This window comes from Miscanthus floridulus, chromosome 17, assembly GCF_019320115.1.
Source record: "Miscanthus floridulus cultivar M001 chromosome 17, ASM1932011v1, whole genome shotgun sequence".
NCBI lineage: Eukaryota > Viridiplantae > Streptophyta > Magnoliopsida > Poales > Poaceae > Miscanthus > Miscanthus floridulus.
In genome coordinates this window covers 77845951-78134308 of record NC_089596.1, presented here as the reverse complement: position 1 = coordinate 78134308, position 288358 = coordinate 77845951, and the positions used below count along the sequence as shown (strand labels likewise).

The 288358-nt window shown below is 44.9% G+C and overlaps 2 protein-coding genes, 1 long non-coding RNA gene and 4 pseudogenes across 3 annotated transcripts; 6 read left to right on the top strand and 1 right to left on the bottom strand.

The window, feature by feature from the left end:
- Positions 1 to 90912: 90912 nt before the first annotated feature.
- LOC136516379 (uncharacterized) lies at positions 90913 to 94499 on the top strand. Its single transcript, XM_066509763.1, has 2 exons — positions 90913 to 91110; positions 92333 to 94499. The coding sequence occupies exon 2, from the start codon at positions 92362 to 92364 to the stop codon at positions 94216 to 94218; it is 1857 nt and encodes a 618-aa protein (XP_066365860.1). The 5' UTR covers positions 90913 to 91110; positions 92333 to 92361; the 3' UTR covers positions 94219 to 94499.
- Positions 94500 to 97025: 2526 nt separating this feature from the next.
- LOC136515827 (protein ALP1-like) lies at positions 97026 to 176981 on the top strand (annotated as a pseudogene).
- A 236-nt stretch (positions 176982 to 177217) lies between these two features.
- Positions 177218 to 178033, top strand: LOC136515826 (uncharacterized; annotated as a pseudogene).
- Positions 178034 to 178927: 894 nt separating this feature from the next.
- On the top strand, positions 178928 to 184839 carry LOC136518616 (1-deoxy-D-xylulose-5-phosphate synthase 1, chloroplastic). Its single transcript, XM_066512290.1, has 7 exons — positions 178928 to 179596; positions 179716 to 180012; positions 180158 to 180580; positions 182841 to 183114; positions 183240 to 183829; positions 184032 to 184316; positions 184440 to 184839. The coding sequence occupies exons 1-7, from the start codon at positions 179468 to 179470 to the stop codon at positions 184599 to 184601; spliced, it is 2160 nt and encodes a 719-aa protein (XP_066368387.1). The 5' UTR covers positions 178928 to 179467; the 3' UTR covers positions 184602 to 184839.
- A 38585-nt stretch (positions 184840 to 223424) lies between these two features.
- On the bottom strand, positions 223425 to 223945 carry LOC136518645 (uncharacterized). The gene is made up of 3 exons (XR_010774580.1): positions 223738 to 223945; positions 223611 to 223676; positions 223425 to 223552 (listed from the first exon to the last, which is right to left on the bottom strand). It is a non-coding gene; the product is annotated as an uncharacterized lncRNA (long non-coding RNA).
- Positions 223946 to 234148: 10203 nt separating this feature from the next.
- On the top strand, positions 234149 to 244810 carry LOC136517742 (uncharacterized; annotated as a pseudogene).
- Positions 244811 to 268938: 24128 nt separating this feature from the next.
- On the top strand, positions 268939 to 272497 carry LOC136515825 (aspartic proteinase nepenthesin-1-like; annotated as a pseudogene).
- The last annotated feature ends 15861 nt before the right edge of the window (positions 272498 to 288358 follow it).

Genomic DNA, 288358 nt, shown 5'->3' with positions numbered 1-288358 from the left:
AGAAATATAGTTCCTAAAAATTTGCATACTAGAATATCCTCTCCCTATTCAGATTCTTTACACATCCATGCTCTAGTTTTGGATGAGTAGATGCTGACAACTAACACCCTAGGTGACCTTACCCATAGTTCTACCACATGAAAGTGTGAGGAGATTGTGGGATTGAACCCCAAGCGAGCTGAACCATAACAAAGGTTGCTATGTGTCAGTACCACTAATTTTCTAGTCACCAGATTGCAGACAACATAGTGAAGCCCAATGCACCAGTAGAGGAAGAGGCCTCTGCAACAATCTAAGATGACTAAATCCTGAATGGGGAAGGGCAAGAAGGAAAACAAGGGGTATTCATCGGTGAAGCTGGCGAATCAGCGCTTGCCTTTCTAGTTGCCATACATGAATCCGATGACAAACTGGGGCAGCTCCTTATGGTGCTCGGATTTAGAGATGAGGTGGTACCAGGAGTGACACACACACTTGCAGCTATAGAAGGTGCGGACGGTGAGGCGGCGGAGAATAAGGACCAAGACATCGTCTATGAGGATGTCTACTTTGTTCCTCTTGTTGGTGGCCTCCTCCTCTATCTTGACTAGGATGTGGTGGAGCAGGGCCAACGATGGAAGTGGTAGCACTATCGCCTAAATCAAAGTAAGAGCACACGTAGGGATGTGCTCATGAGCTCCTTAATGATCAGATGGAAGCTTGATTCGTACTCAAATGGGATAAGAATAAAAAGCCAAGAAACATGGACAAGGGAAGTGCGAGAAAGCATTACCCTTGCCTTTGGATCTTATGGTAGTGAGCTTGAGCGGCCATGGCGGTGATGAGTACCAGCCTGGTCACCGGTGAATCTGTGCGGGCATGCTGGTGAGGTGTACCGGCGCAGAGCACTAGCTTGTCGATGGTGAGTGGCGGCTTGCACGCCGATAGCAACACTTGAGGAGGAGATGGATAGGGGTGGTGGCTGGGTGGGTAGCGGTCTTTGTATGCTAACTACAAATGCGCCAAAAATCTAAAAATGCGCTGGAGTCTCGTGCTGGCTTGCAAATTTTGATGATATCGGCGGTGAAGGCTACCGGTGGTGATACAATTTTTTTCAACGACGCTTATATCCGACGGTGCCAGAATTGTACAATGCTGATACTAATTCAACTGGGCCTTAGTAGCATACTGAACATATAGTGTACTTTTTACAATAACAATGGACGCTAACATGATAAATTTCGTTAGCTGATGTTGCATAATAAAGGTACTAATCTCTATAATAACAATGGACGCGATTATAAAGCCATACCATACGGCAGTTTTCACATACAAAGCAACACCCCACCAGCATCACAGTGAGGTAACAGTGTTCAAAATCAACAAAAGACATTCTTTTTTTATTAACTCTATTACACTTTTCATACACCAGGCGTACAATAATAAGGATCTATCAACAACTACAGTTATGATGACAAAAATCTTGGCCCTGTTCTTCAGCACTACTTTAGTAATACTTTTTAGCGAACAAATAGTGTTTTTCTCTCACAACAAATCAACATAAGCATTAGCATAAGCCAAATTTTAGCGATGACCATAAGTTTATCCCCGCACTGAGCGATGGACATCTTATGAAGCGTAGAAGTCGGACAAAGGTGTAACTAACTTTCATCGTGCCTCCGAATCCTTGCCATGAGCAGGTATGACGCCTAGAAGAAGCCTAGGGAAGAACCACCTCATGGAACTCCTTCTAACATCCAAGAGGATGAGGAGCCCCACGAGGAGCCTTGCCCACACCGTCTTCGTCAACGTCGGGGAGGAACGCATGCGACAAGGTCGAGAGATCCTAGGTCGAGATCTATGGGTTCAAAAGGTTTCTCGACAATAGCAAGGCACCCTCCACCCTCTAGGATTTCCTACAGATATTTTGACCTGGAAGTCTCCCACACGCCGACCATCAACGAGCCTAGCCACCGTGTCATCGACAACCCGGACCACTAAAGATGGAATTGTTCTTCCTCATCTCTTCACAGAACTTTCTCTAACACCCAAGAGAACAACCACCAGTAGGCCACTATAGAACCAAATCTTGAAAGCCTTCTCCCAGCAATGGTGGAGCTGCCAAAGTATGCCATGAACCATGGTGGATGAAAGGAGTTGCCACTCTCTCACTCAGTCTAATGCTAAGCGATACTCTAGGTGTTTGCTATTTTGAGCCAATGAGACTCGGCTATCAAGCATTGATCCAAATTAAATACTTCGGTAGTACTTCTTTACGTATTTTCCATTGAGGTCTATGCGATAATAGATCCGTACCATACGGCAGTTTGCACATACAAAACAACAAATCCTCTGAGGTATAAAGATTATGGAATCTAATGAACGACGTAGCACATCGCAAAACTTCACCCTCAGTGAGATTCTCTACCTTCCATCTTGCAACCCTCATAGTTAAGGGATGTGATATGCTTCTTGACCATGAGAGCTACAAGATGGAATATAAAGCACCCAATCTTGAAGAATGAGCACCTCGCAAACTTGGAGCACCCGCAATTGAGTATGGAGCCTCTGAACAGGAGAGAACCAGATGATTACAGATCTTCTATTAACACAAGATATGTAAGAAGATCTACAATCATCAAGGTCAAGCTCATGTTTAGCGGCAACACCTCACCAAGGATGGAGAAGGAGTACCTCGCAAAACTTGCACATGCATCATAGTGAGGTTCTTTATATTCCATAATCTTGCTACCTCTTAGCATTGAGGGATGCAAATCTACATCTCGATGCTAACAGAAGCAAGGTTATAGAATCTAAAGCACCCAATCTTGAAGGCTTCTCCAAATACCTGGTGAGGTGCTTTATCTCCATCTTGCAACTCTCACAGCTAGGAGGAGGCCATGAGAGGTGTAAGGATGAAGACAAAGCACTTCTTGGCGATGAGGAAAGATACAGTAGCGCTCATGAGTGTGTGGATTTAAGAGTGTGTGGATTGAGCCCAAGAGGTGCATCAGACCCTGGTTAAATAGGCCAACCTTGAAGATTGAGAAATGCAAGTAATGGTGATGCAACTATGTTGTGGTAGTTGGGAAATAACTCACGCTGACTTCATCTCCAATAGACCAAATGGTCATGGAGGGCTGGTGGCCATAACATGTAACCCAATCGACTTGGCTTTTCATATGACTGAGAAAATGCCGCTGCCGCATCTATTGTTAACCTATCGGTGGTAGAAGTCTCAACTGTCAGTTTCCTTCCATGGGAGGCCTCGCTATCGGTCCAACCAGCGGTGGAAGTATAACACAGTCGCTTATATCGCTACGGTAGTGAAAGTGACGATAGTGATATATCAATCTATAGTAGTGACCCATTAAGATCTGAAGCTGCTCCATCCTTAGGATTGATAGTATGATTGATTAAGTTATTTAGGATGTAGTAGTTGCTTTGCAAGCCACTAACTTTGCCATCTACATCTCTCCTATCGATCCACATGTAGGCAATGTCTCTGATCTCGGCCCTAGGCTCATCATGAATATAGGTGAAGCCTCGCTCCTCCTCACTAAAACCAATGATCCTATTGAAGGTCACAAAGTCGACACGATAGTGCCGCCCCTCAGTCATCCAATGTATCTCATCTACAGCTAGGTCACTAGTAGTAGGTGGCATGAAACTAGGCTAGCACCTCCACATTCCAATTGTATCTAAAACTCATGAGATTAGAGAGCCCAAAGTGGTCACAGGACTTAATCACTTTGTTGAATTCAGGCTCATTCTTTACATGTAACTCCTCCCTAGTCAACATACTGTATCTTGACAATCTTGGACTTCTTGGAGTTGAAGATCACAGAGGCATAAAAGTTGGAATGAAACTTATTCCAAAACCTATAGTCAAACCCTAGATCTTTAGGCTACTCATATGGATTCTCATCATGAGCCTTTTCCACCATCTTCTACTTTCCCGCATAATTGATCACGGAATATGCACTGGGAATCATCAGGACGCCTCACGAGCACCTCCTCAGAGTACTCGGTGACATAGCCTCCATCAAACTCTTCTAGGTGAGGAGGAGTAACTGGGCAAGTACTAGGAGGAATGGTGCGTGAAAGGTCCTAATATGACTAGAGGGGGGTGAATAGCCTATTTAAAAATCTACAAGATCACTAGAGCAATTTGATTAGTATGACAAATAGCTAATGCAAACTTGCTCTAGCTCTACAAGGGTTGCAAGCCACCTATCCAATAATTCTAATTGCTATGATCACTAGGCACACAAGAGGCTATGTTGCTACTCACTAAGAGCTCTCAAACTAGCTACACTAAAGAGCTCCACTAGATGAACTTAAACTACAAAAGCAAGCTCTCAATTCTAGCTACACTAAAGAGCTTGCTACAACTAGTTTGTAGGAATGTAAATGAGTGAGTAGGGTGATTATACCGCTGCATAGAGGAGTGAACCAATCACAAGATGAATACCAATTCAATCACTGGGAGAATACCAAAGGGTAAGAGACAACCAATTTTCTCCCGAGGGTTCACGTGCTTGCCGGCACGCTAGTTTCCATTATGTCGACCAACACTTGGTGGTTCGGTGGCTAAGAGGTGTTGCACGAACCTCATCCCACACAATTGGACACCACAAGAACCTACCCATAAGTGAGGTAACTCAATGACCACAAGCAATCCACTAGAGTTACTTTTGACTCTCTGTATGGGACAGGCACAAGACCCCTCACAATCATCGGGAGATGGCCCATGAACAATACACTAACTCCTGCTAATCCCCTCCACTGCTCTAAGCCTTCTAGGTGGTGGCAACCACCAAGAGAAACAAGAAATCCACCGCCACACACGATCCCTAGGTGCCACTAGATGCAATCACTCAAGCAAATGCACTTTGGAATCACTCCCAATCTCACTATGATGATGAATCAAGATGGAGATGACTGAGAGGTGTTTGCTTAGGCTCACAAGGATGTTAGGAATGTCAAAGTGCTAAGAGAGTCATCCCCAAGCCGGCCAAACACTATATATAGATGCCCCCAAAGGAAAGAGCCATTAGAGCCAAGGTGGGGCGTCCTACGTACTGACCGAACGTGCCGATCGGGTTGACCAGACATGCCCGTGCCAGCCAGTCGCATGGATCAGGCCATGTGTCACCGCTATGAATTGCACGTTGATCTCAACAGTAACTTAACGATTAGTGCCTCATCAAAGTTGACCAGACGTGCCCCTCGTATCGACCTAATGCCACGCCATCAGAGTCCAATCAACAACAGAAAGCATCAGAGTGAGTTTTTGTTGACCGGACGCGTCCGCTCATTAGTGACAGACTGGGCCAAAGTTCAGTCCTTACTGTCTCACACGCCGAGCTATAGAGTTGCTGACGCCATCGTATGTCATGGCCAACTTGACACGTGCCCTGCGCATCTGGTCGTGCAAAGCTACCGCTTCTCAACATATGACCGGACGCGCCGATCAAGCCATGGCCAGGTCTAGTCGTTTCTATTCACTCTCGGCCAGCCAGTGTCAACACACTATAATTGACCGGATGCACCAGGGTGAGTTTGGTCACCTCAGCCTTAGTTTCGGTTGCTCACCTTCGCCTCCTTTTCAAATTCTAAGTCCATAACCGCTTCGCCCTTGCTTCCAACTTGCTAACCACAAAGTGTAGAACTTGTCTGCATGTGTGTTAGCATTTTTCAAAGCATTTCACAAGGGTCAAAATTAGCAAACTAGGTTCCTAAATGCATATGTAAGAATTATGTCACCTAGTGGCACTCAATAAACTGTTTAGCCAAAGATTTCCTATCTTTATTATATGGCTATCGATCCTAAGTCACTCACACCCTCTATGGTGTATTGAGTGCAAAACAAAAAACCTATCATATACCTTTGCCTTAATCTTCTTGTTTTTTGTTTTTCTCTTTCTTCTTTTCCAAGTTGAGCTTGATCATCTTCAACATATGTCCATCTCCATCTCCATGGACTTCATCACTATGCTCCACACTTGGATTGCACTAACCTAGCTCATATCATGACTCATGACAAAGAGTTAACCAGACACTGCGCTATAACTGACCAGACGCTGAGCCATCAGCGTCTAGTCATTTCCAGTAAGGTTCCAGAAATGCATTTTGCCCACCGGACATGTCCGGTCATGCATGACCAGACCCTACCATCGTTCGGTCAGAGACCCTAGCCTCTGTGCGCTGCCCGACAATAGGACCGGACCCTGCCTCCAATGTTTGGTCGCTGAACGACCTGGCATCCGGTCGTTTGATAGATGCCAGCATCTCCGCTGTTACAACTAACCGAACGCGCCGGTTCCTCTGGGACCAGCGTCCGGTCACCTTGTGACCAATGAGACTAACTCCTTTTCACCTCTAACTTCTTCACCCTTACTCAAATGTGCCAACCACCAAGTATATCACCTTGTGCACATGTGTTAGCATATTTTCACAAACATTTTCAAGGGTGTTAGCATTCCACTAGATCCTAAATGCATATGCAATGAGTTAGAGCATCTAGTGGCACTTTGATAAACGCATTCCGATACGAGTTTCACCCCTCTTCATAGTATGGCTATCAAACCTAAATGTGATCACACTCTCTAAGTGTCTTGATCACCAAAACAAAATAGCTCCTATGGTTTATACCTTTGCCTTGAGCTTTTTGTTTTTCTCTTTCTTCTTTCCAAGTCCAAGCACTTGATCATCACCATGGCATCACCTTCATCATGCTATGATCTTCATTTGCTTCATAACTTGGAGTGTGCTACCTATCTCATGATCACTTAATAAACTAGGTTAACACTTAGGGTTTCATCAATTCACCAAAACCAAACTAGAGCTTTCAATCTCCCCCTTTTTGGTAATTGATGACAACCCTTTCACAAAGATATAAATTGAAATTCAATTGAATCCATGTTGATTGCCCAAGCATATTTACCATGTGTAAAAGAATATGGACAAGTTTCATGAACCCTAAATGGTAGCAATTGCTCCCCCTACATATGTGCTAAGAGTTTGGATTGTAGCTTGCATATATGCTTAGATAGAAAATATAGGAGACAATGTCTACCGAATGATGCTAAGGTATAAAAGATGGACCTTTAAAGCGTGATACCAATTGGAGTATACCATTATACCATCCTTAGCACCATGGTTAGCTTTATACTACTTGAAAACATACTTTGAAAAGATACCACTTGGAAATACTTGGAAATGAAATCATTAGATATCCTATGCATGCTAGTTTTTGATTTTATCATTCAAACCTACAACTAGCATACATCACACAAGCACAGATATCAAATTTAAAACTTATGCTATGCAAGCAAACATATGAAATGCACATTCAAATGCACCATACAAGTTTATGAGCTTACTCACCCTACTTGTGTGCTTAAGATTTTAATTGATTTCTTTCCTTTGTCATATCTCTCCCCCTATGTCAAATTCTCCCTTTTTGTTGTCTTTTTACCATCTTAGTACACTAATATATCTTTTGTCTTTCTCCCCATGTACTAACATCTTTGTTATTTCTCCCCCTATCACTTATATCTTTGTTTCTCTCCCCCTTTGTCATCAATGACCACAAAGGCTTAAATTATAGATAGGTAGAGATTATCAATGTCAATCAATGGGGTGAGGATCATTTTCCCAAATTTGGTTTAATCTAGATCATTCTCCAAAGATATTTAACTCAGTTTGATCCAAGGACAAGCTTCTTCGTACCTCCAAATAAGGGTTATCTTTTACCATGTTGAGTTAAACACTTAGAGCTCATTTTCTAGATCAAACACTAGGTTTATAAGCCCATAAACATGTCATATGCTACCACTAGATCAAGTCAAGCATAGAAGCAATAGTGGTACCATACAATCATCAAATTCATTTGGTTTTCATGAATGAGCCTAATAAAATTGAACCACTTGGAAGGTTCTAATGAAATTGAAAATGTGACTAGATGCACTAAACATGTCCTTAGCAAGGATGTATGTCATGCCACTCAACTTTTACCATGGATTGCTCGAAGGAGAGGCATGTCATATAAGTGGGGGGTTGCATCAACACATATTTAAGAAATCCAATATGTTCAACTCATTCCTTAGTTTGCAAAACATTTTCTCATCCAATGGCTTGGTGAATATGTTGGTAAGTTGATCTTCGGTGCCTACACTCTCAATACAAATGTTCCCTTTTTGTTGGTGATCTCTTATGAAATGGTGGCGGACATCAATGTGCTTTGTTCTTGCATGTTGAACTGGATTGTTGGTCAACTTGATTGCACTCTCATTATCACATAGCAATGGCACTTTCTTGAACTTGATTCCAAAGTCACTCAAAGTGGCTTTCATCCAAAGTACTTGTGCACAACAACTACCGGCAGATATGTATTCGACTTCGGCGGTTGATAATGCAACACTATTTTGCTTCTTTGATGACCATGAAACAAGTGATCTTCCCAACAATTGACATGTGCCCGAGGTGCTCTTCCTTTTAACCTTGCATCCTGCATAATCTGAGTCAGAGTAACCAACTAGCTCAAACTTTGCTCCTTTGAGATACCATAAACCAACATTTGGTGTATGCTTCAAGTACCTTAATATTCTCTTTGTAGCCTTTAAATGACTTTCTCTTGGTGAGGCTTGAAATCTTGCACACATGCATACACTAAACATGACATCCGGCCTTGATGTGGTCACATAGAGTAGGCTTCCAATCATAGACCGATACAACTTTTGATCCACCATGTTTCCACTTGCATCACTATCCAAGTTGCCATTGGTTCCCATTGGTGTGCTAATGGCTTTACTATCAATCATTCCAAACTTCTTGATCATGTCCTTGATGTACTTGCCTTGACTTATAAATGTACCATTCTTCAATTGCTTGATTTGAAGACCAAGGAAGTAACTCAACTTTCTAATCATGGACATCTCAAACTCATTAGCCATCATCTTTCTAAACTCATCACAAAAATCTTGATTAGTTGATCCAAATATGATATCATCAACATAGATTTGCAAGACAAATAGATCTTTTCCAATCTTCTTGATGAAAAGAGTGGTGTCAACCTTGCCTATTGTGAACCCTTTAGAGAGTAGGAAATCCCTCAATCTTTCATACCATGCTCTAGATGCTTGCTTCAATCCGTACAATGCCTTCTTCAACTTGTACACATGGTCGGGCTTCTTATTATCTTCAAAACCGGGAGGTTGCTCAACATATACTTCTTCATTGATGTAACCATTGAGAAATGCACTCTTGACATTTATTTGATAGAGCTTGATGTTGTGGGCACAAGCATAGGCTAGCAAGATTCTTATTACTTCCAATCTAGCAATCGGGGCATATGTTTCTCTAAAGTCAAGACTTTCAACTTGTGTATAGCCTTGTGCTACCAATCTTGCTTTGTTCCTTACTACTATCCCATATTGATCTTGCTTATTTCTAAAGACCTATTTGGTTCCAATTACATTGTGTCCTTTTGGTCTTTCCACTAATTCCCATACTTGATTTCTTGTGAAGTTATTCAATTCTTCATGCATAGCATTCACCCAATCAACACCCTTCAATGCTTCATCTATCTTTTTTGGTTCAATAGATGACACAAATGAGAAGTGCTCACAAAATAAAGCCAATCTTGATCTAGTTTGTACACCTCTAGAAATATCACCAATGATAATGTCCAATGGATGATCCCTTGCAATATTGGTTGGTTGGAGTATTAGAACTTGATTGCTTGCACTTGCTTGATCATTGGATTGAGATGATGTACTAGCCATTTGATCTTGTTCATTATCATGAGATCCACTTGCACTACCTTAATTTGTATCATCTTGCACATTTGAGTTAGAGAGAACTTGCACTTGATTATCTTCATCATCATTCACTTGCCTAGGCCTTAATTCACCAACATCCATGTTCTTCATGGCATTTGAAAGTTGAATGCCTCTAACATCTTCCAAGTTCTCATTCTCTACTTGTGAACCCTTGGTTTCATCAAATTCAACATCATAAACTTCCTCAAGAGTACCACTATCCAAATTCCAAACTCTATATGCTTTGCTTGTAGTGGAATATCCAAGTAGGAATCCTTCATCACATTTCTTGTCAAACTTGCCCAATCTTGTGCCTTTCTTCAAGATATAGCATTTGCAACCAAAGACTCAAAAATATGTGATGTTGGACTTTCTACCATTCAAGAGCTCATATGGTGTCTTCTCTTTCAATCGATGACAATAGAGGCGGTTGCTACAATAGCAAGTTGTGTTGATAGCTTCTACCCAAAAAGATTGACTCACATTGTACTCACTAAGCATAGACCTTGTCATATCAATGAGTGTTCTATTTTTCCTCTCAACAAGGCCATTTGATTGTAGAGTGTACTTGGCCGAGAATTGATGTCTAATTCCAAATTCATCACACAACTCATCAATTCTAGTGTTCTTGAACTCATTACCATTGTCACTTTTAACTCTCTTGATGGTTGTTTCAAACTTATTGTGAATGCCCTTGACAAATGATTTGAATATTGCAAACACATCACTTTTGTCCACTAGAAAAAATATCCATGTGTATCTAGTGTAGTCATCCACTATCACAAAGCCATATTTGTTTCCACCGATACTAGTGTATTGTGTTGGCCCAAACAAATCCATGTGCAATAACTCAAATGCTTTGCTAGTGCTCATCATGCTTTTCTTAGGATGGGTGTTTTCAACTTGTTTGCCGGCTTGACAAGAGCTACAAAGCTTATCCTTTTCAAACACAACATCTTTAAAGCCTCTAACCAAGTCATGCTTAACCAATCTATTCAATTGTTTCATTTCAACATGACCAAGCCTTCTATGCCATAACCAACCCATGCTAGACTTAGTGAACAAGCATGTAGATAATCTAGCTTCACTATCATTGAAATCAACCAAGTATAGATTCTCATATCTAAAGCCTTTGAAGATCAAATTAGAGCCATCTACACTTATGATCTCTACATCATCTACCCCAAATATACATTTGAATCCAAGATCACATAATTGAGCCACGGATAGCAAATTGAAGTTCAAGCTCTCTACTAGCAACACATTAGATATGCTCAAGTAATTGGATATTGCAATCTTACCAAGTCCTTTGACCTTGCCTTTGCCATTGTCACCAAATGTGATACTATCATAACCATCATTGCCATTGATGTTGATTGAGTTGAACATTCTTGCATCACTGGTCATGTGTTGAGTGCACCCACTATCAAGAACTCAATACATTCCTCTGGCTTTATAATTGACCTACAAAAGAATATCAATTCTTTTTAGGTACCCAAATTTACTTGGGTCCTTGAAGGTTAGTCACTAAGCTCTTTGGTACCCAAATGGCTTTCTTCTTTGAGCCCATCCATGGTTTACCAATGAACTTAGCCTTTACACCATTTGTACCCTTAGTAGTATGGCATACCCAAGCACATAAGTAAGCGGTCCTCACCACCATAAGCTTTAGCTAAGGTGTGAGTGAGCTTGTTGACCTCCTTCTTGAGGTTCTCATTCTCAACCACTAGTGAGGTGTCATAAGTGAGACCATCACTACTAGATGAGGTAGAAGTGGAAGTGCTACAAGAAGGGTTAGTAGGAGCAACAATGATAGGCATAGATAGTGATTCATCAATTATATCACAAGTTAAATCTACATTGCAAGTTTCAACATGCTTCTTTTTATTTTACTCATCAAGCAAAGAGGAATGAGCCTTTTTAAGCTTTTTATGAGCTTTGCCAAGCTTCTCATTGGCTTCCTCTAGCCTCTCATGAGATGTATTGAGCTCATCAAAGGCTTGCTTAAGGGCTATTAGTTCCTTACACAAGCTTTTGCATTCCCTTCTCTTGATGTCAAAATGTTCTTTAGCATCTTCTAGCATGTCAAATAATTCATCTTTAGTAGGTTCATCATTATCACTATCACTATCATTTTCATTTTCATGTTCATTTTCATCATCATGTTCTTCATCACTTTCATCGTCACAAGATTGCACCTTAGTGGCCTTAGCCATGAAGCATGATGAAGATTCGAAGAGAGAAGGCTTTTCATTGATAGCAATGCTTGCAAGAACCTTCTTCTTGGTGGTCTTGTTATCATCACTATCATCATCATCATCATCATCACTTGAGAAAGCATCACTATCACAAGTGACTACATATGAACCACCCTTCTTCTTCTTGAATGCCATCTTGTCCTTCTTCTCTTTCTTTTCCTTCTTGTCCTTCTTCTTGTTCTTCTTCTTGTCATCATCATTGTCGCTATTGTATAGGCATTGAGCAACAAGATGATCTTTGCTTCCACACTTGAAGCACCTTCTTGACTCCTCTTTGTTCTTGGATGAAGACTTCTTTCTTCTAGCAGGTAGCCCTTCTTCACCATGAACTTGCCAAATTTCTTGACAAAGAGAGCTATCTTCTCATCATCATCATCATCATCCCATAAATCATCATCTTCACTTGATGTTTCTTGCTTAGCTTTGCCCTTGGATGATGTGGCCTTGAATGCCATGCTCTTCTTCTTGTCATCCTTCTTGTCATCTTTCTTCTCCTTCTTTTCTTCCTTCTCATCATCTCTATACGTATCATTAGCCATTATATCTCCCAATACTTGGTTTGGTGTCATGGTGTCCAAACCGCTTCTCACTAGAATGGTGACCAATGTACCAAATCTTGAAGGTAAGCATCTTAAGAACTTATGGGAGAAGTCCTTGTCCTTCACCTCTTCTCCAAGTGCTTTGAGATCATTGATCAGCACTTGAAGCCTATGGAATATCTCCGGCACACTCTCATCTTCCTTCATCGTGAAGCTTGCAAACTTCTCTTTGAGGATGTATGCCTTTGCACCCTTCATGGCTTGAGTGCCCTCAAATGATTCTTCCAACTTCTTCCATGCCTCATGGGCCATCTCAATATTTTTGATTTGCTCAAATGTTCTTTCATCAATTGCATCATGAATAGCACTTAGAGCAATGCCATTGTTTTGGAGAAGCACTTCTTCGGCCACGGTGGGGTTCTCCGGATCTTCAATCTCAATTTTGGTTTCTACCACCTTCCAAACCTTTCTATTGATTGACTTGATATGTGTGGTCATCTTTGACTTCCAATATGGATAATTCGTGCCATCAAATTAGGGTGGCTTCTTGGTGTTGTTGATTTGAGCCATTTTTACACCGAAGGTTGTTAAGCCTCAAATCACGGTGACCTCAGCTCTGATACCACTTGAAAGGTCCTAATGGCTAGAGGGGGGGGTGAATAGCCTAATAAAAATTTCTACAACAACACTTAACAAAATGGTTAGACAATTATGAGGCGAAGCAAGTGTTGCGCTAGCCTACTCAAAACGCAAGCCACCTACCATAATTCTAGTCTAGATAGTATTTATTCACACAATAGCTATGACACTACCCTATGTTAGTGTGCTCTCAAAGACTAACTAAAGAGCCACACCAACAAAGCAAGCAAGCTCTCACAACTAGCTACACTAAAGAGCTTGACAACTAGTTTGTGATAATGTAAAGAGAGTGATCAAGAAGGTTATACCGCCGTGTAGATGAAGGAACCAATCAATCACAAGGATGAATAACAATAAAGACCAATCACCTCTGAATCAATGATGAACACAATAATTTTTACCGAGGTTCACTTGCTTGCCGGCAAGCTAGTCCTCGTTGTGGCGATTCACTCACTTGGAGGTTCACGCGCTAATTGGCTTCATACGCCAAACCCTCAATAGGGTGCCGCACAACCAACACAAGATGAGGATTACACAAGCCACGAGCAATCCACTAGAGTACCTTTTGGCTCTCCACCGGGGAAAGGTCAAGAACCCCTCACAATCACCCTGATCGGAGCCGAAGACAATCACCACCCTCCGCTCAATGATCCTTGCTGCTCTAAGCTATCTAGGTGGCGGCAACCACCAAGAGTAACAAGTGAAATCCATAGTGAAATACGAACACCAAATGCCTCTAGATGCAATCACTCAAGCAATGCACTTGGATTCACTCCCAATCTCACAAAGATGATGAATCAATGATGGAGATGAGTGAGAGGGCTTTGGTTAAGCTCACAAGGTTGCTATGTCAATGAAAATTGCCAAAGGTGTAAGCTTCAATCGGACATGGGGCTTAAATAGAAGCCTCCACGAAATAGAGTCGTTGTACCCCTTCACTGGGCATAACATGGGCTGACCGAATGCTCCAGTTTTGTTGACCGGACGCTAGACCTCAGCGTCCGATCGCCCGATGACAGCCACGTGTCCTGATCTCAATGGTCACTAGAGTTAACTGGACGCTGTGCTATAACTGACTGGACACTGAGCCACTAGTCTCCAGTCATTTCTAGTAAGGTTCCATAAACACATTTTGCCCACCGGACACGTCCGGTCGTGCACGACCAGACCCTGCCATCGTTCGGTCAGAGACCCTAGCCTCTTTGCACTGCTCAACAATAGGACTGGACCCTGCCTCCAGCGTCTAGTCGCTGAATGACCTAGTGTTTGGTCGTTTGACAGACGCCAGCGTCTCCGCTGTTACAACTGACCGGACGCGTCGGTTCCTCTGGGACCAACGTCCAGCCACCTTGTGACCAGCGAGACTAACTCCTTTTCACCTCTAACTTCTTCACCCTTGCTCAAATGTGCCAACCACCAAGTGTATCACCTTGTGCACATGTGTTAGCATATTTTCACAAACATTTTCAAGGGTGTTAGCATTCCACTAGATCCTAAATGCATATGCAATGAGTTAGAGCATCTAGTGGCACTTTGATAAACGCATTCCGATACAAGTTTCACCCCTCTTCATAGTACGGCTATCAAACCTAAATGTGATCACACTCTCTAAGTGTCTTGATCACCAAAACAAAATAGCTCCTATAGTTTATACCTTTGCCTTGAGCTTTTTGTTTTTCTCTTTCTTCTTTCCAAGTCCAAGCACTTGATCATCACCATGGCATCACCTTTATCATGCTATGATCTTCATTTGCTTCATGACTCAGAGTGTGCTACCTATCTCATGATCACTTGATAAACTAGGTTAGCACTTAGGGTTTCATCAATTCACCAAAACCAAACTAGAGCTTTCACATACCCACTACTACACTCGCACCTTTCATAGCCGCGTCGTAACCCACATCATTGTCCAATTTTGGCCTCGGCAGTGAGCTGTCAGTAGTGATACTCATAGCCATCAACGTTAGTATCTAGGATCGACTGGAGTGTACACTACACCACCATATTGGCTTATCATCCGTCCATGATAAGGTCCTTACTTCTGTCGCATTAGAGCACGACCCTCGTGTGTGGGTATGCACTAACACCGCCACATGGCTTATGATCCGTCCATGATTAGATCCTTATCCCATCGCATTGGAGTGTGACCCCGCCTGTGTTGAGGTGAACATCACCGTTGCTTCAGCGTATGAACCATCTAGTCATAGGGCATGGTCACTGTCGCATTGCAGTATGATCCACCCGTGATGATCCTTTAGTCGGTGTCAGGTTACTAAACGATTTGGTGGTGATGCACTATTGACCCCTACCGCATCAGACGAATAGCGGTGATGATATCCTTCTGCTTCACCAAAGGCGAGTGGTATGACGGTGATGACAAAACAACCAATGGCCCCCTACATCCGACGGTGACAGAATTGCATCCGGTTTTCACAATGTATTTACTAAATTCAGTTAGGCCATAATAACTTACTAAACATACACCATACAGATATAATCATTACACATCATTCATCATATCCATAATGAAGAGTACTTGTTATAATAACAATGCTCAACAATAACATAACAACTGTGTCAACTGATGAATTAACACAAGCGGTATATAGATAGCATAATAAAGGTTCTGCTCCATATAGACTTATGTAACTAAAACAAGGTAGATATGCTCCACTCCTTCATATTAGCACTCCTTGATCAGCTTGGCAGCCAATGCAGCATGGAACCCCTCTTCTTCCTCCATAGCCATTGTAGGAAAATCATTCAAAAGCACAGAGACTCCAAAACCTACACAATGCAAAGCAACAGAATTAATAATATTCAACATACCATTGGTTTAGTTAGCAATCCAAAATTGGACTATATATAGACTCAAAACAACTCCCTACCTGAACAAAGACATGTCCTAACAATAAAATACAGCATATGCACCTTTACTGCTCTGCTAATGACTTTATGAACAAGGGAACATAAGGCAGATAGTGAGGTCTGTTCAAATAAATACTCCAGGTACTTTTAGGATAGCGAATGACCCTAATAGGGAGGACATAAACTTTTCTGCGGCTCATGTCATATGCCATCAGTGTTCTATCCTCCCCAACAAGGAAAATCAAATTCCATTCTAGGTGATCTGCGATCACTCTGTAGTCCGCATTGGCAGCCTCGAAACCAAGTCCAATATTGTTCAGTCCAAATAGCTACAACTATTCACTATATGCTTCAATGCCCATTTACTAGTACCATAGTCTTCAAGGATCTAGATTGAAAGGTCAGACGTATTGAAATTATTAGCAATACATAGACACAACTGACCCTAATCTCCATGGATAGATATTGCAGGACCTGGTGGCCTAAGAATTTTTCTCCATGTCTTTCCCTCCATATCAACAGCAACTATGTGGGACACCTTTAGCATGTGCATAAAACCATTAAGAAATATAGTTCCTAAAAATTTGCATACTAGAATATCCTCTCCCTATTCAGATTCTTTACACATCCATGCTCTAGTTTTGGATGAGTAGATGCTAACAACTAACACCCTAGGTGACCTTACCCATAGTTCTACCACATGAAAGTGTGGGGAGATTGTGGGATTGAACCCCAAGCGAGCTGAACCATAACAAAGGTTGCTATGTGGCAGTACCACTAATTTTCTAGTCACCAGATTGTAGACAACATAGTGAAGCCCAATGCACCAGCAGAGGAAGAGGCCTCTGCAACAATCTAAGATGACTAAATCCTGAATGGGGAAGGGCAAGAAGGAAAACGAGGGGTATTCATCGGTGAAGCTGGCGAATCAGCGCTTGCCTTTCCAGTTGCCATACATGAATCCGATGACAAACTGGGGCAGCTCCTTATGGTGCTCGGATTTAGAGATGAGGTGGTACCAGGAGTGACACACACACTTGCAGCTGCAGAAGGTGCGGACGGTGAGGCGGCGGAGAATAAGGACCAAGACATCGTCTATGAGGATGTCTACTTTGTTCCTCTTGTTGGTGGCTTCCTCCTCTATCTTGACTAGGATGTGGTGGAGCAGGGCCGACGATGGAAGTGGTAGCACTATCGCCTGAATCAAAGTAAGAGCACACGCAGGGATGTGCTCATGAGCTCCTTAATGATCAGATGGAAGCTTGATTCGTACTCAAATGGGATAAGAGGGGGATAAGAATAAAAAGCCAAGAAACATGGACAAGGGAAGTGCGAGAAAGCATTACCCTTGCCTTTAGATCTTATGGTAGTGAGCTCGAGCGGCCACGACGGTGATGAGTACCAGCCTGGTCACCGGTGAATCCGTGCGGGCGTGCTGGTGAGGTGTACCGGCGTGGAGCACTAGCTTGTCGATGGTGAGTGGCAGCTTGCATGCCGATAGCAACACTTGAGGAGGAGACGGATAGGGGTGGTGGCTGGGTGGGTAGCGGTCTTTGTATGCTAACTACAAATGCGCCAAAAATTCTAAAAATGCGCTGGAGTCTCGCGCTGGCTTGCAAATTTTGACGATATCGGCGGTGAAGGCTACCGGTGGTGATACAATTTTTTCAACGATGCTTATATCCGACGGTGCTAGAATTGTACAATGCTGATACTAATTCAACTGGGCCTTAGTAGCGTACTAAACATATAGTGTACTTTTTACAATAACAATGGACGCTAACATGACAAATTTCGTTAGCTGATGTTGCATAATAAAGGTACTAATCTCTATAATAACAATGGACGCGATTATAAAGCCATACCATATGGCAGTTTTCACATACAAAGCAACACCCCACCAGCATCACAGTGAGGTAACAGTGTTCAAAATCAACAAAAGACATTCTTTTTTTATTAACTCTGTTACACTTTTCATGCACCAGGCGTACAATAATAAGGATCTATCAACAACTACAGTTATGATGACAAAAATCTTGACCCTGTTCTTTAGCACTACTTTAGTAGTACTTTTCAGCGAACAAACAACGTTTTTCTCTCACAACAAATCAACATAAGCATTAGCATAAGCCAAATTTTAGCGATGACCATAAGTTTATCCCCGCACTGAGCGATGGACATCTTATGAAGCGTAGAAGTCGGACAAAGGTGTAACTAACTTTCATCGTGCCTCCGAATCCTCGCCATGAGCAGGTATGATGCCTAGAAGAAGCCTAGGGAAGAACCACCTCATGGAACTCCTTCTAACATCTGAGAGGATGAGGAGCCCCATGAGGAGCCTTGCCCACGCCGTCTTCATCAACGTCGGGGAGGAACGCATGCGACAAGGTCGAGAGATCCTAGGTCGAGATCTATGGGTTCAAAAGGTTTCCCAACAATAGCAAGGCACCCTCCACCCTCTAGGATTTCCTACAGATATTTTGACCTAGAAGTCTCCCACACGCCGACCATCAACGAGCCTAGCCACCGTGTCATCGACAACCCAGACCACTAAAGATGGAATTGTTCTTCCTCATCTCTTCACAGAACTTTCTCTAACACCCAAGAGAACAACCACCAGTAGGCCACTATAGAACCAAATCTTGAAAGCCTTCTCCCAGCAATGGTGGAGCTGCCAAAGTATGCCATGAACCATGGTGGATGAAAGGAGTTGCCACTCTCTCACTCAGTCTAATGCTAAGCGATACTCTAGGTGTTTGCTATTTTGAGCCAATGAGACTCAGCTATCAAGCATTGATCCAAATTAAATACTTCGGTAGTACTTCTTTATGTATTTTCCATTAAGGTCTATGCGATAACAGATCCATACCATACGGCAGTTTGCACATACAAAACAACAAATCCTCCGAGGTATAAAGATTATGGAATCTAATGAACGACGTAGCATATCGCAAAACTTCACCCTCAGTGAGATTCTCTACCTTCCATCTTGCAACCCTCATAGTTAAGGGATGTGATATGCTTCTTGACCATGAGAGCTACAAGATGGAATATAAAGCACCCAATCTTGAAGAATGAGCACCTCGCAAACTTGGAGCACCCCCAATTGAGTATGGAGCCTCTGAATAGGAGAGAACCAGATGATTATAGATCTTCTATTAACACAAGATATGCAAGAAGATCTATAATCATCAAGGTCAAGCTCATGTTCAGTGGCAACACCTCACCAAGGATGGAGAAGGAGTACCTTGCAAAACTTGCACATGCATCATAGTGAGGTTCTTTATATTCCATAATCTTGCTACCTCTTAGCATTGAGGGATGCAAATCTACATCTCGATGCTAACAGAAGCAAGGTTATGGAATCTAAAGCACCCAATCTTGAAGGCTTCTCCAAATACCTAGTGAGGTGCTTTATCTCCATCTTGCAACCCTCACAGCTAGGAGGAGGCCATGAGAGGTGTAAGGATGAAGACAAAGCACTTCTTGGCGATGTGGAAAGATACAGTAGCACTCATGAGTGTGTGGATTTAAGAGTGTGTGGATTGAGCCCAAGAGGTGCATTCAGACCCTGGTTAAATAGGCCAACCTTGAAGATTGAGAAATGCAAGTAATGGTGATGCAACTGTGTTGTGGTAGTTGGGAAATAACTCACGCTGACTTCATCTCCAATAGACCAAATGGTCATGGAGGGCTGGTGGCCATAACATGTAACCCAATCGACTTGGCTTTTCATATGACTGAGAAAATGCCGCTGCCGCATCTATTGTTAACCTATCGGTGGTAGAAGTCTCAACTGTCGGTTTCCTTCCATGGGAGGCCTCGCTATCGGTCCAACCAGCGGTGGAAGTATAACACAGTCGCTTATATCGCTACGGTAGTGAAAGTGACAATAGTGATATATCAATCTATAGTAGTGACCCATTAAGATCTGAAGCTGCTCCATCCTTAGGATTGATAGTATGATTGATTAAGTTATTTAGGATGTAGTAGTTGCTTTGCAAGCCACTAACTTTGCCATCTACATCTCTCCTATCGATCCACATGTAGGCAATGTCTCTGATCTCGGCCCTAGGCTCATCATGAATATAGGTGAAGCCTCGCTCCTCCTCACTAAAACCAATGATCCTATTGAAGGTCACAAAGTCGACACGATAGTGCCGCCCCTCAGTCATCCAATGTATCTCATCTGTAGCTAGGTCACAGTAGTAGGTGGCATGAAACTAGGCTAGCACCTCCACATTCCAATTGTATCTAAAACTCATGAGATTAGAGAGCCCAAAGTGGTCACAGGACTTAATCACTTTGTTGAATTTAGGCTCATTCTTTACATGTAACTCCTCCTAGTCAACATACTGTATCTTGACAATCTTGGACTTCTTAGAGTTGAAGATCACAGAGGCATAAAAGTTGGAATGAAACTTATTCCAAAACCTATAGTCAAACCCTAGATCTTTAGGCTACTCATATGGATTCTCATCACGAGCCTTTTCCACCATCTTCTGCTTTCCCGCATAATTGATCACGGAATATGCATGGGAATCATCAGGACGCCTCACGAGCACCTCCTCAGAGTACTCGGTGACATAGCCTCCATCAAACTCTTCTAGGTGAGGAGGAGTAACTGGGCAAGTACTAGGAGGAATGGTGCGTGAAAGGTCCTAATATGACTAGAGGGGGGTGAATAGCCTATTTAAAAATCTACAAGATCACTAGAGCAATTTGATTAGTATGACAAATAGCTAAATGCAAACTTGCTCTAGCTCTACAAGGGTTGCAAGCCACCTATCCAATAATTCTAATTGCTATGATCACTAGGCACACAAGAGGCTATGTTGCTACTCACTAAGAGCTCTCAAACTAGCTACACTAAAGAGCTCCACTAGATGAACTTAAACTACAAAGCAAGCTCTCAATTCTAGCTACACTAAAGAGCTTGCTACAACTAGTTTGCGAGAATGTAAATGAGTGAGTAGGGTGATTATACCACTGCATAGAGGAGTGAACCAATCACAAGATGAATACCAATTCAATCACCGGGAGAATACCAAAGGGTAAGAGACAACCAATTTTTCTCCCGAGGTTCACGTGCTTGCCGGCACGCTAGTTTCCATTGTGTCGACCAACACTTGGTGGTTCGGTGGCTAAGAGGTGTTGCATGAACCTCATCCATACAATTGGACACCACAAGAACCTACCCATAAGTGAGGTAACTCAATGACACAAGCAATCCACTAGAGTTATCTTTTGGCTCTCTACATGGGAAGGCACAAGACCCCTCATAATCATCAGGAGATGGCCATGAACAATCACCAACTCCTACTAATCCTCCTCCACTGCTCTAAGCCTTCTAGGTGGTGGCAACCACCAAGAGAAACAAGAAATCCATAGCCACAACGATCCCTAGGTGCCACTAGATGCAATCACTCAAGCAAATGCATTTGGAATCACTCCCAATCTCACTATGATGATGAATCAAAGATGGAGATGACTGGGAGATGTTTGCTTAGGCTCACAAGGATGTTAGGAATGTCAAAGTGCCAAGAGAGTCATCCCCAAGCTGACCAAACACTATATATAGATGCCCCAAAGGAAAAGAGCCATTAGAGCCAAGGTGGGGCATCCTACGTACTGACCGAACGTGCCGATCGGGTTGACCAGACATGCCCGTGCCAGCGTCTAGTCACATGGATCAGGCCATGTGTCACCGCTATGAATTCTACATGTTTGATCTCAACGGTAACTTAACGATTAGTGCCTCAGTCAAAGTTCGACCAGACGTGCCCCTCGTATCGACCTAGTGCCACGCCATCAGAGTCCAATCAACAACAGAAAGCATCTAGAGTGAGTTTTTGTTGACCGGACGCGTCCGCTCGTTAGTGACTAGACTCGGGCCAAAGTTCAGTCCTTACTATCTCACACGCCGAGCTATAGAGTTGCTGACGCCATCGTATGTCATGGCCAACTTAACACGTGCCCTGCGCATCCGGTCGTGCAAAGCTACTGCTTCTCAACATATGACCGGACGCGCCGATCAAGCCATGGCCAGTGTCTGGTCGTTTCTATTCACTCTCGGCCAGCCAGTGTCAACACACTATAATTGACCGGACGCACCAGGGTGAGTTTGGTCACCTCAGCCTTAGCGTTCGATTACTCACCTTCGCCTCCTTTTCAAATTCTAAGTCCATAACCGCTTCGCCCTTGCTTCCAACTTGCTAACCACAAAGTGTATAACTTGTCTGCATGTGTGTTAGCATTTTTCAAAGCATTTCACAAGGGTCAAAATTAGCAAACTAGGTTCCTAAATGCATATGTAAGAATTATGTCACCTAGTGGCACTCAATAAACTGTTTAGCCAAAGATTTCCTATCTTTATTGTATGGCTATCGATCCTAAGTCACTCACACCCTCTATGGTGAATTGAGTGCAAAACAAAAAACCTATCATATACCTTTGCCTTAATCTTCTTGTTTTTTTGTTTTTCTCTTTCTTCTTTTCCAAGTTGAGCTTGATCATCTTCAACATATGTCCATCTCCATCTCCATGGACTTCATCACTATGCTCCACACTTGGATTGCACTAACCTAGCTCATATCATGACTCATGACAAAGGTTAGTGCTAGGTTTCATCAATTATCCAAAACCAAACTAGGGCGTTCAATCTCCCCCTTTTTGATAATTGATGACAACCTATTTACAAAGATATTCAATGAAATCTTTTTGGATTCATGTTGCTTGCCCAAGCATATTACCATGTGTAAAGATTATGGACAAGTTTCATTAACCCAATTTGGTAGTATTAGCTCCCTCTACATATGTGCTAAGGGTTTGGATTTAAAAGCTTGCACATATGCATGGATTAGAAGTTTGGGAGAGTAATAGCTATCAAATGAAGCTAAGGTGTAAAGAATGGACCTTTGAAGCGTGATACCAATCGGAGTTGCCAATATACACCGTCCTTAGCACCATTAGTAACTAGACATTCACAAAAACTAGAAAGCCCCATGAGATCAACATTATATGAAAGGGTCTAGTTTTTACATGATAAGCACAAGTCTAGCTACTCTTCCTATGCATGCTAGTGCTTTATTCATCATTCAAATTACTACTAGCATACACCACACAAGCATGGATATAGAATTTAAAACTTGTGCCATGCAAGCAAACATATGTAAATGCACATACAAATACAACATACAAGTTTATGAGCTTGCTCCCCCTACTTGTGTGCTTCAAATTTTAATTGATCCCCTTACAATGTCATTTCATTTGTTTGCTCTCTCTATCTCTTACTATCTTTGTGAATTCTTTCCCCCTTTGTCAACAATTAGCACAAAAGGTGAGCTCAAATTTAGATAGGTTGGGGTGAAACCATGTGAAGTGAGGATTATTTTCCCAATTTGGTTCAATCTAGATCACTTGCAAAAGATATTTAACTCAGTTTAATCCAATGGCAAGCTTCTTCACACCTCCAAATAAGGGTTATCATGCACCATGTTGAGTTAAACACTTATAGCTCACTTTATAGATTAAACACTAGGTTCACAAGCCCACAAACATGTCATATGCTACCACTAGATTATTTCAAGCATAGAAGCAATAGTGGTACCATACAAGCATCAAATTAATTTGATTTTCACGAATGTCCTAAGACATGTGAGGAATGACTAGATGCACTAAACAAGTCCTTAGGAATAGATGAATGACATGTCAATCAACTTTACCTTGCTTTGCTCGAAGGAGAGGTATGTCATATATGGGGGTGCATCAACACATTTGAGAAGTCAAGCATGTTCAATTTATTCCTTAGCTTGCAAAACCTCTTCTCATCAAGTGGCTTGGTGAAGATATTGGCAAGTTGATCATCGGTGCCCACACTCTCAATACAAATGTCTCTTTTTTATTGGTGATCTCTTATGAAATGATGGTGGACATCTATATGCTTTGTTCTTGATGTTGAACTGGATTGCTGGTGAGCTTCACGGCACTCTCATTGTCATATAGCAATGGCACTTGCTTGAATTTAAATCCAAAGTCACTCAAAGTAGCCTTCATCTAAAGTAATTGAGCACAACAACTACCAGCCGAAATATACTCTGCTTTGGCGGTTGAATGTGCTACACTATTTTGCTTCTTTGATGATTATGACACAAGTGATCTTCCTAATAGTTAACATGTGCCCGATAGTGCTCTTTCTCTCAACTTTGTATCCTGCATAATCAGAGTCTTGAAATGTACCACAATCCAACATTTTGTGTATGCTTCAAGTATCTCAATATTCTCTTGGTTGCTTTCAAGTGACTTTCTCTTGGCAAGGCTTGAAATCTAGCACACATGCATACACTAAACATCACATCCAGCATTGATGCGACCACATAGAGTAGGCTTCCAATCATAGACCGATACAACTTTTGATCCACCTATGTTGCCATTAGCATCACTATCTAAGCTTCCATTTGTCCCCATTGGTGTACTAATAGCTTTAGCATCATCCATTCCAAACTTCTTAAGCATGTCTTTAATGTACTTGCCTTGACTCACAAATGTGCCATTCTTTATTTGCTTGATTTGAAGACCAAGGAAGTAACTAAGCTCTCTAATCATGGACATTTCAAACTCACTTGCCATCAACTTTCCAAACTCCTCACAAAAATCTTGATTGGTTGATCCAAATATGATATCAGAGTCCGGTCAACAATAGAAAAGCATCTAGAGCGAGTTTTTGTTGACCAGACGCATCCGCTCGTTAGTGACCAGACTCAGGCTAGAGTCTAGTCCTTATTGTCTCACACGCTGAGCTGTAGAGTTGCTAATGCCATTGTATGTCATGGCCGACCTAACGCGCGCCCTGCGTGTTCGGTCGTGCGAAGCCACCGCTTCTCAACATATGATCAGACATGCCTATCGAGCCATGGCCAGCATTTGGTTTCTATTCACTCTCAAACAGCCAGCGTCAACACTGCTACAATTGACCAAATGCACCGGGGTGAGCCCGGTCACCTCGGCCTCAACGTCTGGTTGCTCACCTTCGCCTCTTTTTCAAATTCTAAGTCCACCACCGCTTCGCCCTTGCTTCCAACTTGCTAACCACAAAGTGTAGAACTTGTGTGCACGTGTGTTAGCATTTTTCAAAGCATTTTACAAGGGTCAAAGTTAGCACACTAGGTTCCTAAATGCATATGCAAGAATCATGTCACCTAGTGGCACTCGATAAACCGTTTAGCCAAAGATTTCCCATCTTTATAGTACGGCTATCGATCCTAAGTCACTCACACCCTCTATGGTGTCTTGAGTGCAAAACAAAAAACCTATCATATACCTTTGTCCTTGATCTTCTTGGTTTTTTGTTTTTCTCTTTCTTATTTTCCAAGTTGAGCTTGATCATCTTCAACATATGTCCATCTCCATCTCCATGAACTTCATCACTATGCTCCATACTTGGATTGCACCAACCTAGCTCATATCACAACTCATGACAAAGGTTAGTGCTAGGTTTTATCAATTATCCTAAAACCAAACTAGGGCTTTCAGTGTGGCCAGCCCTCTCCAAATCCTCCTCTTCTTGGATCAACTGTTCTCTCCTTCCCCTATCTCTGACATCCCCTCTCGCTGCTGCACTGCTACTACTAGCTGCTTGTCCTTGTACGACCACGGCGAGGGGCTTCCTTGTCATGGGGTTTAGCCATCTTCCTCTTCGCCCTCGGATCATGTCCTTTGGATGCCATCTATGCAAAAACATAGAGCCATATAAGAAACTGTACAAATGGAGAGTAGATGAACATCTTTAAAGTAGCCTAAATAAGTAAGAGGATTTAAATCATGAACTTGGAGAATTTCGTGGACAGTACTGATGCAGGTTGTGCGGCACTACCGCACTAGGTGTTTCTGTAAGTTCATGATCTACTTCTTCTTTCTTACTTAGAGTCCTCCTCGACTGTCCTTCTAAACCACTATACAATCTCAGAATGTACCAAACTATCTATGTCAATGATTCATTGTAGTTTGGTTAGAAGATTGCCTAGTAGACATGAATTTTGACTCTAGGAAATGATTGAAATAGAAGTGGTGAGTCAACCATCAAACCGGAGCAACGAAAACTACAAGATTCAGACATAGAGGTACGGCACTGCTGTGCTGAGGGCACTGGCACTACCACTGTAGTTAACTTGGCTCCTTAGTTAAATCATGATTTCTACATCAATCAACCCCCAAAAGCCATCCAAACTACTAGCCACCTTCCAATCAATCATTCAAGATAACTAGAATCGTTACATTGCATAGATCGGGAAGGATTTAGGGTTTCACCTTGGTTTCTCACGGATTGAGGAGAAGAGAGAAGAAATGGCTCTACCCAAGAGCCTCAGTAGCTGTCGGCGATGTGGAAGAAGGCCAACAACTGGTGTGGCACTACCGAAGAGGCGGTGACTGTGGCTAGGCGACGACACGGTGATGCGGGGAGAAGAAGAACACGTGCGGCGGCATCAGAGTGAGAAAGAGATAGAGAAAGAGAGAGTAACCATGGGCTGAATTGAAAAGAGAGAGGAAAGCGGGGCCCACTATTATTGCCATTGCGGGCTGAATTCCTGCTAGGAATTCAAAATGTGGCACTACTGCATGCCAATAGCAACACAACCACAAAGCAGCACTGCTGAAGGGCAGGCGCGACAGCAGCAACACTCCCCAAAACTACGGGAATTCGCTACTACCAAATAGCTCTACACATATAGGATATGGACATATATCCCAAATATTTTATGATCAATAGATAATCAATACAAGAAATGAGCATAATACACCTATAGCTTTAGATAAATAATTTTGAAACACAATATTTAAACCTTTGTAATTCTTTTTACCTCTTCATGCTAGTTGATCAAGCAATGGTGTGCTACAATTCAAACCATGTTACGAGAATCAAGTATATTTAGCTCACTAAGCAAAGCAAAAAACCTTGACTCATCGAAGAGGCTTAGTGAGGATATTGGCTAGTTGCTTTTCGGTGCTCACATGGCGAATTTTCGATATCTCCTTTGGTTTTGTGGTCTCTCAAGAAATGATGTCGGATGTTTATGTGCTTAGTTCTTGAGTGGCTTATGGGATTGTTTGCAAGCTTTATGGCACTTTCATTGTCACACAATAATGAGATTTTGGTAAAGCAACATCCAAAATCTTGAAGGATTTACCTCATCCAAAGTAGTTGAGCACAACATGCGACGGCTGCAACATACTCGGCCTCGACTATAGAAAGGGCTACATAATTTTGCTTCTTAAAACTCTAAGACACTAGGGATTGTCCAAGGAATTGACATGTCCTCGAAGTGCTTTTTTCGATCTACTTTGCAACCGGCGTAATCAGAATCCGAATACCCAAGTAGATCGAACTTAGAGCCCTTAGGATACCACAAGCCAAGGTTAGGAGTGTGTACTAAATATCTCAAGATTCTCTTAATGACCACCAAGTGGCACTCTTTTAGGTTAGCTTGAAATCTAGCACACATGCACACACTAAGCATAATATCGGGCCTAGATGCGCACAAATATAGTAGAGAGCCGATCATGGAGCGATATACCTTGATGTCCATGGCTTTCCCTTCTTCATTGAGATCATGATGTCCATTGGTTGGCATTGGGAGTTTTGATAGGCTTGGCATTCACCATGTCAAACTTCTTGAGCATATCACTGGGTGTACTACGTTTGGCTAATAAAAGTTCCATCCTTCACTTGCTTGATTTGAAATCCTAAGGAAGAACCTCAATTCACCCATCATGGACATCTCAAATCTCTTGGTCATGATCCTACTAAATTCCTCATAAAAAGAGTGATTAGTACTACCAAATATTATGTCATCAACATATATTTGGCACACAAATATATCTTTACCAACTTTGTAAGTGAAAAGGGTAGGATTGGCTTTTCCTATTTCAAAGCCTTGTTTAAGCAACAATTCCATAAGGCATTCATACCATGCTCTTGGTGCATTGCTTAAGCCCATAGAGCACCTTTTGGAGTTTGTAGACATGGTTGGAGAACTTAGGATCTTTAAAGCCCGATGGGTTCTCAACATAGACAAGTTCTTGAATAGGGTCATTGAGAAATTCACTCTTCACGTCCATTTGATATAGCTTGAAGTTGTGATGAGCGGCATAGGCTAGAAGCATTCAGATTGCTTCAAGCCTTGCCACCGGTGCATATGTTTCTTCAAAGTCCAATCCTTCTACTTGAGTGAAGCCTTGAGCAACCAATCTTGCCTTGTTCCTTGTCACCACGCCATTCTCATCTTGCTTATTGCGGAATACCCATTTGGTGCCAATGACATTGGTATTGGATCTTTCCACCAAGGTCCACACTTGATTTCTTTCAATGTTGTTGAGTTCTTCTTGCATAGCCATGACCCAATCCGGATCTCTAAGTGCTTGTTCTACCTTAAGAGGCTCCAAAGAGGAAACAAATGAGTAATATTGACAAAAAATTGCTAAATGTGAGCAAGTTGTTACCCCCTTTCGAAGACTCCTAAGGATATTGTCAGCGGGATGATCTCGTTGTATCGTTTGCCTTAGCCTTGGATGGTCAATGGCCTCTTGTTCCTCTTATGGATCTTCATCTTCATCTTGCTCGAAGATTGGTTGTAGGTTTTGTCCATGAGCTAGAGTCAAATCAGTTGCTGCTGACTGGGTTGGCACAACACTGCCACACTTAGGCACGATACTACCGCGTGCAGGAGTTGCAGCAGTGGTCTGTTGCTATTTAGCATTAGGTATGTCAGTGGAAATTGGTGCAGCAGGAACTTGAGGAACCTCCACTTCAATGACTTGATCTTCTTGTGGTCTAATATCACCAATGGCCAATTGCTTGATTGCTTCACATGATGGATCCTCCTTTCCTACAACACTTGAATCAACTTGTTCCACTTGAGAGCCATTAGATTCATCAAATGTCACATCTACCATAATTTCAACTCTCCCAAAGGTTTTGTTGAAAACACGGTAGGCATGCTCATTTGATCCATAACTAAGAAGAAAACCTTCATCAACTTTAGGTGCAAACTTAGAGGTTTTGGGTTTCTTGTTAAGTATGAAACACTTGCACCCAAATACTCTAAAGTAAGACACCTTTGGCTTGTTACTGGTTAGAAGCTCATATGAAGTTTTCAACTTCTTGTTTAGGTAGAGGCAGTTGATGGCATGACAAGCAGTGTTAACGGCGTCGCACTAAAAGAGGTCCAGCGTCTTGTACTCATCTAGCATTGTTCTTGCCATGTCAATGAGTGTTCGGTTCTTCCTCTTTACTATACCATTTTGTTGAGGGGTGTATGGAGTTAAAAACTCATGCTTGATGCCCTCTTCATCAAGAAACTCCTCAATGAGAGTATTCTTGAATCTAGTCCTATTATCACTTCTCACTTTCTTGATTGGGATATCGAACTCCTTTTGTGCTCTTCTAACAAATATCTTTACCTTATCTTGAACTTGGCACTTGTCATACAAAAAGAATACCTAAGTAAAATGGGAATAATCATCAATAATAACAAGACCATATTTGTTACCCCCGAGACTTAGATAGGCGACTGGTCCAAAGAGATCCATGTGAATTAACTCCAATGGTTGCTCGGTGGTCATGATGCTCTTTGGTAGGTGAGGTACTCCTACTTGCTTTCTGGCTTGACTAGGTGCTATAAATCCTATCTTTCTCAAAGTGAACATTTGTTAGTCCAAGGATGTGTTCATCTTTTAAAAGTTTGGCCAAGTTCCTCATCCCAACTTGGGCTAGTCGGTGATGCCAAAGCCAACCCATGCTAGATTTTGCCACTAAATAAGTCTCAAGCTTTGCTTTACTTTTGTTGAAATCAACTAGGTAAAGCTTATTCTTTAATCGACCCATAAAGACAATAGAGGAATCCTCCCTTCTAAAGACTTCCACACCCTTATCCATAAAGAGATAATTGTAGCCCATCTCACATAATTGAGAAACAGACAATAAATTGTAACTCAATGAATCAACATGTAAAACATTTATAATTGAATACTCAAGGGTTATAGCAACTTTACCAAGACCAATCATATCCTCTTTTGAATTGTCTCCAAAGATAATGTTTTCATTTGAGTGTGTCATTGGGGAATATGATGAGAACATACTCCTTTTTTCGGTCATATGATTTGTACATCCACTATCAAGCACCCAACTTGATCCACCAGAGGAGTATGCCTGCAAAACAAATTTAGTTGCTAGATTTAGATCCCCAACTAGACTTGGGGCCTTGCATGTTAGTCACTAATATCTTAGGAACCCAAATAGAAGTGTTAAGATAAGAATTAGTTTCCTTGCCAACTATATTTGGCAAACAATTTTCCACTACTGTTCTTCTTCAAAACAAAGCATGATGTCAAACTTTCTCGAGGTGCATGGGTCTTTGGTTGATAAGCATACTTGTTCTTAGTGCCCCATATTGATTCTTTTGGCTTCTGGGAAACCTGTTTCTACTAGAATACCTTCTTCATGGGCTTAGTCTGATTAGAAATAGAATTGGTAGCCTTTCCATTTTTGTGGGGCATGGCACTGCCGCCCTTCACCATGGTGCTGCACTACCAGTAGGCTGTGTAGGCTGATCTGTACTGATTTTGTCCTTCCTTTTAAATTGTACACACTCATAGCCATTCACTATCTTTCTTCCATTTGTCTTGGCTCCTTTTGTGTGCCCTAGTCCATGCTTGATTGAGGGATGCATTCCTTTCCTATATTAGGGGCCCTTTTGGTTCATCCTTCTTCTTGTCATTGGTTTGTGCCTTGTCATCCATGCACTCTTTTCTAATAATTTCATTGAGCCTAGCAATCTCCTTTCTCATGGCCTCCATATTTGCAAGGTTTGTGGAATAGGCATTCAAATCAAGATTATAACACTTTCCACAACCTTGGCTAGTAGAGGGAGTAGAGGTTTCCTTTACCTTAGAGGGATGTGAGTTGCTATGCCAAAGAATGCCATATTGTAGCTTAAGCTCTTTGTGCTTTTCATCCAAGTCATAATACTTTTTCTTGAGAGCATTATAAGCTTTGTTTGTGATAGCATGGTCCTCTTGCTCTTTGGCCAAGGCCTTGCGCAAGGATTCCACCTCACTTCTCTCTAATGCTAGAGCTTCCTTGCTAGCAATGTAGAGATCCTCTTGTTGGATAAGAGTCTCCTCTCTAGATTCTAGCTCGGCTTGGACACTCTCTAAATCCTCCATTAACTTAGTGATGAATAATTTGGTCTTTCTATCCAAGTTTTTTGTTATTAAGTCAATTTCTTCCTCACTAGATCCATCAGCACTAGAGCTATCACTAATATCACTACTAGAGATATCACTAGGAGGTAGAGGAGGTTTGGCTTTTGATTTTACCTTCTCACCCTTTGCCGTGAGACAAATGTGAGGTGAGTAGTAGTCATCATCAGGACATGCTGTTGAAGAGCCTTGGTGTAGGGGATGACTTGTGGATAGCAATGGTTGCAATCCTTCTCATCCTCTTCACTTGTGCTCTCTCTAGTTGAGTCCCATTCATACCCAATGTGAGCCTCTCCCATGTACTTCTTGCTCTATCTATGGTCGGCCTTGTACTTCTTGTCTTTGATCTCATATGGACACTTGGCAATGAAATGTTTCGGTGCTACCACAATTGTAGCATGTTATCTTCTTCTTGTTTGGAAACTTTCTCTTCACTACCTTGTAGACTTGCTTCTTTAGTCTCTTTTGAAATCTCTTCATGAAGAGAGCAACATTATCAACCTTGTCATAATGTTCATCATCATTTTCATCCTCACTTGAGGATGATGTAGTCTCTACTTGCTCTTGGACTTACTTGATTGCTTTTGGCTTGCTTGTTGATCTTGGACTTGCTAGTAGAGCCTTGCTTGCTTGCTTTGTTCGCTTTGAGAGCTACATCCTTGATCTTCATGCCATCTAGCTTTGCTTGCAACTCACCAAGCTTCTTCCTCTCATTTGCTTCTTCTCTTTGCATGTCAAAGGTCAAGATCCTCCTAAGTACATCATTTGGTGTGAAGTACTCAAACTTTTTTGTCTCTAATTAGAGTCACCACGGTCTCATTTCTAGGTGAATAAGCTTCCAATATAATCTTCACTACCTTGTGATCATCTAGCTCATCACCACCATAGGCTCTAATCTTGCCAACAATCATCATCAACCTATCAAATATCTCTTGTGGTCCTTCTCCATCCAAGATCACAAATCGGTTGAGCTTGGCCATCAACAACTCAATTCTTGCCTTCCTCACTTTGTCAACCCCTTCATGTGCAAGGTGCAAAGTGTCCCATATTTGCTTGGCAACATCAACACCCATCACTCTATTGTACTCATCACCATCCAAATCACTAAGCAACACACTTGTGGCTTGACCATTGAGATGAATAATTCATATTTCATCTAGAGTTGGATTCTTGGGATCAACCGATAACTCAAATCCATTACAAACAACCTCCCAAATGCCGAGGTGAAGACCTATAAGATAGGCTCTCATCAAGTGCTTCCACTTGGCAAAGTTAGTCCCATCAAAATGAGGCAACTTGTCCATAGGCACATTAATGAAAGACCTCTGATCATGGTTAGTCAAAGGCATAGAAGAATAGTTAAAGGATATGACGATATATTTGTTGTTGGAGTCGACTGTGCCATTTCCTTTCTTCTCCTTCTTGCCCCCCTTGGTCACTTGGTAGGACTCATCATCATCTCCATCTTAGGAACTACTTGAGATGTCACTTGATGATGCATTGGTTGCCTTTTCTTCTTCTTCCTTCTTCCTAGCTTCTCTTCTTTTTCTTCTTGCTTCTCTCTTGAGCTTTCTTTCTTCTTTTCTTTGCTTCTTGTCTTTAAGCCTTTGCTGCTCCTTCTTCTTTTCTCTTGCTTCTCTTTTTGCTTTTCTTGCTTGCCTTTCTTTTCTTTCTTTCTTCTTCGTTTTGAGCTTTCTCGGCATCAGTCACTTCTAGTTGTGGGAGCATGGTGTTGCTTGCTGTAGATGTGTTGAGCTCATTGTTGTTGGTCTCGTACAAGCCCATGTCCTCTAGATCAACATCTATGGGCTTCACACCACTAGATCCTCCTCTAGGCTCCATACCTCACTGCAGGTGAAGCACACATGAGGTAACCTACTATGATACCATTTGTAGGATCTCTGGTTAGCCTAGAGGGGGGTGAATAGGCCTGTTAAAACAAAACTCAAGCAAACATCGAATTCAATCCACTGGCACTACCGCTCTAAGCCCGCAGCACTACTGGGCTAGAACAGCGACACTGCTGCACCTACAAACAACTTCATGGCACAGTTCAAAATCTATGAATGAAAACTTAGATTGGAGAAATTACTAGGCTTCCTGTAGGTATGTAGTTCACAGATCGACTAACTGAAAGTAGTAGCATAAGTGTATACAAGCAGATCGACCTCAAACCTTAGAAATCACCTCAACAACAATATGAAATGTAAGTGAAGTAAATCAAGCACAAGGTGACACAAGTATTTATCCTATGGTTCAGCTCTCCACCAAGGCTTGCTTAAGTCCACGTTGTTGAGGTTAGCCACTAAGGCTTAGGGCTTTGCAACCCTTCCTTGATCTCAAGTCAAAAGAGTTAACTCTTGTGATGAGGAATGAGTTTACTAGCTTCAAGAGACTGGTTACAAACCTCCTAGGGCTGCCACACAAGTTGGCAAACTCCACGAGCGATGCTCTAGCTAGCTAGGCGCAAGCTCCAAGAGTAGCAAACATAATTCACTGGCTAAAACATGAACCAAGTGCTCTTAGGTTTTGGAGATCAATGGATCTGCTCTCTAATCAAGTTTTGGAGCCTTTTCTCTCAAGGATTGATGGGAAAATCACAAAGGAATGCTTGGGAGCTCAAGGTCACCATTGGAGAAGAGAGAGAGTGAGCACTTTCTATTCTAGTCGGTCTGAATGGCTAGAGGAAGGAGAAGAGCCGTTGGAGGGGAGTGTGTGAGGTATAAATACCCTCAACCCCAACTGGTCAGTTAAGTCATGGTAGTGCCATGGCTCAACTGCGGTAGTGCCTCTCTTTAGGTGTGGCACTACCGCACCAGGCAAGACAGCAAGGATGAAAATAGTGAAAGTTAGGATGTCTTAGATGAGCAACTGAGGATGTATGTGTATAAGATTGAGCACTTGGTTGCACACTTTAGTAAGTTTATTATGTCCCCCTTTATAGTACGACATTCCTATACTCAAATTTGAAATATAAAAGAATTTAAACCTCCTTTGAGTTTGAAGTCAGTCAATATTTGTAATTGGGGGCTCCTCCTATTTCGTATAACATCCTCGATTCTAAATTCCCTACTTATCATCTTGATAAATCTCATTAGTTCCTCTAATTGCATGGTCATTATCACTAAAACCCACAACTAGGGCTTGATTGTTCTTTTAGGAGTTGAAAAAGAGCATGGCATAGAAATAACCCTATGGTTGCAGCGTGCTAGGACACCGGTAGTGTAGCAAGCATGATTCTAAGCAAATGACAAAGGTTGCATTTAAGAAGGACTATCGTCTAGGACCATGACCCTATCGGCAAACAATGCTAGTGAAGTTCCTAGTGAAAAGCACATGGTTGTCCATGACCTCAGCTCAAATGCACAATCCACGTGCTTCAGGCTCCCTCAATGCTGAACAACATTCATGTCGACACCAATAGTGGAGGTAGCGTGGGCAGCACAGGAGGTGGGCATGTATACCGATGGTTCAGACGGCATGGCCATCGGTGGGGGAGGTAATAGGGGGCGACCATCGATAGGGGAAGCAACATGGTTGACTGGGGGAGGCACAACCACCGACAAGGGAGGTGGCGCGACTGCCATCGATTATACATTCAGGCAAGAAGACTTCTAGCATGCCTCTTGGGTGAATAATGACACTATTGACCAAGCAATATAGTGTGGCTAGCCTTCAAACAATGTTGAGCAGGTGAACTGATCATAGATCAGTGGGGCTGGGTTTCTTGTGGTGGAATCTACCCACCCTGGGTTCAAGTCCTCGACTTAGCATGGGTGCTCACATTTTTTGGATTTATTCCTAGGATTTAATGGCCCTATGCTTTTAGGGGTAGGCGATGTCCCCGTTAATAGTGAGGCTCCTATGGTGACTTTGTGAATCTCGAGATCTACTGGCTCGATCCTTCGAAGATGCTCATGTGGGGTAGGGTTTGCAGTACGTGTGATCATAGGGGTGAGTATGCAGTGCGTGCTATGGGCATCAACATTGTACCATGTAATTCTAAAAAAAGAATAATGTTGAGCAGAGATGGTGTGACCTTGAGCACCTTCTGAGGGGCATGTGAAGGTTTCAATAGTCCACTGGAATGAGACTCTACATGGGGCGAGTTCCTAAGAAAGGAGGTGCATGCGACGAACTTAGGAAGTTGAGCTTTTCCTTTGGAGGAGATGTCTTGCCTAGTCCTTTAAGGACTTAATTGGGTAACTGGTTGCATGTGACCTACTCGTAAATGCCACTTAGGTTGTTATGGGCAGGAGTTGGATGTGATTTAGTTAGGAGCGACACCTGCACCTATATAGGATGGAGGTGATAGTGTATAAGGGGACATAGCATAGGCTCTAATACTCCCAAGAACCATAGTGCTTTCTTGCGATTGAAATTATGATTCAAAGTATGAGTGTGTCGGTGGTACTCCAAGGTGTATCAAGAATGAGGATGTGGTGGTTTCGTACTGACTAGATTGCTACCTAATATTAGCCTAGGCAGGGCACTAGCAATAATGATGATCTTGTGGTTACATGTGTTAATGCTTTGTGAATATTACAAACCTTGTTTCTAATAGGTAGTACCTATGCAAATACTATATCCCTAATTCTAAAACTAGATCTATAGGTCCTATAAAGTGAATAAAAAGAAAATTCGCATGTTATACCTCTAACCAACGAGAATTTCGGTGGAGCTTCACTACTCATGTTCCTCCTCACTCCTCTTGTTGGTGAATATTCATACAAGCACCAATGAGTATGTTTAACTCAATTATATATAATTTTCATGTCTAGAAAAAGTACAAGATTTTAGGGGATATTTATAGTGGAGGAAGTCTTCGATTATTCCTATACAATTCCCCTATTACCCATGGCTCTGACATTACATGAAATGACTTATTGTAAAAAAATAGAGTAAAATGCACTAGTGGTCCATCAACTTTTGAGGAGGTGCCATTTAGGTCCATCAACTCTCAAACTGTATTTTTGGATCCCTAAACTTTTTAAGTGGTTCACCAGAGGTCCATACCCCTCCATTGATGTTTGTATTTTGCAGAAACCTCCCTCTATTTCTTTTAGTTTCACATGCTTACCCTTCTTCATCCTCAGAGTGCACGGGGCTGACTGGAGAGTGCAACGATCATGCATGGCGATCTATGGACTGTGGGTGTGGCCATGTGGGTAGGGATGTAAGTGGCGCCGGCCAGCCCGCAGACCTGCTTTGTGCCCCCCGTAAAATCAACTTGTTGGTTAGATGTTGCGGTTTGATGTAGGCTAGCCTACTTAACCCTAGTGGGTTGTGGCTGTCACATAATGTTTGTGAACATCCTACATGCGCCTACCAAGGCTCCATGAAGACGGTGATGCGGTGGGGGCAGTGCGGCCTGAACTACAACGAATGCCTTGTCTTGGGCTAATGACTCGCCACTGTCTCCATTCATCACACGCTCATAGCACAACATGGACGGCGAGGCTACAACCACTAGCACTGTCTTGATGATGCACCTGCCACGTGTGAGTTGTGACGTTGCCATGTTGACCATGTAATTCGAGATGGTGCCATGAATGCGCATAAGCTCAACATTGGACTTGGAGGTGAAGGGTGCATCATCAAACCAACCGCTGAGTGTCCAAACAATCTTGGGGAGACATTCTGGTATAGCTCAGGTTTCCACTGGCCCACAAGCGAACTGCTCTGGCTTAAACTCGTGCACGTCGATGCCTAGATGCGTAGATGGACTCATTGTGGTGGATGGCTTGCACTCAGATGGCAGAACCTACTGGGGTCGAACTGGCACATGGTGGGGCCGGTGTCATGGTGCATGGTGGGCTCCCTAGATGGTGGTGTTTCTAGGACCATCGCGTGCAGCATCCTCATCTTAGCGACCGCAGACGTCGAGCACCTCGGCGTGCACTGGGTGCTGCCACTCAGCTGTGTAGTGAGGAGCATGAGGCACCACATCGAGGTGACCATGCTCATGTTGTGGCTCATGAAGTAGATGTTCTTGTAGTTGTCCACCACAAAGTCATCCAGTGCGTGGCTGGTGCTGGACTGCCAGCTCATGTTGATGATGGATCCCTAGAAGTTGTGGCCTAGTGCCGACGCCTAGCCCTCCCACTTGCCTTAAGCTCGCTTGCTAGCTATAGGATTAGCGACCTGATCTCATGCGTGAGCTTCTAGATCCTCTAATTCTTCTTCATGGGCAGGTGCATGAGCTTCTAGATCTCAGTGCGTGAGCCTAGGTTAATCTAGTCCTCGTTCGCTGTAGCCATGCAATGTGCTCTTGGAGGATGGGCCTGCTTTGCTGGCTCCTGCCCGTCCGGGGTGCCCCTAATGCACTGCGTCCACTCCACGGGCCTCATGCCCTAAAGTTGGTCATCCTAGCAAGGCCATCGCCATCTATCACCACATTCCTACCCTTGACGTCCATGTGCAGGAGCGACATGCCATGAAGGTATGCCAACTGATGCGCCACATCCCCACAGTAGGCGTGTCTGTCTCGCTCTATGAGGCAGGCCCCACTCATGGTGACCTCGTCAGTGAGTGACCCATAGGTATACGGCGAGGAGAGGCCCTGGAGGACTCAGCCCTCATTGCCATGCATAAGCATCCACGCTGCCATGTGCTAAGAAGACAAGGAGGGGTAAACTGTGTGAAAGAAAAAGAAAATGAAGGAGGTTTATGTAAAATACAGATATAAATGAAGGGCATGGACCTCCAGTGAATCACTTAAAAGTTTAGGGACTTAAACATGTAGTTTGAGAGTTGATGGACCTAGATGATACCCCCTCAAAAGTTTATGGACATCTAGTGCATTTTACTCCCAAAATTATCCCATTTTGTCTTTGCTTACCCATGATTTCAAATGAAGGCTCTGACATGAAATTAGTTTTGACTAATTCAATATCAGAGCGTTTGTCGAAATGACATTACATGGCCCCCAAAGCAAAAACAATTGTGTTTTTTTACATTGAATTAGTCAAAACTTGTTGTCTTCGGGGACTGCATTATTCGAGGCTGAACCTCCAACACCTCTCTTCTGTACTATTTTCTCCTTAGTTTTTCTTTTTTAATTAAAATGACTTTTTCACTAACTTGCAAACCTTATATAGAGGGCGGGAGAGGGGGGTGTGGAGTGCTAGTGGAGGATAGAGATGTCAACAGGGAATTCCTCATTCAGGGTTAGGTCCCCATCCGGCCATCCCCATCTCCATGGGGAGAATTTTCTCTATCCCCGTCCCTACAAATATCATTAGTGATATCTTCACCATCCCCAACCCTGTCGGGGAATTAATCCCCACTGGGGATTCCCCATCCCCGCTTAAGCTTATCAATTCTCACAAAATTCAATTATAGATTAACAACAAGCACCTTAAAAAATCTATCAACTTATATCATTAAAAGAACCAAAGGGTGCCTAGCTGAACTGGTTAGGTGGCCTCAGCGGCACTCCTCAGGTTCTGAGTTCAACTCCCCATGGGAGCGAATTTTAGGCCGAGGGAATCTCCTCGTCTATCCCACAGCCAAATCACAAGTCAAAAGGCCCGGCCCGGTTCTCATAGGGCAATAGTGCCCCTGTGTCAGGGTGGGATAGGGGTTTGGGGGTTTTTCTTGGCCTATGTAAGAAGGTCTTATCTCTTACAGCAATGCCCAGGGGTGGCTTACCCCCTACAGGTCAAGTTTTTTTTATATCATTAAAAGACATCAAATTATCAATAGACCTCCATATGTCCAATACACTATATCTATATGAAAATAGTAGATTGGTGTAAGATTGCTACAAGAAATAGCTTCGCGAGGGGCAGGGAATGGGGACGGGTGATGCCTTTCCCATCCTCGTGAAATCAAACAGGAGAGTCCCCTCCCCCCCCTCAATTTCATTTCCCATGGGGAAAATTTTCACATTCCCATATCCTAATAGGGGAATTTCCCAGTGGAGAATCAGGGATCGGATCCCCATTGCCATCTCCAGTGGGGGAGCTTACCACCAGTCGGAAGACGGTGATGTGCCCCTCAGATTGGTGCCGATAGCCTTCTACAAGAGATGCAACGACTTTTTTGTCCCACCTTAACTCTGGATGAGATGATGGTTAGTGTGCTTCAAGGCCATTGGCTGTGTTAACTACATACCACTGAGTGATATAGTGATAAGGAAACCGTTGACTGGTTGAGAGCAACTCCAGAAGCCTCCTATAATATCCTTCGTTATTGATAGAAAATAAAGATTTTGGTGAAAAATGCCCTACAAAAACCTTTTTAATTAGATTTCCATTTACCGTCTTTCTCTATATTAATTAGATCTCCATTTATTATCATTCTCTATTCTAAATTTCTCACTAGCCGGAGATATATATTTTTAACGAACCGGTATGGGACAGTGCCAATTTCTATTAATAAAGAAGATGATAGTTATAGTCTGGACAAGAAAAGATTGAAAAAGAACACAAAAATGCCGCAACGAAGGTACAACTATCCATGAAGAAGGGAGTAGCTCAGCTGCTAGCCAAAGATAGAGAGTGAAATTGACTCTAGAGTATGCACAAGATATATCAAAGAAAATTGGAGGGTAGAAAGATATCGAGAATGATTTTTACGTAAATGACTCCTTAAATAATAATTTAAAGGTGAATTTAAAAAATACTTTAGTAGATGAATGAACTTAGTGGTTTAAAGATAACATCAAGATCCATGGCGCCATAAGCCAAGATTTACAAAATCTCCTACAACTAAAAAGAACAAAGCGTGGACACTTTTTGGTGCGACATTTCACCAGTGGGTCCATCGTCCTGCCTCCTACGTGTGGTAGAACTGCCCGAAATAGCACGCTTACAGAGGTGCTCATCTCCCACCAGACACTAAGCACCCCAAAAACTAGGCTACAACGAGCGATATCCATTGGGCACACCCCGAGGAAGAACCCGAAAGATCCACATTTTTCCCAAGGATCCAATAATGAGAATGAGTTACAATACAGGCCCATTTCATACATCAAAAGTTCTTAAAAAGTACATTATTACATTACCAAATGTCAGAGTGCGAAATGACAAACAACGGAATTTAAATAAACGTCTAGTGATAGGAACGAGGATTCCGTCTGAGCCCACCAGAAGAATCCTCCACACAAAGGTACTTCTCATGCATCACCTGCAACAGGGGTAAATAAACCCTGGGTACACAATATACTCACAAGACTTATTCAACTAGTGGGAATAATTTTCTGACCCTAAGGAATATGATAAGCTTTATGGTTTGCTGGTTTCTTTTGAGCAGAAAGCAATACTAATAGTGAGTCCTTACTTATGTTATTATTATTAGCCGCATTAAGTTATTAGCTACCCAGTCTATATAAGCACTTGTTCTACTTTCAAGCAAGAGTTGAGCAATCATTTTCATTTCTTCTTCTTTTAACTTTTAGTTCTTACTACGGTGCTAAACCGCAGACAAGCTGTACCAGAATGTTGGTGATTCACGAATCAATGCCCCAGCTGGGTGCCCCGAAGACACATACCCTGCTTGTACCCCAGGCACAAGTAGGACCTACCCATAACCCTCCTAGTCCTGGGTGTCTAGGTCCCATCCAAACTTGGACTCCAAGCCCCCACTCCTGAGTCCTGGACTTAGTGTGGTATAAGGACCTCCACCATCTCTACCTCCAATCAGTCGGTCTGGAAAGAGCCAGGATCCACGATAAGAGAGTAACAAGTCTTCTCTACACCCATACCCAAGTATGTGCTTGGGATAATAGATCTATGACTTGCCTAGAGCCATATGCAATGACCGGTCCTTAATCGACACAGACAGGGAAAAAGTGTAATCGAGCTATGCCCTGTTGGCCAGTAGGACACAACCCCTTACACCCACCAATACCCAAACCATATCCCTACCCGATCACCATTTACCTTTATCACATTTTACTAGGAGTGATCATATTTATCACCTACTTGTGAGTAACGGCAGGTTACTCATGCTCCTGATATCCTGAGCATAGCGGCTACTCACCCTGTACTAGTAGGACTCATAGGTAGATATATTTATGCATGTGGTTTTCATAGAATACCTGTAACGTAAATGCACATCATACATATATTCAGTGATCATTTAAAATAAGGGTTATGCACCGGGGCTTGCCTTGGGCAGGCGATAGGGTCAGTAAGGTCAGCACCACATGGCTCCTAGAGCTCCCTCCTGCATGAGGATCACCTCCTTGTACTCCTCAATCACCTCAGTCGTACTCCTGCTCGTCGACGGGCACTGAAGTCTACTAGCTCATGATCTACATGCATGAAATGATGATGCAATGCTTAGTAAAATAGCAACAACAACTCTTAAAATAAAGGTACATCTATTTAACCCCTAAGCTAGTGCTACTGACCACAATACTAAGCTATCTATCATTGTCTATAACAAGTTTGACGTATGGCATACGATATTATAACAATTACATGTATTCTTACTCCTAATGCTGATCTACGCTATATACGATAAAGCAAGGGTAATAGCTACTCTATTTAGCAACTCATTCTAAGGCTATAAAATTTACAGCAAGTATATAATAACCTAGTGAGCCTACTATAAAATTTTTATAGCTATATCCATCACCATTTTACCACAAAATTCCTACAAATATTAATCTACATAATACTAAGCTCTTTAGTTTGAATTTATCAACCTACCATTGTTATAGCTAACTATAATCTAACTACACTAACAAGTAGATGGTATTTTTGTGCACCTAACAAAATTGGTTTCACTATTTTTGGACATCTACATGATTTACTATCATTTTCAAAGTTCTGTTTGAAACGATATTGAATAAATTCTCAATAATTCACTGAAATAGGAAAACTGAATCTCTTCTTACGTGGCCCACTTCTGAACGGCACTGGCCCACCCCTGAGTGCTTCAGCACCCCAGCACAAGCCTAGCCTGCAATGTCTGCACGCTCACCCACTCAACGCACCAGCAGCGACCCAGCGCGGGGTAGCCCACGTGAGCCAGCGACCCATGGAAGGAAGGCCCACGCATGCGCTACATTAATCAAAAGAACCCTCGGGTTCCAAACAAATGGAAACACAGTCCCTGCCACTATTCCCTTCTCTCACTATCTCTAGCATTTAACCCCTTAGTTTACTTCAAATTCACTGTCGCGATGTCCCTGGCCGGACATAACAGAGTCATGACCTCACCGGCCAAACGCCTGGCGAGCACCGACCACTCTAGCACACACCAGCATCCCCACGAGCTTTCTCATGCCACGCGTAATGGATTAAGGTAACACACACCTAGAATGGCGCACCACGTAGGCTGTGGCCATGTGCCGCAGTGGTGTTTGGCCGTGGTAGCCTAATGTCGATGAAACCACCTATTCGAACGCCTCTACTACTACTCGGTGACCATCTATAGGTTACGTTAACCAATGTAGAAGTCCTATTCGAACTGCTACTACCTTCAAACATGTTAGCCTATAGAAGCAACATCTACCTACATCCACCGGGGATGGCCACACGCTCTGGCAAACTTCTATCCTAATCGAGTCAACCAGCTACTCTAGGAGTAAAAGGGCCTCACCGGACACATGGTGGATGGACTGGGCAAAGGCATGAGGCTCGGCAAGATGATCTACCACAAAAACTGGGGTGGCTCTATTTCCCCGCGAGCATGGCGACGATGTCTCCTGGTGACCCACTACTCCGCCGACGAAACCACTGCACGAGCGCGATAACCAAGTCAACTATTACTCAAGGCACAACCTAATTGAAACGGTGAAGCACCACATGATGCTCTGGCCGTGCACCTGCTCCGGTGGCCATGGTGGACCGCCATGAGGGGAATGCCCCGCCTCACCTCACTGTAGGCCGAATGAAAGCCTAGGATGACTTCACTCACACGCTAACTATTTGGGCTCATAGTGAGCATGGTTAATTGGAAAACGGTGGAGGGGTGAGGCCAATTGCAGCGGTGACTCCTAAGGACTTATGGCGATCGGCAATGGCAGAATTTCAAATTGGTGCCCCTCCCTTGTACCACTGCACTGCCACAGTGATCAATTTGGCACAACGCCGTCCTTCCACTCGACCACCACATGTGCACGATACATAGAAAAGGGCCAGCGCATCGATTCGGCTTTGGCGTGGCTCGGTCGTTCGGTGACCTTCTAGGCAACATGACTAGCACCTTTAGCATGGCCTCGAGCGCAAGTGTGAGGACGAGACAAGTAGGACGAGCCCACATGTGCGCACAACCGATGTCAATGCAAGTAGTAGCAGGACTGCAGCGTCAGACGATGCACAGTGCAAGCGACATGATGCGACGCGACGGCGAGCAGCAGCCATGGGCAGACACGCTGAAGGAGGAGCAGAGCGGCCAGGCATGGCTAGGCCTAGCACGTGCATGTGCCGTGTGCTAGCGCATGACAGTAGGAGACCTAGGTTGGCAGCATAGGGCCAAAGTGTAGGTGTACACGCATAGGCATGACGGCGGCCGGTGCGAGAGCGTACACGGTGTTCTAGTGTAGCAGCAGTAGCACAACCTAGTAGGGTGAGGATAGGGGCCTAGGATGGCCAACTGTGGTGACCCATGCATGGTGACATGGCCTGGCTCTAGTAGTGCTCACTGGTGGCCAGCAGTGGCAGCAGCGGTGCCAGGTAGAGGCAGGTGACCACAACCAGTGCTGGCTTTGGTTGAAACTATGTGACATGCATGCTTTTTAAAGCTATTGCAAAATCCTACCCAATGGTCCAAAAGCCAAACCAATTCTTCTATACTGCAAGAGGGTACGTAGAGCTATCGACCTAAGCCATGACATCTTGCACCACTTCCTAAGCTGATCGCTCTACAAAAATTGCCAAACATGGCTTCGTCGACCCAATTACAGACTTAACACGAAATGAATAAACCTCGAATGGTTTCGCATCGAATTCCAATTCTGAGCTTCTTGACATATTAGCTAGTGAACCGCGTCTTCGACCGCACGCATTTCATCATCGCCTACGAAGTTCGTACTATAAACTTTATCAAAGTTCGCATAAACGTTCTATAGCATTTTTGTTCAATAAAAATTCACTTAGAATACTAAATGATATTAAGCGACATGAAGCGTAACATTTGTTTTTGGTTTCGGATGAATGTTTCAAGTGTCATACATTGATTTATACGTTATGTTACACACATTTACACATAAGTATGATGCTCATGTAGTGTTTTAGCAAAAACTATACAATGTAACACCGAGGGTGTTACACTACTATCCCACGCCCCACGCTCTGCCAAGCCTATGGTCCTGCGTTCGTGCCCCCGCACCACGCTCTCGGGTAGCCGAGGGTCGATTCCCATGCCCCATGCCCCATTTTCTTTTCTTTCAAAAAAATACGTCGCTATACCTGTCGACCGCATCTCTAGCCATGGGGGAGGACACGGCCACTGCCGCCCACCCTATGCGGCCTCATGCTAGAGGAGCTTGCGATGACTGGTGTGGCCATGGAGGACTGAGGAGCCCATAGACTCACCGGCCTCTGTACCATCGTGGAGTGAGCGTTCCACCTATAGCCTGCCCTACCTTCCTCCTTCGGATCTGCATCGGAGGGGAAGTTGTAGTCCCACTCCTACCTCAATGCATGGGACTCGACTGTAGGGGTTAGTGCCATTGCTATGGCCTCAGCACGTGGGTGGCCCAGGGGTGTGCCATCGCCTAGAGACATGGTGGCCAGGGGGCAGGGGCCGCCATGGCCTCAACGTGTGATGAACAATGGCTAGGCACATGTCAGCTGCCTAGAGTTTGAGATTTGGAATGGCCCACATTGATCCAGTAGTTGTGACTCTAGACTCTATGTACGATTTGACCGTCTCTTCCCCATTCTCATTGGTTTTTTCTTTTTGATCCATGTTGATTGCGGTTTTGATGGTGATTCGTTTGTGTTGTTCCGAGAACCATTTGTTGCCTGAGCTTCATGGACACGTCGGCTAGAAGTGGCAGCGACAGTGATCGGAATGGCAAAAAAGAGGATAAGAGCATTCAACGCTGGCCAAGAAAGGCATGTCCAGGTACGTGGACTGCCTCCTCCATGAATCCACCCAAGCCTTGTGTTACTTTAGCAAATCTGATAACACCACATGCCTAGGTCAGTGCTTACATCTTCCGATCCATCTATAGCAGCCAACCAGTATGGGAGTTAACTTGCCCTTCCAAATCAAGAAGGCATTTTCATATGTCACATCTTTTTGGATGAATTGCTTGATATGCTTTGCCCTGCTATAGGTTGCCAGGCTTTCCTTGCAATAGATAAAAGAGCTATTCTCTACACATAATTAGTGGATGAATCCTACCTATATATATTAAATGGGAACTTTGTAGATGCATGGATGAATTCTCTCTATTTTCAGTAGTGGTCATGTGTTTTTGAAAAAGCATTAGAAAAGCAAGATGCATATGAAGAATTTATAGTGGTGGTCACTGAGAAATAGGATATCGCAATGCTTTCCTGCTTTCCTCTCATGCTCATGCCAATATGTCATGCCTTAGTGTTAGCACAAAAATGTGTCAATACATAGCAAGCCGGAAGAATCTGCTAGATGGAGCTAGAGATCCGCTTGGCTTCAACGTAGGGTTAGTCGATTCCTACGCATTCCTCCTAAGGCGTGCCAGTCAATTTGACCCTGCAATTGACAAGGAGAGAAAGTTTATCAGTAATTTAAGGTATGGAACATGCTGGTCTATGCCCTAGACTAGTTCCAAGTGTGCCGCTTCAAGAGTAGCTAGACGTGAAAAGCGACTGAGTAGCCGATACACATAGAAATCGGACTGTTATGGACTGTAAAGCTCATGGGTAGCGATTAATTTCATATTGATAGGTACAATACTTATAGGTGTAAATGAGATCATCAGCTAGATAGATGTAATCAGTATAAAGCAGTAAGCCAATGAATCTAACAATAAAGGATATAGCATGCGAACAAATCGTTCGAATCAGCTGATACCAACCTTTATGCAATCGATTCCTCGATAACACGATATTGAGAGCTTTCGAGTTCCTGTAATTCTTCTTCCCAAATTTTAGTGTAAACACATGCCCCCCAATTTTGAGATAAAAGTAATTTTATTCCAAAATTATCATGCCTGTACCCCCGATAGGTCTATGGTCATAGGTAGAGAATCTTGATCTAGGGTCTACTATCTGTCACCGTCTTTGCCAGCTTATGAGCCCATGCTTCAAAACTTTACTGAGCGCATTATTGCTTCATGGGCGCTTGGATCCATCTTTTAGGCCGACTATAAAATGTCTATCCGACTTTGGTGAGAGCAATTCAACAACTTAGTTATGTTTCTCTTTTGCTCACTTTCTCGAGTGCCTCTGGCTCCGCCGGACCCTCCATGGTCTAATTCCTTGCTATGAGGATCTTGAGTGGTTAGAAGAATTCTTATGCATAGGGTGATTGTGTCGCTCATCTTAGTGCCTTGTCGAGCAAGAGGATCAGCTACTGTGGTTAGAAGAATTCTTGTGATATCACCTGAGTCTTCTCTCCATGATCGTAGAGCTAGTTCTAGTAGTTTGTAAGGGCTAAAATGTGTGGACACCTTCCCCTTGTTCGCTTCATCAATTGCCCATCGAGAAACCACAGACTTCTTTCCCATAGTTTCCCAGCCACCGAGAAATAGGTTGGGCATCTTTTAAGCAGGCAGGCCTTTCCCCTTCTCCTGATGCAATTTTATCAACGGGCCGATGTGACTCGGTTCATGATGACCTTTGGCCTTGTGGAGATTCAGACTCCCTTCAATCCAAAGAAGCCTTGGTGGGTTGGTCGCTGGTCAATGTAAACCTTTCGTATCCATCCCATGATATTTTGTGATTATGGGAAGCAATAAGTTCGAATCTGTTATCTCTTTGTGATCCATCTCCTAAATTTCTAGAGTGTCGATCTATTTTCATATCTGACTTTAATTCCACAACCCCAGCGAAGTCTATCCTCTTACCTTCCTTGGCTATATATACTGGGCCATGGCTGTGGATCGAAAAAACAATCTGCTTCGTCCCAAACCTTTCATGTCTTTGGTGTGATTTATGCTTTCTCATAGGTTTGAGATCATGGAGAATAGCAAGAGGTCTGCTGAGGAGGCCCTCAATGGACCTGCATCATCACACCAGCGCCTTCATCATTAGGAGGGTGCAACTTAGGATGCCCCCACCATCCTAGAGCATAGGGCCAACTCCTGCTCAGCCTTTAGGGTCATCCTCATCAACAGCTCACTGCCAGCTCCTCTACTATCCAGGAGGTGGATCAACAACGATGATCTGCTCGCCTCCATCAATTAGGCTAGGCTAGAATCTTGTTGTCTGCCTCTCCCTCATAGAATTGGCTCTAGCCATGGTTCAATGCCAATCGCCTTCCGAGGCTCACCCGATGGAGGATAGGTTAGCCAAGGCTGAGGCCAGAATCATGGGTGAGATGCCTACCACAACTTTCTGTGTCTTCTTAATTTTATCTTCAAGATCTTGATCATTCCTCCCTTGAATGTTTTAGATCGATCGGCTTAGCTAGAAAGCCTCCGATCAGCTATGGAGTATGCGATGGGATTCATCAATGCTAGAGATGTCATTTCGGTGGTTCGCTTGCACTGACATCCCAAACATGTTAGGAAGGTCACTCTTCATGGCGTTCGTCATGGTGCTGTCATGGTGTTGGCTGCTGCGCAAGCCCATTCTGGCCACAAACTTTGGCTTCTTCCCTATGGTTTTCCAGCAATGGCACACCCTAGGGATCATGAGTGCCTGGTCGAGGATTTCTTTGACATCGCCAACTCTGTGGCCCTTACTTTCCTGGCCAATGATATAGTAAACAAAGTATTTTCTAGCCTGTAGCTTGTAATAGGTGACATTAGCAAACAATTTCTTCATCTTAAGTGATTTTTCTTTTGCTTCGTACTTCATGTTCCATGCATTAATTTATCCATGTTTGCTTTGCTCTTATAGGTGATACATATTGTACCGGCTTTTCTCCCTTTGGGTTCATTTTTGAACTAGAGGTGACACCCTTCTAGTATTGGCTATTAGAACTGATGATCGAACTAATCAGCTGTCAAGTATTAATCCAAACGCTAGGATAATATTTCTTTAGATATTTTCATGTTGATTGCTCTACCAAACTCTTCTTCTCCTCCTAGTGTCTCTAGAACATAAGCATTGCTAGGCGCACACCATTTAATCTAATAAGGTCCTTCCTAATTAGATGATCATTTGCCAAACTCGCTGTCCTTTGACCCGATCAGCAATTTTACTTTCTAGACTAAGTCTCCTTTAGAAAATTACTTGCCCTTGACCTTTTTATTGTAATATTTTACAATCCTCAGTTTATTGGCTTCGATATTCTCAATAGCATGTAGCCGATGGTAACTCAAGTCCTCTAAGTCATCTATCATAAGATTCTTGTAGACTTCGGCTGACAAATCATTTTGCAATGTGACATGCCTCAATCTAGTTCAAATTTCCTAAGGAAGGACTACATTATGACCTATACATAAGTTCATAAGGCAATCTTTTAATCGATCCATGATAGGCCATCTTATATGCCCATAATGCCTCATTAAGCTGTTGAATGCCACTTCCTTGGCTGCTCCTCAATCTTTTTCTTGATCAGCTTAATCATAATCTGATTGGATGCCTCTGCCTAGGCCATTAGCCTGAAGCATAGTAAGGAGAAGAATTTAGTAGCTTAATTCCCATACTAGCAGCAAAATCTCCAAACTCTTCTAATGTGAACATTGTCCTTGATCGATAGTGATAGTTTGGGGAATCCCAAAATGATACACAATATGCTCCTTAACAAAATCAACCATGTTCTTTGAGGTTACTATCTTTAAAGGAATTGCCTCAACCCACTTAGTGAAGTAATCCATTGCTACCAATATGAACTTATGTACTTTACTTGAGGGTGGAAAAAATCTGACCAATTAAATCAATTCCCCGGCCTCGAAATGGCCATGGTTTGATTATTGGATCCATAGCCAATGCAGGCGATTTCTAGACATTACCAACACATTGACAGTCCTAGCACCCCTTATAATATTCAAAACAGTCTTGCAATATTATTGGCCAAAAATATCTAGTTCTGCGAATAATCCATTTCATCTTATAAGCCGATTGATGAGCTCCACATATCCCTTCATGCACTTCGCCCATCAACACCTTAGCTTCCTCTTGATTTAAGCATTTGAGCAACACCCCATTGACTATTTTGTAATATAGTTGATCATCCAGTAAAATATACTTAGTCGATTTATACCTTAGCTTTCTGATAACTTTCTATGATGGATTCCTAAGGTAATTAGCTATTTCAACTCTCTAATCATTATTCGAGGTTTCACTACTCAAGACTTCTTGAAACACTTAATAACCTGACACACTTTGAGCTAAACGATTAGCCTCTTGATTCTATGCTCTTAGAATATGTTGAAAAGAGACATGAGGAAATTCCTTGAGCAACCTTTGGCACTCATCATAATATCCCCTTAGAGTATCTTCTTTGCAGTCATATAGGCCGATCAACTAATTAATAATTAACTATGAATCTCCAAATACTTTAATTGCCTCGGCCTTTACTTCATGAAGAAGTTGAAGCCCTTAAGAATAGCCTCATATTCCGCTTGGTTGTTGGTAATCATTGGTTCAGTTGGAAGAGCAAACTCAAAACTTGCCCCCCGAGGTGAAATAATAACAATACCAATGCTACCACCTTGCTTGCATGATGACCCATCAAAGAACAACATCCAAGGTACTGGCTCCACATAGCCAACAATCGGCTTATGATACTGGGTGACAAAATCGGCTATTACTTGCCCTTTGACTGCTTTAGCCGATTCGTACCTCAAGTCAAATTCTGACAACTGCAAGAATCCACTTTCCCATTCTTCCATTTAATATTGGCATTGATAGCATATGCTAGATCAAATCAGTCTTAGAGACAACTATACACTCAGTCCGACAACAAGTAATGTCGTAACTTAGTGCAAGACAAATATAAGCATAAGCATAACTTCTCGACGGGAGAATATCTTGTCTCTGGATCTAGAAACCTCCTATTAAGATAGAAAATAACTCGCTCTTTCCCTTCGAACTCTTGCATCAAGGTCGATCCAATTGTCTAGTTATCAGCCGATATGTACAACTTAAAAGGTTTACCTTGCTGAGGAGGGACCAGCACGGGCGGATATTTCATATATTCTTTTATCTCCTCAAACTGCCCTTTGTTGTACATCCCCCCATTTAAATTCTCGATCATTTTTCAACTTCAATAAGGGAGAAAATGACAGAACTCTCTCCGATAAATTCGAAATAAACCTCCTAATAAAATTAATTTTGCTAATCAAAGACTGTAACTCTATTTTAGTAGTCAGGGGCACTGCCTCATCAATTGCTTTTATGCTTTTTTGATCAATTTCGATTCCTCTCTCATGGATCATGAAACCTAGAATTGTCCAGCTGATACTCTAAAGGCACATATTAGGATTCATCTTTAGACCATGTTTTCTTGTGCATTCTAGAGTCTCCTGCAAATTAGCTAGATGCTCCCTGTACCCCTTGGATTTTATCATCACATCATCAATGTAGATTTCAACAATCGTGTCGATCAACTTATAAAAAATATAATTCATTGCCCTCTGATAAGTTGCACCAGCATTCTTCAGACCAAAGGTCATCACAACCCACTCAAATAAATTGATTGCGCCTAGGGCATCTGAAAGCGGTCTTTGCTATGTCTTCATCAGCCATGAAAATTTGGTTATATCCTGCATTGTCGTCCATGAAGCTAATAACCTTGTGCCCGACTGCTGCGTCTACCAACATATCGGCTATCGGCATTGGATAACCATCCATGGGTGTGGCTTTGTTCAGATCTCTAAAATCGATGCAAACTCTTAACTTTCTATTCTTCTTATATATAGGAACAACATTCGATATCCACTCTACATATCAGCATGGTCGGATAAACTTTGCTTCCAGTAACCTTTTAGTCTCCTTTTTGATATCATCAAGTACTGTTTGGGCTTGAATCTCCTCAGGAGCTTGTTTAAACGGCCGATATCCAAGTTTGAATTGGCAATTGATGTTCAACAATCGATTGGTCTAAATAAGGCATCTCATAGTATTCCTAAGCAAAATAGTCTTTAAATTCCTTTAATAAATTGACCAACTCTTGCTTATACTCAGGATCCAACTTGGCACTTACATACGTCGGCCTAGGCCTATCTCTAGAACCAATATCTATCTCTTCTAATTCATCGGTCGATGTAAAGCCATATCCTAGTTTGTCATCTGTACCATCTATTGGATTATTCATTAAAACAAAATTTCAAAGCCGACTGCTTGGATCAGCTGTTGGCTTTCATTATTGATTCTAATGAAGCCTCCTTCCCATAACTTGCTAGAAAAGCACTCGAAGTCTTCTAGCTCCCAATATACTGGATTGGCTATTGTGATACTCACAGATTCATCAGCGCGAAACCAGCTCAACATCATCCCCATGCCATTGAATCAAACATTAATGCATGGTTGATGGAACACAACAGTTTGCATGAATCCAGTCATGACCAAGGAGTAAACTGTATGACCCTTTCCCATTGATGACAAAGAACATGGTGAGTAGAGTCTTACTCCCGATTGTCAGTTCGATGTTCATTGCCCCCCTGGGTCTTAGACGCATTACCCCTAAAATCCTTAAGCATCATGTCGGTCTCAATCAAATCTCCTAGGTCCCTTGCCAAGTATATGAAAAGTGGTGTAAGGACATAAGATTGATAGAAGCATCTTCATCCACCAACATCTTGCTCATTCGGCTTCCCATCAATAAAACCATTTACGTATAAAGCCTTTAAGTGCCGATGCTTGACTGACTTATTGAATATAGCATATTGTATAACTGTCAACTTGGCAACTATCTCTTCATACTCCAATTCATTGAAATATGAATAAACTTCTTGATCTACTAGAGCTCTAAATTCTGACGGTAATAGAAAAGCCATTTGAATATTAGCCGACGGTTGCCCTCTATCGACTGTTTGTTTAACATGCCACACTTGAGGTCTACCAGATACTTGAGCCTATTCTAGCTCTCTATTCCTTAAGCATTGTAGTCTTCTTTTCTAGCTTCTTGTCAAACCTCCTAGGCACCATTGGCATTCCTGCCAAACATACTCTCCCTCATTACTTTCTTCTTCATAATCAGACTAGTTTTGACCAACAACTTATTTTCCAAGCCGATCATGAACACTTCTATTTTTTAAGTGTCGATCCATGTTATTATGATAATACGTATCTTGAGCATGGATAGACCGGTGGTTGGCTTGAGATTGCCTAAACTCGCAATATTGCTCGCTGCATTCTAGACAGTTATTTCTGGTAGGCAATTTCAAACCTTTGTTTTAGCAATGTCTAAAGAAAGGACAATTCCAATGTGATTCAGCTTTCTTTCTTTCATACCTCTCTTTCTCCTACTGATGCTGTATTCTTGCTCTTCTAACCAACACTGATAATCCTTTTCCTTTCTGCCGCTGTCATTTATTCAACAAAATTCAAGATGTAACATGTGGCTTTGTCACCCCATCCTCTGACTGTTTCTCCCTGCTCATGTCAGACTCTTTTGTTGGTCACTGACACCTTCTAATTTCTCTACATTCATCAGCTGATATTTGTATCTTGGGATCAACTGTTCTAGTTTCTTTAAACCTAACTGATGTTAGGACTTTAGTGTTCCCTTTGAGCAGCCTAGCATCGACCATGTTTTGATCTTCTGGGAAAGGATTATCATCAACTTTCATCTTCCGAGGCATATCGAATTTGAGCCTTTCTTGCTGAATAGCCCTCTGTATATGCTGTCAAAAAACTCTACATTCATTAGTAGAATGAGAAGTAGCATTATGGATTTTGCAGGACTTCTTATTCTTTAACTGATCAGGGGGCAACATAACATGATTATTGGGCAACTTGATCTATCCCTTCTCGAGCAAGAAATCGAAGAGCTTGTTTGATTTGGTGACATCGAAGTCATATTTCTCTTCGATTCCTCTTCCCCAAGGATTTGACACCATTACTGTCTTCTTACCCTAATTCCATTCGGCCGCAACAACCATCTTCTTTGTCGTCCTTATAGCAGTCATCGACTGAATACAGATTATAGGCTTCGGCCATTGTGGTACTTTTCTAGAATCAGGTATCTCTAGTGTATATTCTGAAATTGGCTATTGAGCGCTACCACTCGTTAAGCCAATTGACCCAAGTTGTCAAATTCTTGTCCCAACAACTTCTCTCTCCATGTTGGCAACATTCCTTGAACTGGCCAAAGCAGCTAGTTGATCATCGGTCAAGTTCATTGAGAAGCACAAATTTCTAGTCTCTCGAAACCTCTGAAGAAACTCAGTGCCCGATTCATTAGTTCTCTGCCTTATAATTGTCAAATCGGTAATCTTCTTCTCCCCTATCTCAGTAGTAAAAATATGTATGAAACTTCTTCTCTAGGTTAGCCCAATTGGCAATAGGAGTTAACTAGCAGTGATGAAAACCAAGTGAAGGCTAGCCCTGATAGAGACAAGGAGAAGAAACAAACTCGATGGGCCTCTTCAATGCAACTGTGTAAGATATCGACTGATATATTCTATTGTGCCTGTGCTATCTTGGCCAGTGAACTTAAGCAAACTCTAGGAGCCTATAATTCGTAGGAAGAGCGACCAAATCATACTATTCTGAATATGGGTGTTTGTACAAGAAGGTCTACCCTTTTAGGCTTCAAACCGAACTAATTCTTCATCATCTCAGGTCACTCTCAGCAACAACTCATCAACATTTGAATTTGAATTTCTCTGTAACTATTGACTCGTCTATTGATTAAAATTTTGGGTACCTTGGTACCCTGGATTCGAAATCATGTGAAGAGTATTATAATCTGTGTCATAATGATATCCTTGTGGAATCTCTATCTGCTAGGGCCCTCTACTGGTTTACTGCTTGAAGTCTCTAGGTTAAAGACGTTAGGATCTATATCTCTATAGGTACTTTGAATTGATGGTGCTATTTTTTGAGCCAATGAATAGTATGTGGCCTGATGTGCCAAAATTAACCATCTAGTTCTGACCTTACCCCGCCTGGCTATTGCACATGCTGCACTGATGATCAAGGATTATACTAGTATCTGATTCATAGTAGCACCTTGAACTTACTCAAATGAACTCTGAACTACCTGGACATCATCATTACTAGCTAATGCCTCTTCTTGATGGCTAGTACTGGCTTGATTTGTCCTCTGAGTCAATGGATGTAGAATGTTGTAATAAGCCAGCCCAACCTGATCAACCAAAAACCCATGAAACACCTCTTTAATGGTGTTGTGGAACGTATTCAAGAAAACTTCATTATGGTTTGATATAGCATCATGAACAGATTTGTTTATAGCTTCCATGAGGAAACGCTTGTCTTCAGCTCCATCTGCATCTGTCTGCCTATACAACAGAACTCTTGGTAGTGGATATTTCTAAATAATTATATTGTCACGTGTCTTGGTGTAGGACAACAAACACTTGTTATGAAATTCTTCTATAGCTTTGCTGATGATATCTTTATCTCCATCAGGTAAGTCTTCATAAGGCACCATAAGGATATCATTATTGTTGTAAGCCACCATGATGATTGTGGGGTCCCACTGGGCATGTCAAAACATGTGTCAGCACAAAAATGTGTCAACACACAGTAAGCCGAAAGAATCTGCTGGATGGAGCTAGAGATCCTCTTGGCTTCAACGCAGTGTTAGTTGATCCTACGCATTCCTCCCGAGGCGTGCCAGTCAATTTGACCCTACAATTGACAAGGAGAGAAAGTTTATCAGTAATTTAAGGTGGAACATGTTGGTCTGTGCCTAGACAGTTCCAAGTGTGCCGCTTCGAGAGCAGCCAGACGTGAAAAGCTACTGAATAGTCGATACACACAGAAATTGGCTGTTATGGACTATAAAGCTCGTGGGTAGCGATTAATTTCATATTGATAGGTACAATACTTATAGGTGTAAATGAGATCATCAGCTAGATAGATGTAATCAAGTATAAAGCAGTAAGTCCAATGAATCTAACGATAAAGGATATAACATGCGAACAAATTGACTATCTAATATAAATGGGCCTACAAACACTCTGAATCTAATCTGTTACCACCAACAGTGAGGTTCGACCGGATTGATGGTAGCTATGATGATAGTAACAAACTAAAACCGAAGAATCCATAAAAACATCCATACTTCGATAGGCTTTCTGGAAGACATGCTATTCGTGAAGGCTCGGATGAATCGACTAAAATAGCTGATTCAGGTGAAGAGAACTACATCGTATGAACAATCAACTATTTCATATGAATAAACCTATGGACTCCTCAGACTCAACCCGCTATCTCTAATAGTGGGGTTCGACTAGATCGATGCAGCCATGAAAAAGACAACTGAATCAAACCTTTAAAGTACATAGATCTATTCACGCTTAACAGAATCATAGACGCACACTATAGGTGTTAACGCATAGGCGATTGTCTATTTAGCCGATGTAGACATAGCAAACAGCTAAGGTCATGCCCAATCAGGAACAAATCTACTAACTAGCATCCTTCAATCTACAATGCCATCAGTGGGGATCGACCGGATCATTAGAGCCATAATGGTGAACTATAAACTAGATTTAACTAGCCATCAAACCTCTTCAAGATTATTCGTGCCTTAACCGCGTACTATGCGCTGATCAAGATCAAAGTAAAAATAGCCTGATGAAACATAAACCGTCGCTCAAGGTAAACAATATCGTGTTGTAACCAAATGAACAACGGACCTAAAGGATATGAGGCCAATCTAAATTCGATCTTGAACTGGATAGATTGATGTTGCTGCAAACTAATGACAATAAAAAGCATCAGCAAGATCGGTAACTTAATGAATCTACCAAAGATTGCCACTCTTAAGTAGAGCCGATAACTTTACCTTAATCTAATTCGAAGCAGTGGAGGTCAACCGGATTGATGCAGCCATACTTGAACTAGATAACAGTCGATAACTAGCTTATACCAGAGTCGTAGTGGAGGTTGACCGGATCGATACAGCCATACAAACAGAGATATAAGCCATGACGGTACTTATAGACAAGTCGGAGGTCGATCGGACCGATGCAGCCCTGCTTGTTGAAGAACTTGTTGAGATCTACTCTACTCCTACTCCTAAGGGGTGGTCGGAGCTGAAAAAGTAAGTAACTTATTTTTGATTGATTGTGTGGCCTTTACAATAGCCGGTGATGAGGACATGACACCCATGCATATGACCATGTTTGGCACATGGGATGGAGGGGAAGGAGGCCAGCAAGGGTGTCCCATTGATGGAGATAGGGATCCCAATCTTTCGTCAGGTGATGGTAACTATCGTTGTGGCGGAGAATGACACACCGATCTGGCTTCAGATCGAACCCTGCAATCTTAGCACCATAGCTCCTTTGGTTATCAACCGAGTCACGGACTAGGTTGACCTGCCAAGAAGGCTAATCCCTACCTGTGCAACGAAGAACACAAGCAAGAACAAGAAAGAACGCAACCAAATTGCAGATGAATGATTAAACTCACGAAGTTGGGGTCTCACAAACCGATGAACGGCGAAACTGTTCTTGACAGATTAATCTAAGCAAAACCTGAACCCTAATGGAGGGGTAGTGGCTATTTATGAAGACTCTAGGGTCATGCAAGACCCCTAGATGTGCCCCTAATGGGCCCAAACTCGATACATGGTCCAACGGACCAAAAGATGGCGTCGCAGCACCCTAGCAGATTCTGGATGCTGACTTATTTCAATGATTCCTGTTGATTTCGAAGAGCTTTTGGCATGAAACCACTTGGATTCGCTTCCTTACTAAATTATCTTTCCATCCATATGTGGATCATCTAAAACAGGACTCCGGATGCATCCTGGGTGACCAGTTTAAGGCAGACTGGTCCTGGATTCCAAGGCAGACTCGAACTTGAGTTGCTTTGGGCCTCCACCTTGGGGACTTGAACTGAATTAGCCTTGAGCCTCCTTCTTGACTTGGACACCCTTGCTGGCTTCCTTCCCCTCCATCCCATGCGCCAAACATGGTCATATGCATGGGTGTCATGTCCTCATCATCCTCCCCTTCTTGATGAAAATCTAGTCCTCGGCGTCGATTGTGCTTGAAACTGATCCTACACAACAATAAGGAAAACAGGGGTTGCGAGGACAAAGAAAACTGAAATAATTGTGAGAAGGAACATGGACCATGTTTCTAAGTTTCTAGCATGTCATCTCGTATAAAAATTTCAGCAAGCATGTAGACTCCATGATCCGAATGCACACGATGTATGTCAACACTATCCTACAAAAGATTAGAACTAACCAAAGACAATGCAGGAATAGATGGTCGAGCAGACATAGGTAGCAACCAACAATGCTCCCCTTCTTGGAAGTGAACTTGTTTCTTTAAGGAACATGAGAAAATATTTGTATTATTATGGCTGTCCTCTAAACGATCATAATCTTGTACAACAAAAGGAGAATTCATATTATTACGAATGTATACTCGATGTATCATATATTGTCCCTTGTTGTTATATCTGCCAATAACATGATATGTGTCTTTAGAAAACCAAGGCAAAATAGCAAATTTAAAAAGGCTCTCTTCCAAACAATCTAGGTTACACAAAACATCAAATTCAATGTAACCCAAAGTATGTAAAGAAGACAACAGTTTAAACTCATCAATTTTAGTAGCAATATGAATAACATGTTTATTTTTAGCACAAGTCACTGGTTTCAAAACATGTAAAACTGAAGCATCTTCAACCAATTCATCTTTGTCACAAGGAACATCAAGCAAATTATCATGGGACAAAGATAAATCAAGAGAGGGTTCCTACTAACAATTGCTCTATGACAACATGGTTTGTGGAAAAATTTAGTACATTAAGACAATTTTCACCTTTCGTGAGTGTAGGACCATGGGCATTACCTGTGTTCTCAGCAGGAGTAATATGTGCATGGTGAAGTGATGGTTCTAAATTTGCATATGAGGTTGTGAGCTCCTCATTTTCTTCCACGTCATCCTCTCGCTTATGTACATTATTCTGCAGAAGGTTAGTCATAGCAAGAGGAATAACAACAGACTCTTCCTCTAAATGGTGCACCTCAGCATACGAAGTCAAAACAGGAGGTGGATTAACAAAGGTTTCTCGCATAAGAAGTTTCATATCATTCCAAGTTTGAGGTTTATCAGAAGGATCTAAAGACTCCCACCAAGATAAAGCAGAATGTCACAAAACACTAGCTGCATTTTTTACCTTCCTCCTTGGACACATAAAGCGAGTAGCAAATATGTTATCGATGACAATTTCTCACTCCATGTACTCATCAGCACCTATACCATCATAAGTCGGTGGATACGAACAACCTGTCATTGTAAACACAAAAACAAGGAACAAACGGTGAAAGTTATCCCTACCAAATGACTACGTGGTTGCAGTGGTGTCACTTTTCATAGCAAGTGGAAGCGTCTTACCAAGCTCTTACAAAGTTCTTACCAACGCAAGTAGTGGTGGTACAACCGATGGCTGGTTCATGATACCTGTGAAGGCAGTGGTATCAAGATTGCAAAGCCCTTTTTCTATACTGATCTGAAGAATTTGTGGAGCTTAGAAGGCAAACAAAGAGTAATATGTATATCTGGCACACAAGTCAGTAATAGAAAGTAATGTTGAATTATAGTCCAAAGTACTTGTTCTCGTTGCTAGGTCTAAAGTGTTGCAAGTACCAGGTACGTGATAAAAGTATGGTGGATAGCAAAGTGATAGGTGTGAGAAAAACAAGTATGGTGGATGAAAACAACAACACAAACAAGAAACCAGATAACACACGCTAACACAGCTCACTTTGGTCTTCTCTATGTGCTCCTCTAGATATTGTTTCTCTTTTGCCCCTCTTTTTTTCTATCTTTTTGGGCTATCAGTTGTTTTTTGAGAAATTTCAACTTTTTTATTTTATTTTTTTGATATTTTTCCTTTACTTAGGAGCACAAAAGAAGTAACCACAGAAAATATGAGCTCAAACAAGTGAAAGACGTGGCCTGTGGAATTATCAGAAAACTGGATCAAAATCGACAAAAACCTTGTGACCACGAAAAGATGATCTTGTGACCACTTTTTGACCAATTTAAAAATCTCCGACCCTAGCAAAGCTAGGGATGGACGGATCCAAAAAATTTTCTGATCGATTTGCATGTATGGAACGTCGAAAACAGAGTTCGTATGCGAAAACTAGACCAGTTTTAAGAATTGGCTCCGAATTAGAGGACAAAACGGGAACAATGTGTGCAAAATTGCTCACATCAGCTAAGATTTGATGGAAACGATGGGGAAAAACATACAAACTGGACTCTAACATGACCTAACCAGCAACAAGACCTCGATCAGGACACAAACTCAACACGACGGACTCTAAAACTGAAAATATGCAAAGGCTATGGCGTAGAAGGTTCTAGGATAGGAAAAACGAGTATGGCACTGGACTATGGGACGAATGCGAAATACTCAAAACTAGGGGATAAAAGTGAACCTGACTGGTATACCTTAGCTTTGATTACCACTTAATGGAGATGGGGATCCCGATCTTCCATCAGGTGATGGTAACTATCGTTGTGGCAGAGAATGACACATCGATCCAGGCTTCAGATCGAAAGATCGAACCCTGCAATCTTAGCACCACAGCTCCTCTGGTTATCAACCGAGTCATGGACCAGGTTGACCTCACCAAGAAGGCTAATCCCTACCTGCGCAATGAAGAACACAAGCAAGAACAAGAAAGAACGCCACCAAATTGTAGATGAATGATTAAACTCACAAAGTTGGGGTCTCACAAACCGATGAACGGCGAAACTATTCTTGATAGATTAATCTAAGCAAAACTTGAACCCTAATGGAGGGGCGGCAGCTGTTTATGAAGACTAGGGTCGTGCAAGACCCTTGGACGCGCCCCTAATGGGCCCAAACTCGATACATGGTCCAATGGACCAAAAGATGGTATCGCAGCACACTGGTAGATTCTAGATGCTGACTTGTTTCGATGATTCCCATTGATTCCGAAGAGCTTTTGACATGAAACCTACTTGTATTGGCTTCCTTATCAAATTATCTTTCCATCCATATGTGGATCATCGAAAACGGAGTTCGGATGCAGCCCTGGGTGACCAGTTTAAGGCACACTAGTCCTGGATTCCGAGGCAGACTCGAACTTGAGTTGCTTTGGGCCTCCACCTTGAGGACTCGAACCAAATTAGCCTCGGGCCTCCTTCTTAACTTGGACACCCTTGCTGGCCTCCTTCCCCTCCATCTCATGTGCCAAACATGGTCATATGCATGGGTGTCATGTCCTCATCAGCCGGGGTCTAATATTTATACCCGGAACCTACACATGAATCCTACTTAAGCATGACTCATTATAATCTTTGGCATAAGAGAAAATATTCCTAATTTAAGATAACTTGGACCCTAATCTTTCCCTTTTTGTAGAGTCCAACATGTTTTTCCTAACGCCAACCGCAACTTTTATCGTTATCTGCTGGCGCTATTTGAAGAGAGCCGATTCCAGTACTGCATTCGAATAAGCTGATACCGACCTTTATGCAATCTGGTTCCTTGATGACACGATCTTGGAAGCTTTCGAGTTCCTTCAATTCTTCTTCCCAAATTTTGGTGTAAACACTTAGTAGAGCTTCTAAAGTATGTCAAACTGTATGCTCTTATCTACTTGTTAAAGTTATGTAGATAAAAAAATTCTTAGAAAATGGTGTCCTCGAATTGTAGTTAGTTGTTTTAGCAAGGTCTGTTTCTCTTACTATAGGGTCAAAAATGATGAAAAAAAGTTGTGTTAATTGTGATGTGTATTTTTTGGTGTGCCCACAATATAGTGTGAATCAATTTTCTACTCTGCAGGAGGTAAAACATTGCATGGTATGGGATCCTCATTGTTTTCCTAATGCTTTGTAAAGGTAGACTTCCTAATACTTTGTTATCTTTTTTAAATAACAGATTGTTGAAAAGCCTGTAAGCTATTACCACATAGAGTGTTTCATGTGCTATATGACTCCAAGTATTATTAATGTGTAGCTGTCTCTTTATTTCGGATAAGTAGTGAACAATAGACAATTGAGACCGTGTTTCATTTATAATAAGTTTTTGGATGCTATATGGGTGGTTGGGGTGGTATCCAAAATATTTTTTAACTGCTCCATGGAAATTAAACAAAATTGATGATTTCACTTCTTCATTTTACTATGGAATAAATTTATCTTTCCAAAACAGTGATTTTGTTCGGTATAAAGAGAGAAATCAGTGCTAACTGATATGCTGATTTTTTTGGCTTATCTAAAAAGAGTCAGAGTATTCAACTCAAAATAAGATAGATCTTAAACAACATAGAACCGTGTGATCCTCTAATATATAAAAAGAGATGTGTGTCACTTGTATCATTTGTACCATTGCAGGTATCTTAGGACCACTCAGTGGTGTTCTTCGATCCATGCTTATGATTTTTTGGTTAAAAATATGACTTTTTGTGCTTGTAGCAATGCACAGGCCAATACATATATTACAGTAACTCTATTTCGTAGATTGGAGGAGAAGAAAAGTGAAGTGGAGAAATTTGATCAAAAACAAAAGTGAAAAGTTGTAGATTGAAGGAGAACAATAACTGGTTGATCATTTTCTAACATAGATCATCATGCAATGCTTCGGTCCCTAGATAGAAAAGGCATATAGGTAACTCTGTTTCATCTTACAATTGATGCAAAAGTTAAAGCTCAATTGCCAGTGATATGTGAATCTTGTGACGCTAAGCATGACCCGTACACTGGATTATATGCGTTTAGAACATAACTGTTGTATTTGTGTATGCTCACTACCCCAACGCTCCAAATTATAATAACCAAATGTGCAAAGAGCCACTCAACTTTTATCTAGTCCTATATGTTGCATGTAGAATAAGGCAACTAATATGATACTGACGTGTGTTATTAGCAAACTAGCCATTTGTAATTTGTTTTTCCCTTAAATTAAATATACATGGGTTTTAGGTTTTCATAATAAATGGATTTTTCCATACAGATAATGATAAATAATTTATTTGAATTTTCGGTTAAGTTGCTAGAGAGCCTGTTAAATATTTTTTAACGATTTTTCTTTGTTGAGAGAGTTTGATGCATAGATAAGTTTATCTGAATATGACATTTTTTCTTGTTATCCCAGAACTACAAGACCATTTTGAAAGGTTGAACATGATCTAGAAGTTTTGAAGCTATATTGTTACATCGAAGTTCTGAACGGACAATTGAAACCAATTTAGTCAAATTGCATACTAGGGAAGTTTTGTTGCTGCAGCAGTGTACCAGATTGTTATTAATATACAATTAAAAGTAAAAAGGCTAGATCTGAACCTATGAGTAAAGTACTTTGACAATTTGAAGAAAGACAGCCATCTGTCTTAGTAGTAGTAGGGATTTATTTCCAATAATGTGTTGTTGTCTTTCTGTTCATATTTGATATATATGTGAACTGGCATGACATATTTTTACAACTTTTGCTCATTCAACATTGTCGTGTCTTCTTCACAGGCACTCAGATTATTCTTTCCTGTGTCTTCTTGGAAAATTGCAGGTATGTCACCTTGAGTTGGTAATTTCAGTTAATGTTATCTGAGAGCTTGCAGGTTTGGTGTTAGAGATGATTTCTTTGTTGGCATCACTATATGGTGTTTCTTTTCTGGATAGTTTCAATACAAAGTTCTACGTTTAATAATGAAAATATAATATTCTTGTTATTACTAAACTATAAGGCTTGCAAGTTGAAAATTTTAGTACGTGACTATGTGGATATGACTCTTCGTGCATACGACTGATAATTTTAGTATGCAACTCTACACAAATACTAATTAACCCATTTAACCAGCAAACATGGATGATGAAAGGATCAAGATGCCCAAGAGGGGGGTGAATTAGGGCTAATTACAAATTTCTTTGCAATAATCAAATCCTATGGTTAGCCCAATTAACCCCTTGTACCTAGAAAGTGTTGCTATTGATCTAACGCATAAAAGTTTAGCACCCTAAGTTCCTAATCCTACTCTAGCATGGCAATTCTAAGAATGTAAAAGACAAGTATTGAATTGCTCAAAGTAAATGCTTAAAGTAAAGAGAGGAGAAGGAACACGGCGATATTTTGTCGAGGTGTCAGGAGAGTCGCCACTCCCCACTAGTCCTCGTTGGAGCACCCGCGCAAGGGTGTAGCTCTCCCTTGATCCACACAAGGATCAAGTGCTCTCTACGAGTTGATTCTTTGACACTCCGTCATGGTGAATCACCCACAACCTACTCACAACTTAAGTTGGGTCACCCACAAGCTCCGCCGGATGATCACCAAACTCCCAATCACCACCAAGCCAGTCTAGGTGATGGCGATCACCAAGAGTAACAAGCACGAACTCTCACTTGACTACTGACAAGCCTAATGAGAAGGGTGGATGCACACTTTGCTACTCTTGATCTCACTAATAAGGGCTCTCTTTGGGATTCTCAAATCTCAATCACCTCACTAGGACCTTGCTCTTCTTAGCACTCTCAAACGTGTTTCTCAGCTATTGGAATGAGCTAGAGTACCCCCACACATGAATGGAGGTGGTATTTATAACATGGGCTGAAAAAAGAACCGTTATGTGCCTCTACAGGGTGACCAGGATGCTCCAGGTCATGTTGACTGGTCGCTGTCAGGTCAGTTCACCCCAAAACCTAGTGTTTACTAGTGTGACCGGACGTTGGCCAGCGTCTAGTCATCACTAACCGCACGCTGTCCGGTCACTTGACCTCTCAGCATTCGGTCACTTCTAGACTGACTTCACCTTGATCAAATGAACTGACTAGACTTAGAGCTAGCATCCAGTCACACCAAAGCCAGCGTCCGGTCAGTATTTGACCCTCCATTCACATCCAACTCTCGATCATATGTGAATGAAGTTTGCTCCATTGGATCTAAGGACTATTTGGGAGCTACCTAGCGCTAGTTTTAGCAAGTGTGCACCACACCTAACCCACTAGACTCACCTAGGTCAAGCTATCCGTCCTGTACCCCCCTTGATAGTATGTCCAAAGGAACAAATAAAGTACTAAACTACTCTAAGTGTTACTCCAACTTCAATTGACACTTAGAACTAGTCCATCCTTGACCTTGTTGTCCATCCTTTGAAAACCAAAACAATTTCCATCGTAGGGGCATGACCTATCATGATAGCCTAATCGATCTCCATTACCATGACCTAACTTAATTGCCTCTGCAAAACACACGTTAGTCACAGTAATCACGTGTTGTCATTAATCACCGAAACCCAACTAGGGGCCTAGATGCTTTCAATCTCCCCCCTTTTTGGTGATTGATGACAATACCACCTCGAGTATGTAAAAGAGATGAGGTTTTTAACATGCTTGGTTCATATAAGCTTTTGGCAATAAGAACAAAAGTGTTAGGCAAGCTTATATGACCCAAGCCAACATGATGTACTCACAAGATATGAAATAAGCATGCGTACAAGTAATAAAGCTCAATTGCATCAGAGTAAAACACGGAAGCAAAGCAAAAGAGCCTAGCACAAGTGATATGACATATAAAAGATTCAAAGTTGAGATCACACATGTCACATATCATGATCATGTAGATATCACTATCACATAGATATAGTTTAATGCATAGAAGTAACACACACGACGAATGCATAAAAGTGAATCACACATAAAACTCCAAATGTACTAGGTAAACACACGACGAATGCATAAAAGTGAATCACACATAAAACTCCAAATATAATAGATAAGCTACTAAGTAAGCTAAGCTCCCCCTAGTTGCTCCCCCTAAGACTATCATACTCGAACCCTCTCCCCCTTTGGCGTCAAACACCAAAACCTAAGGGTCGGCTGGTGGGGCTGCAGTGGATGAGCCGGGCGCTGAGGTACGAGGAGCGAGCTAAAATTGGGTGCCATCATCATCTGACCTTGAGCTCTGAGCAGTCTGACCCTCTATAGCTGGAAGTGATGCTGAAGCAGTCTAGGTCGGATCAGGAATAGGAGCTGCTGTAGGATGTGCTAGGTATGACTAAAGCAGCTGGCTCTGATGATGCCAATGAGGAAGGGAGCATCTTTGTAGTCCTAGTAATAGGTGCAATGATAGAAGGACCTAGGACATACAAGTATGGAGGAGTAGGCTACCCTGTCAACTCATTGAATGATGCACCAAGGCTCCTAGACACTATAGTCTCTGGCACTAGCAGCGATGATGTCTGAGTCGGTGTGAAGCCCATCTAAGAGGTGTGAACTATGGGGCAATCACTGGCAAAGCAAGCCACTGGGACACCTGCTCTGTAAGTGAAGCATACTATGCTAGTGGTTGTCCCTACTCTAAAGCCCACTAGGCTATAATGTTGGAGTCATCGAAGTGGTGGTAGGCTAACCAAGCTAGGGCAAAGGCTAGTGGCAGTGGAGCCCCAATCGCTGTCACTATATGCTGCATAAATCCAAGTAGCTATTGCTGCATGAGGATCTGCTGCTGATGCATGGCCTACTGCTGCTACTGTAGAGCCTACGTCTACTGCTGAATAGCAAGCTGCTATCGCTGAAACTTGTCCTGCTGAGTCTAGAACTGTGCAAAAGTGGCAGCGGTCTCCTGAGCCTGGCGTGCCTGATCCTACCTCATCTGCTCAAGTATAGCAAGGATAGCGGAGTTAGTCTTTGGTGCAGGTGGAGCTAAACTGGAGCTACCGACCTCATGATCATGTCGACATGTAGGCATCTAAGGAATGTCCTGGTAGTCCTCATCTGAAGCTATCACTAGGGTCGCTCTTCGACCATCCTCTCCTGCTGAGCAAGCTACTCCTCCTCAGTAGCTGCAATATCCCTGATAATAGCATCCTGCTGGGCTATAGTCTCAGGGTACATCTAGACGACGGTGTGGCTGACTAGGTGCCTATGGTGTACTATGGTAGATCATCTAAGTTAGGTTATATGTAGGGAACTCTATAGTAGCACTACTGTACTCAGCTAACATCTCAGGCGACCTCACTATAACTGCCCTGTGAATAAGAAATGTGATCCAATGGGCATAGGGCAAATGTCAATGACCTCTAAACCCCTCAACAATAGTATCCTCCATCTCTGATAGAAGGAGATCCCAAATGTCCAATATGGTCTGCTGCATTAGGGAGTTGAGAAGCTATAGCTGCAAGCGAGTCAAGCCCTCACGATACCCCATCCTCGGAATCAAGGTCCTCCTCATAATGGCATCCAGCACTCTAGCTATAGGAGTGAGATCACTAGCAGTCCTGCTCGACCCCTCACCAAAGGGCTCCTTGAAGCAGTGGCGAACCAAATCTGTGGGAGGCACCATACCACCATGAGGGTGTTTGGGAGGCTGAAAGGACCTAGGATGTCGCCTAGAGGGGGGATGAATAGGCATTTCTAAAAATTAACACCTTTAAATGCAGAAATAATTAGTAAAGGGAGTTTCCAAAATGGAAACTCTAAATAAGAGTAATACCACCCCCCACAAGTTAGCCACAGAGTATGTAGAAGATACTAAATAAATCTAGGAGCCACAATCCTGCAACACAACGATTAGCGCAAGGATCAAATAAATTTAGCACTGAGCTCTAATACCGAACGTGTCTGGTAGGTATACCGGATGTGTCTGGTATGCGCGTGTTCTGTAGAAAAGCCATGCACAGTGATCAATACTGGACGTCTCCGGTATACATGATTTCAGCAGAACAGCCCTAAACTTGCTCCCTTCGATTTCTATCTTCAAACCAAACTGTAGGTATCTACTAGAGATGACAGTAAACATAGAGAACCTGCACAAGAGCTAGAGCAACACAAATATCGAATGAAATGCAAATTGAGACATAATATTTGTTTTACCGAAGTTTGGACTCGTTCGAGTCCTACTCTCCGTTGAGGGGGCTATGGGCGACCCAGCGAAGGTCAGCCCTAGAGGGTACCATGAAGGTCACTCTAGCTAGAGTCTTTTCCAATTCCTTTTCCTCCTTCCACTAGATGATTCTGAGGCGGTGGAATCGACCGTTACAAACTTTCTAAGGCACACCACAAACTCTCGAGTGCTCTCTGGCGATGCCTAACCGTCTAGGACCGAAGAGTCCAAGAGTAACAAATGCGAATCATGAGATTGACAATATGCACAAGTGCTCAAGTGGTTGGATTGCTCTCTTTTTGAATTTCACTCAACCCACAATTTGATTTGGCAAATTTGATCAATCACTCACTAAGAGAGGGTTGGGAGAGCTGGCAAGGCTAAAAAATGTGTGTGTGTATCAGCAGAATTAGCAGCCTCCAAAGGTGGAGGCTTGAGGGTATTTATAACCCCCTTGGAAAAACTAGTCGTTGCAATACCAGGACACGTCCGGTATGACTTACACTACGCCAACTGGTAACTAAGTTACAGTGAAGTTATGTAGGCGTAGGAACTCCCGATGAATGCCGGAACTCCCGACCTTCGGAACTCCTGACTCACTGTCGGAACTCCTGACCCTCAGCAATTTTGAAAACCATGTAACATGAGTTGAAGTTTGTGAGGTGTTGAAACTCCCAACATATGTCGGAACTCCCGACCGTCAAAACTCTCAACTCACGTCAGAACTCCCGACCCTCAAGGCTTTTGAAAACTAGCCGTTGGCCTCTGGTCATGCATACCAGACACGTCCGGTATCAATACCGGACACGTCCGATATGGCCAGGACAGCAAACCCTCCAGATCAGTTAATGTGCGAGACGTCAGAACTCTCGACCCTTGCCGAGACTCCCGACCGTCGGAACTCCCGACTTATGTCAGAACTCCCGATGAACCAACCCGAGAACAATAGTTTTAGCACTGCTGGGTAAATATCAGACACATCCGGTATCAATACTGGACACATCGGTATTGCCAGACTAGTAAAAATAAAGTTAGCTCTTTTGTCGCTCAAATACTCAAAACTCATATGGGTTGGCTTGAGCACTTATGAAACATTATCTATCAACATGATGCATCCCTCTTAATAGTACGGCATACCTATTAAACTTAAGATCAAAGGAAAAATGAATTTATACCACTTGAGTTGATTTCTTTTGAATTTATGTCGTCCCTTCCAATCTTTATCAAGTAAGGGCGCTAACATGTTGATGTTGATCTTTTCACTTGAGAATAGCCATCTTGAGCATGCGACTTGATTCCATTCATCAAATTTGAATAATCCCAAATGTATCAAGTCACTTCCATCAAACACTCCAATAGTGATTTGATCCTCCACATAAACGTGGCTATCATAGCTTGATTATTACCTCAACTAAATACAAGTACTTCCTTCTTCACCCTAGCTAGGTTCTTCGGCCGCCAAGCCATCGCTTGCCCTTCATCCTTGCTTAGTACCTCGAAGCCTTTCCTTGCTATCTTCACCATGTCAAGCCATCAAGTCACATCTTGTGTTGAATCAACCATTCATGTATTGTTATCTTTTTCATTTCAATTTAGCAAGCTTCAAATATGAGACCAATCCATATGCAATCCCTTATGCCTCATTAATTAATTCTTACAAGCTTGCTTTCACATAGAACATAGAAATCCCTAAAATAATTAAGCCTTTGCATGAATGCCATTTGCATTGTTGTCTTGTGCTTGAATTAGATTGTTTATACAACAACACATCATTTTGGCTTTCATTAAGTACCTATGAGATAACCTATTACCTGTCCACACTTAGCAAACAGGTTAGTCCTTTAATCACATTGTCATTCAATCATCCAAAACCCACTAAAGGGCTAGATGCACTTTCAGAGGTGCTGTCTGTCCATAGCAAACATCATGTAACCTGACAAGCTGCTCCTGAAGCTAAGTAATCTCCCTAACTCTAGTGCTCGTCAGCCTATAATCCCTGCCTCTAAATGCAAAGTGAATGTATCTGTACTATGGGTCAATCCATAGTGTAGCATAAAACTAATGGACCCAAGATGGAATATATAATCCTATTCATCCAATCAAGTCTGTCAGCCCTGACTAGATATGTAAGGTAGGGGCGAATGTGCTCTCTAATTGCTACAACTATAGACTCAATGTTGCACACCCTCTGAGGTCAGAATATAGCTCCACTGTTAAGATATGCATTGTAGAAATCCTCCTAGAGTGGTGTGTAGAAGTCCTCTGATGCTCTATCATCCCTCCTCGGTGGTAACCACTGCTCAAACTCCACAAACCTGAGCTGCTACACCTGCTTGGCCATGGCAGCCCTCAAGTCCAAGTGTGTCACAGGAGGTGGACCCTATGGTGTGAGCAGTGGATGAGAACCCCTCCGCTATGTATCCACCCTCGGCGTGACTAGAGCACGGGTATGACCAGAGCGGCAAAGCTATGGCTGAGGTGCCTGCTCTATCTCCTCGGCCTGCTGTCCCTCCAGAGTCGGCTCTGCTAATGGTGCCTGCTACTGTGACTCCTCCTAAGGCTGATCCTCATTGATGGCAACACGCCATCCTCTAATCATGAGACTCCCAGGTGGACCACCATGTAGGCGCTCAACCCGCTCAAGTGTAGCCCTTGCTTCTGGTGAAAGCTGATCTGCAATCCGGACTCCACTGTGAGCACCTCCTCACTTGGCACGCTCTGCAGCCTCTAGAGCTACGACTGCTCTAGCTGTCTCTGCATCTGAGTACTTGCGCTTCTTTGTTACAGTTTTCTTCATCGCCTTGCCTTTTGGATCTACAAGCAAGCAAGGCGGACGCCTCGGATCCTCATCACCTGGACCGCCCTCAACATTATTGACATGAACCATTGGTTGGATCTAAAGAGAACAACTGCTGCTGACAAGAGACAACTACCGACTGTCACTTCTAAGGCTTGGCCTCGATCCGTACTCACGAGCTTGGCCTCGAGTTGACTGACAACTGCCACTGAGACCTCAACGGCACTGACTCACTGCATGATGGAATAGATCGGGAAATACAAATAGTTTTAATTATACATCTAGAGATACAAAATCCTAAGAAAGCAAGCAATTAGGTACGAAATTGAAATGTGGGCTTGCTACCTGATGAACCGGTGATCCGAGGAGAAGAGAAACGAACGGGGAACCACCGGATTGGCTAGGGTTACGCGTTGCGCAGTGAATCGATGACAAGGGTTCAGAGTGGGCATTGGAGGCTCTCCGGCGATGGATCAGTCGGCACTGCAGCTAGGGTTAGCACTAGGTGGCAGCTAGCGCAATGAGGCGGCACTATGGCGCTGTGGTGGTGCACGAGAATGGTGGCACGACAGCGTGGTGCGGAGCGCGATAGCTCAGTGTGGGCGTGGCAGTACAGGAAGAGCGCAACGGCAAGCGGCGATGCAGTGGTGCGCGGGCTTGGCAGAAGATGGCATGGCGAAGCTTGCTACGCGGCTAGGGCTCGGGAGCGTGGGCATGACGGCATGGATAGGCGGCGAAGTTGGCATGGGTAAGGGGCTAGGTTAGAGCGATGCTCGATTATAAAGGGGTCCCCCATAGGATTGAATAGGAAACAAAGAAAGAGTTTGCAATCCACACGATTCCTATTGATCAGATGCTCCGGTGGCAGCGACCGGACGCTGCCACCCAGCGTCCGGTCGATTTCAAAGAGGTCCAATTCCTCTAGAATCACGACCGAATGTGTCCGGTGGACACCGACCGGACGCAGCTAGAGTCCGATCAATACAACCTTCGTCTTCTCCACACGACCGGACGCTAAAATGCCTTCTGACCGGACGCTGAAAGGCAGAGTCCGGTCACTCCTTTGCAGCAAGTTCACCTCCTGTGAACTAACCGGACGCTGGACTTCAGAGTCCGGTGTAGCAACCAGTCACTCTTTTTCCAGCAAATCTTTAAAGTTCTTCGTGCTGCCTGTTTCCAATCAAGTCCTAACTTGAATAAGATCCAAATAAACACCAATTGGGACTGATGTGAGTGACCTGTCTCAAACCCTCAAGTTTTTCAAAATATTTTGCCTTTGGCTATAATTATTTTTAAGAAAATAGGCAATAAGAGGGCAATTTGAAGACAAACGACAAAACAACATTCATGCATATACAATGCAATACTTGTAAGTAAATCTAGTTGCTTGTCAAGTTTGATTCAAGGTTAAGCTTCTTCACACGCTTTTCGGCGGTTATCTTAACCATGTTAGACAAGCCCTATATGCATTGCAAAACATTAAACATGTATTTTATAATGCAATGCAAGGGACAACACAAGCTCATCTTTTAGTAAAGTTGCTAAAATCAAGAACATTGAGATCATTCCACAATCTACAAAATGTTACCTCATCTAGCGGTTTAGTGAAGATATCCACCAATTGATCCTCGGTCCTTACACCTTCTAGTGATATATCATTTTTAGCAACATGATCTCTAAGAAAGTGATGGCGGATATCTATGTGCTTGGTGCAAGAGTGTTGAACCGGATTATTTGCAAGTTTTACCGCACTTTCATTGTCGCACAAAAGAGGTACTTTTTCTATAACTACTACCATAGTCTAGCAAAGTTTGTTTCATGTAAAGTATTTGTGCACAACAAGCACCCGCGGACAATGTATTCCGCTTCGGCGGTGGACAAAGTCACACTATTTTACTTCTTGAGGACCAAGACACAAGTGATCTACCAAGCAAATGGCATCCCTCCAGATGTGCTTTTTCTATCAACTTTGCAATCGGCATAATCCGAATTGGAATAGCCAACTAACTCAAATATAGCTCCTTTGGGATACCAAAGACCAATGCTTGGTGTGTGCTTAAGATACCTAAGGATTCTTTTAACGGCAATCAAATGAGTTTCCTTAGGATTAGCTTGAAATCTAGCACACATACATACACTAAACATGATGCGGGCCTAGATGTGGTCAAATATAACAAGCTACCAATCATTGAGCGGTAGAGAGTTTAATCAACCGGGTTACCCCCCTCATCTAGGTCGAGATGTCCATTAGTTGGCATTGGTGTCTTAATTGACTTACATTCATCCATCTTGAATCTCTTGAGAAGATCATTAGTATATTTCTCTTGAGAGATGAAAATCCCTTCTCTCATTTGCTTGACTTGAAAACCAAGGAAGAATGTAAGCTCTCCAATCATTGACATCTCGAACTCCTTCGATATCAATTCACCAAACTCTTTGCAAGAATCTTCATTTGATGATCCAAAGATGATATCATCAACATACACTTGACAAATGAAGATATGCCCATCAAGCTTCTTGGTGAATAGTGTGGTGTCAACATTCCCAATGGTGAAGCCCTTCTCAATGAGGAAGTCCCGAAGGCTGCTCATACCTAAGCTCTTGGGGCTTGCTTAAGCCCATATAATGCCTTGGACAACCTATAAACATGATTAGGATATTTAGGGTCTTCAAACCCTATGAGGTTGATCAACATAGACTAGTTCATTAATAAAGCCATTTAAAAATGCATTTTTCACATCCATTTGATAAAGTTTCATTTCATGATGTGATGCATATGCAAGGAGGATACGGATGGCTTCTAATCTTGCAACTAGTGCAAAGGTCTCTCCAAAATCCAAACCTTCAACTTGAGAGAACCCTTTTGCAACTAGTCTTGCCTTGTTCCTCACAACAACACCTTGATCATCTTGCTTGTTTTGGAACACCCACTTTGTTCCAATGACTCTTGCACCTTTGGGCCACTCTTCAAGAGTCCAAACTTCATTGTGGGTGAAGTTGTTCAACTCTTCATGCATTGCATTTATCTAATCTAGATTTTGAACAGCTTCTTCTACCTTAGTAGGCTCAAAGCAAGAGACAAAAGAGTGATGAGCAATAAATGAAGCAAGTTTTTGTGAGTGAGTCATTACACCCTTTGAAGGACTCCCTATGATGAGATCTTGTGGATGATCTTGTAATAGAGGTGTATTTCTTCTATTGATCACTTGAGGAGGAGGTTGTGGAGCATCAACATCTTGTGCTTGTACCACCAATTGATCATGGGAGACATGAGTGTCTTCATTTTCCACTCTCTCATCTTTATCACCATCTTGTGGCTCACTTGATGAAGAAGGCGGATCAATCACTTGTACATCATCTTTAGGCTTGATGTCTCCAACAGGAATGTTCTTCATAGCCTCCCTCAATGGTTCATCACCTACATCATGAAGATTCTCATGTGCTCCTTGGGAGCCGTTAGATTCATCAAATTCCACATCATATGTTTCTTCAACCAAGCTAGTGGCATGATTAAATACTCTATATGCTTTAGACTTTGATGAGTAACCAATAAGAAAACTAGTATCACAACATCTTTGAAACTTCCCTAGATGTTGACGCTTCTTATAGATGTAGCATTTGCAATTAAACACCCTAAAGAAGGAGACTGTCCGGCTTCTTCTCATTGAGCAACTCATAAGGTGTCTTGCTAAGGAACTTTTGAAGGAATAGGCGGTTTGATGCATAGCATACAGTGTTGATAGCTTCTACCCATAGAGCTTCGGGGGTGTTGTACTCATCAAGCATTGTTCTTGCAAGGGTGATCAATGTCCGGTTCTTCCTCTCAACTGCACCATTTTGTTGAGGAGTATATGTTGCGGAGACCTCATGCTTGATCCCAACTTTATCACAATAGGCTTCTATGTTTGTGTTGTCAAATTCCTTCCCATTGTCACTTCTTATCTTCTTGAGCTTCACTTCAAATTTATTTTGTGCTCTCTTGGCAAACTTCTTGAAGCAAGATGCAACTTTGGATTTGTCATGAAGGAAGAATACCCATGTATACCTTGAATAGTCATCAACAATCACAAGACAATAAAGATTTCCTTCTAAACTCTTGTATGTTGTTGGTCCAAATAAATTCATATGAAGGAGTTCTAGCACTCTTGCGGTTGACATGAAAGCTTTTGTTGGATGAGTATTTGCAACTTGCTTGCCAGCTTGACATGCACTACAAAGCTTGTCCTTCTCAAACTTCACATCCTTCAACCCTCTCACCAAATCATTCTTCATTAGCTTCTTGAGTGAGCTCATCCCAATATGAGCAAGTCTTCTATGCCATAGCCACCTAAGTGTTGTTTTGGTGAATAGGCATATCTTCAAGTTTGTATCTTCGGAGGTGAAGTCCACTAGATATAGGTTGTTGTATCTAAATCCTTTGAATATCACATAATCATCATCCTTCTTCGATACAAATACCTCCTTGGTAAACAAGTATTGAAAGTCAAGATCACATAATTGTCCAAAGGATAGCAAGTTGAAGCTCAATGAAGCAACATATAGCACATTAGAGATGGAATGATCATTTGATATAGCCACTTTACCCAATCCTTTGACTTTGCCCTTTGAGTTATCTCCAAAAGTGATTCTTTCTTGTCTATCTACTTCTTCATCTACTGAGGTGAACATACGAGGATCACCAGTTATATATTGTGTGCAACCACTATCAATAACCCAATGACTTTCACTGGTCTTGTAGTTCACCTACACATAAGAGATCAAGCTTTAGGAACCCAAACTTGTTGAGGGCCCTTCACCTTCTCAACAAGTGACTTTGCAACCTAAATTTTCTTAGGTCTATTCTTGTTGGGAGGACCTAAGAACATGACTTTCATCTTTCCACTAGAATCCTTTCTAAGCATGTAGTGAGCATTGAAGGCAAAAGGTCTAGCATGCTTGGGCAAGGGTTGTGGTGATGGAGTTTGGCACTCATGAGCAAAATGGCCTTCTTGTCCACACTCAAAACATCTCTTTGGCTTTGGCTTGGACTTACATTGTTGTTGAGCTTGAGCCTTCTTCTCTTGGTTTGCCAAGTATCCAATGCCACTTCTATCCATCTTCATGACGGTGTTCATTAGTAGCTCACTTTGAAGATGCTTGCCTCTAGTGAACTTGCTCAATCCAATCTTAAGATGCTCTTTCTCCAACTTGAGCTTCTTGTTTTCTTCCTTGAGAGCATCATTGTTTTTCTCTTCCTTGAGCTTCTTGTTCTCATCTTTGAGCTTCTCATTCTCAAGGATCAAACCATCATCATGAACAATAGTTTCTAGCACAATAGACTTAGTGGTTTTGAGTTCTTCAAGATCTTTCTTGAGCTTTTCATTAGTCATTCTTAAGCTTAACAAACTCATTATAATCATCGGCTTCAACCACTTGCTTGCCCTTGCTACTAGAACTTTGCTCAATGCTCTTAATAATCAAGTCATCACATGATGTAGCTATATCAATCTTAACAACATCGTTAGTAGCATCATGTGGCTCATTGGATAAGAATTCTTAAGCAATAACAAGATTATCATGATTAACCTTAAGAGTAGTATATTCTTCTCTTAGCTTGTGGCTAGTGATGAGCTCATTATGTGTCCTCTCAAGTTTATCATGTTTTTCTTTAAGCTCTTTCTTAGAAGATTTGAACTCCTTGAGTTTGGATGATATAGCATCATTTGCTTCTTTAAGCTCAACACTAGCCTTTTCCACTATATCACATTTGGCTAAAAGAAAATCATTTTTAGCTTCTAGCTTTTCATTTTTAGCTCTAGTTTTTATAATGATCTTAGTGTATTATTTTAGCAATCTAGCAAGATCATCATAAGAAGGTGATTCATATTCATCATCATCACTACCGCTATCATCATCACTAGCATGCTCATCACCACTACTATCATCATTGTTAGATACCTTACGGTCACCCTTGGCCATAAGGCATAGGTGTATAGAGGATGATGGCGGTGGTGGTGGTGATGAAGATGATTGAATGAAGTGATAACCAATTGCGGCCACCTTTCTCGTTGTCACTATCATCATCGGCTTGAGGCCACTAGATGAATCAATGTCCATGAGCCCATCACCGACAATGTATGCCTTTCCACTCTCTTCTTCTTGTGTGGAAGTCCTTCTTGCCACTCTCTCTTGCTTGTATGGCTTATTCTTCTTCTGTCTGTTTCTCTTCTTTATTGCTTGAGAGTCATCTTTTCTTGCCCTTGTATTTATCTTGAACTTGGTCTTTCTTGGGCTTAGGTGCATTGGTGTGCTAGATGACCAAGTTCTCCATAATTGAAGTAATCCATCTCGGAGATTGGCTTCCTTCTAGAGCTAGTGAAGAACTTCTTCTTCTTGCCATCAAACTTGATGCCACTCTTGTTGACCTTCTTTAGCATCTTGGTGGTCTTTTTCACCATGAGAGCAAGACTTTCATCATCACTTGCGCTCTCGTACTCAAGTCTTGCTTTACCCTTCTCTTGGCTAGCTTTGAATGCTAAGTCCTTATCTTTCTTCTTGATAGAGGATGAGCTATCTTGTGGCGTGATGTGCATGTACATCTCATGAGCATTGATCTTTCTAAGATTTGTGTCGGTGTAGTGGTAGAAAGATCACCTTGATAAAGCACGGTCACAATATGCCCATATTTATCAATGGGGAGGACACTCAAAATTTCTTACAACATCGGATGGTTGCATTTGAGTGAGTCCAAGCCCATTAACTTCCTCTATAAGAACATTCAAACATGAATACATCTCATTAGCACATTCTTTAGGAAGCATTTCAAAAGAGTTGAGCTTTTTTATGACAAGATGATAGCGTTCCTCACGCTCACTCTTAGTTCCCTCATGGAGCGCACAAACGTCCGACCATAGTATGGGCGTCTTTGTGGTTCCTCACCCGATTAGCCATGCACAGTGATCAATACCGGACGTCTCCGGTATACATGATTTCAGCAGAACAGCCCCAAACTTGCTCCCTTCGATTTCTATCTTCAAACCAAACTGCAGGTATCTACTAGAGATGATAGTAAACATAGAGAACCTGCACAAGAGCTAGAGCAACACAAATATCGAATGAAATGCAAATTGAGACACAATATTTGTTTTACCGAAGTTTGGACTCGTTCGAGTCCTACTCTCCATTGAGGGGGCTATGGGCAACCCAGCGAAGGTCAGCCCTAGAGGGTACCATGAAGGTCACTCTAGCTGGAGTCTTTTCCAATTCCTTTTCCTCCTTCCACTAGATGATTCCGAGGCGGCGGAATCGACCGTTACAAACTTTCCGAGGCACACCACAAACTCTCGAGTGCTCTCTGGCGATGCCTAACCGTCTAGGACCGAAGAGTCTAAGAGTAACAAATGCGAATCATGAGATTGACAATATGCACAAGTGCTCAAGTGGTTGGATTGCTCTCTTTTTGAATTTCACTCAACCCACAATTTGATTTGGCAAATTTGATCAATCACTCACTAAGAGAGGGTTGGGAGAGCTGGCAAGGCTAAAAAATGTGTGTGTGTATCAGCAGAATTAGCAGCCTCCAAAGGTGGAGGCTTGGGGGTATTTATAACCCCCTTGGAAAAACTAGTCGTTGCAATACCAGACACGTCCGGTATGACTTACACTACACCAACGGTAACTAAGTTACAGTGAAGTTATGAGGCGTCAGAACTCCCGATGAATGCCGAAACTCCCGACCTTCGAAACTCTTAACTCATGTCGGAACTCCTGACCCTCAGCAATTTTGAAAACCATGTAACTGAGTTGAAGTTTGTGAGGTGTTGAAACTCCCAACATATGTCGGAACTCCCGACCCTCAAGGCTTTTGAAAACTAGCTGTTGGCCTCTGGTCATGCATACCGGACACGTCCGGTATCAATATCGGACACGTCCGATATGGCCAGGACAGCAAACCCTCTAGATCAGCTAAAGTGCGAGACATCAGAACTCTCGACCCTTGCCGGGACTCCCGACTTATGTCGGAACTCCCGATGAACCAACCTGAGAACAATAGTTTTAGCACTGCTGGGTAAATATCGGACACATCTGGTATCAATACTGGACACGTCGGTATTGCCAGACCAACAAAAATAAAGTTAGCTCTTTTGTCGCTCAAATACTCAAAACTCATATGAGTTGGCTTGAGCACTTATGAAACATTATCTATCAACATGATGCATCCCTCTTAATAGTACGGCATACCTATTAAACTCAAGATCAAAGGAAAAATGAATTTATACCACTTGAGTTGATTTCTTTTGAATTTATGTCGTCCCTTCCAATCTTCATCAAGTAAGGGCGCTAACATGTTGATGTTGATCTTTTCACTTGAGAATAGCCATCTTGAGCATGTGACTTGATTCCATTCATCAAATTTGAATAATCCCAAATGTATCAAGTCACTTCCATCAAACACTCCAATAGTGATTTGATCCTCCACATAAACGTGGCTATCATAGCTTGATTAGTACCTCAACTAAATGCAAGTACTTCCTTCTTCACCCTAGCTAGGTTCTTCGGCTGCCAAGCCATCGCTTGCCCTTCATCCTTGCTTAGTACCTCGAAGCCTTTCCTTGCTATCTTCACCATCTCAAGCCATCAAGTCACATCTTGTGTTGAATCAACCATTCATGTATTGTTATCTTTTTCATTTCAATTTAGCAAGCTTCAAATATGAGACCAATCCATATGCAATCCCTTATGCCTCATTAATTAATTCTTACAAGCTTGCTTTCACATAGAACATAGAAATCCCACAATAATTAAGCCTTTGCATGAATTCCATTTGCATTGTTGTCTTGTGCTTGAATTAGATTGTTTATACAACAACACATCATTTTGGCTTTCATTAAGTACCTGTGAGATAACCTATTACCTGTCCACACTTAGCAAACGGGTTAGTCCTTTAATCACATTGTCATTCAATCATCCAAAACCCACTAAAGGGCTAGATGCACTTTCAGAGGCGCCGTCTGTCCATAGCAAACATCATGTAACCTGACAAGCTGCTCCTGAAGCTAAGAATCTCCCTGACTCTAGTGCTCGTCAGCCTATAATCCCTGCCTCTGAATGCAAAGTGAATGTATCTGTACTGTGGGTCAATCCATAGTGTAGCATAAAACTAATGGACCCAAGATGGAATATATAATCCTATTCATCCAATCAAGTCTGTCAGCCCTAATAGATATGTAAGGTAGGGGCGAATGTGCTCTCCAATTGCTACAACTATAGACTCAATGTTGCACACCCTCTGAGGTCAGAATATAGCTCCACTGTTAAGATATGCATTGTAGAAATCCTCCTAGAGTGGTGTGTAGAAGTCCTCTGATGCTCTGTCATCCCTCCTCGGCGGGAACCACTGCTCAAACTCCACAAACCTGAGCTGCTACACCTGCTTAGCCATGGTAGCCCTCAAGTCCAAGTGTGTCACAGGAGGTGGACCCTGTGGTCTGAGCAGTGGACGAGAACCCCTCTGCTATGTATCCACCCTCGGTGTGACTAGAGCACGGGTACGACTAGAGCGGCAAAGCTATGGCTGAGGTGCTTGCTCTATCTCCTCGGCCTGCTGTCCCTCCAGAGTCGGCTCTGCTAATGGTGCCTACTGCTGTGACTCCTCCGAAGGCTGATCATCATTGATGGCAACACGCCATCCTCCAATCATGAGACTCCTAGGTGGACCACCATGTAGGCGCTCAACCCGCTCAAGTGTAGCCCTTGCTTCTGGTGAAAGATGATCTACAATCCAGACTCCACTGTGAGCACCTCCTCACTTGGCACTCTCTGCAGCCTCTAGAACTATGGCTGCTCTAGCTGTCTCTGCATCTGAGTACTTGCGCTTCTTTGTTATAGTTTTCTTCATCGCCTTGCCTTTTGGATCTGCAAGCAAGCAAGGCGGACGCCTCGGATCCTCATCACCTGGACCGCCCTCAACATTATTGACGTGAACCATTGGTTGGATCTGAAGAGAACAATTGCTACTGATAAGCTACAACTACCGACTGTCACTTCTAAGGCTTGGCCTCAATCCGTACTCGTGAGCTTGGCCTTGAGTTGACTAACAACTGCCACTGAGACCTCAATGGCACTGACTCACTGCACGATGGAATAGATCGGGAAATACAAATAGTTTTAATTATGCATCTAGAGATACAAAATCCTAAGAAAGCAAGCAATTAGGTACGAAATTGAAATGTGGGCTTGCTACCTGACAAACCGGTGATCCGAGGAGAAGAGAAACGAATGGGGAACCACCGGATTGGCTAGGGTTACGCATTGCGCAGTGAATCGATGGCAAGGGTTCAGAGTGGGCATTAGAGGCTCTCCGGTGATGGATCAGTCGGCATTGTAGCTAGGGTTAGCACTAGGTGGCAGCTGGCACAGTGAGGTGGCACTATGGCACTGTGGTGGTGCACAAGAATGGTGGCACGATAGCGTGGTGCGGGCGCGGTAGCTTGGTGTGGGCGCGACAGTACAGGAAGAGCGCAACGGCGAGCGGCGATGCAGTGGTGCGTGGGCTTGGCAGAAGATGGCATGGCGAAGCTTGCTACGCGGCTAGGGCTCGGGAGCGTGGGCACGACGGCGTGGACAGGCGGTGAAGTTGGCGTGGGTAAGGGGCCAGGTTAGAGCGATGCTCGATTATAAAGGGGTCCCCCGTGGGATTGAATAGGAAACGAAGAAAGAGTTTGCAATCCACACGATTCCTATTGATCAGACGCTTCGGTGGCAGCGACCGGACGCTGCCACCCAGCGTCCAGTCGATTCCAAAGAGGTCCAATTCCTCTAGAATCACGACCGGACGTGTCCGGTGGACACCGACCGGACGCAGCTAGAGTCCGATCAATACAACCTTCGTCTTCTCCACATGATTGGACGCTAAAATGCCTTCTAACCGGATGCTGAAAGGCAGAGTCCGGTCACTCTTTTGCAGCAAGTTCACCTCCTGTGAACTAACCGGATGCTAGACTTCAGAGTCTGGTGTAGCAACCAGTCACTCTTTTTCCAGCAAATCTTTAAAGTTCTTCGTGCTGCCTGTTCCTAATCAAGTCCCAACTTGAATAAGATCCAAATAAACACCAATTGGGACTAATGTGAGTGACCTGTCTCAAACCCTCAAGTTTTTCAAAATATTTTGCCTTAGGCTATAATTCTTTTTAAGAAAATAGGCAATAAGAGGGCAATTTGAAGACAAACGACAAAACAACATTCATGCATATGCAATGCAATACTTGCAAGTAAATCTAGTTGCTTGTCAAGTTTGATTCAAGGTTAAGGTTCTTCACACGCTTTTTGGCGGTTATCTTAACCATGTTAGACAAGCCCTATATGCATTGCAAAACATTAAACATGTATTTTATAATGCAATGCAAGGGACAACACAAGCTCATCTTTTAGTAAAGTTGCTAAAATCAAGAACATTAAGATCATTCCACAATCTACAAAATGTTACCTCATCTAGCGGTTTAGTGAAGATATCCGCCAATTGATCCTCGGTCCTTACACCTTCTAGTGATATATCATTTTTAGCAACATGATCTCTAAGAAAGTGATGGCGGATATCTATGTGCTTGGTGCAAGAGTGTTGAACCAGATTATTTGCAAGTTTTACCGCACTTTCATTGTCGCACAAAAGAGGTACTTTTTCTATAACTATACCATAGTCTAGCAAAGTTTGTTTCATGTAAAGTATTTGTGCACAACAAGCACCCGAGGCAATGTATTCCGCTTCGGCGGTGGACAAAGTCACACTATTTTGCTTCTTGGAGGACCAAGACACAAGTGATCTACTAAGCAAATGGCACCCTCCAGATGTGCTTTTTCTATCAACTTTGCAATCGGCATAATCCGAATCGGAATAGCCAACTAACTCAAATATAGCTCCTTTGGGATACCAAAGACCAATGCTTGGTGTGTGCTTAAGATACCTAAGGATTCTTTTAACGGCAATCAAATGAGTTTCCTTAGGATTAGCTTGAAATCTAGCACACATACACACACTAAACATGATGCGGGCCTAGATGTGGTCAAATATAACAAGCTACCAATCATTGAGTGGTAGAGAGTTTAATCAACCGGGTTACCCCCCTCATCTAGGTCAAGATGTCCATTAGTTGGCATTGGTGTCTTGATTGACTTACATTCATCCATCTTGAATCTCTTGAGAAGATCATTAGTATATTTCTCTTGAGAGATGAAAATCCCTTCTCTCATTTACTTGACTTGAAAACCAAGGAAGAATGTAAGCTCTCCAATCATTGACATCTCGAACTCCTTCGATATCAATTCACCAAACTCTTTGCAAGAATCTTCATTTGATGATCCAAAGATGATATCATCAACATACACTTGACAAATGAAGATATGCCCATCAAGCTTCTTGGTGAATAGTGTGGTGTCAACATTCCCAATGGTGAAGCCCTTCTCAATGAGGAAGTCCCGAAGGTGCTCATACTAAGCTCTTGGGGCTTGCTTAAGCCCATATAATTCCTTGGACAACCTATAAACATGATTAGGATATTTAGGGTCTTCAAACCTATGAGGTTGATCAACATAGACTAGTTCATTAATAAAGCCATTTAAAAATACATTTTTCACATCCATTTGATAAAGTTTCATTTCATGATGTGATGCATATGCAAGGAGGATACGGATGGCTTCTAATCTTGCAACCAGTGCAAAGGTCTCTCCAAAATCCAAACCTTCAACTTGAGAGAACCCTTTTGCAACTAGTCTTGCCTTGTTCCTCACAACAACACCTTGATCATCTTGCTTGTTTTGGAACACCCACTTTGTTCCAATGACTCTTGCACCTTTGGGCCACTCTTCAAGAGTCCAAACTTCATTGTGGGTGAAGTTGTTCAACTCTTCATGCATTGCATTTATCCAATCTAGATTTTGAACAGCTTCTTCTACCTTAGTAGGCTCAAAGCAAGAGACAAAAGAGTGATGAGCAATAAATGAAGCAAGTTTTTGTGAGTGAGTCATTACACCCTTTGAAGGAATTCCTATGATGAAATCTTGTGGATGATCTTGTAGTAGAGGTGTATTTCTTCTATTGACCACTTGAGGAGGAGGTTGTGGAGCATCAACATCTTGTGCTTGTACCACCAATTGATCATGGGAGACATGAGTGTCTTCATTTTCCACTCTCTCATCTTTATCACCATCTTGTGGCTCACTTGATGAAGAAGGCGGATCAATCACTTGTACATCATCTTCATCATCTTTAGGCTTGATGTCTCCAACTGGAATGTTCTTCATAGCCTCCCTCATTGGTTCATCACCTACATCATTAAGATTCTCATGTGCTCCTTGGGAGCCGTTAGATTCATCAAATTCCACATCATATGTTTCTTTAACTAAGCTAGTGGCATGATTAAATACTCTATATACTTTAGACTTTGATGAGTAACCAATAAGAAAACTAGTATCACAACATCTTTGAAACTTCCCTAGATGTTGACGCTTCTTGTAGATGTAGCATTTGCAATCAAACACCCTAAAGAAGGAGATGTCCGGCTTCTTCTCATTGAGCAACTCATAAGGTGTCTTGCCAAGAAACTTTTGAAGGAATAGGCAGTTTGATGCATAGCATACAGTGTTGATAGCTTCTACCTATAGAGCTTCGGGGGTGTTGTACTCATCAAGCATTGTTCTTGCAAGGGTGATCAATGTCTGGTTCTTCCTCTCAACTGCACCATTTTGTTGAGGAGTATATATTGCGGAGACCTCATGCTTGATCTCAACTTTATCACAATAGGCTTCTATGTTTGTGTTGTCAAATTCCTTCCCATTGTCACTTCTTATCTTCTTGAGCTTCACTTCAAATTTATTTTGTGCTCTCTTGGCAAACTTCTTGAAGCAAGATGCAACTTTGGATTTGTCATGAAGGAAGAATACCCATGTATATCTTGAATAGTCATCAACAATCACAAGACAATAAAGATTTCCTTCTAAACTCTTGTATGTTGTTGGTCCAAATAAATTTATATGAAGGAGTTCTAGCACTCTTGCGGTTGACATGAAAGCTTTTGTTGGATGGGTATTTGCAACTTGCTTGCCAGCTTGACATGCACTACAAAGCTTGTCCTTCTCAAACTTCACATCCTTCAACCCTCTCACCAAATCATTCTTCATTAGCTTCTTGAGTGAGCTCATCCCAATATGAGCAAGTCTTCTATGCCATAGCCACCCAAGTGTTGTTTTGGTGAATAGGCATATCTTCAAGTTTGTATCTTCGGAGGTAAAGTCCACTAGATATAGGTTGTTGTATCTAAATCCTTTGAATATCACATAATCATCATCCTTCTTGGATACAAATACCTCCTTGGTAAACAAGTATTGGAAGTCAAGATCACATAATTGTCCAACGGATAGCAAGTTGAAGCTCAATGAAGCAACATATAGCACATTGGAGATGGAATGATCATTTGATATAGCCACTTTACCCAATCCTTTGACTTTGCCCTTTGAGTTATCTCCAAAAGTGATTCTTTCTTGTCCATCTACTTCTTCATCTAGTGAGGTGAACATACGAGGATCACCAGTCATATATTGTGTGCAACCACTATCAATAACCCAATGACTTTCACCGGTCTTGTAGTTCACCTACACATAAGAGATTAAGCTTTAGGAACCCAAACTTGTTGAGGGCCCTTCACCTTCTCAACAAGTGACTTTGCAACCTAAATTTTCTTAGGTCTATTCTTGTTGGGAGGACCTAAGAACATGACTTTCATCTTTCTACTAGAATCCTTTCTAAGCATGTAGTGAGCATTGAAGGCAAAAGGTCTAGCATGCTTGGGCAAGGGTTGTGGTGGTGGAGTTTGGCACTCATGAGCAAAATGGCCTTCTTGTCCACACTCAAAACATCTCTTTGGCTTTGGCTTGGACTTATATTGTTGTTGAGCTTGAGTCTTCTTCTCTTGGTTTGCCAAGTATCCAATGCCACTTCTATCCATCTTCATGACGGTGTTCATTAGTAGCTCACTTTGAAGATGCTTGCCTCTAGTGAACTTGCCCAATCCAATCTTAAGATGCTCTTTCTCCAACTTGAGCTTCTTGTTTTCTTCCTTGAGAGCATCATTGTTTTTCTCTTTCTTGAGCTTCTTGTTCTCATCTTTGAGCTTCTCATTCTCAAGGATCAAACCATCATCATGAACAATAGTTTCAAGCACAATAGACTTAGTGGTTTTGAGTTCTTCAAGATCTTTCTTGAGCTTTTCATTATCATTCTTGAGCTTAACAAACTCATTATAATCATCGGCTTCAACCACTTGCTTGCCCTTACTACTAGAACTTTGCTCAATGCTCTTAATAATCAAGTCATCACATGATGTAGCTATATCAATCTTAAAAACATTGTTAGTAGCATCATGTGGCTCATTGGATAAGAATTCTTGAGCAATAACAAGATTATCATGATTAACCTTAAGAGTAGTATATTCTTCTCTTAGCTTGTTGTGGCTAGTGATGAGCTCATTATGTGTCCTCTCAAGTTTATCATGTTTTTCTTTAAGCTCTTTCTTAGAAGATTTGAACTCCTTGAGTTTGGATGATATAGCATCATTTGCTTCTTTAAGCTCAACACTAGCCTTTTCCACTATATCACATTTGGCTAAAAGAAAATCATTTTTAGCTTCTAGCTTTTCATTTTTAGCTCTAGTTTTTATAATGATCTTAGTGTATTGTTTTAGCAATCTAGCAAGATCATCATAAGAAGGTGATTCATATTCATCATCATCACTACCGCTATCATCATCACTAGCATGCTCATCATCACTACTATCATCATTGTTAGATACCTTACGGTCACCCTTGGCCATAAGGCATAGGTGTATAGAGGATGATGGCGGTGGTGGTGATGAAGATGATGAAGAGTTGATAACAATTGCGGCCACCTTCTCGTTGTCACTATCATCATCGGATGAGGCACTAGATGAATCAATGTCCATGAGCCAATCACCGACAATGTATGCCTTTCCACTCTTCTTCTTCTTGTGGAAGTCCTTCTTGCCATCTCTCTTCTTGTATGGCTTATTCTTCTTCTTCTGTTCTTCTTCTTTATTGCTTGAGTCATCTTTCTTGCCCTTGTATTTATTCTTGAACTTGTCTTTCTTGGGCTTAGTGCATTGGTGTGCTAGATGACAGCAATCCATCTCGGAGATTGGCTTCCTTCTAGAGCTAGTGAAAAACTTCTTCTTCTTGCTATCAAACTTGATGCCACTCTTGTTGACCTTCTTTAGCATCTTGGTGGTCTTTTTCACCATGAGAGCAAGACTTTCATCATCACTTGCACTCTCATACTCAAGTCTTGCTTTACCCTTCTCTTGGCTAGCTTTGAATGCTAAGTCCTTATCTTTCTTCTTGATAGAGGATGAGCTATCTTGTGGCGTGATATGCATGTACATCTCATGAGCATTGATCTTTCCCAAGATTTATGTCGGTGTAGCGGTAGAAAGATCACCTTGATAAAGCACGGTCACAATATGCCCATATTTATCAATGGGGAGGACACTCAAAATCTTTCTTACAACATCGGATGGTTGCATTTGAGTGAGTCCAAGCCCATTAACTTCCTCTATAAGAACATTCAAACATGAATATATCTCATTAGCACATTCTTTAGGAAGCATTTCAAAAGAGTTGAGCTTTTTTATGACAAGATGATAGCGTTCCTCATGCTCACTCTTAGTTCCCTCATGGAGCGCACAAACGTCCGACCATAGTATATGGACGTCTTTGTGGTTCCTCACCCGATTGAACACATCTTTGCAAAGGCCTCTAAAGATGGTGTTTTGAGCCTTTGCATTCCACTTCTCGTAGTTCACCTCATCGCCTTATAGGTGAGTAGCATCTCAAAGTTCTAGAAAGCCATGTGAGGTGGCTCTAAGAATACCAACATCTAGAGCTTCTAGATATGCCTCCATGCGAATTTTCCAATATAGAAAATTATCTCCCTCAAAGATAGGAGGAGGTCCATCCCCATGAGACATCTTGCTCTAGGCGGTTAAGCCTAAATACGTGAGCACGAGGCTCCAATACCAATTGAAAGGATCAAGATGCCCAAGAGGGGGGGGGTGAATTGGGCTAATTACAAATTTCTTTGCAATAATCAAATCCTATGGTTAGCCCAATTAACCCCTTGTGCTTAGAAAGTGTTTCTATTGATCTAACGCACAAAAGTTTAGCACCCTAAGTTCTAATCCTACTATAGCATGGTAATTCTAGGAATGTAAAAGACAAGTATTGAATTGCTCAAAGTAAATGCTTAAAGTAAAGAGAGGAGAAGGAACATGGTGATATTTTGCCAAGGTATCGGAGAGTCGCGCATGGGTGTAGCTCCCCCTTGATCCGCGCAAGGATCAAGTGCTCTCTACGGGTTGATTCTTTGACACTCCATCACAGAGAATCACCCACAACCGCTCACAACTTAAGTTAGGTCACCCACAAGCTCCGTCGAATGATCATCAAACTCCCAATCACCACCAAGCCGTCTAGGTGATGGCGATCACCAAGAGTAACAAGCACGAACTCTCACTTGACCACGACAAGGCTAATGAGAAGGGTGGATATACACTTTGCTACTCTTGATCTTACTAATAAGGGCTCTCTTTAGGATTCTCAAATCTCAATCACCTCACTAGGATCTTACTCTTCTTGGCACTCTCAAATGTGTTTCTCAGCTGTTGGAATAAGCAAAAGTACCCCCAGACACGAATGGAGGTGGTATTTATAACATGGGCTAAAAAACGAACTGTTATGTGCCTCTGCGGGGTGACCGAACGCTCTGGTCATGTTGACTGGACGCGCCGGTCAGTTCACCCCGAAATCCAGTGTTTACAGTATGACCGGACGCGTCCGGTCGCAATTTACCCTCACTAGAACCTTACTGATGTCGACCGAACGCTGGCCCTCAGCGTCCGATCACTTGACCTCTCAGCGTCCGGTCACTTCCAGACGACTTCACCTTGATCAAATGAACTGACCGGACTCTGAGCCAGCGTTTGGTCACACCGAAGCCAGCGTCCGATCAGTATTTGACCCTCCATTCACTTTTAACTCTCGATCATATGTGAATGAAGTTTGCTCCATTGGATCTAAGGACTATTTGGGAGCTACCTAGCGCTAGTTTTAGCAAGTGTGCACCACACCTAATCCACTAGACTCACCTAGGTCAAGCTACCTGTCCGTACCCTCCTTAATAGTACGGCCAAAGAAAAAAACCAAGGTCCTAAACTACTCTAAGTGTCACTCCAACTTCAATTGACACTTAGAATTAGTCCATCCTTGACCTTGTTGTCTATCCTTTGAAAACCGAAACGATTTCCATCATAGGGGCATGACCATCATGATAGCCCAATCGATCTCCATTACCGTGACCTAACTTAATTGCCTCTACAAAACACACGTTAGTCACAGTAATCACGTATTATCATTAATCACCAAAATCCAACTAGGGGTCTAGATGCTTTCAGATGAATTTTAGCATGTTTATCAAAAAAAGAATTACTTTCACTTTAAAGAATGATTTGTAGGTTTTGATTCCACATGAGGACCTGGTCTGGAATAGGTAGGACGAGGAAACCATGAGGACCACCTCTCAGGTTGGTTTTCTCCCACCCACTTAAGATTGATCTCTCTCTCCCCTTCTTGGATTGCTCGCGAATGTGCTCAGGTCTTTTGTCCATTGGTTTTGTGTCTCTGAAACTGAATGTTACAGATTGATCGTGTGAGTTGAAGTGGATTTGTGTTAGTGTTGTGGTGACAGGATAAATTAGTATCAGCAGGGATGATTCATCCTGGTTTTATCCATATCATTTTATTAATCAGGTGGAGTCAATGATATATGATTTTGAACTTGTGTTACTTTGTGCAGGTTCAAATATGTGATTATGAAATTATCTTCTTTGAGCCTGCAATGCTAAAAAATTTCTAAATTTTTTATGGTAGAAAACATTGTGCATTCCTTTTGCTTTTGGATTATTATATGTTTCTAAAATTGAGATCTTGAAACAGTCATATCTTTGGATTATTGAGGTTGCATAAACACTTTTAATATGAGTTGATCCTATTATAATTAAATTGGTACAAAAGATAGTCTGAATTCCTACTCAACCATGTCCCCTATGCCTGCCAGGAGTTGATATTGTGCCCGTGCAGCGCCGTCTGAATAATGTATCCCAGTTACTGAACTACAAGTTTAGTAACCTTGAGCAGTACTTGAACTATTTGCAAGCTTAATTAATTGAAATAGTGGCCTGTTAGAAAGGAGTGTTACTTGTGATAAATTGAATGGTCAAACACTCAAACCACCATGTTGTCTAACTAAAAAAAGACCTATATCTGCAAGAGTCTGAATATGCAGCGCATCAGGTTAAGATTTCTTGCAAGTTGCACTAGCTGATTGAAGAGTGTTATTGGTTTTTCTTTGGTTGGACATAAGGGTGCTATGAAACAATTGATTGAAGCATGTCTGATTACATTTGAATTGGTTGCAGGACATCGGTGGAATCAACAGGTCTGCAACACTGGCCTCCTCGAGCTGCCATCCTACCCTCTTTACCAGCTCTGCCTTGGATGCGCTCAAGATGTTGGCAACCTTGAGAAGATTGACTAGAAAACCGCATAGGAGATGGCGTCCCTCTTCGCTGACAGCATTCACAGGCTCACGATCTTCTCGATAAGGTGGCAGTGCTTAGTGATCTGCTTCACGTTCCCATTTCTGGTTAATTAGTGCCGACATAGATACTTCAAAAAATAGAGTCTGGTTTAAAGACTTTGCAGTGGACAATATCTATTTTGAGTCTTAATAGTTTTTGATAGTTTTTGTTAGGAACCTTACTAACTTTATACAAAGGTTCCGATTGTATCTATGCCATCCAAGTTTTCTGTTGCAATAAGTTTTCGTTGCAATAAGTTTTCGTCGTACTTCCTCTGGTTTGCAAATATTTGATGTTTGAAAATATTAGACAAGGTTTGAAATATCATTGGAGCCACAAGTTCGTGCTACAATATTAGAGAGGATAGATGGGTTAGTAGGCATGTAACTTGTCATGTGCCCCTTGTGTATGTAACTCGCAATGTGCTTGTGTGGCAGCTAGCTGGTCTCGCCTTACCGAGAACAAGTCAAACTCTTGTGTATATGTTGTTTCGTTGCAACAGGCATAGATCTAGGTTTTACATAGCCAATTGTACGTAGCACTATCTATATCCATAGCAAGATCTAATATCAGGATCTTAACAGTGTTAATTGTTGAGAAGAACATGAATAAGGAGAAAAAACTGTTAAATGATAATATTTCCAATGAATATCATCTATAAAGAGGTTCTAGCTCTATAGACAAGATAATATTGCCTGTTAATACTTTTTTTCATGATAATCAAAAGTACATTTATTAAAGAGTACTGTTATTTATCGTGCGATCTATGTTTTTAATACAAAAGTTTTGCTGTCATGTAACCGCGCACGGACACGTGTTTTAGAAAAAAAATACAAAAGTGAAAATAAAAAAAGTTCGAGGATCTCGCGGTCGCGGGCGCGCCCCCACCGGATCGACGCCCGCGCAGGAACGCACGCGCCGTCACACCCCCACCACACGCGGAACGCAATAGACCAGCGCGGCATCGCAACCCAGGAGGCCAACGCCAACCCGAAACCCACCCGATCGCTCGTCGGTTGTGCCTGCGCTGCGCGGCCTCCTTCCGTCCCATCTCTGGTCTCTCGCTCGCTCGCCCGCCCGCCCGCTGTCTCGCTCGCCTCGTCCCGTCTCGCTTCGTCTCCATTTCCTCCCCACCCGGCCACCACACCCGCGTCAACCAACCAAACCCTAGAAGGCTCTCGCTCCCGTCCCCAATCCCTCGCCGCCCCCCGATCCCCGCCGCCCGCCCGCAGGCCAAAACCCTACGCCTCTCCCTCGGCGCCGGGTAAGCTCTTCGTCTCCCGGCCCCTTCCGCGCTCTGTTTCTCCTCCCCTCCCTCTCTGATCCCACGCTGGTTCGGTTCGATTCGATTCGGGCGTGGAGTTCGGTGCCCCATGGTTTGATCCGCTGACGCGCGGGAATGCCAACGCTCGCTGGAGCGTGGGCGGGAGCCGCGCGCCCGTGGAATTCCGACGGGGAACGGCCGCTCAGGCTGCAGGGGATCGCGTGATTGCGCGGTGTGGGTGACCGTGGCGGGCGTATCATTCGGGCATGGGCATGGAAGAACGCCCCACGTCCAGAATTTTCGGGGAATTCGATTGGGCGCAGGTGATGGCGTGCGGGGATTTGCAGGGGTTGTCTCGATGCCAGGATGCTGGTGAAGCTATGGGTGACTATGCTGTAGAGTTTCGTGAAAAGAAATTTTTTGGTTTGTTATCTACCGACTGATGATTAGGTCTTGGAATTCAAGGGATTTGGAATGCAACCGCAGTTTTTCTGGACGCTAATAGATGCAAAACGCTCATTCAGCCAAAATTCTGGTTATAGTAGTTGTAATAAGTTGGTCTTTCAAAAAAAATATAATAGTTGTAAGATTCCTGTTTTGATTCGATAATCCGATGGCAAATGGAAAATAACCGAATATTCTCGGAGCTAATATCATGAGTTAGAATTCTCTGATTCTGTAATGATTTAGTAATCTCTTGCTTTAGTTCTGTTGTTATGTGCGTAAGGTTGTTTTCTGTTGCTTGATTATGGGACATGGGAGACCGAGACACGCACAATTTCTTTGCTGCAGAAAAACAACTATAAATGAAACATCATTAGTGGACGGAGGTTGCATTTCAAATGAAAGTGGAGCCAAAATGTCTCTTATTTAGTTTTTTCTTATGGCATGGGAGACATGTGGTAGTTGTCGTGTAGCGAGCAACGTGACATTCATTTGTTATCAGGGTGTCAGGCTTTTCTTTTTGCTGTTGGATTAGCTGTAATATGCATCATGTTGCGTGGTGTGTTTCCTTAAAACAGCTGTTTGAGTTGGCCTAGCTGTTTGGCATTCTTATGTTTGGTTAGATATGTACTTTACATTTGTAGTTATTTTTTTATTTGGATATTGGTATTCTGTATTTCTTATGATTGAAATTGCCTCATTGGCCAAGAAGAAGATCAGTACTTTACACATGTTAGCTTAGAGTGCTAACATTTTTCTTTTACAAATTTCATCTCAGGTGTAGGCAGTGTAATCACTTTGTTAGAAATGCCTTCTGCATCCAAGTCCAAGTCAAAAGACAGATCAGCTGCAAAAGTTGCAAAAGAGCAACCCAAGGTTGCTGCAAAGCCAATGGGAAATGGAACGCTTGCAAGTTCTTATAACAACCTCTCTGGAAAGTTCCATGTTCTGGAACCATCAGCCTCTTTGTTGGGTAGCCAAGGCATCGATAAATTCAGGAATACAGATGAAATAGATGAGCATTCTCGCAGCTCCCATGGTACAGGGGATTTCGATTGTGCCTCCAACAATGGTAGCTGCTCTGGTGAGTCAGAAGATCCAAAGGAAAAACCAACCAGTACTGCGTCTCGGGTAGACTCTGTTCCTGGATGTGATATTGATAAACGCCAGAAGATCAGACAGAAAAATGAGAAGAAGCATCAAAGGCAGAAGGAAAGGCGTGCCCAAGAATTGCACGAGCGTTGTAAGGGATACCTTATGTCCAGAAAATTGGAGGCACTTTCACAGAAGCTTGTTGCGATGGGTTTCTCAGCAGATCAAGCAACGATGGCCCTTATACAGAATGAGGGTTGCGTTGAGGAGTCTGTTACCTGGCTCTGCAACTTTGATGGCAGTGAGGAAGCTAAGCAACAACTTGCAGCTGATCAACAGTCTGGAGCTAACTTGAAGATTGATATAGCTGATGAGCTTTCAAAGATTGTGAGCTTGGAGGCAAAATATAAGTGTACAAAGCAAGAAGTTGAAAGAGCAGTTGTTTCCTGTGAAGGTGATCTAGAAAGTGCTGAGGAGGTCTTGAAGACACACAAGCAAGAATCAACTGCAGTCCCACCAAAGCCTGAGGGATCTGGCGATTCAAGTGGCTTGCCTAACAAGCAGCAAGTTGTACTTGCACAGAACCCTGCAAGGCCTCAAACAAATGGATTTTCATCAGTAGGATCTCAGCAGATGAGAAGAGAGGAGAAGGACATAAACTATAAGCTTTTGATGAATGGTAGTGGTCCAAAGGAACCTGCAATTAAAGGTTTTCTGCCAATGGTAACACCAATTAAGCCAGATTTGGGCCGTCAGCAATTTGTTCAACCTGAGAAGAGACGTCTCAATCCCAACTCGATTCCGTCAGTTCCTTATGTGGCATCGTCTCCTTTGCCTGTTGCAGTGCCACAACTGAAGTCAGACATGCGGCATGTGGCAGGAACCAATGAGGTGAAAAGTTCGATGCCCAATGGAAGCTTGCGAGAGTCAGTAATTGTAATGCAGCGTCCTCAATCTGCCGGTACCAAGCAGAGCCTACCATCCACTAGCCATAGTATGTTTGCGGCAGAACAATCTGCAAGGGATTGGTTCTTAAATGGCGCATCAGGTGTGGATATGATGTTGAATGGGGGCTTAGGTCATGGACTAAGGAATATGAGTTTGGACAGTGTTAGTTCTGCCAGGTCGTTTGGACATGCAAACCATCAACAAAGTTTTGTTTCTAATCCTATAGAGCTGGCTGCCAATGGTTGGGGTGGCACCTGGAGTTCTGGAGGTACATCATCTTCCCGTTCTGTGGCGTCATCACTCGGGGCATTTAGAGGGTGGAATTCATCTGAGTCGTCCTCTGCATTGCCTCATTCTGATTGGAGACCCAATGGGCCAGCACCTTATGACTACACCTCAGTAGACTGGAGCGTCGACACAACGTTATTGAACCCAGCAGCAAAGAGCGAGCGGCTGTCGGACACATGGTCAACCATGTTCATGGGTGGCAGGTCAACAAGGACACCTGGGAACCTCAATGGTGCAGGCATCGCTGGGTTGCATGACAGTAACCATCCAATGGATCCTGCTCCATCACCTCGTCCATATGAGTGGCCTACTTTCTGCAGGGGAGGATCTTCCTAGTTTCCCCTACCCTGTAGGTAAGAGGGCATTGAATAAAAAAAAAGTAAAAGCTGTCATTTGTTTCTTTTCTTGTTTTGGTCTCAGTTGCAGTTGGTTGAAAAAGTTTTACTTGTGTATCGAACCGAGCTTGTGTACCTTACTGTTGGCCGAGATAAGTCATCTTTCTGTGAAATCGTTGTGCATGAAAAATGAAGGGAGATAATTGAATCTATCTTGGCTGAAATGCAGGTGTTTCCTATATTTTACTTGCTATAATAGTAACTTAGTGATTCTTTGTCACAGTTCGGCTTGGCTGCCATGCGTATTCTTGCTTACAGTGTTTTTACTGGGGTCCTTCTGAAGAAGGCACACATGTTTTTCTTTTCTTTTCTTTTTTTACTTGTTTGACTATTCCCATTGAAACATGTATATGTGTTTCATACTTTCATCTACCTTCCAGAAAAGAGGTTAAAAGAATATATCATGCTTTATGTTCGCGTTGTGTAACCTGTGTTTTGTCCAGAAAATGCAGGAGTTTCCTATATGTTACCACTGTGTATTTCCAGTGATTTATGCACATGAGATCAATTGTGATTCCAAACCATTTGAAGTTCCTTTTCTTCTTCCTTGTATATTCAGTGAACATTGAATTGAGTTTTCTCAGTCCGTTGGATTGGCCAATTTTCTCGTGATAACTGATGAGAGCAGTGTTTGAAACTAGGTAGCATAAAATGGCATGTTCATTTAGACTGTGAAGACCCTAAACATATCATATTGACTATAGGATTCTATGTTGACCCTCAGGGGTTCTTGGTAGAATTTGCATACCAGTGTATATGGTGTTTGTACCGCAGCTTATATTTGTTTTACAATTGAAGTGGTGCTTTCATGCTGACTAAAGTAGGAGTGGTTAAGCGTCTTTTAATATTCGAATTTGTCATCTTTGTGCATACCTGCATGTCGTTCCAATTTGTGCATGTGCAATATTGACGAATGCTGCTGATTCTGTTTTTTTTATATATACTATATAGTAGATAATCGATCCTGCTTGCTTGTCTTTCTGAGTTGCATCCACAACGATTTGGCTTCAGTGGTGCTGCTAAAGTCTCCATGGCATGAGCTTGAAGTACACTATTCTTTATTGACTACAATGGGTCGTTTGTTTGTTTTTGTTCCACCTTGTGCTGTGATACATACATATCGTATATTTTCTTCAAGATGTCTGACCTAAGCTTCTGAAGGGTGCCTTTAGTTTTATGCAAAGGCTCATTGGGTTGCTAACCGGTAGTTTTTTGTCATGAAATTCTTCATATATTTTTTCATTTAGATTAAAGTTTGTGCCGCCATGTTGAAATATGCATGCCGTGCCCTTGATTGCAACTACAAGCTACAGTTTCTGTTGTAGTGATTTTAGTTTGATGCTCAAATATAATGACGAGAATGTGTTGGAGGTTGGGAAAAGAAAGAACGGATATTGCTACTTCCAGCAGGGTTTCATATTTCATTACAGGGTCAGGATTGAAGTTTTGGTGCAAGTTTGTGATCGGTCCTTGATGGCCGCCGCTGAGGTATGCGAAATCAGGGCTATTTAGTTTACAACTTGGTATCGAGTGCGCTGGACAAAACAGGTGCTGCCTCAAACGCCAAACACAAACAGGTGCCCTCTCTAGAAAAAGAAGTCTGGCGAGTCGAACGAAACGAAAGATGCCTTGCCAAACATTCCACCCGTTCTGCCAACCTGCTGCCGCAGCCGGAGACATCGCCGCATTCCCTTCACCTCCCGGTCAAGTTGGCGGCGAAGCGAATGCGATCCGCTAGCCGCCGGAGCTAGCGGCGCATGTGCAATGATGGTTCATGGCATGGAGACATGGAGTGCATCTAGCCTAGCCCGGCTCACGGTGAGTCTGAGCAGACCATGTTCATTGGGACGGCGGGTTCAGTTCGGCAGGGGACGCACGGACGGGCGTGGGGTGCCGCTGCCGCCCGGTGCGGAAGTGAGGCGGGGCGGCGGCACGCCTTTTCCACGTCGCCGTCCGACGTCGTGCATCGATTCGGAGTAGGAGCCGGACGCGATTTCGACGCGGCGCGGCAGTGCGAGGCCCTGTGCATGTCGATGTCCCCCGTTGAGATTATATATATATTCGACGAGTCTGATCAAGTTATTCGCCTGCTGCTTGGTCAATGTCAACCTGTTCACATCAACGCAGATACACAAATACTACTAGACGGTAGAGTTTCCTCTGGTGACGAAGATGTGAGCAGTGCATTGCAGTTGGCCGCGCCACGGCTCCCGGCATCGGCAGTGGCACGAACAGGAAGCTCACCGCGTACGCCCTTTCTTTTCCCCCCTTCATTCAGAACACGAGTTACACGACGCAGCCGGGCATATACCTTCTGAGCGAACGATCGTGTACTTTCAAAGATCCAATTTTTTCACAAGTGGACGGACGCACGGTCGTGTGTCTGTGGGTGCTCGATCAGCGGTCGCCGGTGAAAGCCTAGCTAGCTGCGAGCTACGAGCATTTTGAAGCGCCCGTGGCGTGAACGAAAAGAGCAGAGCACGTACGCCTAACCTACCGATTCTGGTACTCGGTACGCTTGCTGATTGGGGCACAGATGCTCCACTGACTGACGGTGAAATCTAAGCCCAGCCAGGAGATCCAAAACCTCAGAGAAATGTTCTGCACACGACACTTTGATAGAGTTCGTCTCGTAGTGCCACCACCGGTGCTCGCGACAAGGACCTGGCTGTTGATCCGAACGCGTTGGTATCGTCGGCCACGGTCCACGCGACCAATCACCGCCGCAGCAATGCGCACAGCGCGCGAATGACGCGCACTAGCTACCACCACGCGCTCGACCGGCCGGCCGGCCGTCCCGTCGCACTCGCGCGGCAGTGCGCGCGGGCCGGCGACCTGCTGTGCGCCGAAGTGGCGCGGCACGACGGACGACGATCCACCGTCCCGGGGACGTGCGCGGGGGCCACCGGCCGATCCCGCCGCGACACCTGCGCGCGCCTCTCGGGCTGTGACGAGTGACAGTAGTGACGGCGACAGGCACCCGGTGACCCGCCGCCCACGCTGCCACGCGGCGACATCTATCGCCGTGGTTGCCGCCGCGCGCGTCCTCTCGAACGCCGGTCGCCGTCCGCCTGGCCGGTGCGGATGAGCAGCCGGGCCGCCGGGCGCTGCCCTGGAGCGCACGGACATTCGCTCAGCTTCCTGTCACGTCGACGGCGTAGATGCAAATGCACTGCATCTACTTGGTAGTCATGAGATACGGGCTTTGACACGTACGTCTGCGACAAATTAACACTTTGATCGATAGAACCACATTTGGATTTGAAGGATTCCAATCCTTGGTAACTATGACTATATATAAACAGTCCTTTTAAATAAATAAATCAAAATGTCAATCAGCTACAGTAAATCATAGTACGTTTTCTGCAGCCAAAGCAAACAGCTGCAGCCAGAAAAGTTGCAGCAAGCAGGACGAATGTAGAAGAAACTTGTTGTAGTTGCAGCTGCAACTTTTGAACTGCATATACTGTGCAAATAATGTAGTTGAAACTTGTCGCACTTGCAGCGGCTGTGGCTTCTAGCTGCAGCGAATGGGCGTTATTTAATTAGCGTGCACGTAACCAAATTTCTTGGTGAACATACGGTGAAATTTTGTGTACATCAAGGAGATTCACCAAGCATAAGTGGTGGGCTTTGCCTCTAGTTATTTGATTCTGAATCTGCTTTTGTAATCTAATAAGTTTAGTTTGTTTTCTTACTTTCCTCTAATTTTCTCTTGGGATTCTTGGGACCAGCCCATGCTACAACAGCCCTAGCATGTGGGATCATGGTGGCCCCACAACTCTTTTTCTCTACCCCTAGAATAGTAGAAGAATGGAGCCATGGAGCAGGACATGCACCATGTTGAAAAGATGGAGGAATGGACACTTGGCATCATCATTTTCTAGTTGCTTGAGTTGTGGAAGAACACGATGTTGAAGTAAAAGCTAACTAAGTACAGCTTGATGTCTTTGAATCAAAACCTAAAAGAAAGAAGAGCGTAAAGAACTTGTAACATCATCTTTATCCGAAAGAAGAACTTGTAACAAATGTGGGTTGGATATTGACGGAACTGAAGATGGACGGAGGTGGTGACAAGGCAAAGATTATCGAGTGCAAAGGAGACTAGCATCAAGAGTGGTGTAAATACAAATATGATAGTTGCATGCCATTTCACTTGTCGTCATCATTAATAGTGTTTCAATTGTGATAGAGTGTGATGTTGAACAAGGAACAGTGGTGTTTTTGTTGTATTTGGGTCAAGTGAAAGAAAAAAGACATAAAACCAAACATGAGACTTCCCCTTCATTTATTTGATGTATTTGGATATCGAAAATAAAAAACAAGAGGTGAAGAAAATGGAACATGTAGTTAATTGTAGATGCTCACAAACCTAGTGACCATATCGGCTTAAGAAGAGTGATCAAAGTAAACCACAAATGATCATAGTTGAGCAGTGTGTAGAAGAAGCAAAAGAGAAGAAATAAAAAAAACAGAGAAAAATGACACATTTTGATATTGCTGGCATCATCATAGCGAAAAGTCAACCATGAAGCATATACAATGGATCTATCTACAACAGAGCAATTAAGTCACATACGCAACGCCAAACAGAGATATGATTGATGGATCGTCTAGCATCTAGACACCAGTTAACTAAAACTTTGGAAGTCCAATAATGTAAAGTTCTAAATTCTAACCACTGCTACAGAATAACAATTCACTGCTGGCCTCATCACTGCCGGAATTAGGAGAACCAACAATGTTGATCCTTCACTGTCGGTTCTTGGCTCTGAAAACCAGAAATTGATTTGGGATGTGATTGAACCGACAGTGATAACAACTATCACTGCCGGTTTGTGTCTCTAACCGGCAGTGGCTTGACAGCCACATATCACTACCAGTTCAAGCCATGAGCCGACAGTGATTGGGCTCTATCACTGTCAGTTCTAGCCAAGAACCGACGGTGATAAGCCTACAGCACAAAAGGCTACAACCGTCCTCTCCTTCCTCCTCTCTTTCATCCCGAGAACAGAGACGCGCATTTGGGTCATTCCCTTCATATATTGTTGCGGCTGCTCTTCACCATGAAGCTAGCGCTTGAATTTTAAAGAATGGCTTGATCTTTTTACTTTAAGGTTAGTAACAAACATCCATTCCTTTGATTTTGTTGCTTAATTAGCTTATTTTTTATGGCTACATTGCTTGATTCTTATTCTAGTTCTTTCTCCATTGTAGAGAGCACTTTTCCAATTGAACATTTGTGCAAGACTCAAATTGTCGTGAATCCATCATCCAAAAAGTTGATGTCTATGAACACATTTAAATTCCTAGCTAATTATTCTATGGTGGTCAAGATCATCATTGTTAGTATGTGATGCTATAATTAGTTCTTATAAGTAGAGTAGATTCTTTTACAATTTGTTGAGAAAATTAATCTATGTGTCACATAACAACGCATTGTTTGGAGCTACATTGTTGTTCATGATCATGTCTCTAATTTTAGACTTTTTTTAAAATTTGTATCTCTATTTTTACGTGGCATGGAGTAGAATAATTGTTCTTCATTATTGTGCAATAATTTTTTATGGGGCTGTGTTTTCAATTTATATGGGCATTGCTTGGAGCTACATTGTTGTTCATGATTATGTCTCCAATTTTAGTCTTTTTTAAAATAAGTGTCTCCATTTTTATGTGGCATGGAGTAGAATAGTTGTTCTTTATTATTGTGCAATAATTGTTTTTTACTATGATTTTTAATTTACAGGGCCGGGGCTACCAATTTAAATTTTCCAATAATTAGTGTACAATAATGTTTTTCAAAAATAGTACTTTCGAGCTACGATTGTTGTTCATGAAGCTCGATTTTTTATTAATTCTTTGTAATTACTGTCTCAATATTTTTTTGTACAGAGATGGATTGAGAGTGGGCGCGTCTGTCCCGAACGGACAAGTGGTACATGCATGGTATCAGCCAGTTTATCACCCATGCCAAAGCCCATGCTGAGAATGGAAACCATGTCTTCTGTCCATGCAAAGATTGCAAGAATCAAAGGAACATTCGTCAAATTAAGTCTATACGATCGCACTTGATTATCAGGGAGTCATGCCAAACTATACGATATGGACTATTGTAACACCCTCGGTGTTACACTGTAAATCGTTTACTAAAACACTATATGAGCATCATGTTTATGTGTTAATACATGCAATAAAGAGTGTAGATAAATTTCCGCAACTCAAAACGATCAATGGAAGTGTGAAACGAAAGTTAATTCAATAGTCGTGTTATATCACTTAGGGTTTAAAACTAATTTTTATTAAGCAAAAATGCTATAGAACATGTATTTGATACGTAAATAAGGTTTGAAGTGCAAACTTTGTAAATGAGAATGAAATACTCGCAGTCGAAAAATGATATTACTAGCTAAGATTTCCAATAGCTTAGAAATGCAATTTGAAATAGAGTTCAACAAAAACTTAGAAAAATTTCGAAGTTTGCCGACGCCGACAGATAGACACTGCTAGGTTTGGCAATTTATTGTGTGAGATTAGGTTAAGCAGTAGGGTAGTTTTATGGCTTGTTTTTGTAGTCTAATATACCCTCTTGAGTATAGCTAAAGTGGTTTGAGGATGGGATCAACGGTTTAGTCATGGTTGACGCTTTAAAAAGCGTGCACGACACGTTTTAGACCGGTTAGCCAAGAGTGTGTGGTCACCGTGCTTAGGGCACCGCTGGCCACCCTGACCGGGTGCCTGGCGTGCTGCACACTACTACTGGCGCCACTACTGGAGCCACGATGGCTACACGCCGCCCTATTGCCCTACCCCGCTGGTCACTGCCGCCGCTGCCGTCGCGTCACCACTACGGCGCGCGCCGCCCTCCACTAGCTTCGCCGCCGCCGTCGTTTTCGCTCGAGGTGCAATGGCATCGCATGGCCGTAGCCACTGTCACCAACATGCGCACATTCCCTCTGTGCCGTGTTGTCTCGCCGAGGGCACTGCGCGCATAAGGCTGCGACACCCCACGTGCACCTGCTCTGCCTGGCATCCGCGTCCCGCCGAGGCGGCACAACGCCCCTCTCACACACCGTGCCGCTACCACTGCCGCCCTTGCTCTGCCCGCATGTGTCGTCATCCTTAGCCATGCCTTTGTCCTCTTCTATTATGTGGCAAGCACCGTGCCGCGCTTGCCAACCACCACCACTTTGAATGGCATCATGCCGGCCCGACCGAGCCGCGCCAAAGCAAAAACTACAGCGCTTGGTCACCTCTGGGGTAATTGTGCTTGCCTGAGGCTCGATTGGGAACCTAGCTACGTGCCAAGCCCGCCCACTACCATAGCCATGCGATGTCGAGCGCCAATTTGGAGTTTTCCCCAGCGCCAGTCATCTTATGGCCAAATTCAGGCCACTCCAGAGCACCCCCTTCATAGAACTTTAGCATCCAATTATGTGGCACCGTTATCTTTGCCTTGATTCCCTCTACACCCTACGCACCCCACTTGAACCACCACTGCTTTCCTAGCACCGCTGATGTGACCGCGCCACCATAGTCTGTCGCTAGGCTTGCCGTGTGCGCGTGGCCAGACACGCTCGGTCCATCCCCGATCAAGCCACCACCACAGGTAGCTGTGGGGTGAGTTGCTGATGCCCACCCATTGGTTCTTTCACCTCTGTTGTGACTAGGCTCTCTAGAACATGGCTGCCGCCACCACAGGGTGTACGCCGCCATGGAGGGAGCTCCTGGATGCGTCCCCGCTCATCTCTTCACCGCCCATCGATTTGCCTTTGCACGTAGGTGAGCATAGGTCCCTTAGAGGGGGTGGGAAGGGGCCCGGATGGCCGGCGTGGCTGTCCAGTGCCATCGCCGCTGCGTCGGTGCTCACGGGGTGGCCCGAGGACCTGGCCGTTGTGAAGAAGAGTTGTGGCGAGGGCTATTTTGCTTAAGTGGCGATTGTAGGAATAGGCCTCATAGTAGTTGTGTGAATAGTAGATAGAGTGGGGGCATTTTCACAAAAGTGATGGCGCACGTGGGCCTCCCTGTTGTGGGCCCACACTTAGTAACATGGTAGCTACATACTCCTTGTTTTAGTATATATATTAAATCGGTAATAAGAATAAGGATGCCTTTAGTTGCTAAGATAATATGTGAAATGTTTCATACCTGTTTAGTGGGAATAATAGGTAACTTAGCATCTTAGTCATTAGAGCTAGCTTAGTAGCTTGATAGATGCATTCTTATTTTAAGAGTTGCTGTTGCCGTATTACTAAGTGTTGCATCATCATTTCATGCATGTAGATAACGAGTTGGTAGAGTTTGTGACCGCGGGCGAGCTAAAGTACAAGGAGATAATCAAGGAGTACTAGGAGGAGATCCTCGTCCAGGAGGGAGCCCCGGAGCCACTAGTTGCTTACTTTGCTGACACCACGCCTGCCCAAGACAAGTATCGATGCATAACCCTTATTTTAAATGATCACTGGATACATATATATGTGATGTGCATTTATGTTACATGCATTTTATGGAAACTACACACATAGATATACCTACCTATGAGTCCTACTAGCATAGGTTGAGTAGCTGCTATGCTTAAGATTTTCGGTAGCGTGAGTAACCTAGCGTTACTCACAATAGGTGATTATTATTATCACTTTTATGATAAAATGGTGAAAGAAAAAATGAAGACCAGGCAGGGATATAGTACGGGTATTAGTGGGTGTAAGGGGTTGTTGTAACACCTCTGGTGTTATAAGCTTGCTTAACACCGAGATTTAGACCTAAGAGGATTTATCGGAACGATTTTCTTAGATTTTAAAATTTAACTTATATTTAAAGTGTCAATTTTGGCGAATTATAATGAACAACGGGTTAATTAGTTCCTAGATGTTTTGTTTCTAAGAGTTAGTATGACGTATGGACTAGTGCTTAAAAATGCTTGATAGCAAATAAATAGTGAATGGCTTGTTTATTTGATTAAGCATGAAAAACAATTTTTATAAACAAAAGTTGTAGAAAGAAAAATTTGCTAAATAATAAAACCTTAGAGCTTTAGTTATGCTTGGAAATGCTTAAAGTTATTTTTAAAAAAATGAACTTTTGAAGCTAAAATAATATAAAAATATAAACAGGAAAAATCATATCATCAGCGGGATATGAACACCGTGAATATGTTGGTATGCTTGTTTGAGTGTCAATGTGATGTTTATTAGTTTAAAAATAATAACGAAAGTACCGCTAGCCTTTTAGCTCACCTACCTCGCCGGTACGACACGCGTGTTATGTGATTGGACTGAGCTTGTTGGCCTTGCTGGCTGCTTGCTATCCCTCCCTCTGTTGGTTTTGTCGCATACTACTTGCTCTCTCTTCCTCTTGCTCTGCTGTGACCCGTGTCCTTGTCATGATGTTTGTCAATTGTCTCATGTGCCTTTAAGCCAAGGCCGAGCTGCAGCTACCGCTCATTTCACCTACCCCTATCCTTCCCTCCCTCGCTTGCGTCGTGTCTGAAATTTTAATGTGAGCGCCAGTCGAGCAGGTGCTTTATAGCACCAGCAGTCCAGCAGTGTGTTCACTCTTTACAGCACCACCAAGCCATCAGGCAGTTGCATGCCCTTTTTCTTTTCCTCGCCTACCACTGCGCTTGGCACCTTGGCGTCCACGCCCTTGCCCTAGCACGCCACACCACCGTAGTGGCCACGCCATCCATCGCCGATCCCTCGTGAGCATGCGCATGAACTGTGGCCTCATGCTGCGTCCCCCCACGCCACCACTCTTCTCCCTCTCATCGATGCCCGCGTGCGGCTCTGCCTCACCTCCTCTCCTCCACGTGCAGCACCGGCGTCCCCTCCTCTTCCTCCCCATGTTGTGTTCCCATCCAGCCGCACCCATGGCCTGCTACTCCATGACGCTCCACCTCCAGCGCCTGCTCCTTTGCCCTCTGCCTCCATGACCTGCCTTGGCTAGAGGTTCGCCGGCGATAGCTTCCCTCACCGCGCTCTGCCATTATGAAGTCCATGGCCGCGCACCATCGCTGTGAGTTCACGCAGACCTCATGCACCTCTCTATCGACCCTCACCGGCCATCACGCCCCCAGCGCCACCCTCCCATACTCCTTCTGTGGCCCTACCATAGCAGCAACCACGGGCACCCATGGCTAGACTTTGGCGAGCCCTCCTCGTCGTGGCTGCATGCTCCTTCAGGTCTACATGGGCCCTAGGCCACCCCTGCACTAGCACCTTGCTGCCGATGTGCCCCCCTCCACCATAGGGTCATTCGGTCGCCATGCCGTGCTGCCACCACACGTCACCCCACTGCTGTGGGCCACCCCATCCCATGCTGTGGCACCCATGCATGCAGGTTGGTCCCGCGCACCCCATGGACAGTCCTCTGCCACCACCATGCCTTCCCCGACCGGGATTGGCCACCGGCTAGCCACCCTGTGCGCCATCCCCTGCTTGGCTCCCTTGGAAATTGGCATAACGAGAATAGAAACAAAGGTAAGGGCTTAGGTGCAATTGTACTGACGCAAATGAATAGTAGAAATGCTAGCATACGAAATAGAAAGAAGCGTAGGGATGTTGGTGCAAAACCATCATCGCGCCTATGGGCTCATCCACGCTAGGCCAACCTGCCACCGCTCCTAGGCCGCACCTACGCCACGCGTGGGCCACGCTTGCCGCGCCGTGGGCCACGACCTAGGCCGTTGGACGCACGCTCGTCTAGGCTGATCTTGTGCCACCCGTGCCTATTGCCATCATACACGTGGGCTGAGCTAGGCTATAGTTGGCCCAAGCGGTCCTCTTCCTTTTCTTAGTCTTTTTCTTTTATCAGAAATATGGATCTTATAAAATTCACAGTAAATCATAGAAAAATCATAAAAATGCCAAACCTATTTCATTAAATTTCTAAAATCATAATCTACCTGATAGGGTATTTCGTTCGCATAGGTTCAATATGTTTTTAGGGTTGCTCTAATTATTTTAAAGTGTTTAATATTGTTAAAATGTGGACTTGTAGGAATTTCCATGATAAATGTGTGATAGTATTGACTCTAAAATTTTACAGTAAATTACTAATATTATTAGCTGCTCACTGTAATTTTTGTAGCTCCAGAATAATTAGTTGCTAGATAGATAATGATGCCCCATTTAGAACAAAGATTAAATCGATAGAACGGAATAACAAAACAACCTGGGTTTGTATAACTAAAACATTTATTGGGAAATAATGCCTTATTTGACAATATGGATATGTAGTCTAAGTATGGTCGTTGTTAGAACTAGCTCGTTAACTTGAGAGGCGTAAATTATATTTTATGAGTCATAGTTGCAGTCGATTAATTATATCTTTGCATTGCATATCATAATAGGGACGTCGATGGATCACGGAGTCATCGGGAGTTGCTAGAGAAATGGTACTTTTGAATGTCGTGTCGCTATTTTGGAAAGCTCACTTCTGATTAAATCTTACCCAGGCAAGCCCCAGTGCATAACCCCTACTTTTCTTCACTTTAAATTATATTTGTGCATTAAGTTTTAAGGAGTTGAATGAAACCCACTTGCATATATATCTTTATTCTGAGTCTTACTAGTAAGACAGGATCATGTAGATTGCTATGCTATAGGACTCCGATAGAAGTTGAGTGATTGCTTGTCACTAGCGAGAGATAGGAAATATATTATTGTATTATTATCACTTGGAAAATATAAATAGTGGAAAGGAAAAAATAGAGACCGAGCAGGGATATGGTATGGGTATTGGTGGGTGTAAGAGGTTGTGTTCTATGGCCAATGGGACATAGCTTGGTTACACTATTTTCCCTGTCTGTGTTGGTTAAGGACCGACCATTACATTGGGTTATAGATAAGTCACAGACTTATTATCTCGAGCACATACTTGGGTATGGGCGCATGGAAGACTTGTTACTCTCTTATCATGAGTTCTGGCTCTTTTGGACTGACTGTGAGGGTGGTTTTTTGGGTGGAGGTCCTTGCACCGCACTGAGTTTGGGACTCAGGGGTGGAGGCTTAGAGTCCTAGTTTGGATGGGGACCTAGACCCTATGACAGGAGGGTAGTGGGTTGGTCCTGCTTGTGCCTGGGGTACAAGCGGGACATGTGTTTTGGGGTACCCAGCTGGACACATTGATTCGTGAATCGCTGGGCAATCTGGTATGGCTTGTCTAAACTCTAGCATCATAGTAAGAACTAGAAGATGAAAGATTTTAAAAGGAAATTTGATTGCTTACCACCTACTTGAAAGTAGCACAGGTGCTTACATACAATGGTTAGTTAATGAACTAATATGACTGCTAATAAAAAGTGAATATAAGGACGCACGCTTAGTAATGCTTCCTGCAGATGCAATAAACCCACAAGCTAGATAGCCTTGCATATCCTTCGAGTCTTTTCCTTTCTCCTGTCGAGTAAGTCTTAATGAGTACAATTGAGTACTCAGGGTTTTATTTTCCCCTGTTGCAGGTGACAGGTGAATGCTAGAGTTAACTTTTGTGTGCAGATTCCTCCTGGTGGGCTCAGAGGGGATTCCTTTATGCTGTGATCATAGTCCTTATTTATAACTCTTACTAAATATTTTTATAAATGAAAGTTTTATAATATGTTGTCATAGCATATATATCAATACTTCACCATGTCATAAATAGATGTTTATTTCCTCTGTAACTCTATTCACATGTTTATATTCTGCGGTTAAATTGAATTGTTCATAACTCTGATAACATGATCATATTCTGCTTTTATAAACAATAAATAGTATACTCTAATGTTGTATTAAAAGTGATGTAAGAAATGGTTAATGATGATGTAAGCTTTATTCTCTCATTTGCGATCCTGATGGAAAAATGTGGATTTTTGGGTTCTCCCTTGGGGTGTGCTCGATGGAACTGCATAATTTGGTGTCCTCTCTTGAGTACTTAGTGTCTAATGGAAGACAAGTACTCCTAGGAGGTATTAGATTAGGCGGTTCTACCATAGTTGTGTCCCGCAACCAATGGGGCATAGCTTGTTTATACTATTTTCCCTGTCCATGTCGGTTAAGGACCGACCGTTGCATTGGATTCTAGTTAGGTCATAGACTTATTATCCTAAGCACATACTTATTTATGGAAGCAGGAAAGGCTCATTGCTCTCTTGTCATGCGTTATGGCTCTTTCTGGACTAACTGATTGGAGGCGAGGATGGTGGAGGTCAAAGCACCACACTGAGTCTGGGACTTAGGTGTGGGGGCTTTGAGTCCAAGTTTGGACGGGGACCTAGACCCCTTGACAGGATAGTGATAGGTTGGTCCTACTTGTGCCTAGGGTATAAATGGGGAATGTGTTTTAGGGTGCCTAGCTGGGCACATTGATTCATGAATCGCCGAGTAATCTAGTATGACTTGTCTACAATCTAGCACCGTAGTAAGAACTGGAAGATGAAAGATGGTGAAATGGATATGTTTGCTCAACCCTTGCTGGAAAGTAGAACATGTGCTTACCTAGAATGGTTAGATAATGAACTAATCATGACTGCTAATAAGAAACATACATAAGGATTCACTACTAGTATTACTTTTCGTATAATGGAAACCCAGCAAACCATAAAGTTTATCATATCCTTTAGAGTCAGGAAATTATTCCCACTAGTCGGTTAAGTCTTGCGAGTACATTGTGTACTTAGGGTTTATTTACCTCTGTTGTAGGTGCAGCTTGAGGAGTAGGTCTTGTGTGAAGGATTCTTCTAGTGGGCATAGACGGATCCTTGTATATTATCGATATCCATTTATTTTAATTCTATTGTTTAAATTTCGCACTCTGAACTTGGTACTATAATAATGTATTTCTAAGAACTCTGGTTGTACAAAATAGACTAAGTATTATAAACTCATTCTCATTATTGGATCCTGGAGGAAAAACATGGATTATTCAAGTTCTCCCTTAGGGTGTGCTCGACGGAATCCACCCGATGTAGCTTGCTTTCGGGGTGCTTAGTGTCTGGTGGAAGACAAGCGCCTCCAAAGGTGTGCTATTTCGGGTGGTTCTGCCACAACTATGCATGGCGAGGTTGGTGTGAATGTTCTGTAGGAAAATGATGATGATGTGGACATGCCTGACGTAGCCATCCACGATGCTGACGAGGAACCTGGTGTCAACATGGAACCTATAGCCATAGTTAATAATGTGTTTAGGAACACGATAGCTGACGACATCGAGGATAATGATGGCATTTCTTATCTGCTATGTAATGTAGAGACCGGATGTCTTAGTGAAAGACAGCTGAGAAAGCTAGAGAAAATGGGACAACATGGCAAAACACCATTGTATAAGAATTGTCCAACAAGCAAACTAGAAGCCGACATCATGCTGTTAGAGTTCAAATTGACAAACAGATTGAGCGATAAAGGCTTCGATAAGTTGTTGGGTATAATAAGGAAAATGCTCCCAAAAAAATGAGTTTCTAGAAAAGACCTTTGGCCAAGCAAATGATCTGCCCCATCGGCCTTGAGGTTGAAAAAATCCACCCGTGTTCCAATGATTGCATATTGTACCATGGAGAATGAAAGCATCTAGGCCCCTAGTTGGGTTTCGGTGATTAATGATAATACAAGATTACTATAACTAACATGTGTTTTGCAAATGCAATTAAGTTAGGTCATGGTAATAACAATTGGTTGGGCATCTGGTCACCCCGCAGAGGCACATAATGGTTCATTTTGAATGAAGAGTTATAAATACTTCCTCTATTCATTTAAGGGATTACTTTTGCTCATTCCAACAGCTAAGAAACACCTTTGAGTGCCCAGAAGAGCAAGGTCCTAGTGAGGTGATTGAGATTTGAGAATCCATAGAGAGGCCTCATTAGTGAAAGCAAGAGTAGCAAAGTGTACATCCACCCTTCTCATTAAGCTTGTCATGGTCAAGTGAGAGTTCATGCTTGTTACTCTTGGTGATCGTCATCACCTAGATGGCTTGGTGGTGATTGGGAGCTTGGTGATCATCTGGCGGAGCTTGTGGATGACCCAACTCAAGTTGTGAGCGGTTGTGGGTGATTCACCATGATGGAGTGTCAAAGAATCAACCTATAGAGAGCACTTGATCCTTACGCGGATCAAGGGGGAGCTACACCCTTGTGTGGGTGCTCCAATGAGGACTAGTGGGGAGTGATGACTCTCCAATACCTCGGCAAAACTTCACCGCGTTCTTGCTTCTCTCTTTACTTTGAGCAATTCAATTCTTGTCTTTACTTTCATAGAATTGAGATGCTAGAGTAGGATTGGAACATAGGTTGCTAAACTTTTGTATGGTAGAACAATAGAAACACTTTTTAGGCACAAGGGGTGAAGTGGGCTAACCATAGAGTTTAGTTATTGCAAAGAATTTTAGAATTAGCCCAATTCACCCCTCCTCTTGGGCATCTTGATCCTTTTAATTGGTATCAGAGCCTCGTGCTCATGTTTTTAGGCTTAACCGCCTAGAGAAAGATGTCTCATGGGAATAGACCTCTTATCTTTGTGGGGGATGATTTTCGTTATTGGAAAATCCACATGGAGGCGTATTTAGAAGCTCTAGATGTTGGAATACTTAGAGCCACCTCACAAGGATTCCCAAAACCTTGAGATCCCATGCACCTTCAAGGTGATGAAGTGAACTATGAGAAATGGAATGCAAAGGCTCGAAACACCATCTTTAGAGGCCTTTACAAAGATATGTTTAACCGGGTGAGGAACCACAAGGACGCCCATGCACTATGGTCAGACATTTGTGCGCTCCATGAGGGAACTAAGAGCGAGCATGAGGAATGCTATCATCTCATTATGAAAAAGCTTAATTCTTTTGAGATGCTTCCTAAAAAGAGTGCTAATGAAATGTACACACGCTTGAATATTCTTGTAGAGAAAGTCAATGGGCTTGGACTCACTTAAATGCAACCATCCGATGTCGTAAGAAAAATTTGAGTGTCCTCCCCATTGATAAATATGGGCATATTGTGACCATGCTTAATCAAGGTGATCTTTCCACCGCTACACCAACTCAAATCTTGGGAAAGATAAATGCTCATCAGATGTACATGCACATCACACCACAAGATGGCCCATCCTCTACCAAGAAGAAAGATAAAGACTTAGCATTCAAGGTTAGCCAATAGAAGGGCAAAGCAAGAATTGAGTATGAGAGCTCAAGTGATGATGCAAGTCTTGCTCTCATGGTGAGAAGAACGCCAAGATGCTAAAGAAGCTCAATAAGAGTGGCATCAAGATCGATGGCAAGAAAAAGAAGTTCTTCACTAGCACAAGAAGGAAACCAATCTCCGAGATGGATTGCTACAATTGTGGAGAACTTGGTCATCTAGCACATTAATGCACCAAGCCCAAGAAAGACAAGTACAAGGGCAAGAAAGATGACTCAAGTAATGAAGATGAAGATGAGAAGAAGAAAAATAAGCTATACAAGAAGAAGGATGGCAACAAGAAGGACTTCCACAAGAAGAAGAAAAATGGGAAGGCATACATCGTCGGTGATTGGCTCACGAATATTGATTCATCAAGTTGCTCATCCAATGATGATAGTGATAATGAGAAGGTGGCCACAATTGTGATTGACTCTTTATCATCTTCACCAGCACCACCGCCATCATCCTCTATACACCTATGCCTTATGGCCAATGGTGAACGGAAGTTACCAAATGATGATGATAGTAGTGGTGATTATCATGCTAACAATGATGATAGTGATAGTGATGATGATGATGATGAATATGATTCACCTTCATATGATGATCTTGTTAAATTGCTAAATCAATATACTAAGATCATTAGAAAGACTAGAGCTAAGAATGATTCTCTTTTAGCTAAATGTGATATAGCCAAAAAGGCTAGTGTTGAGCTTAGAGAAGCAAATGAAGCTATGTCATCCAAACTCAAGGAGCTCAAATCTTCTAAGAAATAGCTTAAAGATAAACATGATAAACTTGAGGGGATGCATAAAGAGCTCATCACTAGCCACAATATGCTAAAAGAAGATATACAACTCTCAAGATAAATCATGATAATCTTGTTATTGCTCAAGAATTTTTATCTAGTGAGCCACATGATGCTACTAACGATGTTGTTAAGATTGATATAGCTACATCATGTGATGATTTAATTATTGAGAGCATTGAGCAAGGATCTAGTATCAAAGGCAAGCAAGTGGTTGAAACCGACAACTATGATGAGTATGTCAAGCTCAAGCATGATAATGAAAAGCTCAAGAAAGATCTAGAAGAGCTCAAAACCACAAACACTATAGTGCCAGAAACTCTTGATCATGATGGTGATTTGATTCTTGAGAATGAGAAGCTCAAAGAAGAGAACAAGAAACTCAAGGAAGAGAAAAATAATGATGCACTTAAGGAAGAGAACAAGATGCTCAAGTTGGAGAAAGAGCATCTCAAAATTGGATTGAGCAAGTTCATAAGAGGCAGGCATCTTCAAAGTGAGCTACTTATGAACACCCTCATGAAGATGGATAGAAGTGGCATTGGGTATTTGGCAAACGAAGAGAAGAAGGCTCAAGCTCAACAACAACAACACAAGTCAAAGCCAAAGCCAAAGCCAAAGAGGTGTTTTAAGTGTGGACAAGAAGGCCACTTTGCCCATGAGTGTCAAACTCCACCACCACAACCCTTGCCCAAGCATGCTAGACCCTTTGCTTTTAATGCTCATTACATGCTTAGAAAGGACTCTAGTGGAAAGATAAAAGTTATGTTCTTAGGACCTCCCAACAAAAATAGGCCTAAGAAAATTTGGGTAGCAAAATCACTTATTGAGAAGGTAAAGGGCCCTCAACAAGTTTGGGTTCCTAAAGCTTGATCTCTTATGTGTAGGTAACTACAAGACCGGTGGAAGTCATTGGGTAATTAATAGTGGTTGCACACAACATATGACCGGTGATCCTCGTATGTTCACCTCACTAGATGAAGAAGTAGATGGACAAGAAAGAATCACATTTGGAGATAATTCAAAGGGCAAAGTTAAAGGATTGGGCAAAGTGGCAATATCAAATGATTATTCAATCTCAAATATGTTATATGTTGCTTCATTGAGTTTTAACTTGTTATCCATTGGACAATTGTGTGATCTTGGCTTTCAATGCCTATTTACCGAGAAGGAAGTGGTTGTATCCAAGAAAGATGATGATCAAGTGATATTCAAGGGATTTAGATACAACAACCTATATCTAGTGGACTTCACCTCCGAAGATGCTAACTTGAAGACATGCCTATTCACCAAAACAACACTTGGGTGGCTATGGCATAGAAGACTTGCTCATGTTGGGATGAGCTCACTCAAGAAGCTAATGAAGAATGATTTGATCATAGGATTGAAGGATGTGAAGTTTGAGAAGGACAAGCTTTGTAGTGCATGTCAAGCCAGCAAGCAAGTTGCAAATACTCATCTTACAAAAGCTTTCATGTCAACCACAAGAGTGCTAGAGCTCCTTCACATTGATTTATTTGGACCAACAACATACAAGAGTTTGGGAGGAAATCTTTATTGTCTCATGATTGTTGATGGCTACTCAAGATACACATGGGTGTTCTTCCTTCATGACAAATCCGAAGTTGCATCATGCTTCAAGAAGTTTGCCAAGAGAGCACAAAATGAGTTTGAAGTGAAGCTCAAAAATATTGGAAGCAACAATGGGAAATAATTTGACAACACAAACATTAAAGCCTATTGTGATGAAGTTGGGATCAAGCATGAGGTCTCTGCAACATATACTCCTCAATAAAATGGTGTAGTTGAGAGAAAGAACCGGATATTGATCACACTAGCAAGAACAATGCTTGATGAGTACAACACTCCCGAAGCTCTATGGGCGGAAGCTATCAACACCGCATGTTATGCATCCAACCGCCTATTTGTTTAAAAGTTTCTTGGCAAGACACCTTATGAGTTGCTCAATGGGAAGAAGCCAGACGTCTCCTTCTTTAGGGTGTTTGGTTGCAAATGCTACATCCACAAGAAGTGGCAACACCTAGGGAAGTTTCAAAGATGTTGTGATATTAGTTTTCTTGTTGGTTACTCATCAAAGTCCAAAGTATATAGAGTATTTAATCATGCCACTGACTTAGTTGAAGAAACATATGATGTGGAATTTGATGAATCTAACAGCTCCCAAGGAGCACATGAGAATCTTGATGATGTAGGTGATGAACCATTGAGGGAGATCATGAAGAATATTCTGATTGGAGACATCAAGCCAAATGATGATGAAGATGATGTACAAGTGATCAATCCACCTTCTTCATCAAATGTGCCATAAGATGGTGATAAAGATAGGAGAGTAAAAAATGAAGACACTCATATCTCCCATGAGCAAATGGTGGTACAAGCACAAGATGTTGATGCTCCACAACCTCCCCCTCAAGTGGTTGATAGAAGAAATTCACCTCTACTACAAGCTCATGCACAAGATCTCATCATAGGGAGTCCATCAAAGAGAGTAATGACTCGCTCTCAAAAGCTTGCTTCGTTTATTGAACATCACTCTTTTGTCTCTTGCTTTGAGCCTACTAAGGTAGAAGAAGCTCTTCAAGATCCGGATTGGATAAACGCCTTGCATGAAGAGTTGAACAACTTCACCCGCAATGAAGTTTGGACTCTTGAAGAGCGACCACAAGGTGCAAGAGTCATTGGAACAAAGTGGGTGTTCCACAACAAGCAAGATTATCAAGGCATTGTTGTGAGGAACAAGGCAAGACTAGTTGCAAAGGGGTTCTCTCAAGTTGAAGGATTGGATTTTGGAGAGACCTTTGCACCAGTTGCAAGACTAGAAGACATTTGTATCCTCCTTGTATATGCATCACATCATGAAATGAAATTATATCAAATGGATGTGAAAAGTGCATTTTTAAATGGTTTTATAAATGAACTAGTCTATGTTGATCAACCTCCCGGGTTTGAAGACCCTAGATATCCTAATCATATTTATAGGTTGTCCAAGATGCTATATGGGCTTAAGCAAGCCCCAAGAGCTTGGTATGAGCGTCTTCGGGGTTTCCTCATTGAGAAGGGCTTCACCATTGGGAAGGTCGACACCACACTATTCACCAAGAAGCTTGATGGATATATCTTCATTTGTCAAGTGTATGTTAATGATATCATCTTTGGATCATCAAATGAAGATTCTTGCAAAGAGTTTAGTGAATTGATGTTGAAGGAATTTGAGATGTCAATGATTGGAGAGCTTACATTCTTTTTTGGTTTTCAAGTCAAGCAAATGAGAGAAGGGATTTTCATCTCTCAAGAGAAATACACCAAGGATCTTCTCAAGAGGTTCAAAATAGGTGAATGTAAGCCAATCAAGACACCAATACCAATTAATGGGCATCTCGACCTAGATGAGGGAGGTAACACGGTTGATCAAACTCTCTACCGCTCTATGATTGGTAGCTTATTATATTTAACCGCATCTAGGCCCGACATCATATTTAGTGTGTGTATGTGTGCTAGATTTCAAGCTAATCCTAAGAAAACTCATTTGATTGCCGTTAAAAGAATCCTTAGGTATCTTAAGAACACACCAAGCATTGGCCTTTGGTATCCCAAAGGAGCTAGATTTGAATTAGTTGGCTATTCCAATTCAAATTATGCTGGTTGCAAAGTTGATAGAAAAAGCACATCCGGAGGGTGCCATTTGCTTGGTAGATCACTTGTGTCTTGGTCCTCCAAGAAACAAAATAGTGTGGCTTTGTCCATCGCCGAAGAGGAATACATTGCCGCGGGTGCTTGTTGTGCACAAATACTTTACATGAAGCAAACTTTGCTAGACTATGGTGTAGTTCTAGAAAAAATACCTCTTTTGTGTGACAATGATAGTGCGGTAAAACATGCTAATAATCCGGTTCAACACTCTCGCACGAAGCACATAGATATCTGCCATCACTTTCTTAGAGATCATGTTGCTAAGAATGATATTTCACTAGAAGGTGTAAGGACCAAAGATCAATTGGCGGATATCTTCACTAAACCGCTAGATGAGACAACATTTTGTCGGTTGAGAAATGAGCTCAATGTGCTTGATTTTAGCAACTTCATTAGAAAATGAGCTTGTGTTGTCCCTTGCATTGCATTGTAATATACAACATGTTTACTTTGTGGTAATGCACTTAGGGCTTGTCTAACATGGTTAAGATAACCGCCGAAAAGCATGTGAAGAAGCTTAACCTTGGATCAAACTTGACAAGCAACTAGAATTACTTTCAAGTATTGCATTGCATATGCATGAATGTAGTTTTGTCATTTCTCTTCAATCACCCTTTTATTGCCTATTTTCTTAAAAAGAATTATAGCCTAAGGCAAAATACTTTGAAAATTTTGAGGGTTTGAGAGAGGTCACTCACATCAGCACCAATTAGTGTTTATTTGGGTCTTATTGAAGTTGGGACTTGATTGGGAACAGGCAACGCGAAGGACTTTGAAGATTTGCTGAAAAAGAGTGACTGGACATTGGATCGGACTCTGCACCCCTATGTCCAATCAGTTCACAGGCGGTGAATTGTTGCTGCGAAGGAGTGACCGGATGCTGGAACAATGTTCTCCCTGCGTCTGGTCAGAAGGTGATCCTATGTCCGGTCAAGCGAAGACAACGAAGACAGGATCAATCGGACTTTGGCTACGTCTGGTTAGTTGTGATCGGACACGTTCGGTCATGGCTCTAGGAGATTTGGACCTCTCTAGAGTCGACCGGACTCTGGGTGGCAGTGTCTGGTCATTGCCACCGGAGCTTCTGGTCAATAGTAATCGTGCAGGATCTGGATTCTTCTCTGTTTCCTTTTCTATTCTGTCCAGGGGGCACCATATAAGCCAACTATCATACGCGCCGTGTGACCTAACCCACGCCCACACCAACATTGCCACCATGTCTCCACCGCACTATGCTCCTATGCCCTACTTGCGCCATCGTGCCATCTTCTCCAGCGCCGTCTCCTGCACCGCCATGCTACACCACCGCACCCTGCTCGTGCTGTGCCCGTGTCGACTCCCACGCCGCTCCTGAGCACCACCGCGCCAGCCGCCTCTGCTCCACGCTATCATTGTCCCCTCGCCGCCGCCGTGACTCACCTCACCAGCGTGCGCCCATGCCCTAGTGCCATTGCCTCGATGTGCCTTCACTATGCCACCACCAGCTACATCTCCACGCTCGATCATCACTGCAGTTGTTGTGGCCATAACCCTAACCTACAGTTGATGATCTGATGGTCCCCCGATTCATTCCTCTTCTTGTCAGTTTGCCAGTTCGTCAGGTAGCAAGCCCTCGATTCTAATTTCGTACCTATTGCTTGCTTTCTTAGGGTTTCGTATCTCTAGATGTATATTGAAATTATTCATATATCCGATCTATTCTAACATGCAGCGAGTCGGTGTTTCTGAGGTCACTTTGGTAGTTGTCAGTCAACTCAGGGCTAAGCTCATGAGTACGGATTGAGGCCAAGCCTCAGAAGTGTTAGTGACAGTTGGTTCTTGCCCGAGGTAGCAGATTGTTCTAGATGGCATGTGTCAAGAACGTCAAAGGTGGTCTAGGTGATGAGGATCTGAGGTCTCCGCCTCGCTTGCCTACTGATGTGAAAGACAAGGCGATGAAGAAGCTGGCGACAAAGAAGAGGAAGTATGCAAATGCTAACACAGAGAGAGCAGCAGCAGTCATAGCCACCGTAGATCATGCAGAGAGAGGAGGTGCTAGTAGTGGAGTACAAATTGTAGATCAACTTTCACTAGCACAGAGGGTAGCTATTGATTAGGTTGAGTGTTGTCATGGTAGTCCAGCTGGGAGTGTCATGCTTGAGGGATGCCATGTTGCTTTGGAGGAGCCTCAGCCTTAGTGAAAGGTCCTTGTTTGGTTTTGGTAATTGAGTGACAACTTAGGTGGACTAATTGTGTTTATGTGAGATACACAGGTGATTAGTCCATAGGTACATGTGTGTGAGCAACATATGCCATGGAGGTGAAAATGGCTTGGAGATGTTGCAAAGCTCACACATGTGATGATGAAGGAGCTTAAATGCACATGAGACATGGCATTGAGTCATGTGATCAAGGTGGAGAAGATCAAGACAAGACTTGGCGTGATGGACCGGTTACAAGCGTGAAGGGCAAGTCGAAGGCTTTGGAGTGATGGACCGCGTGGCGGTGAAGCTTGAGCAAGACTTGGCGCCAATGGACAATAGCAATGGTGAAGAGCAAGTAAAGTCAAGATTGATGAACCAATATGATCATGTGATGATATGAAGTGAATCATATCATTGTTGATCGTGTTGGTGCATGTGTTGCATCGACATTGAAGGAGATGGAATGGAATGCGCAAGGCAAAGGTATAACCTAGGCCATTTCATTTCACCGGTCATAGGTGTGTAGAGAAGTTTATGACTGGGTTTAGGATAGATGGCCGTACTATCAAGAGGGGCAAACTTGTTTGCATATCAGTCATCTAGTGCCACTCGAGTGATCTAACTTTGCATCGTCGCTAGGATCGAGTGGCGTGGCAAGTTGAGTGGCTAACATTCTTTGGAAAATGATTGTGAAAAGCTAACACACATACACATGGTGGTGTACACTTGGTGGTGTTGGCACATCTACAAAGGGGGTGGTGTTTGCAGGGATTGAGATGGGTTTGGCGCTTTTGGGAAAATGGAATGCCTATTTTCTATTGCGCCAGATGCAAATTCTTGGTGGTTAGCACATTGGAGCAAGGGTGAAGAAGTTAGAACTAAAAACGAGTTGATTGCAAAGATGCTGGCATCGGTCAACTGACCGAACACTAGATCTGAATGCACCGGACGCTGGCAGGCTACGTCCGATCTGGCTGACGTACGATGACACAGAAGCTGGAGTGTGACTGGACGCTGGCTGCGTCCGATCGTGTTCGATCGAACGCGTCTGGTCATGCTCGGGAGCTTACTAGAAATGACCGGACGCTGAGGGTCCAGCGTTTGGTCAGTTGAAGCTACAGCGTCCAGTCAGGTCAAGTGACCATTGGAGTCGGGACACATGGCCGTCTGTGGGCGATCGGACGCTGAGGTCCAGCATCCGTTCAACACGACCGGAGCGTCCGGTCAGCCCGACTTTTGCCCAGTGAAGGGGTAACGACTAGTTTAGCCCTTGGGGCTATAAATAGAAGTGGCCTTTGGCCATGGCTAGTGTGGAGCACCTTGGGGGACTTTGTGTCCATGTTTGAGAGTGCTTAGGAGCCCTCCATCTCACACATACTTGATAGTGATCATTCGATTGTGTGAGTGAGCGATTCTAGTGCGATTGCATCATGAGGTTGCATCGAGTGGCACTAGGTGATCGAGTTGCAAGCTGGTGGTGCTTGTTACTCTTGGAGGTTGCCACCTCCTAGACGGCTTGGTGGTGGTCTCCGTCGAAGCGCGCAAGAAGCTTGTGCGGCGCTCCGGAGAAGTGCTTGTGAGGGGCACTTGTGCTCGCCCCACGGGAGTCGCAAAGAGCAACTTTAGTAAAGCGTGTCATTGAGCTACCCTCACTCAAGGTGTAGGTTCTTGTGGTGCCCGACGTGCGTGTCGCAGAACCGACCAATTTATAAGAGTACAAGTACAATGGCAGCCTGCAAGCGGTCGCACTGTCATACTTGAACCCATATAAACCCGGTAGTCCGTCGAGTACCACGACGGGTCTCGATAAACGATTTACAACAACCAAGATCGTACAGGATTCAACATACATGCCACATATTACATAAAGTTCATAGATACATTTCATCATTAGAGTACGAATAAAAGTTATTACAAACCGAGTTTGATAAATAAAGCAGAAGCAATTAAGTTCGAAACTAAAGTTTCCAACATAGTTTAATACAGTGCCAAGTCGGATCATGGTCCACAAAAGCAAGGATAGGAATTACTAAAGAAGTCTACCCAAGGCTTACTCCTCATCCACAGCGGGATAGAAGCAACTCTTGCAATAACCATGATACACAGTGCCATCTGTAACAATGGGAAAATAAACCCTGAGTACGAGAAGGTACTCAGCTAGACTTACCCGTCATGAACCAGAAATAAAATGACTCCAAGGATTATGCAAGGCTGTATAAGTGGACATAACGGGATAACATTTTGCGTAAAAGGCAATTGACCCATTGTACAATTATGATTCCTTTATCAAGTTAATTATAACTATCCATTTCTAGATTTGCAACTATCCTGTGCCAAACATGTGGTATATCATTTAGAAGCATACAATAGTAACCATAGCAGGTATTGTAATTCCATTTTCATCCAAACCATCATGTTTCATAACACAGTTACTACGATGTTGGAGCTAGTCAAGTTTCTCACTATCCGGGAGAGACGGCGATTCGAATCGATTTCAACTAGCTGGGAATTTATTCCTAACACAAACCCAGGTCTACCAGCCATGATAGCCTTAGGTCACCTTTGGTACAACTCAGGTACACATTTCGCCGGTCCATACCGCGCCGCACAATCTGGAACACCAGATGCCAGGATGCTCAGGCCAAGCCTGCCCTTGGGCTCAGTCTGATTGTTCCCCGGAAGGAGCGCACAATAGAACGGGTCCCGGCCTGAGTTGAATTACTCAGCTTCGTGGTCGGAACGAGTTATCCGGCCAGCTAAGTGAGAGGCATGCGTTCAATCTTGTCAGAAGTTCCAACAATGGTACGGTCCTTGATCGACACAGACGGGGATAGATCCACACCCAAGACCTCCATGCCTTGTTGCTTCTCTATCGACCTCCCGTCTGGTCTTGATTTACTTTTACCTCATGGTTCTGTTCCACGATGGCAAATATAGCCAACCGTGCTCCAGTATCCACCTATATCTCGCAGGTGATAGGACATCACCCGACTTCTACCATTCTAAGCATGGCTAAGCATATATTCGATCCTAGACCTATACCGATTAAAGGTGTAATATCTGGACAAGGAATGTACATGCATCAAGTGGTTCCATTCAACTCTGATAACCTAATGCATCAATCATAATTATGTAAGTAAACATTTGTAAAATTACTGGGAGACTTATAATGCTCCGAGGCTTGCCTCACAGAAAGGAAGTAGGGCGGTGGTCAGGATACTCCGGAAGCTCTTCAGGGTTCTGCTCCACACCTTCGGGAGCTGCGGCTTGCGGATCCTCCTGCTGGTTCCCTTCCTTTGCTTCTTCGAATTCCAGCAACGTGATCTCTTCCTCTGATCCTAGATGCATGAATGTGGCATAAGTATTACAAATGCATATATGTTAACAAGTGCATCATGTTTATTGAGTAGGTGCATATCTCTTCTCGATTATTACTTAACTACTTCTACAATGCATCGACTATGCCACAAAACAATAGCTACTTGTTTCACACATAACTGGAGTTCTACTAATCTAAATATAGTGATCCTAGACTTTCTGGAAAGCTTATCAAATTCTCTACCATTTTGTTATTAACCATTTTTACAGTACACATCATTTTCAACATGCAACTCATCAAACTCCAGAATCTGTCCGGAAACTATTCAACATGCAATACAAAGTAACAATACTTCTACTTCATGTAATCATTCCAAATTTGGCAACATAAAATCTACCAATAGTGTAAGCATACCAAATACATTTTAGATAATATAATGGTGAAGCTCAAACTATTTATTTAAATGCCTTTATTATTTTATTTAGATATCTAGGTTAAATAATAAACATATATCAGATGTGTTTCCAAAATTCTTAAAAATTTACAGTGCCTTACTAATGCTATCAAAGGACTACTATAAAACTTTCATGTCATTTTACCAAGTAGAACATTCTATACAAAAATGATAAGGCAACAAGGCTTGAAATAGCCTAAATGGAAAACCCTATTGAAAAGTGTCAAGCAACAGATTTCCTATTTGTTTTAGCATCCATATGGTACTAGGATTACCTCCAACAAATTTCATGGATTTTGGATTCCTAAATAATTTATAAAAATTTACACAAGGATCTCCTAATCATAAAAGAAAAATCTATAACTACAATTCTACACATGCACTCATCTTCAAATTTTTACTAGAGCTCACATATGCTAAGACTAGTTTACCACAAAAATTTCATAATTTTTGGAGCACAGGAACTCTAGATATAAAATAAACAAATTTGAATGCATTCAAAAACACATTTCAAATCTCTATTTAAATCTCCCAAAAATTCTACTGTAAATGTCTAGAATATATTTTTCCTAAATACTACACTTCCTAAGGAACACAACCAAATTTATTTCACAATTTTTGAAGCTACCAGACTGGAGATCTAAAAATAACAAAACACATGAAATCAGGATTTAAATCTAAAAAGAATGAACTAGCTTTCTCTTCTTCTGTCGCTGACCGGTGGGACCTACACGTCAGTTGGACCCACATGTCATCGAGACGAAACAGGGCTGGCGGCGCCACTCTACGGACGCGGCCAGAGCTCGTCGACGGCGAGGTTGCCGACGGTGAGGTCTTCACGATGTGATCTATGTGACCTAGCGCATCTATTGAACCACTTGGCCGGCCCTATCATCGACGCTGATGACGACGGCGGTGGCTATGGCAGCTCGGTGAGGCGGGACAACGGTGGCATGTCGGAGGAAGCTGCGGCGAAGCACTAAAAGGTGCAACGAGCTTCCATGGGCTCAGGTGAACCTATCTAACGCTCTAGCGGGCTTGCAGTGGACGGTGCCGACGTGGCCACGGTGATGGCTAGCAGTGGAGCTCCAGCGAGGCGCTGCACGACGCTGGCGCTTACCGAGCTTGAACCGCGGGCACTGGATGGTGCAGGGAGTCACTGGGAAGACAGTGATGCTTCTACGGTGGCGAATGGGCAGCTTGGTATGAGCTTGCGCACGGCTATGGCAACGGTGGAGCTGTGGGAGCTCGGCAGCTGCTGCTGGCGCTGCGAACGGTGAAGGAGAGCCGGGAATGTGAAATGAGGGCGGCGGATAGGAGCAGGCAAACGTGGGCTAGTTAAAGGCGCGTGTCTGCCTGCCTTGGCCGCGCTGGGCAGAGCACCGGCGACGTGCGGCCGTCACGACCTCCACGCAGCGTGCGATGCCTGAAGCCGGTCGGCCACCGAAGCTTCATTCTAGTCTCGCGCCATGATGCCTGACAGCTGGTTTTGCAACGATTAAAACTTCATGACCATTGGCTTTCAACGAAAACTTAGTACATAAAAGTTGAAGTCTAATGTACTAGCTACAACTTTTGTTCAAGGATCATGCTCTAATTCTCAACCGTGGACTGAGTAAAATCACCCCCAAGGTAGGCCTGTCAGGTCTGTCAGTCAATCAATGACTTAGAAATTTTTGTTAAGTCATGAAATGCTGATTTTTCTAATTTTTGTGGTCCAATTTCACACATGTTAGGAGCTGAATCAGTTAGTGACCCAAAAATAAAAGTTGTTCCTTATGTCAAACACTACAACTTTGCTTTAGTGATCTCCTCCATGCATGGTCTCTAACACCTAGTTCAACTTTAGTCAAACATGTCACTTTTAAATGATGATACACATCAAAGCATGGCTTAATGATCCTTCTTACCCCTAACCATGAATATCAAAGTTGTTCATAATGATACTTCTAAACATGTTTAAGCAATTTGCAAGGTCATTCAATCATTTCATGTAGTAGTCACTCATAGGGCCATTTAAAGTAATCACATGAAACATGACCTAAGGACTTGATCATGGAAAATGACATTCATGAACCATGTTCCATTTGTGAACCCTAAGCATTGCCAAAATATTTTGGTGACTCATATTAACCAAGTACATGTGTCCACTCATGATCATATGCATATACACATGGAGACATGAAATAACGAGAAAGGTTGCATATGTTAATGAAACATGCGATAACAAGCAAATGTTGCAGATGTTTCAATCAAATGTTTCAAATGTCAAATGCTTGTATATGAATGCTTTATGATCATGCTCATGCTATGCGAGTCAAGTTATGCAAGGCTAACACCCAAGGTGTTACAGCTCCTCCCCCTTATAAAAATCTCGTCCCGAGATTTGCAAGACCTACCATTCTTGGAAAAAGGCGGGATAAACTTCTCGTAGATAATCTTCTCTTTCCCACGTAGCATCTTGTTCACTATGATTGTTCCACACCACCTTATAGAACTTAATAATCTTACTCCTTGTTACTCTCTCCATCTCCTCTAGTACTCGAATTGGCTTTTCTTCATAGGTCAAATCCGATTGAAGCTTGCACGTTGGTGGGTGCAATAGCTTCTTCCGGTACTCGAAGACATTTCTTTAATCTGAGAAACATGGAACACATCAAAGATTGCACTCATCTCTGGTGGAAGTTGTAACTTATACGCAACATTCCCTTTTCAGTTCCAAAATTTTGTATGGCCCTACATATCTTGGTGAAAGCTTCTTTTTCATCCCAAATCTTTTCACACCTTTCATGGGTGATACTCTCAAGTATACATAGTCACCCACTTCGAAAGTTAGTGGTCTTCTTCTTTTGTCGGCATAACTCTTTTGTCTTGATTGAGCTGCCTTCATATGTTGTTGGATGATACGTACTTGCTCTTCGGCTTCATTGACAAAATCAATACCAAAGTATCTCCTTTCACCGGGCTCAATCCAATTCAATGGAGTTCTGCACTTTCTGCCATACAAGGCTTCAAATGGAGCCATTTTGATACTCGCTTGATAACTGTTGTTATAGGAGAATTCAGCTAAAGGTAACCATTTCTCCCATGAACCTTTTGAAGATATAACACAAGCTCTAAGTAAATCTTATAGGATTTGGTTCACTCGCTCTGTCTGTCCTAAAGTTTGTGGATGATAAGCTGAACTTCTGATTAGCTTGGTTCCCAAAGCCTGGTGTAAGTGCTCCCAGAAACGAGCTATGAACTGTGGTCCTCGATCTGAGATTATAGTCCTAGGTACTCCATGCAGTCTCATGATCTAGGAAATATATAACTCAGAGTATTTCCCCACGTGATATGTTGTGTGAACTGGTACAAAATGTGTTGACTTGGTGAGACAATCAACAATTACCCATATTGAATCATGACCTTGTGGCATCATTGGAAGGCCTGTGATAAAGTCCATGCTGATTTCCTCCCATTTCCATCCTGGAATCGGCAATGGCTGAAGTAATCCCACGGTTTTCATATGGACGGCTTTCACTCTACTGCAGTTATCACACCTAGCAACATAGGCTGTGATCTCTTTCTTCATTTTAGTCCACCAAAAACAGGTTTTCAAATCTTGATACATCTTACTACTACCCGGATGGATAGACAATTTGGATGAGTGAGCTTCATCTAAAATTTGATTCCTTAGCTCACGGTCTTTTGGTACCACTAGCCGGTCCTCAAACCATAATACACCTCTTTCATCCAATCTAAAATGTTTGGTTTCCTGCTCTTGCATTTTTCTCTTGATGTGACTTATTCCTACATCTGTCTGCTGTAGCTCTATGATTTTGCCCTCAAGTGAACAACTAATTGTGATATTGTGCAATACAGCAGGATGTAACAAGTTGAATCCATCTTCCAATAATGCTTCCATAGTGTTGCAATGAGACTTCCGACTGAGTGCATCGGCTACTACATTAGCTTTACTCGGATGGTAATGCACTTCTAAATTGTAGTCCTTAATCAATTCTAACCATCTTCATTGTCTCATGTTTAGCTCCGGCTGGATAAAGATATACTTAAGACTTTTGTGGTCAGTATATATATGACATACATTGCCCAACAAGTAATGTCTCCATATCTTTAATGCATGGACAACGGCTGCAAGTTCCAAATCATGTGTAGGGTAGTTGACTTCATGTTTTCTCAATTGCCGTGAAGTGTATGCAATTACTCTTTCCTTCTTGCATAAGCACACACCCCAAACCTATTCCTGATGCATCACAAAATACATCAAAAGGCTTTTCAATGTTTGGTTGTGCTAGCACAGGTGCTGTAGTCAACAAAGTTCTAAGGGTGTGAAAAGCTGCTTCACATTCTGGTGTCCATTTGTACTTCTCATCTTTCTGAAGTAGTCTGGTCATAGGCTTAGCTATCTTTGAGAAATCTAGAATAAACCGACGATAGTATCCTGCTAATCCTAGAAAACTCTGAAGCTTCATGAACCGAAGTTGGGGCTTTCCAATCCATGACCTCTTGTACTTTTGATGGGTCTACAGAGATTCCATCTCTTGATAAAATGTGACCTAAGAAAGGTACTTTGCTCAACCAAAATTCACATTTGCTAAACTTGGCATATAGCTTATGCTCCCTCAGTCTGGATAGGACAATCCTCAGATGCTCTTCATGATCTGACTCATTTTCTGAATAAATCAATATGTCATTGATAAACACGACCACGAACTTGTCAAGTTTGGGCATGAATACCGAGTTCATCAGGTACATGAAGTAGGCTGGAGCATTTGTTAGTCCGAAAGACATAACCAAATACTCGTATAAGCCATACCTAGTAGAGAAAGCAGTTTTAGATATATCCTCCGGTCTGATCTTTATCTAATGGTAGCCTGATCTCAAGTCAATTTTGGAGAATACCTTTGCCTTCGCTAGCTGATCGAACAAGATGTCAATGCGGGGCAATGGATATTTGTTCTTGATGGTCACATCATTGAGTGGTCTGTAATCTACACACATTCTCAGTGACTTGTCCTTCTTTTTCACAAATAAGGCTAGACATCCCCATGGAGATGAGCTAGGTTGGATAAGACCCTTGTCCAATAGATCTTGCAATTGAACCTTAAGTTCTGCTAACTCATTGGGTGGCATTCTATAGGGCCTTTTGGATATGGGTGCCGTACCTGGCACTAATTTGATCTTAAATTCCACGTCCCTATCCGGTGGTAGACCAGGTAATTCTTCTGAAAATACATCCGGAAACTCACAAACCACGGGGATATCACATATTGTGGTGGTTTGGATAGCACAGGCTAAATGTTGGGGTTTGAAATCGCGGGAGAGTGTTACTAGAAATTCATTCCCTCCCGTGGGTTCTCTCAACATAATAGTACGGGTGCTAGTGTCAATAAGAACACCATGATCCTTCATTCAATTCATGCCTAAGATTACACTTATCGATAACCCTGGCAATATTATCAAATCTGTGGTGTACTCCCTCCCTTGTATAGAGATGAGTACATTTTTGACTATCTTTTTGGTAGTAACAGTTCCCCCTGCTGAACTTATGTTAAAACCCCCTTTGCTTACTTCAATTATTTCTTGATCATGTCTAGATGCAAATGCTTGACTCATAAATGAATGAGAAGCTCCCGAATCAAATAAAACAATAGTGAGATGCTTGTTGACGAGAAACATACCAGCCGTGACAACTTCTCCGGTGGGCACTTCCTCCACAGCGGTATAATGCACTTGTCCCTGACGTGCCCTTGGCATTCACCTGTCTCTGATTGTTCTGATTCTGGTTGCTATTCTTCTTGGGGTGGGGGCACTTCCTTGGACCAATGACCCTAGTTGGTTGCAGTTGAAACATGGTTGATTACTTCTGAATCTGGTGGAGCTGTCCTGATTGCCATTTCCTTTTGGTAAGGCAATAGTGAATGCCTTACGGAATGGTTTCTGTGGCCTGTTATTCTGAGCTTTAGGTGGTGGAGGCCTAAACTTGGGTGCAGGTGGACGGAATTGTGGCCTAGCTATGATAGGCGCTTTTGACTGGAAAGATCCGGATGCACTGGCCTCATATGCCCTCTTGCGACCCTTGGCAACTGCATGCATGTTGTTGTGGTTTTCTTGGGTCAAGGCATCACTAATGAACTCATTGTACATGGCACATCGAGAATTTGCCATAGTCTTCATCAGTTTGGTACCCAAACCTCGCTTGAAACTCTCTATCTTTTTCTCCTCGGTATCCATGAAACTTGGAGCATATCTTGACAAGTTGTTGAATGCATGCATATATTCTGTGAGTGACTTCGTTCCTTGAGTGAGCCTCATAAATTCGGCTGGCTTTCATGCGCATCAGGCCTTGGGGGAATATGGTGTCCCCTAAAAGCCAGCTTGAACTATTCCCAGGTCACTCGTGCATTAGTAGGCAAAGATGACAAGAAATGTGTCCACCAGATCCCTGCTGGTCCTTGCAGCTGATGAGAAGCATACTCAGCTTTTAGGTGCTCCGTGACCCTCAGCAGATGAAATTTCTGCTCAATGGTATTTAGCCACTCGTCAGCCTACAGTGGTTCCTCAACCACCTTGAAGATTGGAGGCTTCGTGTCTAGAAACTCCTTGAATATACTATGCTGATTTGGCTCAGCCCCTGGTTGATGTGGGTGGCCACGAGCAGTGTTTTGCGCGATGAGGTGCAAAGCTTCCTCCATTGTCCTCTGGCTCCCCAGGAACTGGGTAAAGAACTCCTGAGCAGACAGTGGTGATGGGGGTGGCAAGTCATCATAGTTGCCATCCTAGCTGCCACCGGCTCCAGCACGGGTGCGCGTCATCTGCGAAGTTGCAACAATAAGCGATTATTGGTTGATGCCAAGAGATTGCAGATGAATTAGGTACTCATGCCAAACTGAAATTACTGGAGAAAAATTCTCAAAATCACAAGGCATAACACTTCATTCTCGCAACATGACATCCCCAATTAGACCACTTATCGCGCTCATAACGCATGCAAATTTAAATCGTGATTACCGACAAAGGACTAGAATTGCATTGATGTTCAACCAAACGTGTGATTAATCAACATTACATGATAGTCAGGTTACTAATGCCAAATTCGAACTACAGGTCCATTACATGAATAAAGGTGATACATTAGACCTTCCACTAAGTGCTAAGCGATCTAATCGTCATCATGATCACTATCGAGGTTAGACGTAGGATCATCTCCTTCCTCAGGCTCCACTTCTTCTTCAGGCTCTACTTCTTCTTCTTCCTTGTCTCCTTCTAGATCCATCTCTATGGCTCTAGGTGGGACATAAGGGTGGAGCTAGTTGTTCAGTAGATGAACCTCTTCATGTAGATTATCATTGTATTCTTCTGCATTGGCTAGCTGCTGCCCCAGCTCGAACTGTCGAGCTCTCAGGACATCTTCCCTGGTCTAGGCCACATTCCTTTGGTGAGTTAATCGAGTCATCTCTTCAGTGAGCCTCTCAATCTCGGCATCGTGCTCCCTCTGAAGCTGACGTCGGTCCTCGCGGGCATGACCAAGAGCACTAGACACACGTCTGAGGCTACCTTCTACTCCATCTAACACTCTTATCACTATGAACATGGTGCTCATGGAAGGGTTATCACTATTCTACCCTTTGGCTGCACTAATCTCCAAAGATCTTCCTCTTGCCTGCTGCCATGAGTCAGTGGAGGGGTTACCCCTCGGAAAGACTCCAGCCAAAGCGGCTGCCAGCTCCTAAGGAAAACGATCCATGATATCCCTCAGGATCCCAAAGGCTGCTCTGCCAGCTGCTTCTTCAGCAGTCCTACCAGTTGACTCATAACACCAACCTATCCACTCAGAATCATCACCTCGGGAATGAACAACGGCCTCCACAGTAACTAAGAGACCTTCTCCCAACTGCTCATTCGCCCAAAAGTAGCGGGGTTCCATTCCATCAGGATAGCCCACATAGCTGAGCACTCTCCACAAGAGTGTAGGCATCCCAAACTCTCCAAGGAACGTGTGACATTGACGGGTACGTGGAGCAAGCTGACGGCTAGGAGCTCTACCTCCGGTGGACTTGCGAGCAGTCTGCTTGGTGCGTGCCATCTGCACCATTAACATGTACCCTTTGGTGAGACAAAGCCATAATGGATAAGAGTTACATAACTGAGTAAGAATTTTATAAGGGGAGGAACAATGTAATTATGTGAATGGTAATTATCATGATGCATGCTCGTTCCGTACATCCTCACAAACTTAGGAAAAAATTGTTTCTAACGGTAGACACGGTGGCATACATACGTTCTCTCATAAATAGCGTAACTAGTCGAGCTACACATTTCGTTGTTAGTGTACCTACATAAGATTTCATCTCAGCCCTAAACCCATAATGAATATGCAGAATGTAATTATAAATACTTCCATATATGTATACCCATACATATACTTCTGTATCAATCTACCCGACAATAATTTAAACCCACAATTAAATATGTACCATATACACATGCAGGCATGCATACATAGCCGTACCAAAGCTAACTCTCCCCGACCGCACGCTCACATCTTGCGGTCATACACTCATCATCTTACCTTGGCGTAGAGGCATTTGATCCATACATTACCACTCAAGTGAATGGCATCCATACAATAGCACGCCGTATGGACGATGAAGTAGAAACCCCCATGTTAGTACTTAAATAGCCACCTAATAGTCCTTAATTTGGGCATAAGGAAAGTGATCATTGGCACACTTTAGATTTCAAATACCTATTATATACTATTAGTTGCTAGAGAAGGGTTTTTGGAAAACAAAAACTTTTGTTTTAAATATACTTGTGACAATTAACGTTGAATCTTGCTCTGATGCCAGCTATCACAGAACCGACCAATTTATAAGAGTACAAGTACAATGGCAGCCCGCAAGCGGTCGCACTGTCATACTTGAACCCATATAAACCTGGTAGTCCATCGAGTACCACGATGGGTCTCGATAAACGATTTACAACAACCAAGATCGTACAGGATTCAACATACATGCCACATATTACATAAAGTTCACAGATACATTTCATCATCAGAGTACGAATAAAAGTTATTACAAACCGAGTTTGATAAATAAAGCGGAAGCAATTAAGTTCAAAACTAAAGTTTCCAACATAGTTTAATACAGTGCCAAGTCGGATCTCGGTCCGCAAAAGCAAGGACAGGAATTACTAAAGAAGTCCTGCCCAAGGCTTACTCCTCATCCATAGTGGGATAGAAGCAACTCTTGCAATAACCATGATACACAGTGCCATCTGCAACAATGGGAAAATAAACCCTGAGTACGAGAAGGTACTCAGCTAGACTTACCCGTCATGAACCAGAAATAAAATGACTCTAAGGATTATGCAAGGCTGTATAAGTGGATGTAACGGGATAACATTTTGCGTAAAAGGCAATTGACCCATTGTACAATTATGATTCCTTTATCAAGTTAATTATAACTATCCATTTCTAGATTTGCAACTATCATGTGCCAAACATGTGGTATATCATTTAGAAGCATACAATAGTAACCATAGCAGGTATTGTAATTCCATTTTCATCCGAACCATCATGTTTCATAACACAGTTACTATAATGTTGGAACTAGTCAAGTTTCTCACTATCCGGGAGAGACGGCGATTCGAATCGATTTCAACCAGCTAGGAATTTATTCCTAACACAAACTCAGGTCTACCAGCCACGATAGCCTTAGGTCACCTTTGGTACAACTCAGGTACACATTTTGTGGGTCTGTACCGCGCCGCACAATCTAGAACACCAGATGCCAGGATGCTCAGGCCAAGCCTACCCTTGGGCTCAGTCTGATCGTTCCCTGGAAGGAGCGCACAACAGAATGGGTCCCGGCCTGAGTTGAATTACTCGGCTTCATGGTCGGAACGAGTTATCTGGCTAGCTAAGTGAGAGGCATGCGTTCAATCTTGTTAGAAGTTCCAACAATGGTATGGTCCTTGATCGACACAAGCGGGGATAGATCCACACCCAAGACCTCCATGCCTTGTTGCTTCTCTATCGACCTCCCATCCGGTCTTGATTTACTTTTACCTCATGGTTCTGTTCCACGATGGCAAATATAGCCAACCGTGCTCCAGTATCCACCTATATCTCGCAGGTGACAGGACATCACCCGACTTCTACCGTTCTAAGCATGGCTAAGCATATATTCGATCCTGGACCTATACCGGTTAAAGGTGTAATATCTGGACAAGGAATGTACATGCATCAAGTGGTTCCATTCAACTCTGATAACCTAATGCATCAATCATAATTACGTAAGTAAACATTTGTAAAATTACTGGGAGACTTATAATGATCCGGGGCTTGCCTCGTAGAATGGAAGTAGGGCGGTGGTTAGGACACTCTGGAAGCTCTTCAGGGTTCTGCTCCACACCTTCGGGAGCTGTGGCTTGCGGATCCTCCTGCTGGTTCCCTTCCTTTGCTTCTTCGAATTCCAACAACGTGATCTCTTCCTCCAATCCTAGATGCATGAATGTGGCATAAGTATTACAAATGCATATATGTTAACAAGTGCATCATGTTTATTGAGTAGGTGCATATCTCTTCTCGATTATTACTTAACTACTTCTACAATGCATCGACTATGCCACAAAACAGTAGCTACTTGTTTCACTCTTAATTGGAGTTCTACTAATCCAAATATAGTGATCCTGGACTTTCTAGAAAGCTTATCAAATTCTCTACCATTTTGTTATTAACCATTTTTACAGTACACATCATTTTCAACATGAAACTCATCAAACTCCAGAATCTATCCGGAAACTATTCAACATGCCATACAAAGTAACAATACTTCTACTTCATGTAATCATTCCAAATTTGGCAACATAAAATCTACCAATAGTGTAAGCATACCAAATACATTTTAGATAATATAATGGTGAAGCTCAAACTATTTATTTAAATGCCTTTATTATTTTATTTAGATATCTAGGTTAAATAATAAACATATATCAGATGTGTTTCAAAACTTCTTAAAAATTTACAGTGCCTTACTAATGCTATTAAAGGACTACTATAAAAATTTCATGTCATTTTACAAGTAGAACATTCTATACAAAAATGATAAGGCAGCAAGGCTTGAAATAGCCTAAATGGAAAACCCTATTGAAAAGTGTCAAGCAATAGATTTCCTATTTTTCTTAGCATCCATATGGTACTAGGATTACGTCCAACAAATTTCATGGATTTTGGATTCCTAAATAATTTATAAAAATTTACACAAGGATCTCCTAATCATAAAAGAAAAATCTATAACTACAATTCTACACATGCACTCATCTTCAAATTTTTACCAGAGCTCACATATGCTAAGACTAGTTTACCACAAAAAATTCATAATTTTTGGAGCACAGGAACTCTAGATATAAAATAAACAAATTTGAATGCATTCAAAAACACATTTCAAATCTCTATTTAAATCTCCCAAAAATTCTACTGTAAATGTCCAGAATATATTTTTCCTAAATACTACACTTCCTAAGGAACACAACCAAATTTATTTCACAATTTTTGAAGCTACCAGACTAGAGATCTAAAAATAACAAAACACATGAAATCAGGATTTAAATCTGAAAAGAATGAACTAGCTTTCTCTTCTTTTGTCGCTGACCGATGGGACCTACGCGTCAGTTGGACCCACATGTCATCGAGACAAAACAGGGCTGGCGACGCCACTCTACGGATGCGGCCAGAGCTCGCCGACGGCGAGGTTGTCGGCGATGAGGTCTTCATGATGTGATCTACGTGACCTAGCACATCTATTGAACCACTTGGTCGGCCCTATCATCGACACTGATGACGACGGCGGTGGCTATGGCGGCTTGGCAAGGCGGGACAACGGTGGCATGCCGGAGGAAGCTACGGCGAAGCACTAAAAGGCACGGATGAGCTTCCATGGGCTCAGACGAACCTATCTAACGCTCTAGCGCGGCTTGCAGTGGACGGTGCCGACATGGCCACGGTGACGGGGCTAGCAGCGGAGCTTCGGCGAGGCGCTGCACGGCGCTGGCACTTACTGAGCTTGAACCGCGGACACTGGCTGGCGTAGGGAGTCGCTAGGAAGACAGTGATGCTTCTGCGGTGGTGAATGGGCGGCTTGGCATGAGCTTGCGCATGGCTATGGTGACGGCGGAGCTATGGGAGCTCGGCGGCTGCTGCTGGCACTGCGAACGGCGAAGGAGAGCCGGGAAATGTGAAATGAGGGCGTGGATAGGAGCAGGCGAACGTGGGCGAGTTAAAGGCGCGTGTCTGCCTGCCTTGGCGGCACTAGGCAGAGCGTCGACGATGCACGGCCGTCACGGCCTCCACATGGCGTGCGATACCTAAAGCCAGTCGGCCACCGAAGCTTCATTCAGTCTCGCGCCATGATGCCTGACAGCTGGTTTTGCAACGATTAAAACTTCGTGACCATTGACTTTCAACAAAAACTTAGTACATAAAAGTTGAAGTCTAATGTACCGGCTACAACTTTCGTTCAAGGATCATGCTCTAATTCTCAACCGTGACTGAGTAAAATCACCCCAAAGGTGGGCCTGTTAGTCTGTCAGTCAATCAACGACTTAGAAATTTTTGTTAAGTCATGAAATGCTGATTTTTCTGATTTTTGTGGTCCAATTTCACACATGTTAGGAGCTGAATCAGTTAGTGACCCAAAAATAAAAGTTGTTCCTTATGTCAAACACTACAACTTTGTTTTAGTGATCTCCTCCATGCATGGTCTCTAACACCTAGTTCAACTTTAGTCAAACATGTCACTTTTAAATGATGATACACATCAAAGCATGGCTTAATGACCTTCTTACCCCTAACCATGAATATCAAAGTTGTTCATAATGATATTCTAAACATGTTTAAGCAATTTTCAAGGTCATTCAATCATTTCATGTAGTAGTCACTCATAGGGCCATTTAAAGTAATCACATGAAACATGACTTAAGGACTTGATCATGGAAAATGACATTCATGAACCATGTTCCATTTGTGAACCCAAGCATTGCCAAAATATTTTGGTGACTCATTTTAACCAAGTACATGTGTCCACTCATGATCATATGCATATACACATGGAGACATGAAATAACGAGAAAGGTTGCATATGTTAATGAAACATGCAATAACAAGCAAATGTTGCAGATGTTTCAATCAAATGTTTCAAATGTCAAAGCTTGTATATGAATGCTTTATGATCATGCTCATGCTATGCGAGTCAAGTTATGCAAGGCTAACACCTGAGGTGTTACAGTGTGGGCTTAGCGGGTGATACTAATTAGCCACCGAACCACCAAGTGAGCGGTCAACACAACGGGGACTAGCATGTTGGCAAACACGTGAACCTCGGGAGAAAAATCATCGTGTCAACCTTGTTCTTCCCATTGGTTTGCATTCCCATTACACAAGCTTGCAATTACTTTTATATGCATTGAGCTTGTGTTGTTGCTTTAATAATTAGTTAGCTTACGTAGCTTGCTAATTATCTTCTTGCTTGTGTAGCATAGAAGTAGCTCCCTTGCGTGGCTAATTTGGTTTTAGTAACCTTGTTAGTCACATTGTTTAGTTTGTGTAGCTAAGTATTTGCGCTCTCTAATTAGGCATTGGTTGCCTTGTTATTGAGCATTGCTAGTGAGCTTAGTTAGCTTTGTGCTTTTGCTTACTAGCATGTATAGGAGCTCCCTTATTGCTTAAAGTACTAGTGGCATAGGTTTGTGTAACCTTGCTTCTAGAATTGTTTAGGAGAGCTCTAGCTAGCCCGGCACCTTAGTTGCATAATTAGTAACTTTGCAAGGTGCTAGAGAACATAGATATAGGGGTGTAGTCTTAGCTAGACCGATAGTTATAATTCCGCACTTGTTTCGGTTAGCCGACGCGATTAATTTTAGAAAAGACTATTCACCCCCCCCTCTAGTCCACCATCTCGACCCTTCACTTAGGGCTAGCCACAGCCAGTAGAGCAGACTTAGGAGGGAGAGCAGGCCGAGGAGACAGAGCCAGTATCTTAGCCACAGCTTCGTCGCTCTACTCATACCCGTACTTAGGTGACACCGAGGCCAAAGACATAGCAAAGGGGTTCTCGTCCACCTTCTAGACAACAAGTTCCACCTCTAGTGACTCATCTGAATTTGAGGGCCGCCATGGCCAAGCAGGTGCAATAGCTTAGGTTTATGCGGTTTGAGGAGTGGTTTCCGCCGAGAAGGGATGAGCGTGCATCAGAGGGCTTCTACACACCACTGTAGGAGGATTTTTATAATGCAAATCTTAAAAGTAGGGCAGCATTTAGGTCTTAGAGGGTTTGTTCTATTGAGGCCATTATAGCAGTAGCGGAAGAGCAGATTCACCCTTACCTATCTTACTTGCTAGGGCTGATAGACTTACTCGGAGGGACAGACATATATGTTCCATCTTAGGTCCGTGAGTTCTATGCTACGCTTTGGATTGACCCATAGCATAGATTCGTTCACTTTGCATTCAGAGGCAGAGATTATAGGCTAATGAGCTTTAGGGTCAGGGAGATTCTCAGGCTTTAGGAGCAACCCATCTAGCTACATGAGGTGTGCTATGGTCAGATAGTGCCTCCCAAACGTCCACATGGTGGTCTTGTGCCTCCTATAGATTTGGTCTACCATTGCTTCATAGAGCCATTCAGTGAGGGGTTGAGTAGGACACCCAGTGATCTCACTCCTACAGCTAGAGTGCTTGATGCTATCATGAGGATGACCCTACTTCCGAGGATGGGATATCACAAGGGGTTGACTCGCATTCAGTTATGACTACTAAACTCTCTGATGCAGCAGACTGTATTTGATGTTTGGGATCTCTTACTTTTAGAGATGGAGGATACTATTGCAGAGGGGTTTAGAGGTCACCGACAGTTGCCCTATGCTCACTGGATTATATTCTTGATTCATAGAGCAGTTATAGTGAGGCCACCTGAGCCTCAATGCGACATTTAGTGAGTTGACAGGGTAGCCTACTCTGACATATCTACATGTCCCTGGTCCTTCCATAGTTGCTCCTATTATGGGGACTACAAAGACGCTCCCTTCTTTAGTTGCTTCATCAAAGCCACCTGCTACAGTCATACCTACAGAGTCGCAAGCCACACCAGTCCCTAATCCGACCCAGACCACTTTAGCGTCGCTTCCAGCTACAAAGGGTCATACAGCTCAGAGCTTAGGATCAGATGATAATGGCACATAGTTCTAGCTTGCTCCTCATACCTTAGCGCCTGACTTGTCCGCTGCAGCCCCACCGATTGACCGTTAGGTTTTGGTGTTTGACGCCAAAGGGGGAGAGGGATCGAGTATTTAGGGGGAGTTTATTTATTATATTTGGATCTTTATGTGTGATACATTTTATGCATTCGTGTTTACTTTCATGCATCGAACTATATTTATGTGATAGTGATATCTACGTGATGTGATATTTATGTGATATGTGACATGTGTGCTCTCTACTTTGAATTTTTTATATGTCATATCACTTGGTTATGCACATTTGTTTTGCTTCCGCATTTTACTCCGATGCAAATGAGCTTTATTACTTGTACTCATGCTTATTTCATATCTATTGAGTACATCATGTTGACTTGGGTCATATAAGCTTGCCTAACTCTTTTGTTCTTATCGTCAAAAGATTATATGAACCAAGCATGTTGAAAATCTCATCTCTTTCACATACTCGAGGTGGTATTGTCATCAATCACCAAAAAGGGGGAGATTGAAAGCATCTAGGCCCCTAGTTGGGTTTCGATGATTAATGACAATACGAGATTACTATGACTAACGTGTGTTTTGTAAATGCAATTAAGTTAGGTCATGGTAATAACAATTGGTTAGGCAATCATGGTTGTCATGCCCCTATGATGGAAATCATTTTGGTTTTCAAAGGATGGATGACAAGGTTAAGGATGGACTAGTTCTAAGTGTCATTTGGAGTTGAAGAGACACTTAGAGTAGTTTAGGACTTTGTTTTTCCTTTGGCCATACTATTAAGGGGGGTATGGATGGGTAGCTTGACCTAGGTGAGTCTAGTGGGTTAGGTGTGGTGCACACTTATTAAAACTAGCACTAGGTAGCTCCAAAACAGCCCTTAGATCAATTGGAGCAAACTTCATTCATATATGATTGCGAGTTGGAAGTGAATGGAGGGTCAAATGCTGACGAGACGCTAGTTCTGGTGTGACCAGACGCTGGAGCAGAATCTGATTAGTTCATTTGATCAAGGTGAAGTCATCTGGATGCGACTGGACACTGAGAGGAGAGTGACTGAACGCTGGGTGCCAGAGTCTGGTCAACTCCAGTAAGGTTCTAGAGAGGGAGAATCCTGATCGGACGCGTCTGGTTAGTGCTAACCAGACACTGGTCAGGTTCCAGCTACTGACCGGATGTTGTGCAGCAAAGTGACTGGACACTATGTTCTAGAGTTTGGTCAACATCAGTAAGGTTCTAGAGGGCAGTTTTTGTGATTGAACGTGTCCAGTCAGTGCTGACCGAACGCTGGCCAGTGTCCGATCACAACTTAAATTGCACAGAAGCGGGTGAACTGACCGGAGCATTCGGTCACCCCACAGAGGCACATAATGGTTCGTTTTGAATGAGGGGTTATAAATACTTCCTCTATTCATTCAAGGGATTACTTTTGCTCATTCCAATAGCTGAGAAACACCTTTGAGAGTGCCTAGAAGAGCAAGGTCCTAGTGAGGTGATTGAGATTTGAGAATCCAAAGAGAGGCCTCATTAGTGAAAGCAAGAGTAGCAAAGTGTGCATCCACCCTTCTCATTAGGCTTGTTGTGGTCAAGTGAGAGTTCATGCTTGTTACTCTTGGTGATCGCCATCACCTAGATGGCTTAGTGGTGATTGGGAGCTTGGTGATCATCTGGCGGAGCTTGTGGATGACCCAACTCAAGTTGTGAGTGGTTGTGTGTGATTCACCGTGACAGAGTGTCGAAGAATCAACCCGTAGAGAGCACTTGATCCTTGCGCGGATCAAGGGGAGCTACACCCTTGCATGGGTGCTCCAATGAGGACTAGTGGGGAGTGGCGACTCTCTGATACCTTAGCAAAACATTGCCGCGTTCCTCCTTCTCTCTTTACATTGAGCATTTACTTTGAGCAATTCAATTCTTGTCTTCACATTCATAGAATTGCCATGCTAGAGTAGGATTGGAACATAGGTTGCTAAACTTTTGTGCAGAAGAATAATAGAAATACTTTCTAGGCACAAGGAGTGAAGTGGGCTAACCATAGGGTTTAATTATTGTAAAGAATTTTAGAATTAGCCCAATTCACCCCCCTCTTAGGCATCTATATCCTTTTAGAGAAAAATACAAAGACTTGGACAAGTGCCCTAAGTGTGAAGCTCCATGGTACAAGGAAGGGCCATCAGATAAGGGTACCAAGACCAGAGGAGGTCCCATCAAGGTCGTTTGGTATTTCCCTATGCTCCCCGGGTGCATAGGTTGTTTGCATGTGCAAAGTTAGCCGAGCTATTACGTTGGCATGGCAAAGAGTGTAAGAAAGATACAATGATGAGACACCCCACTGATGGGCATGACTAGAGGACTATCAATACTATGTTCTATAAGAACATTGGTGGAGAGGTAAGACACCTTTGGTTTGCTTTGAGCACAGATGGGATGAATCCTTTGGACTAGGTTAGAAGCAATCATAGCACCTGGCCAGTGATGCTCTGTATATACAACCTTCCACCTTGGGTCTATATGAAGCAGTCATATATCCAGATGCCACTTCTGATCCAAGGGCCAAGACAACCTGGGAGTGACTTCGATGTGTTTCTAGAACCAGTGATCGATGAACTAGTGGAGAAGTTTGAAAAGGGTGTGCTGGATGTTTGGGACGAGTACAAAAAGGAACATGTCATGATCAAGGGAGTACTTATCGCTATAGTCACTAACCTGCCAGGTCGAGGTTCATTGTTCGGAGAGAAAACAAAAGGCTATACTGGATGTGTCTAGTGCTTGGACGACACCGATGCGGTAAATCTAAAAAATAACTCAAAGGTAGTTTATATAGGACACCGTAGGTTCCTACCTAAGATTCACCCTTACCACAGGAATAGAAAAGAATTCAATGGTATTATTGAGAAACACTTAGCTCCAAAATATCAAGATGGGCCTACGATACATCGAGAACTCAACAAACTGGAGGTTGTCCTTGGGAAGAGGGACAATGCAGTAGCAGTGCCTGATGGGAGCGTTTGGAAGAAAAAATTGGTTTTCTAGAAACTACCTTACTGGCCATTTCTGAGTGTACGCCACTGTCTTTATCCCATGCACATCACTAAAAATGTGTGCGCTAACATGCTTAACACCTTGATGCACACTAGGGGGCATCAAAGGATTCACTAGCCACTCGCCTAGGACATGCAACACTTGGGAATCAGGAAGGAGCTGCATCGCGTGGAGCTAGATGTCGATAGAATATCATCGGTAGTCCTCCTGAGGGGTATCCCACGAAGATAGATTGATCGACAGAGAAGCATGTAATCAAGAACAAGAAGGCAATAGAGACACACAAGTTAGATAGGTTTAGGCCATCAGTATGACATAATACCCTACTCTTATGGTCTGTTGGTTTGTATTAGCTATCGTATGATATTATGTGAGTTTGGAGGGGGTCCTTGCCCGCCTTATATAGTCCAGGGGGTAGGGTTACAAGTCAGTTAGATCTAAGAGATAACCCGAAAGTAATAATACATTATAGGAATCTTGAGATCATATGTATCCTAACAGGTCTCATAGTATCTTTAGAATATCTTCCTAGTGTCTTGTGGGAGGCGTCGAGCAGAGTCGTGCCCCACAAGGCTTCATCTTGTGGGCTGGGCCACCCCTAGGGGCGTAGCCCATGTGGTCTACCATGGGTATCCGGGGTCATACCCCCCACATCTAGTCCCTGAGCGCCTTGTACCCATTGTACAACACCATCTTGAGCTTGTCCGAGCAGGTGTGAACAAAGCCGAGCAGTCAAACTCATGGTCCGACCACCGTGATGAGTTGCCTAGCAGTTGTGAGTAGTTGCTGAGCAGCGTGAACCGTCGCTGAGTAGCATGAACCATTGTTGAGTAGCATGAACCATTGCCGAGCAGTGTAACCCAAGTACGGCTTGCCATAAGGGTGTAAGGAGCTCAAGTTCAGAATCAAAAATTTCTTCACAGTGGACCAAGTGTGCCCACTTAGAGTCCGACCATGAGAAAGGGAGATAGTCTTCTTCAGCTTCAATAGGCGCGGAGTCTTCCAAATTAAAGCAAATAGTTTCACTGCAAGGTGAAGTGTGCCCACTTAGTCCCTGAGCCTGACAGTAGATGACGTAGTCATGTGGTGCTAGGGTCTAAAGTAGAAGAATAGTAGAAGACCAGTCGAGCAGGCAGCCAGTCCCCGAGCGTAGCCCCGAAAGGAGAAAAAGCACATTCACCACAAGGTGAAGTGTGCCCACTTAGTCCCTGAGCCTGATAGTAGGTGACATGGTCACGTGGTGCTAGGGTCGAAAATAGCAGTCAACTTGGAGAAAATAGAATCACAGAGAAAACACTGGAGTAATGGATGTATAGTAGTAATTACTGAGCCGTAACGGTTGGCGGAGATGTTGGTGAATTTTCGACGAGCCATAACAAATTATGAAGATAAATCAACGATATGGGCTAGGGTTGTGCGAAGGCCTAGGTAACGGCCCACCTTGTTGTTGTGGAGAATTCGGAGAAGAGCAAATCATGGGAATGGTTTTCCAAAAACCCTCGAATGCGAAAAGGTGGGCGGAGTGCTTTATAACTGCGCCGCCGCACCCCACGCTCCCACCTTTGCCACTTCATCTTCCTCCGTAGCCCTTGCATTTCCATATTCGCATCCACACTTGCTTCTGCCACCAAACCCTAACTAGATCTGAGAGATGGCGCCGAAGAAGGGAGCTACAAAACCGAAGAAGACGAGCCCCAAGAAGGCAAGCACCGAAGCCCGGCATGACAAAGAGTGGGTGCCATCACGAATAGGAGAGGCAAAGTTCAACAGATTGGTGGAGGCGGGTGTTCTTCCTGACCGCGCTATCGCTGGATGGTGGCCGGACCCTTGGTGAGCCCTTCCCAATGCCTCATACTGATGAAGTGGTGGTATTTGAGGATTATTTCTAGGCATGGGTTGGGATTTCCTATTCATCCATTCATGAGGGATCTGTTAGAGTAATAGGTGATTAGTCTATGCAATCTCCACCCAAATACCATTTTGCACATCTCAATCTCATCCATTTCTATGAGGCGTATCTCAGAATCCTTCCCCACTTCAACCTCTTCCGTCACCTATTTTGGCTGAAGAAGAGAGGCGGCAGTGGTTCCAAGGTGGTTGGCAGAGTGTACCTTCAGCTGTGCGATGGAATGGTGAGCGAGTGCCTTACTATGCCACTAAACATGTCGCTGAAGGGGTGGAACACCAGGTGGTTCTACATGAAGCAGAGCCACCCTACTGTTCGCTACGATGCTGACCATGTCTTAGAGAGCTAGAAGAGCTAGTCGAAGATGCCAAGCAGCGCTAACATGGAGCAGGCAAGGGAGCTCCTTGGCTTAATAAAGGGCATGAAGACCAACAGTGGATTGGTGGCGACGAGCTTTATAGTGCGCCATGTTCAGCCCTGCAAGGAGAGGGCTCACGTAGCCTTTGATTTCAAGGGGGAGACTGATGGTACTCGGGAGAGGATGGACATGCTGTTGAGGGACGTAGTGCAAGAGCAGGCTACCGAGCTGATCACTCCATTTGCCTCATTCAACTTGCCAGGGCAGACGAGACCCTTTCACTACAAAAATCTGCCTCCTCAGGTAAATATCTCAATTGTGTGTTCCTAATGCTTTTTATCTTCTATCATTGCCGAGCAATGGACTTATTCACTTATGCGAAGATCCATTCGTAGGATAGAGCAGTGTACTTCTTGGGTGTGCCAAGGGGCGATTGGCTGCATGCGGTAGATGCCCGACCACCAACGTAGCCTGAGGAGGAAGCCGTCAGCATCTCGTCGGAGAGTCCTTCCCCAGTGTTGAAGAAAATTCGGGGAAAGACGGCAGCGGTAGACGAGCCGACCCGAAAGAAGAGAAAGGTGGTGGGCGCCGCTCCTCTCAAGCTAGGCACCATCTCGCTTAGCGGTGACTAGACCACTCAGACACAAAGGACCATAGTGTTCGAGTGGTCGGATGACGATGAAGTTCTGGTAGCTCCTCCACCGAGCACGAAGGCACCTCTACGCAGCACGTGCATGGAGGAATAGTCGATGGGAGGGGAGGAAGTTCCCCAACAGCGGGCAACGGGAGCCCCCGAGTAGCAGGTGAAGAGAGTCCCCGAGCAGCAAGTGAGGGGAGTCCTGGAGTGGCAGATGAAGGGAGTCCTAGAGCAGTAGGCGAGGGGATCCCTAGAGCGGCGGGTGGAGGAGAGGCCAATGATGGAGACCATGGGACCTCCACCCCAAGACACAGGCGTCAATCCCAAGGCCATGGCTAGGGGCTCGGGTCAGCATCGCCGATTCAGGAAGATCTACCAAAAAACCGCTACGTAAATACCCTTGTCTTGGAGTTATTTGGTTGTCATTTCCTTATCCTTTTTTGGTGATTCATGAGCTAGGCTGATGCAGAGCGAGGCTTACGAATGATCCAGCCCTGCCCGTCTAGACTAACAAGTAGCTGAAGGCTGGCCCTAAGGCAGAGGAGATGCCAGTGGACCCTATCCAGGAGTCCCTAGGTTCTCGGTAGCCTACGAAGGAGTCAACCGCCGCTGCTAGTGGACTTGGCGGTGATGAACAGTTAGTGCCAGTGGAGATGGTTCAGCGATGATGCTCAGGGCAACAGCAGAAACCACTGGGTCTTTAGCGGTGAATGCAAGAGATGCTAGTGTCACGCCTAAGTCTAGGGTGGTGAAGCCAGTGGTGCCCGAGGAGCAGCCAACGCCTCCTGAGCAATGCAGGGCATGGTTGGACTAGCTGTCTAGCCATAGAGCCCCTCGGTGGTGCCTCCAGCCATGGTGGAGGAGGACAAGGTGGAAGAGATCAAACACGAGGAATCTCGACCCTAGGCTGTCTGAATCCTCTGCAGACATGGTGGTCATTGAGGAGGAGGACACCACCAGGGAGCTAAAGAGACTAGACTCTACCCTCTCTAGAGTGATGAGACAAATCAAGGTCTATACTGCATCTATAATGTTCATCTTTGACATTGGAGATTGTTCTTCTTCATGATCTTGGCGTTTATACAAGGGATAACTCGGACTACCGAGCAGCGGCGCCAGCTGATAAAGAGGATAGAGCCCCTCACTGAGGAGAATGAAAAACTCAAAGAGGTGATGAACCTTATGGAGAGAAACATCCAGAGGGCCCAGCGCGAGCGAGACCTTGTGGAGTCCAACGCGCGGGACCTAGAATACCAGAAGGGTGTCCTGTCCGATCAGCTAGCGACCATGTCCGAGCAGCTACGTGACAAGTTTGAGCAACTATCGAGTGCTTCTGAGCAGCTGGAGCGAAAGTTCGAGTAGCTCAGGAACGTATCCGAGCAAAAAGCAGGTATGGCGTATCGGCGAATGTGCTTTGTATAGTTGAATAGCTATATTTTTGGTGATGACTGTTGTGCTTGTAGAGCAAGATGTGGAGCTTAGCTAGCTACGCCAAGCCATCGAACAACTCCGAGAGGAGAAGGCGAAGGAGACATGGTGAGCAGACAAACTAGCCGAGGAGCTAAACGGTGAGTACTTCCTGGTCGGAGTTACTGCTAAAGTAGTTTCCTTGCTTGATGGAACCATGTAATGCTTACAGACTACTGTTGAAGGGTCAAGGCACAATTTGATGTGCTGGTGCAGGAAGCCAGGACCCAAAGGGAAAAGTTTGATGCCATAGTCTCTGGAGTCAAACCAGTGCTCTACTACATCGACCTAGAGGTGGCTCCCTAGCCCGACGGTAGGCCGCCATGTTCGAACACCATCATCGAGACATGCAAGGTTGCATGGGAGAACTTCAAGAGCTTCAACCGCGATGCCGTTGTTACCGCCTTACTCATGCCCTTGCGGTGGTCTGGTCCCACTACCTAGCCATGGACCTTCAGGCAATAGGAGCCAGATTTGCTAAAGGGATGGGCGAGGTAGAGTACCAGTAGTTGGAGGATGAGGTGGAGGACGCAGCGAAGAAGCTAGCCTAGCGACATTGACCTATTCAGCGAGACAGAGGGCGATGGCGAAGCTCAGTGATCTGCTCGGAGAGGTATGCTCTGTAACATCTAGAGAGGGTAATTAGAGCATGCGAGAGCACAGAAAACATTTATGTATGTGTATAAATGTTATAAAGTGCACGTTTATGCAGTTTGCTGGTATTTGTGGCCAAGAATCATTATAGTAATAACCCTAACGCAATTATACGTAGTATAAGTAGCGTCCAAGTAGTTAGTTCGTTACTGAACTCTTTGGCCTTAGCTAGCCCATAGTCCATAACGTCGAGCGCGGACCCGTGCACATGTAGGAGGAATAGGCGCCACCAAGGAACCACAGCCGACCACCCATAATACAGAGCGCGGAGCCTGTAGTATGTGTAGGGAGAGATCAGAGACTGGGTCTTCTCCATAGAGCGTAGAGCGGAATGTGTGCTGCTCGGTGGTTGGCAAAATAACTTAGAGATAAACCTACTATAAGTGGTGTCCGAGCAGTTAGTTCTTTACTGAGCTCTCGGCCTTGGCTAGCCCATAGTCCATAACGTCGAGCGCGGAGCCCGTGCACATGTAGGAGGAACAGGCATCACCAAGGAACCATAGCCGACCACCCATAACGCAGAGCGTGGAGCCCGTAGCATGTGTAGGGAGAGATTGGAGACTGAGTCTTCTCCATAGAGAACAAAAGAAAATGTATGCTGCTTGTTGATCGGCGAAATATCTTAGAGATTTGGAGAAAAGTGTTCGGTGATTTGGAGAAACCTATTCGGTGGAATATGTTAGAGATTTGGAGAAACATGATCGGTGATTTGGAGAAACTCGTTCGACGAAATATGTTGGAGATTTGGAGAAACGTGATCAGTGATTTGGAGAAACTTGTTCGGCAAAATGTTGGAGATTTGGAGAAACGTGATCGGCGATTTGGAGAAACTTGTTCGGCGAAAACGTTGGAGATTTGGAGAAATGTGATCGGCGATTTGGAGAAACTCGTTCAGTGAAAAATGTTGGAGATTTGGAGAAATGTGATCGGCGATTTGGAGAAAGTTGTTCGGCGAAAACATTAGAGATTTGGAGAAACATGGTCGGCGCAGTTATGGCGATTTCATATTGGAGTTTGTTATGGAGTAGCATTAGAGCTCGGCGACCGTAAGTGGAGATTAAACCATAATGGAGAAATAATGGAGACAAATTATGGCGACAAAAACCTCATTCATCATGGAGCGAAGAATACATATCTAGAGCGTTTCAAGGATAGAAACGTATAAGGTGCTCGATGTGCCATGAGTTTGGGACATCGATTCCATCTAAGTCACATAGGTGATAAGACCCTAGTCGGATAAACTCTTTGACAATGTAAGGCCCTTCCCAGGGGGCGGAGAGCTTGTGCATCCCTTTGGTTTTTTATTTTCTGTGGAGAATGAGGTCGTCGATAGCAAATGAATGACCTTTAATGTTGCGGTTGTAGTACCTCCGCAAGCCTTCTAGATATTTGGCTGTGCAGACGTAGGTGATTAGGCATTCTTCCTCGACCCTGTCATATCCTCTGTCTGAACAGTTGTAGCTTGCTCTTGATCATAATTTTCCACCCTAGGTGCTCAGAAGGCAATATCCACTAGTAGTATGGCTTCTGAGTCATAGACCAAGAAATATAGAGACACACTAGTGCTGCGACTAGCTTGAGTATGTAGTCCCTAGACCACAGCTGGTAGCTCTTTGAGCTATCTACCCGGATGCTTTTCTTTTTTCTAATATAGCCTCTTTTTGAGGGCATCAAGGATCATGCCATTTGCCTGTTCGACCGGGCCATTGGCTCTAGGATGGGCAACGGAGAAGTATTTGATAGAGATGCATTGGTCTTCACAGAAGTCCCAAAAGTAATGGCCAGTAAACATAGTTTTGAGGTTGGTGATAATGCTGTTCGAGAGATCGAATTTGTGGATGATATCTTCAAAGAGCTCGACTGCTTTCTTTGCAGTAGCCGAGACGAGTGATTTATACTCGATCCACTTGGAGAACTTGTCGATGGCGATGTATACATACTAGAAACCACCTGGCACTAGCTTGAAAGGCCTAATCATATCCAGTCCCCAGCATATAAAGGGCCAGGATGCTAGGATGGTCTATAGCTCTTGTGCTAGCACGTGTATTTGCTTGGCGAAAAATTGGCATCCTTCACAACATCGAACAAGGTCTTCTGCATCGGAGATGGCCATGGGCTAGTAAAAACTAGCTCAAAAAGCTTTGCTGACCAGGTTTTTCCAAGTCATGTGGTTGCCGCAGGAACCAGAGTGAATTTTGAGAAGTAGCTTCACTCCCTCTTCTTAGGTGATGTATTTCTATAGTATCCCTTCCTTGGCACTTTTCCTCATCAAGTTGCCATCCACCAGCACGTTATGCTTGCTTCAATGGATTAGGCGTTCGGTTTTAGTCTTGTCGACGGGTACTTCGGTGCTGGCGAGGTACTTGATGAACAGTTCCCTCCAATCGGCGGTTGGCGAAGGTACCGTAAGTACCAGCTGCTCAGCGGGGGGAACTTCCTGAATTTCCTTATCTTCTTTAATGGATGGCGCCAGAAGATCTTGAACAAAGATGCCTAGTGGAATCACGATGCGAGAGGAGCCTAACTTGGATAGGTGGTCGACGAGCTGATTTTGATCACATACCACGTGGTGGTACTCAATGCCGTAGAACTTCCCTTCAAGTTTTCTGATTTCAGTGCAGTATGCATCCATCTTCTCACTGGAGCAGGACTGGTCTTTATTGAGATGGTTGATGACCAGTGTGGAGTCCCCATATACCATGATGCGTTTAACGCTGAGCTCAATGGCTATACAGAGTCCGTGGAGACATGCTTCATATTCAGCGGCGTTGTTGGAGGTCGAAAAATGTATCCAGAGAACATATTGGAGCTTATCCTTGGTCGATGTGATAAACAGAATGCCCGCACCAGCATCGTTGATGTTGAGAACACCGTCAAAGTACATCACCCAGTGCTTGAGGCAAGTAGCAGTGATGTGCTCTTGAATCTCAGTCCACTTAGCAACAAAATCAGCAAGCGCCTGAGACTTGATGGTAGGCCTGCTTCTAAATTCAATAGAGTAAGTGCTGAGCTTGACAACCCACTTGATGATGCGGCCGTTGGCCTCTTTGTTGCGGAGAATTTCCCCTAGAGGGAACTCAGTGACCACGACGGTCTTCTAATACTCGAAGTAGTGGCGGAGCTTGCGCAACGTAATTAGGATGGCATATAGCAGCTTTTGGAGCTGAGGATAACGAGTTTTGGGCTCATTAAGAACCTCGCTGATGAAGTACACCAGATGTTGCACCTTATAGGTGTGCCCGGCCTCCTCGTGTTCGACCACAATGGCTGTGCTGATGACGTGAGAAGTTGCGGCGATGTAGATCAGTAGAGTTTCATTTGGCTGTGGCACCATCATGATTGAAGGCTTTGTGAGGAACAACTTGAGCTGCTCGAAAGCTATGTCTGTCTCCTCCAACTAGGAAAAGCACTCAGAGGCCTTGAGGAGTTTGAAGAACCGTAACCCTTTTTCGCCGAGGCGCGATATGAAGCGACTTAAAGCAGCCATGCAGTCTATAAGCTTCTATATATTCTTAACGCATGTTGGCCATTTCATGTTAGTGATGGTGGAGACCTTATTGGGGTTGGGTTTGATGCCACGTGCGCTGATGATGTAGCCCAGGAGTATATTGGATGGAACTCCAAAGATACACTTTGAAGGGTTCAGCTTCCATCGGTACCTTTTCAGGTGGGCAAACATTTCTTCAAGGTCGATGATAAGATCATCAGTGGTCTTGGACTTGATGACCACATCGTCGATGTAAGCTTCGACGTTGTGGCCAATTTGTTGATCGAGGCACATCTAGATAGCCCTTTGATAAGTCACCCTAGCGTTCTTGAGATCAAAGGACATGGTGGTGTAGTAGTACGCACCGAAGGGCATGATGAATGATGTCTTGATCTGGTCTTCTTCCTTAAGGGAAATCTAGTGATAGCTGGAGTAACAATCGAGGAAGGAGAGCAGTTCGCAGTCAGTGGTGAAGTCTACAACCTCATTTATCCAAGGCAGACTGAAGGGGTCTTTAGGGCAGTGTTTGTTAAGATCAGTGTAATCAACACACATTCTTCATTCTTTATTCCTTTTTTGAATGAGAATAGGGTTTGCTAACCACTCAGGATGATACACTTCTTTTATGAATCTAGTAGCTTAGAGCCATTTTATTTCTACCCTAATAGCCTCCTTCTTGTCTGGCGTAAATCGGCGGAGTTTCTGCTTGATCGGTTTGGTGGTCGGCGAGACATTCAAGGAGTGCTCAATCTTCTCCCACAGTACCCCTAGTATGTCTACAGGTTTCCAAGCAAACACGTTGGCATTGGCACATAGGAAGGAGACAAGCGTGTTTTCCTATTTGGGGTCGAGGTGAGCCCCAATCTTTTTGGTCTTGGAGGGGTCGTCGAGGCCAAGGTCGACCTCCTTGGTTTCCTTAGACTTGGTAGAGGCACGAGGAGGCTCCAACGATGGGATCTCTAGGTCATTGGCGGGCATCATCTTGGCGTTGGTGACCACACTGGCCATCTGGATGGAGAGGTCGGTGGCTTCAGCAAGAGCGAGACTCTCTATCTCATAGGCGTAAGCGATGGTGAGGTTGGCCCATAAGGCCAGGACTCCTATAGGTGAAGGCATCTTCAGCACCAGGTAAGTATAGTGCGGTATGGCCATGAACTTGGCCAGAGCTAGCAGACGAAGTATGGCATGGTAGGCGGTATTGAAGTCAGCGACGTAGAAGTTGATGTGCTCGACGCGGTAGTTGCTTGCCGTGCCGAACTATACTAGTAGTGTGATCTCTCTAAGTGGTTTTGATGCCCTGCCAGGTACCATACCCTAGAAGGAGGAGTCTGAGGGTGTGAGATCTGTTATACTGAGGCCCAACTCCTTTAGGGCTCTAGTGAAGAGGAGATTTAGAGCGCTCCCACCATCGACAAGCACTTTTCTGAAAAGCACTTTCTGGACAGTTGTGTCAAAAACGAGGGGGAAACACCATGTGTAGGGGATGTCCGCCCATTGGTCGGCCTTGCTGAAGGTGATGGGCACCTCGAACCATGGGCGATGGCTAGGGTTGGTGGTGGCATCTTCCGTAGTGATGGCGAGCACCCGCTGGGCGGCAAGCTTCCGTTCTCTTCTACTCTCGGTGGAGGCGAGGCCCCCAAAGATGGTGGCGACCACCTTGTCATGGTCCTGGAAGGCATTGTTATTGCCCTAGGTGGTTGGTGGCCTTTGGCTCCATCGTTGTTGTCATCGTCTAGCTTTTTGTCCTAGAACTCCTTAGTCAAGCCGAGGCAGTCCTTCATCTTATGTCTGGCGTTCTTATGGAGAGGGCACGGGTCATTGAGGATCTTCTTGTATTGCTCATCATAGTTGTGCTTGGTGCGAGATTCATTAACGGTGGCGATAATGTGGTCCGACTGGCGGCGGCGATTTTGACAAGACTTGGGTCCTTCTGGCCGATCACTGCCTGTTTACACCAAAATTTGGTAAACTTATCCTGGAAAGGAAGAGATCGGCCGATGATGTCAAAAGCAAGGAAGTTTCCTAATTAAGGGATATTTATGAGCCAGATAGGAGGTATTATTTAATATATTTAAGAGAGACATGACGTCCAGGTGCATATCAGGATGAAAGAAACAAGGGCACGTATCAAACAAGGAAGCTTCATCAGCAAAGACTCTGCATAAGGAAAGTTAGAGTCCATATATCTATATTTCTTTTTGTTATCTAGTCATGTTCGTTTAGGACACTTATCAGCTCAGGGTATAAATATAAACCCCCAGCTATTATAACAACACACAATCAATCAAATACAAGTTACTTACTTTTTTGGCTCTAGCCACCCCTTAGGAGTAGGAGTAGAGTAGATCTCGGTGAGTTCTTCAGCAAGTATGGCTGCATCGATCTAGTCGACCTCCACTGCTTGTCTATAAGTACCATCATGGCTTATACCTCTGTTCATACGGCTACATCGATCTAGTCGACCTCCACTGCGACTCTGGTATGAGTTAGTTATCGACTCTTATCTAGTTCAAGTACGGCTGCATCGATCCGGTCGACCTCCACTACTCGAACTAGATTAAGGTCAAGTTATTGGCTCTATCTAAGGGTGGCATTCCTTTGGATAGATTCATTAAGTTACCAATATTGCTTATTGCTTCCATTGTTTATTTAATTATAGCAATATCACTTCACTCGATTGGGATTGATCTAGATCGGCCTTATATCTTTGTTAACCCATTGTTTGTTAATCTAAACTGATTTAATCTACACTTTAAATGATGAGTTATATTTTATCGGCTGTTTTACGTCAATCTTGATCGTGCATAGCGTGCGGTTAAAGCGTGTTTGATCTTGAGTAGATCTATTAGCTAGCAAAAACTATTCCATGGTCCATTATCATGGCTTGTGTGATTCTGCCTCACACCCCACTGTTAGCACTATGGAGTGGGGCTTGTTATTTGGTAGATCTATTCCTGAGAGGGCATGACCTTAATAGTGCGTTATGCCTGAATCGGCTATTTTAGCTGATATCAAGTGCTTTCACGAACAGTTCATGTTATGAGACCGTTGAAGTAGCAGTAGGTTGAAAGATATGTTAGCCCCATGATCTTATTATTGTATTACGGCCTACATGATTCTGCCTCATGTCCCACTGATATTAGTAATAAGTTAGGGTCGTCGAGTCTATTATTGTTTCTATGGCCTGCATGATTCTACCTCATGCCCCACTAGTCATAGCAATAGATGAGATCTAATATGTTCATTAGATCTATCTCTATTAAATGGTTGAATGATGATGAACTATTTCTTTTATAAAAAAAAGGGGTTCAGTTACTTGCAGTTATTGGCTCAGCATGAACTAATTATTGTTAATATCTTATGGCCATTAACCAATATTTGTTTAAAGTATGATACTCATCTTGAATGATAACCGATTCTTCTTACACAACCTCATGAGCTTTAAATGATTTATTTTTATAAATATACTGGAATCGACTATTTAGTCAATCTCCTTTCATATCAGCTCTCAGAGCCGCACATTCAGGACTGTCTGGCAACACCGGCATGTTCCACCCTTAATTACTAATAAGCTTTCTCTCCTTGTCAATTGCAGGGCCAAATTGACTGGCATGTCTTGGGAGGAGTTCATAGGATCGACCATCCCTGCACTGAAGCTAGGCGGATCTCTAGCTCCATCAAGTGAACCCTTCTGGCTTGCTCGTGTGTCCTCGGCACGGGATGAAATTCCATGTCTACACGTGTTTCTGGCACACCCGGTGGGACCCCACGATCGTCATGGTGGTTCACAACAATAACGACATCCTTATGCTACATTATGAAGATCTACCTGATGGGGATAAGGGTATCATCAGCAAAGCTATAGAAGAGTTTCAGAACAAGTGTTTGTTGTCCTACAACAAAACATGTGACAACACAATTGTTTAGAATTTTCCACTACCAAGAGTTCTACTACACGGGCAGACAAATACAACTTAAGATGAAGACAGACGTTTCTTTAAGGAAGTGGTAGACAAATCTGTTTGTGATGCCATATCAAGCTATAACAAAGCTTTCTTGGACATATTCCACAATGCCATGAGAGAGATGATTCATGGGTTTCCAGTTGGTCAAGGTGAGCTGACTTATTACAACATTCTAGATCCATCGACCTAAGAGACTAATCAAGTCAGTACTAGCCATCAAGAAGCAGCACCAGCTGGTAGTGGTGATGTCTAGGCAGTTTAGGGTTCATCTGAACAAACTCAAGGAACTACTGCAAATCAGATATAGTACAATCATAGACCATCAGTACAGCACGTGCAATAGCCGGTGAGGCAAAGTCAGAACCAGGTGATCAATTTTGGCACATCAGGCCACATACCATCGTTGGCTCAAAAAATAGCATCATCAACTCAAAGGATCCGTAGAGATATAGATCCTTATGTCTACAATCAGAGGCTTCAAGCAGCAAGCCAGCAAAGGACCCAGCAGATCGAGATTCCACAAGGGTATCACTATGGCACAAATTATAACACCCTTCACATGATGCCAAATCTAGGATATCAAGACACACGGAATTTCAATCCACAGATAGGTCAGCAGGTGCAGAGGAATCCAAATCCGCAAGCTGATGAGTTATTGCGGAGGGTGACCGAGATGATGAAGAGTCAGTTTGGTCTAAAAAGGGCTAACTTTTTTGTACAAACACCCATATCTAGAGTGGTATGATTTGGTTGCTCTTCCCACAAATTACAAGCTCCTAGAGTTTGCTAAGTTCACTGGCTAAGACAGTACAAGCACGATAGAACATGTTAGTCGGTATCTTACACAATTGGGTGAAGCATTAGTTGAGGATGCCCATCGAGTTCATTTCTTCTTGTCCTTATCAGGGCCAGCCTTCACTTGGTTTTCATCACTACCAGTCAATTCCATTGCCAATTGGGCTAACCTAGAGAAGAAGTTTCATACATATTTTTACATTGGGACTTGAGAAAAGAAGATTACCGATCTGACAACTATAAGACTAGAAGACTAATGAATCAGGCACTGAAATTTCTTCTGAGGTTCTGAGAAACCAGGAACTTGTGCTTCTCCTTAAACTTGGTTGATGATCAACTAGCTGCTTTAGCTGTTCAAGGAATACTACCAAGGTGGAAAAAAAAGCTATTGGGACAAGAATTTGATAACTTGGGTCAATTGGCTCAACGAGTGGCAGCGCTCAATAGCCAATTCTAGAGTATGTCTAGAGATACCCAATTCTAGAAAAGTACAACAGTGGCCGAGGCTTACAATCCATACTCAGTCGATGACGGCTATGAAGATGAAGAAGAGGTTGCTGCGGCTGAATAGAATTGGGGCAAGAAGACAATAATGGTACCAAATCCTTGGGGAAGAGGAGTCAAAGAGAGCTATGACTTTGATGTCACCAAATCAGATAAGCTCTTCAATTTCTTACTTGAGAAGGGTTAGATCAAGTTGCCTGATGGTCATGTATTGCTATCCCCTGATCAATTGAAGAATAAGAACTTCTGCAAGTTCCATAATGCTACCTCTCATTCCACTAATAAATGTAGAATCTTTAGGCAACATATACAGAGGGTTATTCAGCAGAGGAGGCTCAAATTTGATATGCCTCAGAAAATGAAAGTTGATGATAATCCTTTCCTAGGAGATCAAAACATGGTTGATACTGGGCCACTCAAAGGAAAGATTAAGGTCCTAACATCAACCAAATCAAAAGAAGCTAGAACAATCGATCCCAAGATACAAATATCGGCTGACGAGTACAGAGAGATTAGAAGACATCATGCTAAGCAAAAGAGCTAATATGAGCAGGGGGAAACATCAAAAGATGGGGCGACAAAGCTGTGAGTTACATCTTGGATCCAGTTGAATAAGTGGCAACGGTAGAAGAAAAAGAATTATCAACGTTGGTTAAAGGATCAAGAATACCAGTGTCAACTGGAAAAAGAGAGGTACGAAAGAAAGCGAACTGAATTGCATTAGAACTATCCTTTCTTTAGACATTGCTGGAATGAAGGTTTGAAGTTGCCTACTAGGAGTAACTATCCAAAATGCAGCGATTAGTATTGGGAGTTTAGACAATCTCGAGCCAACCACCAGTCTATCCATGCTCAAGATGCATATCACCATAATAACATGGATCGGTGCTTAAAAAATGGAAGTGTTCATAATCAGCTAGGAAAAAGAGTTCTTGATCAAGACTAGGCTGATTATGAAGAAGGCAATGAGAGAGAATATGTTTGGCAGGAAGGTCAATGGTGTCCAGGAGGTTTGACAAGAAGCTAGAATAGAAGGGTGCAACGCCTAAGGAATAAAGAGTTGGAATAGGCTCAGGCATCCGGTAAACCTCAAGTATGGAGTGCTAAGCAAATAGCCGATAGAAAGCAACCATCGACTAATATTCAAATGGCTTTTCTGTTGCCATCAAAGTTTAGAGCTCTGGCAGATCAAGAAGTTTATTCGGATTTTGATGAATCGGAGTATGAGGAGATAGTTGCCAAGTTAACGGTTATACATCAAGAAATATTTGATAAACCAGTCAAGCATCGGTGCCTAAAGGCTTTATATGTAAACAGTTTGGTTGATGGGAAGCCGATGAACAAGATGTTGGCGAACAGAGGTGCTTTTGTTAATCTCATACCTTACACCACTTTTCATAAACATGGCAAGGGACCAGGAGATCTGATTGAGACTAACATGATGCTTAAGGACTTTGAAGGTAATGCGTCTAAGACTTGGGGGACAATGAATGTTGAACTGACAATCGGGAGTAAGACTCTACTCACCACGTTCTTCGTCATCGATGGAAAAGGGTCATACAGTTTACTCCTTGGTCATGATTGGATTCAAGCAAACTATTGTGTACCATCGACCATGCATCAGTGTTTGATTCAATGGCATGGAGATGATGTCGAACTGGTTCATGCTGATGAGTCTATAAGTATCGCAACAGTCGATCTAGTTTATTGGGAGCTAGGAGACTTCGAATGCTTTTCTAGCAAGTTATGGGAAGGAGGCTTCATTAAAATCAGCGATGAAAGCCAACAGCCAATGCAAGCAATCCCCTCTGAGAGTTTGTTTTAGTAAATAGTCACAGCTCCACATCGGCCATTGGATTAATGAAGAATAAACACTGGTCCTAGAGATGGGCTTAGGCCGACGTATGTGAACGCTAAGTTGAGTCATAAGTACAATTCAGAGTTGATAGATCTATTAAAGGAAGTTCTATTTTGCTTAATGGGATGCTTGACCTGGGTTGATCGATCAGTTAACCTTTGGTATGAAAAGTTTTGCAGCAAAAAATATTTAAAGGGATGTTATCCTAGCATTTGGTCAACACTTGATAGCTGATTCATTTAGTCATCGGCTTTAATAGCTGGTACCAGAAGGGTATCGCCTCTAGTTCAAAAATAAGCATGAAGATGTGAAAAAGCCAATACGATATGTATCGCCTATAGAGCAAAAACAAAAATAAAGATAGTCATGACAACAACAAGGGCGTCTACACTACCATGATGTACTTACAGCGCGCTTAGCGGCCAAGCAGGAAGCCTCTTGGCCAGGCCTGACCTTTGTTGCAGTTTGTGGCTTCGGCAAGCAAATTTTTTGCAGTGCTATTTCCATGTTCTCAACTTGATCTGATTATGGTACTTCTAAAACTGACAACCGCCTTATTAAAAGTCAGAAGCAGTAAAATGAAAGATTACTTGCAATCGGCTCGAAATTGGAAGATCAAGACATCAAGCTGATAGAGCCCTCTATGTAGTGCATGCAAGTCAGATTTCCATGCATATATATACATGATGTACGTGGGCACAAAAAGGATGAATCAGATCATGGAAGTACGTGTGGTCATATCATATGTTTGATTGGGAATGCAGAGATCATAAGGCCAACAAAGTATAGCTGAGATATGCATACTGGGAGAAAGTCCGAGCAAAGGCATTCATCGGTTCAAAGCGGAGGTACGCATATTCTTTATTTCCTACTTCTCCTGTCACTTGTGAACAATCTATCATAGGGAAAACATGCTATCTAAGTAGTTGATGAATGGGATATGGTATGATGAAAGAAACCTTGCTTCTTTTTGCAAAGTACTTGGGAAATTTTATTACAAAAATTCAAAATCAATAGCTTGTCTCCTCAATGATGTTGAATTTCCTACTAGAGCCATATATTAGTCTCATTAAAAATCTTTCACATAAGCTGATTGCTCTTTCACATAAGTTGCTTTCACATAAGGCGTGTTTGATCTTGAGTAGATCTATTAGCTAGTAAAAAATTTCCATAGGCCTATTATCATAGGCCTGTGTGATTCTGCCTCACATCCCACTGTTAGCACCGTAGGAGTGGGGATCGTTATTTGGTAGATCTATTCCTGAGAGGGCATGACTTTAACTATGCATTATGCCTGAATCGACTGTTTTAGCCGATATCGAGTGCTTTCATGAATAGTTCACATCACGAGACCAGTTGAAGTAGCGGTAGGTTGAAAGATATGTTAGTCCCATGATCTTATTATTGTATTACGGCCTACATGATTCTGCCTCATGCCCCACTGATATTAGTAATAAGTTAGGGATCATCGAGTCTATTGTTGTTTCTACGACCTACATGATTCTACCTTATGTCCCCACTGGTCATAGCGATAGAAGAGATCTAATATGTTCATTAGATCTATCTCTATTAAATGGTTGAATAATGATGAACTATTTCTTTTATAAAAAAGGGGTTCAGTTACTTGTAGTCATTGGCTTGGCATGAACTAATTATTGTTAATATCTTATGGCCATTAACCAATATTTGTTTAAAGAATGATACTCATCCTGAATGATAACTGATTCTTCTTACACAACCTCATGAGCTTTAACCGATTTATTTTTATAAATATACTGGAATTGGCTATTCAGTCGATCTCCTTTTATATCGGCTCTTAGAGCCACACATTTGGGACTATCTAGCAACACCAGCATGTTCTGCCCTTAATTACTGATAAGCTTTCTCTCCTTATCAATTACAGGGTCAAATTGACTAGCACGTCTCGGGAGGAGTGCGCAGGATCGACCATCCCTATGTTGAAGCTAGGGGGATCTCTAGCTCTATCGAGCGGACCCTTCCGGCTTGCTCATGTGTCCTCGGCATGGGATGAAATTCTGTGTCGACACGGCCACTGTCATGATGGTAACTACGATCATCGTAGCGGCAATCATTGTGGCCTCGGTCGTCGGGGCGGTCATCATAGCGGCGTGTTGGGCGATGAGTGCCCGCATCCTCATTGAAGCACACCTTGGCTTCCTCAGCGTTGACGTACTAGTTGGCGGTCATGATCATCTCTCCGATCCCTGTGGGCGGCTTGTGGTTGAACTTGGAGCGAAGCTCACGATGATGGAGTCCTCTGATGAAGGCGGTGATGACCTATGTTTCCATGATGTTGGGAATAGAATTACTCATCTCAGAAAAGCATCTGATGTAGCTATGAAGGAGCTCGGATGGCTTCTGGTTGATGCGGTTGAGATCATGCTTAGTGCCCGGCCAAGTACACGTAGCCATATAATTGTCGGTGAAGACTTTTTTTAGCTCTTCCTAGGATCCAATGGAGTCTGGGGCAAGGCTTGTGAACTAGTTCATGGCAGTTGGCATGAGCATGATGAGAAGATAGTTTGCCATAACACTGGTGTCTCCTCCGGTGGCACAGACAGTAGTGGCATAAGCCTATACCCACTGTGTTGGGTTCATCCTTCCTTCATAAGGCTCGACCTTGGTGATTTTAAAACCATGGGGCCATTGAAGTGTTCGAAGCACCCTCGTGAATGTTGGGGGCCCTTTGGAGTTAGCGGCGTCATTGTCTGCAGCATTACTGGCATTGAGCGGCTTGAGAGCTGAGTTCGGGTTATCATACTCTTGCTCATACTCCTGGCGGCGACATACTTCTTCATGGCAACCGAAGCGACGTTCGTCGATACATCATCGTGCATCTCAGAGATTATTGAGGTGCACTCGAATGTCTTGGTTGACCTCCTAGTCATGTTAGCAGTGATGTTCGATGTGGTTGTCCCTAGCTCTGCCCTAGAGGGGTTGCCTACCGTTGCGGTGTTGGTTGGAGAAGTGACTTGGGCGGCGATCAAATCTTTGTGCGGCTGATCGGTGAATCGAGGTTGTGGAGCATGAAGGTCTTTGATCCTAGAGGATCTTGTTGACCTGACAGTGCATCGCTTTAAGCATGGCGGTGACCTTGGTGGCCTCTGGTGTCTATAGGAGCCGAGCGAGCTCATTGGCAGCCACTGCCAGATTGGTGCTTGGAGTCTTGTAGATGTCGTGGCCGTCAACACGGACCAACTCATCGTCGAGGTTGCGCTGGAGTGGCCTTCCTTGTGAGTCAAGCTATTGCTCAGCCCTCATAAGGGTAGCCTCATTTTCTCGACGCTGTGCACGGTTGATGTTTCAGTTCTCATGAGCGGCACGTTCCTCCTCGGTTTCACCATTCTGAGGGGGGCTATTGACGCTGACGTTGAAGATTGTGCTATCGTAGAAAGGTGGGATAGGAAGTAGCTTGGTGGTGGTTTTGGTGACGGTCCCCATAGAGCCCTGGGACTTGGAGTCTGGATTCTCCTCTAGGATGGTTTGGAGGGATGCTCTAGGGCGTCGGCCAACATGCAACATGTTGACAGCCAACGGAGGCTGGTCGGCGATCTAGTCGGTGGGAGGATGGACATCTATAGCCTGGTTGATGAATCTACCCCTTAGGACATCTTAGTAAGCGGTGGTAATGTTGGTGAACCTAAAGGGTAGGGACGTAACCCTTGGAGTCTCCCAAGCAGCCTCTGATAGTTCTGGATCGGAGGGTAGTTGGCGCTAAACCAGAGTGTCTAGAGCCAATTCGATGATGGAGAGGCAATCGACGAGCTTCAGACCAACGTGGTCGATGGATGCGATTAGATCATCATTGTTGATCTGCCTCCTCTGGTAGCAAGGAAGCGGGTGGCAAGTTGTTGATGAAGGCAACCTCGAAGGTAGTTCTAAGATTGGATCTACAGTCGTAGGTGTTGGGGTGATCGATGTAGAATCAATCTACACCGGCTCGATGAGCTCTCTGACTCTGTCAGCATTGATGACCCATGAGATGGATCTAACTGTGAAGATCTAGCTAGGCTATGGGAGGGACAAAGAGCCTATAGAAAAAGTCATCTTGTTCGATAAGGAAACAACACATGCACCCCTACCTAGCGTGCCAACTATCGACAGAATATCATTGACAGTCCTCCGAGGGATATCCCACGAAGGTAGATTAATCAATAGAGAAGCGTGTAATCAAGAATAAGAAGGTAACTGAGATATACAAGCTAGATAGGTTTAGGTCGTCAGTATGACATAATACCCTACTCCTATGGTCTATTGGTTTGTATCGGCTATCGTATGATATTATGTGAGTTTGGAGGGGGTCCCTACCCGCCTTATATAGTTCGGGGGCAGGGTTACAAGTCAGTTAGATCTGAGAGATAACCAGAAAGTAATAATAGATTATAGGAATCTTGAGATCATACGTATCCTAACAGATCTCATAGTATCTTTAGGATATCTTCCTGATATCTTGTGGGAGGCGCTAAGCAAAGTCATGCCCCGCAAGGCTTCATCTTATGGGCTAGGCCACCCCTAGGGGCGCAGCCCATATGGTCTACCATGGGTATCTAGGGTCATACCCCCACACTAGAGAATGGTAGTTCAAACTTCTGGTTGCATCATGGACATTGAAGAAGGAAGAAAAGCATGTGCTTATTTCTTTCTTCAATGAACTCAAAGTCCCGATGGGCTACTATGCGAACCCAAAGAGGCTAGTGAACATGAGAGAACTCAAATTCAACTATGGCCCTATGAAGGCCCATGACTATCATGTCATTATGACTCAACTGCTCCCTATTGCCCTGCGTGGTATCCTCCCCCAAAGGTTTGTGCCCTAATCATAAAGTTGTGCTTGTTCTTCAACGCAATCTCAAAAAAGGTCATTGATGTGTCCATGCTAGAGCAGCTACAGCGGGACATAGCCAAAACTGTCGTTTGGCTTCAAATGCATTTCCCGCTAACTTACTTTATATCTCATTACATATGCTCATTCATCTTGTTGATCAAATTAGAGCCCTTAGCCCAATGTACCTGCATCAGATGTTCCCTTTTGAAAGATTGATGAAAGTTTTAAGGAGGTATGTTAGGAATAGATTCAGGCCAGAAGGGAGCATGGTTGAAGGATGGTCAATGGAGGAGGCCATTGAGTTCTGTACATATTATCTAGACATCAAAAGGGTCAGAGTTCCAGAATCTCATCACGAGGGAAGACTATGTGGCAAAGGAACGAACAGGGAGAAATCTATTACAGTAGATGACCTTGTTTCTTTTAGACAGACATAGTTCATTATTCTCCAACAAGCCAAGGGTGTGATGCCATACATTGACAAGCACAGGCAATCGCTGCAAACTCTGTATTTGAGCAGGTCATTGGCTTGGCTGGATAAAATACATAAGGAGGAATTTGTCAACTAGTTACGACGTCGCTTGCTTGGAATAAAGTTGGGTAATCAACTGGATGGCTTAGACAAGGGACCTTCGAGTACATATCTTAAGTACCAAGGGTATGACATCAATGGATTCACATTTTACACAAAAAAGCAAGATAGAAAGAGCACATACCAAAATGGTGGTGTTCGTTTTGATGCTCACGATGAAAACGGCAATGTGCAGGCAACATACTATGGTTTCATAGAGGAGATATGGGAGCTAGCCTACGGTCCATTGAAGGTAGCTCTTTTTGCCTGCTAGTGGGTCCAGTTCAAAGAAATCAACACTAATAGCGAAGGGTTCACTACCGTTGATCTCACTAAGACCGCATACAGAGACGACCCCTTCGTCCTTGCAAGAGATGTTATGCAAGTCTTTTATGCAAGGGACAACAAGACAAAAGAAAGGCTAAAAGTAGTCCTAGAAGAGAAAAGGAAGATCGTCGGAGTCGATGGAGTGACGGACGAAGAAGACTATAGGGGCTATCAGGAAATGCCTCCATTTGGGGCGAACGTACCCCTACCTATCCTTCAAGAGGGTGATGAACCTACTTACGTATGGCTTGATCACAATGAGGCCCTCATTGTTGATGCACCTAAAGATAGTTAGATTATTGTTAACTATGTAATCATTATTCGGATATTGTTCACCAACTATGTGAATCTAATTTATATTTTATGCATTTCTCTAAAATTAAATAATTGACTATGTAATCAAATATTGAGATGATGTTTAGAAACACTATTATTTGATAATTATAGACCATTAATTAATTATCATGGAATTAAATAATCGAGACACAAATATTTGTATTATTTTATAATAAATTATATGTATTTACATGCACTAAATGGATAAAAGAAAAAACATAACCTAAACTAACATAATCCCTAATGCTAGCGCAGCGGTTAAGGCCCTATAATCTGGACGTCGAATTAATTAACTCTTGTTCAGAGGATAAAACAAAAAGAAAACCTACCTTGACGTACTCCCTATCATAGTGCAGCGGTAAAAGCCAGCTACTATGAAGCCCGCGCCTTTGGTTCGAATCCTAGGTGTGGCAAACTTTTTTTATATTTTTATAGAATTAAATGAACCTCAACTTAAACTATAAAAATGATAACAAAATATTTCCTAACGTAAATCCTCCTTTAACGTAGCGGTTAAGCCACTAATCCCTCTTTCTCGCTCCCTCGGTTCAAAACCCAGGCGGGACAATTTTTTTATTTTTTTTATCTAGAGCCCGTGGCAGTGGCTCTGATTTAAAAAAAATAAAAGTTGAGCACCTGCAGTAGCGGCAGCTGCTTTGCCAGGCCTATCACTATTGGGTTTTTGCATAAAAACCGATAGTGATACATGGAATCACTGCCAGAAACCGGCACTAATGACACCTATCACTGTCGGTTTTTTATCAAAACCGACAGTGATAAGAATGTTCCCTCCACGGGCCAGCAGTGCTCGTGCTAATCACCACAATAGGAGCACTGCTCCCACCTACCATGATAGCTAGCCTATAAAATGGTGCCCCGCTAGGGAGCCTCTCCATGGCTAGTACTTGTGTTTATTTTGCAACTATGTTTGTTTGCTGTTTATTTCTCCAATTTGTTCTCTGCTTGCTAGTTTCCACATATATGGCCTCTCTGTGGGAGAAAGCCCTATATGTATAGATATCGTTATGCGTCGTAGTCCACCAAAATGGTGCACACAAGAGGTACTAGAAGAATGCTACTAAAGATAGAGCAACGCCGAAGATTGGAGATGCCACGAGGTTCATAGCCAAACGCGGTGGTGCGCTCTGGATTGTATGTCCAGAGAGACTTGGTGTGCTCTGGGCAATTTCCTATCCCAAAGCAGCATTGGTTCATCAGTGTGGTGCCAAGCTGAATTCTGTGTGCTCTGGACTTTACCGAGAAAAAGGCCATGTACAGCAGAGGCATGGATTCATTGATGCCACCTTGTCATCTCCAACCAGTATAGCTCATACACCACCTCGGTGCTGCTGTTTGACCCTAGTTGGTGCTAGAAGAATGCTACTGAGGTGGTTAAATTATAATATGTTTATACACATTAATTGTAACATTGACTTGTACGCAAATAGGTCTTTGTTATCGTATATGTAATTTTAGTGTAAGGTCTTTGTTATCATATATATAATTTATTTCTAATATTTTTTTTATTTTTTAATGTATTTATGTACTCTATCTAAATAAATATATCATTATTGTTAAAACTTTGCCATGGTCCTTTATATATATGTACCTTTATTGTCGGTTCTACTTAAAAAACCGGCAGTGATATTCACTTTCACTGTCGATTGTAACTGAAAACCGACAGTGATGTCCATGCCCCCCTATATAAAACAAACCACCGCCCACATACATCGATCCAACCCATCCACGATCAAACTTTTTCTTAGGCTTGCACAAGCCATGGGTGAAGCAAACATCAAGTTTGGGATTTTCTAGAGATGATTTGCTACTTTCTGAGGTTTAATTGAATTTTCGCGCAACGACACTGATTAATTATAGGTTGAACTGAGTCTACCTACGAAAAGATCCGGAATGGTGCCAAACTTTTACACAGGGTCTCGTGTGCCCTAGGGATCAGAATTTTGTTTAGGTCAACGAAAAAATCTAGTGGGTCAAAGATGTAATTCACCCTCTTTTGTCTCATTCAGCATAGAAAAAAATATAATAATAAAAAATGAATAGAAAAACCTAAGATCTTATGTGGGGCTTTAATTTGGGTATACATACTTGCCAAAAAAAATCAAGCCATTTCGACATAGACAGAGTATACATGCTTCACAGAGGTACATGAGCCCTTCATCGAACCATGACTATACACATAGGTTATCAAGGTTTCTGTGGTTCATATGCATTCTGGTATCGTATTGGTCTCAAACTTTTTCTTAGGCTTGCACATGCCGTGGGTGAAGGAAACACCAAGTTTGAGATTTTTCTGGAGATGGTTTGCTACTTTCTGAGGTTTAATTGAATTTCCACGCAACGTTACCGATTAATTATAGGTTGAACGGAGTCTACCCATGAAAAGATCCAGAATGATGTCAAACTTTTACACAGGCTCTCATGTGCTCTAGGGATAAGAATTTTTTAGACGTCGATGAAAAAATCTATTGGGTCAAAGATGAAATTCACCCTCTTTTGTCTCCTTCAGCACACAGATAAATATAATGAATAAAAAATTATCAGAAAAACCTAAGATCCTGTGTGGGGTCTTACTTTCGGTGTACATGCTTGCCAAAAAAATTTTAAGCCATTTCGATATAGGAATACACAAGCTTCTATTTATTCACTATATAAAAGGAATTATATATATATATATATAAACATCACTGTCAATTTAAAAAACCAGCAGTGATGAGATGAAACTGATAGTGATGCTGGTTATCACTGTCGGTTCATTTTGAAAATCAGTAGTGATTTATAAAAAAATTAAAAAATTATGCTAGCCCTCGGGTTCGAGCTCTGGTCTCGAGGACCAGAGTTCTAAGTCTTAACCGTTGCGCTAGTATAGGAGGTGTGTCAAGGCGTATTTTATTTTTTCTTTTTGACCTTTTAGAGCCCTTAATAATTTATAAAATTAAACCAAAAAAATTGGGCCGCCTAGGCTCGAACATGGGTCTCGAGGGCTATATTGCGCATTCTTAACCGTTGCACCAGTCAGAGGATTTTGAAAGAAATGGAAAAGATATGCTACTTAACCCATAACCGCTGCACCCCCATTACTATCAGGTCAAGGAATGGCCCGGCAGTTATGTTTCCACATCACTATCGATTTAGACCTTGCAACTGGTAGTGATGAGCCATTCAGATAAAAATAAGGCGTGGGGTGAAATTTTCCAAAGTCATTTCAACCCCTCCCCCCGCGCCGCTGGAGCAACACCCCACACCGATGGGCACCACCGCCCCCCGTGCACCCGTCCACTGCCCCCCCCCCCCCCCCCCCCGTGTCACTGTTTCTAGCCCCGTGCTCCTCTTCTTTGATGTCGACGCTAGTGTGTCCCCTCGATATGTCCTTGTTAGTCCTGCGCCAGTGCCTGTGACACCGTCCACCGCCCCACGCCGAAGCACCGTGCCGTCTGTGCCCTCATTCCTCATCCACAACGCTGGTTGTGCCCCTCCTCCTTCACGCCTACACTCGCACCACCGAGGCCTTCATGAGCGCATGGACAGCTGCTTCCCCACCCGCCATAGTGAGTGCGTGGCTCACTACCCACTATGTGTTTGATGAAATGCCCATTAGGTTAGCCGAGGCCAACCTAGGCTCTACGCCCCCCTTGCTTCTTGCATACAAGATTCAATTGCATACGAGAGTAGATTGTGGTGGAATGAATTATGTGTGTTTTCATACCATGGTGTGAATTGGAAGTAATAGTTTGTTAAAATTTGTTGCCCAGTTAACATGCACCATAATTCAGGTACGACAGTTAAATCAAAGCAGCTTGGTATAATATAGGTGTAAAATTGTAGTACATGTATTAATTTGCAGCAGCGTGTGTTACCTCCTGATGGTTTTTGATGAGGACATCGCCAAGATGGAGTCGAGGACGACTCCAATTCGAGAAGGGGAGGATGATGAGGACATCACCACGCTGGACACACCGATGCCATGGTCTTCCCTAAGTTCCAATTCGTTCCCAACTCAGTTGCCACGTCGCCTTCGGATTCAGCAGACACATCGTCACTGTTTCGGTCATAACTTCCTCATACGACATCGAAAATGGGCCGTTCTTGGATGCGTTGGAAAGGGGACGACGACCCATCGTTTTGGATCTGGTCCTAGCTCTAGAAGGTCCGTGGATCATTCTGTGTGACCACGGCAAGGTGTTGCGTCACCTATTTGGGCCAACTTGGCCATGTATCGTGTCGGGCCTTAAGCCCAAGTTGTGGGCGCCCAACCCCTGGCCGTCCCCAACCCTAGGTCGAGTCTTAGACTATAAACACAGCCGCCGCCGCTGCTACACAATTGGGTTTTGTTTAGAGTTTAGTTTTCCATCAAGGAACTGAATCGTTCATTGTAACTGTGGTGACAAATCCTTTTACAGTGATCTAGGGCCCCCATTCTTGATCTCCTCCACTATGTCGATTAGTCCTTTGGAACCGAGTTCTTGAATCCTTTATTGATATTCGCGTCATTCATATTTGCAATTTCAGATTGCGTGTTTTACCTTCTTGCTTGTGCTCTTCGATTCGCTTGCAGGAAAAGCCTTCTTGGCGAGGTCAATCAAGTTGTGCTTGGTTGATAACCAACGGAGCAGTGGTGTAACGGTTGCAGGGTTCGAATCGTGTCTGATTTGAAGTCGGATCGCCAACGTCGAGATCTCCACAAATCGAACTTACCGGCTACCTCTCGGAAGATCGGGCCTGTACTCATCAATTGGTATCAGATATTTAGGTTTACCACGAGGTATAATCTCGTTTGCCTTAGATTCATATTTGTTCATTACCTAGAGTCCACAAAAAGCCCAAAAATATTTCAATTTCCGCTGTCCTATCGCCCTTTGTGCCTTTGCAATTTCGTTTCAGATTCATGTTGTTGAGTTTGTGTCCGTGGTCGAGTCTTGTTGCTAGTTTAGGATTGTGTTCGTGGTCGTAGTTCAATCGCCCGTTGCTGTGATTTTGTTTTCCGCCGCTATCCCATCCATCGTTCCCAAACAACAAGTCGAAGCCACCACATTACTCGACTTGCCCCGCTAGCCGCCTTGTGTAACTTCTCGCCGCCGCGCAAACCCTAGATAGGTTGCCAGCCGCTCTTATTTTGCCTGCATCGCAGCCCTCCTTACATCATCAGGCGAATACCTACTACTGTGATCAGTGTTAGAGTTTAGGGACGCTTTGCCCTAACTGCCGCCGCCGTGTTGTGCCTCCCGGAAAACATACCTTGAGATACCTTCGGTAAAACAGGCATAACTTTTCGCTCGTTTATCAGAAAAATCTGAAATTTTTTCAGCAGCTTCTTGACACCATTTGGACCCGACCCAAACTCAGCTTCGCCCTGTTTGGTTTCATCAGAATTGCCAAAAAAATTCAGGAAAATATAGAAAAAAATTATCAAAGTTTTTGCACGCTTTTCAGAGAACGTGCTGAATTTCTGTAGACCACATTCCACCTCAGTTGTAGGTGCTAATTTTTGTGGTTGCATCTTTTGTGATCCTTGTTCGGAGAAAAGTCTAAAAAATAGTGAAAAAAAAGTTTGTTTCCTACTAGTGCCTTTTGGAAAAATCCGGGAAAAATTCAGGAAAAAGGAGAAATCCGGGCTATTTGCTTGTTCTGTGAGTTCTTTCGATCGTCCTTTGTTTTCACCTTGTTGCGCTACTGTCTCGACACGTCTTAGCCAGCACCTATGATTTGTACTTTGGATCCGGATTGAACAATCATTACTCTGCACTCGTTAATTGCTAATCCTTGCTGTCATATTGTGTGCCTACCCATAGCTCCACATATTCTTCTGTCAGCACAGGTTCATCTTGCAACTGTTACCCACGCTCAACAACAGATTGCTTCGCCACTTTGGTTTTGCTCCTGTTTGGCGTTGGTAAGAATACAGGCAAGACGGTGGTAAGCCGCTTGTGATTTTGCATTCCACTTTCACCACCATCACCACCACTTGTTTCCTTTTAGTTGATAGGGATAATACTTTGGTGTTGTCTTTTTCTATCTTCTAACCATGGTAGGAACTCCGATGGACTTCAATGAGTGCGTGTCCAAGGGCGAGCTTGCAACGTTCATGACTGAACAACGCAATCTTATGACCGAGCTGACGCGCAACGTGAACAATCTGGTCACCCGCATTGAACAGCTTGAGCAACGCCCTCCACCTTATCGTGCTGATGATGAAGATGCGGATGCTTTTGGTGATGAAGATGCGTATGCTGACGGTGGTGCCCGTCGCCGCCTCAACTTCAATCGTCGCGGTATGGCAGGTAATAATCATGGTAATAATGATCCTTTTGCTAAAATTAAATTTAGTCTACCTCCTTTTGCTGGTAATGTTGATCCAGAGGCATATTTAGATTGGGAGCTTGCTGTTCAACAAAAATTTGATTCTCATAATGTTCCTGCTGAGCATAGAGTTAGACTTGCTACTAGTGAGTTTACTAATTTTGCTTTGTTCTGGTGGAGTGATCTTTGCAATGCCAATAATGCTGCTGCTGTGCCTCAAACTTGGAATGTTTTAAAGCAACGTATGACATCTCGTTTTGTTCCTCCTTATTACCAACGTGATTTACGTTTGAAACTACAAACTTTAAAACAAGGTGATAAAGGAGTAGAAGCATACTATCAAGAATTGCTTATTGGTTTAGCACGTTGTGGTATAAATGAAGATGATCATGATGCTAGTGCTAGATTTTTTGGTGGTTTAAACCATGATATACAGAACATACTTGATTACAAAGAATGGCGCAATTTTTCCCAATTGTATCATCTTGCTATTAAGGCCGAACTGAGAAGTACAGGGACGCAAACAACACCAGCCTTTCAGGTCTAACAATGGGAGGAATTTTCAGCAGCGTTCCGAGCCGGAGACGCCCAAGCTTCCTGTTGCACCACAGCCATCTACACCTCCATTTTCTTCCGGGGTAAGTAAATTGTCTAATGTGCAGTTTCCACAGCTGAAGAAAGGTGGCACTCCGGGTGCTTCTACTAGCTCCTCCTCGTCCAGCTCTAAAATCATTTGCCACCGATGCAAAGGCATGGGACATGTCATGAAGGAATGCCCCTAGTCGTCGCGCTTTCATTGCTACCGAGGATGGATATGTAAGTGCTAGTGATGTTGAAGATGATTTAGCCCTTGCTGCTAACATTGATGCAGATCCCACCGAGGGCGATCAAGACAAGGAGGCCATCACCATTGACTCCGTGGCTGCTACCGTGGACTACCCTAGCCTTCTTGTGCAGCGTGTGTTGAGTACACGTGTGGGTCATGAAGAAGAGATGAAGATCCAACGCCACAATTTGTTCCACATGTATCTCATTGTGCAGGGTTGTCGTGTTCTCACTATCATTGATAGCGGAGAGTTGCAACAACTTGGTGAGTTCAGATTTGGTTGACAAGCTTGGCTTGACCACACGACAACATTCGTATCCATATAAACTTCAATGGTTCAATAATAGTGGTAAGACTAAGGTAACTAAATCAGCACGCATTAGCTTTTTCACAGGCTCTTATCATGATACTGCTGATTTTGATGTTGTCCCTATGCAAGCTTGTTCCATTTTGTTAGGTCAGCCCATGGGAATTTGATAATGATGCTTTACACCATGGTAGAACTAATACATACACTATCATACATAAGGACAAGAAAATTACATTGCTGCCTTTGTCTCCTACGGATATTATTAAACATGCTAATGAGATCAAAAATAAACCTCCAACAGACATTGCTAAAAATAATGGGATTAAGTTAAAAGGAGGTGCTTTTCTTGCTACAACTCCTGCTACTGCTGAGTTATGTGATAATCCTGATGCACCATGTTATACTATGTTTTGTCAACCTTTTATGTCTGGTGCATTGCCTGCTGTCACTAACCTTTTGCAGGAGTTCGCTGATGATGGGATGGAGTCGAGGACGACTCCAATTCTACAAGGAGGGGATGATGAGGACATCGCCAAGATGGAGTCGAGGATGACTCCAATTCGAGAAGGGGAGGATGATGAGGACATCGCCACGCTAGGACACACCGACGCCATGGTCTTCCCCAAGTTCCAATTCGTTCCCAACTCAGCTGCCACGTCGCCCTTCGGATTCAGCAGACACGTCGTCACTGTTTCGGTCATAACTTCCTCATACGACATCGAAACAGGCCTGTTCTTGGATGCGTTGGAAAGGGGACGACGACGCCGTCAGTTTTGGATCTGGTCCCAGCTCCAGAAGGTCCGTGGATCATTCTGTGTGACCACGGCAAGGTGCTGTGTCACCTATTTGGGCCAACTTGGCCATGTATCGTGTCGGGCCTTAAGCCCAAGTTGTGGGCGCCCAACCCCTGGCCAGTCCCCAACCCTAGGTCGAGTCTTAGACTATAAACACAGCCACCGCCGCTGCTATACAATTGGGTTTTGTTTAGAGTTTAGTTTTCCATCGAGGAACTGAATCATTCATTGTAACTGTGGTGACAAATCCTTTTACAGTGATCCAGGGCCCCCGTTCTTGATCTCCTCCACTAGTGTCGATTAGTCCTTTGGAACCGAGTTCTTGAATCCTTTATTGATATTCACGTCATTCATATTTGCAATTTCAGATTGCGTGTTTTACCTTCTTGCTTGTGCTCTTTGATTCGCTTGCAGGAAAAGCCTTCTTGGTGAGGTCAATCAAGTTGTGCTTGGTTGATAACCAACGGAGCAGTGGTGTAATGGTTGCAAGGGTTCGAATCGTGTCTGATTTGAAGCCAGATCGCCAACGTCGAGATCTCCACAAATCGAACTTACCGGCTACCTCTCGGAAGATCGGGCCTGTACTCATCAGTTTTGTTGATGTTGTATCCTAGTTGGTGTCATCAGAAGACTAGATAGGAACTAGTTTTGTACCTTTTTTGTGACTTGGGTGACCACTTGCAATGAGTTAGTTTTTTGTGTAGCTTCCCCAACTAGGTTCCATCTCATTTTTGGAATTGCTGCATCATTTTGGTGTTTGTGTCTGATGCTAAGTTTTTGTTCTCTTTATTTTTGCATATGATATTAGTAGTTGTCCACAGCCAAAACTAACCATGATCATGTCACAGCCATGACTCGTCGTCGCCTATTACCCTATTGTTGAAGAGCAGATCAGCAACAAGAAGTGGCTAATATCGCTAGGACGGGAGAGCCGCATGATCTGACAAATGGTGACGGTGTCAATCAGGATGGTGAGAACGAGCAGCCATGGACCCCATCCGGCCTACTCGAGCTGGGTCAAAATGACCAAGATGGCCATGTAACTTTGGTACCATGTGACTATATAGCCACATGTGACCATGTGACTAATCAATTGAGAGGGTCATAGCTTACTTGGAATCTTTAGCAGGAACCTCCACCGGTCGAGGAGCCAGAGGGTTCAGGTAGCAGGAAGGCTAGATCCAAGCGAGGCATGTCAAAGCTTCCTATTGGTAGGAATGCACACTAGCACATCACTGAGTTTGATGAATTCGGGGATCCACTATCACCGCCTATAGCTTTGACTAAATACAAGACTATCCTCGGGTTACTTGTAAGGGACTTCATCCCGATTAGATATAAGAAGTGGATTGGGAAAGATAATGACCCATGGAGGGTTCCCAAAAGTGAGAAGGATTACATATGGGATATCAAGATCCTAGAGTATTTCACTTTCCCAACGGAGTATGACAAGGAGGTAGTCAAGAAAAAAGCAAAAGAAATCATGGGGACGTGCTTCAAGAATTTCAAGGGGACATTGTAAAAGCATTTTGTCCTCCAAAATAAAGAGCCAGATTTCGATGGTGAATAGTTGAGCAAGCAGAAGGACTTTTGACAGGATTTTAAGGAATATAGGTTATCTGAGGAGTACTTAGAACTTAGCAGGAAGAATAAGGAGAACTCATAGAAAGCGACGAATCCTCATCATCTCAGCTCTCGAGGCTACGCCAAAAAGATGCCAGAATTTGAAGTAGAACTTGAAAAGATGGATCGCCCTGCTAAGAAGGCGTTTAGGTTGAGACCGCCCATTGGGAGTCAAGAACACTAATATACTGTATGGGGAGGAATGTACGCTATATCGAGGACAGGAGCTTTAGCTCCATAAATCCACCCATGAGCGAACTCATCCAAAGGATCTCCCAAGTAACTGAGGTGGTGAGGCAAGGGACTCACACTTCTAATAGGGAGAAAGACGTGCTCACCTAAGCACTCAAAACCAAAGGAGCACCCTGGTCACACTAGAGGAACAGGTGTTGTTCCTTAGAAACTAGCATTCCTCGAAGAATCTCACACTTACTGGAGCCGCTCGAGGGGTAGAGCGGAATAGGAGATAGAGTGTTTGAGGTGACTAAAAGAGATAGAAGACAGAATGGACACATGGATTGAAATGACTGTTGAAGCATGAGTCCAATAAATTTTGTTGTCCAAGGGATCAGGAGTACCACAAAACCCTACTCCTACTACCTTTAGCCCACAGTTGAGGGGTCGCAGCAGCTGTGGATCGACCCCGCTCGACAAAGAAGATATGAATGTGCCTCATCTGGTGGACAGCATCACTAAACCCGTCAATGTCAAGTTGTACATCCATCAAGAATGGACAAAGGACAAGGTGGCGCTCGACCAGGCTTGGCCTGCGGGAGACGAAACCATTAATGGCCACCCAATTCCATAGGGGTACGCTCATGTCACCATTGATAGAATACTTGATAAGAAGTATAACAAGATACACATTGAGTACCCCATAGTGGAAGACAGGCCAAAACTTGGTCATAACAAGGGCTCTCAAGTGGTCCGACGCAAACGCTTCATTAAGCTTGACAACCAATTGTCCTCTGATGCTGAGGACGACTGCGAGTCTTCGCCCACCCGTGATGATCACTCACCATCTCCTAACAGAGATCACTCCCCTCCTCATCCCTTGCCATCACCCACGAGAAGACAGAGGTCTCCTTCTATTCCTCCTTGTTTGACTCCATCTTCATTAGCCCCGAGAAAAGAGAAGACTCCTCCTCCTCCTCCATCTTCATCAGCCTCGAGAAAATAGAATTCTCATCGTCATCCTCCTCCTTCTCCACCTCAGCCCAAAACAAGATCAAAGGCATCCTCGTAGTCGTAGAAATGGTCCTTGGATTCGGTCGCTAATGCTTCCAAAGTGGATCAACAAAAAAACAAAAGGTCGTTCAGTGGCAGTGTTACAAACTTGATGAAAGAAAAATTTATAGCACACATCTCGAAGGAAGATTGTGTTAGTTTCTTCAATCTATGTGCCTCACTACCTTAGTATTTGTTAAAGTCCGAATTCGAAAGGCAAACACAGAATCAGTATGCTACAATAAGAGCCGAAGAAATACACAATGAAGATTTAAGAAAAATATAGAAGTACGTCAAAGACAACCCTGAATTAACCATGGAAGAGGCTGCGAACATCTATTATGATGTACAAGGGATAGGAACACCGGCAATGAAGAATGAAAGGGGCAATCTTTTGGTTCTCAATGATGAGTATAAAAATTTAACAACATATATGCACCATTTGCATGAATATTACATGGCTCAAGCAATAGAGATGGAGGACTTTGGTTTTGAGGTTATTATCCATCCGCCACATGTTTTTCATTATCCTAAAGAAGAGAAGTTCAATGTCGAGTGGGAGTGCTTGTTCCAACTATACCAGAAATGCTCTCTCGATTCACAAATGTTGACACTGTGGACTATGTAAGTACCCTACACGCATGATATTACAATTAACTACTCTCTCAAGACACAAATTGTTAACTTTTGAGCACTTCCCATGATTTTATATAGGTGTATAGCAAAATTTTGCATACTAAAAAGCAAATGGGATAACATAGGCTTCTTGGACCTCTTGTGAGTCAATGAGAAGACATGTTTAGGCCTCTATGGATGTGACGTGGAAGACCTGAAAGAGAGTGATTGCTATTTTCGATGAATTCAAGATAAAGAACTAAACCCACATACTTCTAGCCTACAACTGCGAGTATGTGTTCTCGACTTTTAATTTTATGCTTCTTTTTTGTTAAGATTATTCGATAATTAGGATTTTGTGATTGCAGCAACTATTTCATCTTCATTTATCTCAATCTTGCTAAAAATCTGATCGAGGTGTGAGACTCGAAGAAAAAACCATTTCATCATTTGGATGCATCGGTGGCAGTGTTGAATTAGTAAGCGATCCTAATAACATATTATTTTCTAATCACACATACCGCTTTCTAATGTTTCTCCTTTTAATGTTGCACAGTGTTCGAAGAAGATATATCGGTGGGACGCAGGTCCCATTTAAGGTTGTCGAAATAGAGGGAAAGTACCTAAAACAGTCGGTAGGAAACAATGAATGCGGGTTTTATGTAATGTGGGCAATGCTTCGCTACATCGGCGGAAAATCGAAAGAAGCAGATAAGTTGGTAATCCCCATTTCATTTATGTCTGTTAATAATTCAACAAAATGATTTTCTGATTCCTCTTTGGATATCATCTTTTTTGAACGACAACGTAAGAAATATAACCACGAAAGGTTGTTAGACATGGAGATCGTCGCACTGCAATTAGAGCTGGCAAAATTCATCTTAGCCGAGGAATTGAAAAAAGATGGAGTATTTTCCATTACACAATCCGTGAAGTTCAAGGACCAGTATGGCCTAAAACGGCTCGCAAGATTATTGTAAGAAGTCCGAGAAGCATGCTTCATCTTATCGAATAATTTTTTTTATTTTGAGGGATCGAGATCTTGATAAGAATATTTGAACTGTAACCATAATATTTGTAATGTTTAATATTGATAGACCTATCGTCTACGTAGCGTATATAAAGCGAAAGCTGATTCTACAAAAAAAATATAAATTAAAATAAATTATAAAACAATAAAATGCGAATGGGCCATCGCTGCCGGTTAGCAACAAACCGACAGTGATGGACAAGATGGCACTGCCGGCTTGAACCACAAACCGACAGCGTTGTCTTAGACATCACTACCAGGTCTTGTCTCAAACCGACAGTGCTGGTTACAACAACACTGTCGGCTAAATACGCAAACCGACAGTGATGTTCGAGGTTACAATGCCAGGTGGTCTCATAAACCGACAGTGTTAGTGGAACTGAACTCTACCGGGTTATGTAAAGGACTGGTAGTGAAGTTGCAGAACACTGCCAGTTTGTAGGAACCGACAGTGATAGCTAACCCTCATCACTGCCGGTTTGGTTGTGCCAGTTTAAAATCTAGCAGTAATGAGATGTTTTGAACCGGCAGTATTATCCTGATCTAGGGTAATGAACGCATAGTAATTTAGGAATTATATTAGAGAGGCTTTTAAAAAAAATAGTTCTAAAAGTAAAACCATATTAAAATATGTTCGCAGGCATGTGATGGAGACATCTGAGATAAAAGTTCTGACTTGACATGCAACACTAACTTAAAATTCTTTAATTAAGCTTCTATACACAATTTCATTTTGTTGAAGTTTATGATTTTCTACCTTCCTCTTACATTTCAGCCTTGCTTCAATTTATCATGCAACAACATTGTCTCCCATCCCGGTGATGGACGTTGTCATGTATCCATATCGGGGGACTGAAACAAGGAATACGAGCATGAGGAATACGCTCTCTCACAACTAAGAACATTTTTCATGGTAATTTCTACTACTTCTGTATTTGCCTGTTGGTGACGCAACTATCATTGGTCAATTTTCAGAATGTGTGTGACTCAATACCCCAGCGCACGTGTGCCAGCTAAAGATTCTTGAGAAATTGTAGCTACTGCTTGGTGTCCAGAGAGCCACCCAAATCCACATATAGTTCGAATATGGTAGAATGGATATGAATAGGTATAACCACCCAAATCATATGTAAGAGATTGTGGTTGCTCTAGCAGATTACTTATTCTATCCTTATAATACCTAAGGTCCTATTTGGAAGTAGATATTTGGACCTTGGATTTGGCTTTGGCATTTGGTACCCTCAAATTCCATTGTTTGGATGATACTGGAATCGGTCCGAGGCATTGGCGCCCAATATCGCGGACCTTTCCCGCACAAAGGAAAGAGCCCACCCACAAATCTGAGGTCTCCCGCTCTATATTGGCCCGAAATCGCTTCCCCTCACTTCCCCGACCCCCGCGCGTACCCCTTCGCAACCCACGGCTCTGCGCACTAGGGGAAAAAGAAGAGCGAGCGACTCGCAAGAGAGAGGCGGCGGCGATGGTGGAGGCGACGGGAGGTTGACCCCCACGGCGAAAGTGCTATCTCCCAGCGTCCTCTCCAGGCGTCCTCGTTCTCGTGCATCTCTGACCATCCTCCGTTATTCTCCCTCTCTACAAGTATGTCTTCTTGCTACTCTAATCTACTTCCCCTTTCCTGCTGAATCCTCCATCTTTAATCTACGCCTCCCTCGCGGATTCATCCTTGTTCTCTTTCCCAATCACCTGTCGGCATCCAGATCAATTGAGGCTTCTTTTCTTCTCCCTCCATCGATTCACTCTTTTCAAACCCTAACCCCTTTTCTTTGGATTTAGTAGGTTACTTCTGTCAAGTGTTCGTTGTTCCTTATTCTGAATGAAGGTATGTAGTGCCTAAAATTGATATGTTGTTGGTGTTCCTAAATGATTTTTTTCATGTTGTGCTCTTTGAAAATCATGTGTGTGCCTGCCTGTGTGCATTGTAGTTGCATTATGTCAGATCTTGAGTTGGTTTCCTTCATTAATGAAGAAAACAAAAGGACAAAGACGAGGAGGATTATATTCATAGAACTATACTTTGAGGCAGTTCTTCTTGGGCTTGCATATCTTAGTTCGCAGCGGGGGCCAAGGGATTTAGGGTGCTTTAATGATGATGAGCGCAGGCATACTCTTAGGACGTATTTGCTGAAGGAAATGTATGATAGTTCTAAAGTTACATGCTATGATGAGCTACGTTTAACTAAATGAAACTTTCATGACATGTGCATCATGTTGTGTGAAAGGTGTGGTCTTCGTGATAGTGTTTATATTGTTGTGGAAGAAAAGGTTGCTATGTTCTTACTGGTAGTTGGGCATGGTATAAAAATGAGGGTGTTGCGTGGCACTTAAAAGCGCTCTTTAGAGACTATCAGTAGGCACTTTTCTGATGTGTTATCAACTATTCTATCTTTAAGTGGAGAGTTCATTAAGCTTCCTGATCCTTCAATTCAACCTCCGGATGATTACAAATGGAAGTGGTTTGGCAATGCCCTTGGTGCATTAGATGGGTGTCATGTTGATGTGTGTGTTGATGTGCCTGACCAAGGGAGGTACAGAAACAGAAAGCAACACATCACCACTAACATGCTAGGTGTGGTTGACTAGAACATGAAATTTCTGTATGTTTTGCTTGGTTGGGAGGGTTCAGCTTCTGATTCAAGAGTTCTGCATGATGCAATGAGTCGCCAAGATGCATTTGTTGTACCTCAGGGTATGACCTTTACACTTGGCAATTTATTTCTTTGTTTTGGTAGCTATCTAATTTAGTTTTTTCATAATAGGAAAATATTATTTAGTTGTGCTGGTTATACCAATGGACTTGGATTTCTAGCTCCATTCAGATCCACTAGGTACCACTTAAAAGAGTGGGTTTCAAGTCAACAGCAGCCTAAAACTCCTAAAGAGTTATATAACTTGCGTCATTCTCGTGCTAGAAATGTCGTGGAAAGAACTTTTGGTTTGTGGAAGAAAAAATGGGCAATCTTGCGTTCTCAAAGTTTCTTTGATATAAAGGACCAGGTAACAAATGTGTACATATGGTGAAAAAAATCAATCTCAATTGCAAGTGCTAACTACAAACTAATATTATTGCAGATCTGAATTATTAATGCTTGTTGTGTGTTACACAACTTTACAAGAGATAGACAACACCAAATGGATGATTTATTGCTACCCGAAGTGGATGATGAACTAGCAGGCTATGGCCAATGAGTTTATAGATGATGCTACCTTAATTACAAGTGTTCAAGTTACTACTGAATGGAACACCTTTAGGGACCAGCTAGCTAATGACATGTTTGTTGAATACCTTGTTAGGCATGGTGAACAAGAGATGGAGTAGGTTGTGGTATATATATATATATATATATATATATATATGTATATATATATATATATGTATATATATATATATATATATATATATATATATATATATATATAACAGGGCATTCTTTTGTGATAGCTAGCTGATGGTGCCTTTTGTGATATTTTGGAAATGCATCATCCTAACACATGGCATTTGTTATCCTTTACTTATAGCACATGGCTGTAGCAAAGGCAAAGAGAGTTTATCTCACATGGACAGATGAGATGGAGGCTGCCTTGTTGGTTGTACTTGTTGAGCATCACAACAATGGTGACCACTCCCAAAATGGATGGAAGCCACATGTCTACAATGCTGCTATCAAGAATGTATGTGATAAGTGCAATATAGCCATCACAAAAGAAAACATATCATCTAGGTGCAAAACTTTTGACAAGCACTATGAGGTCATTAGTAAGATACTGTCACAGAGTGGTTTTGGTTGGGATTAGAAAAATAATAAGCTATCAATTGATAGTGAGGATGTCTGGTCTAGATATATGGCGGTAAGTACATGAATATTTGGTTTCTCACTGTTTTACTTTTATAATAAGACAAGTCACTTGTACTGTGTCTTTGTTTTGTGAAGAATAACAAGGCTGCAGCTTGTTACAAGAACAAGGTGGTGAAAGAATTGGGATGCAATCAGCACTATTTATTCTACATATCATGCCAATGGTGATGGTGCCAAGACAGCTGCTGAGAGTGCACAAGATTCACCTGAAGAATGTAGTGAAGCATCCCCAGATTTACCACAAAAAGGCAGCGAACTGGTGAAAGCAATTCTTTGCATGCTTGGAGATATGAAGACTTCATTTCGAGATGCTCTAAAATCCACCAAGCCATTACCATTGCCTCAGGTCACTTCTCCTGCTAAAATACTTGCTACACTTGAACAAATACTAGATTTAGCTAGATGTGGCCTTTTGCGGGCTTATGGGAAGCTGATCCTTAATAAGCGTTTATTCTAAGCGCTTATGGAACTGTCTATGGAATTCAGGAAAGAATGGCTCCTTACATTGAATTAGAGCAATGGTGGCTGATTAAGAGATGTAATGTACGCTTGCTGTTATGTAATATAGAACTGCCTATGTACGCTTGCTATTATGGCCCCTTTGAAATTAGGTGTTGTGAAATGTCGTGGCACTTGCAAGAGAGTTGAATTATTGATCATCAAGTATTGACTCTATAATAGATGCTTGTGATCAACATTTATGTGTTGTTGTCAACGATTATTTTCCATGTTTTAAATGATATTATTTCAGTTTCTACTATTTTTCTGAATATTTTCATGTTTTTTTTTGTGTAAAGTGATAATATAATCATTCAATAAATATGCAAGTTGTGAAATACATATTACAATGTATTTACATCATTGTAGACAACCCAGACTACAATTCAACGTTTATACATCCAGAATTGGAATGGGTTGATTCCAGCTATCAACTGCTTGCACATCCAAACAATAGCATTGGTATTTGAGGCCATTTCCAATTCCCCTCAGCTTTAATATTTTGGGCCAATTCAATTCCTCGATCTGAATATCTACATCAAATAGAGCCTAAAAGTTTGAAGTAATTACTCAAAATTCATCCCCTCACCCTCAAATTACAGGTAATTTATCATAGAATAAGAAGAAAATGTTACACTCCTAATAATAGGAGATCACCTATATTGACTTTAGGATATGGGCGATAGGTAATCCATTGGAGATGCCCTTACATGGTTATTATTCCATTGGCGATGGGCAAATAGACATGGGTAAATCCTAAGAGGGTGTAGAATTATGGGAATGAATGAAGATGTAGGTTTGGGTGTGGGTAAAGCACGGTGTGGCCATTACCTCTCCAACGATAGTTGCATGGGGGGAAATCCTTTCTCTATACACTTTTGTGCAGCTCCTTCCTCACATGTCCATAATTGATATTTCTTTGATTGTATCTTATCCCATATTATCCTCTCGTGATACTTTGTCGAGCTGGTCCAATGGGGTGCGAGATTGGTAGCACGCCCATTGCTCTCCGGTTGCTCGATGCGCGAGGACACAGCGGGAAGGAAGGCGGGGGAAAAGCGAGCACTTGCGGCAGAGGCGAATTAATTCCAGCCACACGCGCGGCCATGCGTTCCCCACCTCCGTGGTCACCCACGCAGTCACACACACTCCCCTTATCGTCCTCCCGCCCTCCCCTATCGCCATCCAGCATCCCCTCGGCACCGGACCCGCCGCACTACTGCTATAGGCAGGCGCATCCCCGGCGCCTCCACACTCCTCCCGCACCACTTTCCAAATCCCCCACCATTCATGCACCCGTGTACTGTCAGTGCCACTGTTAGCTCGCAGCTGAAGCTCGCCACTAGCATTTGGGTCAGTTCTTCTTCAGGAAATCGAACAGTTGGTTTATTTGCCACCATTGGCAAAACCTGTTGCATTCTTGAGTTGAGCAGGAGGAGGAAAAGAAGCAATGGCGCTGTCGACGACGTTCTCTGTCCCAAGAGGATTCCTCGCCGTGCCTGCTCATCAGGACTCCCATTTCGCTTCGGCGGCCGAGCAGCTCCATGGCCACAAGTTGCTCCAGGCCAGGCCTCCCAGGGTAAGCATAATATCCTCTGCCTGCTTTATCACGCAGGCTCAATTTTCTTGGCTTGTCTGCGCGCGTGCTTCAGTTCAGCTCTGGTGGTTAATTTGATGGCCAATGCTTGCTGCGTGAAGCCTCGGCGTCGGTCGGCATGCGTGTCAGCGTCGCTGTCGGAGCGCGAGGCGGAGTACTACTCGCAGCGGCCGCCCACGCCGCTGCTGGACACCATAAACTACCCCGTCCACATGAAGAACCTGTCCGTGAAGGAGCTGCGGCAGCTGGCCGACGAGCTCCGGTCCGACGTCATCTTCCACGTGTCCAAGACCGGCGGCCACCTCGGGTCCAGCCTCGGCGTGGTGGAGCTCACCGTCGCGCTGCACTACGTCTTCAACGCGCCGCAGGACCGCATCCTCTGGGACGTCGGCCACCAGGTACGCCACGGCAATGGCTGCCGCGCGCGCGGCGGCGCTCCGCTCTGGGTAACGTGCGCTCCATGTGAGCGTGCCGGGCAGGTCGCGGACAGATCGAGGCTAACCATCGATCCGGCTGTTTGTTTGTTTATGATGACGGTTGCAGTCGTACCCGCACAAGATCCTGACGGGGCGGCGCGATAAGATGCCGACGATGCGGCAGACCAACGGGCTGGCGGGGTTCACGAAGCGCGCCGAGAGCGAGTACGACTGCTTCGGCACGGGCCACAGCTCCACCACCATCTCCGCCGCGCTGGGGATGGCGGTGGGGCGGGACCTCAAGGGCGGCAAGAACAACGTGGTGGCGGTGATCGGCGACGGCGCCATGACGGCGGGCCAGGCGTACGAGGCCATGAACAACGCCGGGTACCTGGACTCCGACATGATCGTCATCCTCAACGACAACAAGCAGGTGTCGCTGCCCACGGCCACGCTCGACGGGCCCGTGCCGCCCGTCGGCGCGCTCAGCAGCGCCCTCAGCAAGCTGCAGTCCAGCCGCCCGCTCAGGGAGCTCAGGGAGGTGGCCAAGGTACGTGCTGTCCTGTCCGCACAAACCTTCAACGGTCCGGTTAGGCACGCGTCACTCACGGTAAAAGCAGTGAGTGGTGCATATAAACGCGGCTGAAATGAAATTCCGAGCTGGCCTCATTCTCACGGCACGGCAGCGCGTAGATTTTTCTTTTTGTGAAATGGTAGTAAGCAGTAGCAATTCGTATCGTGCATATTTTTTTTTATTCAAATTAAGATAAACTCACCATAATTAGGAATCAGATGGGAAATTGTCAACTAGCTGGCATCATCAGGCAGGTAGGCAGCAGACGCAACGTACGTGTCAGTATCACCAAACATCACTGCTACAGAAATGATTTTTGTGAGACACCCAAAAAACTTAACCGAGGCGGACGCCTATTTTAGCCCGCCACGGTAAATCCCACGATTTACCGAGGCGGACGTTTTTTATTTACCGTAGTGGGCACTTTTGCCCGCCTCGAAAAATCGATTTACCGAGGCGAGCACCTTAAAATGCCCGCCACGGTTAATAGGTATTAACCGTAGCGGGCATTTTAAGGTGTCCGCCTCGATAAATTGATTTTCCGAGGCGGGCGCGTTATAAGGCCCGCCATGGAAAATGGCCTGGCCCAACCGGCCCAAGACGAAGCCCGATAGCCACTCCAGGTATAAATAGGCACACTTACGGTTTCCCAGCCACAGCCGAACTCCCTCCCTCCGCCTCCGTGAGCACCCGATCCCCTTCATTGCGATTTTCGGCTCCCTCTCACTCTCAGATCCACACGGCGCCCCTGCTCCCTCTCCTCCAACTCTCACTCGTGCCCCTCTCCCTCACACCGTCTCGGCGCGCCGCCCCTCTCCTCCGGCCAGCCTCCATCTCCCTCTCCACCCCATGACGCCGGTGATGGCGCTGCAAGGCGGGCATACCCGGTGGTGCGCGCCGTGGCCGGCGGCAAGGACCGCCACAGCAAGGTGGCGGCGGCGTCCACCACGGCGTCCCCGACGGATCTGGCCTCACCACGGTGGCGGCCTTCCTCCCTCCCTCTCCATGGCGCGGATCGACACGGCACGGATCCACGGCGGCGGCCTTCCCCCTCCCTCCTCGCGGCGGTGGCGGCTGGGGCGTCCACGACGACGACGGTGACTGGGGCTAGATCCACGACGGCTGGGGCCAGATCCATGGCGGCGGCACCTGCTCCGGCGGGGATCCACGGCGGCGCGGTGCGTGGAGGTAGGTACAGCACTTCCCTCCCTCTCCCTCTTCCTTCATCTCCCTCTCCATCTTCCTTTGCAGATGACGACGATGAGATCCGGTCACCATGGCCCAGATCCAGCCCCCACGGCGCGTATCCGGTGGTGGGTCCATCCACGGCGCCAGATCCGTGGCGTGTGGGCCGCTCGACTGAGGTGGTGGGCGGATCCGGTGCGGAGGAGCTCCCTGGCCGCGGTGGTGGGCGGATCCAGCAAGGTGGGAACGGGTGCGTCGGTGGGTTGGGCTGGGAACGTACGGGCTCGCTGGCGGGCTTGAGAATGGGCTCGCCGGCGGGCTCCTGGGTTTTTTTGTTTTTTAATTGATTTACCGCGGCGGGCGTCCTAACGTGCCTGCCGTGGTAAAAGTATATTTACCGCGGCGGGCACGTTACACCACCCGCCGCGGTAAATCGGTTAACCACGGCGGGCAAGGCCGCCCGCCGCGGTTAAGCCACGATTTACCGTGGCCTCTAGGCCGCGGCGGCCGGCTTTGCCCGCCGCGGAAAATCGAAAACGTCCACCTCCAGTAAAGTTTGTGTAGTAGTGCATGACGCGAGCTTTGGAGTTTCTTGAATCTGTCGTACGAAAGCGCCTGAATGAAACTTGTCAGTACATGCCAAAATAAGCTGCGTCAAGGTGCAGAGTGACGTGCACTAATTATCTTCGGGCCATGCATGGAGACATGTTCACCACCAGAAATGGCGATGATGCAGCGTATACTAGCAACAATCTGTAGATTCGAGTAGTGCCCACTAGGCAATCTTTGCACTATAAACAAAGCTGCTCAAAGGATGGATGGATCGCAACAGGTTGACTCTAGAAATAGTTTAATCATCGTCTCAAAATACTCGAGCTGTATCGATATCATAAGGCCCTACTGATTTTTTTCATCTTGTAGTACTACTACACTGGTCATAAAATTGCCTGGGCTAGGCTCTAACCGGCCCATTCTTGTTGGGCCGAGAAGGAATCGTCGGCCCAGGTTTGCAGCTCTGACCAACCGACCGTTGGCGTGCTTGAGTGTGCAGGGAGTGACGAAGCAGATCGGCGGCTCAGTGCACGAGCTGGCGGCGAAGGTGGACGAGTACGCCCGCGGCATGATCAGCGGCCCCGGCTCGTCGCTCTTCGAGGAGCTCGGCCTCTACTACATCGGCCCCGTCGACGGCCACAACATCGACGACCTCATCACCATCCTCAACGACGTCAAGAGCACCAAGACCACCGGCCCCGTCCTCATCCACGTCGTCACCGAGAAGGGCCGCGGCTACCCCTACGCCGAGCGAGCCGCCGACAAGTACCACGGTACCACACACACCACATGATGACATGAGCACGCCATTGTTTGCCGGCCTGTTATGTTACTAGCAGATCGTACCGGATCGATCGATCTGTGCGTGATCTTGGTTCTGTGGCTTTGATGCGTGCAGGTGTCGCCAAGTTTGATCCGGCCACCGGGAAGCAGTTCAAGTCCCCGGCCAAGACGCTGTCCTACACCAACTACTTCGCTGAGTCGCTCATCGCCGAGGCGGAGCAGGACAGCAAGATCGTGGCCATCCACGCGGCCATGGGCGGCGGCACGGGGCTCAACTACTTCCTCCGCCGCTTCCCGAGCCGGTGCTTCGACGTCGGGATCGCGGAGCAGCACGCCGTGACGTTCGCGGCCGGCCTCGCCTGTGAGGGCCTCAAGCCCTTCTGCGCTATCTACTCGTCGTTCCTGCAGCGCGGCTACGACCAAGTCGTGCACGACGTCGATCTGCAGAAGCTCCCGGTGAGGTTCGCCATGGACAGGGCCGGGCTGGTCGGCGCGGACGGGCCGACCCACTGCGGCGCGTTCGACGTCGCCTACATGGCCTGCCTGCCCAACATGGTCGTCATGGCCCCGTCCGACGAGGCCGAGCTCTGCCACATGGTCGCCACCGCCGCCGCCATCGACGACCGCCCGTCCTGCTTCCGGTACCCGAGAGGCAACGGCATTGGCGTCCCGTTGCCGCCCAACTACAAAGGCACTCCCCTCGAGGTACGTACAGTACATACATTGGTCACTTTTGCTGATTTTATTAATCGGGGATCGTCAATTTTGTTTTTTAGATAATGGAAAATTTCCCGCTTAAGCCTTCTTCTAAGAAGAAGAAGATCAGTGGACTAATTACAGTAGTATACCCATAAATAAAACTTATTACAGATTCAAAACTAAAATCCAATCGGCATATATAATTTAGGTCGGCAAGGGCAGGATCCTGCTGGAGGGCGACCGGGTGGCGCTGCTGGGGTACGGGTCGGCAGTGCAGTACTGCCTGGCCGCCGCGTCCCTGGTGGAGCGCCACGGCCTCAGGGTCACCGTCGCCGACGCGAGGTTCTGCAAGCCGCTGGACCACGCCCTGATCAGGAGCCTGGCCAAGTCCCACGAGGTGCTCATCACCGTGGAGGAAGGCTCCATCGGAGGCTTCGGTTCGCACGTCGCCCAGTTCATGGCCCTGGACGGCCTCCTCGACGGCAAACTCAAGGCAAGTTACGACGCTAGCTAGCTGCTCCGTCAGTCCGTCGATCGTCGCCCTAATGACATGAAACATTCGTCCCGAACTCCATCGTCAGCTGTGATGAACTTGTCTTTTGTTTGGGTGGTGCAGTGGCGGCCGCTGGTGCTTCCTGACAGGTACATCGACCATGGATCGCCGGCCGATCAGCTGGCCGAGGCTGGGCTGACGCCGTCGCACATCGCCGCGACGGTCTTCAACATCCTGGGGCAGAACAGGGAGGCTCTTGCCATCATGGCTGTGCCGAACGCGTAGAACTTTGTGGTGATCTGGTTCTATAGAGATGCTTGTACATTTTGTTGTTAATTAGAATGCCAGCACCGAGATTAGTCTTCTTTGGATGAAAATGTCGCGGGAACAACAGTCACTGTTTTCGTTATGTATTCTTCACTGACATTAAAATAGGAAGGAGATGTTCTTGCGGCAATCATGCCTGTGAACCCGACGCATCTGGAATTTCATCTCCTTCAAAGCCGACTTCTGGCTGCTTGCATTGCTTGTCCATATGGATGAAAACGGTACGGATATTTATTCGACCGTCCGTTCGACCGAACAAATATGAACACTTATCTGGATAGTTACTCGGATATCCGTATTTTTTTTCGGATACGGATAATAAAACGGATATCTTAGGCGGATATCAAATACGGATGTAATATCATCGATATCCGGCGGATATCGGATAATCCGATTAAGTATCGGATATATCCGGATATTCCAAACGGATATTATCCGGATATTATTCAAACGACCTTGGATGGAGAAATGATCTAAAATTTAAACCGTTCAAACTTTCTCAAATGGAAAGTTGACCAAAACAACAATTGTAGATCTTGATGAGTTGAACAAACTTGGTATTCAAAACTTTTCAATTTGAAGTCATTTAGAGTTCATAATACTAGAGTCAAAGTGTTGTTTTTTCATTTGACCAAATTTGACTTGGTCAAACTTGCTCAAATGAGACACTAAATGACCTCAGATGAAAAAACTCTAAATACCAAGTTTGATCATCTCAGCAAGATCTATAATTGTTACATAGCTCATTTTCCCATTTGAGAAAGTTTTATCAAACACTAGTCACAAATTCTTGAATCTCATATAGACTTTCTAAAACTATGTCACACACTTGTGAAATTTGAACTACATTTCATTCAAACTTTCTCAAATGAAAAAATGGTCTATATAAGGATTGTAGATCTTGATGATCTGAACAAACTTGGTATTCAAAATTTTTCAATTTGAGACAATCTAGGGTTCCAAAAACTAGTTTGTAGACGTCAAAATTTAAAAATCACAAATTTGAACCATCCAAACTTTCTCAAATGGAAAGTTGACCAAAACAACAATTGTAGAGCTTGATGAGTTGAACAAACTTGGTATTCAAAACTTTTCAATTTGAAGTCAGTTAGAGTTTATAATACTAGAGTCAAAGTGTTATTTTTTTATTTGACCAAATTTGACTTGGTCAAACTTGCTCAAATGAGACACTAAATGACCTCAGATGAAAAAACTCTGAATACCAAGTTTGATCATCTCAGCAAGATCTACAATTGTTACATAGCTTATTTTCCCATTTGAGAAAGTTTTATCAAACACTAGTCATAAATTCTTGAATCTCATATAGACTTTCTAAAACTATGTCACACACTTGTGAAATTTGAACTACATTTTGTTCAATTTTTCTCAAATGAAAAAATGGCCTATATAAGGATTGTAGATCTTGATGAGCTGAACAAATTTAGTATTCAAAACTTTTCAATTTGAGACAATCTAGGGTTCCGAAAACTAGTTTGTAGGCATCAAAATTTAAAAATCACAAATTTGAACCGTCCAAACTATCTCAAATGGAAAGTTGACCAAAACAACAATTGTAGATCTTGATGGGTTGAACAAACTTGGTATTCAAAACTTTTCAATTTGAAGTCATTTAGAGTTCATAATACTATAGTCAAAGTGTTGTTTTTTCATTTGACCAAATTTGACTTGGTCAAACTTGCTCAAATGAGACACTAAATGACCTCAGATAAAAAAACTCTGAATACCAAGTTTGATCATCTCCGCAAGATCTACAATTATTACATAGCTCATTTTCCCATTTATGAAAGTTTTATCAAACACTAGTCATAAATTCTTGAATCTCATATAGACTTTCTAAAACTATGTCACACACTTGTGAAATTTGAACTATATTTTGTTCAAACTTTCTTAAATGAAAAAATGTCCTATATAAGGATTGTAGATCTTGATGATCTGAACAAACTTGGTATTCAAAACTTTTCAATTTGAGACAATCTAGGGTTGCAAAAACTAGTTTGTAAGCGTTGAAATTTAAAAATCACAAATTTGAACCGTCCAAACTATCTTAAATGGAAAGTTGACCAAAACAGCAATTGTAGATCTTGATGAGTTGAACAAACTTGGTATTCAAAACTTTTCAATTTGAAATAATACTAGAGTCAAAGTGTTGTTTTTTTATTTGACCAAATTTGACTTGGTCAAACTTGCTCAAATGAGACACTAAATGACCTCAGATGAAAAAACTCTGAATACCAAGTTTGATCATCTCAGCAAGATCTACAATTATTACATAGCTCATTTTCCCATTTATGAAAGTTGTATCAAACACTAGTCACAAATTCTTGAATCTCATATAGACTTTCTAAAACTATGTCACACACTTGTGAAATTTGAACTACATTTCATTCAAACTTTCTCAAATGAAAAAATGGACTATATAAGGATTGTAGATCTTGATGATCTGAACAAACTTGGTATTCAAAACTTTTCAATTTGAGACAATCTAGGGTTCCAAAAACTAGTTTGTAGGCGTTGAAATTTAAAAATCACAAATTTGAACCGTCCAAACTATCTCAAATGGAAAGTTGACCAAAACAACAATTGTAGATCTTGATGAGTTGAACAAACTTGGTATTCAAAACTTTTCAATTTGAAGTCATTTAGAGTTTATAATACTAGAGTCAAAGTGTTGTTTTTTCATTTGACCAAATTTGACTTGGTCAAACTTGCTCAAATAAGACACTAAATGACCTCAGATGAAAAAACTCTGAATACCAAGTTTGATCATCTCAGCAAGATCTACAATTGTTACATAGCTCATTTTCCCATTTGAGAAAGTTTTATCAAACACTAGTCACAAATTCTTGAATCTCATATAGACTTTCTAAAACTATGTCACACACTTGTGAAATTTGAACTACATTTTGTTCAAACTTTCTCAAATGAAAAAATGGCCTATATAAGGATTGTAGATCTTGAATCCATGACCATGACTCCATGAGACCCATGAAGCCATGAGCTTGGCTATTTCTACTCATGCCGTGAAGATTGGTGCTTGTATGATGTTTGATGTATCTGTATCTTTATCTTATTTGTTGCTTTACTCTTTAGTCTTTTGGCTTAATCTAGATGGATTATGGACTCATAGAGTGGTGTAATGGTTTGCGCACGTATGTATATATATATATGCTGCTTTTACTCAATATCCGAATAGATATTTGTATCCGACCTTCTCCGAATCCGATTCATACCGTATTCGATACTCATTATTCGTATCCGTAACCGAGTCAATCCGTATTCGTATATGTATCCGAACGCTATCCGTATCCGAATCCGAATCCGAACAAAAATATGAAAACAAATATAATATGAGTGATATACGTTCGTATCCGATCCGTTTTCATCCCTACTTGTCCATTGCCATGGTGAACGACGGTATTGCTTATCCTTATCCATTTCGGGGAGTGTTATTTTTTTTTAAAAAAAATGCTCCTATGGCAGTACAACTGTACACGTAAGTAGATTTACACAAGTTCCGAGACGCATTCGATTGCTCTCCAAAAACCCCGGCATAAATACCGCCACCCTGCAAAAAGTGTGTGCATTTCCCACCAGCTCAGGGCGCGTTTAGTTCCGGAATTTTTTGGCTTTTGGCTACTGTAGCATTTTCGTTTGTATTTGGTAAAAATTGTCCAATTATGGACTATTTAGGCTTAAAAGATTCGTCTCGCCAATTACAGGCAAACTGTGTAATTAGTTATTCTTTTTACCTACATTTAATGCTCCATGCATGTGCCGCAAGATTTGATGTGACGGAGAATCTTGAAAATTTTTGGTTTTTGGGTGGGATCTAAACAGGGCCTCACTCCACCTCCCACTCCACTGCTCTAGCACCCGATCCCGATGGACGCTGGCCATAGCCATGGCCAGTCGCCGCCGGGGCCATCCTCCACGGAAACCCAGATGGCGGCGCTCCTCAATGTTCCCACCGCGCAGCTCCCCAGCCTCACGCGGGCGCTGGCCGCCGACTCGCACCGGTTGCGATCCCGCCTCGCATTCCTCCTCCTCTCCTCGCCGCACTTTGCCCGTGGGCTCGTGCGGATTCGGTCAATGCCTCTCCCAGCCAAGGCCGCACTGCTCGGCCGCGCCCTCCTCCTGCTCCTCCCGGCGCTCTGCCCCGACCACGACGCCTACGGTGGCAGCGGCTCCCACCACCACCTCCTTCTCCAACCACCCGATCTCGACGCAATGCTCCTCCTCCTCGCCATGTGCGACTCCTACTCCCCCGCGGCTGCGGCCGTAGCCGCTAGCCCCTCCCCCGTTGACGGCCGCGCGCTGATCGTGGACGACGTGGTGGCGTCCGCGCTCTCCGTCTCCGGCTGTGGGGGTATAACCCCAGGTACCCATGACAATGGACATGGGCCGCACCATCAGGGGAGGTCCAGCCATAAGATCAAGGTCTACGTTGTCCAGTTCTGGTCGGCGTGCACCGCAAGACAATCAGAATATATTTTAACGATGAAGGAAGATCTTTTCGCATATGATAGATATAGAATTCCATGTAAATATTCACTATATAACCGAATAGATCTAGGCCTAAACCGACTTATAATCCAACAAAGACACATGACGTAGGGTATTACGTCGATCAAACGGCCCGAACCTGTCTAAATCGCTGTCTCTGTAACTTCTGTCACCATCCGGTTCCTATTACGCGCACCTCCATTGATCATCTACTACCATGGATATACCCCTCGGTAGACTGTCGACCAGATTTCGTCGATAGTGACGTGCCAGGTAGGGGGTATGCGTGCTAATTCCATGGCCAACCAGATGGTCACTTTCCCGAGCTCCATGACCTTTCCTGAGCCAGGCCAGATCTTCATGGTCGGATCCATGACTTGGATCATCAACCCCGACGGCAACGGGGAGATCGTGGAAGTGGTGCAGGATCACCCTACGCCGATCGCGCTAACACTTGCAATGACATCTCCGATCCCGCCGCCCCACTGCTGGGTTAGGAGATCCATCAGCAATGATGATCTGATCACATCCATCGATTGGGTCACAGACCGCTTAGCAAAATATCAGCTCCTCATGGGTTTGGTCTTAGATTAATCCAGAGCGAATGACGAATTTCCCGTACTCCAAGATCACTAAACCGCTACAACCAAGCGACCTGCTCGGCCACTTCGTTCAAGGCGGCCAGATTCCAATCTGGTGATCATGGTAAATCTAGAAGGGCATGCCGTTCAACTCCAACCACTCCCCGACCCCAATGGAGAGCATGCCACAGCCCTATTCTTTTGGGCTGGTGGGTGCGGGTCCGATCTGTTAGGGCACCGTGCACCATCTTTTCACTGACCACGCCGAGTGTAGCCGCGTCGATGACTTCTATCAGATCGACTTCCTTGAGGTCGACCAGCCTGCGCCAATGGTAAACATGGTGTAAATCCGAACAAACCTTCCAGATGACACGCTCCAAACAATCCTAGAGGAAATCCTCGAGCCATACTCTGAAGTCTCTACCAACACCTGCACACCTTTTCCTCCTGACTTTCGGAGAGAGCTCTTCATGGTTAGCCATGATAGCATTGCTATCGACGGAGAAACCAGTGTCCAGCGCCGTGAGCATGAAGCTAGGAACGCTGATCGCCAGCGACGTCGCAACAAAGAAGTAGAAAATGTTGTCCAAGCTACTAGAGGTGGCCTGTCGCCTCTTGCTCGTAATCTTCAACAAGAGTTCCTCATGGTGGACAACCAGCAAGTAGAGCAGACGGCGAGTGCCAATCTGGTTATGGCTACCCACGAGTTGGCTAGACTCCTACCAATGTCGGAGGTACTCAAGATTCAAGCACTACTTAAAGTAGCTCATGTCCAAGTCAACAACATCTGGAACCCAGCTCCGTCTTATTCGACAGCGACCGCACATAGTCGTAACCCCCATAGTTTTCACCGTGACAAGGGGAGTCATTACCATAGCGGCCAGATCATCTAAGGGCAGTCTAGGGGCAATGTCGCTATCAATCATGGATCACAAGGACCATGAAATTAGCATGGCCGACCAGCTCATAACGCCAACTAGGAGGTTAATCAACCCCTACGCGGTGATGTCCGTGATCGTATCTATCGGTGTTTTGGAATTGGGGGTCCCTCAACCAACGAGTGAATTTGTGCTGCGTGCCCCTAATCCCGGATGGTGATGCAAAGAGACACAAGGTTTATACTAGGTTCAGGCAATCGAGGCCCTACGTCCAGTCTGAGAGATCGATCTTCTATTCCTTGCACCGGAGTGCTCGTAGTAGGGGGTTACAAGCTAGGTGAGAGAGGGAGCTAGCCCCAGGTCTCGGCGAGGGTGGTGCAGGGCTGCTTGAGGCGTTGTTCTCAAGCAGCGTAGAAGTGTGTAGTTCTATCGGTGTGTTCGTCTTTCCTCTCCTCCTCCTAGAAATGGCCCCGGTCCCTCCCTTTTATACTCTAAGGGAGAACCAGGGACGTCCATACATAGCGCTCTATAAATGGGGGTGGCGTGTCCGAGCCCTATAGCCGGCCACTGTTGTGGTATGGTCGATGGAGTGGCCCCGTCCTTGTCGTGCAGAAGTGACGCGCTGGTCATACTTGATCTTGTGTCGTCGTGGGGCTCCAGTACAGCTTGATGCAGGACATGGCGGGCGACATGCTGGTCATCGTGCGATGACGTCGTAGGGAGCTGTGGCTCTGCAGATGCCGAGGCCGAGCCATCGTGGGGGGCTCGGCGGACATGGATCCTCAGGCTGCCGAGCCCCTGAAGCAAACTGCCGAGGCCTTGGAGGGAATTATTGGTCCTAGGTACTGATTCCGAGGCCACAGTATCCCAGACATGGCTCCCCATGCTGCGTTGTTCTTGGAGCAGGAGTTGGCAGCACAGTGAGGCATGGGCGTCAACCATGTGCATAGTGGTTAGCACAGTGGCGGGTAACCCCTACCCAGTCCTGCCTCCTGTCCCGTCGGCCATTTCGCTGTACTATGCCGAGCATGCGGCCGATGTCAAGGGGCAGCAGTTGGCTGAGTTAATGCGACACGACGTTTTGTCAGAGGGACGGGTGAAGGAAGAGGCAAGCGGAGTGCTGCCGAGCCCGCCTCGCGCGAGACGGAGGGTCGGTGGCCTAGCCGAGGCCTATGACGAGAGGGGGTCGGCCGAGGCCTTTGGTGGGGGATCACCCGAGGTCAGCGGATGAGGGGGCCTCGGGCGAGTCGGAGAATCGGCCGAGGCCAGCGGTGTTTAGCTGGTTTCGACTTTTACGAAGTCTAAGCAGTCGTTTTTTGGTTCTTGCTTAGGGTACCCCTCCTCACGGTATCCGACAGTAGCCCCCGAGCCTTGGGGGAGTGGAGGCACTCCCCCTGAGGTTCTGACGAGAATTGGCTCTTGATAGTTCCTGTTGGGATGGTGTTTTGTACTCGAGGTTTCGGTGGGTGCGCGCGAGCGCACCCGCCGGGTGTAGCCCCCGAGGCCCTGGAGGAGTGATTTCACTTCTTCAGGGGCTTTTTTCTCTCTCGAGTGAGGGGTTTTCATTGTGTTTGCCGGGCCCGTGGGTGCGAGTTCAGGATCGCAGGGCCTCGACGATGCTGCGGAAAGAGCCCCTTAGCCTCCGCCTGGAGCGAGAGGGCCGTCAGGGGTTCCCCGGCTTTTTGTACGACCCTCGTGCTTCCTTTTCGCTCGGAAGGAGGGGTGGAAGATGCCATGCTACCCTCGGTGGGCGCGAGCGACGGCATTTCCGGTGAGCTGTTATCGGGTAAGTCCGAGTGGAGGCCCAGTACCCCGTTCGCTGGGGGTCGGCTAGCGGTCCGGAGACGCGCTCCAAGAGTACCGGCGGGTTTCTCTAGTGGGTGCCGAGGCCGTTCGCTGGGCCTCGGTGGCTCGGTGCCTCCCTACGGTGGGATCCCATTCGGAGACCTCCCTGCCGGTCTCGGACACGACACAGGGCGCGCTCGTACAGGCTCGCCCGTAGTCAGTCCCTGACTCTTTTGCCCTGGGGCAGCTGTCGAAACCCCTGGGGGCCCAGCCTTCGAACCCCTGGACCGTAACGGGCTCGGGTCGCTTGTCTTTATCTTGGGTGCAGGAAGAGCCCCCGAGCCTCCGCACGGAGCGAGAGGGCGGTCAGGGGTCCTCCCGACTTTTTTGTCCGTCCCCCGCACGTCCTTTTCGCTCGGACGGGGGGCTGTTTGCCGAGCCCACTCGTGTGCGAGCCTGAGCCGCTGGGTCTCGGCAAAGTTGCAGGAGGAGCCCCCTGAGTCTCTCGCACGGAGCGAGAGAGCGGTCAGAGGTCCCCCTGGCTTTTGGTTCGCCCCTCGCGCGTGAGGGTCTGTCTGCCGAGCCCCCCTCGGGTGCGAGCCTAGGTCGCGGGGTCTCGGCGTCTTTTGCAGAAGGAGCTCCCTAGCCTCTGCACGGAGCAAGAGGGCCGTCAGGAGATCTTCTGGCTTTTTGAATGACCCTCGTGCTTCCTTTTCGCTCAGAAGGAGGGTTTGTTTTGCCGAGCCCCCTCGTGTGCGAGCCCAAGTCGCTGGGCCTCGGCAATGGTTTGCAGGAAGAGTCCCTTAGCCTCTGCGTGGAGCAAGAGGGCCGTCGGGGATTCTCCTGACTTTTTATTCGACCCTCGCGCTTCCTTTTCGCTCAGAAGGAGGGGTGGAATGTGCCGTGCTACCCTCGGTGGGCGCGAGCGATGGCATTTCCGGTGAGCTGTTATCGGGTAAGTCCGAGTGGAGGCCCGTACCCCGTTCGCTGGGGGTCGGCTAGCGGTCCGGAGACGCGCTCCAAGAGTACCGGAGGGTTTCTCTAGTGGGTGCCGAGGCCGTTCGCTGGGCCTCGGTGGCTCGGTGCCTCCCTACGGTGGGATCCCATTCGGAGACCTCCCTACCAGGTCTCGGACACGACACAGGGCGTCCCAAGTGTTTCGCTTGCTTGGGCCTCGGCCTCGTATAGGCTCGCCCATAGTCGCCCCTGACTCTAGTTGCCCTAGGGCGGCTAGTCGAAACCCCTAAGGGCCCAGCCTTCGAACCCCTGGACCATAGCGGGCTCGGTGCCCAGTTCCTTTGCCTAAAGGAATCGGGGGGGGGGGGGTTATTTCTCTCCCTACGGCTAATAACGGCAGGCGCGTCTTTTGAGGCGGCTTTTTCGGGGAGGCGAAATGGCGCCTAGCTGCTGCTGATGGTTAGGACGCGACATGGCGTCAAGCCGACAGGGACGTATCTGCACGCGTGATTAATGAGGAGGGAGTGGGCGCGTGGGCGGTAAGACTGGATCTGGATAACCGCGCTGGATTTTTTGGGGGAAACTTCCCCGATTTCGTCGCCCGGTGGTTTCGTCTCGTCCCTGCATAAATACGCAAAGAGCCTCGCCCTCCCCCTTCTTACCTTTTCTACATTCGCTTTCGCTGCCTCTGTGCCGTTGCTGAGAGCATAGAGCGCCGGGGAGGAGAAGGGCGAGAGCGAGAGACTGAAAGAAAGAGAGAGAGAGATTACCGCCGTAGCAGCGACCTCCACCGCGCAATGGCTGGTGGTCCCGTCATCCTCCCGGCGGATCCCTGGGAGCGGTCTGACGTCACCGAGGAGAAGCTGCAGTCGCTCGTGGAGGCCGGTCTTCTTCGCCCGATCACCGACCCTGACGAGCCGAAGTGGATTGCTCCGGGGAACGAGTCGGAGCCGAGGCCGCGCGACGGCTACGTGGTGAGCTTCGTCGTCTTCCACGAGCGAGGCCTCGGGTCGCCGGTGGATAAGTTCATGCGGGCGCTCCCGCACTACTATGGCGTGGAGCTTCACAATTTTAGCCCCAACTCCATCGCGCAGGCGGCCATCTTCGTCGCCGTCTGTGAGGGGTACTTGGGGATCGCTCCCCACTGGGAGTTGTGGCTCCACTTGTTCCGAGCGACGTTCACCACCAAGCCGGGGGGAACGAGGGGGGCTCGGAAGGTGCAGAGGGCCGGCGGCTGCACCCTTCACGTGCGTCAAGACCGGCAGTCCCTCTACATCCTGGCCCAGCTATCATCGTCCAACCGTCGTTGGTATGACGGCTGGTTCTACCTCTGCAATGACGACGGAGGACTTCCTCCTTATACCGGGTGGGTTGTAGAGAGTCAACCAGAGAAATGGGGATACGACGTTATCAAGGTTGATCAGCCTAGGCTAGAGCCGCTCTTGCGGGCCTTGGGGAAGCTGCGTGACCGCGGCCTTTCGGCGGCTGTGGTCGTGGTGGCCTTTCACCGCCGGAGGGTGTTGCCGCTGATGGCCCGGCGGCGGCGGCTATTCGAGATGACCCCGAGCGACCCGATTGCCGGTATCAAGATGTCCGCCTTCGCCCTTATCGACGACGAGACCCTACATCGGGTGAGAGAGGCGGTAGATGGGAAGCCGAAGATCGACGATTTGATGCTGTTCCCGATGTGCTCGTCGTGGCGGCACATTTCACTGGTGAGTTGGATGTTGCCGACGCTTTCGCGGCCTTCTTGTTTTCTGCCTTTTTTGTCTATTGTCTTACTTCGTCATTCCCGCAGGGGATAAGAGACGTGCGAGACTCCCCGCCGCCCGTTCCCGAGGACTGCCCAACGGCGAGCCATGAACAGGGCGTGCGCCTGAGGAGGAGAAGAAGAAAGATGCCAAGGAGGCGAAGCGCACGAAGAAGCTCCTCACGCGTGAAAAGCTGGACGCCCATCGCCGGCGTCAGAAGCTCGACGGTCTCCTATTGGAGCCGTCTCCCTCGTCGTCGGTGTCGGATTCTTCGGGCGACGGCGGCGGGCGCGAGGTGGGGACGGCCTGCCTAGAACACCTCCCCGACATTAGGGAGATGGTGCCCGGGGCGCCGGCAAGGAGCCTGACGCTCCTAGGAGGAGGAGGTGTCCCGGGGCCGGTGGCGGCCTGTCCCGGGGCCGAGGCCGACACGCCCGAGGCGCGGGTGTCAGAGGAGCGTGCCGTCAGCCCGATGGGTTCGACGGTGGAGGTGGAGCGAGCGATGGTGGGGGCGACCCCATTGTCTCCGCGAAGGGTCGAGGAGGTGCCGGGGTCCGGCGGAGGCCAGCTGGCACCGGTGGACACCGAGGCCGCGTTGCTGCCACCACCGCCGCCGTTGCAGAGGAGGCTGGCGGTGTCGAAGCGGCTGCATCCCCGTTCGCGGTAAGCGTCCTTTTCTGGTGGAGTCCGTAGTACTTCTTGTTTGCCCCTTGGTCGCATGCTGACCTTGGGAGTGTCTTTGCTTCTAGCCAGAAGCATCTGGTGGAAGATCCTGCCTTGGCGCCTCAGTAAGGCGCTCAAGGTGAACGTTAGCTCCTCCGCCCATCAGGCAGCGGAGGCGCAGGCTGGCGTGCAGCGTGGTGCGGCATCGGGCGGGGCCGTTTCGGAGGAGGCGGCTGCCTAGGAAAAGGGTGTCCGAGGCGGCCGCGGAGCGAGTGGAGGAGGAGGAGCCCACGCCTCGTGATGTCGTGAGTCTTGGGGCGAAGGAGGCTAGGGGCGTCCACCATTGCCGAGGCCATTGAGGGTGAGGCCGGAGCCCCCAAGACCTCCGAAGTCAGGGCGGTGGACGCCGGGGCCACCGAGGTAGAGATGGCGGAGGCCAGAGCCCCTGGATCCATCGAGGCCGAGGCGATGGAGGTGGAGACGGAGCAAGTTTTGGCGCCGCCCCTGGTTCAGACAATCTCGTCTGATGATTCCTCCCAAGGGAAGGAGGCGGCGGACGTCGAGGCGGCCAGTACTCGTGGAGCAGCCAGTCCCAGATCCCGCCGAGGGGAGTTTCGGCCCTTGCCCGGCTACGGCCCGAGCCCCGTGGGTGGAACTTCCCGCGTGTTTTCTGGCGGAACCGGGCTGATCCCGAGGGGGAGCCTGTGTTCGCCCTTGAAGATATCGCAGAGGGGGGGCGGTGGGATACCCTCGAGCAGTACCGCCAACTGGCAGTGCGGTCGCTGTAGACAGCGATGACTATTATGGGAGGGGACTTGCCCGGTGTCACCTAGGTAAGTACTTTCCTCTCCTGTGCGCGTTGTTTTCTCTCCGAGCCCCCTCGCAATGTTTGACGTGCATTTTTTGTTTTGCCTCTTTAGGAGCTCGAGACCCGATCCCTTGGGAAATCGGTATTCCTACTGAAGGGAGAGGGATATCTGGGACCAGCTCCGGTGGCAGAAGGGCCTGCTCGCCGATGCTCAGGGGCTTTTGTCGGTGCGGAGTGCGGAAGTGGAGGACCTCCGCCTTCGTTGTGCTGACATTCAGGCCGAGTTGGCCACGGCTAAAGAGCAGTCTGCCCCTCTGGTAGCGAAGATCAAGGAACTGGAGGAGGAGCGAGATGCCTCCAGGTCTCGGGCCCAAGAAGCGACGGCCTCTGCCAAGGCCATAGCCGGGCAGCTGGGTGCAGAGCAGAGCGAGCATCAGCTGACGAAAGTCACCTTGGCCGAGGCTACCAAGGCTGCCGAGGCCTCTCGGGTCGAGGCCTTAGACTGGAAGAGCAAGGCCGAGGGTAAGTTCCTGCCGAACCGTGCTCCTTGTTCTTTTTGTTCTGGTTCACGTTTGACTCCTGACCCCTCGTTGCGACGTAGATCTGGAGAAAGAGGCCTCCCAGGTGGCTGAGGCCTCCGTCGCAGCGCAAGCGGCGCTGGATGTTGAGGTCCAGGAGCACGAGGCGCTACGCAGCGCTAGTCCGTACCGCCTGCGAGGCCCTGGACGTCGAGGGAGTCCAATCGGCCAGCTCCCTTGGGAGCCGCCTGATTGCATTGAGCGGCCGCGTCCACGAGAGGCTCCGAGGGGCGTTGCACACGGGTGTCAAGCGCGCCCTGGCCGTCGTCTCCTCGCACTACGCTATCAACCTCGAGGCTATCAGCGATGGCTACATGTTGCTAGAAGATGACGAGGAAGCTGATGCAGAGGTCGTGAAGCTGTTGGAGGCAGCCGAGGCACCTGGCACAGCGCTGGCTGGTCTATTTGAAGAAGAGGTGGTCCCTCCCGCGCCGGCCGCCGATCCTTGAGCTTTGACCTAGGCCAAAAGGGGCCATGTAACCGGATTGAGTTAGTTGCCGTATCGTGACGTTTTTGTGGCCGTCGAGGCCTTTAAAGTATTTGCGTACGTGGGTCTTTTAACCGTTTTCTGTTCTACTTCCGAGCCTGTGCCCTCTGTCTCGATCTTGGGAACCCGCAAAGAAATCCCTCGGAACCTAAGCCGTCCTTCGGCGAAGGGTGGTGAGGGAGCTGCCAGTAGCCCAGAGGCGTAGGCCGTTCTCACTGACTCGACCGGCCCTTTGGCCTCGAGACAAGCTTTTGGTCTTTGGGTTTCTTGTGAAGGTCCCGTCGGAGCGCGAGAGAGTTTGGCGTAGAAATTTTTTGAAAGACCATTAACAAACGGTGTTCGGGACTTAGGGGGTTCCCCCTTTTTAGCCCCCGAGGGAGGCTCGGCTTTGCAGAGGCAGAGCCGAGTCTCCCTTATAGCGCTATTGTGACAGTCGAGCCCCTATTGATAGACAAGCTCTCTGTATAGAACTTCCTCGGAGCCTACGTTGTCCTTTGGGTGAAAAGGTGGTGAGGGAGCTGCCGTAGCCCGGAGGCGTAGGCCGTTCTCACGGCTCGGTCCGGCCTTTTTCGCCTTTGAGACGATCGTACTGTCCTTAGGTTCTATACAATCGACTTGTCTATAAGGGGGTTCCTCGAAAGATTATAACAACTAAGAACGCTTCTTTATTGTATTTCGAGAAACAATGTAAACGACGTTTGGAAATTTAAGGGTAGAAACGACGTAGCTGTTCTATGTTCCAAGCGTTGGTGAAGATTTCGCCCTTCTCGTTGGCTAACTTGTAGGTCCCGGGCTTCAGCACTTGAGCGACGATGTACGGCCCTTCCCAGGGTGGGGTCAGCTTGTGGCGGCCCTTGTTGCTCTGCCTCAGTCTCAGCACCAGGTCGCCCACCTTCAGGTCTCGGCTTTGGACGCGCCGGGCTTGGTAGCGTCGTAGGGCTTGCTGGTACCTGGCTGAGTGTAGCAGCGCGACGTCTCGGGCTTCCTCTAGTTGGTCGAGGGCGTCTTCACGGGCGGTGCGGTTGCTTTGCTCGTTGTACGCCTGTAGCCTCGGGGAACCGTATTCTAAGTCAGTGGGGAGGATGGCCTCGGCTCCATAGACCAGGAAGAACGGTGTGAATCTCAGTGGCTCGGCTCGGGGTGTTTCGTAGGCTCTAGATGACTGACGGGAGTTCGTCAAGCCATTTCTTGCCAAACTTCTTCAACCGGTTGAATATTCTTGGCTTAAGGCCTTGTAGGATCATGCCGTTGGCACGCTCTACTTGGCCGTTCGTCCTTGGGTGTCCTACGGCCGACCAGGCCACCCGGATGTGGTGGTCATCGCAGAACGTTAGGAACTTGCGACCGGTGAATTGTGTCCCATTGTCAGTGATGATGGTGTTAGGAACCCCGAACCTGTGGATGATGTCCGTAAAGAACAGCACCGCTTGCTCGGATTTGATCTGAGTGATCGGACGAGCCTCGATCCATTTGGAGAATTTGTCGATGGCTACCAGCAGATGGGTATAGCCCCCGGGTGCCTTCTGCAGAGGCCCAACCATGTCCAGCCCCCACACAGCGAATGGCCATGTGATGGGGATGGTTTGGAGGGCTTGGGCCGGGAGGTGCGTCTGTCGAGCGTAGTACTGGCATCCCTCGCAGGAGCGTACTAGCTTCGTGGCGTCGGCCACCGCCGTTGGCCAATAGAAACCTTGGCGGAAGGCGTTACCCACGAGCGCCCGAGGCGCCGCGTGGTGCCCGCAGACTCCCGCGTGCAAGTCCCAAAGTAGGGAGTGGCCAGCCTCGGTGGTGATGCATCGTTGGAGAATACCCGATGGGCTACGCCTATACAACTCGCCGTTGCAGAGGACGTAAGTCTTGGCTCGTCGCGCAAGCCGCCGGGCCTCGGTTCTGTCCGCAGGAAGCTCTCCTCGAACAAGGCGATCAAGGAAAGGGACTCGCCAGTCCGTTCCATTGGTCGGCCTTGGGAGGCTCTGCGTCAATCGCCATGGCCTTAGGCTCGGCTGGCGGGGTCTCGGTGGTAGAGGGGGCCTCAGGCCCTGCGTTGGGCTCGGCCGATATGCCCTCTTCCATCGCCGAGGCGTAGTCGACGGATGGCTTGTGGAGGTCTCTGGCGAAGACGTTCGGGGGGACCGGGGCCCGTGCCCGATGCCATCTTTGCCAGTTCGTCCGCAGCCTCGTTGAACTTTTGCGCAACGTGGTTGAGTTCGAGACCATCGAACTTGTTCTCCAGGCGACGTACTATCGCGCAGTACGCCTTCATTTTGGGGTCATGGCAGCTTGACTCTTTCATCACCTGATCGACGACGAGCTGGGAATCACCCCGTACGTCGAGACGTCGTACTCCAAGTTCGATGGTGATTTGCAGGCCGTTGACGAGGGCCTCGTATTCGGTGACATTGTTGGAGGTGGCGAAGTGAAGCCGGATCATGTAGCGCATGTGTACTCCAAGGGGCGAGACCAGGAGCAGGCCCGCGCCAGCCCCAGTCTTCATCAGAGACCCGTTGAAGTACATGGTCTAGCATTCTGATTGGATCTGAACGGGTGGCAGCTGTGTGTCGGTCCATTCGGCTACAAAGTTGGACAGGACCTGTGATTTGATCGCTTTCCGAGGTGCAAAAGACAAGGTTTCCCCTATGAGTTCGACAGCCCACTTGGCTATTCTACCCGAGGCCTCCCGGTTTTGGATTATCTCTTCCAGAGGAAAAGACGACACCATAGTCACCGGGTGGGACTCGAAGTAGTGACAGCAGCTTGCGTCGAGCCAAGACTACGGTGTAAACCTAGCTTCTAGATGTGGGGGTAACGCGTCTTAGTCTTGGAGAGCACTTCGCTGATGAAGTAAACAGGTCGTTGGACAGGGTAGAGCATGTCCCTTCTCCTGCCTCTCGACTACTACGGCCGCACTGACCACTTGGGTCATCGCGGTGACGTAGAGTAAGAGGTGCTCGCCCTCGGTGAGCGGAACCAGGACAGGGGGGGTTGGTGAAGCAGTGCTTTGAGCCTGGCGAGGGCTTCCTCGGCCTCGGTGGTCCAAGAAAAGCGCTCGGACTTTCTCAAGAGGCGGTACAGGGGCAGGCCTTTTTTGCCGAGGCGCGAGATGAAGCGGCTTAGGGCCGCAAGGCATCCCATGACCCTCTGCACCCCTTTGAGGTCTCGGATCGGGCCCATGTTGGTCACTGGCCGAGACCTTCTCCGGGTTGGCCTCGATTCCATGTTCCGAGACTATGAATCCCAAGAGCATGCCTCGGGGAACCCCAAAGACACACTTCTCGGGGTTGAGCTTGATGCCCTTCTCTCTGAGACATGTGAAGGCAACCTCCAAGTCGCCGACAAGATCACCGGCCTTCCTGGACTTGACTACAATGTCATCCACATAGGCCTCGATGGTTCGCCCGATGTGTTCGCCAAAGACTTGGATCATGCACCATTGGTAAGTAGCCCCTGCGTTTCTGAGGCCGAACGGCATGGTTATGTAGCAGTACATGCCGAATGGAGTGATGAAAGAAGTCGCGAGCTGGTCGGACTCTTTCATCTTGATTTGGTGGTAACCGGAATATGCATCAAGGAAGGAGAGGGTTTCGCATCCTAGCAGTGGAGTCGACTGATTTGGTCAATTCGTGGTAGTGGGAATGGGACTTTCGGGCACGCTTTATTTAGACCAGTGTAGTCCACGCACATCCTCCACTTGCCACTTTTCTTCCTGACTAATACAGGGTTAGCCAACCACTCTGGATGGAATACTTCCTTGATGAACCCGGCTGCCATGAGATTCTGCACTTCTTCGCCGATGGCCCTGCGCTTCTCCTCGTCAAATCGGCGCAGGCGCTGCTTTGCCGGCCTGGAGCCTGCCCGGATATCTAAGGCGTGCTCGGCTGACCTCCCTTGGTATGCCCGGCATGTCGAGGGACTCCACGCGAACATATCGACGTTCGCACGGAGAAAGTCGACTGAGCACGACCTCCTATTTGCTGTCGAGGGTGGCGCTGATCTTCAGTCCTCGGCCGTCGGGGACGGCGGGATCGACGGGGACGAGCTTGACGGCCTCCGCGGGCTCGAAGGTCCCGGCGCGCCGCTTGGCGTCAGGGAACCTCGCTACCAAGCTGGTCGAGATCGGCGATGAGGGTCTCGGCCTCCACGATGGCCTCGGCGTACTCGATGCACTCGACGTCGCAGTCAGTATGCATGTTCGTACGTGGACTCGATGGTGATGATGCCGTTGAGGGCCTGGCATCTTGAGCTTGAGGTAGGTGTAGTTGGGGACCGCCATGAACTTGGCGTAGCACGGGCGCCCCAAGATGGCATGGTAAGCCCCCTTGAATCCAACCACCTCGAAGGTGAGGACCTCCTTGTGGTAGTTGGAGGGAGTGCCAAAGCAGACGGGTAAGTCGATGCGCCCGAGGGGTCGTGTGCGCTTTCCTGGCACGACGCCGTGGAAGGGTGCGGAACCGCCTCGGAGCCATGACTGGTCGAGCTCCAGGAGCTCCAGAGTGTTGACGTAGAGGATGTTGAGGCCGCTGCCTCCGTCCATGAGCACTTTGGTGAGCCGGGTGTTGCCGATGATCGGGTCGACGACAAGCGGGTACTGCCTGGGGTTTGGAACATAATCGGGGTGGTCATCCCGATCAAAGGTGATTGCCTCCCGAGACCAATCGAGGTACCGGGGGGTGGCCACCTTGACCGAGAAGACCTCCCGGTGTTCCCTCTTTCGCTGGCGCACCGTGAGGCATGCCGAGGGTCCGCCAAAGATCATGAAGGCGTTGCGTACCTCGGGGAACCCATCATCTTTATCAGCCGTCCCTTTCGCCGGCGCCCCTTTTCCTGGCCTCATCGTCGTCGGGGAGCCCAAGCCTGGCGTAGTAACGCCGGAGCATGGTGCACTCCTCGAGGGCATGCTTCACCGGACCTTGATGGTAAGGACAGGGCTTCTTCAGCATGTCGTCAAATAGCCTAGGGCCCCAGGGGGCCTCGGGGATTCCTACGATCTGCTAGTGGCGACATGGACGGCCTCGAGGACCTCCTGCTTCCCTAGGTCGACCCTTCTTCTTTCTCTTGGGGACTGCGGGTGGGCGAGGCCTCGGGGGCCTCGTCCTTCTGCTTCCCCTTGGCAGTCGTTGTTGGGGAAGATGGCCCCAACCGCCTCTTCACCCGAGGCGAAGTTGGTGGCGATGTCGAGGAGTGCGGCCGCTGTGGTTGGTACGTTCCGGCCCAATTCTCAGACCAGGTCTCGGCAGGAGGTGCCAGAGAGGAATGCTTGGACGATTTCCGAGTCACCGACGCGGGGCAACTCGGTGCATTTCTTGGAGAAGCGCCGGATGAAATCTCGAAGAGATTCGTTCGGCTTCTGGCGGCAACCTTTGAGGTCCCAGGAGTTCCCGGGGCGCACATAGGTGCCCTAGAAATTCCCGACGAAGACCCTCACCAAGTCGCGCCAGTCGTGGATCTGTGCGGGAGGAAGGTGTTCGAGCCAGGCTCGCGCTGAGTCTGACAAGAACAAAGGGAGGTTGCGGATGATGAGCAGGTCATCTTTCGCACCGCCTAGCTGACAAGCCAGGCGATAATCGGCTAGCCATAGCTCGGGGTTCGTCTCGCCGCTATACTTTGTGAGGTTGGCATGTTGCCGGAATCGGGCTGGGAAGTGAGCGTTGCGAATGGCTCTACTAAAGACCCGAGGGCCAGGTGGCTCGGGAGAAGGACTGCGGTCCTCTTCACTATCGTAGCGACCGCCTCGGTGTGGGTGGTAGCCCTGGGCAGCTCTATCGCCGTGGCGCCGTCGCCTGCCAACTACTTCATGGTCGCCTTGTGCCTCGTGCTGGTCTCTAGGTCGATCACGCACCGAGGGGGCCCCGTTGGCCGTCGGCGCACGAGCGGGCTCGGGACGGACCGAGGCATCCTGGCCCCGGCAAGGTCGCGTCGTGGGTTGCTCCGAAGTGCCTCCGCGCCGGCGGGAGGTGGAACTTTCGGCCTGCTGTACCGCAGCGGTCTCGAGGAGGTCGCGGAGCTCTTCGTGGACCCGTCGCCCCTCGGTGGTGGAGGGCTCGGGCATTGCTCGAACCAGCATCGCAGCCGCTGCGACATTCTGGCTAGCGCGATTAAAGATTGGGGGTGGCTCTCCCCCTCGTTGTCGTTGATGCGGTGATGGACGTCGCGGGCCCTCCCTCGGGCTCCTCCGCCCTCACCGCGCCCTTGCTGCTCCTGCTTGAGAGTGTCCCGAAGATGATGCAGAAGGAGTCGGTCTTGTTCGACCTTGGCTTGAAGCTCGCGGAGCTGCTCCAGGTCTGGGCGTTGATGCCCCTCGCGGACGGGATTCTCATTTCGTGCCGCCGGGGCTACGAGACATGGAGGTGTGGCATCGCCCGCCCTTGCCTGGGGCGGGGAATGGTTGCCGGTCCTCTCATCTTCTTCGCCCGCCCTTGGCATCCCGAGCCCGATGTGGAAGCACTCACGCGATGGATCGTAAGTCCCTTCGTCATCGGAGTCAGAATAGCCGAGGCAGTAGTCGCTTGCGGCCAAGAATTGGCGCAAAGCCCTAGGGTTGTGGAGTTCGGAGAAATCCACCCCAGGCCATGCATCGTCCTCGTCCGAGGAGTCAGAGTGGGTGCTCAGGTCGAGAGCGAAGCATTGGCGGCATTCCGAGGGGTGCTCGTGAGCGGCAGTGTACGCGTAGGCATAAGAGGCGGCGGCATTCCTCAACCCAAAGGGGTATGGGGACGGTGCCGTCTCCATATTCGGCCCCGCTGGGGTCGACTCTTCAGGGAGTGGTGGAGTGGAGCTAGACGACTGGGCATCGCTGCGAGCCACTGGCGATTTTCCTTTGTCCATGCTCAGGCCAGATAGGTCCCCAGCCAGGGACCCCGTACCAATAGCTGGTCGTAGGATATCGGCGAGGAGTGGCGTGCCGCCCTGGGTTCGCGTAGCGTCGGGGTGGCCTTCCTCGCGTCGTGCCTGGCGAGCGTGGCGAGAGCAGCCGCCCGGGCACCGCCTGCGCCTGGGCTGCCGGGGCATGACTTCATCGTCGGATGGTGGGGCTCGAGGGGTGAGGAGCACCATGTCGTACTCATGCCCTAGAGACATGAACTCTAGGCTCCCGAACCAAACTATGGTGCCAAGACGCAATGGTCGTATGGGGTCTGCCATCCGGGTCCTACTGGGACAATGAAGCTAACACGCAGCGTCCCCTACCTGGCGCGCCAACTGTCGGTGTTTTGGAACCGGGGGTCCCTCAACCAACGAGTGAATTTGTGCTGCGTGCCCCTAATCCCAGATGGTGATGCAAAGAGACACAAGGTTTATACTGGTTCAGGCAATCGAGGCCCTACGTCCAGTCTGAGAGATCGATCTTCTGTTCCTTGCACCGGAGTGCTCGTAGTAGGGGGTTACAAGCTAGGTGAGAGAGGGAGCTAGCCCCAGGTCTCGGCGAGGGTGGTGCGGGCTGCTTGAGGCGTTGTTCTCAAGCAGCGTAGAAGTGTGTAGTTCTATCGGTGTGTTCGTCTTTCCTCTCCTCCTCCTAGAAATGGCCCCAGTCCCTCCCTTTTATACTCTAAGGGAGAACCAGGGACGTCCATACATAGCGCTCTATAAATGGGGGTGGCGTGTCCGAGCCCTATAGCCGGCCACTGTTGTGGTATGGTCGATGGAGTGGCCCGTCCTTGTCGTGCAGAAGTGACGCGCTAGTCATACTTGATCTTGTGCGTCGTGGGGCTCCAGTACAGCTTGATGCAGGACATGGCGGGCGACATGCTGGTCATCGTGCGATGACGTCGTAGGGAGCTGTGGCTCTGTAGATGCCGAGGCCAAGCCATCGTGGGGGGCTCGGCGGACATGGATCCTCAGGCTGCCGAGCCCCTGAAGCAAACTGCCGAGGCCTTGGAGGGAATTATTGGTCCTGGGTACTGATTCCGAGGCCACAGTATCCCAGACGTGGCTCCCCACGCTGTGTTGTTCTCAGAGCAGGAGTTGGCAGCACAGTGAGGCATGGGCGTCAACTATGTGCATAGTGGTTAGCACAGTGGCGGGTAACCCCTGCCTAGTCCTGCCTCCTGTCCCGTCGGCCATTCCGCTGTACTGTGCCGAGCATGCGGCCGATGTTAGGGGCAGCAGTTGGCTGAGTTAATGTGACACGATGTTTTGTCAGAGGGACGGGTGAAGGAAGAGGCAGCGGAGTGCTGTCGAGCCCGCCTCGCGCGAGACGGAGGGTCGGCGGCCCGGCCGAGGCCTGCGATGAGAGGGGGTCGGCCAAGGCCTTTGGTGGGGGATCGCCCGAGGTCAGCGGTGAGGGGGCCTCGGGCGAGTCGGAGAATCGGCCGAGGCCAGCGGTGTTTAGCTGGTTTTGACTTTTACGAAGTCTAAGCAGTCGTTTTTTGGTTCTTGCTTAGGGTACCCCTCCTCACGGTATCCGACAGTATCAACACCAATCTCGATGTCTGCAATCGCATCGAGAACAGTCGTGCCCAGCAACATTAGGTAGAACTCCAACGCTGATAGGAGTACAACAACCAACACGGCGACCCCGTCGATCTCTGACCACTCCCCGCTATCGAGCCGATAGGACCCTGACCCTTCACAGCAAGGCTACGAGCTGTACAGTGGCCCGTAGGCTTCAAGATCTTTGGGGTCGATCCCTACGATGGTAAGGCTAATCTCAAGCAATGGATGCAGCTCTACGAGATCGTTGTACATGCTGTCGAGGGAAACAATGACGTAATGGCAAACTATTTGCCTATCATGCTCTCCTAGATAGCCAACAATTGGCTTATGGGCCTAAGGGAGGATTCCATCAAATCTTGGGATGATCTCAAGAAAGTTTTCATCAGAAATTACATGGCAACGTGTCACCAGCCTAGCACGAAGTATGATCTAGAGAAACTCCATTAGACTTTTGGGAACCTCTACAAAGCTACATCAGGTGCTTCTCTGAAACAAGGAATAACATCCCCAACATCGGGGACAACGAGGCCATCTCTGCTTTCACCAGAGGACTCCATCACCATCCGAAGCTGTGCTCCAAACTTTACTGCAAGAGGCCCTAGACCATTGGCGTACTCCTCAAGGTTGCAAACTCATACGCAGATTCTAAAGAAGCTGATCAGCAGTTCAAGGACGACGTTGCTCGTGCTTCTCGCTCGCATCGCCACCCATGTCGTGATGACGATTACCATGAAGAACATCGTTATGAAGATCATGATAGGCGTTATGATGATCGCGAATGCCAGCATAATGATCCACCAGAGGGATCGAGGACTACACAGCCACATCATCGCCGATCGGAAAAGTTCATCAACAACGTAGAGCAGCCATGCGCTAAGCGCAATTTTAATGCTGCCTAAAAAAGCTCCTTGACGGTCCATGCCCAATTCACAAGAACAGCAAGCATACCATGTAGCAATGCTATGGCATGGCCAAAGCTTTCTACGATGAATAGAAAAAAATAGTAGACACGCAAGGACGATGAGTCCAATGACAGCAAGGAGGAGGAGCGTCCTAAAGATGCACGACTTGCTTTCTAAGATGCCAACAAGATGGTTGCCACAATCTTCGGATGATGTGCCCCCTCCAAGAGCAAACGCCAGCAGAAGCTCACCGCTCGGTAGGTCATGTCGATCACAAGTACGACACGGTTGCCGATCCCAAATATCTGGACTGGTTGGAGCATCCTATCACATTCAATAGGGCCGACCAGTGGGCAGATATCCATACCCTAGGCATTTCTCACTCGTGCTAGATCCAACCATCTACAACGTGTGGTTCAAGAAGGTCCTCATCGACGGTGGGAGTGCCCTCAATATCCTCTTCGCTGGAGCCCTAACTGGGTTAGGCCTCACAAAGGATGATCTCGTCCATGTTGATTCTCCATTTTGGGGTATTGTACCTAGCAGAGCATCCCAACCTTTGGGGCAGATCACCTTACCAGTCTAGTTTGGCAGCGCCGACCACTTCCATACTGAGTATGTGAATTTCTTTATGGCAGACTTTGACACTGCCTACCATGGCATCCTTGGTCGACTAGCTCTCGCCAAGTTCATGGTCATGCCCCATTATGTCTATCTGGTATTGAAGATTCCAACAGAGTAGGGCGTCCTCACCCTATGCGCCAACATCTCCACTTCCTATGAATGTGAAAGAGAAGGACTCGCCATCGCCGAAGCGATGGACCTCTCGGCTAGAATGGAGGCTTGCATCGCTGATTCTAAGAAGGTCCATACATATAAAAGTTGTGACCCAACCAGTGTCATATAGGCTCTGCGATCAAGACAGCGTCGACACCCCTAATTCATGGTGCATCGAACCACTTAGGCGTTTCTATCCTTGAGACGTTCTACTAAAGATATGTACCTTTTTTATGTATTTCAATAATAATTATATCTATGATGTTTTCTCCATTTGTTTTCCATAATTTTTTTAAGCTACTTATTTCTCCATACTAAACATCTTTAAGATGACATATACTATCACCCTTCGATTCACCGACCAGCCATGTTTCTCCTTCGTGTTATCTAGAAGAAGTCATGTTCTCGGTCTAGCACCTAAACATGCAAGGGCAATAGTGCTCTGCATCATGGGTAGCCGGCAGTGGCTCCTCGGTGATACCTATATTCCTAAGCGCGCATAGGAGCTAAGCTCTTAACGCCATGGGGTGTGGAATAGCCAGGGCAGATAACAAGATAAAAGGACTAACAATGCATTGTTAATATTAAATATTAACATTTCGTACATCTTAAACATAATGTTTCATACATAGCTATTCGGCATAACATAGATAAATTTGTTACATGTCATCATGGTTGAGGATCAGCATTGTCGAATAGATCCAAGTCGTCCGCCAGCTTGATTGCTGAATCAGACACCTCCTCCTCCAGCACGGTGATTTGCTCGTCACTTAGATTTCGGGCAAAGCCACCATAGATCTGTTCGAGCTTCACCGAGGGGTAGAATGACCAGACAACCGCCAATGCATGGCCCACGGCGGAACAAGCGATGCCATGAGCGTAATGCTTGAAGTTCTCAAGTGCCAACCAACACCTCTCCATGATGACATCTGACTGCGGTTGCCTGTCAGGCTTCGGCAACTGTGGGTCAATGAGGTCTAGTAGGGGCTTTATCCCATCGGTCATGGCCTTCATTGTCTCTTTACTAGCCTCCAACCAAAGCATGAAGTCATGGAACTATGCCTGACTATTGGTTTGGATCACTGCAGAGAAGGAGGACAATTGTCTTAAAAATCTTCTCATAGCAAGATGAGTATTAACATGAAGAATAACTCACGTTGCAGTTCTTCGGCAAGTCATTTTTCCACCATCCAAGCTTCATCCCTTTGTTTCTCCACTAGTGTTGTGGTTTCCCACGCTAACAGAGCTTGGGTCTCCACCTCTGCCTTGGTGTCACACACCAAGCGTGTTTTAGTTTCTGCCTCCACCTTGGCAGCACGTGCCAAACCCGCTTTGGCCTCCGCCTACCTCAGAGCTTCAACAAGCTCTACACCAATAAAAGATTTTGGTTAGCATGGGCAAACTAAAGATATGAAAGCAATGCATCAAAGAGCCTAAGGCCTTACTTTTTTTCTCGACTTACGCCATCGCCTAGCTGATTCTTCAGCTCCTAGTTCTCCGCTTCAAGTTGCATCTTTTCTGCTTGCAGCTTATCCTGGTCGGCGTGTGCCCCAGCCAGCATCTTCTCTAGAGTCTTCATAGACTCGCGTAACCACTGGTTTTGGCAACTGATGGAGCCGCCCGTTCTATTTAGCATTTGTGGCTCTCGGAGATCTTCATTACCTCCTACGGTGACCAACAATTAACAAGCATAATCTATAATCTCAATTGGTTGCACAGACTGACTTACTTCAATTTGGCCAGACACCGACGCTAGTCCAGCCCTAAGCTTCTTCACCTGCTCGCTCGCCTCCTCGTCCTCCACCACCTCCATCATATCTCCATGGCATATGAAGGTCCGTAAAAGCTAGGGAGGAGGATCCCGGGTATTTGGCGCTTCACGCTCAATTTCTTCAATCACCTCGGAGGACTCCCTTGCCTGCCTTGGTGCTTGGCTAGCTCATGGTCGAACAGAGGGGATAAGTTCCATCCCTAGCGTCTTAGCTTGGGGACTGGCCCTTGGCTCTGGGTGACTGCACGGCTCGATAGCAACATCTTCATTCATTCCCTTCGGGTGCTCAGGGACTTCATCTTGGGGACCAGCCTGATCTATAGGTGCCTCTCATGTTTGTTCTAGCTATCCCACCTTTGCACCCTAAGCAGCGGTTGTTGTGGCACTTGGCTCGGTTGCCCACCGAGCAGCATTGATGTCGATTAAGTGAAGCCCCTCGGCCGATGTTTTTCTGCAACATGATGTCTTATCATCGATACTTCCACACTGGTTTTGCTTGGACTAAGTCTAGAGCAAAAACACTTACTTGTTGGACCACCTACGTGCAGCTCTGAATGGCCAAGGCTTTTTGGAGCCCCATAACCTCCAGTTGCCTATACAAATCTTAAGAACACCGAAGGCAACCGATTTGCCTCCGGTGCTTCTGTCCTCGCCGTGGTGGCCCTCTCGGCCGAAGCCTCTCATCTAGGCTTGGGGACTTCGCCCCAAGCGGATCTCTGGCTGGTGGCGCCATGGGCTAGCTAGTCAGAGGCTCTAGTAGTCGGTGCCAGAGTGGCCATCCACGTAGCTCACCGTTGCAGCGTCTCGCCTACGTCTTCATCGTCGTTCGACAAGTCCACGATGACTTGTCGAATGGCCAAAGGCTCTCTCATCAAGATTCCACCCTTGGGTGCTGGCGGATTGTTCGGTTTCTTCTTCTTCACCGATTATTCTAGGGCTGGCTCTTTCTCGTGCGGCGGCTGCCGATGCCTAGGAGGTCTCTCCACCATGTCCTCGGATGAGGACAACGAACTGCTCTCTAATGGTGGAACGACAGGAGCCTAGGTCGGACGAGCATCTACGCCCTTCGGCCAGGTGGCATCCGGCATGTCGGAGACATACATAGCAAGATCCTACCCACAAGTTTTTAAGAAGACATTTTAACATCATCAAGATTTAACATTATAAGGACTTCAAATGGTACACTCTTACCCGTGGTGGTGGATTCGTGATGTTGTATGCCCTCTGCTGCCCCACATTATTCAGTTGGGTGTTAGTTGAAAAAAGCTCTAGGAGTCGAGCATAGGCAACGTCCGAACTCATCCTCTCGGGGGCTTCCCGCATGGTATCTTCATCACCTGCGTATTCATACGTAGGGTGGACTCTCTCCTTGCTCGGCTAAATCTGGTGGCAGACAAAGTTGATGGCTACACCAATTCCATTCAGATTGTTTCGCATCTGACCCAAAATCTATAGAAGCTCAGCGACCTGGGTCATCTCCTCACCGTTCGGTCTTATCGGTCAGTTTGCGCTTGGCACTGCTAAGTGGTCTATGCCGGCAGACAGGCTCGATTCAACATTTCTAATATAAATCCACTTAGCATTCCATCCTTTCAACGACGTGTTGAGAGGCACTTCTATGTATTTTCTAACCATTCCATCCCTCATCTATAGATAAACACCGTCGACCACTTTGGGGGACCTAGATCCAGAAAAGGGTTTGAGGCAGAAGAAAAATAGCAAAAAAGATTAAAGTGCGCAACGATTCTGAGGAATGCTTTGCACAGATTAATGAAGAAGGAGATATGAAGGATATTGTTGGGATGGAGATGGCACAAGCTAATGTCGTAGTAACCAAGAAGTTTCCACGGGAAAGGATGCATAGGAATCCCAAATCCACAAACAAAATAAGCCACAAATACAACGAGTTCGTTGGTATCGGGGGTCAGGAACAATTCACCTGCAGCGAGGCGCCATCCGACGGTTGCTTGATTGTGTAGGATCCCTTCGAACACCATTCCTTCCAACATCTTCTGGGTGGTCATAGATTTGACCCACTCCTGGTCGTGGAGGACCTCACCGGTACTGTAACACCCTCGATGTTACACTGTACAGTCTTTTGCTAAAACACTACATATGCATCATGTTTATATGATAATGTATGAATTATAGAGTGTAAATCAATTCCTGTCACTCAAAACGTTCATCAGAAATGCGAAACAAATGTAATATGTCATGTCGCGTTATACCGCTTAGAGTTCTAAACGAATTTTTATTGAACGAAAATGCTATGGAACGCATATTCAGCACTTTAATAAAGTTTGTAGTGTAAGCTTCATAGGTGGCAGTGAAATGCTTACGGTCAAGAATGAGATTCGTTAGATAGCTTACTTAATAGCTTGAAAATCGCATTCGACGCGAAACCGTTTAAGACTTAGCCGAAATTCCTAAGTCGGACAGTGCTTTGATGAAGCTAGGTTTGGGAATTTTTGTAGGCGAATTGGATTAAGAAGTAGTGTAATTTCATGGTTGGTTTTAGTAGTTTGACATACTATCTCGAGCGTAAAATAGGTGGTGTAGCAACTGGATCATCGGGTTGGATTTTTAAACATCTTTAAAAAGAGTGCAAGTCACGTTTTTGAACGGTGCCAGCGCCTGGGCGCGGTCACCCTACCCGGCTCTTGGCATTGCCACGCCGGCCGCCCGACGCGCATGCACACGTATGCCCATGCACGTGGCTCAGCGCTGCTAGCCACGACATCCTGCTACCGTGCTCTGGCACACGACTCATGCGCACGCTGGGGTCCAGCGAGCCTGGCCGCTCTATGCACCGTCGCATCCACCTGAGCTTTCTGCTCGCCATCACCGTCACCGTCGAGTCGAGATACATCCACGATTGTGCTATGCTCCGACCACTGCTCGCATGGTCACTGCTACCCCTGACCTTCACGGCTACACGCGTGTGGGCTTGCCCTGCCTGCCTTCACCATCACGTCCATGCTCGTGCGTCGCCACGCTGCTGCCTCCCCGGACCGACGTCAGTCACTATGGCACGTAGTGCCGAGCCACCATCGTCTTGTGGGTCGTGGTGCTACGGTCGCACGTCGTCGTGCTAGACTCGTATGCGCACGTGGAGCCTTCACCGTTGTGCTGCCGTCCTTCCCCAATTAGTGGTTGCTCCACGCCAAGCTCCCTGTCACGTCGCCTTGAATGTCGTCATGCTGGCTGACTGAGCCACGCCAAGGCAAACCCGTAGAGCTGGCCCCATCTTTGTAATTGTGCACGTCTAGAGTTTGGTTTGGAGTCTAGCATCATGCCAAGACTACCACTGTTGCAGCCATACGATGTTGGGGCATCAATTTGAGTTTTCCCCATCGCCGGCCACCATAAGACCAAGTTGAGTCGTCCATCAAATTAGCTTGGCATAGTTCACCTCTTTCCAATTAACTGTGCACCTAGCTAGTCCTATTAGTTAGCCAATGATTGGAGTCGTCCTGGTGAGCTTCCATCCTATAGTGAGGTAATGCAGAGCATTCTCCTCATGGCGGTCTACCGCACCATGGCTGTCGAGGCGGGTGCTCGACTAGGGCGTCGCTCCATGCTCCATGTTTCAATTGAGCGGTGCCTTTGCGTCGTGTTGACTTGGTTGCCTCGCCCGTGTAACAGTTTTGCCGACGGAGCAGTAGGTCATCGGGGATGTCGTCGCCGCGCTGGCCATGAACCAGAGCCACCCCACGCTTGTGGCCAACCACTTTGCCAAGCCCTGTGACATCGTCCATGCCGTCCTTCACGTATCCGGTGAGGCACTTTAGCTCCTAGGGTAGCGGTAGAGTCGTTGGGCTAGGTTAATTCATCGACAACGGTGTCACCATGGCAAACCCCACCATGGTGCATGTCCACACCTCTGTGCGGCACCAATCGTGGTGTTTATTACCTCTATCGAATGCGCTTGAGATGAGGAGTGTCGCGGTGGTGAGAATCGAGGTCATTGAGGTGCGTGCTCGTCGGCGTTAGGCCGAAGGGGCCATGGCCTCTGTTATGTTCTGACTAGGGATTTCAAAACATGAATTCGAAGCAAGCCGAGAGGGTTAGTGAGAGCATCAGTGAGAGAGGGAAATAGTAGTAAGGGCTGCTGGTTCATTTAGTCGAAAGCCAGGGGCTCTTTTGCATAAACGTCGGCGCACGCGCGGGTCTTCCCTTCGTGGGCTGAGCCACGTTGGGCCACGCCAGTGCGTCGCGTGCATGCACGCGCTGTGCTGGAGTGGGCCGAGCCGCTCGCGCTTTGGGCCACGCGGTAGATTAGGTTTTCTATTTTCTAGTGAAATTGTGAATGTTTATTCAATTTAGTTTTGAGCTGAATTTTGAAAAATAATAGTAAATTCTATAGATGTCCAAAAATAGTGAAACAAAATTTGTTAGGTTCACAAAAATGCTATCTATTTGTTGGTGTAGTTAGTTTACAGTTAGCTATGATAATGATAGGTTCATAAATTCAAATTAGAAAGCTTAGTATTATGTAGCTTAATATTTATAGGAATTTTTGTGGCAAATTGATGATAGATTTAGCCATGAAATTTTTACAGTAGGTTTATTAGATTATTATGTATTCACTGTAATTATTTGTAGCCCTAGAGTAGGTGGATAAATAGAGTAGCTAGTGCTCCTTATTTTATCATATATAGAGTAAATCGGTATTAAGAGTAAGAATACCTTTAGTTGCTAAGATGATATATGTCGTGCTTCATACTTGTTAATGGTAACAGTCGGCAACTTAGCACCTTAATCAGTAGACTCGCTTAGTAGCTTGATAAATGTATTTTTATTTTAAGAGTTGTTGTTGCCATATTACTAAGTGTTGCATCATCATTTCATGCATGTAGATCATGAGTTGGTAGAGTTCGTGCCTACGGATGAACAGGACTATGAGGAGATTATTGAGGAGTGCGAGGAGGATGTTCTCGTATAGGAGGGAGCCCCAGAGTCATTCGTCGCTGACTTTGTTGACACACCGCTTGCCCAAGGCAAGCCCCGGTGTATAACCTATATTTTAATGATCACTGAATATATATTGTTGACACCGTTTTTTGCACATGTCAGAATAATCGGAGTGGACCAATCGGCAAGGGGAAAGTTATTGAATACTTTGATAGCCAATGAAAGCCAGTTTGTAAAAATGGTTGCCGATAGTTGGTGATGATCGATGGAAAGGTTGATTTGGACTCGGGCGTTGCCGATGAGGTTGGAGGAGTTGTTGTCGATGCCGATGAAGGAAGACTTAAAGACCACTGCCGATGAAACAGGGAGTATGCCGATGAAGGAAGACTTGAAGACTACTGCCGATGAAGCAGGGAGTATGCCGATGAAGGAAGACTTGAAGCCTGCTGCCGATGAAATAGGGAGTATGCTGATGGGAAGGAGGACAGTGAGATTTCCATCGTAATTAAGGCGGACAGGGAAATAGATAGGAGTTGGTTTCCTTTTCTGTATTTGTTAGGTTATGATTCGTGTAAGAGTCACGTGTTTCCTTAGATACGGGATTGGTGTCCTAGTTGTGTTTGGTTGTGTCTCTTTAGATCAGGGTATAAATATGGAGTAAAGGGCAATGTAATAGAGAACATCAATCAATATCAACACCAACTTTTACTCCTATTTGCATCTACTTTTCGGCGACTTCGTCAATTTGCATATTTTTCTTTTTACGAGTTCTCATTGATTCGGCAAGCTGCATCGCTTCAGTGCGATCTTCGGCGATTCTCGAGTTCCGCGTGAGCACCTCTTGGCCGTGGCTTCCGGGCGCATCGCTGTTGTCAGGACCAAAGTGTTCGTTTCTTCATCCTTGTCGATTAGCAGGTCAAATCGACTGGCACGCTTTGGATATCGATTCGGGTATTAGCCCTTTGTGTTTGCAGATCACTTTTGCATCAACACATCTTTTGGCACGCCCGGTGGGACGCTTCAACCAATATGTTCAACTCCGAGATCGATCCAGGGAACATCATCGCAGTATCAGAAGAAGATCTCAAGGAAGAACAGAGGCAGGCTATGGAAAAGGCTGTAGAAGAATACAAGCAGCTTTGTCTGAGATCGTTTAGCTTGAACAAGAGTGGACAAGTCATCCAGAAGCAAGATTTGCCGTTGCCTCGGCAGGTTACCTTTGACTCCAATCCTGGTAAACTTCAAGAGATGGTTAATTCTGCAGTAAATCATGCTTTGATTAATCATTCCAATGTGCTGTCCAATACTGTTCATAATGCTGTGGTTCGAACTCTCAAAGAAGGACAAGCGGCACCACATTACGTTGGGCCTGCCTATCATCAACCAGAGCCGGCATCTGTCAAAACTCCATCGGCTCCTTCGGCCGTTGTGGGTACAGAAGTTACTTCCCCTCCAGTGTTGGCAGGTTCACCTAATATACAATCTACACCGATACAATCAGATCAGGTGTTACCAGGAGGGCGGGTTCAGCTTAATACAGATCTATCGGCATCAGCTATGTCAGGCCCTGTGTCTCAGAATAACCAGATTCCTACTAATTGGTGGGGATATGGCATGCCTCCAGAGTCATCTGCTTTCAATCCTAGATTACCTCAAGTGTTAGATGCAGCAGGAAGAGCGCCTATATCATCGGCCGTTTCGCCGATGGCTCAAGTGCCTCAATATGCCGCAACTGCTTCTGTACAACCAACTCCAGGAGGTTTCCAGATGCCTATGATTCAAACATTCAATTCAAGTCCATCGGCGAGCGTGCTGCCGATGCAGCAGAAAGCCCCTGCTATGAGTCAAACTGGGGTTCAGTTCATGCCTCAAACCAGTTATAATTATCCAACAATATCAGCAAATTACCAGCCATCGGTAAGTTTTGTGCCGATGAGTTCTAATAATGATTGGTCAGGACAGTTACCTGTTCAACATACAGTTCAGCGGAATCAGCAGGTTGCAGGGATTCAACAAGGTCATGTGCAAGCTGGTTTCCAGAATCAAGCATCGGCAGCCCAGCCGATGAATCCTTTCCAACAGGTTAATGGACCACAAGTAGCGGCAAATATGCCGATTGCTGGAGATCGTGGGCCACAAAGATATGTGGAAGGATGTCAGCAGGCACCTCCTGTAGAAATTCAACCAGTTCGTCAGCAGGAGGCTGATGCTTTTTGGGCCGATAAGATAGCAGAGATTATGAAGGATCAGTTTGGGATAAAGCCCAAGGTCAATACTTATTCTTATCGGACTCCATACCCTCCTGCATACGATTTAATTCCTCTCCCAAATCGGTACAAGGTACCGGATTTCACTAAATTCTCTGGGCAAGATGATACATCAACAATGGAACATGTCAATCGCTTCATTATTCAATGTGGAGAGGCAGCTAACAGAGATGAATTAAGAGTTCGATTATTTTCATCATCTTTGTCTGAATCAGCATTTACATGGTTCATTTCATTGCCACCAAATTCTATTATTACTTGGGTTGATCTAGAAAAACAATTCCACAAGTATTTCTTTGCTGGAATCCATGAAAAGAAGCTTACCGATTTAGTAAAATTGAGACAGCGTAATGATGAATCGGTAGAGAGCTTTGTACAAAGGCTACGAGATGTAAAAAATAAGTGCTACAGCCTGGTGCTGGATGATCGGCAGCTTGCCGATTTGGCTTTCCAGGGGTTATTGCCACATCTTAGGGACAGATATGCTTCTCAGGAGTTTGAAAGCCTCAGTCATCTTGTGCAAAGGATCTCTGATCAAGATACTAGGGTTTTTGAACCTAAAAAGAACTGGAGTAAAAAGGTATCATTTGTTGAAGAAGTAGGAGATTCTGACTCTGATGAAGAACCAGTTATCGGCTTAGCTGAGTGGGTTAAGAATAAAAAGCCGATATCATGTCCCTTTGGTCAAAAAGAGCCAGAAAAGTTTACCTTTGATATCACCAAGGCCGATAAAATATTTGATCTTCTGCTTCAAGAGGGCCAAATTAAGCTGTCACCTAATCACGTGATCCCATTGGCAGAAGAGTTGAAGAAGATTTTGTACTGCAAATGGCACAATGCAACTTCACACAGTACAAATGAGTGCAAGGTATTCAGGCAACAGTTACAATCGGCTATTGAATCTGGGAGAATTAAGTTTGGTACTTCCAAGACCCAGAAGCCGATGAAAATTGATCAACACCCTTTTCCAGCAAATATGTTGGATGCCAAAGGAAAGACCAAGGTATTGACGTCAGAGGCTGCTGAGAAAAACGCGTCAGTAGACCCCCAACATCGGGTAACTACCGATGATGCAAAGAGTAAGGGTTTGCTAGGGGAAAGCAGTAGTTCCAAAAAACCTCCTCGACCTGGCATTGTGATTACTCATCGAAGGCAGCAGGAGGGTTGGCGTCAACGTAATGACTGATATCGGCAACAGCAAGAAATGAGACGTCAGGAAGAGTGGAATCGACATAAAGATCATTGGAGATGTCCGTTCTTCATCCATTGCTGGGAAGAAGGTATTAAATTGCCAACTGTTGAAAATTGCCCTGAGTGTAATGGTTATTACGGAGTCAATCGTTCAGAAAGGAGGTTTCAACGTGGTAATCAGGGTTTGTCTATCAACGAGCCGATCAAAGGCAGAGCATCAGTGCATGATCGGCTAGGGGGCAGACTTAGTGTACATGAGAGGCTTGGTAAACGCGCTGGATATTTTCCAAGGAATCAAGAGGAGCTTGAGGAAATGGCAAACGCAAGAGTTCTCGATGAGGAGATATTCTACAGGGACCCTAATATACGTCGCGTAGAACTAACTAGGACTTGTTATCAGCCGGTTTGGAAAACCAAGTTTCCTCGATGGTGCCCAGAGGGTCTGACAAAGACGCAGAGAAGGAGAATGCAACGTGAGCGTCAGGAGGATTTATACCAGGAGGAAAATTCCTCCAATGAAAGGCCTGGTCATCAGCAGTGGCAGGTAAAACACAAAAATAAGGGTCCATCGGCAGATGTTAATATGGTATTCATGTTGCCGATGGAGTTTCTGGCACTATCTGATAATGAGGAAGAAGTTGTTTTCTCTGATCAAGTAGCTCAGCTAACGCTAGATCCAATGATGGCTGTTTTTGAGAAACCTACCGATGACGAGAGACAGCATCTTAAGGCTTTATTTGTGAAGGGCAGAGTTGATGGGCAGCCTGTGTCTAAGGTACTTATTGATGGAGGGGCTGCGATTAATATTATGCCTTACGTGATGTATCGGAAACTTGGTAAGGGAGATCAAGACTTGACCAAAACCGATATGATGTTGAAAGATTTTGAAGGCAATGTGTCACCGGCTAAAGGGGCAGTATGCGTTGAATTGACCATCGGCAGCAAAACCTTGCCAACGACGTTCTTTGTTATCAACGGCAAGGGTGCATATAATCTGCTTCTAGGGAGGGATTGGATTCATGCTAATTGTTGTGTTCCTTCTACAATGCATCAATGCCTCGTACAATGGATTGGGGATAAGATTGAAGTCGTCCCTGGTGATTCTTCTTATATCATCGCATCGGCAGAATCAGATACTTATGAGCGAACTAAATGCATATCAGGAGAAGCTTGGGAAAAAGAGTTCCTTAGAGTTGCTGATTATGAAATTCCACCGATCCAAGCAGTCGGTTCTGAAGAGGAGTTTTAATGGATAGGTTTGCCGATGATGGAAAATTAGGTCAAGGGTTCACATCGGCAGATGATTTAGTAGAAGTAGATATCGGTGATGGTGATAGGTCGAGGCCTACTTTTATTAGTGCTAAGTTAGATTCTAAGTGTAAGCAGCGAATAACAGATTTGTTAAAAGAATATAAAGATTGTTTTGCTTGGGATTATACTGAGATGCCTGGGTTAGACCGATCGATAGTTGAACATCGGTTACCTATCAAATCTGGATTTCGGCCACATCAGCAGCCAGCGCGCCGATGCAACCCTAATGTACTTCCTGACATTAAGGCCGAAATAACTAAATTAATTGAAGCAAAGTTTATTCGGCAATGTCGATACGCAGAGTGGATCTCTAATGTGGTTCCTGTTTATAAGAAAAATGGAAAACTTCGTGTTTGTATTGATTTCAGGAATCTCAACAAAGCCACACCGATGGATGGCTATCCAATGCCGATTGCTGATTTGTTGATTGATGCTGCGGCTGGACATCAAATTATTAGCTTCATGGATGGTAATGCAGGTTACAATCAAATATTCATGGCTGAGGAGGATATTCCCAAGACTGCTTTCAGATGTCCAGGACATGTGGGGTTGTTCGAGTGGATAGTCATGACGTTTGGTTTGAAAAATGCCGGTGCTACTTATCAAAGGGCTATGAACTTTATTTTTCATGAGTACATCGGCACATTAGTGGAGATCTACATTGATGATGTAGTGATTAAGTCTGGAGATATCACAGCACATTTAGCCGATCTGCGAAAAATACTGGAGTGCACAAGGAGGCATGGATTGAAGATGAATCCTAATAAATGTGCATTTGGTGTATCGGCAGGATAATTCTTGGGTTTTATGGTGCATCAACGGGGCATTGAAATCAGTAGGAAGTCTATTGATGCAATTAACAAGGTGATTGCTCCTGCCAATAAGACTGAATTGCAATCTTTGATCGGTAAGATTAATTTCATTAGAAGATTCATATCTAATCTGTCGGGTAAGATCAAGGCTTTCAGCCCACTACTTAAATTAAAAGCTGATCAGGAATTTGTATGGGGAGTTGAACAGCAATTAGCCCTTGATGAAATTAAGAAATATTTATCAAATCCTCCAGTGCTAGTTCCACCTCAACATGGGAAGCCTTTTAGGTTATATTTGTCAGCTGATGATGCAGTTATCGGTTCAGCTCTTATTCAAGAATTTGAAGGGAAAGAACGTGTTATTTATTATTTGAGCAGAAGATTAGTGGATGCTGAGACGAGGTATTCGGCTATCGAGAAATTGTGTCTGTGCTTATACTTTTCTTGTATCAAATTAAGGCATTATTTGTTATCTGCCGAATGTACGGTCATATGCAAAGACGATGTGGTCAAGTATATGTTGTCGATGCCGATATTAAGTGGTAGAATCGGCAAGTGGATTTTAGCATTATCAGAATTTGAGCTACGCTACAAATCAGCTAAGGCAGTTAAAGGGCAAGTGATGGCTGATTTTGTCACTCAGCATTGTAACACGGTGGATTCTCTGGGGATTGCTCCCTGGACACTTTTCTTCGATGGGTCCACATGTGGTGAAGGAGCAGGTATCGGCATTGTGTTAATTTCACCTCAAGGAAAGAAGTATGAGTTTTCATTGCCGATTGTTGCTACAGCGACAAATAATCAAGCTGAATACCAAGCCTTGATAAAGGGGTTAGAATTGCTGAAGGAGATACGTGCCGATGTTGTTGAAATCTTTGGTGACTCTATGCTAGTTATAAATCAATTGGCTGGAATTTATGAATGCCGAAGTGAAGCCTTGATTTCATATTATGAAAGGTGTTTGCAATTATTGAAAGGATTTAGAGATTTTCGTCTTGAGCATATCTCTCGATTGCATAATGAGGAAGCTAATCGACTAGCTCAGCATGCTTCAGGGTATCAGACCATTCAGGAAGTGCTAATATCGGCAGTTGATACCGATGACTGGAGGAAAGAGATTGTCGATTATTTAAAGGATCCAGGTAGAAAGGTTGAGAGACGTATAAGGTTCCAAGCTACCAAATATGTGCTCCTCGATGATGAATTATATTATCGAACTATAGATGGAGTTTTACTCAGATGTGTTAGCAATGATGAATCGAAAAACTTGATGGGTGAAATTCATGAAGGAGTATGTGGGGCACATCAATCGGCTTTCAAGATGAAATGGATGATCAGAAGGAATGGGTACTATTGGCCGACTATTCTTGAAGATTGTTTTAAATATTTTAAGGGATGCCAGGGGTGTCAAAAGTTTGGTAATATTCAAAGGGCGCCTGCATCGGCTATGAATCCTATAATCAAACCATGGCCGTTCCGGGGATGGGCTATTGATCTCATTGGTCAGATTTATCCGCCATCGAGTAAAGGACATAAATTTATTCTGGTTGCTACCGATTATTTCACAAAGTGGGTTGAGGCAATTCCTCTAAAAAAGGTGACATCGGTCAATATGATTGATTTTGTGAAAGAGCATATTGTTTACCGATTTGGTATTCCTCAGACTATCACTACCGATCAGGGTACTATGTTTACATCGGGAGAATTTGATGAGTTTGCTGTAGGTATGGGAATTAAAATTTTAAATTCTTCTCCATATTATGCTCGAGCTAATGGTCAAGCTGAGGCTTCTAACAAAGGGATCATCAAACTTATTAAGCGCAAAATTGAAGAAAATCCTAGGAGGTGGCATACAGTATTAAATGAAGCCTTGTGGTCATATCGGATGTCATGCCATGGTGCAACCAAAGTAACGCCTTATCAGTTAGTATATGGACACGATGCAGTGTTGCCTTGGGAAATTAAGGTTGGCTCTAGACGAATACGTTCTCAAAATCAGCTGACAGCCGATGAGTATAATACTCTTATGAAAGATGAGTTGGAAGATGTGGCAGGTCATCGGTTAAGGGCTTTAGTTAGTATTGAAGAAAATAAGAAAAGAGTAGCTAGATGGTATGACAAGAAGGTGAAAGTAAAAGAGTTTGCCGATGGAGATCTGGTCTGGAAATTGATTTTACCGATTGGGACTAAAAGTTCAAAGTTTGGAAAGTGGTCTCCTAATTGGGAAGGTCCATATCGGATAAATCAGTCTATTCCTGGTAATGCATATATTTTAGAAACCCTCGAAGGGGTTGTGTTTCCCAGAGCGTTAAATGGAAAATATCTAAAGAAATATTACCCTAGTATCTGGACAGATGCATAAAAGTATAAGTGCCGATAACAATACTATCGGCTAGAATTATGCAAGGGTATCAATGTCTCATAAAGTGCCGATACAATAAATAAGATTACACGTTCAGCAAGGATTGGATAGCTAATATCGCACGCAGGCGAATCTGGTCGGCTTCTTCCATTTCTTTGATATCGTCATCGGCAGCACCCTCCACAGGCTTGAGTTTCTTCTTCATGGCTAAAGCTTTGCGAGCTTGGATATCTCTTTCTTGCTGAAGGGCTTTGACGGCATTGGGTAGCTGGCTTTCTTCTTGTTGAGCATGAGTTAAGGCTGCATCGATTTCTTTCAATTCAGCCAATAGAGCTGCCTTCCTTGCCGATAGATCCAAGATTTTCTGCTTAAGTGCAGCACCCGAAGTCTGCAAGTTGACGATGCCCTTGTGCTTCTCATCAGCGATTTGTTTCAGTTGTAGCATCTCTCCTTTAAGTTGAGCTTGAGCTGCTCTATCGGCAATGCGCTGAGCAGCCCGTTGATATTGCAGTTGACGGCTTTCTAAGTGAGCTGCTGGGAAGAGTATTTCTTCAACATCGGCAGGGACCTGGCCACGAATTGTTTTGAAAATTGCCTTTGCGAGGTCCGAGTCATCTACCAGTTGGGCGGTACTTTGCTATAGCAAGTTCAGGAGGGTTTCCAACTTGGATTTAGTCTCTGCCGATATTGTTCCCAGTGCAAGGGAAGAACTTGTTTCCTCTCCATCGTTGTCAGAAATGTCAATGGCAAAGGAAAATAGGCTGTTCGGGGAATCTTGTTCCTGAAAGAAAGACAAGGAGATCAATCAGGGGTAAGTATGAGTATTGTAAAATCAGATAGGTTGATCGGTTTACCTGTTTCAAGGCAATTTCCTGTGCTTGACTGGAGGAAGCCACCTGGAGTGTGTCGTGTGGATCGGCTGAGCTTACCGATGGGATATCCTCTGTGACTTCATCGGTGGTGGGCTCTTGAGGTATGATGACCGATGACATTGGGGCAGATGTAGGGATCGGCATAGACCTTTGTCGTTTTGGTTGTGCTTCAGTATCTGTTGAAGCTTTGCGCTTTGCTTGGACATCGGCAACGATTGGCTGGGGGGCATCGACACTTGTTGGTTGTGAAGCTTGGGCATCTGGTACGTTTGCCGATGTACCCAATTGTTGCTGTAAAACAAGTGTGAGATATGATATTTAACAGATAAATGTAAAGTCAAGAAGCTACCTCTGAAGGAGTGGTGCTTGATATCGGCGGAATTGCCGATGATGATCCAGTAGCAGCTCTTACCCCCTGATGATTAAGGTTAATATAGTTTGTGATCGGCATAAGTGAAAATAAACAAGGTTGTTACCTTAAAGGCTTTGACCAAGGTTGTAGCAGCGGCCGATGGAGTAGCCCTGGATGTAGCCAATTTGGACTTAGAAGTGATGGTCTTGGTACGAATCTTCTGGTGGGTCAAAGCGGCTAAGGTGGGAGCGTTGTAGCCGATCGGCGATGTTGGGGAAATAGGCCGGAGGTTGAAGGGTTTCCCACTTTTGCTCACCGATGGTGCTGGGTGGTTAACCTGTTACAAGGGAGTCAGTTATTGATAAATGAAAGGAAAAGCAGAAGGGAGTTCAAGGAAACTTACCGCGTCGTCAGGGATGGCATATTCAGAATCAATCATGTGCCGATATGTGTGAGCAGAAGTTGAGAATAGTTGCTCTTTCCACTCTCGCCACCATTGCTTGTATGACTCGGTGATGAAAGATATTGGTGTCCAGGTGGATATATCAACATCTGTGGTATCGGCATCGGGAGAAAGTTGTACTACTTTGTTCCAGTCTGTTCCGCAGGTGATTGTTTCCCTGGGTTTGATCACATCGGCAAAGCAGAGTTTGATTGGCAGTTGCCCAAAAGCCAATTGGCGGGATACTGCCGATGGGTTGTAAAATTCATATGTAATGTTGGTGTTTTTCCCGCTGCCGAATGTGTTTACTGGAATTGCCCTGGGAGTGATGATAGCCATCATGAGCTCATTATCTTGATTCAGAGTGTCATCGGCAAAGTTGAAAAGAAGGGGGAATCTGTTTTCTTCGTCGATATAAGGCACCCAGGCCCTATGATCACGAGAAAGACCATTATAGAAGCTTTGAAAGAATCTGCCGATTTGGTCTTCGTTGGCTTCTGTTCCAGGAAGGACAATTATGGCTTCACCAAAATTGAGGGGTGAGCGTGTTGCCGATTCATCATCCCCGAGCACATAATCTTCAGCAATTTCTTGTGGGAATTGTTGAGCAAAAAAGTCCCATTGCAAACGTTTGTGCATATGGGCATTCAGCCACATGTTGATGAACCACCACGGGCCTCCTAGGTTGCCGATAGGTTTGCCAAGCAGAAGTTTCTGAGACACTTGGTGAAGAAGATGATAAGTGGAGCTCAGAAGGTATCGGCCAAGAGGAAACCTTACGCCATTAGCCAGAAGTTCAGCTGCAGGGAGGAAGGCGTTGGTTGGTCCTACTGATCGACCACAGAAGATAAATTTTTCTAACCACATATTCAAGAATGTGGCATGTTCCCTCTGGCTAGGTGTCCCGGTTTTCTGGTATTCTTGAATATATCCTGTCCAACCGCCGATGTTACGGGTATTCACTCTATATTCAGGCTTTCTACCATAGATGGAGCCTTCATCGGCAGTTGAGATGTCCAAGCCAGTAAGCATGTGGACATCGGCAAGGGTAGGGGTAGCTGGGCCATGTCCAAACATAAAAGTATTGGTCGTATCTGACCAGAAATAAGCAGCTGCAATTATCATTGATTCATTTTTCTGCATATCGGCAATAGAGAGCCTGATACATTGGTCTAACTTTCGCTCTGCCCAGTATACTTGCATCGATCTATTGACCCTCAAATACCAATCTTTCCACCCTTTGGTGGTTTTGGGCAAAGATCGGAATGTGTCTTTCCACAAGTTCAGAGAGAAATTTTGGGCTCTAAAGGGGATTCTGTTAACCTCTGCGTTGATCAGATCGGTTGGATCTGGGTTGCCCATTGGTCCAAGGCATTGGACGTGTGGCTGATCGGTTGGGATAACTAATTTGTTGCGCAGTTCCTAAGGTTATGGAATCCAGAAGACAGAAGAAAGGAAAAATCACCAACTGAATAAATTTGCAAAAAGATCAAAGTAAAAGGTAATGGAAGTGGAGCGAACCGCGGGGACGTCGAAGTTGATGGCCATTGTCTTGAGGAAGGTGGAGATACGAGCCGGGGACTTGAAGTTAGCGCCGGAGAAGGGTTCTTGTTGGTTGAGGTCGCGCGGTTGTTCGTCGGAGTCGCCGCCGGAGAGAGAGAATGCCAAGGATTGGAGGCTGAAGATAGAAAATGAGGGTTCTGGAGAAATCTATTTATAAGCCGGCCAGGATAAGGGTATTTTGGACTTATCTCTATGACGCGCGCATATAGGTCAAGGCGGTGCAGGGGGATATGGTAACTATTCGCGCGATAATCAGGGGATTGTACAGATGAGTTAATAACAAGTAATCATGACTTGGAAGGGATATTGATACATGATATTTTAATTCTTAAAATGGCAGCATTATCATGTTAGGATCTTGCCAATGGGTTGTTATTTTGGTATCTCAATCAAGGCAAGAGTGGTTAGCGATTGTGCGATATTTACTGAAGTGCGTGGATCAAGATTAGATTTGATTGGATTTGATAACAAATCAAGTTTTGGCTTGGAGAATGAGTTACGGTAATTGGGCAAAGGCAAGCGTTATCTGGAGTAAATTTCGGAGCATTAATGGTTTTATACTCCGAAATTGGGGGGCATGTGTTGACACCGTTTTTTGCACATGTCAGAATAATCGGAGTGGACCAATCGGCAAGGGGAAAGTTATTGAATACTTTGATAGCCAATGAAAGCCAGTTTGTAAAAATGGTTGCCGATAGTTGGTGATGATCGATGGAAAGGTTGATTTGGACTCGGGCGTTGCCGATGAGGTTGGAGGAGTTGTTGTCGATGCCGATGAAGGAAGACTTAAAGACCACTGCCGATGAAACAGGGAGTATGCCGATGAAGGAAGACTTGAAGACTACTGCCGATGAAGCAGGGAGTATGCCGATGAAGGAAGACTTGAAGCCTGCTGCCGATGAAATAGGGAGTATGCCGATGGGAAGGAGGACAGTGAGATTTCCATCGTAATTAAGGCGGACAGGGAAATAGATAGGAGTTGGTTTCCTTTTCTGTATTTGTTAGGTTATGATTCGTGTAAGAGTCACGTGTTTCCTTAGATACGGGATTGGTGTCCTAGTTGTGTTTGGTTGTGTCTCTTTAGATCAGGGTATAAATATGGAGTAAAGGGCAATGTAATAGAGAACATCAATCAATATCAACACCAACTTTTACTCCTATTTGCATCTACTTTTCGGCGACTTCGTCAATTTGCATATTTTTCTTTTTACGAGTTCTCATTGATTCGGCGAGCTGCATCGCTTCAGTGCGATCTTCGGCGATTCTCGAGTTCCGCGTGAGCACCTCTTGGCCATGGCTTCCGGGCGCATCGCTGTTGTCAGGACCAAAGTGTTCGTTTCTTCATCCTTGTCGATTAGCAGGTCAAATCGACTGGCACGCTTTGGATATCGATTCGGGTATTAGCCCTTTGTGTTTGCAGATCACTTTTGCATCAACATATATATGATGTGCATTTACGTTACAGGTATTTTATGGAAAGTACATACATAAATATACTTACCTATGAGTCCTACTAGTATAGGTCGAGTAGTTGTCATGCTCAGGGTATCGGTAGCGTGAGTAACCTGCCGTTACTCGTAATAGGTGATAATTATGATCACTCATGATAAAATGGTGGAAATGAAAATGGTGACCGGGCAGGGATATGGTTTAGGTATTGGTGGGTGTAAAAGGTTGTGTCCTGTGGCCAACAGGGCATAGCTTGGTTATACTTTTTCCCTATCTATGTCAGTTATGGACCGACCGTTGCATTAGGCTCTAGGCAAGTCATAGATTTATTATCCCGAGACATACTTAGGTATAGGCGTAGGAAAGACTTGTTGCTCTCTTGTCGTGGGTTCTGGCTCTTTCCAGACCAACTGATTGGAGGCGGGGATGGTGGAGGTCCTTGCACCGCACTGAGTTTGGGACTCAGGAGTGGGGGCTTGGAGTCCAAGTTTTGATGGGGACCTAGACCCCATGACAAGAGGGTGATAGGTTGGTCCTGCTTGTACTTGGGGTACAAGCAGGGTGTGTGTTTTTAGGGTATCTAGCTGGGGCATTGATTCGTGAATCGCCGATATTCTGGTACGGCTTGTCTATGGTCTAGCACTGTAGTAAGAACTGAAAGATGGAAGGTGATGAAATAGAACTGATTGCTCAACTCTTGCTTGAAAGTAGAACATGTGCTTACATAGAATGGCTAGATAATAAATTAATCATGACTACTAATAATAACATAAATAAGGACTCACTATTAGTATTGCTTTCTGCAAAAAGAAAATCAGCAAACCATAAAGCTTTGCATATCCCTTGGAGTCAGGAAACTATTCTCACTAGTCGTATAAGTCTTGCGAGTACATTGTGTACTCAGAGTTTATTTACCCCTATTGTAGGTAATGCTTGAGGAGTACCGTTGTATGAAGGATTCTTCTAGTGGGCACAGGCGAATCCTTGATCATGATCGATAGATGTTTATTTTTAATTTTGCTGTTTAATATTTCGCACTCTGACTTTAGAAATGTAATAATGTAATTTTTAAGAACTCTAAATGTATGAAATGGATTAAGTATTGTAATTCGTTCTTATTATTGGATCCTTGGAAAAAATGTGGATCTTTTGAGTTCTCCCTTGGGGTGTGCCCGACGGATACCGCCCGCTGTAGCTTGCTTTCAGGGTGCTTAGTGTTTAGTGGAAGACGAGCGCCTCCGTAAGTGTGTTATTTCGGGCAGTTCTACCATAGGTACTCTCCGCCACCTCTGTCCCTGGCTTCTTCGGGCTTGAGTGGTCGTGTTTCTTCCTACCCTTCGCCATGTATCAGATTTGATTCGATTTGGCTGTGATTTCGATTGCGAAGATGTTGGGTTGCAACTATAGCAGTGTGCCAGAAGGTGAAGCACCGAGTACTCTACGGTTGCGAGGAAGAAGGTGTGCTAATACGGAATGAGGAGAGTGCGCCGCCGCGGGTGGATTGAAACAGTTCGACCCCGACCCTTTATCTTCAGGGCTTTTAGAAACCACGCTGACCCCGCCGCATTGTTCGCCCCCTCCGCAATATTTGTCGCACCTCCTTCGCGCCCCTCCAACTTCTCCGTCAATTGTTGTTGGGCTGGTATAATGGGCCTACAGGCATACTAAACGGCTGAGCCCGCTTCGTCGGTTTACCACTCTAAATTTTGCCATGTTCACCAATGTTCGTCACGGTATAGTGCTAAGCACTCTCCATGTTCTCCAAATTTCTCCACGGTCTTCAATTTTCGCCATGGCCTCCAATTTTCGCCACGGGTCTTCAATTTTCGCCACGGTCTTCAATTTTCGCCACGGGTCTTCAATTTTTACCATGGTCTCCAATTTTTGCCACGATCTTCAATTTTTGCCACGGTCTCCAATTTTCGCCACGGGACTCCAATTTTCGCCATGATGTTCAATTTTCGTCACGGTCTCTATATTTCTCTACGGTCTCCAAATTTTTCCGCGTTCTCCAATTTTCGCCACGGTCTCCAATTTCCGCCGCGGTTCTCCATTTTCGCCACGGTTCTTCAATGCTCTCCATGCTTTCCAATTTTTCTCCATCTTTAAGTGCTCAGCACTCTCCAAATTTTAAGAATTTTATTCTTTTAACAAATATGAACAAAGTCCAAATAAACATAAACTGCTCTGCGGGGTATAAAATTTACCGATACATTGCTCCCGATAAACTTCGCTCTGTTTTCTTCATCACCGAGTTTATATATTTTATTTTTAAATAATGTACTACCCGTCCTACATATTTGTATTACAGGATCATCATCTGGGTGGTCGTGCCATCTAGCCTTCAGATTTCTCCACCGATCAACTGGTCGGACCACTAGATTCATAACTTCGTCGCCGACCAGTTGGTCAGACCTTTCAGCATTCACTTCTGCTCGGCGCTCACCTCACCACCGACCAGTTGGTTGTTCTGCTCGGTACTTGATTCTTCACCAACCAACTGGTCGGATTGTCTATCGTTTTCATCGTCAGTTATGCTAGGGCTCGCTAGCTAAGCTGGGGACTTCATCTGTCGATTCGCTTGTTGGCTTACTATGTTTTGTCGACGCTGCATGTCATGTGTGATATCAAGGTTTTACATACTGTCCAGATCAGGGTGCTGATCTTGGGCGGCATGTCAGGGGCTTTGATAAGTATTCTATTGCAACAATTCAATGCTAAGCACTTTTCGTTTTCTCAATGTTTTACCGCTCGGTATTATTGAATTTTACTCCACGTACCCGGTGCTAAGCGCGGAGGCTTCGCCCTTTACACTTCATTCTTTGATCCTGCTACAAGATGTTTCTTTATCTTACAGCAGCCCTAGGAACTAAGTGTGTACACTTCATCTTACGGTAAATATACTGTTTTTTCTTTTTACTGGTTTTCAGCTAAGCTGGGGACTAGCTGTGCTCTCGGCTAAGCTTGGAGTTGGTTATCCTGACTAAGTGATCGTTGAAATTCTTTGATCCTGACATCAGGTGTCTTCTTCACCTACTGTCAGGCTCGGGGACTATAATGTATATATTGCACATTGCGGCACATATATCAGTACTAATATCCTTTTTTGCATAAGTCATGAATGATGATCATCTGACTTCGCCAACGAAGCCTAAGTGTGTACACTTTACCTAAGGTGGAGAATTTTTAAATTTTAAACTTAAGCTCCTTACATCCTTCTAGCAAGCCTTACTTAGCTAAGTCTGAGATCAGGTCACTTGATAAATTGGCTGGCTTCAATTTTCATTAGTTGGATTACTAGTTAAGCTGGTCGACACTTCGTTCTGTTGATTGAATTACTAGTTAAATTGGTCGGCACTTCGTTTTGTTGATTGGATTACCAGTTAAATTGGTCAGATTGCTAGATTTGCTGGCTGACTACAAGTTAAACTGCTCGGACTTGCTCAAGATGGCGTTGCTCAGCGGATACAAGACACTCGGGGACTAGCTGTGGGGGGTATAACTCCAGGTACCCACGACAATGGACATGGGCCGCACCGTCAGAGGAGGTCCAGCCCATAAAATCAAGGCCTACGGTGCCCAGTTCTGATCGGCGTGCACCGCAAGGCAATCAGAAGACATCTTAACAATAAAGAAAGATCTTTTCAGATATGATAGATATCGTATTCCTTATAAATACTTACTATATAACCGAATAGATCTAGGCCTAAAACGACTTATAACCCTACCCCAGACTATATAAGGCGGGTAGAGCCCCCTCAAATGGATCTCATATTCAGTATAATCCAACAAAGACAAAGGACGTATGGTATTACGTCGATCAGACAGCCCGAACATGTCTAAATCGCTATTTCTGCGCCTTCTGTCATCATCCGATTACTATTACGCGCACCTCCATCGATCATCTACTACCGTGGGTTTACCCCTCGGTAGACTGCCGGCCAGATTTCGTCGACACCGGCCTCGGAGCCACACCCTAGCCCACGTTGGCCCCCCTATGTGGACGCGGCCGTCAGTGCCGCCGGTTTGCGGACGTCGCCGCGGTGGCGGTCGGCGACGATGGGACGACGACAAAGGAAGGCGAGGGGAGCGGGGCCGCGTTGTACGCCGCCGTGCTGGCGCTGCCCCCAGCGGCAGGGGACGACACGATGTGCGCCATCTGCCGGGGAGGAGATGATGGCTCGCGGACGACGCGGCGTGTGCGCCGTGCGGGCACCGGTTCCACTGGCGCTGCGCGCTGCGCTGGCTGGCCCGGCGCAACACCTGCCCGTGCTGCCGCGCCGAGCTGCCTACCGAGCTGTGGCGGGGCGTCGAGAGGATGGCACGCGACGGGTGAAGTGTACAGTGCACATGAACATGATCGATGGGACGCCGATGCACTTGGTTACTTTCGTTTGTCGCGTTACGTGGTTTCAAGTACTAGTGTCAGATTCTGGGACGACGGCGATGGCTCTCCCGGTGGCGCTGGGACCTGTGGACTGTGGAGCATACCGAATAATGATGTGGAATTATTTTGTGTGAGATAAACAAATAAAACTGTGATGAACATGCTTGAGATCGTCGCTTGCTAATTGTTGGCCATTTATACCGTATCATTATTCATTAGGATTGAGGGTGAATGATTTGGTGACCTTTTTTAGGGCAATGATTTGGTTAGTTTTGTATTACTAGTTTGTGTGGGTCAGATCGTTGTTCAAGCAAGGTAGTGTTTAGTTGGCGAAATTTTTGGCGAAATGGTGCTGTAGCACTTTCGTTGTTATTTGACAATTAGTGTCTAATCATAGTCTAATTAGGCTTAAAAGATTCGTCTCGTGAATTTCGTCTAAACTGTGTAATTAATTTTATTTTTTATTTATATTTAATGTTTCATGCATGCGTCTAAATATTCGATGTGACGAGAAATCTTAAAATTTTTTGTAAAATGAAGTGCAACTAAACATGCTCCAAGTAAATAAAGGAGAGTTGGAGGGAGAGGACAGGTTCATAGGTATGTTGTTTTGCAGCTAAGGGCGTGTCCAATAGTCCTTTTAAATCTCACTCTCTAAATTAATATTTAGAGGGTTTTAAAAAAATTGATTTATATATATTGTTATCTTCAAACAATTTTTTTATATCTCGTGGACACTCTAGAGAACTATCATCATCTTCTATTTTTTTGCTAGCGAAAAATCCAAAATAGAAGATAACTATATTTAGATAGTCATTTAGAAAAGTTGTTGGAGGATATTTTTTCACCAAAAAAATCTCTATTTCTAGTATTTAGAAATGATATAGACAGCCTCTACCTGGAGTTGCTCTTAGGCCTGTCTCAGTGGAGGTTTCATCTCCCAGTTTTCAACACACCTATATTTTGAAAACAGTGCAGAAGAGTTTTATCCCATGAAACTCTCTCTACTCCCATGAAACTTTTATCTTCTCTCTCTTCATCGAGACAATGCCATGTCAGCATATTTAATGCCCATAAAACTCTATAAAATCCCCATTGAAACTGGCCTTACTTGCTTTTTATGCTTCTGGGTGATCGTGTGGCCGTGGTATTGGCAATGGCTCGCCACGATTCACGGAACTGTGGATAATGAGTCGTACTGCTATAACTTGTTGTACAATTTTTAATCTAGTAGACTAGAGACTAGCTAGGCAGGCTACTCTTCGTTGACTTATAAGCTAGCTCTAAGTATTTTTTTCATATTTTAATGAAAGATAGAGAAAATTAGCTCTTAATTAAGACCTAGGCTTATTTTAGCATTTAAAATTTGTCCTTAAATATAATACATTCTTAGGACAAAAATTAATTTTACATTAAATACTTTGTATTTATGAACCAATTACCAATAATCACGTTGATAGTAGCGTTTGATTAAGAAATAAAATGAGGGTACACGCGCCTTTTATTTTTTCTCTTAATTTGTTTTAAAATTTCTAGAATACATTATATTACGTGACAAATGAAGTATATGCTAAAAGTTAGCATTATTGAAGAAGTTGACTTTCTCGGACCTATAAGGAGAGCGACCGAGGCGCTGCGCACGCCAGTGCGTTTGATCTCTGATAATGGCTATGTAGTATATATGATTAGCGAGTAATAGCCCATGATCTCCTTATGCTAGGGAGGATAGAGCCGATTGTATAACATTAACATCCTCACCCTAGTGTGCCATATTCGTGGCGTCGATCTTAATACAAAAATGTGCAAACCTTTTACGTATTCGAGAAAAAAGAGCTAACTAGCTTAGGGCACTCAGAGTGCAAGAAAATATTAGCACTTTCTATAGCATAGGACAATGTTCTAAGAAACTATTCTTTCCAATGCTTGATCTTGTATAGCATAGGACATAAGTAGTGATAGGAAATCATGTTTGCCCTCCTAACGTGGTTAGAGTAGTTTATTGTCGATCGATAACCGTGAAGACCTAATTTCTTAGGGGGTGTTTGGTTACTACAGGAAAATTTTAGTTCCTGTCCCATCGAATGTTTGGACACATGCATGAAGTATTAAATATAGACGAAAAAATAACTAATTGCACAGATTGTGGCCAATTTGCGAGACGAATTTTTTAAGCCTAATTAGTCCATGATTTGACAATGTTGTGCTACAGTAAATATGTGCTAATGGCGGATTAATTAGGCTTAATAAATTCGTCTCGTAAATTAGTCTCCATCTGTGTAATTAGTTTTATAATTAACTCATATTTAGTTTTCCTAAATAGCATCCGAACGTTCGATGTGACATGGACTAAAATTTAGTCCAGGAAACCAAACACCCCCTTATTTAGACTTGGTTTCTTGGATTTTTTTTTCTCTCTCCTCATTAAATCACTTACCACGTCAGCAAATTATCTTATCTCCGTGACACTACAATTAATATTGATATCTATAAAAAACCACCCTAGTGATTGCCCTTGTACCGTTGCGGCTGCCCTTTACGCAGCAGCTTCATCGGCCGCTCTGTTTCGAGCCCTTTACGCAGCAGCTATCCCCTCTTCAAGCTGCTGTTAATGCAAAGATATTACTATTCTGAGACCTGGGCGTGGAATATCATACAGCGCCCCGGCGGAGCGCCGCCCCTCTCCGGCGAGGAAACAAAACTGACGTGTTTAATGTGACCCCGAACATTTTTACGCATGCGCTTCTTTCAGCTAATAATAAAAATCACCGGCATAAGATTCCTTTTGAACCCTCGTTAATGGCGCCAGCGTCGTTCGGGGAGAAAACCCCAACTCCGCTCACCGTCTCCATTAGCGCCCCAATCCACGCCCCCCACTTCCGCCTTGAGACCCCCATATAGTGCGTCGCCATTCGTCTTCCGTCGAGTCCCGCCGGAGGTTACCGGGCTGGCATCGCCCACCGTCGTCTCTGCTCCGCGCCTCCGCCCGTTTTCCTCCGCCTCCGTGCTCCAGCCAGGTTCGCCGTTCGTCGAATCCAGGAGCGCCTCCCCTCGCGTCGTCCTTGCTTCCCCGAATTTCATCCGCCTCGGTGCTCCAAGCAAGGCTCGGCGGCCGTCGAATCCCGGCCGGACCATTACTGGCGGTTAGCATCGCTCCTCTCCGTCTCTGCTTCCCGTTACTCCCGCTCCTACACACAAGTTTTGCCGCCGCTACTGGCCGGAGAAGACCACGGATTCGCCTCCAACACTCTCCGTCTACTATCCTCAGAGAAGATCCGAGGGTCGCCCCCAACAACACCTGCCAAGAACTCACGGAGAAGAGACTGGAATCACCCCCAACAGTACCCACCTCCACATGGAACAGATCCACAATCGGTGAGTATCCTGGAGTCCTTTTATTGGCGTGGGAAATAAATTAATCCCCCATATGCATTCAGTTCTATATCTTGTTTGTATTCTTTGAACCAATCTCATATCAATTTTTGTTGAGCCATTGACACCGAAGCATTTTATTACTGCCCTACCCCAAGCAAATGGACCAGTGATACTCGTTTTGCTGTATTTTATTTATCCATCAGAAAGCAATTGAATTTTATCCTTGTCTCACGTTTGGGAATAAAATTCACACCTGTACTCACGCCCTAATTTGCAGGGCTGAGAGGTAACAGTGTTCTGTTGCTCTGTTATTTATCCTCACGATGCTTTGGTAGTTTTCTTTACCTCAGTTAATAATTAATTCATTAGCTGCACAAGTAGGTTAATTTTCATTGATGAGGGAAATGCAAACTGTGTCCATAGCTGAACCAAATTTGATATCCATGGAGTCCTCTTGTTGGTGTATGAAATAAATTAATTACCCTTTTTGAATTACAGTCCGATATCTTGTTCATATTTCTTTCAACCAATCTCATATAGATTTCGGTTGAGCCAATGTCATCAATGCATTTTATTACTGCCCTACCCCTAGTAAAATAGATCAGCAATGATTGTCTTGCAGTATTTTATCCATCAGAAAGCAATAGTAGTTTATCATTGTCTCACGTTTGGGATTAAAATTCACACCTGCACTATCGCCTTAACCTGCAGCAGGGCTGAGAGGTAACAGTGTCTTGTTGCTCTAATCTTTATCCTCACAATGCTTTGGTAGTTTTCTTTTACTCATTTAATAATTAAATCCATAGCTGCACAAGTAGGTTATTTTTTAGTGATGATGGACATAACAGTTCCTGCTTCCTTTCATACACCGCAATTCACCCTTATGGCCTTAACTGCTTCTTTCCAGTGTGATCCACCCTCGGTGCAAGATGAAGCAAAAACTTGATCACGTTCCTGAACGTGTTACATCAATTACTATATCAAACAGCCAGCAGTTTTATGAGATTCAAATTCCACTTTCAACTGGAGACAATGGTGGCATGGCAAGCTCAGCGAACACCAATGCAGATGGTACTCATGATGCATCTAGTTCAATTCATGAGCGTGTTGTTCCAAGACACCACCAGAAGAAAACCATACCAAAGAAATTTCAACAGAAGGGGGCTCAGTGTTCTTCTGCAGCAACCCCAAAGAGGAGAACACCCCATACCTCACAGCATGAAGACCTGCTTTCTAGTCCGACCAGTCGTTCACCAATGCTGGCTGCATCACAAGACAACGACGACGATGTGAGTTCAGGTTTACTGCTTTATCAATCTCCCATTTACTAATGATTGTATACGTTTGATCATACTTCAACTCCATCTAGGATTTCGAAGGAAGGGCGGGCCTGGTGCAAGCGGTAGAGTCTTACCGCCTGTGACCGGAAGGTCTCGGGTTCAAGTCGCGGTCTCCCCGCATTGCACAGGCGAGGGTAAGGCTTGCCACTAACACCCTTTCCCAGACCCCGCACAGAGCGGGAGCTCTCTACACTGGGTACGTCCTATGATTTCGAACCAGCAATAAAACGCCCAAGGCCGAAGGTTCCTGCTCACAAAGATCCTAAATCAAAGCAATCTTCACTTCCATCCATACAGGAAGAGGTGAGCTAAACTGGCTTTACACATGCAGATGTATAACTATTCAGGTATATGTCCACACTGACATAATTTTACTCCCATAGGACGATGATGGTATACCAGGCAAGATTAACTGCCGCTGCACTCCCAATCATGTGCTCGACGCCATCAATAAACTTTCAGAACCACAAAAGAATAGGGTTCGCGAGCTTGGTTGGGGTAAATTTCTAGAAATTGCTATAGATTGTGTGGAGAGCAGGAACCTATTTCTTTATTTGCTGGACAGGGTGGATATAAACAGCATGTTTTTACAGGTCCCACCCAACATCGAACTACCTATCAACAAGGCAGCTGTTCATGCTGTGCTTGGTGTGCCAGCTGGCACAGAGGTCATTTCTAAGAAGTCCAGCAAGGAACTTTCTAATGCGAAGAGAGAGCTTATGGCTCAGCTTGGAATTGCAACAAACAAAATCACAGTCCCTCGGCTTTTGGAAGAGGTGGCTAAGGGAAATGCCGATGACCTCTCAATGAAATGCTTCTTCCTCGTGATCTTCAACAGGTTCTTGTTTCCAGGGTCAGCATTTGACATCGCGAACACAGACCTGCAGTTCATTATGGATTTTCAAAACTTTGGCAAGGTTGATTGGCAACAGGCTGTGATAGATCATATCAGAACCTCTGCGAAAGAGTGGCAGTCTCCTGGTGCCAAAAACACAGCTAACCCTACTATTCGATCATGTGCTCCATTCCTCTTAGTAAGTACCATTCATCATGCATTCTATCTCCCCCCTTAATGTATTTTTTTATTGTTCATCATGCATCAGCACTCATTTGTCCATGCAGATTTACTACCTCGAGAACCTGGATCACCCACTCAATGACAACAATCACCGGATGGTTGTGCCAAGGGCTGCTGTATTCTCAAAGCAATATATTTCTACGTTGACCAATGCAGATAGGTGGGCCGACAAAGATGATCGCATATGCTACGGCAAACTCCGGGTTCGTTTTATACCACTCCATCTTTTAAAGAACATCCTCTACATTTTTGTTTTTTGATTCCTTCAGTCATACGAGACGTAACACAGCTTGTTTTGCATCCAGCAAAAAGATCCCGTTGGTTCAGCTTACCAAAAGGTATACACCATGCAACATACTGCGGTCCCTGCATCTTTCCAACTACCTCAGTTGAGCGACCTGCTCAGAGGTGTCTTGGATAATGTGGCAGCCAGTTCAAACCCTCATTTCATACAACTTATTACGACGGTCGACCGTGACATCTGTGCCAACCAGAAGGTCATACATGAGCTCCATCACACAAATGAGTGCCTCTTGATCAAGTTTTCAGAAGATGTCAAGGAACTATTTGCAAATGCCCCTACGCCTACAATTACAAAGGTTCAACACCAGACCGGACAGCAGACAAGACCAGAGAGTAGTACACGTAACTTACAAGAGCCTACCTTACAGCGTAATGACGGTGGTACACCCCGTTCAACCCAAACTCTGAGATTATCCTCTCTTTCACATACTACTGATTTTATTACATGCTCTCATATTTATTGTTTGTTTGCTTATTATTGCTACTGCTCCACAACTATTCATACACGGACTACTCTCATTTGTATATATTCAAACTGCAGCACAAACATCTTCAGATTTGGCTGGTCCGAGTCATACAGAGACCGCAACAGTGCAAGTTGAACAGCCAGCGGATGCGACACAGCCAATCGCTGGTCCAGGTACATTTTAACCTCATCCTTTTGCATACTAATGTTTTTTAATGCATGTTATTACCAAGCTTACCAATATCGGCCAATTATAATGCATGTTTTCTTATATATTGTCAATTCAACACTATTACTCATACACGTGTTAATGTTATATGTATTTATTCAAACTGCGGGCCACGTATCTTCATATTCAGCTGGTGCGAGACAAGAAGAAACTGTTGCATTTCGAGACGAGCAGGCAGCTGAACAGGAGCAACCACTCACTGATCCAGGTATAAAATTACGGACTAACCTCCGGATATCCATATGCATAATAGAATCCATACTTAACGTCTGATATCTCGCAGTTGGCCACCATAATGTCGATAACCTGCGTGCTACTACAAAAGGTACACCTCATATTCACGTTCATTATTACCGCAGCACCTGTCTTCATTTATTTTACATTTTACTTTTCAAACTGGATGTGTAATCACAGGGGTTGATGTTGTCACAACGGGCCTACACATTCCGACAATGGTTGGCGAGCAGCTTGGGAAGCAGCCCCACGGATCAGCTCACTTAGGTACATGGTTTTATCAACACATGTCTATTTTAATCTACTGACTAATCATAGGGCCCATATCCTGTAAAATAAAACAAAGTAGATTGACAACGGCAAAAAAGATCTTGAAACAAAGATTTTGAAACTCACCCAAAAGATCTTAATAGTATCCCAGCAGTTAGTGAAGTTTCGATGTGCTATTCATTGTCATCTCATTTCCTCCTATCAGTATTAATTTTATATTATTCATGATCCATACAAAGATGCGGACCATTTCTCTTACTAATCAAACACCAAATCAATTAATAATTTTTTATCCATTACTTATACGGTCGGTGAACGTGTACGATTTTTTACTCCGTCTTTGCTGGCGTCGGTAATAAAACACCCATCTGATATTATGAGTAATAAAAAATGATACTATTAGTAATAAAAAATACCGTGTCCAAGACTGATGCCCCGGTGAATAACAGTTTATTTTACTGCACATCGGCCCTGACGGAATTATTTATGCACCCAAATGATATTATTAGTAATAAAAAATTCCCTGTCCGATGACCGGACGCCCCAGTGAATGATAGAGTTAATTTTACGGCTCATTGGTCCTGACGGAATTATTTAGAGACTCAAATGATACTATTAGTAATTAGTAATTAAAAAAAAACCTGTCCGAAGACCGGATGCCCCGGTGAATAACAGAGATAATTTTACTGCTCACCGGTCCTGATGGAATTAATTAGATACCCAAATGGTAGTATTAATAATAAAAAAAATATTTTTTCCGGAGACCATCTGATATACTCTGTTCGGAGACCAGAGGCCCCGGTGATCATCAGTCAATTTTACTGCTCACTGTATTTGACTGAATTATTTATACACCCAAATGATACTATTAGTAATAAACAAATTCCCTGTCCGAATACCGGACACCCCGGGTGAATACCAGAGTTAATTTTACTGCTCACTGGTCCTGACGGAATTATTTAGATAGTCAAATGGTACTACTACAACAACAACATAGCCTTTCAGTCCCAAATAAGTTGAGGTATGATAGAGTTGAAACCCACCAAAAGCCCCAAGTCACGGTTCAGACACTTCAATAGTTGCTTTCCAAGTACTCCTATTCAAACATAGATCTCTAGGTATATTCCAAGCTTTCAAATCTCTTTTTATTTCCTCCTATGTCAATTTCGGTCTACCTCTATCTCTCCTCACATTATTAGCTTGGCTTAGGACTCCACAATGCACTGGTGCCTCTGAAGGTCTTCTTTGGATATGTCCAAACCACCTCAACCGATGTTGGATAAGCTTTTCTTCAATTGGTGCTACCCCTAGATGGTGACGTATATCATCGTTCCTAACTCAGTCGATTCTTGTGTGACCGTAAATCCATCGCAACATACGCATTTCTGCAACATTCAGTTGTGGAACATGTCGAATCTTTGTAGGCTAACATTCTGCTCCATACAACATAGCCGGTCTAATCGCCGTTCTATAGAACTTGCCTTTTAGCTTTTGCGGTACCCTCTTGTCACAGAGAATGCCAGAAGCTTGTCGCCAATATCTCTATCCCTTTGTAGCATCGATCCCAGATACCGAAAGGTATCCTTCTTAGGCACTACTTGACCTTCCAAACTCACATTTCCCTTCTCCTATACAACTCCGTTAAAGTCGCATCTCATGTATTCGGTTTTAGTTCTGCTCAATCTAAAACATTTAGACTAAAGGGTCTACCGCCATAACTATAGTTTCCTATTTACTCCCGTCTGGCTTTCGTCCACTAACACTATATCATCAGCGAACAACATACACCAAGAGATATACCCTTGTATGTTCCTGATAACCTCATCCATTACCAAGGCAAAGAGATACGGGCTTAAGGTTGATCCTTGATGAAGTTCAATTTTAATCGCAAAGTAATCTGTGTTGTCATCGTTTGTTCGAACACTAGTCACAACATTGTTGTACATGTCCTTGATGAGGGTCACGTATTTTGATGGGACTTTATGTTTGTCCAAAGACCACCACGTAACATTTCTTGGTATCTTGTCATAAGTCTTCTCCATGTCAATGAAAACCAAGTGGAGGTCCTTCTGCTCTCTAAACCGCTCCATAACCTGTCTTATTAAGAAGATTGCTTCTGTGGTTAACCTTCGGGGCATGAAACCAAATTGGTTTATTGATATCTGCGTCGTTCCTCGCAGGCGCTGCTCGATGACTCTCCCATAACTTCATAGTGTGGCTCATCAACTTAATTCCCCGATAATTAGTACAACTTTGGATATCTCCCTTGTTCTTGTAGATTGGTACCAATATGCTTTTTCTCCACTTCTCAGGCATCTTGTTCGATCGAAAGATATTGTTGAACATCTTGGTTAGCCATACTATAGCTATATCCTCGAGACATCTCCACACCTTGATTGGGATACCATCAGGGCTCATCACTTTGCCCCCTTTCATCCTTTTCAATGCTTCTCTGACCTCTGATTCTTGAATCCTCCGCACAAAGCGCCTGTTAGTGTCATCAAACGAGTCGTTCAGCTGAACGGTGGTGTTCTCGTTCTCATCATTGAACAATTTATCAAAATACTCTTGCTATCTATGTCTGATCTCATCCTCCTTCACCAAGAGTTGCCCCCTCTCATCCTTTATGTATTTGACTTGGTTGAAGTCCCTTGTCTTCCTATCGCGAGCCCTGGCCATCTTATAAATGTTCTTCTCTTCTTCCTTCGTACTCAAACGTCGGTAAAGGTCCTCATAGGCCCGCCCATTTCCCTCACTCACAGCTCATTTTGCAGTTTTCTTTACCACCTTGTACTTCTCTATATTGTTTGCACACCTGTTATGATACAAACGCTTATAGCGCTCCTTTTCCTTAATAGCTTTTTGCACATCTTCATTCCACCACAAGTATCTTTCGAGTCGCCGAATGGTACTATTAGTAATAAAAAATACCGTGTCCGAGACTGATGCCCGGTGAATAACAGAGTTAATTTTGCTGCATATTGGTCCTGATAATTATTTATGCACCCAAATGATATTATTAGTCATAAAAAACTTCCCTGTCCGAATACCGGACGCCCCAGTGAATAATAGAGTTAATTTTATTGCTCATTGGTCCCGACGGAATTATTTAGTGACTCAAATGATACTATTAGTAGTAAAAAAAATTCCCGTTGCGAAGACCGGACGCCCCGGTGAGTAACAGAGTTAATTTTACTGCACATCAGTGCTGACAGAATTATTTATGCACCCAAATGATATTATTAGTAATAAAAAAATTCCTTGTCCGAAGACCGGACGCCCGGTGAATAATAGAGTTAATTTTACTGCTCATTGGTCCTGACAGAATTATTTAGAGACTCAAATGATACTAGTACAACAATAACAACAACAACAACAACAAAGCCTGTCAGTTCCAAACAAGTTGGAGTAGACTAAAGTTGAAACCCATCAAGAATTCCTAGCCACGGTTCAGACACTTCAATAGCTGCTTTTCAAGCACTTCTATTGAAATATAAATCTTTAGGTATATCTCAAGCTTTCAAATATCTTTTTATTGCCTCATCCTATGTCAATTTCGGTCTACCTCTACCTGTCCTCATATTATTAGCTTGGCTTAAGACTTCACAATGCACTGGTGCCATTGAAGGTCTTCTTTGGACATGGTCAAACCACCTCAACCGATGTTGGACAAGCTTTTATTCAATTGGTGCTATCCCTATGTGGTGACGTATATCATCGTTCCTAACTCGGTCGATTCTTGTGTGACTACAAATCTATCGCAACATATGTATTTCTACAATACTTAGTTGTTGAACATGTCTAAACTTTGTAGGTCAACATTCTGCTCCATACAACATAGCCGGTCTAATCGTCATTCTATAAAACTTGCTTTTTAACTTTTGTGGCACCCTCTTGTCACAGAGAATGTTAGAACCTTGTCGCCACTTGATCCACCCTGCTTTGATTCTATGGCTAACGTCTGCATCAATATATCCATCCCTCTGTAGCATCGATCCTAGATAATGAAAGGTATCCTTCTTAGGCACTACTTGGCTTAAAAGTCACATAAACTCACATCTCTCTCTTCCTGTGCAGCTCTACTAAAGTCACATATTATGTATTCGGTTTTAGTTCTGCTTAATCTAAAACCTTTAGACTCAAGGGTCTGCCGCCACAACTATAGTTTCCTATTAACTCCCGCCTGACTTTTATCCACTAACACTATATCACCAGCAAATAACATACACCAAGGGGAGGATATCCCCTTGAATGTTCTTGGTAACCTCATCCATTACCAAAGCAAAGATGTACGGTCTCAAGGCTGACCCTTAATGAAGTCCTATTTTAATCGAGAAGTAGGTTGTGTTACCATCCAATGATACTAGTACTAATAAAAAAATTCTCTGTTCGAAGACCGGACACGCCCAAGTGAATAATAGAGATACTATTAGGTTGAAATATAAATCAATAATATCCAGGCAGTTTAATGACTTCTGATCTGCTGTTGATCATCATATCATGTCCCCCAATCAGTATTTAATAAACAATATTCTTAACACATACAAAGTGGCGGACCATTGGTCTTGCTAAACAAATCAACAGAATAATTTTTTTAAGCATTACTCATACGTCCCATGGACGTGCCTACTTTTTACTGATGTGTTGGGCGGCGTCATTAATATAACCATATACTACTGCATGGCTGTTCCTGCTTGTTCCGAAATATACACTACATGCAAGTTGTGTTTTGCGCCTATTTATGCCCATAATCTTTACCACCGCAACTACGGTAGTATTATTCTGCACCAAATGCATGTATTAATTAAGACCAGCAATATAGCAGAGCTGAGTAATTTTGCATTCCATTGACCCTACATTTGAGACTGAATAGTCGCTACGCACCGCTGTTACTACACATTGAATGTTATTAATACGCTGGAAGGAATATAAACATCATATTCTTCATCTGTCTTGCACGCACCGGTCTTCATTTTTATCACAAAGATATGGGAGGCCACCATGAGGAGAGTCTTATTCGCAAGGAGCACCGGCAGGCTGCTGCAACGGCATCACGTAGCACGAGGGGTCCTTTATCGTCTATGCAGCCACCAGTCACAGGTAGTCAGACAGGAGCGTCTCAAGCATTGCCCATGCCCATACCCATACCCATACCCATACAGGTCACTCCAGAAGAACTCGATCATGAAGACGCCACCGACACACCTGCTACGCCACCAACTACGCTCTCAGCTGCTGAAATCGTCACACCCGAAGTTGGGAAGACATACACACATGTGAGCCTTTTCGTTTTTATATTTTACTCACCTTTTATGATAAAAAATAGTGTTTGTTGTTTAAAATCTTTGCTTTTTCTCAACAGCCCCCGACATTGCCAGAGGATATGATCCCAAAGGTGGGGATGTTTTTCGACACTGAAGAGCATGCATACGAGATGTTCAGGAGATATGCCGAAGCAACTGGTTTTCCAATTAAGTGGGATAGGAAAAAACATACTGTAAGGGACGTATCCTGCTCAATGTCTGGAACATGGAAATACTATAGAAGCCTGAACAACAGCGCACTCACAATAAGTTCACAAAGAAGACCGGCTGCAAGGTTTACATGAAGCTCAAATATGTGTCTGACATGGAAGGTAATAACAATGGCAAGGTTATGATAGACAAGATACGGCTTGACCATAACCATCTACTGTCAGACACACCTTGGGTAACAAAGCAAATGCGCTGCCACAAGAGAAGAAAGACATGTAATGGATTATGTGGATCACCTTAATGAGCACAATGTACCAAGTACTGCTGTGAGGTCAATTCTTGCTGACATGTACGGAAATAAAAAAAAAATGACAAGTGGGCCATACCTAGCTGAGTATATGTTGGCTCGTTCTAATGGATAGTGGTTTAGTTGTTTGTGACGAGTGATAAAATAGGAGTTATCGGCAGAGTTGAACATAATACATTTTATTAAATAATCTAAAAACATTATAGACACAGATGATGGAATTTGGACTGGATTTAAATGAAGAAACCATGCTTGTGTTTCAAGTAAAAAAGAAATATTATCTAAATGTGAATTGGATAAATGTACCTGTTCTCCAAGTCTTTCCTAGTAATAATGTGTATATATAAAATAAAACAAAGATTTTGGAACTCACTATCTTCGCCTTAGCCTTCGTAAATGCAAGTTCCAATATTCATGAAAGTACTTCTTTACATGTAGATGTATATATATTGGTAACATAAAGTGACCCATTTTTTTTACATATTATAATATGTATAGGACATTTTTTTACATTTTATTATGGGCGATTCTAGCGCCCGGAAGTCCGGCGCGCGAGTGTGTCCAGACCCTTCCCAAAGTCTGCTTGCCCCGCGCGCGGAATAGAACAAAACCCTGCCCCCCCCCCCAACCCCCGCGCGTATAGAACGGAATAGAACAAAACCCGCCCCCTGTCCTCCGCTCCCCACTGCACCCCTGTCCCCCGTTCCCCCACCGCGCCCTTGTCCCAAAAAAAAGCATGAAACACTTTAAATGCAACATTGCAAACATATGGAAAAACTATATAGTGCAATATCAGGATATAAATACTGTAACATCACAAAAATATGTAGTGCAACATTGAAAAACATGCACTGCAACATCGAAAAATATGTACTGTAACATCAAAAAAAATATGTACTGCAACATCGAAAAACATGTACTGCAATATCAAAAAAATATGTACTACAACAACGAAAAAAATATATGCTGCAACATCGAAAATTATGTACTGCAACATCTCAAGCAGTAGTACTGCAACATCGAAAAAACATCTGTTACACCGACCTAAAAATCTCATTGCAACATTCAAAAATCATCTATTGCAACATCCCGAAAAACCCATTGCAACACGGGAGAAACAACACACAAGTGTATAAAACAGCCCCTGACCCATCATCTTTGAGCTCGCCGGAGGGAGGAGGGAATAGGACCCTAGAGCTCACCGAAACCATAGCCACCGCCATGTCCCTCAGATCCAGAGGAGGAGGGCTCAGATCCATAGAAGGAGGAGGAGGAGGAGGAGGAGCACTCAGATCTAGAGGAGGAGGAGGAAGATGAGGGCTCAGATCCAGAGAAGGACTCAACCTACCTCGTTGGAGCCGCCGCCGTCATCGTCGGCTCTGGTGGGGGTCGCATGGAGGTCGCGGAGGGAGGGGCGACAGTGACCTAGCACGTGGGCGCGCGGGTAGCCTGGAGAACGGTGCGCGGCGCGACAGCGAGTGGGTATGGAGGAGCGGGTGAGCGAAGCGAGCCAGTGGACGCGACGGATGCCCGCACAGTATCATTATTGTTTTATTATATTATGTATGTAACCCATATTTTTTACTTATATTATGTATATATTGATATAATAAAGTAAATCAAGCTACTGTGTTTAGTTAAAATATTTTTAGGTTTTGTCTTGCCTTAGGCCTTCAATTACCATTTGCCAGCGCCAGCCCCGACTCGAAGAGTTATAATCAAAGCAAAACAGACGGAGTCTAGGGACGCAATGCACGGATTCAGTTTAGGGATCCGCAAGTGCGCAAATGCCACGCATAGCATAGTTGAGGGGACTCTTTTTTATTTTAACACTTTTTTTTAACTATTTTCAAATCTGACACTGTTTTTTTTCAAAACTAACACTTTTGGCCGCGCCTATTCGCATGGAGTGGCAAATTCACGCTGCCGCGCCATGCATGGCGGCGCGGTGGGGGTAGCCACGTGTCAGGCAGCAGCGGCATTGGCCGTTGATGTGGCTGGGTTGCCGTGCCGTGGATCATGGTGCGTCGCTGCCGCGCCGCCGGTCATGGCGCAGTCGGGCCCAACATAATTGACATGCCGCGGGCTCCCTCCCTGGCTCCCTCCCTCTCTTTGTCTAGCCGACTGGAAGTGAGGGGGCTCGAGCTCGAGGAGCCTGCGCCGCCACCTCCCGAGCCCCCCACGCCCAGCCGCCACCCTTCCCTCCCTTGCCACCCCCTCCCTACCTTCCCCAAGCTCCTCCTCGGCCTCAGTGAAGGTAACGGCGGTCTTATTAGTAGTTTAAACGGTGGATTAAGGATTAGAATTGATAGCTAGGGTTTAGAGAAAAATATTAGTTTAAATGGTGGATTCAAGGATTAGAAGTATGTTTACCATGTTTAGTGTAAGGTTTATTTTTGTTCCTATAAGTGTTGGTTATATTACTTTAGTTGTAATTACCATGTTTAGTGTAAGGTTTATTTTTGTTCCTATAAGTGTTGCTTATGTTACTTTAGTTGTAATACAAATGGTTCTCCTTTACATTAATTTGCGATATTTTGATTGATGTTAAATTACAACCATTTTATTAGATGCAAGACATGTATCGGGGGCAGTTGTGGCGAAAATGGGGTCGTCCTAGAGAATTATACCCTGATGCGTCTAGCAAAGATGCCCCCGTCTCTCCTAACCTCCCTGTCCCTAACTGTGATTGTGGTCGTCTAGCCGACGTGTTTTAATCGAGACATCCTGACACAGCGGCTCATTGCTTCTACACATGCAGTCGTTTTAATATAAGTAATTGTTTCCGTATGTTTTTTTCTTCATTTGTGTTACTAGGTTACTAATATTTTGTTGGAATCTTGTTATGTAGGCCCATGAGAGGTGCTTTTTCTTTTAGTGAATCGACGATGTAGACAACTTTGACCCAAGGTACCTCCTTTTCGACGATTGTTGGAGAGGGAGACATCCACGTGAGCACTTCGAGCGGTGGGTTCCACCTCCCCCTAACCCTCCGCCAATGACGGCTAAGGAGAAGCACTTAGCCGCAGTTAGACGACTCGAGGAACCTCCTCTGTGCTATTGCGGAGATCGAGCTATGATAAACCTTAATAATACGTTGGAGTTTGTGTGTCCAAACAAGCTTGAAGTAAGTTGACAGTGTATCTGTTAAAATGTTGAGCTATAGGTGTTCATGTACTAATGTCACCTCTTTTAGGTGTTTGCATTTGCGAAGTGTCATTTCAAGGAGTGACTCTATGGTCCTAAGAATCAATGGCCAGAGCCACCAAAGGAAAAGGAAAAGGAAAAGAAGAAAGAAAGGGTAATTTCCAAAGCACCACCTGTCATGTGCGAATGTGGTGTTAAATCTAACTATGGCCTAGTCCCTTCGGAGCTTGGAATAGGCCATTATTGCAGCCATATGGTTGACTATGATGAGGTTGGTTATTGTTGTGGAAAACATGAAATCATTTTTTTCTTTTGCTAAGACTTATGATCTAATTTTTCATTTCAACAGAGCACTAGGAAATGCAAATGGGAATCTTATGATGGTCAAACTAGGTTCTTGTATGAGTTGAAGGGGAGGCAAGTAATTGCACGAAAGAGGGGTTATGGACCTGACTACGTCGACCTGTTTGTTAAACAATGGAAGAAGGACATGCGTGAGTTTGCTAGACAGAGTGGTATTCGTAACCCGATCGGTGTCAAGCTTGACAAATGGGGGATGGAGAGACAGAGGGCGTTAGAGGAGGAGAGGGCAAGGAAGGCTGCAATGGAGGACGAAAGAGTACAGATGTAGGTATTGAACAACCATGTTGCTGCATTGTGTGTAAGTGAGTCATTGGAAGCCTTGTTATTTTCGTTGCCTGCTTTTATATGTAATATAATCATGTTGCTAACTTGTTGCATTTTATACATGAAGGGATTGGATGCAGCGGGGAGCAAGCCGTAGAGGTAGCCTGTGCAAGGTATGTGGAAAAGAAGTTATATGAGCACAGAACGCGAGCTAGTCGTAGCATTCTATCTTTGATTGTGTTGGACAATGAGGGGGACGAGGATGAGGATGACACTACCAGGTTGAGTGATCTCATCACTCTAGTGGAGGCGGGCTTATAGGCGAAGAAGGATGAGGACAACACTAGCAGACTGAGCGAGCTCATCGCTCTAGCAGAGGTGGACTTGCAGGCGGAGGAGGAGGAGGACATGTTCTTCTCTCAAGCCACAGAGGCTGTAGATGAGGTGGAGGCCGCTTACTATAGGCGATAGGCAGATTAGGGCAATGCAAGTGAGACTAGCCACATGAACAAGGTGGAGAACACGTTCTTATCTTAGGCCGCAGATGAACTGAAGGCCGCTTACTATAGGCGACAGGCAGATCAGGGCAATGCAGGTGAGCCTACCCACAACAACAAGGTTGTGGTAGAGGATTGATACTTAGACGATGAGTTGCTTACTCAGTATGTTTCTAACTGAGTATTTGTGAGTGTGCCGTGTTGTAGCTCCATGCTTTAGATTTGTTAGTTCCATGCTTTATTAACGAACAATGCTTTATTAATGAAGTATTGATGTACTGTACCCATGTATCAAACATTGTTTCCATGTACTCGGAGTACCCATATTCGATCCTAAGCAAGTATCTTCATCCCATTCGTTTGTCACCCTCCGATCCATCGAACTATAACCCAAGTTTTTTTTAATAATAACATATATGAGTACCTTAGATGTGGGTTGGAGGTTATTTAATTTTTATTTCTATAATGGCATGAAACTCCCATGGATCGTCACCATATAAGCCATTTCCTACGCGTAGTGTGCCCAGCTTCTGCCACGCCACCACCAGAGGTGTGGCAAGCCTAACGAGCCACCAGCAGAGGAGCGGCAACCCTGATGTGCTAGGGCAAATGGCGCGGCAAGGCCTGGGCGCTATTTCGAGTAGAACAAAGCCAAGCACCAGCCTCCACGACGCGTCAATACCACCACTGATGCAGGCTGGACACACAAGATAACAAATTGCACAAATTGAACAAAGTCAATCAAGTGCACAAAGTTAATAGATTGGTACACAATACTTCATTGGTTTGACATAAGTTCGACACAACTAGTTGCTACATAAGACTTGAAGCAAATTAAGTTCATGACAACATAAGTTCGACACTATATGATTCGTACAACACGAAGCAAATAAGTCAACCATGTGCACAAGTTGGTACAGAGGTCTTGAACCACAAGTGCAACAAGTACATGATCCTTGATGATCTTCAACATTTGAAGTCCTTATTGAATGTGTACCTATGTTATCGTCACAATGGTTAGTAAGGAGGCAATACATCAAGTTTTGCAATTAAGGAAACTTGAAAAACAACATGGACTATGCTTACCTAGACCCGACGTCCTAGGAGTGTAAGGGTCCCTCGGACGCCTCTGTCTCTTTAGATTTGTAGGCAACACATTAGGAGTGTACCCAACGTCGGTGTGGTCGCGATGGTGGGGCTGACGACCATACTGTTGCATATGGCTCGTACCCTACAAGTATAAGATAGGCAAGATTATTTACAATCTTTATCATTGCTAGTTCATACAGGCTAGGTATTTAAAAAAAGTAGGTTTGTTAGTACCTGTTTGTCTCCTTGGGTACCAAGCGGGGTACCACCTAGGTGAGACATGTCAATCTCATCTTGCTGCCAAGGGTCCCACTGGTGGTGGTGTACGTGGAAGCCCAAGGCGTAGTCGTCATACTCGTCGTCCTCTTCTGTAGGGCCTTTCCCAATGCTATGGTGAGGTGGTGTACGCACAACGGAAGTCGCACCTATCATCGGCTCAAAAGAATCGGCTAGTGTCCTCAAAGAAGCCAAAGTCATGCCACCTGACCGCGCCGAGTAGTGGGGTTCCTCCCACGGAGTATCCATGTAGCTCAACTTTTGAGCGAGCTTCCTGCAACTCTTCTTCACTTTCTGCATCAACATAGGTTAGAGAAAAATTATTCACCAAGTGCGTAGAGACTAAATGAACATTTTAATAATGGACAACTTTCTGTGTACCTCCACAAAAGCCTATAGAACTCCTGGCCCCTGCCCTCTAGACTCGTGAAGTCGAAATGCTGCTTCGTTGGACAACCTTAACAATTATGTGGCTTGGGTACAGAAACAAGGTTGGACCATTTTATTACACTTAGTAAATGCCAAATGGATAAAAATTTGTAGCATTTGAGTATCTTACCACGTATCTATATAGCGGGGCTCTCTGTAGTTGTGTGTCCTCCCTAGTGACAACATCGTACACATCTTCAATGACATCTTCCTCTGAGTCATCGTCAATTGCATCCTTAGTGTAGGGGGGCTTGATATGTGTCTACATAGACCTATGAAGCCACCAGAGGTACTCGTTGAAGGTGTGCTGGTCGTGTGGCGGATCCGCATGGACCGGTATCCGCTGCCTAGTCTCCCATAGTTGGATGAACTCATAGTACTTCATGTGCCAATCCTTGTCCTTGTACCTCTTCCTACGGTCATACCTGCAACAAAATGATGGTTAGTTCTACCACACACATAGCTTGATATTGTAGCTATGTTATGAATCAATAATGCACCCGTGTAATTTTTGGTTGGTGGAGTAAAGCTGTGGTGGGTAGCCTGTAATTCTTCCAAACTACCTACAAACCCTGATAGGCAATTGGATCTCGACCACGTGGAAGAAAATAAGAGGGACGTTGCAGCAATACTTATCGGACTCTTCCCTAGTGACCAGACTCAGGTACTGCTAGAGCTCTGGAGCATCCCAAGGACACCAAGTCACCTGAACATTTTGTAATTGAGTTAGCTTTTGACATAGTGCACATCCATAAAGACACATGTATGTTACTAAATAGAGCGTAACCTGGTGCTATGTTAGGACGTCAAGGCAATCTGTTTACTCCCTGTATTTGCGCCATGGATTCCCTGAACTAACTCTGCTTCCTTCCAGATATACAGAGCAGTAGGTAGTGTATCCTAGCCGTTCCAATGCTTCATTGAACATGACAATAAATTAGCCAATCATAAATTCATGATATGTAATAGCTTTGCATTAACTAGTGAACCGAAGTACTTATAGGCAAACCATCAAGAAGGGGCCTCCCAATGGGCCATCTTTCCCAACACCAAATCTAGAGTAGGTAGGAGCAACCACCAAGGCTCACAAACCCTGAGGTGCGATGGTTGGCAATGCATAGCTGTCGATACGTCCATACCAGGACCACGCTGCCCCAGCTGTACATCGCTATGTTCTCCCATGGCTGGCGTAGTATGCCAAGGAAAATCCAGTTGATGGTGTCGCCCGATGCACCAAGGAAGTGCTAGAGCCACACTCTAGCGAACTTGTCGATCTCAGCCTCATCAGCTTGTGGGTGCAAGTTCTCAAAGTGCTCTATGATCCATGACAATGAAACACCGGAAGTTTTCCTAAAATTCACCAAAGACAATGAGACATGATGGATTTAGGAAAGCAACACAAGTATTAAATAGGGTTGAATTGCTTACTTATTGTTTTTGAATCCTCGTCGTCCGGTGGAAGAAAGCCACCAGCTCTCTCCAGTGATCATTGTCAACTATACCTATCATTGGAAGTCCCCCCAACCGAAGGTCAAAGATAACCTTCACGTCTTTCATGGTAATGGTCATCTCGCCGCAAGGTAGGTGGAATGTGTGGGTCTCAGGCCTCCACCTGTGAGGTTGCATTATGAAAATAGAATGACTGTTAGTTACCTCAATTTTGTTATAAGAATATTTATGGAGAATGAAGGGACTCGCACCTGTCTACAACTACAGTCAGACATGCGGGGTCAAGGGCCAGAAGACCATAGTCGACAATATGGACAAGCTCGAGGAAACCAGCATGCCATATGTACGGAGCATAACGCTCGTCCCACTGGTGCCCCCTGTTGTGCATGCGTGGCCTCAATAGAGGCAAGGACACCTCTGCATCGGTGTCGGTCAACACGTGAGCTCGATGCTCGTTGTCGTACTCCACCTCAAGAAGGGGGTACAATGGATGCTGCATGGAATGAGCCATCCTGGTTGAAATTGACAAACAAAGGGTTAGAACAAACATTATGAATAATACATTAAGTACCATTACAAAATTTCATCTACATGCTTAGCAACATGGAACAAATATGAAAGAACATGTATATATTGAAAGTAACATTAACAAACATATGAATCAACTTTACAAGGGAAAAAACAAGTTCTATGTATGGACTTACTGCCCTCGTCTTCTATGCCTGCTAGCCTTGTGACCAGGTTCTTTGCAAACGGAGCAAAGATTCTTGCCACGGGTCTCATTGAAGTCTCCCCCTTCGTACATGTCCTCGCCGTATCCTCTCATAGCGTCCATGTCTCCCTTGAGTCGCTTCTTCTTCCTCCTACCCTTCCCAACCTTCATTAGGTCTAGATTCAGCATGTAGTCATAACCATGATAAGGTGGCCACTGTGTTTGGTTAAGGTACGGCTCGAAACTCCTCTCCTAAATACTAAGGGTGTTAGAATGGAGGTACAAGGGTGACATATATGGCAGACCCTCGAAGTCATATCCGTGGACCCTATAGGTCATGATCATGTGAGAGTAAGGGGCATGCATGATCTGAGGGACGTTACAACTGCACTCTACTTTGTCAAGATCAACTCAATAGTTCGATCCACCATAATGTTCACCACCCAAGCTTGTGTCATCCTTCCCTCGTACACTAAAGACATGCCGACGAGGTCCATATGGCTCGGCGATATGCTGCTTGGCCAATTCCTCGGCCTCCTTCAAATGTTCTATTCTGGCCTTTCCAAATCGCCCATGCTGAGCTATATTACTCTAGGCAAGTTCCCACATCTTGACAAAATATTCGTTGTACTTGTGAAATGAGAACTCAACAATTCCAGACATAGGCAACGATCGAACTCCTCTGAATACATGGTTGAAAGACTCTAACAAGTTGGTGGTCATGATGCCATACCTAAAATCACCCTCGCCATATGCTAACGCCCACTTAGCCTTATGTTCCATCTAGACCTCTAACCAGGCCTTGCCCGCTTCGTTGACCATCTTGTCTAGTTCTCTCTTTGTCTCATTGAACTGGTGCTCTGTATGTACACAACATAGAGCATTTATCTTGTCACAAACCTCCTTCCTCTAACACCGCTAGAAATTAGCGACAAAGTGTCGCATGCACCATCTATGCACAAGAGGCGGGAACCCATCAATATGTTCATCTACAGTATTAAGAATCCCTGCATGACGGTCTGAGATCAAACATATAGTGTGAGATGGGCCAAGAACATATATACGTAGAAGCCACATTAACCATGACCAAGATTTGTTGTTCTATCCCTCTACCAAAGCTAAATCCATGGGTACTATCTGGTCCTTTGGATCAATAATAGCAACCATCATCAAGGTGCCCTATACTTTCTGGTCAGGAAAGTGCCATCAACAAGTATGACTGGCCGACAAAACTGGAATGTATGTTGTGTCTGCGTGAACGACTAGAACACACGATACAGGACATGCCTCAACGGGTCCTTGAAATACATCCCTCCTGTGTATACAAACTATTTCAAGCCAGGGTTGTAGTAATGCATTGCATATAATATTTGGGGTACCCTATTGTACGCTTCCTCTCAGCTACCCCAACGAATCACCAAGGCAATTTGTTTAGTACGCCAAGCCTTTTTATACATCACATCATAATTAACGAATCTGGATATAGACTATTGTAACGAAGACATCAAAATATCGTTATTGTCATCAATGAGCCCCAATATACAACAGGCAAGGTAATGTGCAGTGAGCTGATGATGATTTTCCTTCCCCTTATTTGATAGGCAAGTGTGGGGTTGGACCACTTTACTTATCCTCCATTTGCCATCACTCTGTCTCTTTCGTGCATTTAACCTTCACATACAACTATTTTTGCATATCACGTGGTACCTCAACTCCTAGTTCGAATGAGTGATGGTGTACAGCCTATGGTGATACATAGCATAGTCCTAAAGGAACAACTTCATCTTTGACATTGTATTGAATATCATCCCCTTGCTAAGGATTTCATTCTCATGGTCAAACAATGATTTCCTACACATCTGTAGACCAGTGTCACAAACTGCCATATCCATCATGCTGACATCCCTATAGTTTGAAATGCCACTGAAAGGTACATTCATCGACCTTAGTTGCATAAGCTCTATCATTGTGTAAGGTGGTGGTGAAACATACTATTGCGCTTCGCTAATTCTACCCCATGAATCATAGGGGGTACCATCCTTTGGTAAATCTATGACTAGTCTACCCTGAGCCGACATAGCATGAAGTACCTCAGATGGTACTGGTAATGGCATAGTATGAACCGGTGCTAGCATGGCATGAACCGGTGTTGGCATAACATCTGTACCTCCTTGGTCATCATCACAATCGTCTAAATCACTGCTAACTACATCATCGATCCTATCCTCCTCCTCTTGTTCCTCCTCTTCCTGTTTGAACTCGTTCACATCGAAGTCATTGCTTATACAACCTACTGGAGTTGAATGAAACTGCTCCTACATCAACTGACCGTCCAAATCCATGTTACTAAGAGTTGCTTCCCCTTCGATCCCTCATTCTTGTTCATTGCCTCCAACACCGTCAATGGACGACCTGTCCTGGACACCTTACATCCTATACCCATTCTTCACCACCACCTCAGCCATGGACACATTGGAACCTTAGAGCACCCTATTGTAAAGGGACCAGTGGGCAGGGTCACACAAGGACATCAGGACATAGTGTGTCCTAGTCTTCCTAGTATCAAACCTCCCCTTCAGTGTGAAATCACCGTCAAACTTTACAATCAAACGGACACAAAGGTCGTTGGAGCTAGGAGGTTCATCAAACCATTCCAATTCTTCTTCCATATCCTCAAACATATCATCTTCTCTCCTAACACTTCATTCGTAAAAAACTCTGACACAACAATCCATCTACAAAAGCATTTCAAGAAACTCCATCAAGTCGTTGAAATCGCCGTACGTACTGTCCATAGTAATATTATTACCTATACTAACTAATCTAATATTAACACATATACAAGACTAACTACAATAACTAATTATACTAAATACAATAACTAACTAGACTCACTAACTGTACTAACTATACTAACTTACTTTACTACCTATACTAACTAAACTAACTAACTTTACTAACTATACTAACTATACTTTACTAACTATACTAACTATACTAACTAATCATTCAAACAAATTTTGCATTTTAACCCTTAGTAACAACAATTTTGATTCAATCAACAAATACACAAGAGGAGTACCTTGACAATGAGGGAAAGATTGGGGCTTAGCCAAATCCACCAATGGTGATGAGGTGGTCACCGGCGGCAATGCCTGCTGTCGACGGGCCTCTTCTGGGAGCAGGAGATAGAAGGAGAGGGATGTGGCACACCACCGGATGGGTAAGGAAGGGACAGGGGGCGCAGGTGAAGGAGATGATGGGGAGAGAGGCCGGCCACCAGTGGGGAAGGGGTCGCTATGCCGACGACGGGCACCACTCCTGGAGCGTCCTAGAGAGGGAGGAATGGTGTCGGTGTTTCGAACAAACAGCAACTAGCAAATTTATATTTGTTGCGCGTTAGGCTCGAATGATGTGTTAAAGGACACAAGGTCTATACTGGTTTGGGCATAATGTCCATATGTCCAGTCTGCTGCTGCTCATGTTATTAGTACCAAAAAAGGTTCGTAGTAGGGGGTACAAACGGTTAAGAGAGGGACAGGTCCCAAGTCTCTGATGGAAAGGTCAAAAGGATGCCAAGAGCTCAGTTGCTATTTGGTTGTGTCTTGTGTGTGGAATCAATCTGTCCCCCTAGTGGGGTGCCCTCCCCCCCCCCGTTTTATAGACCAAAGGGGAGCAGGGATTACAGATGGGAGAAAGAGGAAAAAACTAGAGGGTAGAGAAGGTCCTTCAAAGGAGCTAGGTCTTTCTTTCCCCTGTGCATGCCCTGCTAACATAACAGACCGTGTTAGGGATGGTGCGTTTGCTGATCCTCATAAGGCTATGTGCTGGCCTCATCCAGCAAGTGGGTACGTCCCATCCTACACCGACAGACGGTGCGGTGTGCCAGAAAGTTGAGCTGTGACCCTACGGGGAGTAGCCGAGGAAGTGACCATACATCCGTCACTATAGATGATGTGAGTTCTCTTTTGGATTGTAGTGGTTGTCATATGCTCGTGTCAGGATCTGCGTCTGAGGGTTGATGGCTGCGCCCACAACACTATAAGACCAAAGTCGGCAGCTACAACACTATTCGGGCTCTGCCATGCCTAGAAGGGCTTAACGCGCCTGTCCCATTGTATCCTGATGGTACTATTCTATAGGCATGCAGGGTATGATCCTAGGTACTACAGTTGACTCGAATGTCATGTCTTACCTCGTGCTCGTCGTCATGAAAGAGCAGGGCGCAGTCGTCGAGTGAGGCGAAGCCAGCCCTTAGTTCTCGAGCGAGGTGGAGCCAGCCCTCAGCCATCGGGCGAGGCGGAGCCTACCCTAAGCCATCAAGTGAGGCGGAGCCTACCCTCGGATGTTGGGCGAGGTGGAGCCAGCCCTCAGCCGTCGATCGAGATGGAGCCAGACCTCAGCCATCGGGCGAGACGGAGCCTGCCCTCGGACGTCGGGCGAGGCAGAGTCTAGCCCTTAGGGGTCGGGCGAGGCAGAGTCTAGCCCTTGGGGTCGGGCGAGGTGGAACCAATCTTCCGTCGTTCGGGCAAGAAGTGTAGTAGCGTTCTTGTTTGACCAGAAGCGTCAACGTTCGATGGTTATTAGCTCCACCACATTGGGTACCCCAGTATTAGGTGATGAGGACATGACACCCATGCATATGACCATATTTGGCACATGGTATGGAGGGGTAGGAGGCCAGCAAGGGTGTCCAAGTCAAGAAGGAGGTCCGAGGCTAATTCGGTTCGAATCCCCGAGGTGGAGGCCCAAAGCAACTCAAGTTCGAGTCTGCCTCGGCCTCTAGGACTAGTCTACCTTGAACTGGTCACCCAGGGCGCATCCGGACTCTGTTTTCAACGATCCACATATGGTTGGAAAGCTAATTTGATAAGGAAGCCAATCCAAGTGGTCTCATGGAAAAAATACCTTCGGAATAAACAGGAATCGTCAAAACAAGTCAGCATCTAGAATCTGCCAGGGTGCTGCAACACTGTCTTTTGGTCTGTTGGACCGTGTATCGTGTTTGGGCCTATTAGGGGGCGCGTCCAGGGGGGTGACGTCCAAGACTCTATAAATATCAGCTGTCGCTCTCCTTTAAAGATGGCAACGGGCAAAAAAACCCCACGTACCCGCGGGCACCTGACCCGGCGGGTGCGGATACGGGAATGAATCTGTGCCTGCGGGCACGGGCATAGGTTGTTGCCCGTGGCGGGTGGCGGGCGCGGGTGCGGGCATGAGATTTTTCTCGTGGGTGTGGGCGTGCGAAGCCACTATCCGCCCAGATATTACTAAAGATGGCAACGGGCAGAAAAAACCTACGTACCCGTGGGCGTGGATACGGGCATGAATCTATGCCCGCGGGTACGGGCATGGGCACAGGTTGCTGCCCGTGGCGGGTGGCGGGCGCAGGTGCGGGCATGAGATTTTTCTCGCGGGTGCGGGCGTGCGAAGCCACTATCCACGCGGATATTACCCGTTGCCATCTTTACTCTCCTTAGGGTTTGGGTTTTGTTTAGTTCTTGATTTTCTTATGAAACAGACATTGTTTTGCTGCAACTGTGCCGCTAAGGCTGCTTGCTATGAACCAGGGCCTTAGTTCCTGATCTTGTTTGCCTGTGACGATTAGTCCTTTCGAATAAAGACTTGAACTCTTTCTCATTATTATAAGTCTCATATTTATTTGCAATTTCAGATTGCGTTCATCCTATTTTTGCTTGTGTTCTCGATTCGCTTGCTACAAAGCCTTCTCGGCGAGGTCAATCGCATTCGCGTGGTTGATAACCAATGGAGCAGTGGTGTAACGGTTGCGAGGGTCCAAATCAGTCTTGGTTCAAAGCCTAGATCATGAACATCGAGTCTCCACCAATCGACACTATTATACCTTTTGGAAGATCGGGCCTAGTCTACATCAAGTGGTATCAGAGCCCTTGTTGCCCGTTAGGTATAACTTTGTTTTCCCCTTTAGATTGTTACTATTTTTTCATTACCTATCATCCACAAAAAGCCCAAAAAATATACACCGCCACATATTTCCCATCCTATAGCCTTGTTGTGCCTTTGTAATTTTTTTTAATTTTAGTTTGCTTTATTGAACTGTCGTCCCTCGCCGCGTCTTAGTGTTCGTTGTGTTCTAATCTTTTTCTTGGTCTAGTGTCAAGTCTTGTTTTCTAGTGTGGTGATAGTTTGTTCCTTTTCGTCAAATCTTGCATCCATGTTGGTTGTTACATGAGCAAATTGAGAGAAAAGAATAAGTCAAGTTGAGAGAGACATATAGTACAAATCTTTATCCTGATCCTTATTTCCACGTTTAAAAAGGATATCTCATCTGATCTCCATGGTTGTAGCTGGTGGATTATTCTTGTGCATAGTTAGAAAGAAAGGAAAGTATTAATTGGTAGTTATAGTCTCCATTGAAAATAATATGCACACAAGATTTTCTACTGTTGGTTAGTTGTGATCTTTGTTGGGCATCTCTTTGGTTTTTCCTTGCGCTAATCCAAAAGGAAAGTTCCTGTCAGGGTGTCCACGCCTAGGCAGTCCTACTGCTGATATTGCTTTGCTAGCCGAGAGTTTAGATCACGCTACAGTGCAGCTTCTTTATATTTTTATTTATAGTTATTTTTGCAGCACTTTTCTGAGTAAAAAAAGAAAGAGTTAAAGGCAAAGAGGTTCAAAAATCAAAAGAAGGAAAAAAACGCCGCACCTAAAAAAAGAGAAAAAATAAAGAAGAAAAGAAAAAGAAAGTGAAAAAAGTTCAGAAGTACTTGCATCCTTTTGAGTCCTTGTGCTGAGTTGTATTATATTGCTTGCTTGAACTAGGTCCCGGATGAGTTTAGGCCGGCAACATAGACTAGCTTGGGGCTACTTTTCAATCTTGCAATTTCTGAATTAAATTATTGCTATTCCTTGCTACTATATTGTGTCTGTCCAAGCTCCACTTTCTTTCAAGTATAGGTTCGCCTTGCAACTGTTACACTCAAGCTACAATGGTATCACAGTCATCGACCGATTGCACCGCCTGTTGCTTTGGTAAGAACACTTGTAAGACCGTGGTAAGACACTTGAAAATTGAGTGTCTTGTTTTTCCTTGTCCACAACCTAAGTAGTTGATAAGGATAATATTTTTGTGTTGTCTTTTGCTATCTTCTAACAATGACAAGTTGTCCGTATCCACCGACTTATAATGGTATAGGTGCTGATGAGTACATGGAGTGGAAAATTGCCATAGATAACATATTTGCTAGTCGCTTTATGTGTCCAAGGAGGAAGGTAATAAATGCAGCTAGTGTTTTGCGATATTCTTCTTTATCTTGGTGGGAGTCTTTAGATCCTTCTGATAAACCTCAAACTTAGAATGATATGAAACTCCTTATGCGAGAAACTTTTGTTAATCCACCTCCTGTTTTGACTTCATATGCTGAGGTGCACCATTTAGAGGAAGAGTCTGTTGTTATTCCTCTTGCTATGACTAATCTTCTGCAGGATAATGTACATAAGCGAGAGGATAATATGGAAGAAAATGAGGAGCTCACAACCTCATATGCAAATTCAGAACCATCACTACACAATGCACCTATTACTCCTGCTGAAAATACAGGTAATACCCATGGTGCTACACTCATGGAAGGTGAGAATTGTTTTAATATACTAAATTCTTTCACAAACCATGCTATCATAGAGCAATTGTTAGTGGAACCCTCTCTTGATTTATCTTTGTCCTATGATAATTTGCTTGATGTTCCTTGTGATAAAGATAAATTGGTTGATAATGCTTCAGTTTTATATACTTTAGGTTACATTGAATTTGATGTTTTATGTAACCTAGATTATTTGGAGGAGAGCCTTTTTAAATATGCTGATTTGCCTTGGTTTTTTAAACACACATATCATGTTATTGGTAAATATAACAAGGGACAATATATGATACATCGAGTATACATTCGTGGTAATATGAATTCTCCTTTTGTTGTACAAGATTATGATCGTTTAGAGGGCAGCCATAATAATACAAATATTTTCTCATGTTCCTCAAAGAAACAAGTTCACTTCCAAGAATGGGAGCATTGTTGGTTGCTACCTATGTCTGCTAGACCATCTATTCCTGCATTGTCTTTGGTTAGTTTTAATCTTTTATAGGATAGTATTGACATACATCGTATGCATTCGGATCATGGAGTCTACATGCTTGCTGAAATTTTTATGCGAGATGACATGCTAGAAACTTAGAAACATGGTCACGTTCCTTCTCACAATTATTTCAGTTACCTTTGTCTTCGCAACCCCATTCTCCTTTATGTAGTGCAGGATCAGTTTCAAGCACAATTGACGCCGAGGACAACTTTTCGTCAAGAAGGGGAGGATGATGTGGACATGACACCCATGCATATGAACATGTTTGGTGCATAGTATGGAGGGGTAGGAGGCCAGCAAAGGTGTCCAAGTCAAGAATGAGGTCCGAGGCTAATTCGGTTCGAATCCCCGAGGTGGAGGCCCAAAGCAACTCAAGTTCGAGTCTGCCTCGGCCTTTAGAACCAGTCTGCCTTAAACTGGTCACCCAGGACGCATCCGGACTCCGTTTTCAACGATCCATATATGCTTGGAAAACTAATTTGATAAGGAAGTCAATCCAAGTGTTCTCATGTCAAAAGACCTTCGAAATCAACAGGAATCATCGAAACAATCAGCGTCCAGAATCAGCTAGGGTGCTACGACACCATCTTTTGGTCTATTGGACCGTGTATCGTGTTTGGGCCCATTAGGGGGCGCGTCCAGGGGGTGACGTCCAAGACTATAAATATCAGCTGTCGCTCTCCTTTAAAGATGGCAACGGGCGAAAAAACCCACGTACCTGCGGGCACCTAACCCGGTGGGTGCGGATATAGGCATGAATCTGTGCCCGCGGGCACGGGCATAGGTTGCTGCCCATGGCGGGTGGCGGGCGCGGGTGCGGGCATGAGATTTTTCTCGTGGGTGCGGGCGTGCGAAGCCACTATCCGCCCAGATATTACTAAAGATGGCAACGGGCAAAAAAAACCTGCGTACCCGTGGGCACTTGACCCGGTGGGCATGGATACTGGCATGAATCTATGCCTGCGGGCACGGGCACGGGCACAGGTTGCTGCCCGTGGCGGGTGGCGGGCGCGGGTGCGGGCATGAGATTTTTCTCGTGGGCGCGGGCGTGCGAAGCCACTATCCGCGCGGATATTACCCGTTGCCATCTTTACTCTCCTTAGGGTTTTGGTTTTGTTTAGTTCTTGATTTCCTTATGAAACAGACATCGTTTTGCTGCAACTGTGCCGCTAAGGCTGCTTGCTGTGAACCAGGGCCTTAGTTCCTAATCTTGTTCGCTTGTGACGATTAGTCCTTTCGAATAAAGACTTGAACTCTTTCTCATTATCATAAGTCTTATATTTATTTGCAATTTCAGATTGCGTTCATCCTGTTCTTGCTTGTGTTCTCGATTCGCTTGCAGAAAAGCCTTCTCGGCGAGGTCAATCGCGTTCGCGTGGTTGATAACCAACGGAGCAGTGGTGTAACAGTTGTGGGGGTCCGAATCAGTTTTGGTTCGAAGCCTAGATCGTGAACGTCGAGTCTCCACCAATTGACGCTATCATACCTTTTAGAAAATCAGACCTAGTCTACATCATTAGGTCCTCGACAAATGGGGAGAGAGGGAGGCGGGTGGTCACGGGGGGAAGGTGCGGGCGCTGGCCTCGATGGCACTGGTGGGTGGACATGAGCGGCAGCGGCGGCGGCGGCGAGCGCGTCTCCCTCTCGATCTGTTTCACTCGAGTGTGACAGAGAGACAGTGAGGAGAGGGAGGCCGAGCCGTGGTCCTATGTTGGGCTTCGCCGCACCGTGGGCCGAGGCGTGGCACTACCGCGCCAAGATGTGCGGTGCGGCAGCTCTTGCCACGTCAGCGGCCATGGCACGGAGAAGTGCCATGTCATCGCCGCTGCCGCGCCGCCATGCATTGTGCGACAGCGTTGTTTGCCTACGCCGTGGCAATAGGCATTGCAAAAAGTGTTAGATTTGAAAAAAAAAATAGTGTGAGATTTGGAAATAGTTTACAAGAGGTGTTAAAAATAAAAAAAAAATATTCCTTGAGAGAGGGAGAATGAGATGTATCGTGCATGTGCCTTTGTGTTAGGTGGATGTGCGGCCAACCCCGCCGACAGTGACGGCCCTAGGGGTAGGACACGAGGTACGATGGCAGAAGGCCCAAGCCTAGGTATACGAACTCTTAGGTGCTATAGTCCATTAGGCATTAGCAAACTAATGAGAAGAGAGACATAGAACTGGCCAGGCGGCCCAAAAAAGACAACATCGATATTTCTTTTCTAGTTTTCTTTTTCCTACGGCCCTCGGGTAGAGAGGAGGCGATGAGTCACGCTGCACACAGCACACTCTGATCGTAAGTTCGCGACGTGCGCCTTACACACACGGAGTTGGTGAGCCGCGCCGCCGCGAAGAGCTAGACTATCGGAGATACGGATACGGCGCACGAGGACGGCGACCAGGCATGGCTCCACGACGAAGACATTTTGATTCTTGGTTTCTTATGAATTGCGATCGCCGATCAGTTGTTTAGGTCCAATGTATTTTTTCCTTTTTATTTTTAATCTAAATTAATTATTTCTATTGTATTCCATACTTCTAGTACTTTGTACCTATGTAGTCATATTTTTATTCTAATTTTAAGTGTTAGAATTTTAGAACGATACCTAAGAAACATTTATCATGGGTAAGAAAAGAAAATAAATATATTATTTTTTTAATCTACATTGTTTCTCGATAATTATCATATATCTACAAATATATTGCTTAATCTATATTATTCCTCGATAATTATTAGACATGTTAAATTAAAAATATGTTATTAAATTTGCTTTTATTTTATAAGTAAAATTAACGTCTATATATTATAAGATTTTATACATAATAAAGAGAGGCCGTTACAACGAAACGGTGAGAGGATCAGAGGACCCATAAAATCTAGGACCGGCACTGCCCGCCGAAACCTCGGCTTCACTTCACGTGATCAGCAAGGGTCCAAGCCTCGAAGGGATCATGGATCATGGATGGCAATGTCAGGCCGATCAAGATGGAACTGGTCGTCGTTTTCTCCCAGTTTTGCTCCGACCCATGGAGTCCTCCTGGTCTGTTCGTCGAGCGGCCCGCGCGCCGGCCCCGGCACCGCATGTGCTGACGTGCGAGGTGTGTACGTGCCCGGAGCCCACCTAGCTCGCCGTGGTACAAGAAATTGCATTCGTCATTGCGCGCTTGTCTGTCCGTGTCAGCCTTGCTTGATTGGACGGCGAATCTAGACTAAACTGCTATCGGGGTCATACAGATTCATGAACTCAATTTGATGGGGTCGTAGCTGACCGGAATACGTGGAGTTCCACTGATTCGTACAAAGTTATCGGGGTCGCCTGACCCCAACACATGCACTGTGGCTTCGCCGTTGGACTCTACTACATCTCGGCTTATTCTCTCTGTCTTTCCACATTCTCACTGTAGCATGAGATGTGCATGTATCCCAAAGTTATTAGGACCCGACCGGAGATCAAATTGGTGAGGCAATCGATTCAATGGTTCACTAGTCCAACCGTTAAGAACCGGTTGAACCGTCGGTTCAATAGTTTCGGACCAGATGAATTGAACCGTCCACAAATACTTCAAACCAATAGAATATAATGATATACAATAGTTAACTATTACCTAAAAAAATTGATAATTAGCAATAGGATGTCTTAGGGCATGTTTGGTTCCACCCCTAAAGTTTAGTAGCCCCTAAAATTTAGTGACTCATGTTTGGCTATAGTGACTAAAGACCACTAAAGCAGTTGTTCCATATACACTTTAGTCACTTTAAGTTACCCTTTAGTGACTAAAAGCCACTTAATTTTAATGGCTCCGAAACTTTAGTGGGAGTGTTTGACATTTTAGTGACTAAACATGCCCTTAATTTTACACGTTCCACAGATTTTGGTACTGTAGTGTTGTAATTACATACGTCAAAATAGATACTCCCTCCGTCCCAGAATATCTGTCTTTCTCGCTGCCCGAGAAACAACTTTAACAAAATATATATTAAAAATATTATTAATTATGATACATAATTAGTATCATTGGAAAGATCTTTGAATCTAGTTTTTTAACAAATTTATTTGGAGACACAAATGTTGCACATATTTTGTACAAATTGAGTCAAAGTCATGGCACAAACACCAAAAACGACAGATAAATTGGGACGGAGGGAGTATATTATTTAACTAATTTAGAGCTTGTACCAAAAACTTGTAAAATTTCAAAATTAAAAATGCAACACTAACGTCAACTCAAAGCCTGCTGAAGTCAACAACCGTAGCAAGCATTTTTTTAGCAAAGCAAGCAGGTACATGGCACACGTGAAAGGTTCCACTGCTCCCGCGTCCAGTCTCCCAACGCCCACGGCCCACCAAGACACCTGCAGCAGGCCCACCAGCATCCAGCAGCAGCCACGGGGCCCAGCAGCAGGTGCACACGCGGGGAGCACGTGTATGGCACCATCTGTAGCTCAGATCGGAACGGTTCAATGGGAACCGGCCGGTTCACCAGTGTCATAAAAAACCGGCCGGTTCATCCGGTTTTTACCAGCCCGATTGTATGGCCGATCTTTAAAATGAACTAAACCGCTGTAGTCTCTAGTTCGGTCTTTTACCAGTTGGACCGCCGGTCTGATCCGATCCTAATCATTACGATGTATCCTACTTCGAGAATCTAGACGGCCATACTGATACTGTGTCGTGGGCGAATAAGCTAGCATGATGGGATGCTTAGTCTAGAAGCTGGGGGTCTGATTGGTTTGTGACAAAATTTATCTTGCCAAAGATTTGACAAGCCAAAGGTAAGTAAAAAAGTTGCTATAGATTTGGCAAGCCAAATATGAGAGGTTGGTAAGTTTTGGTAGCCAATCATGACTTACTGTTTACATCAAAATTTGAGAGAAGAACGCGAAAACTCGTAGGCTTTCAGAATTATGCCGATCAAGGAGTTGATGGAGTAAAGGTTGATATCTGCTGGATCGAATGTGACACTGGATCGATTCTTTCCGAATGACGTCAGCAGATAACGATGACAGGATATGATTGGCATCGAGAAGATACATGTCGGACTCTATAAAATGGGAAAGATTAGAGTCCAAGTTATCTTAAGATATGAATATTTTCTTCATACCAAAGATTGTATTAAGTCGTACTCGAGTAGGGTTCATTTTAGGCTCTGGGTATAAATACCAAACCCTGGCTATTGTAAACATCAACCAATCAATCAAATACAAGTCAATTACTTTTTTCGGCTCCGGGCACCCCTTAGGAGTAAGAGTAGAGTAGATCTCGGTGAGTTCTTCGGCAAGTACGGCTGCATCGATCCGGTCGACCTCCACTGCTTATTGTAAGTACCGTCATGGTTTATACCTCTATTCGTATGGCTGCATCGATCCGGTCGACCCCCACTGCTGCTCTGGTATAAGTTAGTTATCGATTCTTGCCTAATTCAAGTATGGCCTGTGTGATTCTGCATCACACCCCACTGCTTGAATTGGATCAAGGTCAAGTTATCGGCTCTATCTTAGAGTGGCAGTCTTTGGTAGATTCATTAAGTTACCGATATTGCTTATTGATTTCATTGTTTATCTAATTACAACAATATTACTCTGCCCGATTGAGATTGATCTGGATCGGCCTTATATCTTGTTTAACTCATCGTTTGCTAATCTAGAACTAATCTAATCTACATCTTAAGCGATGAGTTATGTTTTTATTGGTTGTTTTGCGTCAATCTTAATCATGCATAGCGTGTGGTTAAAGCATGTTCGATCTTGAGTAGATCTATAGGTTAGCGAGAACCGTTTCATGGCCCGTCATCACGGTCTGTGGGATTCTACCTCTCACCCCACTGTTGGCACCGTGGAGTGGAGATCGTTGGTTGATAGACCCGTTCCTGAGAAGACATGATCTTAACTGTGCGCTATGTCTGAATCGGCTGTTTAGTCGATATCAAATACTTTCAATTATAGTTCCCATCATGAGATCGTTGAAGTAGAGATAAGTTGAAAGATGTGTTAGCCCCATGATCTTGTTATTGTATTATGGCCTGTATGATTCTGCCTCATGCCCCACTGATATTAGTAATGAGTTAGGGTCGTCGAGTCTATTATTGTTTCTACGGCCTGCATGATTCTGCCTCATGCCCCATTGGTCATGGCGATAGATAAGATCTAACATGTTCATTAGATTTATCTTTATTAAATGATTAAGTGGTGTTGAATTGTTTCTTTATATAAAAGGAGTTCGGTTACTCGTAATCATTGACTCAGCATGGACCGATCATCATTGATATCTTATTGCCATTGATTAATATTCGTTTAAATGATGTTTATCCTGAATGATAACCGATTCTCTTCACACGACCCCATGAGCTCTAACTGACTTATTCTCATGAATATACTGGAATCGGCTATTTAGCCGATTTCCTTTCATATCGGCTCTCACAGTCGTACATTCGGGACTATCTGGTAACACCGGTAAGTTTCGCCCTTAATTACTGATGAACTTTCTCTCCTTGTCAATTGTAGGGTCAAATTGACTGGCACGCCTCGGGAGGATTGCGCAGGATCGACCACCCCTGCGCTGAAGCTAGACGGATCTGCTCCATCGAACAGACCCTTCCGACTTGCTGCGTGTGTCCTCGGTACGGGACAAAATTCTATGTCGACACTTACCAAATCTTTACTTTGGTAAATTTTAGAAACCAACCAATCAGACTCTGTGTGACTTGCAAAGGGTATGCATGGTTCCCAGAATCCAACGGGATAAGACACTTCCAATCTTATGTCTTCGTGGCTTCTGGATGGTACAAGCATCATCCACGCACATTTTTCAAATGTTTCAGGAACGCAAGTTCCACGCGAGCTTGGAGCTCTCCAGTATTTTCCAGGTTCACAAAGATAGAAAAAGCATCCGTGTGTTCACCTTTTCAATGCAAGTTCGAACAAGTAAACAGAATCTTACGAACGATCATGTGATTCGAGTGGTTCATTTTGTGATTCGATTAGTTCATGTTTGAGGTTGGGTGTTTTTTTTTTTCTGGAAGAGAACATTGTTTGAGGTTAATTGTTCTTTTCTGGGACCGCGTTTTTTTAATGTCAGATTTTTTTTTTTTTTGAAGTTGCGCAGAATGTGTCAAAAGCTCACAAATTCAGCCCATTTAAGGCACGCGCCATCTCTTTCTTCGAGATGGGCCTGGCCCATTGTTTGCTCGCTTACCAGAAACGGGAGAAAACGTTAGTGAATTCATAGCCTGGTATATAGTAGAACACAAAGAGTAGTATGATGTATGAACTGTATGATCAAAGTTCCTGCAGAGGTCTAGAGCAGTGGTGTCGTCGAAAATCTTCTTCGGTTTGGACACCCTACAAAACTAGCATATCAACTTTTTTATCTCTCGTGAGACGTTACAAAAGCCCCATGCCCTCACATGATAAGGATGGTCCAGCTGCGGCTATGTTAGGTTGACCTCTTTCGGCGCTCGATATAAGCGTGTTGTATGTTTGTCTAAATTCTTCTACTTAATACAACGATACACAAAGCTTTTGCGTATTCGAGAAGAGAAAAAAAATGATAGTCTCCAAAGATTAAAAAAACATCTTTATAATATGCCGCTCTCACCACCAGTTTTACTAAGTCTTTCTACTCATAATCTATAGAATCACCCTCTAATTAATAGTGGTAGTTAGCACCTCCCTTGTGTCGATTCTGGCGCCTCGTACGTGCACGTAGAGGAGTCGATGATGAGAAACTGGACAAGTTGCAGTGTTGTACTTGGTGCACGTACTGCAGACCGCGAAGGCCACCGGGATAGCGGACCATGCCATCGTGCGTCGCGTCGTCCGACCACGAGATCCGTGCTCGCCACTTGCCAGGACGCGGCGACTCCAGATTGGCTCCGCACTCTCGAGCGACTCACACGCCCGGGCACAATCGATTTCACTCAGACAGGCGCGTGTCCCGGCTGAAACGCGGGCGCTGCCCCGCGGCCCGCACCGCTGCTTCTGTGGCTCCCCGCCAGCCACGTCCACACACGGGTTTGGTAGAAAAAAAAAATACTCCGGCATGAGGGGCGCGGATCGCGTGCGCCACGAGCTCCGCGCTCCCCGGCATGCACATGCACCGCGTGTGCTCTGACCTCTGGGCTCTGGGAGCCGCGAGGCCGCCGGCCATTCGCGCCGTGTGCAGCTCAGTGTTAATGTGTGGTTAGTAGTAGTAGCAGTTTGTGCGGTGGGGCATGGCTAGGGTAGTAGTAATAGCAGTGTAGAGCCATCTTTACTGTCTGCTGACTGCTGAGATTGATCATGGTGTTTGTCACTTTGGGCTAGCGGCTCGCCTGGACGAGATGAGATAGCCCATCAACCATCATGTGTTACAGTGCCATGTCGCTTTGTGTCCATGATGCAGGGAAATTGCTTTGTCCCCACGCATGAATCATGAAATCCGCAAGAGTTTCGATCGGTGAAACATTTATATGTATGCATATATAGCAATAACTAGAAACATAGCCGCGCTTTTCATGGTGTTGACCAGTGTATCATGCTGATATTGGACATGTATATATCCTGTCATCTTGATTCGCTCCTCATAACTCGTAAGATTGGATCATTCAGTTATAGATTAGGTCTATGTTTTAATCAGTCAAGATCCCAAACCGGGTGCATATCTAAGATGTAGCTACTTTAACAGCAGGAACAATGTTGCGGCCCTTATAGACCTTGACTACGAACCACAACAAACAAGTAATAAAATATTTCTGTATTGAAAAGGTGAAGATATATCTGTTATGATCTGCCAATCAAATGAGGGCTAGCATGCCAATCAAATGAAATCTAGTACTATAGCAGAGTGGCTGCTCCTCTCAGAAGTGGTCTGATAAAGCTGAAAATTTTTCTCGAACACATAGGAGAGGTGCGTATCATTGTATTAGTAGAAGAAAAAGGAGTCATACATAGACCCAAACACACTCACACACCCCTCCACACCTTCCCTGTTTTCTAAGACTTAAGCACCTGTTTCTGAGTATACAACGACCGAGCAGGCTAAAAAACTAAAAGCCCCAGGCAGTGACACCACCAGTGGGCTTCATTTCTAGCTATACTCAGGGGCTGTGTCAATGTTTGGTGCAGCCCCATTGAAGACACAGCCATTCCAGTGTTTCCAGATGCTCCAAGTGCCAAGGAATCACAACCTTAGGGGAATGAAAGAGGTACTACAGCACCATCCAATGGTATCTCTACTGTAGTAGTGCCAAATCTAGCGTTTGCACAAATAGGAATGATGGTTTGAATTACCAGAATGCAAGGAATCAAATAATGCTGCATTCCACATATCTGAACCTTGAAACTTACTTCTTCACTTTCTTCAATCTGTGGGCTGATACGAAGATGAAGATACATATGCAACACAAAAAACGTAAAAGCAACTGTTCAACATAGGAGTAGGTAGTTTCAGAATAGTTGAATCAGATATCATGAGCATAAACACCTCCGGCTTTGTGAAGGGTGTGCCTACGTGAAACCAACCCCAAAAGCATACCTGATAGCTGTCTGTTCAATAAGAACATACAAGATTTCAGTCACATTTAGGCACACTTAATTATATTTGGCCGAATATGGGAAGCAAAAAATAATATGAATTTTAGGAAAGATTCAGAATGTATAAATGACAAATTTGGGATGCCTAATTGGCTAAAGAGTTAAATGCACCAGAGGTCCATTAACTTATGAGGAGGTTTCGGTTAGGTCCATCAACTTTCAAAATGACTTTTTGGATCCATAAACTTTGTACGCCGTATCATCTAGGTCCATACCTCTCCACCTTGGCTTCTCGTGCTGACGTGTCATGATGCCGTGGCCATGCAGGCCAGCCGCAGCCCAGCGGGCGCTCGAGCAGAAGCCGGTGGACGACGCCGCGCCACCCCACTTTGGAAGCTTGTATCTCTCCAACCAGGCCGAATTAGACTTTGACACTTTAAGCAAAGTTGGAGATCTCGCGTAGCTCTACAACATTTGTTACTACCTCTTGTGCCAAAACTAAACAGATTCGGAGTTAAGAGGGGACAAAGATTGATGTTTCCGTGTATTTTTTGCGGTAGTATTGCATGAATACAGAGCGCGGCCTCCGGGACGGCGGCGGCTGCGGCTGCGACTCTATGTAAGACCTGCTGCTGCTGGTCCTGCGCCACGACGACGACATGCACCTCGGCCTCGGAGAAGTAGTGCGACGATGAGGACACGAGCGGGCCCTGTCCCTGTGCGCCACCAGACGCGCCCGCCCCTGCGCCCGGCCGGCGGAAGCTCCACCGCCTCTTCTCCCTCACGTGAGGCCGCACAGGAGGCAGCCGGCCGCGGAGTCGCCAGCCGCGGGCTCTGCCGATTTCAGCCTTGGCCGTGGCTGTGGCTGCGTTCGTCGTGCTGCTTCGGATCGGCGAGCCGCGCAGGCCAGGGCAGCGTCTCGGTGCCGCCACCGTCCTCGGCGCGGAACTCGCGCTCTTGTGCGTCGCCCTGGCGTTCTCCACCTACGCGGCAGGCCTCTGGCTGGAGCCTACCCACGTCGACGCGAAGGAGAACTGCACCACCAAGGAGCGCATGCGCCGACCCACCGAGCGCACCCACCGCCGTCTGGCGTCCATGGCGGGCGGCGAGGCGAGCGCGCCCGTCCACTGGAATGAGTCACAGTACATCGCCGAGTACCTCATCGGTGACCCGCCGCAGCAGGCGGCGGCCATCATCAACATCGGCAGCAACCTCATCTGGACGTAGTGCTCGACCTGCCGGGCGGGCGACTGCTTCAGCCAGAATCTCTCCTTCTACGACCCGTCCCGGTCACGCACGGCCAAGCTCGTGGCGTGCAACGACACGGCGTGCGCGCTAGGCTCCGAGACCCGGAGCGCGCGCGACAACAAGGTGTGCGCCGTGCTCACCGCCTATGGCGCCGGGGTCATCGGCGGGGTGCTCGGCACCGAGGTGCTCACGTTTGGCCAGTCGGAGAACGTAAGCCTCGCCTTCGGGTGCATCACCGCGAGCAGTCTCACGCGGGGCTCCCTGGACGGCGCATCCGGCATCATCGGGCTGGGCAGGGGTAAGCTGTCGCTGCCGTCGCAGCTCGGCGACAACAGGTTCTCCTACTGCCTCACGTCTTACTTCAGCGACGCCACAAACATGAGCCGCATGTTCATCGGCGCGTCCGCCGGCCTGAGCAGCGGCCCGCCGGTGACGTCCGTGCCATTCCTCAAGAACCCCGACGTGGACCCGTTCGGCACATTCTACTACCTTCCCCTTACCGGGATCACGGTGGGGACAGCCAAGATCGCCGTCCCCGTGGCCGCATTCGACCTCCGGGAGGTCGCGTCGGCGAAGTGGGCCGGCACGCTCATCGAATTGGGCTCCCCGTTCACGAGCCTCGTCGACGTGGCGTACCAGGCGCTGAGAGATGAGCTCATGCGGCAGCTGGGCGCCAGCGTCGTGCCGCCGCCGGCAGAGGCTGAAGGGCTCGACCTGTGCGTGGGTGTGGCGCTCGGGGACGCCGGCAAGCTGGTACCCCCACTGGTCCTGCACTTCGGAAGTGGCAGTGGCAGCGGCGGTGGGGACGTCCCTGAGGCCGTGCTCTGTATTCATGCAATACTACCGCAAAAATACACGAAAACATCAATCTTTGTCCCCTCTTAACTCCGAATCCGTTTAGTTTTGGTACAAGAGGTAGTAACAAATGTTGTAGAGCTACGCGATATCTCCAACTTTGCTTAAAGTGCCAAAGTCTAATTCGGCCTGGTTGGAGAGATACAAGCTTTCAAAGTGAGGTGGCTCGGCGCCGTCCACTGGCTTCTGCTCGCGCGCCCGCGGGGCTGCGGCTGGCCTGCATGGCCACGGCATCATGCCACGTCAGCACGAGAAGCCAACGTGAAGAGGTATGGACCTAGGTGATACAGCGTACAAAGTTTATGAACCCAAAAAAACACTTTAAAAGTTGATGGACCTAACCGAAACCTCCTCACAGGTTAATGGACCTCTGGTGCATTTAACTCTTGGCTAAATAACCCGGTTCGATCAGTTATGGAAAACATATTATGGTAAAACCCTTTTTTATTGCCCGTACATCTTGGCTGCTATTTTGGAGATTAATCACATCAGATAATCCTGAAAGTTCTAAGTTAGACTTGGTAACGTTTTATTATTACATAGTTACTTCGCATGTATTTTATTATTTAATACTAACCACACGGTTTTTTATTCAGATGTAGCTATGAGAGAAAAAGCAGTTCCAGTTCAGCCATTACTGCAATAACATTCTCGTAATCCTAAACAATAAATAAATGATTTCTTAGAAAAACAAAAGATCAACTAAGGGCCTGTTTGGTAGAGCTTCGGCTCTAGTCAAAACAGCTTCAGTCGTGGATTCACCTGTGGACTAGATTCATTGGAGGAGCTGAAGCACTTTTTTGTGAACCGTTTGGTTAAACCGCTTCTAGATAAAAGAATGAAATGATCATATACCCTTTTCTTTTTTTTCTTCTTTTTTCCTTTAACTTTCCTTTCTTTTCTTTTCTTTTCTTTTCTTTTTTCCTACCTTATCCGTCGCTCGCAGTCCAACCAGCACGAGAGACGCGACCTCGTCTTCTACCTCCGGTCGCCCACACGCCCATCGACGCCCGCGCCTGGGGTTGCCGGGCGACCCGCTCTCCCACGACCCCCAGTGAGCCCCTCCTCTACCTCCGGACGCCGCATGCCATCCTGCCGCCGCCCGCGCTTGGGATCCCCCGGCGACCTGCGCTCTCGCAACCCCCGGCGTCCGGCGCTCCCACGACCCACGGCGACCGGCGCTCACGCGGTGGCGGCCCCCGGCGACCCGTGCTCCCGCTGTGGCGGCCCCCGGCGACCAGCGCTCGCTCAGTGGTGGCCTTCGGCGACCCTGCGCCTGCCCAGCCAGTGGGGGCAAATCTGCCCATCGTCCTGCACTTGGACCCACAGCAGGTGACGGAGCCGGGGTTCTGGCTCCCTCTCCCCCCCCCCCCCCCCCCCCTCTCCTCTCAGCGCCTTTTCCGGGGCTCCGCGTTAGGAGCGCCTCCGTTTTTTGCCGTTTGGTTGCGAGAGCCGAAAAACAACTCCTGGAGCCGTCCAAGAATCCATACCAAACGGCCCCTAAGAGTTCACTTTGACTGTAAAAGAAAACCGAGTCTGAGTGTTTCGCATGCCCATGGTACAGTAACACCTCTTCCTTATTTTAGCAAATTATTCCAAATCATAAGCATACAGATACAGATACGATCGTAAGTTATGTTATGCGAAAACGATTCCAAAACATGCTTATTACCATAACATACGGAGATTTCAAATATTATCTGGTACTCACGGATAAGAAAAATAGAAGGTATCATATGAGTTTAATGAAGACTGACCAATAACTAATTTAAGTGAATTGAGCTATCAACGATAGTGCTAGATTAAAAAAAAACAATTTCTGCATGTAAAACAACAATATTGAACTTACCTAGGGGATCATTTCTCTATGGAAAACAACGAGATTGAACTTACCTAGGAGAATTCTCTTTCATGCTACAGATCTGAGAGAGAGGGAAGGTACCCACCAGCAGCCGTAGGGACAGCTTATGGCGTGAAGGTCGTGGGCTCGTGGCCGGTGGGGATCTTCGCAATGGTGCCAAAGCAGCAATGTTGACCTCGCGCCGCACCATAGTTGCTTAACTTTTGCATCGTGCCGCTGCTGCCGAGGAAAGGGACGAGGAAGGGTCGGGGAGTGTACTGAGAGGAGGCGTCCATTGCTGCTATGTCCTCTTTGGTGCTTGCAAAGCGGAGAAGACAAGGCGCCGTGAATAGTATTTAGAGATATGCCATGTTCGCTGGGTCGATAAGCTATGGCTAAAAATACAGTTAGCTGATTTGTTGTGAAAAAAATACTGTTTGGTGACTTAAAAAAAATACGACTTATAAACGAAACGAACGGCACGACAGCAGCACCAGCACGGCACCACGCGTTGCATATTAGTATTTGCAAACGATCTAGGACTCTACCATAGTCCATAGACCACATAGGCGTTCCTCAGGGCCAGAGTTAATTTGCGAATCTAGAGATTCGACCACAACACTCCTAGCTTATACCATATGCTTATCAAAACAAAAAACACCCCTAGCTTAATTAGAGTTGTCCTGACTAGCAGTGTAGCAGGCTTAGTCAACAATGTAGTGTGGCCTTCTGGTGCGTCCATGCGTGGACGTAAACGGCAGATCGGTACGGTCCACGGACCACGGAGGATCAAGCAGCTGTTCGGTGGTTTGGTTAAGTAAGGATTTATCAACTAGCTAATATTGTCGAACTTATCAGCTCAGACACCGACCAACGAACGTGCTCAAGATCGATCGGTCCCTCTCGCCACACCAGCCACAAACTCAATTCCAGACGTTTCGGGGACGGGAGGAAACAAACGTGCACGCATGCAGCAGGCCTAATAAGTTGTTGACGTAGACTGCGTACCAGCCCGGCTCTCCCATGTCCATGTGACGAGAAACCACGCACTGTATGGGCCGGCCGGGCACCCAATTATCTGGACTTTGGGAGCCAGGCCATCGTTCCGGCCAGCTTCAAGTCTAACAGTTGCTTCCTATCTTTCTCATCTCGATCGGGACACGAAGAAGCCTGCACTTAACAAGAAAAAGGAAAGTTTGAGCTTAGTAGTAAGCCCTCCGTCCCGTCGTTTTCGTTTCCAGAGAAACAACTTTGACTAAATATATATTAAAAAATATTAATATTTATAATACATAATTAGTATCATTGGATAGATATAGCTTTTTAATAAATTTATCCATAGATAGAAATATTACACACATTTTCTATAAATCGAGTCAAAATTATCGGTACGTAAATCGTGACAAAAAAACATTTAGGGATGGAGGAAGTATGCTGGTAGAGCGTACAGTAGACTAGAGTGACGTCACCCTGACCCTGCACTAGCTGCAGAAGCTCATAGGCGTAAATTTTACGTGTGCGAGAGGGGATCATCAAAGGGCTTTGGTGGTGTTTAAATCCGGTGAGTTAAGTTTAGGGGTGTCACATCGAGGTATCACATGAGAGTGCTTGAATAGTAATAATAAAACAAATTACAGAAGTCATCAGTAATCCGCGATACGAATTTATTAAGCCTAATTAATTCATCATTAGCACATGTTAATGTAGCACCACATTCTCAAATCATAGACTAATTAGGCTTAAAAATTCATCTCGCAAATTAGTCGTAATCTGTGCAATTAGTTATTTTTTAGTCTATATTTAATATTTCATATATATGTTCAACGTCCGATGTGATAGAGAGTAAACTTTGACGAAGGAACTAAACAAGGCTGCTTGTAGCTCATCAGTGATGAGCATCAGTAGCACGGAGTACTCCATAGTTCATTCAGTATATCAGTACACTTTATTGGACAGCACTGCAGCTAGCCATGGCGTACGGGCAATTGCAACGAACGCCAATGATCAATATTGAGAGCTACGGTTTCACGTCGAAATCATTCAACCGCCAGGGCAGCTCCCATCAGATCAGAGTCTTTCGGATCAGATCATACGCTCTCAGTCTCGATCTCAGCCCTACTCGCGCACACGCCGAAAAGCAGCAGGTGACAAGCGTTCCTTGTTGTGATGAGAACGATCACCTTTCGTTCTCTTCTCTCGGATCCATATAATCCACTGTACCGACCAGGCAACCGCACTGCCTTTTCAGGCCTAACAACTGAGATTAATTTTTGGTGTCGTGTCGGGGCCGAGCTTGTCGGTAGCACACGGATGACACATTGACACGTCGGACGTCGCCTCTAGCTTTAAATTAATTTCATCCCACTTGCGTGGATTTACTACTACGGCGTGCGCATGGGATAAGATCGATCGGGTTGCTCCAGCGCCAGCGGAGAAGACCACGCACCTCAGTTAGATGTTGCTCTCGCGGAGATCATGTCGGGGGTCCCCCCTCCCCATGGCCCATGCCACAGCCACGTGCCATATTCGCTTGACTAATAAGATATGACTGGTTGTGAGAGAAAAATATTGTTCGATGGCTGAAAAAAATACGGTTTATAAGCCAAGCGAACTCGTCAACGGTCTAAAAAAAAATCCATGATCTGTTGGTTAGTGATGAGGGTGGGTCATGATGGCCTTGTTCCTGCTGCATCGCCTGGCTATTTAATTTAATTTTGAGAGAGTCCACGCAATAGAAAATGGAGCATGACTCGATACATCACAGTTTTGTGATATTTGTGTGGAATTGTTGGTGCGGCTGTGGTTACATGTGGAGGTTGGGAGATGAAAGATGAGGCTTCTTCTGCCCACTTCAGTCCTGGGCCGCCTTTCAATTTTAACTCTCCTGCCTGGGTTGGTTCAGGGATGCTGAACCGATTTCACCCGCTTGGTTCGCTGGTTGACACGTCTGGCTGGGATGGATGGTTCCAGAGATCTCGCGTGGTCGATCCCCCCCCCCCCCCCCCCCCCCCCCCCCCAGTCCACTGTCCACAGCATCGGTCCAAAGTAAAAAACAAGAGCGCGTGCGTGCGTGGCCACTGACGACACAAGGAAGCCTGTCCGGAATCCTGGTTCCTATCGCGATGTTAAAAAAAAACTAGAAATCCTTGCGCCGCACTCGCACGCTTTCCATGTGTCACTGCCTGCTACGGACATACGGAGTACGGCAGGTCTCGCAGGCACAAGATACCAAAGCTGCTGGCAATTCGGCGACTCGAATAGACGCTCGGTAGCTAGCCAGCGACACATCCCAAGGCAGGCTGTGAGCAGAACCGCAAGAGGGAATGGTGAGCGGAAACGCAATCACGGGCGAATTGCACAATGTCGGAGGGCGGGGTCTTTTCCATGGCTCCACTACGATGTCATTGTCTGTGGGGATTTTCCTAGGCCCATGTCACCAATTCACCATGTCGTCGTCAGAAAGTGAGAGGCTGTGAAAAAATTACTCTCGGTGCCTCACCGAAAGTCACGCACACGACACATTGACACGCACTCTGTCTGCTGCTGCAGAGTTTGCCTCTGGCCCAGCCGTTGATTCGACCTTTCTAGAAATCCTTTTTTTTTTCTTTTATGAATTACACAAGTATACAGTACATACGCAGACGCACACCTTACCTCTATGAGCACCTCCGAAATATTATCCCAGCACATCTCGAGATTGACGAAGTCATCACAGACGTTTCGCTATCGATAGGAACGTTGCCTACCACTACAAACATAACGCCCGCAATTGATATGCGGCGTGATAGACTGTGATATTGGATATTTGGCCTAATTCGAGAGAAATACTCCTAGTCACAAAGACATGGGTGGGGACCCGTACCTAGTAAAAACTCGTTCTTTGATACGATGACAAGGTTTACCTCCGATGCGGCGGGGCTGAGCTTGGACTAGGAAGCGGTAACATATGCACGTGGGACGTTTTTGTTGAACATTTGGTCAATTTATGACTTATATTAATCCATAAAAACGACTTAACCAATAGTAACAGTACCACTAACCATACTGTAACACCACCACTACTGCAGATAGTATTTAACAGTGCAGCAACCAAGTACGCTAACAACACTAACAGAATAGCATATGAATAATAGCGCACAGTGGGATTAGGTTTATACCCTAGGGTGGGACTGCCGGTACCCGCGGACAGTGAGCCACCATCTTCTCCGTCGGTGGCATTGGTGCGGGCACCAGTCCTCCTCATGTCTACCATGTTGCAGAGGAGGTCACGCTGGGAGGCTCCTGCAGATGCGGTGTTGGAGCAGTAGCACGGGAAGCTCCTGCAGGTGCGATAGCACAGGACTCTCCCGTCAGGAAGCAGAAGCCCCTGAACAGGAACCTGCAGAAACGAAGACGGGGCAGCAGTCGCGCCGGAAGCCGGCGCTCCCCAAAAACTTGATTCCCCGCCTACCCGTGCAGGTACGCTTGACGGGGGAAGTTCCGGAGGCCTGCTACCGAAGCTCCCTGTGCGCACAGGGAACTCCGGTCGGAGATGCAGACGAACAGCTCAGCGCTCAGATGTTGCGGAGAGGAGGAAGAGGAAGAGTTGGGTCTGTCCCTGCCGGACAGGGGCGCCCCCCTTATAGCCGCGCCGTTCCCCATCTGTCCGTTAGGCCCTGTCGGGGGAATGAACCTGGACAGGGTGGTTGGGTGTTGGGAGTTGGCTGCGGCGGCTAGGGTTTCGGTTGGGCCAAGCGACAAAACGGCTAGGGTTTCGGCCACGGCCCACGCCCTCGGCCTCGGCGTGTCGCGCGCGGGCGGCTCGGCTCGGCGGCGGCGCGCGTGTGGCCTCCCGATTCTCCCTCTCAACTTGTCTATGTGAGAGTCCTAAGACTCACTATTTAAGTTGAGAACCTTTTTAGTGAATTTTCCATGTGGTATTAATCACTTTTCCACTTAACAATAATTGTGGGTCTTTGAAGTTTATTTGATTAATTAGAATAAATAATGGGCCTAGACCAAATTAATCTAACAGTTTTCATCTAGGGAGGCACATGCACGCTAAAACAAGTATCTTTGGTTTCACATGAGATTAGATGATTTTGTCCTTTTCTTTATGAGATAGTCTTAGCTCCGTGTTTGGCTGAGGGGTTAGGTTCACCTCTGTTTCTTGTTTGCTACGACGAGAGTGTTGTGATGATGTAGTTATTAACACTGTTAGCCATGGCTATCAACGAGTCCTACATGCCATTTTATTTGTACATATTTTGTTCATCCTTTTTCTGTTCACGGCCTTAGTTTCTCCCGTGTCTTTAGATTAGTCGTTGCTCACCTCCCTACATGTGAGTCACCCTTGCCCTAGGTCTCTTCGTGCATTCCCGTGTTGCCGTCGTTGATGACTAGTGCTTCTCCAGCTCGCATCTCTGCCCCGGCTCTTCCCTAAACTGTTGCCTACTCGATCGAGCTTTCCTGAGCCAACGAATCAAGGTCGTAGTGTTGGATTTAGCGTCCTGCCGGAGATCCTTCGACACCCTCAGGCCTCCACACCCACGACCTTAACAGAGACTGTCACACTGTAGGGGATCATGACGTCTAGGAAGAGAGTAAATTAGGCAACTTAAAAATCTAACTTTTAATTATGGTATCTTTTCTACCCCTAACAAAACATATGTAATAGATAAACTATCTAAATATACAACTACGATTTTGCCACTATGTTGCTATCTCTACCGCAAAAGACGTAATAAAATTAATGTAAATGCGGAAACTAAAGAGCAAGGTAGAGATATGCAAACTCCCGTCGACGACTCCCTATTTTTACCGAGGTATCGAGAAGCACGCAAGCTTCTCCCTAGTTCTCTTTGGAGCCCCTCGCAAGTAATCCCTCGCAAGGGCCAAGCTCCTGGTCGGGTAACTCCGTGGATAGCCTCGGGTCTTGATATGTTTCCTTAGCTCCACTTGTATCATTTGGTCGGTTGGGAGTTGTATTTATAAGCCCCACTGAGAAAGTAGCCGTTGGGGAAGAAATCTAGCTTTTCTGCTACTGACCGGACGCTGATCACGTCCTGACCGAACACGTCCGGTCGTCCCGACCGTTAGAGTCGTGATCAACTGATCGGATGCTGCCAGCGTCCGGTCACATGCCACCAGACGCGTCCGATCGCAATTTTGCCGCTCTGGAACCTTTCTGTACTCGATCGGTCGCTGCAATTCTGCGTCCGGTCGATTTGTCGCCAGCGTCTGGTCTAGCGTCCGGTCGCTGCTACTGACACTTGCTGTTGCCGAGCCTCTTGATCGGAGCGTCCGGACACTTTCCGTCAACGTCCGATAATCTCTGTGAGCTCATTTCTTCGTGATCTTGCGTACGACTTGGTTCCTATCTTTGTGCTTGGACTTTGCTTGATATTTTGGGTCTTCTCTTGTGCTCCTAAAGTCTTGCTTATGGTATTGATCATCGGATCATCACGTCGCCTTCGTCCAAGTCACGTCTTGCACCCTATTGAACTATAAAACAATCACTTACAAATTCATTAGTCCAACTTGGTTGTGTTTGTCATCAAACACCAAAATCCAAAGTAAATGGGCCTAGGGTCCATTTTCCTTACAATCTCCCCATTTTTTGTGATGGATGACAACACAACCAAAGCAAGCAAATAATAGAATTTTGAAATTTGAAAACTACCTATTTGCTAGGATGCAATGCAAGGGGCAAGGTTATATGATGCTAAAAGTTACTACTTGTAAAACTAAAGGATACCACATAAAAAACCTATCTTGCCCTTGCAAATATCCCCATGTGGCATTATGGATTTAAGCCTTGCTTTCTACAAATTCTCCCCATTACATAGGCTAATCCATAATCTACTATCCTCTCTTTCTCGGACCATTACCACTTGTAGACCATTACCACTTGTAGACCATTACCACTTGTAAATTATTATAATCTAGCTTTTGGTTACATAGGCTAATCCATAATCCACTGTCCTCTCTTTCTCGGACCATTACCACTTGTAGACCATTACCACTTGTAAATTATTATGATCTAGCTTTTGGCCCTACACATTAATACTTGCTTTTGATCCTCTAAATTCTTCCTCTTTGGAATCAAACACCGAAAAGAAAGACATTAGTAGCACAAGGGAGAGTCAAACTTTGTGATCCTTTGTATGTAGAGTGGAATAAGTCATAAAATTTGACTCTCATATTATATAGACTAAGCTCTCCCTAAATATATGCATACATATGGTAGAAGGCAAAGCACATGCATAATTGGTAAATTATTGCTCAAGGGAATTTAATCTATATAATGCATAGAGAAAGCATATAAATATCAAAATGAAGTCAACATGATGATATCAGTTTAGAAATACCACATGTGGAAATTAATTTGATTTCTACCACTTGCAATTGGTGGTGGATATTTGAAGTATGATGCTTAACTTCGGGGATTCTATTTTCCTTGCAATGAGACTACTACACACATGATAAGCTTGAAAAGGTGTTAGTCTCAAAGCATCCAACTTGTAGAGTAACCCCCCCCTAAATTTGTGCATACAAATATGAAATACTTGTAGGAAACATGCACATTGATTTTAGAATAAAAAATACCACTTGAAAGAAGACATCACATGAATGTGAGAGTCATTTTCGAAGGAGAAATTCAGGAGAAATTATCTATAATTTGGACTTTGGCACATATTAGATAAACAATCGAAAGACAAGCTATGTGACGTGCTTCTAAACAATTTTAAACCATGTAGGTTTGCTCCAAAGGTCAAGAATAAAACCAAGCAAGCCTACCATAAGATATACCTAGTGTATGCATGATAAAAGATATAAGCATGCAAATACAAACCTAGGCATGAAGAGTAACTAGATGCTTAAAAATGTCACTTGTAGGAAATTAAATCTAGTACCACTTGAAGTAAATTGAATCTAGTTACCTAACATGAGAAGAGAAATTTGGGTTCATAGTATTCACTAACCCACTTGGCAATGATTTTGTCCATCATGATGCACCCCATAAAATGCATTCATACTTTGCCAAGTCTCCAAATTCCCCGTAGTCTATTCGACCTCTCGCTCCCCTTTCGGGATCCAAACCTTTTTGGTGCTCTTCAGGTTGGAAATGATTTTCTTTGGCACCCAAAAGCGTTTGACCCCATTGTTGGCTTGCTTGTTCACCTTGATGGCCACCACCTTGTTATTTTTCTTCTTCTTTAACAAGTATGGTGTGGAGGCCTTCTTTTCCACCTTGTTGGTGTAGGTTGAAAGCACCTAGGCCCCTAGTTGGATTTTGGTGATTAATGACAATACGAGATTACTGTGACTAGCGTGTGTTTTGCAGAGGTAATTAAGTTAGGTCATAGTAATGCTAATTGATTAGGCAATCATGGTTGTCATGCTCCTACGATGGAAATCATTTTGGTTTTCAAAGGATGGATGACAAGGTTAAGGATGGACTAGTTCTAAGTGTCGTTTGGTGTTGAAGAGACACTTAGAGTAGTTTAGGACTTTGTTTTTCCTTTGGCCATACTATTAAGGGGGGTATGGACGGGTAGCTTGACCTAGGTGAGTCTAGTGGGTTAGGTGTGGTGCACACTTGTCAAATCAAGCACTAGATAGCTCCTAAAAAGCCCTTAGATCAATTAGAGTGAACTTCATTCACATATGATTACGAGTTGGAAGTGAATGGAGGGTTAAATATTAACCGGATGCTGGTTCCGGTGTGACCAGACGCTAGCGCAGAGTCCGATCAGTTCATTTAATCAAGGTGAAGTCATCTGGATGCGACCGGACACTGAGTGAAATGTGACCAGACACTGGGTGCTAGAGTCTAGTCAACTCTAGTAAGGTTCTTGAGGTAGAATCCTGATCGGACGCGTTCGGTCAGTGCCGACCAGACGCTGGTCAGGTTCTAGCTACTGACCGGGCGTTGAGCAGCAAACTGACCAGACGCTGGGTTCCAGAGTCTGATCAACATCAGTAAGGTTCTAGAGGATAGTTTTCGTGACCGGACGCTGGTCAGTGTCCGGTCACAACTTAACTGCTCGGTGGTAGGGAGAACTAATCGGAGCATCCGGTCACCTTGATCGGAGCATCCGGTCACACCGCAGTGGCACATAATGGTTTATTTTGAATAAGGGGTGTCAACAGAATATCATCGGCAGTCCTCCAAGGTGTATCCCATGAAGGTAGATTGATCGGTAGAGGAGCATGAGATCAAGAACAAGAAGGCAACAGAGACACACGAGTTACACAGGTTTAGGTCGTCAGTATGATGTAATACCCTACTCCTGTGGTCTGTTGGTTTGTATTAGCTATCATATGATATTGCGTGAGTTTGGAGGGGGTCTCTGCCTGCCTTATATAGTCCGGGGAGTAGGGTTACAAGTCGGTTAGATCTGAGAGATAACCAGAAAGTAATAACTGATTACAGGAATCTTGGAATCATATATATCCTAACAGATCTCATAGTATCTTTAGGATATCTTCTAGATGTCTTGCGGAAGGCGCCGAGTAGAGTCATGCCCTGCAAGGCTTCGTCTTGTGGGCTAGGCCACCCCTGGGGGCACAACCCATGTGGTCTGCCATGGGTAACCGGGGTCATGCCTCCCATAGCTAGTCCCCAAGTGCCTTGTACCTGTTGTGTGACACCGTCTTGAGCTTGTCCGAGCATGTGCAAATAGTTGCCAAGCAGCATGTACTATCACCGAGTAGCGCGAACCGTAGCTAAGCAGCATAACCCAAGCACGGTTTGCCATAAGGGTGTAAGGAGCTCAAGTCCAGAATCAAAAATTTCTTTATAGTAGACCAAGTGTGCCCACTTAGAGTTCAACCATGAGAAAAGGAGATAGTCTTCTTTGGCTTCAAGAGGCATGAAGTCTTCCTAAATAAAGCAAGCACATTCACCGCGAGGTGAAGTGTGCCCACTTAGTCCCCAAGCCTGACAGTAGATAACGTAGTCATGTGGTGCTGGGGTCCAAAGTAGAAGAACAATGAAAGACCAGCCAAGCAGGTAGCCAGTCCCTAGGTGTAGCCCCAAAATGAGAAAGAGCACATTCACCGCAAGGTGAAGTGTGCCCACTTAGTCCACGAGCCTGCTGGAAGATGGAGAATGAATCTTGTAGCAGGGTCAAAGTCAGAAAATAGTAAAAAGACCAGCCGAGCAGGTGGCTAGTCCCCGAGCCATTTATGGAGTTATCTGGAAAAAATCCAACCGTGGAGAAAAAACTGGAGTAATGGTTGTACAGTAACTGTTACTGAGCCTCAATAAATGGCGGAGAAGTCAACGATTATTCAGCGAGTGATAACCAACGACGGTGATAAATGAGCGACTTGGGCTGCGGTTGTGTGAGACCCTAGGTTATGGCCCATTTAGCCACGTCAAAGAATACAGAGGGGCGCAAATCGTGGGAACGGTTCCCCAAAAACCCTCTAATGCGAAAGGGTGGGGAAAGTGCTTTATAACTGTGCTACCGCATCCTGCGTTCCCACTTTTGCCACTTTGCCATTCTGTCTTCATCCTCAGTCCTCATGTTTCTAGATTCACACCCGCATTTGCTTCCGCCACCAAACCCCAATCACATCTGAGAGATGGCGCTGAAGAAGGGAGCTACCAAATCAAAGAAAAAAAAGCCCCAAGAAGGCAAGCAGCGACGCCCAGTGTGATGAAGAGTGGGTGCCATCATGAATGGGAGAGGCGGAGCATAGAAGATTGGTGGAGGCTGGCATTCTTCCTGACCACGCTAGCGTCGGATGGTGGCCGTCCCTTGGTGAGCCCTTCCCAACATCTCATACCGATTAAGTGGTGGTATTCGAGGATTATTTCTAGCGTGGGTTAGGATTTCCTATTCATCTATTCCTGAGGGATCTGTTGGAGCTCTGGGTGGTTAGTCTGTGCAACCTTCATCCCAATACTATTTTGCACATCTCAATCTTCATCCATTTCTGTGAGGCATATCTTAGAATCCTCCCCCACTTCAACCCCTTCTATCACCTGTTCTAGCTAAAGAAGAGAGGCGGTGGTGGTTCCAAGGTGGTTGGCTGTACCTTCAGCTGTGCGATGGGATGGTGGGTGAATACTTTACTATGCCGCTAAACACATCAGTGAAGGAGTGGAATGCTAGGTGGTTCTACATGAAATAGATCCACCCAACCATCTACTGTGACGCCGACCACATCCCGGAGAGCTAGAGGAGCTGGTCGGAGATGCTGAACAGCGCTGACATGGAGCAAGTGAGGGAGCTCCTTACCTTAATAAAGAGCATGAGGACCAATGGCGAATTGGTATCAGCAAGCTTTATAGTACGCCGTGTGCAGCCCTATAAGGAGAGGGTGCACCTAGCCTTCGAGTTCAACGAAGAGACCAACGATACCCGTGAGAGTTCAGAGATGCTGTCGAGGGACATTATTGAAGAGCGAGCTGTAGAGCTATTCACTCCATTTGCCTCATTCAACATGTCAGGGTATATGAAACCCTTTAACTACAAAAATCTGCCTCCTCAGGTAAATATATCTATTGTGTATTCCTGATGCTTTTTATCCTTTGTCATTGCCGAGTAGTGGACTGATTCAGTTATGCGAAGATCCACTCACAGGATAGGATGGTGTACTTTTCCGGTGTGCCAAGAGGTGATTGGCCACCAGCAGTAGATGCATGACCACTGGCTCAACCTGAAGAAAGTTCCGTTGGTGTTTCTTTGGAGTCCAGAGGTATGGATGCTGGTCAGACAAAGAGTCCTCCCCCAGTATCGGAGAAAACCCAGGGAAAGAGGGCAGCGATAGAGAAGCCGACCTAGAAGAAAAGGAAGACGGCGGCTACTGCTCCCCTCAAACCAGGCGGCATCTCGCTTGGCGATGAGCAGACCACTCGAACGTGAAGGACCATAGTGTTGGATTGGTCTGATGATGACGAAGTTCCAATGGCTCCTCCACCGAGCATGAAGGAGCCTCCACGCAGCACGCGCATAGATGATCAATCAAGGGGAGGCAAAGAAGTCCTCAAGCAGCAAACGAGGGAAGTCCCCAAGCAACGAGCAAGGGAAGCCCCCGCACAACAAACAATGAGAGTCCCTAAGCAATAGGCAGAGGTAAACCTGGAGTGGCAGGTAGAGCAAAGATCGACTATGGAGGTGGCAAGACCTCCCCCCAAAGCATAGGAGTCGACCCCACGGCTATGCTTGGGGGCTTGGACAGGCACTGCTGGTTCAAGAAGTTGAATCGGCAGACCAAACCATAAGTACCTTTGTCTTGGAGTTACTTTGATATAGTTTCTTAATTTTTCTAGTGACTGACGAGCTGATCTGATGCAGTGCAAAGCGTACAGAGGATCTGACCCTGCTGGTCTGGACTATCGAACAGCCGAGGGCCGATCCTGGGGTGGAAACAACATCGGCGGAGGAGTCAACCGCTGCCGTTGGCGAACTTGGTGGTGGTGAACAATTGGCACCAGCAGCAAATGAGTCGGCGACTATACCCAAGGTAATGGCGGGAACTATCGGGTCTTCAGGAGCAGAAGCTGGAGTTACCGGTGATGCGCCGGAGTCTGGGGCGATGAAGCCAGTGGCGATCGAGGAGCAAACGGTGCCCCCTAAGGAATTGCTGGGATGGTCGGACCCGCTGTCTAGGCGTAGAGCCCCCCAATGGTGCCTCGAGCTATGGCAGAAGAGGACGAGGTGGAAGAGATTGAGCGTGCTAAACCTCCACTCCAATCCGTCTGAATCCACCGCAAGCGCGGCGACGAGGTGGTGGTTATTGAGGAGGAAGACACCACCAGGGAGATGAAGAGACTGAAATCCACCATCGTCTGAGTAATGAAACAAATCGAGGTTAATGCTGGTCTTTGGAATGCACGACTATGTTGTTGGATACCGGAGTTCGTCATTAGCATTGTACATTTGTAGGGGATAACTTGGAGTGCCAAGCAGTGGCACCAACTGATAAAGAGGATGAAACCCCTCGCCGAGGAGAACGAGAAACTTAGGGAGGCAATGAACCTCTTGGAGAGAAACAGTCAGAGGGCCCGACACGAGCGAGACCTTGCAGAGTCCAACGCGTAGGACCTAGCATATCAGAGGGGGTCCTATCCGAGCAGCTGGCGGCTGCGTCTAAGAAACTGTGGAGCAAATCCGAATAGCTGGTCATTGTCTCCGAACAACCGAGGGGCGCCTCCGAGCAGTTGGGAAAGAAATCTGAACAACTCAGAAGTGTATCTGAGCAGAAAGCAGGTATGGTATATCGGCTAATGTACTTTGTATTGCTGAACAACCATATTTTTTGTGATAACTATTATGCTTGTAGAGCAAGACGTGGAGCTCAGCCAACTGCATTAGGCCATTGAACAACTCTGACAGGAGAAGGCAAAGGTGTCAGAATGAGCAGACAAGCTGGCCGAGGAGCTGAAAGGTGAATACCTCCTAGTCAGAGTTACTATTGAAGTAATTTCCTTGTATGGTGGAATATTGTGACGCTTGTAGGCTATCGTCATAATGCCAAGGCTCAGTTCAATATGCTGGTGTAGGAGGCTAGGACCCAAAGGGATATCTTCAACGCTGTAGTTGTCGCAATTAAACCGGTGCTCGACTGCGTCGACCTAAAACTGGCTCCTTAGCCCGATGGTAGGCCGCAACGTTCGGACACCATCATCCAGAGGTGCAAGGTGGCATGGGAGAACTTCAAGATCTTCAACCATGATGCCATTGTGACCATCGATACTCACATCCTTGCGGTGGTTTGGTCCCGCTACCTAGCAATCGACCTTCATGCGATAGGGGGCAGATTCACCGAAGGACTGAGCGAAGCAAAAACCTTGCAGCTAGAGGATGAGGTGGAGGACATAATGAAGAAGCTAGCTGGTGATATAGACTTCTTCGGTGAGACTAACGGTGATGGCGAAGCACAATGATCTGCTCAAAGAGTATTGTCTATAACATCTTTAGAAGGTAGTTTGGACGCGTGAGAGCGCAAAAAACATTTATGTATTTGCATAAATATTATAAAGTGCATGTGATGCAGCTTGACTGTATTTGTGTTGAAAAATCATTGTAGTAATGGCCCTAATGCAATTATAC

Bases quoted from the DNA above. Each gene is read 5' to 3' on its own strand.
- LOC136516379 (XM_066509763.1), top strand. From the start codon at position 92,362: ATGCCTTCTGCATCCAAGTCCAAGTCAAAAGACAGATCAGCTGCAAAA.
- LOC136518616 (XM_066512290.1), top strand. From the start codon at position 179,468: ATGGCGCTGTCGACGACGTTCTCTGTCCCAAGAGGATTCCTCGCCGTG. The intron at 179,597-179,715 runs GTAAGCATAATA...TGCTGCGTGAAG, and splicing joins TCCAGGCCAGGCCTCCCAGG to CCTCGGCGTCGGTCGGCATG. The intron at 180,013-180,157 runs GTACGCCACGGC...TGACGGTTGCAG, and splicing joins TCTGGGACGTCGGCCACCAG to TCGTACCCGCACAAGATCCT.